At 42.2% G+C, this 238,083-nt stretch overlaps 7 protein-coding genes across 13 annotated transcripts; 4 read left to right on the top strand and 3 right to left on the bottom strand.

Moving 5' to 3' along the window:
* The first annotated feature begins 1,453 nt into the window (after positions 1-1,453).
* On the top strand, positions 1,454-4,393 carry si:ch73-174h16.4 (leucine-rich repeat-containing protein 14). Its single transcript, XM_047568815.1, has 3 exons — positions 1,454-2,016; positions 2,101-2,922; positions 3,159-4,393. Exons 1-3 carry the CDS (start codon positions 1,739-1,741, stop codon positions 3,724-3,726), a joined length of 1,668 nt encoding a protein of 555 aa, XP_047424771.1. The 5' UTR covers positions 1,454-1,738; the 3' UTR covers positions 3,727-4,393.
* wdr97 (WD repeat domain 97) lies at positions 3,794-11,480 on the bottom strand. Of its 2 annotated transcripts, none has more exons than XM_047568813.1 (21): positions 11,279-11,480; positions 10,426-10,643; positions 9,766-10,343; positions 9,559-9,680; positions 8,758-9,478; positions 8,528-8,676; positions 8,209-8,451; positions 8,021-8,111; positions 7,782-7,914; positions 7,620-7,693; positions 7,453-7,540; positions 7,212-7,364; positions 6,637-6,795; positions 6,361-6,456; positions 6,084-6,284; positions 5,802-5,996; positions 5,585-5,706; positions 5,325-5,493; positions 4,897-5,069; positions 4,752-4,816; positions 3,794-4,666 (listed from the first exon to the last, which is right to left on the bottom strand). In XM_047568813.1, the coding sequence occupies exons 2-21, from the start codon at positions 10,564-10,566 to the stop codon at positions 4,485-4,487; spliced, it is 3,855 nt and encodes a 1,284-aa protein (XP_047424769.1). In that variant the 5' UTR covers positions 10,567-10,643; positions 11,279-11,480; the 3' UTR covers positions 3,794-4,484. The 2 variants fall into 2 exon arrangements, with proteins under 2 accessions (XP_047424769.1, XP_047424770.1); XM_047568814.1 differs by having other exon boundaries at positions 4,752-4,813.
* Positions 11,481-11,917: 437 nt separating this feature from the next.
* On the bottom strand, positions 11,918-20,437 carry dync2i1 (dynein 2 intermediate chain 1). 2 transcript variants are annotated; one of them, XM_047612141.1, is made up of 23 exons: positions 20,299-20,437; positions 20,045-20,098; positions 19,318-19,960; positions 19,170-19,237; positions 18,675-19,070; positions 18,102-18,152; positions 17,959-17,964; positions 17,588-17,813; positions 17,380-17,485; positions 17,121-17,250; positions 16,925-17,036; positions 16,753-16,841; positions 16,539-16,668; positions 16,261-16,433; positions 15,185-15,347; positions 14,794-14,907; positions 14,629-14,690; positions 14,011-14,062; positions 13,840-13,900; positions 13,489-13,588; positions 13,257-13,388; positions 12,508-12,731; positions 11,918-12,427 (listed from the first exon to the last, which is right to left on the bottom strand). In XM_047612141.1, exons 1-23 carry the CDS (start codon positions 20,311-20,313, stop codon positions 12,256-12,258), a joined length of 3,279 nt encoding a protein of 1,092 aa, XP_047468097.1. In that variant the 5' UTR covers positions 20,314-20,437; the 3' UTR covers positions 11,918-12,255. The 2 variants fall into 2 exon arrangements, with proteins under 2 accessions (XP_047468097.1, XP_047468098.1); XM_047612142.1 differs by lacking the exon at positions 17,959-17,964.
* Positions 20,438-20,808: 371 nt separating this feature from the next.
* On the top strand, positions 20,809-55,970 carry esyt2b (extended synaptotagmin-like protein 2b). Of its 3 annotated transcripts, none has more exons than XM_047568792.1 (23): positions 20,809-21,584; positions 24,821-24,862; positions 26,297-26,431; positions 26,709-26,785; positions 27,118-27,190; positions 30,137-30,226; positions 33,926-33,981; positions 40,847-40,967; positions 42,089-42,265; positions 42,407-42,489; positions 42,826-42,874; positions 43,831-43,920; positions 44,047-44,142; positions 45,257-45,319; positions 47,262-47,336; positions 50,177-50,263; positions 50,371-50,520; positions 52,883-53,244; positions 53,516-53,614; positions 53,775-53,906; positions 54,702-54,807; positions 54,882-54,931; positions 55,018-55,970. In XM_047568792.1, exons 1-23 carry the CDS (start codon positions 21,177-21,179, stop codon positions 55,085-55,087), a joined length of 2,691 nt encoding a protein of 896 aa, XP_047424748.1. In that variant the 5' UTR covers positions 20,809-21,176; the 3' UTR covers positions 55,088-55,970. The 3 variants fall into 3 exon arrangements, with proteins under 3 accessions (XP_047424748.1, XP_047424747.1, XP_047424749.1); XM_047568791.1 differs by lacking the exon at positions 45,257-45,319 and adding an exon at positions 44,533-44,634 and having other exon boundaries at positions 20,810-21,584; XM_047568793.1 differs by lacking the exon at positions 45,257-45,319 and having other exon boundaries at positions 20,810-21,584.
* A 295-nt stretch (positions 55,971-56,265) lies between these two features.
* On the top strand, positions 56,266-67,089 carry ncapg2 (non-SMC condensin II complex, subunit G2). Its single transcript, XM_047612102.1, has 27 exons — positions 56,266-56,367; positions 56,561-56,677; positions 58,074-58,256; positions 58,442-58,556; positions 58,804-58,961; positions 59,093-59,227; positions 59,334-59,428; positions 59,500-59,656; positions 59,742-59,834; positions 59,919-60,044; positions 60,166-60,345; positions 60,539-60,691; positions 60,959-61,181; positions 61,264-61,361; positions 61,687-61,857; positions 61,947-62,017; positions 62,356-62,509; positions 62,615-62,788; positions 62,881-62,997; positions 63,444-63,590; positions 64,588-64,687; positions 64,818-65,020; positions 65,778-65,912; positions 66,035-66,138; positions 66,473-66,573; positions 66,690-66,789; positions 66,870-67,089. Exons 2-27 carry the CDS (start codon positions 56,600-56,602, stop codon positions 66,919-66,921), a joined length of 3,423 nt encoding a protein of 1,140 aa, XP_047468058.1. The 5' UTR covers positions 56,266-56,367; positions 56,561-56,599; the 3' UTR covers positions 66,922-67,089.
* A 2,359-nt stretch (positions 67,090-69,448) lies between these two features.
* ptprn2 (protein tyrosine phosphatase receptor type N2) lies at positions 69,449-193,797 on the top strand. Its single transcript, XM_047568048.1, has 22 exons — positions 69,449-69,781; positions 83,440-83,490; positions 91,464-91,577; positions 99,605-99,861; positions 104,061-104,514; positions 104,648-104,944; positions 105,205-105,245; positions 105,705-106,123; positions 109,586-109,672; positions 117,607-117,686; positions 146,366-146,430; positions 169,066-169,281; positions 171,386-171,589; positions 176,111-176,258; positions 177,565-177,638; positions 181,959-182,036; positions 184,326-184,445; positions 185,249-185,415; positions 187,520-187,573; positions 188,570-188,634; positions 190,511-190,584; positions 192,519-193,797. Exons 1-22 carry the CDS (start codon positions 69,697-69,699, stop codon positions 192,588-192,590), a joined length of 3,222 nt encoding a protein of 1,073 aa, XP_047424004.1. The 5' UTR covers positions 69,449-69,696; the 3' UTR covers positions 192,591-193,797.
* Positions 193,798-210,899: 17,102 nt separating this feature from the next.
* On the bottom strand, positions 210,900-233,821 carry dnajb6b (DnaJ heat shock protein family (Hsp40) member B6b). Of its 3 annotated transcripts, XM_047568285.1 has the most exons (10): positions 233,637-233,816; positions 226,468-226,592; positions 223,881-223,990; positions 222,066-222,134; positions 221,803-221,907; positions 219,063-219,200; positions 218,822-218,972; positions 218,650-218,720; positions 213,349-213,507; positions 210,900-211,808 (listed from the first exon to the last, which is right to left on the bottom strand). In XM_047568285.1, the coding sequence occupies exons 2-10, from the start codon at positions 226,530-226,532 to the stop codon at positions 211,699-211,701; spliced, it is 978 nt and encodes a 325-aa protein (XP_047424241.1). In that variant the 5' UTR covers positions 226,533-226,592; positions 233,637-233,816; the 3' UTR covers positions 210,900-211,698. The 3 variants fall into 3 exon arrangements, with proteins under 3 accessions (XP_047424241.1, XP_047424240.1, XP_047424238.1); XM_047568284.1 differs by having other exon boundaries at positions 218,822-219,200; positions 226,468-226,589; positions 233,637-233,821; XM_047568282.1 differs by having other exon boundaries at positions 218,822-219,200; positions 233,637-233,819.
* Positions 233,822-238,083: the final 4,262 nt, after the last annotated feature.

The following is a 238,083-nucleotide window of genomic DNA, read 5'->3' as shown; positions in this document are numbered from 1 at the left end:
GGAGAAATTGTAATATGTATTTCATCCCTGTCCCTGCAGAGTTGTACACTTTTTTGGATGCCTCTACTGGCAGAGGAGTTAATACACTTGGACTAGGGGACATACAAGACAGCGAGACACTGATGCTTATTATTAAAATTGTAAATACTGGAAAATTATATTAAATAGAACCTGACAATATTTTAAATATAATTAATTTAAATTGTTTAAACAACTCCAATATTTACTCATGCCGCAAATTTTAATGCATTTATAAATATATTTGTTATCATTGTTGCAGCAGTTTTTAAAAATAATATTACAAATATACCTTTTCTGAATTTTACATTGAGAAAATATCAAGAGTAGCTCAACAGTTTTCCATATTGAGACCTCAGGATTTTAAATGGATGAAATTAAATTGTGCTATGTCTGTTTCTTGTCACAGTTTGTCTCAATAAAAAATAAATAACCTCAGATTCACCCTGGCCTGACACAAATGCATCAAGCTGATGAGTCCATTTACTGATTTCTATGTTTCTTTTTTTCCTTTTGTACCACTGGATACATGACATTTACACGTAATACCGTGCACTGTATGTTGTCATGACGTTGTATTGCTTTTTATTCTTCAGTATAATATGTAGAAAATATTCTTCCACCCATGTTTATGCATGAAAACCGGAGACGTCCCTGCAGGCTGCAGGGTCCACCTGCTTTCAGTCATCGCAAAGTCTATCCATGCTTAATCCTGATGAAGTGTTGCGGACTAAACTCGGTGGCTCTGACAGCGCTTGGTCAACATCTTCGATGATCCTGAGTACAGCTAAAGCATATGGTCATATTGTTTTTAAGAAGAAGCCAAAAACATTTCCTGGTAGGTACTCTCCTTAAATGGGCTTCTGGTTTTGAGCTGTGTAGAATAGAAGTGTACAGCTGGTAGACTCAGAGTCATGCCTGTACTGTACCAACAGACTGAAGCACAACTTTTTCCCCCGTTTCAAATGTCATCTGAAATACTGCAGCTGAAAATCTGACCATTCCAGTTCATTTTGACAATAATATGGGTCATCAACAGCAGCACCAAATAAGAAACAACGTAATGACAAAAGAAAAAAAGAATAAAAGCTAAAACAGAACCCTAGTGTGACAGACTTCATACTTTTTTTTGTGACACTTAGTTTGGAAACCTCTGAATGGATATTCATCAATGCTACACACTTTCCATTTGTGATCAATTTAAGCGATTTAAAACAATAATCTCTTCAATCAAACTTAAATAGTGGAGATGCTTTTTTCAAATTTATATTGGATGTGAAATTTTTTCTTAATAAAATATAAAGATTGACAGTGGTACATAATTTATTTTCTTTTAATAAGTAATAGAGTTCTTCGGGTGAAAGTCCGATCTATGCTCCAGCTTCTGCAGCCGTGACGTCTCTCCTGTGCGTGCTACGTCACTGGCATGCGTCAGCCTAGAATGTAAACACTCCTCCTGCTGCAGGAGCAGCAGCACAAGCAGAGTTAGCTTCTATTTCACCTGCCAGGACCCTTCAGTCATCGCATTTATCACTGCCAATAATAATCCCTATAGATATCATATTAGGTTATAAACTCTTTTTCGGGACTTTACGAGACCGAGTCGAATTGCTGCGGTAAATCTAAAAGGATTAGCTGGTTGAGCTAGGTAGCTTTCAGATGTGTTGACTCTGCTTCACGCTGCTTTTAAAGCCTTAAGTTTGTCCTTCTCGGTGCCGAAATGCAGCTCTCCCTGGTGAGTCTGTGCGCCAGAGAGGTGGTGAGTGACCACAGCTCGTCCCCCGGCTGGGTGAGGTGGGTGCCCAGGGAGCTGTACAGACCGCTGCTGGAGGCCGCCTTCCACAGCTGCAGACCTCTGGCCGTGAGTGAGCTAGTGCAGCGGTGGCCTGAGCGCACACTGCGCGTCGGAGGCAGGAGGAAACAGGGGCAAACTGCGCCAAATCGACTCTGCATCCAGGCCCTGTTACTAGCAGTCGTTAGAGGACTCTCGGACCACAGGTGGGATTACAAGTCGTGATCATGATCTGTACAGTGATATCAGTGTTTATATATGAGAGTAACATTTAAGACTTTCTTATCTAGGTGTGCGCTGCAAATGCTGGACCTTTGTGGACTGCAAGGAGATGAAGGAGGAATGGGAGACCCGATGGGAGGCTGGTCCCTGACTGTAGCCCTCTGTACTGTGGTGGTTCAAGCCAGAGCTGGAGCACAGAGGGGCCAGAGGAAAGAAGGAGAGCGGGAGAGAAAGCGGTTCTCAGCTCTGGAAAGAGAGAGGGATATAAAAAGAGAAAGGGGCCAGAGGAAGAGGGGAAGTGAACTCGGCGGCGATGAGACAAGCTCCGAGAGTGAGAGGGTCATGAGTGAAGAGGAGCTGATTAAAGGAGTCCGGAGGAGGATGGAGATGGAGAGGAAAAGAGAGGCAGCATTGACGGGTCCAGGGGGGAGTAAAAGAGAGAGTGAAGAAAAAGAGTTTGATGGTGAAGTGCTGATGCACGTGAGAGCTGATCTTTTCGTCAACGCCCGCTCTTGGGAGCGTGTTCGCGTAGCTCTCAGCGCATCAGGACCCATCAAGCTTCAGTGCCGATATCTGCGTGTGGAGGAGTTTTCAGTGTCCAGTATCAGGACTCTGCTCGGGCTGCTGCCGCGCAGGGGTCTCCTGGGCGTGGACGTCCGCTACAGCAGCCTCGGCGTCGCTGGCTTGGCCGAACTGCTGCCTCTGCTCTCCACCTTCCCCGCCCTGAACTCCCTTCGTCTGCACTACTGTAACCTGGACTTTCGTAGAGACCACCTCGGTCAAGAAGAGGCGTTAAGGGATCTGTCACAGGGCCTGGCTCACCTGCAGGAGCTGCGACGCCTCAGCCTCACTGCACTGCGACTGCCCGGTCAGTTGCGTGTGCTGCTCAGGTACGTTTCAGCTCAAACTCTGAAGCTACACTTTCCACTAAGTAAATGTCAAGTTTTCTCCAAAACCCTGTTATGAAGAAACTAATAAATGTCCAACCTTAGATTTAGAGAACAAAGCACCAAAATGTCAGTCACTGTACAAGCTTATAAAGTGAAGAATTCTTTGTCTCACGCGACTGTAAACTGAACATCTTTGAGTTTAGTCTTTAAAATGACAATAATAACTTTTGTTTCAGCTCGCTGCCTCAGCCTCTGGAGGTTCTGGAGCTTCCCTACTTGAGCCTGAGTCCATCCGACCTCAGCTATCTGTCCAGCAGCCACCACGCTCCCACGCTGCAGCAGCTGGATCTGAGCGAAAACCGCGTGGATGAACACACCCTCCCCTCGATTCGCCGCCTCCTCACCCAGGCCTCCAGCAGCCTGCAGCACCTCTCTTTAAGCGGCTGCGGGTTGACTGATGGCCTGCTGGGTCTCTTGCTGCCCTCGCTCGGGGGCTGCTGCGCCCTCAAGAGCTTGGCCTTGGCCCTTAACCCGCTCTCCATGGCTGGCCTCGTGGACCTGGTGAAGATGGCTGTGAGAATGCCCTCCTTGCGACAGCTGCTGTACCCCAACCCCCTGGAGGACTACCAGCCCGGCCTTCCCGACCTGCCCTCCAGCGCCCAGCTCTTAGACTGGCCCCTGGATGAAGCCACAGACATCAACGCAACCGGCAGTCAACTCAACGGGCTGCTGATGGAGGGTGGGCGCTCTGACCTCTTCCTGACCTGCGACCTGCTCAATTATGATAAAGACTTGGTGGACTAGAGCAGAGTTCAGGGCTTTTTAGTTCACTCACTCCAGAGTCATGTGCATATGTACCTGACAATCAAACTCTGTTCTTGTCAAGTATGTTTATTGTCTCATTTTCTCAGCATCTGTCGTGTTAACAGTTATTTTTATTTATGCTTTTGATGCCCAGTAATCAGCATTAAGGTTAGATGCTTAGATGAGAGAGGTGGCATTGAGGAGGTTACCTGTGCCACTAAATTAACCAGTCCGCACTGCTGGAAGCATGAATGTGATGTAAAAGGTAACAAATCATAACAACTTAAATGTTGGTCTGATGCTGTTCTACACATGAGCTTTCTTCCTCTTAAGATTTGGTGGTAAAACACAAATAGAATGAGGGGATAATTGAATATCTGCTGATACACATTCAATCAGAAGGTGCTGCACTACCACTGCCATACAAAGATAAACATCAAACAATCAAAACTACAAGTATCCTTTAACGGGAACTGAATGTAGCTACAAAATATTTAGTTTTATTTGAGCGATGTACCTATCGTGTTTTTGTAAAATGATGTTTTGTTATGTATGTTTCACTCCACCAGCATCAGGAAATGACAATACCAAATCAGCCTTATTATCTACCACAGCAATGTATTTATATACTGTAAGTCACAGAATAAACAGTCACTCAACAACGTTCTAAGAGCCCTCTAGTTTCCAAATAAGGTTTCTCTGCAGGGCTCATCGAGTGTTAATGGGATAGTTACAGGCTATTTTTAAAAGAGGAAGCATCATCTGTAGTACTCTACCAAGGATTCCTGGTGAATGAAGTAGCGTCGAGTTGAGGCCTTCAGCCAGTCCTCGTCTGAGCAGGTGTGGAACGGGAAGAGGGTAACCCGAGGTAACGGCAAGGTGATGAAACTGGGAAAGTGCATCAGGAAAGGACGGTTTCGAATGGGAGGCAGGATTATACCTGAGTAACAAAAATGATGTTGGAGGTTATTTTACAGAAATGAGATGGTCTAAAGGAGATGGGCTAAAATACGGAGACACCTCACCTGGTGGCCTGCGTATCCTGGCCATGCTGTAGGTCTCTCCTAAACGAAGGATTGGTTGGGAACTACTACAAAAATAAAAAATATTTCAGCAGACGACATAACAACAAAACCACTTCACTACTATATGTGCTTGACTTTTACACACCAGTCATAGAGAGGTAAAAGCACGGTGTTTTTGCGGCCTGTGGGTGCAGCACATCGAGCTTTTCTGTGCTCTTCTTTTTGGACAAAGCAGAAGTGATTGAGCACGTCCACCGCGCTGACGACTGAGGGTTTCCACTTCTCTGTGCTCAAGAGGTACAGATGCCTGTTATGTTCCTGGCAGCGTGGAAATGAAAGGGGAGGGAAAGCAGTCGGTCAACAGCACTTGGACAAGCTCTAATCGATTACTATTTGCAGGCATTCAGGTCACAGTAAAGGACAGAAGAGCAGCGGAGAGCTGTTCTGTTCTTTTGTCACACTCAAAAAAACACTAATGGATGGTGATAGTGAACAACAAATGCATGTCACTCTTTTCCAGATGCAACAGACAAGAAGAGATATACAAGTTAAACTGAAACACGTCTCTGTTACTTTGAATTTGGAGATCCACAACTCCAACCAACAAGCTGCTCTGTCGTGGAGGCTCTTCCACATGTCAGACTGGTCCTTCACCTCCGTGTCCCAGCTCTCCAGCTCAGGCCACAGCCACTGCTCCGCTTCATCCACACCTAAACCTTTCAGGACGCGCAGTACGACTTCCCTGTTCACAAAACCACAGCATGCAATACAGAACGCAAAATTTAACAGGAACGTTCAGACGTTCACGTTTCATGACTGTTGCTAAAACCCACCGAAGGCCTGTTTTTTTGTAGGCGAGAAGAATCAGCAGCGTCTTCACAAGATCGAAGCCGGCCGGTTTCAGACGCAACAAGAGATTCAAGATTTCAGTGAGGACAGTCCGTTCAACGGGTGACTGAAACAAACGACAAACAAACACAGAATTGATCCCAACGTCGAAATGAAATCGCCACTTAAAACTGCACGGGGACTTTTTGGATCCTACAGTACCATCTGAGCTTTTGCAAATTTGTGCACAGAGTCAATGAGGCTTTGGTAAAGCTGGTCTGTACACTGCAGGATCCCCTGGTTGTACAGCGCCTGCATCGCGACGATGATCTTGATCTTGGACGGGACGCTGCAGGTTTGCAGAAAGCTCAGCAGCTTCAAGAAGAAGTCTTGCGGAGACAGGGTGCTTGGGATACTCTGCGAACACACATGACACACCTCAAGACCTAAACCTGAGCAGCCTCCATCGACACCACTGGGTTGTGTCGCATTGGATTGTGTTACCGTTTTGTCAGGATACACGTCTCTAAACCATTCCATCTCTGCAAACTGTTTGAGGAACGCTGGCACTTCAGGAGAGGGTTCTCGTGGTGGAGGTGGTGTTGGGGTTCTGACACGAGGACGTGGAGGTTGAGGTTGAGGAGGAGGAGGAGGAGAGGGAGTTTTGGGTTTGGGTTCCTCGACTGGAGAGAGGATTCGTGGAGGCTACAGGAACAAACAAATGTCAGCTACTACTACACTGACATGTATGAAATGAAGACAGTAGTTGCTCTCACTGCACCTCTTTTTCCTTCTTCACTACGACGGGTTTCTTCGGTATGACTTTCTTAACAGGCTGTGGCTTCACGTCCTCGAGCATCGGAGGAGCCTTCTTCTCCTGCAATAGCATAGTCAGACACATTTAGTGTTAACAGACATCTCTGTGCAACAATAACCACAGTCTGCAACATTTAAATATGAAATCTACTGAAACCGTAAATACACACTGCTTCTATGAGCCACTCAAATGTATTTAAAACAAGAACACAAGTGCTTATCATGCTTATAGTTTGTTTACCTTCTTTTTCTTCACTTTCACGGGGACAGTCTCAATCTTAGGTTCAGGTTGAGGTGAGACGGGCTTTTTTAACTTGGGAGGGACTGGAGGCCTGAAGTCCTTCGGTTCAGTATATGAAAATATGAATTTATTCGGCTGAAAGGTGTAATCCAAATCCACCTGTAAACAGAGCATTAGACCATTGAGAATATAAAAACATGCAGAATTATCCATGATTTTCTGGTCAAATAATCTTGTAGATGTTTTTCAAATGGTTTCAAATGAGAATCTTACAAAACATTCAAACCACTATAATGTAGTTCTGTTTCTAGCTTCCTGTTTTAGCTTTCAAGTTTTACGAAGGAAACATTTAATTTGCATACATTCTGGTGTTAATAATCTACTCTGTCTCGAGATGAGGCTTTTTCTACACTAAGCACCACTTTACCTTATACCTCTAAATCTCATGACATCACAATCAGGTCAAACTGTCAAGTGCTTTCAATTTTTTTTTATTGTGCAAGCTGCTTAAATCTTTATTGTTCACGCAAAATTAAGCCGTTCCTGACTGAAATGGGTCTAAAACAGGAAGTAACCTTAACACTGGGCGGCAGGCGGTATACTATTTCCATGTAGCGGCCGAAGGCCTCTTTCTTGGTTTGCTTTGTACTGGGAGGCTTCCCTTTTTTGCATTTCACTGTGCCTTGCAGGAGTGCTTCTAGGTCCATGTTTGATGTCCGTACACTCTCCTGAGACAAGACAGATGAAAAGGATTCATGAATAAAATCATAGCACAACTGACATACATTATCTCAGATTCTACTACGTGACGTGCACCTTTGGTTGTTGCATATATTCAGTTAATATCTGATTACTCCAGATTGCTTGGGATAACTTCTCCTCACTTTTGGACACGGTGGGAGTCCTGTTTGCACAAATAGTGGTGATAGTTCACAAGTTCAATGTTTGCATTGCTTCTAATATGTGATAATTGTGCAACTTACTTTCTTTGGTCGTATGCGTCTTTATCCTCAATAGGCAAGTCAGTAAAAGGCTCAGTGTAAGAAATGTCAGGAAGCTGTAAAGAAAGGAGATAAGAATTTTCGACTTCAGCAAAAATAAATAAATAAATGAAACCCCGTTATAGCCACATGCAGATGTCTTACGGTTTCTCTGTAGCTGCGTGGCAGGAATTTTTCACAGCTCATCCTGTAAAGGTCCCCTTTGATCCCCAGGAACAGTTCTCCTCCAGACCCACTCCACACCAAACACTCAGGCACTGCATTCAAGTGAAGCTTCCTGGAGAAGCCACAAATAAATCAGCAGTATGATGATGTACTGTACTGAAATATACTGAGGAAATATACTGTGGAACAACAATCAGGGGCAAATAATGAGCCCTAACCTGATGATGTGATTCTCCTCATTCCAGATACACGCTGTCTTATCTAGACTGCTGGAGACAAACACCTTCAAATCAGGCAACACACACAGCCCTGCAAACAAAACAAAAAAACAACAACAACAAAAACATGAGTAAACACAATAATATTGAAACTATCGACAGAATAGAATTCATTAGGCTCCTGTGACCTGTGAAGGGCTCTGAATGTCCCACCCTGGGCTCGTAATCTGTTTCTCTCTGTCTCTCGTTGAGCAAGTTAAAGTGCTTCAGGCTGTAGGAGCCGCTGTTGGGCTCTTGAAAGGTCAGGGCCAACTGAGGCCCCAGTGCTCCCAGGTAGACTTGAGGCTGGCCACAGTTCAAGCTCAGCTGCTGGGTGAGACAATCGTTGACAAAGGGGTTTACTCTCCACACCACCACTGTCAGGTCCTCTCCTGAATGATTGGAGCAAAGTCAATAAGTCCCCACTGCCAAGTACGCAAAAAGCTAAAAATGCTACATGCTAAATACCTGTGGAGAGGAGGTAGCTGTCCTCAGGGTAAACTTGCAGTGTGGTGACTTTTTGACCGTTGTGCGCTGGCACCCTGCACAAAACCTTCCCATTGTTTATTTTCAGAGCACTCACACAGCCTCCGCTTTGGCCAAGGATAATCAAAAACCTGTTCCAAACACAGACGTACAATTACATTTGCACAAATAAAGATAATTTGGCAACACTGTATGTGCTTTGCAATGCTCACTTATTCTTGGTGTCATCACGTAAAGCCTTGCTCCTGCGTCTGCAGCCTCTGTTCTCCTGTAAGTCTCTCCACTCCTCTAGAGCTTTCTCTGCGTCCACCACATAAACGTAGAGGACCAGGCAGCAGGCTGGACCAGGGGTCGCCAGATTCTCAGCTTTACTTTGAATCAAGTGGTCCTTCTCCTGCCAGGGACCCTGTCCTCTGCCTTCCCATTCTTGCATTAAAGTGATTGGATTAGTGAGCGTGTTGGCTTGCAGCACTGTACCTGCCTCAGTCAAGGCCAACAGAATCTCTTTGTGCAGGCAGTAGTCGGCACACAAGATCCTGTCCTTTGCCTTGAATGAAGTCAGCAACGCTCCAGTTCCTGCAGCCACAAGAGTGACATCGTTGTCCCCAGTAACACAGAGGACTCGTGTAGGGTAAGGAGCAGGGAAGTGTGAAACGTGGATTCGTCTCAATAAGGTGTCTTCGCTGCCTCTTAATTTGCAGTGGAGGGTATACAACGTTCTGATGGCCCAGAAATCCACCCCTTGGTGTGAGAAGGAGAAAAAGATATCTTCTTTTCTAGTGCCTCCCATGTACAGTGGAGGATTTTTCTGCTCTGTCTGGACACACTCATGCACGTCGCACTCTTCCACATTCCAGCAGCGGATTGTGCAGTCCAAAGAGGAAGATATCAGCACGTTTAATTTGGAGCTGTAGTACAAGGAATTCACCACATCTAAATCCAAAGGAAATAATACAAATCAGAATTTTTTTTAAAGTCGCAGAAATAAAAATACGGTTCGGTGATAATTTTACCCTTGTGCCCGGAAAAAGCAACACGTGGCACCCAGTCTGGACCCCATACTCTGATGAAGAGATCTTGGGAAGCAATGATCAAACAGTCCAGTTGGAAGCAGTAAACCACTGCAGTGATGTCGCTGTAAAAAAATAATAAATGTTTAAGCCTACAAATTCATATTCATAGTCCAAATGCCCCCAGCTACGACGTGCCCGCATACACACCAGGAGCAGAGGTTCTTTTTGTGCTCCAAAACCCTCCCGCCATCTAGGTCGACCACCGTCACCACCGGCCCACTCACAGCAAAGCCCCTGTGAGGCCTGTCAGATCGTGGAGGGGCCAGTGTCATGTGAGTGAAAACACACTCTTGCAGCCCGTCCTGTATCTTCACCTTACACCTCATGAGCATCACCGACCACACGCACACATTCCCCACACCTGCAGTCACCAGCTCCGTGGAGTGCTCTGCAGCCTGACACACGCGTATGTCCAGGGCGTCGCGACCAACGTCCAGCGGGCACAGCTCACTGTCCAGAAGTGTGAAGACGGGCCCGGGGCCCCAGCCTACCACACAGCCAGACATCTTTGTGGCAGTCAAGCCCATGTAAGGTATGCAGGTTAAGAGCGTCTGCTTGTGGCCATCGGCTCTGTAAAGGCAGGCGGTGTTGTCCGCGTGGAGGCTAATCAATGCTGCAGCTGCTTCAGAATACATTATGAAACGCACGGGGCTGTCAGAGGAGAAATGCTGCAGGCGACTGAGGCCGTGGGTGAACAAGTTGCACGTGTTCTCGGACAGAGGTACCTAGAGAAATGGAAAGAAGGCACATATGGTGTGAAAGGCAACTTGACAGTGCTCGTAGCAGGTCAGCAGCATATTAGTCTACCTTGCGTGGGGGTGGCTTCACATCCTGTTTGTATAAATCCTGCTTTTCAGCGGTTCTTCCAGTGCCTTGAGACAGCAGCCTCAGATTCAGACTGGGAAAGAGCACTGTAGTCGTTGTGCTCTTCTCTCCCGGTGCAACCATCTTCACAACGTCCTACACAGGACTCAAAATAAAAATCTTCCTTTGCTAGCCGGTGGCAGCCTCTGGTGAGTGGAACACTGACAAAAAAAAAAAAAAAAAGATGCACAGGATTTCCTGAATGACTTCAAAAAATATTTTGAAATTTGACATCAAACAAATTCACAAATAATGTTACTGGTTAATAAATGTTGGCCTGTTGTACCCATCCATCTTCAACTAAGGAACATTTTCTACTATAACAAACCTTAATATAATAATTAATATACTGAAAAAAAGGTAATCAGACAGATTTAGCCAAACATGTGGACCATTTTTTTTTTCCTATTTTCTTTTACCCATTTTTATATATGAAACAAAAATCTGTGCTGAACCCCAATGAATGCATGTTGGAGAAAATCAGAGCTATTCTGTTTGGTAACACAGTCAGAGATAGAATAAAAACCTAAATAAGAAGTTAAACAAAAACGAATCACTATTTTGCTACTCAATATCTTCTCATTTTCACAAGCTAGCGTTAGCAACATCAGTAAAGACTTCCACGTATAAAGTCTAAAACCTAAGCAAACCATGTTTAACTACGTGTTTAAGTTCTAGTACCACTTAGTTATGTATCCCGCGTACAGAAGTAAGTCTGTTATCTTTCCAGTGTTAAGCTAGTTTAGGTAAAAGCATAATAAAATAAGCTACCAAAAAGTGCTAAAAGTTTATTTACCCATGACCTGTGGGAGCCCAGTGTTTGTTGCTTGGCGACGGGTTGCTCGGTTACACCCGTGACTTCAGGTCGCAAACTTCAAACTAGAAAAAAAGTTTCTAAGAAAATATTAATTTCCACGGAAGCGTCATCTTGTGTCACGTTAGGCCTATAACTTAGTATACGCAGTTAATATCTATAACGTGATAAATTACTACACGTTTTAACAGGATACTGATCCGTTTTTTTTGTTTGTTTTTTTTTGTGTGTGTGTTTTTTCTGGCGTGGCAACAATGTGCTTCCGTAGTTTTATAATTAAAATAGATACATGAATATATAAACATTTAAATATATATTCCACTCAAATTTTACATACTGGGTTTATTTATTTATTTACAATTTTACGACTATTAAGCCAATGAGTGCATACTGTATTTAAATATTATTTATTCACCAGAATTGAATTCATAATTACGTGGAGAATCTATATCCAGTTAAACCCACGTGTCTCCAAATAAGCTGATATTTGTTAAACAAAATTTATCTAAACTAGATGAAAACTATTTAAAAGGTAGATTTTCATTTTGGTAAATAAAGTTCGGAGACTATATACTGTTATTAAAGGACAGGAAATGACCAGTTCATTAAATAACACAAGTGTGGGAATACTCTCTAGTTTAATGTACAAAATTAAACTTGTTAACACCATACAAATATTCAATATAGTCAAAAGTATAAATATTTACATCAACAAACTTACGTACATATGTCTCTTATAAACTGATCCCTGTGTGGATCTTTGGTATCTAGTGACATTCTTCTGATAACTATGTTAGCTTTCAGCCATCAACTTAAGGTATACAAAGTGACAAAAACATATTTATGTAACGATGTGTATATTCTCTCTCAGAGTTTATATATGCAGTAACTGTTTTGAAGTAACACAAACATGGACGGGTCATCATCAGCGTAAATGCAGTCATACGAGATGTGGTGTGTCAAAAAGCTTCCGTCGTCATACTCTCCAACTTCTCCTCTTCTGCATGGCTGCACACGGTGAAGTTTCTTGTGAAATAGTGCATTTCTATTTTTTCTGACTGATGCGCCAGTGCTATTCCTGAGTATGTGTTTTGTTGTCCTGAGTCTCCAAACACGGCCATAGCTGTCACCCTGAAAACAGAAAGCACTGGTCTTGTATTAACATATATTAACATATTACATTCGTTACTTGTGTGTGTTTCTGTCATTACCTATCGGCATCCATCCTCTCAGTCACCACCGGCTGGGTGTCGTCTTTCAGCAGGTCCCATATGTGGAGGTTAGAGGCAGCATCGAGCACACAGAAGACTGTCGGCCTGGTTTGCGTCCACTGTAGTGAGATCACAGCTTCTCCAGCCGTACCATCCTTCCACTCTGCCACAGGCTGCTCATGGCTGACTGCATGCAGCCTGATGGTGCCATTCCCACAGCCAACCTGGAACAAGGGCAAACAAATTTAAACTATTAACTATGATCAATGGATTTAACATATATGGTTCCTTGCCCTTAAGTGGTAAAAAAAAATGTAAACATTTGTATTTAGACCTTTAGAACATAAGAGCTGATTCAGGCACTTGTCAACATATATATTATAACATTAGGACACTTCTTCATGGACCCATAGATATGAATACAATTGATCTAACAGACCATTTTAGACCCTAATTTGACCTGACCCTCTTCTCTGATTGGCTGAGTGAAAACCACATGCTTCGAAACCTCACTGATGCACATGTACGCAATTACAGATGTGTGCCTAAGTTACCAAATATGGTTCCTCGTCCCATAAAGGATTAAACACATTTTCTAAATAGCTTAAGACAATAAAGTATAGTATTGTTTGCTTAGCATAAAGACAGGAAAAAAGGGTAAATGGCTCCTGCTTCACATCAGGCAACCACGATGATGAGTGGCATCAATCACATAAATCAAATTTCATATCAAAAAGCAGCACTCTCACCAAAAACAGGTGTTGTCTGAATGGAGAAAAGTGGATGGAGCTGACATCCACAGGTCGAAGTCCAACCTCCTGAAACCTGTAAAACTTCGGCGGAGCCTTTAAACCGTGACTCGTTCCGTGGTTGACCAGACCCTACGGAGAAAAGATATTTGTATACAACGATAAAATGAAACACAAAGTCTTAATTTAATTAAACACAGGACTTATTTGAAGTGATATTACTTGCGCTCACCATATTGGTGCCGATAAAGAAATGATTGGAGTCAGTTGGAAGGAATTTTAAAAGCAGCGTCTGTAACGGCTCCCGTTTCACGGCATCTCGTGGTGATACCCTAAGAGAGGGAAATAAGAGGAAAAAAATGCCCCGAGGTTATGACATTTCCAGCCAAAGATTAACACATTCTCATAGAGCATACAGCTCCTGATATGCTCCCCCCAAACGTCGAGGCGACACGAACAACAAACACGATCTTATGGCAATGAAATAGCAGCTGTGTTCAAATGGGCAAAGACATTGTGGGGTATTTTGAGCCCGGTGGATGGCAGTGACGGATGATCAGCACAAGCTACTTATCAGTCTCACCTCTCAGCAGTGAGGAGGGAAGAGCTGTGGAGCAGCTTTACTTTGCCCCCAGGCCGGAGCCCTGCAAGAGTGGAAAAAAAAGAGAGGAGGAAGGCAGTCGCACACGTGTGAGAAAGATGAGTATGTCAATGGAAAAAAAAGAGGGAGCGCTTTGAAATGTCAGTGCCTCACCTAAATCTGTTGCAGACCCTGCCTCGTTGCCTTTGGGGAGCTCTACCACCACCTAGAGGACATAGAGAAGAAAGCATGCAAGTCCATCAATACCTATAAAGGGTGGTGTAATAAAGAGCCATAGAAACATAGAAAGAATAGCAAAATATGCATGCTTATTATTTTTATCTAATCATGCAGAAAGCATTAAAACTACAGTTTTAATTTCGGGACTAAATGTCAGAATCAGTGTAAATAAATTAGAGTTTTTTTTAGACTTTATTAAAAATATGCAGAATTACCACTATCATGAGATAAAGTCAAAAACGTGATCATTTTCAGGAAAGTCTGCATATTTTCTATAATTTCTCAACAAATCAACAGATGTTTATTAGTGGACGAAAGAGATAAAGATGTCTTTGAGGAGAGAAAGTCAAACCGAATCTAAAAATATGTCATGTCAGTGTGCTCAGACTTCCCTAAGTTATGGCTCCACCGTGAGGGCGCTAATGTTACGAAGTATCTTAATTTACTCCCATGTGTCTCAGCAACCCCCTGTATTTGAACGCATCTCATAAAAAAAACAACAACAACAACAAAAAAACAAATATGTAGGATCTACTTTGATGTGAAACCTACCCAGAAATTCAAAACCCCGCTCTCATCCAGAGACGCCAGCTGGAACGACAAACCTGATGACTCTGGATTGAGAAGCAGAATGACATTTAATTAAACATAAACTACGGCGTGAGTGTCAAATGCAGCACATGATACATAATATCAACATGTTAGCCCATGCCATACCTTCCTCAGATGCCAGCAGTGGGACCTCTGACCTCAGGCCCTCTGCTGCAGTGGAGGGCACGACTTCCACAGACGTGACAGGTGAGAAATGGCCTGAGCCGACCATCACTGCGTCTGTGATGACAAGGTGACAAAAGGGAAGATATCAGTGCGCACTGAATCAGCACCGCTGTTACGTAAAGAGACCCATATCTGAACTTTGAGTAAGGCAAAGGACAGACGAAGGGCCGGAGTAAGTGGAATATGTTACATTTTATACTGTCAAAATAAAATAAAGGCAATAAATGCTTTGTAAAAAGGGAGAATAGGAAACACAGAAACAAGTGGAAAGAAAGGGACGACAAAAGTAAATGCATTTATAATGTGGCACGAGTCAAGTTTTCTACCGTACCAGTGGAGAAAGTAGGATGTCTGAAGATCCACTCATCCTCTCCTATCTTTAGACGGAAATGGTTACTGGCGCGCTCCCTCAGGTCCCACAGCACCACAGAGCCGACCGAAGTGCCTGCAAACACCAGCACCGCCTTTCCAGGGCTGAAACAGCAACACTGCACCTAGAACAAGTAACATCACAAGGGGTCAATATATAATCACAGGAGTTTAACACAGTTGATAGGTATCATAGCTGATCACATTTTGGCTGTTTTCAGGCCTAAAATCAACATGGCCGCATATAACCAATCACCACATGTTTACGGAAAGATTCTTCTAAATATTATATATATAATTGAATAAATTGCCATTGAAAGTTATTTATAAATATATTGTATTGACACTGTTGACATGTGATAAATCCAGACTTGACTCACCCACTACTTTATATTAAATAACTAAGAAAGAGGATAAAGTGCATGCATAGGAGCAGGTCATGTGATTGAGTGTAATGTGTTTGTAATGGGTAAACAATCAAAACAAAATTTGGATAAGCTCATTTTAGTGATATCTAGTCATTAATAAATGATTGTTTCCATAATAATATATAAGAGGTGACGTGCTTCTCTAAGACCACAATAAGACCAAAATATCAGTGCCTTTTTCAGTTCTGGTAAAGGAATTATTAACCAAAGTATTTTCCATGTACTGTGAACAGTTTTCATCGGGTTCAGGTTCAGAGACAAAAATGAATAATTTAATCCTAAAAACACAGTTATTTATGCAGGTACACAATTCATTTCTCTCCAAGGCCAACACAGCCTCACTGGCTTAAATCTTAATGCATATTTCATTATTTGCATCCAACAGCAATATATGCAGGATGAACAAGGTCGATGTGAACCTCTACTTTAACAGCTGTTTTTATACTGCGATGTGGACGTGAATGCAAATGGTTGTTTGTCTCTCCGTGTTAACCCTGGATGGATGGATAATGGAAAAAAGTTGCCTGAAGCCTTTACACAATCCCAGTTATTTTAATTTTATGTATTAGAGTCTACCGCACAAATCAAAACGAAAGGCAGGAAACGTCACCTCAGATTCATAGACCAGGATCCTCTGAGGTTGGGACGGCTCCCAGATGTTCCAGATGCAGATGATGGTGCAGCTGTCAAGGCGCACGGAGCTGGGCTCAGTCGTGGGCGTGTGGACTGACAGCATGGTGTGACGCTGGACCTGAGAGAAGTGCAGCAGACTCACCTGACGACCTGCAAAAACAAAGAAAAAAAATGTCCCATTTGTGTCACATCACATGCACTGGACAGCTGCTACAGCCTTGGAGCTACAAAATGAGTTTGTTTGTGTCGTGGTACCTATAAGAAAAGGCAACTTAGTGTTGAGCTGTAAACTTCCATCGCTGAAAGACAGCGTGTCCGTCTGAGTCTTCAGATTCTTCAGGGATTTTCTCTCGGCTTGATCCTCTTCCAGCAGGACCACCATCACCTTGATTGTGGTCACAAAATAAAACTCAGCATCACAAAAAAGCCACAATATATTCGCAAAACAAACATACGAGCGTTTAAAAACCTGCGAGGCCGAGTGTAGAAATGATATGAGGCGCTGTGAATCAAAGTTAATTTCGCTCGTGGTTTTATCTTCCTGGGAGACGTTTGGATCTGTGAACGAATGGGAAAGACGATTTATAAACTCGGCGCGTACACATTAAGTTGGCCAGAGAATCGTTTTTGTCTTTTCTCACCCCCACACGCTCCAGTGTGCTCGGGTGGATGCTGCGTCCACTTCTCACATAGCTCTATTTCCTCTGTCTGGACGTCCCGCTCCACATTGTCCTCATTACACTGGACGTAAGCCTGAGGAAGAAGACACATGCTGCAATATATCTTTTTATAATTTTTTTGTTTGGTATGAAGACAGGAACAGAAAATATCACTGACTTGTTTGGTGTTTGCGGTTCCAAAGTTTCTGATGTACATGTCGTATTCATTGACGGGAGGCAGATCCAGAAGCGAGTGAGTCACGGAGAAGTCCAGGTCAATCAAACGAAGAAGATCCGCGCTTCTCTTCCTGTGGTGAGGCAACACGGCGAGATAACAACAACTAAACATTAATTTGCACAAAATCATAAAAAGTGAGTGTCCACAGGTAAGCAGCTTTAGTATAATTTGGTTTATAGGAATATGATCTTCTACGAACTTCTGTTTTGTGGCAACTTTCTTGCTGACTTCACGCTGCTTTGCCGCCACAAAGTTGATAAACTTTCCACGTTGAGAGGAGGTTCTACTCTGGTTCTTTTCAGAGTCTGTGAACAGAGCAGTGATTTTCCATTACGAGCACCATACTTACGCACAAAATACCCAGGTATTAAACGCAACACACAGAGTTAGATATAACAAGACTATACCTTTAGACCCTTTAGGCCTGTCTTCTTCCTCTCTGCTCGTGCTTTGTCCGGACTGAGCCGTTCCAGCTCTCTGGTTCTCTTCATCCATGGCTCTCTGAATCGCCTCGATCTCCTTTCTCCGCTGGGCTGTGAGCTCCTCCCTCTTCTCTCCCGCCTCCTGGTGCGCCGTCTCCCTCTCGTCCTCGCCTTCGCTTTCGCTAACATCCTCAAAATCCTCTTCGTAATCCTTTCGAAACAGAGAAACCCCGCCGGTTACTTGCCCCATAAGGTTTGTTTGACGCAAAACAAGAGAAGCAAGCGAGACGGGCACAAACTCCACATCTTTAAAGAAAAATAAATAAATAAATGGATGCATTCGCGAGACTACTCACCAGTTTCTTAGAACGCAAATCGATTAGAGCATGCGTGAAAATATAAGCAAAAAATAAAGATGGAAAGATGAGAAATGTGAAAACCAACAGAATTGGATACCACACCATGTGCCCCATATCCTGATTGCATGCCGAATTTTTACCTCAAAGTCATCTTCATATTCCTGTTCAGCCAAATCTTCATCATTAGCAACCTGAAGATGTAATTAAATAGTGATGTAAGAGAAAAAACAAAGACTTCTTGTAAGTGTGCGGAGAATCCTTGAAAATAGACAAAAAAACTGCCTGACTCAAAAAACAACAGAACACCAACTTCAGCAATTAGTAAAAAAGCTTATAACGGTTTAAACAGCTGCAACACAAGCGTAGCTGAGATAGTAAATGGAGGCTGCCATGATGCGTTCTTCTTTGTGTTGAGTCACATTAATAGAATAATGGAAAAAGAAGAAATGCAACCACCAAACTCATAAAAGAGTCCCCACAAAGGCAGGTGTGAGTTTTCTAAATTGAAAGCGATCGGCTGCGTAACCAAATCGGACATCTTAAAGTGTCCTTTGTGTCTCCCCCATCTTTCAAATCAGCTGTCCACCACTCAGAAACCACTCTGACTTCCTGGATTGTAAATGTGGGAGAAGAAAGGGATGAACTCCATGACAGGCTTTATAGTAACAGATAAGGAGTGTGGTGTTATGGAGGCAATTTATGGGCCTACTAACCTCGTTTTCCACCATATTACTCTCAGGTCCATGACCTTTCTTGGAAGTGGTTCTGTCTCTATGATTTCTTTCTGCGTCTTCTTCATCTCTGTGTCTTCTCTCTTTGTGTTTTCTTTCCGCATCTTCTTCATCTTTGTCTCTTCTCTCTTTGTGTTTTCTTTCTGCGTCTTCTTCATCTCTGCGTCGTCTCTCTTTGTGCTTCCTCTCCGCGTCTTCTTCGTCTCTGTGTCGTCTCTCTTTGTGTTTCCTCTCCGCCTCGTCTTCGTCCCTGTGCCTTCTGTCTTTGCTGTCTTTATCTGTTCGCTCTCTGTCTCCCAGATGATGCCTGATTTCTTCACCTGTCCCTCTCAAGTCCCAGCGCTCCCTGGATTCGCTGTCATGTTTCCGTTTCTCGTCCTGAGGAGCAGGAAGATTCACAAAACACACACAATGTGACCATAAAGTTTTGACACGACTACCATAACCCACGAAGCTTATGTTGCGGCGTGTGCTTACATGATGTCCCCTCTCTTTGTGTCTCCTTTCTCTCTCTTCTCTGTGTTTCTGCCGTTCTTCTTTATACTCTAAAATTAGAAAGACGGAAACATTGACAACATAGAGAGACTCTAATCTTAGAAACGTGCCAAAATATCTTCATCTTCACCTCTGTCCTCCTTCCGCTCTGAATGCTTTCTGTCTCCACGTCTCTCGTGAATTTCTTCAAGAGTCACGTTTTCGTTGTCATTCTTGTGTTGCTGTCTCTCTCGATGTCGATCTCTCTGCTCTCTGTGCTGCTTTTCTATCTCCTGTCTCCTTTCCTCTCCGCTTTCCTCATGTCTCTTTCTTTCCCTCTCGCTCCTGTGCTCTCTGTACCGTTCCTCTCTCCTTCTTTCCTTGTCTCTGTATTCCCTCCTTTTGTCCCTGTCGTCCTCGTTGTGCCTCTCTCTGTCTCTTATCCTCTCTTTCTCCTTATCCCTGTGTTTTTCCTTGTCCCTCTCCCTATCACGCCTTTCCTCCCTATCTTGGGTCTTGTTTTCCCTGTGATCATCTAGCAGTCTGTCCCTTTCTCTTCTCTTCTCCCTGTCCCTTTCCTTGTCACCTCTCCTGTCTTGGGAACCCTCTTTCCTCCGCTCGGCATATTTGTCTTTTTTGTCGTCATCTCTTCTCTCTTTTTCCCTGAGCTTCTCCCGCTCTCGCCTGGACTCCTTCTCTGAGTCTCTGAGACGTCTCTCTACGGATTCTCCACCTCTGTGCCTTCTCTCATTGTCGTCTCGCCTCCGGACATAGCCATCACCACGTTCTTCCTCCTAAAAAAAGATGAAATAAAACAATATATATTCTATAATTAAAATACCACCTTTTGCAGTGCTTTCAACCTCTCAATAACTTACTTTGATATGTCTTCTCAGGTCAGCAGGTCTCCATGTGTCTTCCTTGGTTATTTTCTAAACAAAAATATTAGTTATGTTCATTGAATTACCATATTCACGTTACTGTGACATCCAATCGAAACCATGCAAATTAGCAAGATAACATTTACTTAGATAAGGTTTTGATAGTTACTCTAACGAACGCGATGCGCTCCACTTAAAAAAAGGCATTTCCCATCGTTGGCTGCCAGTGAACACGGAGATTCAACACTTACCTTTTCACTGTGCATGTTCTCATCCGTTTTTACGTTCTTTTAGTTTTTCCAGTAGCCGAAAAGTAGCTCATATTTTGGTAACGACGCCGCCATGACGGTAAATGTATAACGCGCAGGCGCAGTAGTTCGAAACCAAGGAGATCGCGTCACTTTGACTTGACAACAGACTTGTTAATCGACAGCCGAGCAGTCGACGGGATCAACAGCCAGTTGCCATGGCAGCGGTCCAATTCGTCATGTATAAAATGACAAAATTGTCTTAATTTTGAAGTGAAATTAAATTGATGATATTAACTATGTATTTTATACGTGTGGGGATTCGTTTTGGTGTTTTTCTTTATAGAAACACCTCTTTAAGCGAGGTTTCTGTTCTATTTTGACGGTTGTTGTATTTGCTAACAAGCCAGGAAGATAGTATTATTCGCCGTTTTGTGGTTCTTTCGTTTATATTTTGTGACTATACAGTATTTCATGTTTATGTTGCCCAGAGTGCTGCAGTTGACACGCTGTAGTTACCGCTCGTGAACACCAGATGTCGGTGTTTGTTCTTTTAAGCTAACGTCACCGGGAGCGCACGTTGCTGGTTCCCTGTGCGTCTTTTGGAAACGATCATTCCCACCCAGGGTGCAATCACTGGACTGCACTAGCTCAGCAGACCGTTCTCTAATCAACGCAATGCTTCCCCGAGCTGTCCTTCGACATGGAAACTAAAGCGGTCGATGCCAACGATTGCTCCGAGTGCGATGGGCTGCCGGCGTGCAGGTGAACCGACGTGAGAACCGGGGCTCCGCGTAGGATAGGAAGCGCTCTCTCCGCCGCTCGGGAGCGGTGTCACTCGACCCTCAGTCCGCATTTAGACACTTCGGAGACGCGGGGACATGTCGAGAGACAGCATGACAGCTGTGCGAGGAGCCCATTCACCCAGTGCGAGCCCCGCATCGCCCAAAGAGAATGGACACGCAGCGCCGAGCCCCGCACAGCCCGCAGCCAACTTTCGCCGGCCCTCGGTGGGGAACGCGCCCCAGGACCACCTGCTCCCCGCCACCAGCGAGCTGACCCACACATGGATCCACTTCGCTAAGACATTTGTCCTGATTTTTCCCATTTACGCCCTGGGCTATTTTGAGTTCAGCTTCAGCTGGCTGTTGATTGGACTAGTTATCTTTTTCTGGTGGAGAAGAAACACGGGAGGGAAATACAGCCGGCTGAGTCAAGCGCTGGCTTTCTTCGAGCAAGAGGAGAGAAGTGCCAAACAGGGTCTGACCACCTCAGATTTGCCGCCATGGGTGAGTCACATTGTGAAATACCGTGTTACACTCAATGCCTATAGTCGATTATCCAGCCCGAGCCCTTTTCTTCGAACAGGGCGTGTGATATATTTATGAACAATGTTTTTGAGTTTCCAGGGAAAACAATCAGGTGACAGGAATCAGGAGGAGCAGAGTTGAGCAATAAAGCTGTGATGGGTCAGCTGTCCCCTCAGCAGTGACATTAGACATGAGATCCAGTCTAAATACAGCAGGGTACAATGGTAAACCAGACACCACGCCGGGAAGGAAACATGCCCACAGGGTCTCTGTTATTTTGGGACACAGACTGTCTATCTCTCCTGGAGTAGTTCTGTCTATTTCTGCAACATTTTATCTTGGAAAACATAGTGTGGTAGCAGAAGGATCCTCCGCTTTACCTTGCCGGGGTCAACAGTTTAAATCCTGTGCACCAGCAGCTTTAGTGTATAAGTCAGCGAGATAGCATTTAAGCAGATAATAACACGGTAACAGATATTTGACTGCAGGTACTTCCTGAGGAAAGTATTTAGAGAAAGAGATGATCATTTTGTTGTTATATGATTTAACTTTTAATTACCGTGTTTGAAAGAAATTGGGAAAACATCATGTTGTCAACTGTGGATTAGAGCAGCATGGGAAACATGAAAGTAAACGACTTTGCTAATGAATGCACTTAATTTCCCTAATGAAGCTTAAACTTAACTGTGTCCTCTAGACAGATAACATTCATTAGTACTGAGCATTTTTCTCTAAACCTTTTTAGGACTTCAGGGGCTCTCGCAGGTCCAGTTATGGAAACAGTGTTCATTTAATTAAGAAGACGCATCCCAAACAGAGTCTCGAGCCTCAGCTGCTCAACTAATCAACCTGCAAAACGAAGACCGTCTGTATCAGACTCGGAGACGGTTTTGCGAGGGTCACAGTTCTGAGTTAAAAGCTGCTGACACATGGCTGAGGATGCACTGAAGCTGTTAAATGGGGGGAGGAGCAGTCAGATGGAGTAAGGCGACAACGTCTCAGTTAAAGCCAAGAGGCATTATTAAAGTGTGACCTCAGCTCCCCCAGTCTTTAAGCATGCGGTTTACATGGCGTCATCATCATCATATTGCACCTTCTGGGGCTTCAAAGTGACTGAGCAGCATGCCCCAAGTCCACCGGCTGAGCTCAGATCAATGCTGAGCTGTCATCAGAAGTGAGGGTTATAGCTTTTAAGTCTTGGTTTTTCTCCGAGGCACTGAGAACTGAGTCTTTATAATGAGTCTCTTTAGTGGAGCTTCTTCGCTGCCAAACATCAATTGGCGAGTCAATTCGTATTCCAGTTAATACCCTGAGCTGTATTCATCCAGGGTGACTCAGGTTGCGGAGATTAAAACACTTCAGTGTTCGTTATGTTTCTGTTTTCGTTTCAGCTCGGCTCACTGAAATGGTCCAAAGAATAGAAACATGTCTCTGTACAACACAATTCAGTTCAATAATGCTACAAAGCAGATGAAGAATGAAAACACAGTTTAAATTAACACCTATCTCCGTTATTTTAAATAAATGCAGACTACCACAACCTTTATGAAGCTAAGATTTATTGAAAGACTGTTATATGAGAATCTATACGCTTTCACTTGTATACCTAATGAACTGGCAGACGAGTGTATGTACATGGGCCACAGGCATGAATTCAATGTGTGAATAAAATACATCAGTGCATCAAAGGGCTACAGAAGTCTGAAGGACACTTTTTATTCAGTTATAAATAAATAAACAAAAACTCTCACGTCGTAACAGTACATTGCATACACAGCACAGATAATTACCAGTAATAAACGTGCTTGAGTTTTCCTTTGACCAACTTGTCATGATTAATTTGTGCATTTGTGCATTTTCTTTTAAATCTCACATAACAGCAACAAAAGAAAGAGACTCACATGCTGCTTTACAAACTGGACGTTTGATGTTTGAAGTCAGATCGTCCGCACAGTTAAGCATTTCTGAAAGCGTGTGAGCTCAGCTTTGCTCAAGTATGTGATGGTCTAGACTTTTAAGGATATAAATGCGGCCTGTCATTAATATTTTAAAGTCTTATCAGCTCCGGGAGGCGTTTTCTTTCACGTCGTGACCTCCTCGAGGACTCAGTGAGCAGATGACAGGCGTTTTGAGTCAGGAGGGACAACCCTCTCTGACTCAAAACGCAAGCAGACTTTTAATTACACTCTCAAGAGACGTAACCTCGCGACCTTTCGGCATCACACCAGCACAAATAGAACGCACTGAATAATTCAGTTTCTTCACCCTGGTCAGTGCTGGACATTTTATTTTCAGTCAGCACTTAAAATCATTACCTCACCTGCATTTCACGAATCAGGTCAGTGTGTCAGGTGAAAACCTGTCGTTTTACTCCACAGCTAAACTGATATTGGACCTGTCTTATTAGCCTGAACTTTCTGCTCCCTGTCATCCCGCTCTGGTCACAGCTTCACCCACACTTTGGCATAAGTGCTGGATGAGCACATTTACCAGCATGAGAAATAGTCCTGTGTCTAGGAGCTGTCGCATCACATATTAGATCTCGCCAGAGCTCCGGCTAGTTGCATCACTTCATCCTTTCCGTTGAGATGAGGGAATAGACCCTGTATTTACTGAGGCACTGCTGCACAACTTTGTGCACAATATTGACTTTATCCCGGGCATTTCCTTCGCCTCATGTTAAATCAATGCATCATTGACTCCAGTCCTTCAGGAGGGTTAGTCAAACAGCAGCTCAGTTGCAGAAATGTAGTGTGATGGTCTGGAAGTCTGAGAACAATGAAAACAGACATAGTTGGTGTTCAGTAAAAAAAAAAAAAAAAGTTCAGATACATCTGGATATTTAAATTAGGGAAACAACTGATTGTGAGATTTGCATCGACGCCAGTTAGTCAGTTTTCTTGAAGAGTGCCTTGAATCTTCTCTTCCTCTTTATCCTTCATCTTCTGTCTTTTTTTAAGCACCTAATCCATAAGAGCCTCTGCAGTAAATGTTCCCATGCTTCAAAAACAAATAGAGAGCGAATGATGATTGAACGATTCTTGTATGAATGGAGTCGTTCAACTAAAAGGTTGGTGTAGAAGCACAAAAACAATCTGTCAGCTTTAATCTATCTATCTATCTATCTATCTATCTATCTATCTATCTATCTATCTATCTATCAGACTTGTTGTATAACCGCTCTCAAATTGTCTCCTGTGTTTTCTTCATCGTAGGTGCACTTCCCAGATGTGGAGCGAGTGGAGTGGCTAAACAAGGTAAAGAATTCAGCGGCTGTCTCTTGACATTTTTTGCCTGAGCGGAGCCCTCCTTTTTGCATTGCGAAAAATGAATGGGATGTCTGTGGCTCTCCCTCCCCACCCTCCCGTGTCTTCCCACTGGGACAGCGAACGCCGCCTCACTGCAGCACGTTCCACTTTAACATGCAGCCCTTTTACTGCATTAACCCTTGTGCATCCCCATAGCAACACCCGGGATGTACGTTTTTGAGTCCCTCTTCAGTATACATTAGGATGATCTAGCCGGAGGTATAAATATTTCATGGGCTGGTGCCCCTGCTTGATGTGCACGAGTCTGACAAGACTTTACTTAAGTGTGACAAGATTTTGAATATTTTAAAGTAATTTGTCATTTTCAGTGTACCAAGCACAGAATACAACCACCAAAAAGTCTACTAGTGCATACATGATTTTTTTTAAAATTATTATTATTTTTATTTAATTAACTTTATTGAAAAAGGTTGGACATACAAACAACTGTACATAGAACAGGAGGCAGGTGCTCCAATATACATGTATCATCAAAAATAAATAAATAAGTAAAGTAAGGTTGTTATTAGTAATGCCGGTAAACTTAAAGAAGTAGGAAGGATAATAGATAAATGAAAAGATAGAATGACAGGAAAGGTGAAAAAAAGGAAACGTACATTACTCTTCTTTGAAAAATCTCTCGTATATATCTATGGATGTGGTGCTTTTTTTAGTGTCAATTAGTGTAAGGGATTTCATGTGCTCTTTAAACTCATGCAAGAAACTTTTAAAGTTGGGTGGAGATTTGCAGTATTTGCATTTATGTTTGTGACATTTTTCTAGTGCATGCATGAACGTAGAGGGTATGCACTGACGTCACTGCCGCCTGGGCCACGCCCCCTTTATTTAATGTATCGGTAAATACCGTGAGACCGGGAAAAATGTGGACTATCAGATCAAATTAAGGACAATTGGACTCGACAATGATCCATACGAACTGGTATGGATTTGGAAAAGTGTTTTAATCTCCGTTTCAGTTAGTTTTAGGTCATTTCAGTTATGATAAGTGTAACTAAATAAAAGATGCTAACGCTAAGAGCTTTACTGAGAAGTAACGTTAGCCATATAATACTGTAGCCTGAGCCCGGACGTTAAAAGGATGACACGGAGTGTAAACAAGTATTAGTGATAAATAGTTATCTGACACAAACAGCTCTTCACATTTTTTTTAATTCATTTTACAACTTAGGTACTATGGAAGCTAACGCTGCTAATCTCCATGCTCAACTGTCACTTTTTGCCACTCGGTGACCGTAACCATGGAGACTTCGCTGGCTGTGACGTCACGTGCATACCCTCTCCGTGGCCTTTTAGAATAAGCGTATAATCGACCAATTCCTGCTACAGTTCCTGCTTCAATTTCTCTTCCTTTGTGCCCCCCAGACGGTGAAACAGATGTGGCCGTACATCTGCCAGTTTGTGGAAAAATTGTTCCACGAAATGATCGAGCCGGCGGTGAAGGAGTCCAACGCCCACCTCAGCACCTTCTGCTTCAGCAAGATCGACATGGGCGACAAAGTGAGCGTCTGCCGCGCACACTGGCCCATGTGTTATTTCAGATGTGACAAAACGGGCTAGTAGGAGCAGGTGCAGTGGTCAGCAGCGGCCTCGAACATACATGCTCGTCGCCTGCACATGTTCTGCTTTCGTAAATAGTTTCCATGCGGGGTCGGGAAGGGGGTCGACCTTGGGCTTTAGCCACGTGGTGGTGGGGGGGGGGGGGGGGGGGGGGGGCTGGGAGGGATGGAGGTGTCGGTGTAGTGTGGCCGTAATAGTTCTCTCCGTTACGTTGCAGCCACTGAGGATCAACGGGGTCAAGGTCTACTCAGAAAATGTGGATAAGCGTCAAATCATTATGGACCTGCAGATCAGGTGAGCCAACATTGAGTTTTTGAGATGTCACTGACTTTAAGTTTCGGACCTCTGTTAGAAGTGCAACACAAAATTAGTTGAAAATGTGATATTTTGACCTCTTTCCTTGTTGCTATAAGCAACTTGCATCCAGAATGAAAAAGGGCTCTATAATGAGAAAATGCCCTAATATTAATACACTGTCTAAAAGGGGGCAAAAAAAGATGCACAACACATATTTTCGATATCTGTAAAGGCCTGGAAACTCTTCTTCTGTTTAGAAAAATGTTAAAATGTCAGGAAACCCATAAAGAGGATTTCTAACAAGCCACACTTGTTTTTACGCCACTCAGCTTTGTTGGCAACACTGAGATCGACGTGGACATTAAACGCTTCTACTGCAGAGCCGGCATCAGAAGCATCCAGGTGAGGAGGATGTTGCATTTACATTTGATTTGTTTCACGTCTTCGCAGCAGTTCTTGGCGAGACTTGCACGGCGGCTGTCAGAAAATGAGCATGAAGCTCTGGATTTACTGTAATTCGACACCGTGACTCGTAAAGCTCTGTCCTGTAGGCTCTAATTTTAGGGACTTTTCCAGTCGAGGACAAACAACAGTTCTGAAGGTATTTGGCCAGCAGCTTTCTCTTTCCTTATAGTTAAGCGTTTTAATTATACAGTAACCTGTATTAATGTCTCTGTAGAGAAAGCTCTCTGGGATTTATTTTCATCATGCAGAAGTCAGGATTCAGTGGTGGAGGAATGTATCCGTACATGCTGATGAGGCTCTAATAATGAAGGGCACTGCCACACTAAGGCTGTGAATATGTGCCGCATTTGTAAACAGCTGTTATGAAAGGATCTTTTCGGTTTGAGGGTTCACAAGTTGCATGAGTCTAAATGTTGCCTTCCAGCAGTCACTCTCACCCACACACTCACACATCATTCACATATCAAATTTGCCCGATTCCATTGAGGTGAAATGGTTCCACAACGGTTCCTGTCTCTTGCCGTCTGTCGCTGTTTACAGAGTCACATTCAGTTTCATTTACTCAAAAACATCTAATCCACGACCATCTCAGTTCTCACCATCATCAGCCATCAAAGATCAGCTGGGACCTCAGGCTGATCTCTGTTTGGGGTTTTGTCTCGTTGGCTGCGTACATGCTTTACGTCCCCTTTCATGGGCTTCTGAAATGAGACCACTCCAACACTGCTTAACTTCACATTTTAACCCTACATCTAATAATAGATAAAACTTTCCCCTAGGGGAAACTTAGAGAGAATCCAGACAATAACAAAGCACCAGAAAGTCTTGCCTTTACTTTAAGTAATACCATTTTACTCAGATACATTACGGGACACATTGCATTGGTCTCCAATGGGGGGAGGACCAAATACTTTGAAGAAGCGGATTTTCTAGATAAAGAAATATGAAGAGAGACATAGAAAATCAGTCATAATATAAAAGAAAACACTGTCGGAGCAAAATCCCCAAATATAAATGACATGACATACACACAGACTTTAGTGTTTATTATAACATGTTATATGTGGACCGATGCCATGATTTATTCAGTGTGTCTAATGAACAGAATTTTAAAACAAATAGACTGCAAGGCAGTAAAAGGAATCGCAAGTGTCTGTGTGTTGTTCTTCTGTGTCCTTGGGACTTTGTTTATTGCCGCTGATGAGCAGAAAAGCAGCAGGGAAAAAAAAACAACCAGAAAACAATCCTGCTTCTTCCTTGGAGACAGAGTTCTGTCCCTGCAAGACATTTGTTGCTCACTGGCTGCATTACGTAACCCAGGCAGACCTATCTCCCCAGCTCATTATCAACTACTAATACATTAGTCCCTGTGTCTCGTTGCGGTGGTTTACATTACACAGAGCAGGTGCTTTTAACTCAGTAGTAACCTTTAGATTAGTGATGGCTTTGTGAGGAGTGTTGTTAAACACTGTTGCCATTTGTTCTACATTTAATACCTGTAGCTATGACGGAGGTCCCTTATTCCCAACAGCTACTGTGCATTAAAACGCTCTAAATAAGTCACATGCATCAATGTTTCATTTTTATACAATAGAGCCCGTTTAAAATATGTTTAGTTATATATTATGTTTTCCGATAATCATTTACTGGTGTATTTTACCTAAAACTTCAAGCCATTATTATTCAAGACAGTTTTATCAATACTACTATAAACATATATTAGTCAAGCTAGAAACAAGCATAACTAGCTTCATTAGGGTGCGCAGTATATCCCTGCTTAAAGTCCCTATGAAATAAAAAAATATATCTTTGTTTATATACCTCCTAGACATGAGTATCTAGTCCAACAGTGGTTAAAAACCCATTTTGACGGTTGGTATTCTTCATGGTATTTTAGAGTTTGTCAATTCCCAGAAAACATTGTCAAGAATTTGATGTGAACTTCCATTTAATTACTTTTACGTCCCTCCTTCCTCTTGGCCGTTCCTTTGCCAACAGCACTGCCAACTTTGATTCACAGCATGATCAAATATCAGTGGTTCATCTTCAGGTCATTGTGGCTTCGGAGTTTGTCATTTCATTGGCTGCATAAAAATGCTGATGACTCATCTTGCATTTTGGGGCGTGTACAAATTTTTCATCCAATGAAAAGCTTTCTCAGATTTTTATGCCGGCCCCTCTCCTTCGACGGCAGCACCACCTGCTTCGACCTGGTGCTCGAACGCATGTGGCTGGTAGTAGCTCAGGCAGCGTTTCCCACATTCATTTTGGTGCTGCCTTATTCCAAGTTCCATTTGCAAACTAGCTGATTGAATCGCACAGATGACAGACTTATCAGTTTTCTAGTGTTGAGTTTCAGAAAATACTGTCTGAGCCTGACCTTTCCTTGGCCACAGAAATAATGTGAAGTCTGAAATTGAAAGCAATTTAGCATTTAATATGAAGAACTGTATGCTAACATAGTTTATTGATATCAGTTTCCAGAGCTTCATTGGTTTCACTGTTGCTTTATTGGTATCAGGTTCTTTTCACAGTTTCAGGCGCAGTCCTACTTGGACAAGATTTTATGGCGGTCGTCAAAATAGAAACGTAGCCTCTAAACTAACGCGTTGGTGCTAGGATTTAAACATCCTCTGTTCTCTGAGCAGCTGTGTGGTGTCCGCGTGACACATCCAAAGCTCTTCCAACACCATAATCCTTGTAATTGTCTTAATATGTAATAGATAGACTAGCTTGTGATGGAGGGCAGTTGTGAAGTCAGGGAGTGATCAAGTTTCCAACCTGTCATGTGTTACCGCATCTAAAAAATGTCAAGGGCCAGCAGGGTGCGACTTTGCTTTAGGTGTCTGTTTGCGTAAGTGTGTTGCTCTTGTGTTTCCATAGATCCACGGTGTGCTGAGAGTGGTGATGGAGCCCCTGCTGGGCGACATGCCGCTTGTTGGAGCCCTGTCCCTTTTCTTCCTCAAGAAGCCCGTAAGTGCAAATGCTAATAATACAACAGAAGCTATAATGACACTGCAGCCAGAGTAAATGTGATATGTCGAGACCTGCACTGCATCCGGAAAGTATTCGCAGTGCTTCATTTTTTCTACACTTTAATTGAAGTCCGCCTGTAGTAAATTCAGTTGATTAGATATGATTTGAAAAGGCACACATGTGTCTATATAAGGCCCCACAATTGAGAGTGCATGTCAGAGCACAAACCAAGCGTGGAGTTAGTTGTCTTGAGGCACAAATCTGTGGAAGGGTACAGAAAGATTTCTGCTGCTTTAAAGATGTCAACGAGCACAGTGGTCTCCATCATCCGTGCATGGAAGAAGTTCGTAACTGCCCAGACTTTTCCTTATCTAGCCGGCCGTCTAAACTAAGCGATCTGGGGAGAAGGGCGCTAGTCAGGGCGGTGACCAAGAGCCTGATGACCTGATGAGAGTGTCCAGACAGACGCCACTCCTTAGTAAAAGGCACATGGCAGCCTGCCTGGATTTGGCCAAAAGGCACCTAAAGGAAGGACACTTAGACCATGAGAAACAAAAATCTCTGGTCTGATGAGACGAAGATTGAACTCTTTGTTGTGAATACCAGATGTCATGTTTGGAGGAAACCAGACGCTGCTCATCCCTACAGTTAAGCATGGTGGCAGCAGCATCATGCTACGGGGACGTCAGGGTAGAGGGAAAGATGAATACAGCATTACAGCTTCCTCTTGACCTCAGACTGGGACAAGGACCCTAAGCACACAGCCAAGATATCAAAGGAGTAACTTCAGGACAACTGTGAATGTCCCTGAGTGGCCAAACCAGAGCCCAGACTTGGATTCGATTGAATGTCTCCGGAGAGATCCGAAAATGGCTGTGCATCGACACTTCCCATCTGATCCGAAGGAGCCAAATATAGGTGCGCCAATCTTGTGGTATCATATTCAAAAAGACTTGAGGCTGTAATTGCTACCAATGTTGCATCAACAAAATATTGAACAAAGGTAACATAACTGTAACATAACAAAATGTGGAAAAAGTTAAGTGCTGTGAATACGTTCCCATGTGGATTTACTTGCATTTGTAGGGTGAAATAAAAAGCATCCAGTATCTGGGACCTGACCACACTACAACACATTCGGTTCTCTGACTATTAGTGCTCTGGACTGTTTGTGTTCTTTCTGTTCTTTAGCTACATTTTGCCAAGGTCTCCACCATTGTTCGGGTGTCTTGAACATCTTTTATACCCTACACTGGTTATCAGTCTATTTTATAGTCACATTGAATTTTGCATCTAACTCTACTGCTTCTTGGTTTTCTGCTTTATAAATCTACATAGCCTGTTAGACAGAAATACCAGACATAAAGTGGAGTTTAAACGGATAATTTTAGCCAGCTTCTTGCATTTTAGAGCCCTAATGTCCAGTTAAATGTGAATATATTTTCCTTAGCTGCCATTGCTATTGACCGTCGTGCAAAGAGTAAACAATCTTCATCACTTTGATTTCAGATTGTCAGCTGCTTGCACAGCCTATAAATTCCATCAATCTCCCCGTCTCAATCTCCCCTCTGCAGAGCAGAAAAAACGTTTGACCGATTTATACCAAATGGGAGGACCCGGTGGAACTATAGCAGAGCTTTAAATAGTCGCAGATCAAGCCAGACCTACTTTGGCAGATTTCTTTACCCCGGGCGCTCAGCTAAAGCTCAAGGTGGAGATATTACTGTAGGAGGCTGAAGGAAGAAGCAGCTCTAGCCTGTAAATCTTGGTCTCACGTGTAAACACACAGAATCTTTATCATCGCATTATTCTTCCAGCCTGTAGATGAGGAACATCACATTAATTTACAGGGAGAAAGACCCGATTAATTACTAAAGCAATTTCCTACTGGTAAAAAAAAACAAAAACGAAGAAAAATCCATTCCACAGACTTCTTTTCCCTGAACCATACAAGGCTGGAAACAGAGCGCCAAATAAAACAGTGATATTTCCAGACCATAAGAGGTCTTGGCTATGTCTGGACTGTATGATCGCTCTAGTGCGACTCAGTGCAGCGTAAATAAAGTGATGCCACACATTCTGCAGTGAGATCTCCAGAGAGATTTTACCGCTTCACTAGAGTGAACAAACAGTTTCATAATTTATATAGTCGCGGATGTGCCTGAGTCCTGCAGTCAAGGATATCTAATATGTCTGCAACGTGACTATTATCATTAATTGTATATGTTATTTAATGGATTTAGATTTAGAGGGATTCAGTTTATTTCTAAATGTACGATATCAGCTAATCCTAAAATAACGACAAAAATTGTGTTTAAAAGACCAAAAATAATAATCTAAATAATTTACTCTTTTGGAACTGACTAATGTTTAGTTAATTAGTTAATTAGTGGATGGTTGCTCGGTTTTCATTGCCTTTTATGCTTTATATACCGATTTTCTGGACAGGAAACACAATTTGCAAATCTTGAACTGAACTTAGAGGAAGCAGCAGTTAGCTTAGCTTAGCATAACGTCTGGAAACTTACTCCAGGAAGTAGCTTTGTTTTCTGCATTGGAGTTAAGCAGTCCAGGTAAAATGCAAATGAGCCAACAGCAAAAACAAAACAACAACAAAAAACAAAACAAAACAGCAAGAGCAGCACACTTTTTTTTACACTTTTTTTTATCTCATAATTCTGCAATAGCTTGAAGACATTAAACTAATGAATCACAGAATCCAGGAAATCCCCACATTTTTTTGCCAACTGGTTTTCTTCAGCACGCCCTCGCTACTCACGTACAGCAGCAGTAGTCTTTTGACCACTCCTTGCTCCTTGCATGTAATAAACAGGCAGTGCTGTGTCCTTACACACTACCCCCCCCCCACAACATAATTCACAGTCCTGCAGTCCCACTCTCTTCCCTGCAGTGCCTGGTGCACCTGCTGCAGCGTAAGCAGCTCGGGCAGGAAAGTAGGGTGGGAAAGGCTCATTAAGAAAACACAACTCCCTCCGCTCTGAGGCGGGAGCAGATTAAAGCCCACCGAGAGACAGGATCTGCAGCGCGGGTCTCAGATGATGCAATCCACACTGGCCCTTTTGATTCCTTTCAACTTGTCGTTTCTTATCCAAATTTGACCGGCCGCTAAGATTTTCTGAGAAAGCGAACGCACTGAAACTTGCACCGTCCCCGATCTCATTATCCCGAAAGCTAATGAGACCCCAGATAGCTTCTGCTGCTTTTATAAATATTTCAGTAACCGTTTCCATTCCAGGATCTGTGTTTTCTCTGCTCTTTTAAAGTGCAGCTAATTGTGCAAACAATAGTTTAACACATACTGTAGAACGTGATAAGCTAAGCTAAATGGAAAATATTCCTAAAGTCGTGAAGTACAAAGTTAGAGAAGTTCATTACGTTAATATGCAGGGAATACTCTTTTTCCCTAATATAGTCTGTGACATTGTAAATTATTTTCAAAACAGACCAACAGAACCCACAGAACATTTGATTTATAGACTGTATGTGAGGCTGGAGCGTGTGGGGCTCTCTTTGATCCTGCCGTTATTATTAAGTGAATTTCTTGGCCAGAATACAAGAGGCTAAGTGGTAAATGTAGTACAGGGGCCAAAAACACTAAAGTTAAGTGGATCCATTTTCTGCTCTTGCAGTCTTACATACTGTATGGGCGTACTCACCTGTTCTCTGTTCTTTCAGCTTGTCGACATAAACTGGACCGGACTCAGCAATATACTGGACATTCCTGGGCTCAAGTAAGTCGCTTCAGATTAGATTTGTGCGTGGGGGGAATATTTGAAATGAAACCTGGGGTTTCGGAGAAGGTAATACAAGAAGTATGTAGTAGAGTTTCAGGAAACTTGACATGTGACATTTCGCATCATTTTCATCTGAGTTTTTGCGGTGTGCCCTGTACCGACTGCACTGGTCGGACCCGTGTCGCAGTGTTTTCAGCCAAAACTTGAATCGCTGGTAAACAAGTCAGAGAGAACACTCTGTGTGACTGTTGATTGAAGAGTAACAAATCAACAAAGTCCAGAGGGCACACACCGTGCTTGTTGGTGAATTGAACATTCAAATAGAAACAGAAACAGAAATGTCAGTCATCTAGAATGAAGTGTAAACCAACTGATCAGCATGATTCAGGAGACTCCAACTCTATACAAACGGCTTGTAGCTCTTTTCCTAGACTCCCAATGTATATTTTTATTTTTGCAGACAGATACAGACTACTGCCACCAGCTGGCATGAAGAGCTCTTTTCTTTTACGCAGGCGTTGAACCTAGATGCCGACTGGCCGTTTGTTGTAGCATTTGCATGGGCTACTTTTTGTCCACAGTCTGTTTTCATTGCCAGTAATTGTTTGATGTGGGTTGTTGGTATCTTTACTTACTTAATTCAGTAGTTTTTATATGGATTAATGGAAGGGCAGACTAACTTTTAAGTTCACTTATTGATTTTTATGGCTTTAAAACAAATAATAATAATACACGCATTACTACATATCAAAATTCATTGGGTGTATTTTCATTTGTCCAGTGTCTGTTGTATCTTGTTCTGATACATAGATACAGATACATAAAGCTTTACTAATCCCCGAAGGGCAATTTAGTTTCTACAGCCCACACAACAATTATACATAGCAGGAGTAGCATGATGTGACCTGGGTTTAAGCAAAACTACAGTTTGTCTCTATTGGTTTGGGTCATTTCATGAAACAGAAATTCAGTTCTTAAAATAACATGGACAAACCTCCAAACCACTTGGCAATTGTTCACAAAAGAGTTGAATTTCTCATTCATATCATCAAATTGCAAATGTCTCAGTACATCTTTGCAAATGATTAAGTGCAGGTAGCCTACATTTAGCACAACAAATGAATAGAGTTGTTGTTAGTCAGCTGTTAGTCTAAAGTGATTGTTGATTCCATAATACCATGAATACCATATATTAACTTCTTGGAACATTTGATAAAGTGATAAATTGACAGTCAGGTGAAACTAGAACTTGACTACCAAAATCAGAGCCCTGCTTTATGTGTGTGAATGAAAATTGATGTCAAAACTACCGTAAAATACTATTTTAATTTTTCCAGTTTTATGTACAATTTGTATGTTTGAACATGTTGACAGTGTTTACACAATGCCAAAGGGACAATGCATTTTTGGGGCCCCTGACTATTTATATGAGCATGAGTGAACAGTTTTGGGAAAGATATCAGCTTTTGCAGGTGAACGATGGCGTTGTGCTGAACCACCCACGTTCAGAGTGTTGAGAACGTCCGGTCTGTTTCAAGAAATGAGCCAAAGCAATTGAGATGGATATTTTGCATTTTGGGGTATTTGATTATTTAAATGAGAAAGGAATTCAGTTTTGAAGCATGAGCGAACAGTTTGGGGAGAGATATGAGCTTTTGGAAGTGAGCTACGGCTTTGTGCTGAAGAGTGTTTTGCCAAATGATCCTTGAATTTTGAGAATGTAATTTTTGCTTCAAGGAATGAGCCAAACCAATGAAGAAAAACTGTAATATTAAGCAGAAAGCGGAGGACATAGTAATAAAGGAGAATACCTTTTTTTTTAAAGAGAGGATAAAATCAGAGAAAAATAAAAATCTGATTAAAAAATCTGATAGAGCACCCCAGAATAAAAACTAATATGTGCTTATTACCAACACATCTTAATAATTAAAAAATAAATAATTAAATAAGAAAGTGCCATTTCTGGTACTGTTTGATTGTGAGATCAGATTTTTCTTTTTCTGTTGCGCTGAGTTCAGTTATGATTATGAGTATTTCTTTATGTTTGTAACCCCCAGTGTCTTTGCTGTACATGTTATCATCCGTAGCAAAATAATGTTTAATAATCGAACTGGGCTTAAACAAGTTTATGAATCGTTTACTCATTCCCGCTTATTTCATCTGGCTTTGACTATTGACTGTCTTCTCCCCTCGGGTCATTGTGGGCTGAGTAGAGAGTAAATGAGAGGCAATTAGGAGTATTCAGCTACCCAACACAATTACTTGCTGCTGTCTTAAGTAATTCATACATTACTCACAGCCTGAATGAAGCGGGACATGCATCAAGGCAGCTTCTTGTTACAAGATCCTGCTGCTGTGGACAGACATGTTGACTCAGCGGACACTCTCCTCAGCCCTTCTGTTAAGTGCTCTTTGGGGATGAAATGGATCCATGGAGCGTCTGGGTTGGGGTTGATGTTTTGGACGGAGGGGTGGGGCGGGGAAAGCGCAGGAAACGAGGGGTAAGTTGGCGTAACCAAGGCCACGATGGTGAAATCATAGCTGCAGCTACACAGTTTTTTAAATGCCGAGACAGGCAAGCAGAATCAGCTGCCTACTCTAAGGCTCGCCCAGCTTCATAAACCCTCTCCTTATTATTGTGTAACATGTTTACTTATATATTGCAATATGTACTTCTTGATCTGAATCAAAACAGCCTGAAACTATGTTAGCTGCTCTGTTAGACTGTACAATCCCTCTGCTCCAGGATGTGGAAAAGGCCAAGTTACACTTTCCAAATCTACTAGTGATCATCTTACTTTTGGCATTTAGTTGGAAACGGTGCTAAAAGTACCGCAGAGGCCCATAACAATGTCATAAGATTAATGGTGAGAAGTTTCATGCCCTGAATTTGCCAGATTAACTGGCAGGTTATCTCTAAATTCACAACTATGCATCCTTCAAGTGACTTCATTTCATCACGAAGTCCTCTTAGTGCCAAAAAGTCGGGTATAATTCAAACAAAACGTCCTCCAGTGGGGTTCATGAGTATCTGAGGGTTTCCATGGCACGTCATCAGTGCATCATAAATCCAGAAGTCGCCATGTTGGAGGCGCTCGGCAAAGTAAACAAAGCACATGGACAGAAGTAGATCGTGGAAAATGGTGAATTGTCACCGTGATTTTGGCTGTACCAATCGGGCAGACCACCAGACTGCCAAAAGTCATTACAAATCAGAGAGAAGAATGCGAAAAATCACAGTAAAAGAGGCGCTTGCGGTTAGCGAAGCTAAACCAGGATCTACCAGACACAAGTCTGGGCAAGATCTGAACAATTAGTTTGACCCATTTCTTCCCAGATAATTGAAATGTTAACTCTTAACTAAATTTTTAGTGTAATAATAATAATATAATTTATATCAAGCTGACACATGTGGCATTATTGAGTTATATCTGATCCTGACTACTCTTAATAGTCTGCTACAGTAGCAACACCATTCTTAAGAGCTAAAATCTGCTGTATTTCTCATTGTATTCCAGGTAAAAAGTCAGACCTTTGTCCAAAGGGTGACCCAGATTGGGTGAAATCTGTTAGAATGACAGGTCAGCAAAGATCACCCAAGCTTGATTATTACATTATTATCAGTACACTAGAGAATTTGTTCAGCTGCTGCCAGCCTTTCAATTGCCTCTAGATCCTGGTTTAACTTTGTTAACCACAAGCGCCTACTTTCCTCTGATAACGTTTGTCATTTTTCTCCCTGATGTGTAATAACTTTTGGCAGTCTATAAAATTTCAAATGTTTTTCATGGTCTGCCCGATTGGTACAGTCGAACACATTCAGCGTTTTCCACGATCTGCTTCAGTCCGTGTGCTTTGTTTACGTGCCGAGCGCCTCCAACATGGCAACTTCTGGATTGATGACGCGCCGTGAAAACCCTCTATACTGCTAAATGTCCTAGGGATTATTCACATACACGCCCCTCTTCTGTAGAAATCAATTCATTCAGTCATCCTCACGGTGATATTTTGCCAGATAAGTGAAAATCTGTACATATCTAATAACTGTACAAGTGGAAAAGCCAAGGGATTAAACTAAATTCATTAGTATTGGACTTCTAGGGGCCGCGAGTGCCAATAAAACATTTCATCACAATCCATCTTTTGTATTTTTCACCGCAAATGTTTCCTCAGTAACAAGCAGCACCTGAAAGTCAGCCTGCGCTTCAGCAGCGGCAATTAACCTTAGCTACGGATGGGCCTAGTAAAGTTTTATAGCTGTACAGCACTTTGTGTTATGGATTGTCAAGAACAGCTGCTTCTTGTCATCACTGCTCAACAAAGTTAATGCTTTAATGTCTATACTATATGTACAAACATGGCAAGATACACCGATCAGGCATAACATTATGACCACCTTCCTAATATTGCTCCTCCAAAACAGTTGTGACTCATTAGAGAATGGATGTGGACCTTCTGAGGGGGTCCTGTGGCAACAAGATGTTGTTAGTGGGTGGCCTTTGAAGGGAGGAGTCTCTGTGGATCATCCCACGGATACTTGATCAGTTTGGGAGGCCAGGTCAACACCTTGTGCTGTTTTTCATGTTTTTTAAGTTGTTTTATTTGTGTGTGTCATGCGGCATCTTGCTGGGGATGGCTGCTGCCATTAAAGAGTGCTCACTGCTATAGGGTGGGGGTGTCTGGTCAGTTCTAGGTGGGTGGTACACGTCTAAGCAACATCCACATGAAGGCCAGGTTTTAAAGTTTCCCAGCAGAACATTGAATTATAACAACATGTTATTTTCTTCTCCTGTCAGTGGTTTTAATGTTGTGGCTGATTGGTTTGAATCACTATACAGTCTCCCCCTTATTAGTTTGCGCACACACACAAGCTGGTACGCTGCACGGAGGTGTTCTGGTGTTTATATGCCAGGGGAGCCACAAGAATGCCACAATAACTGCTGATGCAGCAGGAGTCCCTTTACACCCTGAGCTCTCTGCTGGAGAAACGCTCCAGGACTGATCTGTCTCCCACCAGAGGATCGTAATGTCTCTGCCTGCTACTTCTTAGGAAAATAGGCTGGGGATTGATCAAATTAATGTTTCTTCCCGGCAACACAAATGCAGGCAGCTCAGTTGACTGTACTTCATCTGTCTGCGATGCTTCAGTGTTACGTTTATGTTTTTGAAGGCATTGTTATTAGTTTTTTTGGTCAGAAATTACCAATTCTTTTAGGAATTTCCAATACACAAGATAATGCATACTATACATAGCAAGGCTGTAATTAATATGAAATAAAGGCCACATCCTTAAGCATTAGAGCAGATTCCCAACCTTGACTGTTTTGATATTTTGCTCTGAAATGTCAAATAGCCGCTGGTCAGCTATCATTTGCTTACATCTGTGTGGTCTGACATTTAGCAGCTAGCTCTCCTTACTCGTTAGCATTTCAGCGTTTTGCTTGATCAATACATAGTGGTTAGAAAAAGCCCAGTGCATTGTGTGGACGTTGCAGTCACAGCCTTAATAATGGGCCTGTGTTTGGATTTAGTCCGTGTTTGACCAATCTGCTGTCAGGTCTACGGTGAGGAGGAAATTAGTGGGCGTTGTTAAGTGGTATTGAGCCAAGTAATGATGGAAATTACAATGCGCACTGCCTTGGAAAACCAGAGGGAGTGTTAAACAACAGCTATGTAGACAACCTAGATACACAGGAAAGTATGTCTGATCATTTGCTTTGCTTAGCAACATCAGTTTATTTATTTTTTTACATTTAATATTTATTTAATCGTGATTAGATTTAGATATTGATTTATTTATGTGGCAGAACAAACTAAATTACTATTAGCTATTATAAGCAACACAATTTATTTTTCAATTACGGGAAAACGGAGCAAAGCTTTTAGGTTTAAGTGTCACCAGCTAGCCCCATTAGCCAGTGTGTGAAAAAGAGCAACGGTTTGCTTTTCTTCCCTTGTTTCCATTTTAGAGTCAGATTTAGAGTCAGCTTTGTTCAGATACACCATGTAGGTGACTGTGTTTCTTATTCTTGACTTTGTTACTCAAGTAATCGCTGCCTTAAGTGGATCTTTAGGTAGTTAAGGCAGCACCTCTGGTGCACAAGAACATTACGTGTTGAGGAAAATGAAAACATAAACAACACACGTTTGTAAAATTTATAACACCAATTACACACGTAACAGCTTACTGTAAATTTCTGCGCCGGTGGACAGTTAGAAAGCATTGGTGGAGCTGTACGTCGGGTGCTGTCCATTAGGAAATATCCACTATTTCAGGCTGGATATTTATACCGAGTTTGTCGCACTGTGTTTCCCGCAGCCCATTTTGTAGATTTTTAATGAGCGTGATTGGAGTCCTGGAATCACCCCAGAGTCAGTTCGGGGCTCGCTTCCAGTCTGGCAACGTCTTTCATTAGGTTGGCCACAGTATGACATGTGGACACTCGCTCTGTAATAAGAGCCGTTTGTCTTCGAGGGACAAGCAGAGCAATAACAAAGCGTGATGTAAATTCCATCTTTTTCTAGCCTTGATTGCAATTTTCCAGCTGTGCCCTGGCAGCGTGATGAATACAGGAAAGCTAGATGGTAATGTCATTCGGTGGCCTCACTGTCTCTGCTATTGTCGTGCAGCGAAGGATCATTCGTGGCTCAGACAGACATTCAGGTGTTTGCTGGCTAGCAGCGGCAGCGACATGCTTGAACACCCTCCAATTTTCCTACCATCTCAGATGTAAAGCAGAAATGTAGTGTACTAAGCTGAGATTAAATGGGAATATTTATAACTCAAGGGCACCCTTACTGTCTTCTCAATTATTAATTGCTTCATTCTGTTTTTCTTCCTTTCTCCCTCCTGTCCTTACAGCGGCTTCTCTGACAGCCTGATACAAGACATTATCTACAGTTATTTGGTTTTACCCAACCGTGTAACGATCCCTCTGGTGGGGGACGTGGAGCTGGCCAAGCTACGCTTCCCAATGCCAAAGGTACTAATGCAGTTTTCAAATGCAGCCACTATAGCACGGGCTTGTTTTTAATATGCCGATGGGTTAGTTCTTACGCAGACTTCTTCATCTGGGAGTTTGTGGTTACTAGATCAAAGCTCTCCATAGTCTCAAATCTTATGGGATGATGTTGTCAGATGTATTCTTTGAAGTCTTTTGATATAAAATGAAGTGTCTCTCAGCACTGAAACAGTGCGCAGCAAAAAAGCATGTCAAGGCTGTGTCGCTAGGCCTCGTACCCATGGCAACCAGATAGGAGTTCTCCGTGCAGTTCATTGCAAACACTGCCCTCATTATGGGTACACTGTTTTATTGGGTTTAAGTTATTCTATCAAATAAACAAACGTTTCTTCCAATTTGAACATTTTTTGCAGACACAAATTATAAATGAATTAATCGGTAAAATAATTTACCTTAATGCTGACTGTTAAGTTGATGTTTATGATATTGATGCTTTATCAACAGTGGGAAACTTGTTATGCCATTAAAGAAATGTATTGAAACATTTCAATAAATCAAATTACCATATTTATATCTTCAGATCTAGACCATTGGTCTTCAACAGTGGGTCCGCGACCCCTAGGGGTCAGTGAAGGTACTGCAGGGGGTTCGCAAAACTTTTAGTTGATCGGACATTTTTTATACGTTTTTTTTTTCCTTTTTTAATTTTCCCCTAGAATTTTCTGGCACGGCCGCCCTACTGTTGCATGTTTGAAATAAAAAAATAACATTTGTGTATTACTTGAACAGGTTAATATTGAATGCAAAATGATTCTAATAATAATGTATATTTATAAATAGAACTAGGCCAAGTGTATCATAGAACACATATAGCAGGTGTGTCCCTACTTAATCTCTCTCTCTCTCTAGTTTTAGTAAAAGTTTTACAGTCCAGGAAGTATATGTAAATTCCTTAAAGGCACTGCACTACTTAGTACTACTCAACCACAGTAATAAAGCACAGTTCTCTCTTACATTTCCCATATAAAACCCAGTACTGTAGGTTACATCGCATCTTATCGGCTTCGTTATGTCCTCAAAGTGTCAGAGGCTGCTATTTCAGTACTGTCCTCCTTACCGCTGCGCTTTGAATGTCTCCACAGGGGGTCCTGAGGATCCACTTCCTGGAGGCTCAGGACCTGGAGGGGAAAGATAAATTTTTGGGAGGGCTCATCAAGGGCAAGTCTGACCCCTACGGCATCCTGCAGGTCGGCAACCAGCTGTTCCACAGCAAGACGATTAAGGAGAGCCTTCACCCCAAGTGGAACGAAGTTTACGAGGTGACGAGTCTGAGAGTGGAGGGCGACGTTCCGCTTGTTGTTAACATCAGCTGTGTTTTCCCTCTTGCATCAACAAGTATTATATATATTGACTGGTCGTGCCGCTTTGAACAAGCGTCAACATGCTCTTGTGTTCACCAGGCGCTGGTTTACGAGCACTCGGGGCAACATCTTGAGATCGAGCTGTTTGATGAAGATCCAGATAAAGATGATTTTCTAGGAAGGTGAGTGTCTCTCACTTCCCTTTAACCTGTTGTGTTCTTTTTTTTTTTTTTTTCACAAAGCAAGGTCTGTTGCACCCAAGCAATGTGACTGATAGGTATGGTGTGTGTAGTCAAGACTGTGGTTCGTCTAGTATGAGTCTATCTTTGCTTTGCTATTAATGAAACAGTCACTGGCTCAAGGGCAAATTTGATTGATTTCGCTCCAAGGCCGAACCACTACACTGCTATTAGCACAAAGAATCAGTCAATATTTGCCCCCCCCGTTCAGATTAATTGGTGTGATTCTGGTGACTGTTTGACGTCCCGGTCTCAGTAATTATTTGTCGTTATTTTCAGCCTGATGATTGATATGACCGAGCTGCACAAAGAGCAGAAGGTTGATGAGGTAAGACGCTTCCTCTGCCATTCTTATCCATTAAATCCGTTAAATTAGACTGCGTTCATAGGTCTTATAGTAACAGGTTGACATTTTGTGAGATATGCTGCTCATTTGCTTTCGTGTCAGGAGCGAATGAGTTGTTGCTGCCGTTCTCGTGTCTGTCTGCTCGCTTTGACGCCGACGGGCTTAGCTTTGCAAAAAAAAACTAGAAACAAAGGGAAACAGCTGGCATGGCTCCATGCAGGGGTGACAAATTCAACCTACCAGCAGCTCCCAAAGCTCACTGATTTATACGTTATATATCTTGTGTCAGCAACAATGAAACCGTATTAGACTTAGCAACCTTATTGTAACACTCAAGGAAATTACTCTGTATTTTTTTAATTCGATTTAATTTAAATTAAAGAGATAAAAGTTAAGAGATAAGGTTTTATTTGTCACATTGTAATGTATTGCAATGTATTTTAGTAGCCAGTAGTAAAAATCAAAAAAGTGTTAATACCACATAGCTATATAACAGATATAATGTGTGATATCATTTATTAACTAAGCTTTATAGCAAGATGTGTTTATGCTAACTCAGCAAACCAGCTTAAAACCTCCACACGGTCTAAAGTTACATTTGTGCCTGTGCGTCGTCCCTGCACCAGAAATACGTGATACCTGATAGGTCTGAAATGCATTTCTTCGTCCTCATCTCTCATTCACCAAACATTCACCTCCATTCGATCTTGTACAAACTCAAAACTCAAATGCAGGGATTTCATTAAAAGTAAAAGCTGCGCAGTTTTTTTTTTGTTTTTTTTTAGCTCCAACTCAATGATCCACTCATCTCCAGACTCTTTAGTTTGTACTGCTCAGCTTTACATTAAACAAACCTAATTTCATGTCAAAGTTTAACAGATGTTTTCTCTCTGTGACTTACGAAAACTTAACTTCAAAGTTTTGTGACACTGTTGCAGTGGTTTGATTTGGAAGAAGCTCCGACTGGAAAACTCCACTTGAAGCTGGAGTGGCTGTCTCTGCTCTCCACTCCTGAGAAACTGGACCAGGTAAGACCACGGACAACAAACCTCCTCGCTTGAACGAAACATCGGTTTCTGTTCGTTCGCCACGAATAATGGAATCACATGTTTCTCTGTCGTGGCCCTTGTTTCTTGTGCTTCTCGTACAACCAGGTGCTGCGAAGTGTGCGCGCAGACAGAAGCCTGGCCAACGACGGGCTGTCGTCAGCGCTGCTGGTCGTCTATCTGGACTCAGCCAAGAACCTCCCGGTAAGAGGTGATGAGTTTGCCGTTGTTCCGATGGGCTGAAATATAACAGTAGGGTCACGCAGGCTTCTTCTCCACCCAGAACACACACTGCATTGATCAACTCTGAACCAGTTTAATAAGGTGTTGTTTAAGGAAGGATTATTGGTCGGTGTTTGGGAACACTTCACGTTCCACTTACTGTATCTCAGTGTTTATTCTTCGTGCTTTGAGTGGCTTCACCAGTTTGCATTCCATGTTTCCAGATTTCATTTTCATGCTCTACAAGAGAATTTAGGTCAACAAAGTTCAGTCAGTTTTTTTTGAGTGTGTGCCAGTTTCCAAAAACGAAATTAGAACAGTGAAACTTGCTCATTTTTTCCCTCTTCATTCTCTTCCCTCTTCACCCACAAGAGCGTCTTCACGGGCAGCTTAGGCTGTGGGAACTTGAGCGAAAGGAAAGCGTCCGGCCTAGTCTTTTGCGAGAGCAATACCTCCGAGTATAGAACGATATGTGTGAGTCCGGCGGTACTTCTGCATCTTCGTAGCGTTAGCGTTAGCGGTGTGCAGTGATTTGAGCTGAGCAATAACAGTAAAGCATGTGTTAGCTGCACGATTTTATTGCTGGATCTAATGAAAACGTCCGATAACCATTAACGGGAAGCAGACATTAGGAAGCAGACCAGTTAGTCTGTAGATACATATTCTGCTAAATTTGGAGCTTAGTTCGAGGATGAAGTAGAAAATCCCTGCAGCTGCTTATTATCCGTCAGTATTAGTGAACTGTTGAGTGTGGCTGTTTAGGTCTGGAAAGTCGGCAGCTTGTTAAAAAGTCACACAGTGTCTTAAACTAGATCCTCCGTGTCTTCCCTGTAGGGAATACCCTCATTATTCTCATCTGTGTTTTCATTGTTAGCACACACCAATGTCAGCACCCAACAACATCACCCCCCACCCACACACACACACACACACACAAACGACTCCTTTTTATTTATTTGTCATCCACACGCTTCATGTTTCAGTACAAATTTCCCTCATAGTCTTGTTGTCTCGTGCTTCCTTACCATAACGAGTCCTTCCCTTCCTACTAACTGTGGGTGTGATTTTCTCCCCCAAAACTCCTTGTGGCTTAAAGAGCAACCTGTCAGACTTCACCTATGACGGGTTGAAGCAAGTCTCAGTCTTTAAGGCCCTGAAGGTAATGTGGGATGAACGGCCTGCATGCACGGATCACACCTTGTCGTCTCACCTGTGCCGGCCCTTACGTGCACCGTCCGTGATCGTGATGTGTCTCCGGCGGAGAGTCGTGCATGAAAGTGGATGATCGCATTGAGTGTTTGTGTGCCTTGATTGATCTGTACGCTCCGTTCTCCTCCTGAGCAATACGCCGCTGTCGTGTTTCCCGACTAACGGCCGTGCATGCGGAAGTGTGGTGTGAGCATTTCTACAGTGGGGAGAAAGCTTTGCAGCCAATTTCGTGCTCACGGCGTAACGACTGTCAGGTGGATGCTACGTGTACCCGTTCGCAGTGTGAGGGAAGTGAGTAGGCTTTTCAACTTGCAGAACAGCCCGGTTTGGTCGGTACCATGTGGGCTACAGGGTATGCTAATCAAGATCACAGCGGAATCAACTATCAGGAATTAAGGATAAGAACTATGCGCACGTCAAACCAGAATTTCCACATTTCTTGTCATGCTGGAGTGTAAACACACTGGCACAGTGTAAATTCTAAGTAATGCATGATAGTGCAAGGAAAAATCAACTGATTGCTGCGGCCATGTTTTTAGTAGGAGTCAGGCAAACTGGTGACAAAGCTGTGCATGGTACAGGTGTTCATAACAAAGATTGGCTCGAGTTTACACGTGTTTGGAAATCAGCTGGTGTCTAGTTGCAGTTTGCATGAGTCGCTTAATATTTCCAGGAAGCTCCAGGCCTCCTTCACACGGCGGCACTCCCTCTGTGCCACTCGCGTCTGACATTCAGCGAAGCTCACTGCCGCGTTGTGTGTCGCTTTTATTCGGCGTAAAAGGGCCGAAAAGGAGTGCATATGCCACAAATGTTTGCCCCCTAGTAGCTGGTCTTTGTCATCCTCACTGCAGCGCTGGATGCCAGCAGGGTGACAGATTGCGTCTCTGCCTTTTATGTCCTCGTAAATGAATTCCAACCTGCTGTGACTCAGGCGGCGTTCAGTGAGTTGGGCCACAGTTTTCAGTTTTGTTCCCGTTCACAACTTGGAAATGAAACTTGTTCTGCGATCAGATTTGAGAGTCAGACTGGTTCATCAGATCTCTTGATTTGGCATGAGTTCAGACCAGCGTGAGTTTCAGTGTCATTATCAATCAGACGTGAGACCAGATATGAGAGTCTTCCTAATCAAGCTTAACAAAGGCAGTAAAACTTATTGTATTCATCGCTTCTTTTGACAGTAAGATGACCACCATGCCCCAAATATGAAAAAATGGCAGCAAATGCCAACAACTCTCAACACATCCACTTATAGGTGCTATCTTCACACGTGTGCATAAGACAGACAAGTGTGTGGCAACACCTCTGGGAAACATTTTCACTCCTTAGTGGCTAAGAAGCTTCCTGTTGGTCACAAGAAAACCTCACGCTCAGACTATTGATTCAGATAAGGAAACAAAACTGAAACACCTGAAGGAGTGCAACAGAGAGGAGGTTCCTCTTACTGAACAAACATGTACAAAAAAGTGTTTTGGGCTAACGCCAGCGTAATATACAGTAGAAATACATTGTGGGTTTATCAGTCTGCCAGCGCAATGTGAACCTTAATTCTCATGCTGGTGGGTAATAGATGTTATCCTCAAGAGAAATGACGGGATAACGAGGAAGTTAAGGCTGCTCCTCCCCTATCGTAGTCCCTGGGTTGTAGATATAGGGGTCATTATTATTTTTCTGTAGGGGATACTGAATAATTCTTAGCTGCCCGAAGCCCAGCATGCTAAATTTAGCTTGCAGAGGAGACAAAGCTTGACAGTCTCCCTGGTAGCCTCTCTGCCTGCAGCCCTGCTTGTCAAAGCGTATGCTAATGTTTTCCTCCTCGTCTGAACTAAAGAGTCGGCCTGAACGTGTTGTCCGAACAGGCAGCTAACACCTCTCTGTCTCTGACTCCATGATAGTGTGCCAAGAAGAGTAGCAGCGAACCGAGCCCTTATGTTCAGTTCACAGTTGGACATAAAACACACGAGAGCAAGGTGAGTCGTAACACAGTAAGTGATTATGTGCTTGTAAGATGTGTAGACTTGGTTCATGTCATGTGTTAATCTGCACTCGGACAATGTCTGAACTGAAGCTTATGCGAAGATTAAATGAGGAACCACCAAATTCAGACTAACCAGGTTCTAATTATGTATTAATAATGTATTATTTGAATAGCTTAATACTGAATGCAAAATGATAAGGATGTATATTTCTAAATAGCACTAGGCTGAGTTTAATATAGGACACATATAGTAGGTGGGGGGTCCCTACTTTATCTCTTATCAGTTTTGAGTCCTTGGTCTGAAAAACGTTGAAGACCCCTGGTCTAAACTAAGATGAAGAGGTTTGATTTGTTGGATCACCTTTGCACAAATGTTACATGAGAACGTCTTACACCGGCACTTTTGATTTGAAATGAAAACAATGAAGCCATCAGGCTTCTCTGACCCTTGACTTCAGTTTGACGGCGTTAACGTCCTCATCAGATGACTCATGTAGAAATGTCGACTCTTTACAGCGTGTGAGACATGGAAGTAATCCTGCAATTTAAAGTCATCCCAGGTTCGGTTTTCTGGCTGATTAGACCTCTGCTCTGATTGAAGCTATTGTGGATATGTTGGTAATTACAGGACTCATCAAGCTTCATATTCAGTTGCACAGTGAGGCGGGGCACTGGTCAAATTTCTCTTTGTGAGGTTCTCAGTATCTTTCGGTGTTAATCCGAAGGAATGCAAAAACCTGTTCTCATTGTTGTTGTTGTAGGTGAAGCGTATGGCACCATAGTTACTGATTTCATTAAAATTCCATTCCCTCATAAAAAAACTGAATTTCTAGCTCAGCGATTAAGCAGTTTGAGTCTCTCTTCTGACATTTTTATATACTATGCATGCGCTTACATCCAGCTCAGATCACAAGTAGCATTAAAACGTGTCTCCATGTGAGTTTAGATCTGATAAACAGGTGGCGGTGCGACATCACAAACAGATGCTGTCTCCTATGGATTCCTACCTGCCGTTGTTTCTGAACCTTGAACAGAGTTGTTTGTTGTGCGTGCACCCCGTCATGGGAGCGTGATACAAATTCTTGGACGTTATGAGCGACGCAGCCTCTGTCACTCACTGAAATCACGCACATTCATTTTATTGTTTCGTCCCGTTCTGGTGTTAGATGACTCCCTTGGCCACCAGTGAAGTCAATAGTTTGGCCATTAAATGCTCCTCACTTTGTTGACAGTGTAAGATCAGCGTCCTGTTGGAGTGTCTGTACAAAATAAGTTATGGGGTTAGGAAGTATAGCTCAAAATCAAGAGCTTTTTCTGCACAAAAATAAATAAATAAATAAATAAGTTTGTTATGTGTATGCATTACAATGAGTTGATAACTGGTCTGAAAGAAAATGAAGAAAGTACTTTTGCATGAAGTTTCAACAGATATTTCTGCCTTAACCTCCTGAGACCATTTGTTTGGAATGTATCTTTAATTTCTTTAAGATAAAATTAAGATCTTCAGGTATTTGGGATTAGTAGGACCTAAGATGTATAAAAAACATGCATAACCTTTGAACTGGAAGTAGGTTTCGAAAAAAAAATGGTAAACACAGGGACTATTTCACTGTAAATTATCAATGTGTACCAAAATATAAAACGTTTTTTTTTTTTTAATACAAAATCAGAATTAGAAACGGTGAAATCCCAACGTCCTCAAACGTACGTCAAATTCGCACGTCATGTCAAACTATAAAAGTTAATAAGCATAAATAAACAAGTGTATTGACCCTTTGCTACCAGTACATGGCAGACAAAGGTGTATCCTTATGAGGACAACAGGTCTAAATGAAGCAGAATAAGAAGATGCCACAAACCTAAAGCTTAATGTCCCCTATGAGGACACTGGGTCTCAGGAGCTTAATTTAACATGGACGTGTATCCAGTTAACACTACTTAAAATTTATTCTGACTCCAACAATGATGATAAGTCATTGTCCTAAAAAGCAGATGTGACCACTGAGGTAGTTTACCACCACCAGGATAATGTATCGACTTTAAGTATCTATGATAAAGTGCTACATAAAACCTATACATTATTAGTTTTTTAACACAACTAAAACTTAAATAACTTAAATAAGCCTGTAGACTAAAGTACTAAAGTCATTTACTTGGCCTAACCAGAAAAGTCTTGTGGCATGTGCTCAATACTAGTTGAAATAAAAAATATCCATGCAAATTGTTACATAAAATGTTTACGTTGAGCCCGCACATCATTTTTTAGAGTGTATGAAATGCTCCTTAAATCCCCGTTACTCGGTTTGAATGTAAACCTCATATTCCCATAAAGCTGAAACTCTTTAACCTTATTGTTCCATCAAAATGATCCAGTTTGCTGGATTATTACATCAGGTCGTAGCTCAGCAGAGCTCATTAGGGGTTTAATTGAATTAAATAGATGGATCTGATAATATACAATAAAAACAGAAAAATACAGATGACAAATGAAATTATTGCCCTGAATACTGACAAACTCGCAGATATCTGTTAGACAGTGGTATTTTATATTAGTTAATAATGATGTATGTGATGTGTTCAGGCTCTGTAATCAAGCAATCAATCAATCATGCGCCCACAGTACCACAACCACACGACAAGGCAAACCAATTGATAACCGATCACATCAACTTCTAGACCCTGTAACGTTATCAGAACGTATATGCTTTTCTTGAGTAAACAGTTTTGTGTCCACCATTTTTGGTGTCTCACTAGAGAGATGTTTTGACATGGCACATTTTTCTAGGTGAACTGTGTTTTTAATGAACTGCACCAACCTATTTTCCTGTTAAGATCCGGTACAAGACAAAGGAGCCTCTTTGGGAAGACTGTTTCACATTCCTCGTTCACAACCCCAGGAGGCAGGAGCTGGAGGTGGAGGTAACGCTTCTATCAAAATGTTACTGATAGCATCTTTTTTTATTTATTTATTTTTTTAAATGATGAAAGTGGTGAAAGTGGCTGAGCTGTCGTTGTTTTCTGCGCAGATAAAAGATGACAAACAGAAATGCACCCTGGGTAACCTGACGGTGCCTTTGAGCGACCTGCTGGTGGAGGAGGACATGACGCTGACTCAGTGCTTCCCTGTCAAGAACTCGGGGCCCAGCTCCATCATCAAACTTAAGATGGCCCTGAGGGTAAAACCCGACTTTATCACTTCTATCTCATTCTGTGAGCATTAGTGATGGATTGGTTGTTTGTTTCAGGCTCATGACTCCAGAGCAATTTAAAAAAATCTGCTGATTCCACCTGAATGGCCTTTCAGGAGGTTGTTTATTAAGAGATGCAATATATTTGAATTATTGATGTAGCTAATTTAGTTAAGAACTCAACTTAACATTACTAATTAATATCTTGTTCTCAGCTTAATTCTAATTGGACCCAAACTGATGCCAAGCTTTGTGTTTAGACTGCGCTCATTTGTTTCAGGAAGTACAAAGAAGCAAAAGTTGAGCCCACAGCTATTGATTTCTTGAATGTTAATTAGTTCGGCTCACATTAGCTTATTATAAGTTGGCTGAAAGCCTCGTCCCTGCAGGATTTTGACAATTTGTTTATACCAAATAGGTTGTGAAGGGATACACAGTACATTGCTTGTGTTCTATCTATATCAGTTTAAGCCTCCTATTAACTTTGGGATCAATTTGACCCCAGTCAGAACTTAACATTTCCAAATATATGATTTACATATATATATTTTTTCTTTTTACCTCATATTTTCCTAATTTAATTGGGACGCTGACACAGATACATGTTACTATTCTTGATAATAGTTGTGATGATAGTTAATGTTGTCGATAACATGTATATGTACTTAAATATGATACAAGTACACATGTTACAAGTAACGGGGATTAATTCTGGATGTATCTGTGGGGGGTGGGGTGTGGGATTTAATTGGTGGAGGTTTAATTGGTGGAGTCAAATTTCACAACCAAGGAAGAAAATTGTTTGCAAATTTGAAGGTAGTGGGTTAAAGGAGACAGAGTTTGTAGCCAAGCGATAACTTCTGGGATCAAACTAATTTAGAGAACACAGACGCGCCCTGAAGCTGCAGTTCCTTAAATGGCCTCTTGAGGCTGACTCACAAAGAGAATCAATCCGCAACTGCAAAAGCAAAAGCATTATTATTTGAAGTCCATGGGATATTTCTTGGATACATGTTCATTAAAAGTAAAAAAAAAAAAGGAATAAAAAAAATGTTTTTATGTTCATTATGATCACATCTTTACAAAATCCATAGTTATTTATTATTGAAACAATCACTTATTAATACAAAATGACTGGATATCACTAAAATGTCAACTAAATAACCATCCAAATTTAATAACAACCACCTTCTAATTATCTAAACTATAATAAAATGAGCTTATTCAAAATTAGTTTTGACTGTGCTCTTTTTGTTGAGTTGAGATAATCATGACAGATGTTTATCTTTTGGCAATATGTCAAATTTTCTATGGAAAATAACAAATTGTATCTGTGCTGAAATCACTTTCTGCTAAGTTACACATTACAAAGACATGACGTTACACCACCACCGTTCTCAAGGAAGTGTGTTAAATCCAAATCACGTGACCTGTGGTTCCTCCTCTTTATTAGTCATTTAATATAAAGTAGAGTGTAGGTCAAGTGTGGATTTATCACATGTCAACAGCGTTACTACAGTATATTTATAAATAACTTCCAATTTCAATTTACTCAGTTGTATATATAATATTTAGAAGAATCTTTCTGTAATAATGCCGTGTGGTGATTTGTTATAGGCGGTCGTGTTGATTATAGGCCTGAAAACAGACAAATGTTAAACTCATGGTAGTTATCCACTACACATATGTGAAAGGATTGGTCTGGATTTTGTCTCTCATACTTGTTGTTTGCATTTTGAAGCTGTATGTTTTGACTTTAGCTAAGCTAGTTAACTGCAGACACTATTTGAAAGTTATGTTAATGAAGATAAATCCACAGTTTTGTCTGTGTTAGTTTTAGCCATTGTTGGTATTAATGCTTCTACATAGTGTATCAGATCGGAGGGGTTAACCTTCATTGTGCTGTAACGTCCACTTCGAACATAATCTGACGTGTGATTATCTACCTGCTCTGCCGTTACACTACTAAAAGTAATATTTCTTTCAATTACTGCCCGGAGACACAGGATACTGTAAACAAGTAAATTGCATTGCCCTTTGGTGGCACTGAGACTATAAGTGCATTATCTGGAATGGAGTCAGTGCTGATCAAATAAAAAAATAAAAAATAAGGATGCCAGCAAAATATTGACATGATCTGAAAGACTTTATCTGCGATGGAACATAGCAAACATATCGAGATTCATAACAGATAAAAGGAAATTAATTTAAAGACTTTGAGGCATTTTTCTGCCAATTGTTATAAGACAGATAACACCACCAAGAAAGATAAGCTGTTAAAATTGTTGGAGAGGTTTGGTTCTTGCTCATACTGCATCAGGACATGATTCTCCTTCCTGTGTCTCCGTAGATCCTGTCGTTGGAGAAGCAGGTGTCCTCGGACCAGCCTTCATCCGTCCGGGTGAGGAAGTCCAGCGTGCCCCAGCCGCCCCCGGCCGCCTCCGTCTCCCTGAGACCGTCCGTCTCAGACTCCCCGCTGCCCGCGCCCACGCACCCCCCGCAGCCCATGGACGCCTCCACCTTCACCCTCCAGCAGCGGGACGGCGAGCCGTACTCGGCCAGCCCTCTGCGCAGCGCCTCCACCCTCAGCATCTCCATGTCCAGCTCCCAGAAGCACCTGCCTCACAAGGAGTCCACGCCCAGCCTGGCCTCGGACATCTCGCTGCCCTTCGCCACCCTGGAGCTCCAGCACAGACTCCGTCAGCTGCAGAAGTAAATCCAACCTCAATTTCCTGCCTCTGCTCATACGTCGCTCCTCATTTCCAGCTCGTGCTTGCCTCATTTCTGGGATGTTATTGTTTTTTTTTTTTTTTCAATTTAGTCATTTAAATTCTGCAGCTGTCTCTGTTAGTATCTTTGTTTTGAATATTCATCTTTATAAATATTCGATCAGCCTACCTGTCAAGGGATCCATCCGTCCTCGTGCATGTGCACATGTGTGATGTGTAAAGCGTCTGACTGACTGTGGTGTGTGTTTTTACAGCGGCTCGGCCCCCGGCCAGTACCCCCTGGGCGAGGTCCAGCTGACCGTGCGACACAGCTCTCAGAGGAACAAGCTCATCGTGGTGGTGCACGCCTGCCGGTGAGAACCGAACTGACAGGATGCGCTGAATTTACATGTGTTTTCATACGAGAAGTGAGAGAAGATTTGAATTTGAACTGAAGGACTTTTGAAGGGCTGCACAACAACAGGCGCCCGACGACGTGTGAGTGAAACCGTTTTGTCCCGTGTGTGTCCTCAGTAACCTGATAGCCTTCACCAAGGACGGCTCCGACCCCTTCATACGCCTCTATCTGCTGCCCGACAAGAGTCGGACGGGGAGGAGGAAGACGAGCACGATGAAGAGGACCCTTAACCCTGTTTATGATCAAACGTGGGTTTTTACACGCGACCTTTTAATGTTTCACCCTTTAATTTATAGTTTTATCATTGGATTGATTTGACATCTGAGTGTTTGAAGCTCCTTTATTTGCCACTTTTGATGTTCAGACATTAAGATCATGAGCCGCAATTGCAAAATCTTTGTTTGATTAGACGTTTTTTATATATATATATTTTTTTTAATTTTCCTAAACAAATTTAAATTTCTTGGCCACTCTCCTGTTGCACATGTTTCAAATAAAAAAAAATATTAATATGTATTATTTGAATAGCTTAATATTGAATGCAAAATGATAATAATAATGTGTATTTATAAATAGCACTAGGCCGAGTTTAATATAGAACACATATAGTAGGTAAGGGGTCACTACTTAATCTCTCATCAGATTAGAAGGTTTCTCTTTGTTCTTTGACCCATATTTTCACAAATCAGTTAAAAACTAATGTCTCATGGATAAAAAAAAATCACTAATTCCAGCTCTGCTTCATCTCTTCCCCTCTTTCTTGGACACTGGTTCCTGTTTCTCCACTAGAAATATCAAATCAATGCATTCAAGTCCAATACATAAATTCGGCTTATTCATGTAGTTTGGAGTTATCACGCTGGCACTAGTATAGTTGGCAGTTCATTAGCAGCCTTCTTCAGACTAGTTTAGCCCCTAGAGGAAAACTTTTTTTTTTACAGTCAATTTACTACCACTACCCTGAATGTTAAAATCCACCAGAATGTGAAACAGGGAATCCAAAAAGACCAATTTTAATTTTAACGTTTATTCCCTGTGTGCAGGTTTGAGTTCAGTGTATCTATGGTGGAGCTCCACAGGAGAACTCTGGATGTAGCGGTGAAGAACGGAGGGAGCATCCTGTCCAAACACAAAGGGCTTCTGGGAAAGGTAGCTGGCAGTTTTTATTATGTTGTTCTCCGTAAACCTTAAAAAACTTAATTTCTTTTTCTTTCTCTTTCCAGGTGCTGGTAGATTTAGGTGGGGATGACATATCAAAGGGATGCACACAATGGTAAATTATTCTCATGTGATATTGAGTAATTTCAGATAAAAATGTATTAATTTTAAAATTTGTAATTTTATCATTTTGTCTCGCAGGTATGATCTTAGTGAAGATGGTTTGTCATCTTCAGCCACAAGAAGTATTGAAGATCCCCATCTCACATAATGAAACCACCTCTCTGTTGTAAAATAATGATCTTGTTAAATTAAGGGAACATCTTTCTGTTATATAAGCATACGTTTTTGTTTTTTTATTATTACAGTTTCAGCATGTAATAAGTTTGGTTTTGAAAACATTTCCTGTAATTATTTCATGATCACGATCTGAGGATATTGTAACTTATTGTAATGAAACACACTGACTGCCTTGCCTCTGTTTTCAGTGTTGTATGTAAATGATCAAATTGATAGTAGATAGTTTGAAGAATTTGCAGAAGCTCTACTCCCTTAAATGACTTTTATGTTGAGATCTGTCCAAGCTCTTATCGATTCATGTCATGTTTGTTAAAATGTTACAAATTCAGTTTGAAAGGAGACTCTTACCAAAGGAACAGATACAAACACAAACGTAGCAGTCTTGATTTTCTTTTGTTGTTGTTTTTCATGCAGTGTTATTTGATTTTTATCGTTATTTATGCTTGATTACAAACAAGGAATGCACATATGCAAAGAATAAAATTACTGCTCTGCATATTTTAAGGAGATTTGTGCACTATAAGTCGCTCTGATCAGACCCGTGGGCATTTTAGGGCTATGAACAAGTGCTGGGTAATATGAAGATACTTGAATAAGGGTTTTTCAAACCGAATGTGAGTCGAACAAAGTGAAAAGTATGAACTGTTTTTGCATTTAATGAGCAGGGCTGTCAGGATCTGTAAGGATTATGCATTATTTATGTCATGCTTGTATATGTTTTACTTTTAAATACATTTCTTGTAATCTATCCTGTGCCTTAAAAACTCACTAAGTAATTGTATTGCCTTCTTAATGTTATCATTTTGAATGATATGATGCCTCATTTGATGAATAAATGGTTTCTCTTGTGCAAATTCAGCGTTTGTATCTAATTGAAATAATTACATTAACCGTAAAATATATTTATTGCGTGGGCCCTGCAGCATGAATTCTGTTGAGATGTGGAGTCCGATCGATAATTTTCTACAGAATAAATAAAACCACGTGTCCAATTAAAACGCCATTGCAAAGATTTGTTGATCCAACCAGTGACTGTGTGGATCCAACGCGTTTGTGGTCACAACACAGTTAATTTGTTGTAGTTTGTCGCCATCATGTGGCAGAGTGAGAGAACGACAATTCTGCGTCAACGTTCAAACAGACGTGTGACGTCACTACGTACGGAAGCGACTTAAATTTGCGCGGGTTTGCTGTTGTTATGGTTAGCTGTCATACCGTTGTTGTGGACCCACAAAACCTTCAATAATAAAGGTAAAAGGCGGAGATTAATGTCCCTATGTTATGTTTTAATGATTATAAATCGCAATACTGCCTATATTAATAGATAGAGTGGGATTAATGTTTGTAAATAACACATTTAAGGCTGCCATATTTGTTTTGATCTTGTTACAGAAGCATTTACGCTAAGCTAAAGGCATCTCTAACTTTTGTTTCTCCGTTACAGGATTATTGTGTTGTTTTTATCGCGTAGGAAACTGAAATCATGTCCAAACGGGAGGCGTTTTTAGAGTCCGCCTCTAAAGAAAATGCGGAGGATTTCCTTCGCTTCATTGAGCTTCACGTAAGTCGCTAACTTTATGTGCGTTAATGCTCACGATGTTATGAACGCTGATTGTCTTTAGACCCATCTCACGGATGAGCTGAATTTATAAACTGCATTTTCCATACTATAAAACATAATACCCTAATGCTGCAGTACTATAGTATTTTGTTTAAATTGGTGTTAGTATTTTAAACTTAAGTAGAGCCTCAAGTATTGGGAAATAAAGTTAATATTTCTTAGACTTAGACAGACTTCAATTATCCACGAGAGAAATTACTTTGTCACAGTAGCTTCATTGAACATAAAAGTAAACATCTGGTACTTTCTGAAAATAATATAGTTACTTCATAATATAGTTAGTTGGTTAGGTAGCTTTATAAAGTATACAGCCCCAAATCTTAACATAACTTCATGGTTCTTTACTATAGAAAGTGATAGAAATATGACAATCCCCCCTTGAGCAGTGCTCGAAGATGCGTGAAGAAATACACCTGAGACAGATCCAAACTCGGGGATCTGTTTGCTTTGACTAGGTAGGATGAGAGGAGAGTGGAGATAAAGAGGAAAAAACTGGCTATAGTGAACACTAAATGTGTTGTTGGTGCCTTCGACATGAAACTCTAGAGTCGGAGAAACGTGGACAAAGGTTGAAAAAAGTGACGAAGGAGAGTAAAAAAAATACAAACCTGTGAGAAAGGGGAGACTCAGTTAAGGACATGCGGTTGTGTCATACAAATGCAAACTTATTTATGTGATAAACTGCATTAGGTTGTCTGCATTAAGGAATTAGTTGGCAAATGATAAGCTTTATCAAAATAGAAAGTTGTAATCCAAAACTAAGACACAGTGTCTGCCTCCTTCTGCATTTCACAAGGGGCCAGTACATCCAGATTGTTTGTTTAAAAAACAAAAAGACAAACAGGTAACTAGACCTGTTGGGTTTTTTGAGAAGATGTTTCACCGCTCATCCTGGTAGCTTCTTCAGACAGATGAATGGGAAAAAAAACCCTCAACAAGTAAAGTAAAACCCAGGAGGCAGACACTATTACTTATTTTGGATTAAAACTTTCTGTTCCGATAAAGATTATCAAAAGCTCTACAAGCCTAGTTGTCTTTCTCAAATGCTTTTTGGATATACCATGACCTGGATGACCGAGAACCTTCACAGACAAGGAGCCAGTAAAGAAAAATACTTCTGCTGGTACTTGGATCAGCTCCAGCTGTAGAAGAACAAATGTTTCATGCACTAGATTTTTCTGCATTCCTAGAAACTTTTTATGTGGGAATTAAAAGTCTTATTCTGGTTAAGAATGACCCTATAGTGAAACTAGAGGCCGAGACAAAGCCATCCAAACTAGTAACTATATGATAGCACAATAAGGGTAACATCAGTTTTGTGTTTTGTGCTGAGCAGAAGGACAAAACTGAGCCCTTTGATGTGGAGGAGGTGGTGCAGGAGATGCCCAGAGACCAGAGGGAGACTCTGTGGGGGAGGCTGGGGTCGCTTCTTCAAGACGTCCTACTGGAGTCACCTCCTGAGCGCTGGGAGGAAAACAGGGTGGAGGACATGCAGGAGGAGCCAGCGGCAGCCGACCCCGTGAGTTCAACAGTCAGGTTATGTACAACTGTAGCGTAAACTCAGCACCACTTGTAACTCAAGCTTCTATACTGCTGTATTAAATTGTAATGCTAGTCCCACTGTTTTAACATTATCCTGTTATTTATTTGCATCAATCGTCAACCGTATTGTGAATACTAATTTTATACTAATGTTTTCTTCAGAAACATGTCATGGCTGTTGTGGACGGTGTAACTCTAGTGGCTACAGTGTCTCTAAAGATTTTACAAGAGGGTGACACCTACCGTGCCCTTCTGGAGGTTACACACAGACTTCATGGTGAGTGTTTTAGGTCCATACTCAGATCCCCATTGTGATGTAAACAACAACAACAGAAATGAAAAGTGACTGTCGCATTAATCATCCCGTGGGTAAACCTGCCCTGAAAGAGCCACAGAAAGACTGATGTTCATAGGTAGAGCTAAAACCAGTTGTCAATGGATTATAAGCCATTCTCAAACAGCTTTCTCTTCCCTAGTGCTGCGCTTCATAAAATTATAACCTGAATATCCCGTCGTTCCTTCAGATGTCCTGGTTTCACTGCCAGTGTCAGAGGCCCCTCTGCAGCTCCACATCCACACGCTCTGTGAGGCCTGGTGGAAGAAGGGGCTGCAGGAGAAGGAAACGTTTGGTCGAACTGCCTTCCACATCTCTTTGCAGAAGAGCTTCATTTCCAAGAAGCCAGTCAGTATATCCCCTTGGTTATGACTCAGTATATGTCCTCTCATGGCTGCCAAGGCCTGTATGTCTCACTAGTGTCTGTTCATAACAAGAGATTTGGGAATCTACCTCCTCATCTTTGTGTTTCTTGTCAGAGCGCTGAGATCCAAAGAGTGTGGAGCCTCCACGGCGTGCTCTCTACTCTGGACTACACCTCAGAAGACAACAAGCAGATAATTGACTTGTTGCTTCAGTGCTTCCACCGTCCTATTTACATCAGAAATGATGACGTGAGTTGCGTGACACTCAGCCGATGCGTGTACATCGCCGCGATTCACTGTCTGCCTTTATTGTGCGACTCTTGCTGTGGGCCTGAAGGTGTGTCTGTTGTCACAGGGAAAGCGATTCCTGGTGTTTCTTTTTAGCTGGAACGTCGACTTCATCTGGGTCATTCACGGCACCATCAAAAACCAGCTGGAGTTTTATAACAAGTAAGAATCCGAATGTACTGTTACTGTCAGTTTTCTCATTGTGTCATCTACAACTAACGTGCTTTATTCAGGACCATGGCTACTCATATTGCGGAGATCTACTTCAGAGCCTGGAAGAAGGCAAGTGGAGAGTCCCTGGAGAAGATCGAGAGCTCGTGCATTCAGGATCTGATGCAGAGTGCGATCCTGCTCAACAGAGCGTCTCCTCTTCATGCCAAAATCCGACAGGTAAACTAATCTCTAGCTTCTTTATTTATTTATTTTTTTTATATTACTCTCTCTGATTACTCTCTGATCTCGTTGTCCTGTGCAGATCATGAGCTATTTCCACTCCAGGAAGGGCTGCCAGAGCGTGGACAAGATGTTGTATAATCTCTACAAGCCCATTCTCTGGAAAGCTCTCAGCGTATGTGTTCATAAGTACTGCATTCGCCCGGTCATTCATTACTCTTCTAGTCTAATGTGCTTCTGATTGATTGATTTGTTTTAGGTTCCCAACTTTGAGGTGCGTGCAAATGCTGCTTTGCTTTTCACTGAGGCCTTCCCAGTCCACGACCCGGACCAGAGCACGGAGAACATAGACGAGAACATTCAGAAGCAGCTGGACGCAGTGATGGTGAGTACTTTTGCTGTGAGGAAACTGAACGCATGTATCGTTTGGTAATTTAGTAAACTCACAGGGGTTTAGGAAAAGGTGCCAAAATTACAACCGCCTGTCACTTTTCTGTCGTCCTCAGGGTCTCCTCGATGACCCTCACCCCACCGTGCGCTGCAACGCTACCCTGGGCGTCTGTAAGATCCTGGCGAAGTGCTGGGAGCTCCTCCCTCCTACCATCATCACAGACTTCCTCAAGAAGCTGGTGACGGAGCTGGCTGTGGACACCAGCTCCCCTGATGTCCGCTGCTCAGTCTTCAAGGTGGAATGATGTGTCTTCTTCCTGTCCCTGATGTTGTATTGTCTTGGAACCTTTTTGTAATAACGCTGTGGAGCTAATCTACGTTGAATCAAGTTATATACAGAATAACAGTGACGAGGCATTCTCGTACTAGATATTACAGTCGCTTCAGACAGAGTAGGCATGACTCTGCGTTGTGTGGCTTTGTCTCCAGTGTCTTACTATTGTCCTGGACAACGCTCTCAGCCACCCAGTGCTGGAAAAACTCCTGCCCACCGTCAAGTACAGCCTTCACGACAACTCTGAGAAAGTCCGTGCAGCCTTCCTCGACATGCTCATCAAGGTCAAAGCAGTTCGTGCTGCTAAGGTACCGCTTTATTTTTACTCGTTTTCTGATTTTGCAGTGTCCAATTTTTTTAATTTTATTTGTTTAGTTTTTAATTGAAGGACAATTTTGAAGCTATTTACTGTTTTTTAAGCGAATGATTAGTGTGTTACTTATTCAGTGCCCTGCCACGTTACTGAGCCTTCTAACATGCATGTGTGAAGCACTTTGCGATGCAATTTGTACGAAAAGCGCTGATTTGATTTGACGAACCAGTTTTTATTTCTCCTCATTTACTGATCTGATCAGTTCTGGGACGTGTGCAACATGGACCACTTGTTGACCCGCCTGGCCATCGACTCGCATTCGGTCTCCAAGCGCATCGTCGACCTGCTCTTCAAGTCCTTCTTCCCGGTCAACGAGTCGGAGAAGGAGTGGTGCTGCCGGTGCATCACCCTCATCCAGATGAACCCCATGGCTGCCAGGAAGTTCTACCAGTACGCACACAACCATACAGCACCCACTAACATAAGTAAGTGACAAACCGAGTTTGGATTTATGGTATTTTAAGTGTTTTAAGATGTGACGTGTAGAAACTGTGTCTTTTCTTTCAGTAAAGCTGATGTTGGCTATTCGCCGTGTTCTGAACAGCTGCCTCCAGGTCGACTGTGACCAGAGTGACATCAATGACGGCAACAAGGAGAACAGCATGGTAAGACAGGAAATGCATAAAGCTTTTAAAGTTGCTATTAGGTGAGAGTGAAATTACTTCAGCTACGCAAGAAAACCTTATTTAGTTTGCTCTGTGATATACTCAGGTTTTTAATTTAGCTGTCAGTCTAAGAGAGTAGACTGTATCTTAGTCTACATCAAGGAATTAAGTTCTATATTAAACTCTGCCTAGTGCTATTTATAGATATACATTATTATTATCATTTTACATTCAATATTAAGCTATTCCTTTACTAAAATATGTCAGATTAAACAAATAAAATAAAAAACCATGGAAAACCTAAATGAATTTTGATTTTTAACAGGCTGAATCGGTTACACTGGGTAAAGACATGGCCGTTGTGTCGGGGCTGCTGGAGGTGCTGGTCATCCTGTGGAAGAGTGTGAGGAAGGCCCTGAATCAAAACAAAGAGGCCCAGAAGTACACGCTCGCCAAGTTTGGGAACGTCATAGCCAAGTACTTCCAGGCGTTTGAGGTACGTCACCTGCAGCGTGTTGGATGTTTTTCCATTTTATTTGACAATCGTAAATGATTCTTGATTTATTTATTTTTTATTGTTTTCAGGATGATCGAGCCGTGGTTCCTCTTATAGAGCTGGCCACATTCATGCCTCCCGCTGCCGTTCCAACATTCAGGTGAGTAGTAGTTTGTCCCCTCGTCTCTCTCGTCCTGTTGAGACTTGCAACTCAGATCTTTTATTAGACCACAAGTTGAAGCACGATGTAATAAAGATGTTCCATTTACCATTTAAGTGCAGCTTGAGTCTTAACCTTTCTACTATTTATTTTCCTCCTACATGTTCCCTTGTAGCAGGTCAAGTCCAATACTGGTAGCTGTTTGTGTGGAGGTTTTTGTACAGGACAGCGTAGCTACATAGTCACCTGCAAAGATCTGATTTCACACAGTTTGAACAAAGGTTCTGTTCAGTTGTTCGTCTTTATCTTGTCTTACTGGTCTCTGTTTTTTTGTCTAGCTGTGGAGTCCTGTCCAGACTGAGGAGGATGGACTCAGGAGCTGTTCCAGCACAATACTGCCAACTGCTAGACTGCATCTGCAGCTGGGGCCAGGCTGCCGACATCCTCGAACTTATCACGGACTGGCTCAGCGAGTCCCTGCCCAAGCAAGGGGTCAGTTCAGTCGGTTCAACACCAGATAGCTTTGATTTATTATTACAAGGTTTAATTCAAACATGTGTTACTATCTATAAAAAAGTTTCTTCCTCTTAACTTCAGGACAAAGCGACCGGCGGTCGAAAAGTCCGCATTCACGAGACCATGGACGCCAAACCAGACCTGGCGCTGACTTATCTGGAGTATCTTCTCAGCCACGCTTGGACGCGAGAGAAAGTCCTGGCTCTCGGTCAGAACCCACTGAAGCTGCTTCACACGGTTCTAGGAAACTGGAGGGTATTTTAAATAATTCAATATCACGTTTTAACTGAGAGTCATTCTTTCAGAAAGCGGCCTCCTGTTAATCTGTGCACGTTTTGTCTCGACAGTCGGTGCTGTACACGCGCCTCAGCTCCGCCACAGAGGATCCTAAATGTCCCAGTGTGGAGACGGCGCTGAAAGCCTTCATGTTCCACAACCGTCTCGGGGCACATCTGCAACACAACGTGAGTCTACGTTTAGACTGCGTGACTTTTTATCCTGTTTTTACACATATTTATCGAGTGTGTTACTCTGTTTAATATAAATCAGACCTCAGCAGTGGACTAAATAATTCTTTGAGTCAATTAGAGAATTAAAACAATCTGGCAGCGTTTTTCAGCAAAAGCAGAACAATTGTTGCACGTTTACAAGTTCCAACGTCTTCTAGCTTCCAGGATCTGGTTCTTCTTTTTACTTGTAAACAGATACTTTGCAGTTTCAGGTAAAACAAAACATTCAGACATTTCATAGAGCAAATAATTCATCTAAAATCATAGAAAAGCTGCAAATTAAACCAAAGAATCCTTGTCCTAGAGTCGGTGCTGTGGCAGAAAATAGAGTTAACAATCTCTCACTTTAAACATGTGACTCATACAGATGAGCTGATGACATCTTTTTATCTCTTTCACAGTTTCCAGAAGGTCGATACTACCTGATCTCCCTGGAGCAGGTGGCAGCGTGGATCTCTGACCGTGTGCTCCCCTTCCTGGCGAAATGTACCAGTGATGACAGCGAGGATTCGGAGAAATCGCAGCCTCTGGCCGCACAGATAACTGAGGTGAAACCTGCAGTTTCTTTCAACTTTGTAAAGCCGCCGTACATGACGCGAGCTCTGGTTCTCAGCAGAAACTTTAGACTAGAATAGACTGGTTGAATTTATTCAAACGTACCAGAGTTCTACATCTTTTGAAGATGAATTCATTCCTACAGTTCCACATATTTCCCTTTAGCAAAGTCAAGATAAGAGGGACACGCTTCTCTACTGCGGCGCTGACGTGTGATTTAGTCTCACGCGATGGGGACACGTCCATAAGAGAATCTGTTTCAGATGTTCATGAAAGTGGCCTTTGACCGTAAAGCAATACATACATATTAACTGGCAGTGTGTTTAAAGCTTCCTGAAATCAAACATAATTGTGCAGCTGCAGTGAGCTGAGGTCTTGGGTCTTTCTGTGATGGATGTGGATGGTATGGACGGATGGTTGTGTGCATTTTTATCCCCTAAAAACAAGAATTGCACTCAAATTTTTTTTCTCCCGACAAATTAAATCAAATCTCCTTGTTCATAAATTGCCGCTTCGGATTTTTATCGGGGCTCATTTTTCAGCCCAGCGCGTAGCCCGCGCCGACACCGTAGACGAAGACAGTTGTTATCCAGAACATTAGGTTTTGTGGAGCCTCCTTTGCCTCCCGCTCCCGGGACCTTCAGTTCTGCTCAGTTTAATTTGGACTCGTCGTATATTGTTCTGCTCCGGTCCTCAGACGCGCTTGTACGCGGCGTCTCCCGCTCGCGTCACCATGCTGAAATGGGTTTATTTCTCATTTGTGCCATTATTCTCACTCTGTCACCGCATGGCTGCAATAATCAGATGCTGAATGGAAGCCTGCGTGAATCTGAGTGCTCCTGGTGGGGGATTGCGAGCTGCTTCTGCAGGCCACCAGACGCCAGTAGAAAATAATTTTACTCTAAAATATTGATCCCTTAAGACTGGCCTCAATCTCGTATCTGTTGAAACGTTTTCCTTCACGGTGGTGGTGATGGCTTTTTTTACCAGAGCTTCCTGTCAGCGTCCCGAGACGTTTTGCTCGTGGGTTTGGGCGACGAGACGTTCAAGGGTCAAGTCCTCCACCTGTGCTCGCTCATTCTCGTCTCAGGTGAGTGTGTCAAGATGTCGAAAAAGCGACCCTGATTTTTTTACAGGAGCTTTACTTCACTCAGAATACCATCGTGCTGTTTCGCCTTTCCAGACGCTTCACAAACTGTGGTTTTTCTTTGTGGTTTCAGGGACAGGCTACTCTTATATCCCTGCCGTGCTGCCGATTTTGAAGGAGGCTGTTAACAGCTACGCACCTGAGGACAACAACCAGGCTGAAGAGAATGAGGAGGATGCGACCACTGTCATTCTGGCTGTGGTCGCCAACATTTTCCAGAAGATTATAGAGCTCTTGGCTCAACGTCTTAGGAAAGAACCAGAGGAAGGAAAACTGGTACATTTTTTCATTTATTGTTTATATACAAAAATTTGTTTTACCTGAGGACGTATTGTGATTCACATATTGCACCTTACGAGTTTGTTTCATGTGGTGCATTCGCACTGGATAAACAAACTCTGTGTTTTACTCAAATTTACGCTTCGTTGTTTTGGCTCTGCTACTTCCCATCTCACTTCACTGCATGTCGGAGACAGTTTTAATTACTTTGCAAATTATAATGGATGATAAAAATGTATTTTAGGTATTTAAATCAGCTCCACCTCTGCCACTGAACACATTAATGATTAATTTAATGGTTTCATTTGTCTAACATCTGTCCAGTCTTTGAATTATAGCACATCCTTTATAATTCTTAAGTGACAAGAGGCAGAAAAAAGCCCCAAATCAAACAAAAGTCCAAACAACAACTGTCTTAACTCGCCTCTAAATCACAAAGATGTCGATTCGCACTGTATTAGTTTCATCAGAGAACCGCTGTGTTTCGATAATTATGTTTGGTAATTTGGGGTGTAATTTTTATTTTATAAATCACGGACATGGACGATTCGCACGGGTTTAAGATCACAGACGACCTCCGTCATTATTACAAATTACCGAAGCTTCCCTGGTAAAAAAAAAAAACTAATCCCGTGCGAATAGGGCTTTAATATATAACACAGCTGTAATTTCCCTGGTTTTGTTGAAAGTGAACACGTCTTCAGTTGCTCGTAACAGTTTTCCACCATGCAACTTTTTTTGTGCTGTGACTCAGCTGTGTCAGTCAGCCGTTCCTGCTCTGGCAGACTTCCTTCAAGTCGCACAAACCTGGGACAGAGCACCTCTCAGCGGCGTCTTCTCTACTCTGTTCGCTGTCATCATCGTGGAGAAGACACATTTGTTACATAAGGTGAGGCGGCAGATGAAGAGACAGCATTTTTTTTTTTCTTCAGATATCCTGCATATTGTAGTGCTTATCTAGGACCTCTAAGTTGAGTTGTTTCATCAGCCGCTGGTCTCGTATCTTTAAAGATAACCCACCCAGAGGAGGTGATCACCCCAAAGACAGTAGAGGACATGCCTCCTTTGTCCAGCATCCTGCTGTCCGTCATCCTCAAATCGCCTTCTGTTACCAGGTAAACACTGTTCCCTGTTCTCTAACGGTGCAGACTCGCCAAACCAAACAAAGAAGTACTGCAACGAAGGCTGACTGTGACAGGCTTTTTGTTCAGTTTCATCACTTCCATTTCTCCTCCTGTTCGCCGGTTATGTAACAGAACATAACAGCCAGAGACGTCTCTCTCACAGATTTGTTCCGACTGGACCCAACACAAAATTAGGGCACGCTCACCTACGGCCCCCCGGCCGTCAGATAGATGCATCGCAGCCTTAACCTGAAACCAAAATCCTGTGATGACGTATATTTTATAAGAGCTGAGCCAATGATTATTTGACGTTCGGTTCTTTTAGATCTTTTCTGGCAGAAGTCGGCTCCTCTTTGGAGTCGGAGGCCATCAGCAGTCTCACTGAACTGGCAGCCATTCTTCACGTCCTGGCGGTCATCAAGAACTGTGGGTTTTCAAATATATATAAATATCACCTTCACATCCTGAAGATTTTAGAGCAAATATTTCAGTTTTTTTCTGTTGATGATAAAGATGCATCGGATCTTTTTTTTTTTTTTTAGCGGGACAGTCTAAAGCAAGCTTGAAGAATGCAGCTGTGTCCGTCCAACAGCAGCTTCACAAACACACAGTCGGTTCTGCAGACAGCAGAGATTTACAGAGGTCGGTATTTAGATAATCTGTGCATAGATGAATAATTCTCGTTCTGTTGTGACTAACCTTATAATCCTTCTCCACCACAGGGTTATTTATCAGTCGTCCGTGACGACTTTGAGCGACATCCTGCGAGTCTGAGTTTCCATAAAAAGAGAATGATCCAACTTTCATATGACGAATACCAGTCAGGCATAACATTATGACCGGCTGCCTAATACTGTCCAGGTGCTTCCAAAACAGTTCTCAGCCTCATCAGGGAATGGACACGGGCCTTGTTACTTTAATGTCGTGGCTGATCGGTGTAACTTCAGAAAACATTTTCATATATTTTGAGATATTCATATATTTTTTTCACGTTTTTGTCTTTATATATCTGTTGGTCTGTCACTAATAAGAATAAAACAAACAATATCAATCCACTAAAACTTAATGTTTGTTTCCTCCTTTTGGTATTTTCTTGAAAAGTTATAATACAGTCCAAAAAAAAAAAAAACTACCGCACCATCTCTTCCTATTCATTTATAAAGGGAAATAGTGTCTATTTTCAGAACGTACACACTGTCCTTTTGAAATATTTGTATTTTTCCTCCATATCATTGTCATGATGTTACCATTCTTACTTTAAATACCTGCTTTTAATGTCTTTTTAAAACGTGGTTATATTTCAATATTGTATTTTTCCTCCATAACGTGTCGCATTGAGACTTTACATTAATTTTACCTGAAGTAATGTTTCCCGTGGAGTTTGACGCTGTCAGATGAAGCTACATTCATTTTACAAATATTTATTCATACACATTTTAAGTTTGACATGTTGACACTTTGAGAGGATGAGATTGCTGCACATCATCCTGTTTATATTTCTGCTTCATTTCACGGATAAATTGTGTGCGTTTTATTCCATAACGTGTTTCATTGTGACTGTTTATTTTGCATTGACGGATGATTTATTTAGAGATAAAGATTTTACCCACGAAACTTGATCAGCTTCATTTATAGTAGGTAGTATTGCAGTAGGTGTTAACTGTGCTTCAAAACCATGAAGTGCTGTTTGCATCAATGTTAAATACGATATACTAGTACTACTTTTAATATATCTAGTAGAGTTTGCCGGTGATATATTTCTATACTTATGAACATAGTTTGGTCTTAATAAGGTAAAACAATAATAATAAAGTGGTTATATTTCAGAACTGGTTTTCATAATATGCATTCTCTTCGACATATAGAGCTGATGTGATAACAGTTAAAGAAGCGGCTAAAACAAAGGCAACATCTTTGGCTTTTCTGGAAGCTGTTGTGTTGCTTCTTGTTCTTTAATGACTTGTGGGTGGTTCAGGTTTTTATTAGGAACATCTGTGGGTGGTGCACAGCTGTTATTCCAACAACCAGAGTCTGTTAGCACGCGGACAATAGCCATGTAACCTTCCTCTTTTTGTTCTACTACAGCCTCAAATATCTTTGCGTTTCTCTTCTTTTTCACAAACTCAAATGCTGTCACCCTACATTTCGAGGAACCTCAGACAAGTTCAGCTGCCTTCGTTTGCTGAGACACATGAGAAGAGAACATAAAACATACAAAATATCTTTCTGATATGGTTTTCTATGTGACCAATTACTCTGTATATTTTTACAGAACATTTAATACAAATAGATTTATCCTGAGGGAAATCAGGTGTCCAGTATCTACATCACATCTATCTATCTAAAAACATAATTATCTATCAAATGTGAGCTTTTAAGACTTTGGCACTGGTATGATAGGTTAGATTACTGCTAAAACCTACTGAAATCCCTTTCAAAACCTCAAGTACACTACTGCAGATGAATATTGTACATTCTAATATATCAGTCCTGCACTAAATCATCCTTTATCGCAGCTATAAACGTCCAGTTTACGCTGAAACGGTGTCAGAATCTAATTAACTGTTGTTTGGCTTATAGCACACTGACTTATTATCAGAATAATAGAAACAGGCCAATACACAGCCCCCCGACATGAACCTCGGGTGCCTAATGAGCTGGAGAGTGAGTGTAAAGCGTGTAAACCGTGCAGCGGTGCTCCATTCATCTCAGTCATTGTGAATCTCTTGGCTGGTGCGTCGCCTTCACTGCTTCCTGCCTCCTCCGTCCACTCCTCCTCCCTGTCTGTCAAATGAAGAGTGCTTTGAAACTGATTTCAAAGCACTCAAGGGTTTAGGATGCAAAATGCATTTCTGATCTGCTGCTGTTACGTTATGAGCCGCCCAGGGCCTTTTAGATCATTCGGGTCAGTTCTGCTTTCTGTCAGAGTTAAAACTAAACATGGAGAAGCAGCTTTTAGGTTGTTTTTATGCACCACATACCTGGAACAAACTGCCAGAAATATCAGCTCTTTTAAATCTTAAAATCTCTTATTAAATCTATTTTATTTAGTTTTATCTATTCTGCTTTTACATATTGTCTTATGATCTTTTATTTTATTTTGATCCATAATATTTTGCCTTGTGTTGCTTTCTTTCTTTTAATATAATTTTAATGCCATTCTGTCTCGTTTTTAATGTAAAGCACTTTGAGTTGCGCCTGAATCGCGCTATATAAATAAACTTGCCTTGCCTTGCCCTCCATCCTCCCCTCCGTCTCTGTTGCATGCTGCGCGCATCATCCTCACCAAGTGTGAGTGTGTTTGACGTCAGAAACTTAGGAGGGGCTCCTCCGCGAAGCTGGATGCTGTTTGTGGTGCTGAAACAACGCCTGTATTGTGTTGCCATTTAGCGAATCCCGCTTTAATTTGCCTGCTCCTTCTTCCTCCCTTCCTTCCTTCCTCCCTTCCTTCCTCCGACATGCATCTTCTCTAACGCCGTCCGAGCAGCCCGAGGTCGTCGTGCAGCATGACGTTTTAGCGATGGATTAAGTGAATGAGCCAGGAGCGCTATGGATTCACGGTGGTGTCCCATCCTCTTCGCTGCATTGGCTGTCAGCCTCTGCTCCTCACCTGCGCCCGGCGACAGGAAATTTGGTAAGCAATGCTCATTTAGTTTATTACATTTCTATCTGTAGTCCTTTTTTTTTTTTTTTTCTAAATCCTTCCAGACTCTGTCCTTCCTTCCTTGTCCGTCTCCCCTTGGCTGCACCAAACATCCACTCTCTTTGCAAAAGTTCCTCTTCGCACTCATTTTATTTCCAAATCAGCATCTTCTTATGTTTGTGCATCTGACTGAAATCTGAAAAAAAAAATAATTGCATAATCTCATAAGTGTTATTTAATCAAACTGCTGGAAGCCGCCCCCCACCACACCACTACAGTCACGCTGACCATGTTTTACTCCCCAACTAGATTATAAAAACAGATTTAATATGCTATGGCTCCTCAGGAAATCATCCGTGCAGCTAATATTCAGGCTGTATTTCCAGTCCCCTGGATTCAGGGTGTCTGAAATCTGAGCAGCCGATGTGATAATTGTGCCCTGTTATTAAAATAGTTGCAAATATGAAGGTTTTATTTTAGTAGCGCGTGTGCTGACAGGTCACACATCCGATTTACACTTCTCATCACACTTAACTGGCCCAGGATCATCAGTCAGAACACATGACAGCATAAACTTTACCATGAGGCAAATATAGGTCTTCCGGCTGGCAGCTTTGGACTGTGATGATTCATACAGACACCGAGCCGCATCATATTCTGCATATTTAGAGCAGCAGGTTGTCCGTCCAGTCTCCCTCGTGCAGGTTAGAGTTTTGCTCCATGCACCTTTTAAAAATACTTATGATTTAATTTTTTTCTGTTATTGAATTCTCAGTTTGTGTGCATGTGTGTGTGGAATACGTGTCCATTGTCAGAGAGACTGTGGATCAGAGTTAGAGATGCTTTTGATGTTTTTAATTAGTCCCACTGCGGCCTATATTGTGTCACTGGAAAGCGTGTGCGGTGGCAAACTGTATATATACAGTATAAAAAATAAACACAGAGTGCACGTATAGCCTGCTGTGTAATGTTTGTGTGGGAGAGAAACAGGAAGAACTAGCTTTGTGTGTGGGTGTGTATGGTCTACATGTCTGAGTGCACATGAAAGCCAGATGGAGAGAAGTGAGGCTTCAGCTGCACGCTAGGATTATGCAGATAATGGCTGTAATATTTATACTGTGAATATTGTGTCGGCCTTTTTGTTGTGTCTGAAAGATATTCAACGACCACCCAAACTTAATTTAACAAAATTTGGCTTTTCAGTGCAGACAGGAGAGATAAACGATACACAAGAAGGGCCCAAAAGCAGCTGAAGATTTTGTATTAGCCAGAACGCGGCCACTAGCATGCTAGCTGATGCTAACTTAGACTTATAGATAATTATGGCAAACCTTAGCTACTACATTTGCTATTTCCCCAGCTGTTATTAAGTTTCCAGCTTTGTTTCAAAATAAGTGAGGTATTTCAACTTCTTTTTCAACATAGCTAAAATAGACTGTAGCTAAACTTACTAAACTAGCATTGGAGATAGAAGTAGTTAGTCTTAGCAAATAGTACATTTGCTAACGCTAGCTGTAATGTGGAATTTTAAACTTGTGCTAATGAAAGGTAGAGAGGCAGATAAGTAAAGAACAAAAAATCACTTTGGTACATGATTATTTCATATAAGAGATTTTAGCTAAATTCATTAATGCTAACAGCCAGCTAAACTTGCTAATGGCAGCTGGTAAACAGTAGCTGAACTTATGATTGTATTAGACTCTACCTGCCTGTAAATTACATATTTAAACCTATGAAATGTTGAATTTATATATTATCTATATAATGTAATAAGACACTTAAATAATGCTTTAATAAATGCTAGTATAGAAAGACAACTAGGACAGAAAGATGCATGAACACATAAAGTAGTTTGGGCTCTTATAGATTTATGGTATTTATGGTCTCTGCTTCACTGCCAGTAGGGTTTTCTGCATTCAAAGATCTCTTTAGGCCACATCTGGCGTATCGTGCACATTAAATGGACGACAGTGACATCCAAAACTACTTATAAGCCTCAGCGTCATCTGCTGTGATGCTCTGGCGTTTCATGGAAAAGGAGAGGTCATGGATGGATCTAATACATTTCAGTTGAGGTGACGCACAAAACAACCTTGTGTCCAGTCCCTGGAAACTGCACGTAATTCACAAGCTTGTGAACTATTCAAACTCCAAACACTGTTACACATTATTTATGTCACAAAGTACACCATGACACGCAGTTTTATGTTTGATTGATGACAGAAGAAAAATGTGGATTTTAATTAGTGTTTGGCAACTATTCCTCTAAGCTGTATTTCAGTAGTGCAGGAAGGTTAATGCCTTGTTTACCCAAAGTTAGAAAAAGCTTCATTTGCATAATGAACTTATTGACTACTGAAGAGAGTGAAGCCAATGAAAAATTGGCAGAAATTGATTTTGTTGCGCATTAACGCTGTAGTGCCTTGCAATTGGTATTTCGGTCAGGTTTGCTGTTAAAACTCTGTCCAGCATCTCAGTTTTGTTTGCAGTTGTTTGGTAATGCACTGAATCCCAAAAACAACAACTACAGAAAATCTCATGGTATGTTGACTGAAGAGGCAGCCATTCTCCACCTGCAAGGGCTTCACATTAGTCTGTGAAGACAGGTTATAGCTTTTGGGATTTAATAAAAGCAAAGTTGGTGTTTGCTAATTACAATGCACATAAATCTATAAGGAGTTTAACACGGAAACGCAGGTTAATCACTTCCCACTGATTACAGGCTTTAAGGGATTCTGCATCAGCTTACCGACTTCATAGAAACAACTCCATTTCACACTGAAATTAAGAAGTGTTACAGTGTGTATTGATGGTAGAGATATGTGGCATTGTCGCTTATCTCCAGCATGTGCATGTAGACATTGTGCTGCAAGGCTGCGCTGCTGGGTCTTTTCATTATGGCTGGCTATCAGCAGCCATCGCCTAATGTACCCAGACAAGTTAGATTTGATTCATTGGCTGCTGAGCTCTATCTATTTTGCCACGGGCCTCTGTCATCCAATAGACATCAGGACTGAGTGGTGATATCAAATATCCTACTGAGGTTATAAATCATCTGAGGGGATTGAAATGTGAAGAGATACGAGGAGATATATTTTACTACACTGCGGATTATGTCCATGGTTTATATCCAGGTGAGTTAGGCGCATTGCCTCACCGTTATGTTTTCGGCCTATATGTGATATAGGTTGTGTTATCTTATGATTTCCTGTATTGCCAGGACATTTGCCGGTTCTCTCGGGGCACTATTTATTTCAGTTTGGCTTATCCTAGGTGCAGGCATACTGTAGTTCACAGATAACAGTGTCACCTGCTTGAGTATTATAGATAATTTTAGCAAACTAAACCAAAACAACTCGTGTATGTAGTCAATGACAAATCAGGATCTTAAAATTGTCTTGTACAGTGACTCTCTTTAATCAACACTGTTTCTCAATACCCACACACACACACACATGTTGATGGTCCAGTATCTTGCCGTTAGATCTAAACAAATAAGTTAGAGGCCCCTGTGTAGAATGTAGTGCCATCTAGTGGTGAGTTTTCAGTTTACTGACTGCAGGTGTCGCACTCCACCCCACGTTTTTAAAGCATCTTGGAAAAACTGTAAATCCAGTGAAATATCAGGAATCGGATGCATCTTTAGTTTTAGTGGCAGTCACGTCAATGTAAAAACAAAAAAATGAAAGCTAGCAAGAAGTTGCCAAATACTGCAGTACCTAGCGAGTCAAACATCCATATTTAAAAGGTCCAATATAAAATAATACTGAAAGCTGGGTAAGAACCATTATTATATATGTAAAAAAATAATAATAATCAAAGTTGTTAAAATTGCAAAGCAAAAGGAGTCATTCATTTTTTTAAAAAAACAGGTGTTAGCCATTAGCCACTAGCTAAAAGCTCAAACAAATACAACAACCAGAACAATAGATGACAACAGAATCAACATGCAGGCTATAAGGCAGAGACAACTAACGATGTATATTTGGTTACAGAAGATGAGATGTTCAATACCTGTACCATAAAAATGGTTTGAGTCTCTGTGGCTTATTTCTTTATTCATAACAACTGTCCTGAGGTTTATTTTTTATATGACTCATTCATTTCAATTGATTTTAACATAAAACTAATGCATAATTAATGACATGGCCACAGTGAGGCCGTCTCCAGAGCCAGGGCTCGATTCTTATGGGCTACTGTAGATTTGATCCCCATGTAAACGTCAAGGGCTCATTGTAAGCAGGTGGTCATTTCATTTCAAAGTTACATTTCATTCCTGCTCACGTATGCTACACACAGGTCCTTTAGGTAATCGACATGGTTTTCACAGTCTTTGTTGAGACGTCAAAGCCATTCATTCGGTCCATTTTGACGTCACATGAAAACGCTTTCAGCACCAACACAAGCAACAGAATAAGACAGACAGATAAGAACTAATAGGGCCGCCAAACTAGTATAAATCCACTGTGATGTCTCTCACACTCTCAGTAAAGGTCGCGTTTTTCTTTTCTCTCCGGACGTCTGAGTCATCTTGACTGAGGGTCAGCTTGAAAGCAGCGAGCCTCGGCCTTCAGTTCAGGCTTTATTGACACTTCGGACGAGAAGCCTCTCTAGAATTCACTAAGGCCTTCATCTAATAAATGGGACGCCACTGGATGAGGTTTTATTGTGCATGCCGTGCATGCGCTCTCTGCACAGCCTGTTTTTCAAAATTAAAAATCTCAACAGCTGCAGCATTCAATATGAGTGTAATTGATCGAACATTAAGGTTTTTTTTTTTTTTTTTGCAATCATCTGTTGTTGAATGTAATATAAGCCTATTGATTCTTACTAATGAACAGCATACAGTTATAAACGGCCTCTCCTCCGCCGCATTGAACCAACACGCAGCTGCTGAAGTTTTAGTGGCTCGTGATGGGGTGGATTGCCGACTGATAAGCTTTTCCAGCGTGGCTGGTTTTTGAGATTGCCGGCTAAAACTGGATTTCTTTTTCGTTTCATTCCAAAGTTGCTGCCTTGAAAGCTTAGGTGCAGATTTTGAGGCAAAAACAACACAAAGCAAGGCTTTGTAGTCACGGCCTGGGCTCCTGCCACGGCTGGTGTGATAGCAGGCGAAGTGCGATGCGTCTTTGTAATTCAACAGATGCTCAGAGGAGTGCGTCGGGAGCGGCTGCCTGATTCGGCGTCCCGAGAAATGTCGCGCGGATCTTGAGAGGAAGGAAGTCAAAACTGTGTCAAGTAGATGTGTCAAGGCGATCCGTCTTGTTAGTCTCTTCGCCGTTTCAGGTCAAGGTGAACCTAGAAGATATTCTGGGTCAAGGAGGCTGGGGGAGGAGTGCCACCAGAGGGGCAATGAAGGTTAAATTACATTTTTCAGGGGAACACTGCTCTTATTTCACACCCGACAAATCAATTCAAATTTCAGTGGAGGCTCCTTATTCCTCTGAGACGTGTCGGGTGCCAGAATACGATGCATTTGCGCTGTTGTGTTAACAGTTTTCCTACACTTGCACACACAACGGTGCAAAGAATAGGCTCCTTATTGCAATTTCCCACCTCTACATACGCCTGAGCTCCGCCGCCTCGTGACACGGAGAGCACGAAAAACATCCTCGGGGCTTAAAAAAAGGAGGACTGGATGCCTCTGTTGTGTCTTCAAGGTCCAAATTAAATGGTGTTGGTAAAGGGGTCAGCGTGAGGGTCACCTCTGTGCAGCCTGACCAGGATTTATAATGAGGACAATAACGCGGTAATGAGGATTCAGAAAGCTGCTCAAGAATGAGTCTATACTATCTCAGCTGTGATTAAAGCCCATTTCGTCTTCGGGTGATGCTGATTAATACTCCAGACCATTTCTCAGTGCAGCAGGGGAATAAAATGACTGTCAGGTGGAGGCGGGGCAGTGGAGAGACGCTGAAAATCTAATACATTTTTCTATTTTTACGACTAATTCGTGACCACTTTCGTCTGGGTAGTACGTCAGTGACGTCTCTCTGCCATATTTGGCGCAGATGCGCTAACTTCGTTTGCAGCTATAGAAACCCTGCCAAATTTGATCTTTTCCCCACGCCGGGAGGAAGCTCATAATGTCTTGTTTAAACGGCACACTGAACTATTTAGGGCGGCCAAACTCAAACCTACGTGAACAGCTCTCAAGAGATTAAACTGGCATCTTTCGTCTTTTACTTGTCTCGGTTTAACGTCGCTTCCATTTGTCTGCTGTTGTGGTTTGCGTTCTCTTTTCCAAAGCACTGTCTAATCTGCATAGTGGAGCATTTCTCAGCGAGACTGAAGAGGAGCAAAAACAGGACCTATAGTCATTACAGGACCAGAAGCACAAATCCAAATGAATGCCATTATTTTTCTTTAATGCAAAATGTAATATGCTAGTAGTGTCTAGCCTCAAGCAAACGTATCTGCCCAACTGACATTTAAATGGGTTTGTGTGAATTTATTTATTATTTTTAAATATCCACATGTGCGTCTCAGTCGCAAATCTGAGAGCGGTGATGAGAAGCGTTCCGGTCAGGTAGAAGCACGGAGACAGTTTTACATCCTAAAATGGGATCTGAGATCTGATCTCATTTGCTGCTGAAGGTTCTTCATTCCACAGGTGGCGAAGCTAAGAGGTTTCATCTGGAAGCAAACAAGCACCGAAATGACCTGCCCCCGACATCATCGCCTTTGCATTTGCATCTCAATTAGCTTCTGCGTTTTGAGGCGCTCGTGACGTTCATCTTGAGGACTACAAAAATTTCCCCCCTGGGTCAGGTGCCGTCACGAGAAAGGCAGCACTTTAGCAGTTTGGCAGTTTTCACTGCATGGTTCTGCACTTCAACGCCCGATCGCACCTCAGAAGAAGAGGGGAGAAAATCAAAACGTCTGAATTGCTCGGCGCAGGTCAGCGAAAAAGGTCAAACTGGCCTATTTCTGGGTCCTCCGTTGCCGCGGCAACGCTGCCATCTTTAATTCATGGCCGTTGTCTGGTCTGTCGCCTGGAGCTGGCAGCTGAGTGACTGAGAGCGACCTGCCTGCCTGGGATTTCTGGGGAAGGGGGGACTATGTTTGGTTACACTCCTGTGGATGTCAGGTGGTTTCACGTCAGGTCCTCTCTTCAGTCAAAGTGACCTGAAAGCCCCCTCGACTCCCTGTGATAAGCTGCTACTAATTATTCATATTAAGTACTTTTAGATGTATTCTCTGATGCATTACACTTAGCCCTAAAGGCAAAGTTCTTGTTCTGTTACTCTTTCTGTAATTTTCTTTTCTCGCCCATATGGTTTCCCCCTTTTATTTTCTTCATTATTTTTGTTTAATATTCGACAGAAAGGCAATAAAAGATGTCTTTACTACAGCTAAGAGCCACATACCTACCAGCACTAATGGGCACGGTGCTGAAATACAACAAACATACACTGAAAATATTTAGACAGAGCCAAGCTAGTTGCTACCAGCTATCACGCTAAGCTAAGGTAAACTTCATTTGTTTATGGACAAACACAAAAGTATGCACACAACCATAAACACAATCCTAAAACAGAAGCAGACGTCTATTTTTAAAGTGTCAAATTTAGCCATTCACAGCCCCACAAACCCCCAGAATAGCTTCCTTAATGAAATGCTAGCGCACAAAATGTCACAGCCTCATTCAAACAGCTGTTCTGGCCGTGTCCTGTTGTGTTCAGGTGAAACGTCCTCGGGGGTGGGGGTGGGGGGGGGGAGAACGCGCGCATGCTAGCCGAAGCTCGGCGGCTGAAATGTGACGTGCAGCTTTTGACAAGAACAGACCTTCTGGAGCCGAGCAGAGCTGGGAGCCATCTTTAATTTTAGCAGGAGAGCGCCTTAATGACACAAGCTGTTTAAATCTGCGGACACGGTGTCAAGCTGATGCTAATTTGCTCGCAGGTTATGTTCTTCCACCGCGCTCCCGTTTCAATCCACTCCCACTTTTTATTGCGGTCGCCGCCCGCCAAACGGTTGCTCTCAAATAGCTTTTTTGGCTGACAGTACAGGTGTGTGATTTAAAAAAAAAAACGAGTCAGGTGTCCTTGGTTGCAGCCTGTATTAATAATAAAAGATGCGTTAGAGAGTGAATGAAATATGTCCTTAACTGCAGCAGCCTCTGGGAGCGGCTGTCGTCGCTGCCAGACTCCCAGCATCCTCTTTGGCCCTTCGGACCTCACAGATGGTATCCCGGCACAGGCCAACCACCTGTGAGGGAAAGTGAACGATCAGCCCCTTGACTCCTTGTCCGGCCTTGGATTTTGCCTCGCCGCGTTTAATGTTCTGGGTGAGGTCAGCCAATCACAGTAGAAGGCTTGAGGCGGCGTGAAGCTCAGATCCCTCAGACGTTAATCCTCTCTCTCAGATTTGTCACGAATGGCTTTGGTAATTCACAGGTGGAGATTAATTGAGAGATTAATACGGTCATATTATTTCCTAATGAGGAACTCTTAGTCATTCTTAACGAAATGCTTCTTTAAATGACCTTAAAAGAGCTTTTCCCTCCTCTCTTATTTCACGCCCTTGAAGAGGGGGGGAGTGGAGGCACCCGTGCGGTTATTTAACTGACACGCTGTGAGATTTTAGCTGAAGGTTAATAGTTTTTTTTTCTTTTTAAGGCGTATCTGTGCGTGTGCTGCTCCTTACTTATACACAGAGTGCGCTTGCTGCCCTTAATAGCCGTTAACTATAATAAAGCAGACATGTGGCCTCATAGAAAAGTGTTTCTCCGCTGCGTGGAGGGGCCTCGGAGAGATCTGGGCCACAGGTAATTGATCCTGCACGCATCTGTGGAAGTGTTATTTTATGCATGTTGAATGCTGTATGCAAACAGACTGTCTGCTGTCTCCCGTCTCGCTCCGTCTCCTGAGGATACAGGCCCGCTAACTACCAGTGCGGGTTGTTAAAAAGCGGTGAACTGATTCGATGCATCCTCTGACCTCCTGGATTCTCTCCTGCTCCCACAGTTTTTGGTGAATTAGGTCACACAGCGTCTATTTGGAGAGAGGGAGCCTTGTGCACATTTAGAGTGCTCGTGGTTAGCTCTGGTCTAGCGCTGCTGCTATCATCACTTATAATCTCATAATCACTCCTGTGGCTTATTGATTCTTGAGGGATGAAATCTCAGGACGCGGTCTAAAAATAATTAAAAAAACTTCCTGTCATTAGTGCTCAAGGTGATTGGTGGATTGGTTGAAATATATACAATTTACAATCGTTTATTAATGAAAGTAAAACATAGGTCTTCAACAGGCATCCCATGACCCCTAGAGGGTCCGGGGTGGTATAGCAGGGGGGTCGCAAAAACTTTGGTTGATTACACTTTTTTTTTTTTTTTTTTTTTATTTAAAGAAAGCCTATTCAGTCCCCAGGTGAAATCCCATTTATGTTTATGTCAGGTATGCCTATGTTTATGGCAGTTGCATGGTCGTCCTAATGTTGCAGGTTTGAAATAAAAAAGAAAAATGAATATTTGAACCTGTGCAATGTTGAGAAAAATAGTGAAAATACAAACCGGGTCTATCATCTGTTCTCATGGCGAATGGGAGGTTTTTTGGCAGGATAGATAAACTGTGTACACAGGTTGTGCACCATGCGACTTCCTGGACCACGGTGCGTTTGTGCGTTCGCCTTCAGGACTCTATGGAGCCCTGGAGTTTACGTCCCTCCCTTTAGAGGACAAGGCAACAGTGTGTGACAATATCCACGCCACTGTTGACATGCAACAGCCCAATGTAATGTATCAGCAATATAACTGATTAACAGAGAGGAAAGTGGGAGACAGTAATAAGTTAAAACCGCTTAATTATAATAATAAACTAACAGAATCAATGACTTGACATCAGTTGAATTCTGAATGTACACGACGCAGAAATGACTCATGAAACAGAAGGAAGGAGAAAAAAATAAATAAATCAATGTTTTCGCATCAGTTGCCTTTGCTCCAGTCAGAAATCAACCAAAAAGCTCACTCCAATCATCTCTGTAGATCCTCAAATCCCCCCTGAACCTGTGCTTATTTGACAGTTTTCCCACTGATGAGCTGCTGTGATTGATCTGTGATGAGGTTGACATGGCAACAGAGCCCCGGGTACTCAATACCGAGTTTAGTGCTTTTTTTTTTTTTTTTTTTGTGATTTGTGAAATTATCTTGTACGTCTAGAATAAAATGAGGCTATTCTTCGTCAGGATGCTTCATTAAGATATAGCCTGGACACTATTTAAAAAAAAAAAAAAAAAGCTACAATGAGTCGTTTTTTTTCCCCCTCTCTGCCTGGGGTAATCAGCAGCATCCACTGTGATTGTATTTTAATTAAAAGGCGCCATTTTAATCATCTCTGGCACGGTGTTGGAGAAAGCGGATGCGCCGTTATCAATCCCGTGTCCCTGTCTATCACGCTCACACACACATGCACACAGTGTCTGACTAACCATGCTTGGCTGGATGCATCATTAGTCGAAAGTCGTAATTAATATTGAGAGCTGACAAGGCCGCCCAGAGAAGCCAATGAATTAAGTGGGGAAGTGATGAGGAGGTAAAGTTGAATGGACTGACACTAATTGCAGAATGCTGAGACGCGCGGTCAAGAGGGATGGCGTGATTCTTCCGGCTCCGTGTGACTGCTTTATATAAGTTTGTTCCTCTATTATTGTATTCACCTTCAAGGTAAGTCTTGGTAAGTTAGCAGGAGACAAGGCTGCCTCTAACCACAAAGACGTGAGTCCAAGACATAATTCTCCGTGTATTACATTATATTAGGTCATAATTGGCTGTGTGGCTTGTTTTATCCAAACCACTTCATAATCCCGATACAGTAAATCATTATTTTAAGTACTGTTTCACAGAGAAGCTACAAAAAAAGTCTTAAACCAGTTAATTCCACCTGGAAACAACCTTAGTTACTCATTTATATTCTGTTATCTATCAGTATTTCAGTTCTAATTGACATTTGTTCCTGGAAAAATCAAAATATGAGTTGGATAAATATGTGTAACCCCACTCTCCATTCTAATCCTTTGGCCCTAATAAAGTTGATATGGCCGCCATTGGTAGCCTTATAGTTGTCTAACTTCCAGATGATACAAAGCATCATTTATATTAATTAAAAGTTCTGTCCTCCTGCCGAGTCTAAGCCGAATAATGTTCACTGCTCTTTTACCTCCGCTTTTGGTCTCCTCCTCCTCCTCCTGATGGAAATAACTCGCCCTTTGTTTCGTCAGATATTCCACTTTGTTCAGTATCTGGTAGAAAGCCGTGTCTGCTTTTTGGTGTTGGACATGGAATGTGCAGTGGGTGTTGAGAGATGCTTTTTTTTTGCACTAAAAACAGCCGTCTTTTGTGGCTGGAAACAACACTCACCAAAGCAGCGAGAGTGAGTCATCACAGCAAAGTTTCGGGCTTAAAAAAAAAAACAAAGATAGACCTACAGAACTGAAGGCAGCGGCAGAATTTAGAGCACCTTCGCTTGCTTTATAATGTGAACTGAACTGCCTCCTGTTGGATAATCACCGCACGGGTGATAATCTTTTCAGCTGGCAACGAGTTATTTAACCTCTACTGATGCAATGAGTGGCTTCTCGTTTCTTAATATGGAAAGACGCATCCCATTGGAAAAGATGTTAGTCTGTTTGAAGAGGGTCAAGTCATTGTCATGAATTAAGAAGAGAAAACTTAAGGAGAAGCTGAAACTACTAAAATTGGGCTAAGAATAATCCAATGCATTATAGAAAACTGGAAGGATAGTGGAGAACCATCGTCTTTAAGGAAGAAATGTGGTCGGGTTGATTGACTGATTATGATCGGCATTCACTTAAACGTTTGATGAAATCAAATTGAAGAAAAACAACAGGAGGTCTATGTTTAATAGTGAAAGTAAGACCATTTCTTGACATAAAATGTGAGCTAACTCAAGGGATCGGGACTGAACTGGTGTGTAGCCTTGAGAAAACCGCTTATCGGTGAGGCTAACCTGGAAAAAAGGCTTCAGTTTGCTAGGGAGCATAGAGATTGGGCATATTCCAAGATGACAATGGCAGGACTGTGGTTCACACATGGATTGGCCACCACAGAGTCCAGACCTGAACCCCACTGAGAACCTTTGGGATGTGATGGAGAAGACTCTTCACTATCTATACAAGATCTTGGTAAAAAATGAATGAAGGTATAATCATAGCTAAAGGCCATCCAACCGAATATTAGGGAAAATTAGAGTGTTTGACCTTTGGTGACTTTTATTTTGCCAGACAGTGTATTTTGTATGTTTTGTGCATTGGAAATGAACTAGGCAACTGTTATTTTTCTTCGTCAAGGACAAAATACTAAAATCCAGGTGCTAGGGTTTTTTTTTTAAGCCATAATCTGCCCATTAATATGAAGCATAATCGGGCATATAGCAGAATTATATCAGGTACAATGAGTTCGAAAAGCCGTTTATGGTGTCTCCTGTGATATTCTGCCTTTTTGGTTTTGTTTTAGAGAGCCGAGAGACTACGCGGCCCTGAGATGACGCCTCTCTTTACATCATTAAATTGCCATTTGGCTGAATTATCGAAGCCATTACCTCCAAAAGGCGTAATTTCATGAAATGTGGCCTCTCCTTTCTAAACAAAATGGCTGCACATTGTGTCTCTATAATCAAGCACCCACGCAGATTAGCTTTAAGAGAACAGGGTAATGACGCCGATGTCAGATCAGAGGAATTGGAACTCGAGGAAACTTGGAACAAGTGACGTCTGAAAAGTTCCCTCTCTGCTCCTGATTGTCTGGCGTCTGTGCGCCAATTGATTAACAGACTTCCCGCACCTATCTCTTCTCATTATTAAAGAAGCCTGACAGAGGCCCTTTCTCCTACTCAGCCTGTTCTTCATTCACGGTCACGAGCTGCACGCTGCTGTCCATCGAGGCCACCGGGCCAAGAGGTGCATCCAATTCCGTCACTCCGCCTGACGAGCAGAGGGAGGGAAATAACAAAGATAAAGGACTTAAAGAAAGAGTGCTGCGGCTTGGCCTAGTTGTTTGCAGATTCTCTTTGTGTTGCCAACGTCATAAACCCACTAGCGTCGAGAGCTCACTGAACAAACCGAAATCTTTTCCTGGATTGAAGGTCATTATTTTTTATATTATTATAGCTCATTTTGACCCTGAATGCCTGCCGTCTACATAACACTTTAACCCAACAGACTACTATTTTTTTTCCCTTCTCTATTCTTCTCTTTTCCTGGAAACGTGTAAATGTGGAGGATCACCTGTGCGGAACAATCAGTCCTCCTCTGTTCGCCGCAACTCCCACGTGTGAGATACGAACACAGGGAACAGCTACTCATAATGCTCCTGCCATCTGTTCATTTATTAGCCTGGAACACCCATTCTTAGTCCAGACGTTAAAGTTCATTAATATTCATGCAACATTCATATGTGGAAACCGTTACCCACGGAGTTGGGGTATTAGCGTCAGAGACGGGGCAGGAGAAGTCACACTAATTGATGATTGATGGCTCTGCCATTAGCAGCGAGGCTCGCGGCCAGAGTTAAAGTAGTACTAAGCTGTACTTTTGTGGAGCTTTTCTTTCTTTTTTCTTTTCTTTTTTTCTCCAACCTGGTTGACATCGCTGTTGAGCTGATTATTTTCTCTCCCTTTCACCTCCAGGTTGCCTGTTTGAAGACGAGCTGTGCGCCCCGTATGAGTTCTGCGTCAATGGTAAGTTCTGCTTGGAGACCAATACTTGCTTCCACCGCCTTATTATATTCAGGGTGTCTACGGACCCTTAAAGAGTCTTTAAATATTAATTCATCCTAAATTAAGGTTTTAATTACACTTATGGAGGACTATAAAGCCCTCAAATCAATCTTTCAAAGGACTTGAATGTGCTACCGCCGAGAGAAGGAAAGAATAAAAGGTGAACTGTAGTCAAGATGGTGGACCTCTGCGAAGACAGCTGCTGCATTTCCAATGCACAAAACCTAAATATCACATGAAAAAAAACGGTAATAGAAACACCTACATTTGGAAAAAACATTTTCACGCTCATCATATTTCAGACTCATCAGTGTAAAAGTTTATCGCAAAAGTGCAGTGGAAACAGCTTTTCCGCATTTCCCCGCCACCGGAGATGACGCAGGGGGTCACGTGACCAGTTCATTGGACGTACATCTTCCTCAGAGTGAAGAATTTATGAGAATTGCGGGATATCGCAAAACACATTCCAATGGAAGCAGTTGTATGAAATTTCAGAAATAAACTGTGATGAAAACGCAGCTAATAGCGACTCCACTGTCGACAACATCATCTATAATCACCTAACAGTGTTTGAAGTCTGTCTTCAGGAAAAAACAAAACAAAACAACAAATAAATGAGGAGATATAGAGTAGATGCATACTTTGGTGTCTTTGAAGCTTTAGTGTATGCGGCTGTATGTTTAGAATTTTCTGTCAGGCTGTTACATTGCCCTCTTCAAAGGCACCGGAGTCCATTGACAGAAATCCTCATTTTACCTTGTGGAAGAAAGGAATTACTGCCCTCGTTTTCTTTAGGAAAATCTCAGCACCACTAAGGCTTGAACCTTTTTGGACATAAACATTAGCTCTTTAGCTCAGTTGTCATTTAATTGGCTAATTGTTGAAGCTTAACAGTTTATAATACAGCAAATGTTCACTAAAAATATAATTTAATATACAAATAAATATTAATCTATAGTTACTTAAAATCATAAAGGTATAGGTAAGCATTTTAGGGAAATGTTTTATTGCCCAGTGTTAGGGCAGGAAATAAATACCACTAATAGCGGTCTGTCTGCGACTAGCAGCTGGTTAGCTCAGCTTAGCATAAAGGATGGAAGCAGGTGCAAACAACTAATCTTGCTTTGCAAGATTTGCATGCAGCGAACTGTGCACACAGTAACTCATTGTAAAACCATATTTTAATACCATAAAAATAGATGAACAAAATGTAGGTTCAGGTCAGAAACCGTTAAATAAATGGGTCTAAACACACAGTCTCTGTCTCATCTCGTTCATCTCACTAACTACAAGGGTCACGATCAATATGAGCGGGATGTTTCCCCCTCTGAATGCCAAGGTTTTCCCCCAAACCACAAACGATCACGACCTCACCTACGAGCCATCTTGTCACCTGGAGATGGATGTGTCTGTCTCTGCGGTTGCCGTGACAACGCCTGAACACCTGACAAAAGGAGGGGAGGGGGGGGGATGTCGCGGTGGCCTGTGATTTTGAATAGGGACTGATAGAGCGCCGATATCGAGGATCATCTCCGTGACAGAGACACGGCGAAAGGTTAATGTATTCTCCCATAGCAGAAGATTTCAACGCAGCAGCAGCAGCAGATCAGGATATATGTGTAGAGAGCATCTACCTGTGTGTGTTTGCTTTGGTTCTCACGGGCGTAATGATTAAAAAGCCTGCGTATGGATGTTTGTTTCTTTGTGAGCTAACTCACACACCGACAGACACTAGACTTACATGCAAAACATAATGTAGCCTCTAGGAGAGAGACGACAGAGAGCTACGAGTTTGAAGTAACATTAGATTAAGTGCATTGTTTGTTACACGGTTTACAGCTTTTTTGTCACGCTGGACTCAGTTGTGTCGATACAAAAACAATATGTAATAGTTAATTAGTGCATTATCTTCTCTTCATTTGCATGGAATTTTGCAAGTTCTTATGAAAATAAGAGAAAATACACAAAATGATGCCAAACAAATATGAAACTGGTATGATATGAGGGGTATGATGTGGTAAATGTTAACTGTAGGACACTGTGGGATGTCAGTCTTTTCAATATTTGAAAAGTGAAGATACCAATTTATGTTTTAGTCAAGTGATGATGTTTGTCTTCTTCATTATTGATTCATCAGCCAATTATTTTCCACTTTTATCATAAAGTTCCGATGTTTGCTATCCACAGAATGCTAATTATGATAAACGATATCACAAGGGATAGCTTAATGCAAAATGATCATAATAATGTATATTTATAAATAACACTAGGCCGAGTTTATATAGCAGGTAGGAGGTCCCTACTTAATCTGAAAAACGTTGAAGACCCCTGCTCTAAGGTAAAACTACAGGTATGTTTCTAAGAAAATAAAGTTTCCATGAAGGAACATTTCAGCCTTTTAGGAAATATGTCCAGAGTGAGATCATAGAGGGAATAACCAATCACATTAATGTGAAGCTGAAGAATGTAATCAGGTGCAAACAACTAGCCGTGCACTGTTCAGGCAAGAAAATATTCCTCCCATACCGTAAAAAAACTCCTTGTAACACACACAGTTTGTCATTTTTATACTTAGTTTTAGTATTTTGGAATTAACGAATAATGAGTCCCAGAATAACAAAGAGAAATTGCTGTGAGGGCGAATATTTAATAGTGGGTAGTTCTTGGATTTGCAGTGAGTTAGAGAACCAAACCTGGAGACGTTGTCCCTTATTTCCATATTAACCCAATTTCAGAGGAAACGTGCAAGGATAAGACAGTGCAGGAGAGAAGTATATATATAAAAATAAACTTTAATTACACAGTCTGCATTGGTACATGGGGGAGTCTAATAAATGGAAATTGCTGACACCTCAACTGGAAAATACCCAGCAGAAGACAATAGGGTCGTAGATGGTATGGATGCAATTGACTAGCAAACAAAATTATAATGTGGAAGATTTGTCTGTTCTTCTTTAACTTTTCTCTTTCAGCTGAAACGAAACTACACATTCACTAAGGACATACAGGCAAACAAAAAGACTAATGTTGGATTCGTGTTGCGCCGAATACACAAATAATGAGGCATTATTTAGTTTCCCAACCCTCTACGCACAACCTACAGTCTGTCTGCTGAACTCCTGATGAGCAGCAGCCCTTGCACACACAGATGATGAGTGGGAGTAACTAGGTCTGCCACTTCAACGCTTCCCCAGGTCCCTGAAGGAGTAACCTGGTTTATTCTGGGCTGGGCCAAGCGCTCTCTTCGTCACCCGCGCTGTTGCCATGCAGGGTGGCTGAGGGCAGGGATGGGCTGAAAGAAACGGGGCTCCCCTCTGCGTCATTTTCCATTCCTATAAAACCTACATTATTATTTAAACAACGCTGAATGAGATTAGAGTCTTTTTTAGGCAACTGAAAAAGGACGATTTATACAGTTCTCCTCAAATTGATTGAAATCATTAGATTTTTAAAACACAGAAAATGCTTGAACAAGTATTCATCCTTCTAGTTCATCTTTTACATTCAGTTTGTTAGGCTACTTCTTTTTGGTCTCTTATTTTAGGGTTTAGCACTCACAATTTGAAGTTGTATTTTGAATCAACAGCAGATATTTGTTACCTGTAAGTACAATAGTTAATAGCGACTAATTTATAGCTGAAGTTAGCTAACGGTTTAAACTTCTCCAACTTGTAAATATTTCTGTATTTATATTTTTTCCTCACAATAAGTTAAAAAACTAATAATAATACTAATTACAACAATAATAGGTTAGGCTAGGTACAAAGACGTAAATCCAAACAATTAATTCCAATGTTAGGTCTGTTATTTTGGGTTATATATCTATTTTTTATTTTTATTTTATTTAAAATCACCCTTTGAAGACTATAAACAATCGAATAAATACAAATCCTAAACTAAATACAGACACTGCGACTGAAAAATTAAGCTAATGCCGAACACTGCAGTTCCTCAGTTGACCACTTGAGGGTGGATCCAAAAACGAGTCATTCTTCATTTTCCTCCATATTATGAGGTCAAATTTTACAGCGTGGTACAAAATGGCTCTACAGCTAATTAAGTCCTTCACGATATCTGTGCGGGGATCAATTTTTTACATAATGTGCCTGTTTTAAGTGTAAAAAGGATTAAACGTACCGACTTTGAGTGACCGATGAGGGGCCTCATGAGATGGTCAGAGCCATTCAGAAAATCCTTGGGGTGACCTCATGGAGGGTTTGATCGCCTTTTCATGTAGTATAATTTAGTGAACACTTTCTAGAGCATTACTTTATGAAACAGTGAGTGAAGTGCGTTATAAATGTACCTGTATCTGGGATGACCTTCAAGTAAAAGTAGGGTCTATGCAAAGTTGTGAATGGCAAGGACATACAAAAAGTTACATGTTAGAAGAGGGACTGAAGATACCGCATCTGGGTTAAATTAAATTTTGAAGAGAATAAAATATAGGGTGAGATAGCATCTGATTAGATTAAGAGTATTTCCAGTATGTACTGTGAATGTTATTATGGCGTTTATTAAATACATCAATTATCATCCTCTTTGTATCATTCAATTGTCTGCTGCTGTCGTGGCTTATTTGTTCTTCACATCTTAACTCCGGGGGGATACTTTCTAGAGGTTCCTCCAAAAAGGCATGAGATTACCTGGAAAAACACTTTAATTTGATGCAACTCTCCAGAGTCTGTGGCTTACTTGTGCGATAAGCTAAGCTAAAGTACAGCGGATAAGTGCTACATGTTTCCCCCGAGGCGCTGGTTGGCTCCTATTAAACACTTAACCAGCACTGTTTTATCGACTGGCGGTTATCTTGCCTCCACTTGGGACAATATTGTCTGAAACGCGTGCACTGTACTTTATATTTAAACCATTTAGGTGACACCTCTAACGATCAGAGCTTGCGACGAGTGCAACTGCAGCATAAACACTTGGAGTAATCACATCTAAATATCAAATAGCAATGTGCATGTGGAGGACGGGGGCGTGGGGGCGTGGGGGCGTGTGGGGGGGGGTGGTGCACCAAAGCTGAGGGGGCAAAATCACAAATAATCAAACATGAAGTAAGGAGTATTCAGGATCAAAGACGCTCCAAAGGGTTTAACAAAAGACACGTGCTCTTTAGGGGAAGGAAACAGATATGTTAATAGAAATGTAAATGTATTAATAGCTGATTTCTACTTTGATGTAGCTCTGAGAGCCTACTTTATCTTTATTCATTCCTGTATTTACATGTGCATTGCAGCGCGTGCATAAATATAATTATCATTTCAAAGCCACGACTGTCACACAAAAAAAAAAAAAAAAAAAAAAAACAAGCCCAGAGTAACCTGTAAACACTTCATTAATCATGTCCTGATCACTTTAGCTTTTGTTAGCGTACCTTTCTCTGTTAGCCGGCTGCATCTGGCCCGTCTCGCTGCATTGATTCGAGCCTATTCATTTTCATGACAAGAGTTGCTCTGCTATTACACCTGTTCCAATACGTCTTAATTTGTCTCCTGGGTCCGTGCGCCTCTCCTCCGACGTACGGTCTTTTACAAATGCTTTGCTGACTGTCAGCTTCACTGTTTGCTCCTGTTATCCCCGAGCATTAGCTTCCACAGTTTAAATAGCTTTAGCAAGAGCTGGGTGCCGCTCTGTCTGTCACTGTGGGAGGAGAGACGGTGTCTGGATTTAGAGAGCTTCACCTTTTCTTTTTTCTTTTCCTTTTTTGCCTGAAAATCTTTTTTAATTCCTGTCAACATGCTGCTTATCCAGGCGTAGCTTCTCCTTAGCGAGAATTGCACTGATTTATAGGACTGTGCCCTCAAGGGTTGATTAATTGATTGTAGCTGTGCTCTGCTTTATGTTTTATGGATTACAGTACATTGATCATGGTTTACTTGCGTTGCTGTTGAGCATTAGTCTCGTCTTACAAATGGATCTTAATATTTCCTTCTGCCGGACTTGTAAATATAAATCTCCTGCTGTACTGCTGACATATTTTTTGGAAAACAGCATTTCAGCGTGTTATTTTCAGCTGTGGATAACCCACCATGCTCCCGTCACATGCTGCGTTCTTCCAGGCCTTGAATTAAAATGTTGTTTTTACCTGTCAAAAAAGGGGGAGAAAACATCTATTTTCCTGAAATCTGTCAGCTACAATAAATCATCGCTGCTTGTTTTGATACTCCCAGTATTGTGAAAATACGGTGACAGAGCAGTGCTTTGTGATTCATTGTGCGAGCGTCTCCGAGAGGCTCGGCGTCACCTCGACGAATCAATCAACTGTTTGCCAGGCAAGGATTTCTTTGTCGTAAAATACCTCTGACTTCTTCTGTATGTAATGCGCTTGAATCAATGCGTGTCTGTGTGTCTGGTTGCTATCAGGAATGTCCCTGACAACGGAGGAGGAACGTAACATGTGCCGTCTCCATGGGAACCTGCGAGGGATGCAGAGCATCAAACATTTAACAGTTTCCCGTCGCTTGTTATGTCACCAGTCTCCCTTTATTTCTTACATAATGTGTGTTGTTAGTGTGTAAGCGGGAGAAGTAAACCATGAAAGGAGTCCCCGTTCAAAGTGAGGCCTTATTTTCTTGTGACATGTCGGCGAGGATGATACCATTAGGTCGGTGCAGAGGATAACGAGACAGCTGACGTCTTCTGATGCGCTCACGCCTGTGATGATCTGTATGTCTGTAGGTGGGAAGTTTTCCTCTGCGTCTGTCTGAGATCTCAAAATAACTCCTGAGTGTCGCACTGTAGTCTATGCTAATTCACGTCCTCTCACAGGCTTTTTCCTGTACAGAGCTGTCATTTAACGGGTCACAGGCAGAGAGGGGGTGGGGGAGTGGGGGGCAAGGAAAACACCCGCATCTCATTTAGAATAAGAATTCAATTTAGAGCCTCGTCAGGCATCACATTATTATCTTTGTAATTAGCTCCCACTGCATTTTACAGCGTAATTAACTTTTATTTTAAGCGGAAGGTGAAAAATTAGGCTCAGAAATGTTCCGCTCTCTAACGCAAAGATGAGATGTGACACACTCGTCTCAGAAACTTACAATGGACTCGATAAATCTTCATCTGTTTCATAAGCTCAGGGACAAAAAAAAAGAAAGGCGTTAGACTGCAGAGTGTAATGGACATCAATTTTTATGTATTCCACATGCCAATGAGCATCAGCCGCACTATCGACGTTTGCCGTCATTGTCCAACATCACGGGGCTAATTAATGTGAAGCTCTGGCGCGTGACCGTTTGTTGATTCGCATCATAAGCCCCCCTCCTCTAATCAACGTGGCATCCCGCGCGCGTACTCTCACATTCTCGACTGCACACGTAACACGCAGAGGAAGCAGCCCGCGCTGTATCTGCAGGACTCATCTCCAGAAATCGTCCCCGGGCTGGACTCCCATTTAGTGAGTTTAGCCCGACAGGATACACGGGGTTTATCTTCCCAGCTGGGAGAAGGTGACGGCGCAGGTCATTTATATTCCAGGCGTTACATCTGCACGCTGCTTTTTGACCCCCGAGCCCCAGCATCCTTCAGAGGTCTAGACCAGCCATTGAATTATGGGGGCTGATAGAGGCTCTGTGGCGTGGGTTGCCTAGCAACCTGTCTTGACTGAGACGGGGAGGCCTGCTGATAGGGAGATTACCAGGGTCCCTGATAAAGTCCTTCCTGCCATGAACGGCTGCTTATCGTAGTGCTGTCAGAGGAAAAATGGCAGCTATTAGCTCCCCCCAAAAAACAGGATAGCAGAGGTACAAAACTCTGCAGGTGCCTCACACCATTACGGCTTTTCATCCAGGCATGTCGACATCATTTCACAACACAGCCGCCACAAAAGTATCAAAGAGAGTCAGTTTTGTTTTTTTATGTGTGTTTCAAACTTTGGTCTAAAAATATGCATCGCTCGTGAAACTGTGTCTTTTTTTTTTCCGTCATAGATGGACTGTTTGGAAGGTGCCAGGAGCTGGCCGGTGCAGACCTGCTCACATACGATATTTCTTCCTCGGCTTTGCAACGCCTCAGGATCCTCCTACAGAAACTGGCTCACAGAGGTACGAACCGCCCGAGTCCCGAGTTTCTATTTTTTTTAATTTTTTTTGGTCTGTTCGTCATCAGTTATGCACAGCAAATGCTTCTCAATTGTTTCGAAGCAAGCCAAAAAAGCCAAGCTGTCTCTTTGGCTGGCGCCGCGCACCACCGCCGAGCTAGAACAGGTCATTTGACTCATATTGGGACATTGTTTTGCCATCATCGCCTAACTCCAGCAGCCAATCTAATTGGCTTGTGTGCTGCAGGGACATTTATAGCTAATTTTGTGCATGAGTAACTGTGAGGTGTGCAGTGTAATCACATCGAACGGCGTCTCCCACTCCGTCAATGGCAGCCGCTGGCGCGCTCGCTACAACAGGCCACATCTCCGGGCGGTTCTGGTGCATTTATAAGAAGACGTCTTCATAGCAGAAGTAACTACAGAGCTCATTACGATAAAGTAGGAATCCAAGAATTATTATTTCCCGTTTCCCGGCCACGCTCAGCCTCCTTTGGCTAACACATATTTTAAGTGTCTCATCAGCTCATCTCATCAGGTCTGTGTTTCAAACGTGGCAGATTTGATATTCATGCCTCGTACTGGTTGTGGAGTTCTCTCTGCCTCTTGCTGGTGGTTGTTACAGTCCGAACAACAAATGTCTGCTGCACTCATAAGATGCCACCAATGAAGGAAAAAAAATAGATTCTATTTGTGCTGGAAAATATAAAGCAAAAAAAAAAAAAAAAATCATAATAATTTACCAGGATGTTTCCTGGAATTAAATTCACAAATAATTGCCAATAATCACACATGGAAACCCAGAGTTCAGTTGGTACATTTCTACTTAATTACATTCAATTAATTGCTTGAGCGTGTGTCACCTGAGCGTGTCCATAATTCAATAATCCGTGCAGAGCAATATATTGACATTTTGTTTTTACTCCCCACACGTTTGGCAGCCTGTAACTGCAGCCCGGAGCCACCAGGGGGCAGTAGGCACCTTTAACTCGCGCACCATGACTGCAGACATCAGCCCCTCCAAACCTAATTGGCTTTGCAGGCCACTCCGAGCTTAATATCTTTTAACAGGCGTGAACCAGTGTTGAAAATCATTAGGAGTAAGCCAGAGGAAAGCCGGAAAAAAAAAGGAGGAAAAAAATGTAAAATGTCAGCGATGAATATTAAACCAGGCGAGACCGCGCATTTATTCTAATTACTGCTCAGAAGTAAACAAATGTGAATGAGGAGTGTGAGAAGAGATGCGGTGTGTGAATCCCCCTTCCCACCGCCCCTTATTTTGAGGAGTGTTTAGTTTTCTGACCTTGCATTTTGAAACGTCTACAGACATGACATCATCTCTCTGAAACATGTTCCCCCCTTTCCTGCCTGCGTAGAATCACATCCACAGAAACAGAGCATTATCCTCGGATGAGTCCACAATCCACCGTTAATGCTCCGTGGCACAGTATTCTTATCAGCGCAACAGCTATTGAAGTGTCATCTTTTAAACGCGGGAGACCCTTTTCATTTTTTTTGAGCCCAGATGGGGTTATAGAGTCCGTCGTACTGTAACCTAAATTGAAGAGATGAAAGGGAGAAAAAAAAAATGGGGGAGTGGTGGAGGGGGGACGTCAATGAAATCGATTTACAATCCTCTTTATCTTGCATCAGAGCAGGTAGAAATCACACAATCTAGGCTCACTGCACAACACCAATGTCATTCAGATCAATGGGAATTGACCCTCGTACAAAAGGGCTCGGGTTGTCTGGATGTGTCCCCCCCCCCCCCCCCCCCCACCCCCACCCTCCCATTGGCGCGGCACATTGTCTGGTGTTACATTTTCACCACAATACCTTCTGAATGCAAGGCGCCGTCATTCAACTGCAAATGACTTTTATATCACACGGCACCCGAAGCCGAGCAACTTTAGTATTCGCCGCGTGCAGTGCATCCGCAGTGTGTCTACACGTTTGACACGCGGGCCGCTGCTGTCATATTGCTCTGGAATCATTACGGTGTATTTGCACGGCCCGGGATTGTATGAATGTACTCGCACGCGGGAGGTAATTCAGCAGCTGCAGTGATTCCAGTGCAATGTACAATATATTAAAATGATGGAGTGTTTAAATGGTAGCTTTCCAAAACCCCTCCCTCGTGTTTGGATTCTCCGCGTTGGAGCAGTTCTCTGGATTTAAAAAGAGTTAGGTCATTTCAGGAGACGCTCGCCACGCTGAGCTCGAGGCCCCGCTCCTCTTCGGGAATCCTGCGGATGATGTTGATTTGATAGCCTTCATCTAAAATTCCTTTATAGGCGACAAAATTTAAAATGCAGCAAAGCTGGATGGCGTCTATCATGGGGCTCTGAGATTCATCACAAACTTTGGATCTCTTTATTTTTATTTATTTATTTATTTTATTTAACCTTTATTTTAGCAGGTTAGTCCCATTGAGGCCAATGATCTCATTTTCAAGGGAGACCTGGCCAAAATAGCAGCAGAACACAACAACACATTAAAAGTAACGTTAATCCAGTAGAAATGATAACATTAAAATAGCTACAGACAATAACAAGCACCAACCGATGTGTTTATCACTGAAGTAATGAAAACCTTAAAATCAGACAGTTGGATAAGGTGCCCAAGATTCAGGTGTTTTTGAAGGCTGTTACAGGTAACAGGAGCTGAGCACTTTGAGGACCTTTTAGACCAAAGAACAAATATAAGAAGGCTTTATAGATGAACAGGTACCAATGACTGAGCCTTCGCGTATTCAGTGAAGGCCAGCCACTGCACAGTTTGTGACAAATCTCAGAGTGCTGTGATACGCAGTGTTATAGTCGAAAAAGGAACTAGCCCGCTCTATTTACATGCCACCTTAAGGAGTGGTATGTTTTCATTTTTAAATCCATCCATCTTCTCTTATGAGCTTCAAATATGAAAAATACAGTCTCCGTTCTAAGGACATAACGTGATTCGCGTTCCCTAATGTACGAACTGAATTGGGAAATATGGCTTTTAGGTTTTCTGCTCCTGCTGCATGAAACTGCACCTGCAGTCTAACCTCAAAACCTCATAGGTAAAAGTCCAGTTTACCTTTGTGTAAATGTTTTACCTGAGCATTTCTATGTTATCTAAGGCTCTGATTCAACGTGTTTATGTTAATCCTTGTTGAAAGTGTGTAGCTGCCACGATTGGCCAAGTCGCCGTTGTAAAAGAGATCTTGGGTCTCATTGGGACAAACATGGTTAAATAAAGAATACAGTGAGTCAGACTGAAACATTAAACTGAGTCTGGCATTAGTTCATATCAGGCTTTAACCTCCTGAGACCCCGCGTCCTCATATGGGGACATTATGTTTTAAGTGTGTGGCAGCCTCTTATTATGCTTCATTTAGACCTGTTGTCCTCAGGACAGAGAAAGGGTCAATACACTTGTTTATTTATGCTTATTAACTTTTCTAGTTTTATATGACATGAAAATTTAACAAATTCACAAGTACTCGTTTGAGGACATTGGGATTTCGTAGTTTCCGGTTCTGCTTTTGCATTAAAATGCATTATATTTTGGTTCACACTGGTGATTTAAATTATAATATACATAAATAATCCCTGTGTCCCCCTAATAGTTTTCAAAAACTACTTCCACTTCAAACATGATGCTTGTTTTTTATACTTTTTAGGTCCCACTAATCTCAAATACCTATAGATCTTATCTTAAAGAAATTAAAGATGCATTCCAAACAAATGTTTGGGTCTCGGGAGGTGAAAGGAGAAGCCCACAGTTGTTCATACAAGTGTGTAATCTAGGAGCCAGTAACAAACACAAAATGATGGGGCTTAAGCAGTAGATCCTAAGAAAGAACTAAGAAAGTTTTGCGATATATATATATTTTTTTTGTTCCTGGTCAGTGTGTTGTTGTTGCCAAGCTCCACACACTTCACATCAGAGGGAGTCACGTCAGGATGTAACAGTTGACGGACCACGTTAAACTACGGTAACCTGCAGCAGATTGACCTCGTGGCCCTGTTTACAGCAGCAGATACTCTCATAGTCCAGACAAGTCAAGTAAGATGATGCATTGTGACATTTGCATTGGCTCCATTGACAGGAGTTGTCCGTCAGGGAGAATCAGTGACCATAAACTGACATCATGTCCCTCCAGTGCTTTTTGAAACAACATATTACTTATGGTCCTTCATGTCTCCTTTGACAGACAGGCAACGAAACCTATTCTGTTTTTTTTTGTGCCCTACTCGGTCTGTTCCCTCAGAAGTTTGCTAGATAGTACTGGAAAGAACAGATCGCACACTAACAGGCCGTGGAAAAAAAATAAAACAACTTGTGATGAGGAAAACAAGGCGGCTTTATTAAACCATTCAGCGTGACTACTCTCGTCTGTGAAGGCTAATTTCTGCTGCAGATTTTGAAGCTGAACTAAATTATTCTTAAAGCACAAGCTGTGAAGCCAGAATAGTATTTTTTTTATTATACAATACCGGTCAAAAAGTTTTAGAGCACTCCAATATGTCCTTTCTTTCTTTCTTTCTTTCTTTCTTTCTTTCTTTCTTTCTTTCTTTCTTCTTTGAAATGTGTGAAGTTTAATGTTTCATTTTACTCTGAAATTAAATCATAGAACAAATAAACAACAGAAGTAAAAAAATAAAAAAGATGAATATATAACCTAAAATCTATCTGTCCGTCTTTGGCTGATTTAACATGTGAACACACTTTTGACATTCTTTCTTTCTAAAATGGAAATCAAACTTCTTTCAGAGAGTTCTTCCCAATTTTGTTGCAGAAGTTCCCAGAAATGTGTGGCACTTGTTGGGCGGTAATATAATCACAAACCAGCTCCATGGGGGTTAAGGTAGTTCTGGTGTAGACTAAAGTTTTGGGTCATTATCTGGCTGTCGGATGAAATCCTGACCAACTATACCAGAGGATACTGTGCGCTTTTGTAAAACTTTTGACTGGTAGTGTATATACATGTGTAGCAAGTGTAAGTTTCCAAAGAGATCAAATGGTTGCTGAGCTGGTGAAACAGTATCATCTTTTAAAATTCTCCTCACCTCAGTTTTGTCTGAAATGTATATAACAGTAAACTCACTGAAACTGACTCTATACCACAAACGGGGCTAATCAGTATATCCATATTTCGCCGCCAGCCTCTCCGTTGGCTCTGTTGCTTTAATTCATGTGTCAAATTTGGAGTGACACGTTGCGTTTTGTCTAATTAGGTAGAACCCGCTCCTAAATTATTCACACTCTTTTCCATTAATGCCTTTAAAATCAGTCGGTGGACAGAAGTAAAGGAAAGGGGAAAATCTGCATTTCAAAACCGGCAGATGAAACAACAAGACGTGTAGACAGGATCCCATCTAATAGGCTTTGAATATTTAGGAGGCCCCCTCTCTGCCTCGCTCTTCCCTGTCACATAGAAAACAGACAGGAGGCCAACCGAAATATCTTGCTTGTTTGAAAGCTGTTGCGCTAATGGCGAGGCGTTAATTAACCAAGGCATTTGCCTGAGACGGGATGCTATCCTTAACAGGGGAAAAAAAGAAAAACAGAAAAAAAAGAAAAAGAAAAGCGGCAGCACTTGATGACGGAGCCTGCTCTTTTCCCGGACTTACAGATGAATTTGCATGACATTTAGCTCCTCAGTGCCAGGATAATCAGCTGAGAGGTTGATTGAGAGGAATCCAATCGTAAAGGGCCCTGACACTTTTCCTCCTGACTTTTTCCTTTTCACCAAATGGCTCATTTTGATCCTGTAATTTGCGCCGGTATACCTTCCCCCTCAAGTGTGCCCCGTCGTGGACACACAAAAACACATGGTATGTATGGAAATGAGTGCATCCCCCCGGAGACGGAGGGGATAGAGGTGTCACAGTCAATGAAGCCGGCCTCATCTTGTTTGCGGCGCCATCACAGTTTACTCTGAACCCATTTAACCAGCTGCAGTAAACCGCAGGTACCATATGGATCCTTTAGGGCTGGAGCCAGACCTGATTTCCCCATCGCCGCTGATGATAGCGTAAATGATCATCACCACAGTAATATATAGCAAGCATGCGCCACTGCGGGTAAGCCACGGGTAGTTAACTGTCATTGTTGTACGGATGGATGGCTGAGCTGCGTTCCAGAACAGTGACAACATACGCTGCTTTGTGCTCCATTCAGCGCTGCCAAGAATGACTGGAGGCATCTGTAGCTGCTCTGCATATCTCAGATCCTCATCTGGTGCTTATGAATATCTATGAGAGTATCCAGCGTATAAGGGTTAGGAACCAGGCTAATGAAGACATTCTGTAGTGATGATAGTTTCGCATTTTTTTCCACCCAGGCTGTTTATTGATATTAACCGTGTTCATATCATTAAGGGGGCGCATCATTGTTTCTTTAGATGAGTCCGGTAAAAGGCTAGGTGTGCTAGGAATCCGAGCCGTCCGCGAAACAGAATTACTCGTCTCTCATTAAGAAATGCTTCTGCAGTGGAATGGAGGTGTCATCAGTGGGCATCTTGGCGCTTTAAAAAAAAAACAACAAGAAAAAAACGTATAACATCTTTGGTATTCGTACGCTCTTTGCCGATGGAATCCTGCGCCTCTTGGCATATTGGGAATGGAGCCATGTTTTGGGTATCTTTTTTGCTTGGGTAGCTCCATCTGGTCCTGGCACCACAGCGCTTTGCCCCTGCCCAGGAGTTCTGCATCCCAACTATGTGTTGGCAATTAGCAGAGATGTTGGCACGGCGTCAGGCCACAGTGTGACATTCTCCCCAGGCTTGTTGACTGGCTGTGGTGTTGTGTGTGTGTGTGTGTGTGTGTGTATACATGTATCTCTACATGTGTGCATGCATGGCTGCATGTGTAGCTGTGTTTTCCTTTTAGTGCAATCATTTTAGATTCAGATTCATCCTTGCTGTTTTGTTTTGTGCCGTTATGTTTACTCTGTTATGCAGAGAGGCGGAACAATATCCCCGGAGCGGAGAACACAGAAGTGCGCTGAAGAAACAGCTCTACCAATATTTCCAGATGAAAAAAAAAAAAAAAAAAAAAAAAAAAAAGTTTTATTACAACGAGAAGGTTGACAGAGACAGCTGTGCAGAAACAGGATCTTTCAGTGACATACAGTAGTCTGCATCTCAAAGGCATATTTGTTTGTGAATGCTTTTTTCTACGTATAATCAAAGACCTACGGTGCTTTAACACTTAGTTTGCTGTTCCAAAAACTGGTCATTTGTGCCGGTGTGAACACAGCAATCACAGTCCATTCCAGCACACACCAATCGAGCGGAGAGCAATTAGAGGGGGATCTCAGCCTGCTCGCAATCGATTCCATTGCAGTGGGACCGTAGGTTACCCACGGAAACATACAACCTACTATTTATAACCTTCTAATTATATTACCAAGCTGTTTACCTGACGCATCTTTGTAAGAGAAACCGCCGGGTTAATAAGTCATTGCCTCCGAAGCGTTTCTCCTCCTCCTGATGTGTCTGGCAGCAGCAGTGCTTCTCTCTCACCATATGCATTTACAAATAGTTTTCTATGCGTAGCCTAGATCCTCAATCACTGTTTATATATACGGATACGGCGCTTTGATCACTTCAGCTCAAATCTCAAATGTTCCAGCAAAATTAAGACCAATCCCAAAACTATCTGTAAGTTCTGACTGTGAAAAGGTACGTGTAAACTTCGACAGTAAACTTAATCGGAACGAAATGTACGTGTGAATGCTCCCTCAGAGTGAAGGTGGATGTCTCGTTGCAGCTTGTTTTCTTGACACTTGAAGTGCTGCTTTCTGGTTTTGCAGTTCTTGTTTGCACTCATTTCAGTGTGCTGGCTTCAGGACTGAGACAAGCATCAAATCCACAGAATAACGGATGAACTGTAGAAGGCATTTGAACAGAGGAACAGACTAAACGTTCTGAGGCTTTATATCTCTGGGTGCAGCAGCGTGCCTCTTGCTTATCACAGTAGTTTGAATAACGGTGTTTGGCCTCGAAATTTTAATTGCTTGGCATTTCAATTCAAATTCCAACAGGTTTCACGTGGCAGGACGACATCACTCAGCAGGTCATCTCCAGAGAGCTCTCCAAGCTGAGGAGGATCCCTCTCCGCCATCAGGCCGCACCCCCGAGCCCCCTGACTGCCTACAGCAGCTCCAGAGACAGGAAGCTGAGGCCTGCACAGGCGGAGCTGAGCAGAAACCTTCAGCAGTACCTGACGGGGCTGGGCTTCCTGCCGCAGGCTGAGCTAAACGGACGAGCAGGTGTCCAGCAAGAGCTAGCCAAGGTTCAGGTAGGAGTCCTGTGCATTTTAGCAACAACTTAGCATCTGTGTGACTAATACACACAAGTCTGTAGTAGTAGAAGTAAACTAAACAATTTAAAAGGAAGGTAACATTACAATTCGTGTACGATTTGGTTTCGAAATAAGTGGCATTATGAGAGAGAAAAAAATGATGTAGTAGCATTATGTCAAATGATGTTTTTGGGGCTAAACTTACAATAAAGACCCCTTCACAGTTCGTAAACAGTGTTTTGAGGGGCGGGGCTTAGCTGGAGGCAAAACATCTCAAGCACAGTAGCTTGTAAACGCCGTTTAGCATATTTCAAAGGACTGTTTTGTCAAAAATGGACGCGGAAAACACATAGAGAATATACTAATACACTCACTCCCTGCGACAGTGAGTGTTGTTGTAAAAAGTTGCCTCTCTCTGATGGGACTATATTCACTGACCCCTGCACTCTCACTGACTGGATGGATGATTTGACTGTATGAGAACGGAGGGGATGAAGCCTGGTCTGTCTTTATCAAGTGAAGTCTCTCCTCCAGAGACATTACGAGAAGTAAGTGGAACCACTGTGGAGGGTAACGTAGTAAATACAACTTCTGCTTGGACACCCCTGAAACACACAACTAATGTTAGCTAGTGGTTAGCATTAGCATTAACTTGTAACCAGAATCCCCTAAATAATCATTAAATTAACGTAATTTCACCCACAATTAAGTCTAACCCATAACGTTATCCAGGCTGAAACTGATGATGCATTAATCTGATATCAAGTGTGCGCCGCAAACAGGAGCGTTGTTGATGATTGTCTTACTCTCATTGTTTCTTTTAATCATGGCTAAAACTTCAAGTTAGTGATTTCGCTTTTTCGGTTTTTGCCACCAAAATACAGTGACATGATATTTTCCCAGTTGACAGTGACAGTTTTTGCCTCAAGCTTCCCTCTGTTTTGCCTCCAGCTAACCATGTGACACCACAGCAACGTGACCATGATGGGGTCTATAGAAACTAATATATATTTTTTGTCTGTCTTAGGCATCAGGCATCAACTTTAATAACATAGTTTGATACATACTAGTCGGTAAAACGTATGCTGACAGCTTGGCTAATAATGGTGCACTGATGATGGTCCAGTGTTAAGGCTCAGAATATTTGTCAGTACGGCGTGAGTAAACAGAAAACATCACATCTTCCTTGGCTAAATTATGGAAGGGCCTCTTCCCATTCATCCCGACAAAGAATCAGTATCTGTCTTTTGCTGGGGTCGCCCTCTCATCCCTGCTTTGCTTTTGTTTCTCGAAGTCCGTCTTCTCACCCTCTCCCGCTGAGCACAGACCCTTTTTCTACAAAGATCTCCCATCACCTCTTTACATTATTCAATCCTCATATTTAGGATGGAACCCCAGCTTTTGTGTTAAATGCGCTTTGCATCCCTCACAGCCGAGCCGCTTCCTGCTGCTGTGTCAGTGCAGCCATAATGCAAAGTTGAAGAGTTCAGGACCTTCCTTATTGATGAAATGAGGCCCTTTGTTGTGTGGTGTGATGGAAAAAGACAAACATGGTTAGCATGAATGGCAGAGCACCGCCGTCTTGCTGTGTTAATGCCATTATGGCCTCTCTGTATGCCGTGCCCGGAAAGACTGACATTTTCTCTATATACATTTGAAGGACAGAAAATGGCACCAAGGGAGATAGCTAGCATTAGTGCAGCAGCAACATGGATAATGATGCTGTTCAGGATCGGATGTACTGTACGCTGAGATGAAGCGTGGGCTCTTATGATTCAGATGAGAAGAATGATTCCTCTTCCTCACACCGAGAGAAGAAAGGACAAAACCACACATTCTGGTGCCAATATTAAACTCATCCACAATGCCAAATGGTTAAAGGGCCTCTAAATGCCTGTGTACCGTTGCATTGTGATGTAAATGCATTATTCATCATGTGTCAAATATAAACTCAAATGCATAACTTTGAAAATCAGATGACTCATAATTTTTTCTCCCCTTTTTTTTCTTAGATAAGGGATCGCTTCTACTTCTCAGACAGAGAGGATATGCTTTTAAAGTTGTGTTGTGTGTTGTGGCAATGCATGAAATTGCTCTTTGAGTGACACTATCTCATCTTTGATTTCCATAATGCAATTTCCAAGGGCAGTTGTCTTTGATCTAGAATCCTTATTCATATCCTGCCGCCTCTCATCAAGTCCAGGTTGCTTCTCTTTTTATACTAAAACCTGTCACAACAATGCTGACCCAGAACCAGGCCTTTAATGTTCTTATGGAGAAGAAACTCAGACTAGGTGGATGATTTATTATATGAATGTTGTCTCAAAGCTAGGTTCGAAGCACATATGCTAATACTGGTATGCTGACATGTTCATAATGCCAATTATATAATAATGAATGTGTCAGTCCAGGGGTTGCACGAGTTCATATTTTTTTAAAAGTTGACTGTTATGTGATGAAAGTGAAGTCAACACAGACTAGTCGCTGATGAGGTCGCTAATAAAAACACAGCTTTGTCAAACACAACAATGAAATCTATATCCTTGACCTGAATATTGAACATATTCATTCAGCTCAGTATTTCTCTGTGGAAGCCGAGAGGATTTGGACTGTTCTTCTGCTAGCGTTAGCGGATGCCTTTTCATATGGGTGTGCTTAGCAGTAGTACTTTTGTTGTATTTCAGGACTGACTTACATATTTTAAATATCACACTAGTACAGGCACCTGTCTACTCCGAGGTGTTGTTAGTTTCACATGATCAGTGACTACTCAACATGATGCTTGAAGCGTTACAGCACAGCTGGTAGGGCTGGACGATTAATCGCATTTTAATCGCGATTTCGATTTTGGCTTCTCACAATCATAAAAACACTGTAATCGAAGAAAAACGATTAATGTGCCGCGCGGCGTGTTTGCAAGTTCCTGCGCTGTAAAAGCACCACGAACGCACCACTGTCACGTGCAACTGCTGCAAGCATGTGATGCATGTGGATCAATTGTGGAACGAGCGATTGACAACATGGCGGAAAGTCAGTATGAGCCTTTAGTTGAAAAGAAAGGTAGGACACCTTCGGTCATTTGGAGACATTTTGGATTCAAATTGTCGGACGTGGAGCAAGAGGAGATTGTTTGCAAAGTTTGTTGCGCCTTCGTGTCTGCACCCCAAAGCAACACGACAAGTTTATTTAACTATTTAAAGCTCTGCCATAAAGTGGTCTATGACAAAGTATTGAAGGAGCAAAAGACCGCAAAAAGCGCCAAAGCAACACAGTCCTCTATTGAGGACACTCTTGCCACTCCATGTCCCATCGGATCCCGTTGACAACGAGAGATAAGGCTGAAATTTATGCGATAAAAAGTTATATTTAAAGTTGAGTTTTGGTAGTTCAAAAAATACTTTAAAAAAATCAATGAATAATCGTATTTATTAATCGTGATTTCAATATCAATCAAAACTAATCGTGATTATAATTTTTTCCATACCGACTGTTGTTAAGGCTTGTGGCTCTGACACCGGAAGTCATGAGGATCATTAGTGAGCTCGGCTCTTACAAGCTAATAAATACCACAAGAGGGCGCTATTCATATGGAATTTACTCATAAACATGATAAACAAGACACCAAGTAGTCTTCAGTTATATCATCATCAACGACAATCCTTTACCTTGTGCCAAGACCCCAGGCAAAACACGTTTAGAAGCCCAGTCCAACTAAAAACTGACGAGCAGGCTAGCAGTCGGCTAGCAGTCAACAAGAAGACACCAGCTAACTAGCCTAGCCAGCAGCAGTATGCGGCAAATTATTGGGGTTTTCAAGAGGGCACTTCCCTTCACTGATTTTTTCGTTAATTTAGGCCCATGACACCTCAAAGTAGTGAGTTTCCTGGAGACACCCCCCTCCATGCTGCCACCACACAACCACCAAGAGATTAGCGTAGCCCTTTTTACTGCTATTCAACAAAATACACCTACCTCTCTCCCCGGAAGGGAGTGTTCATTGCTGTTTTTTAAGAAGAAACGTTATAATTAATTACAAAAGTGACATTATTGTTTGTGTCTAACTTTATGAGAGTCTCTCTAATGGTTGTTGAAATATTTCAGTCTGGACCAAAGTGGTAATCCAGCTGACAGTCACAGCTGCTATAATTTGGTTTGACTCATCAGCAAAGCTCTAAATGTGGCATGCTGTGTTGCAGGATGAAGGTATCAAGTCCGATAGTCACTTAGAGCCCAGTCGGCCAAAACCCCAGCAGGGCTGGAAGGAGACGACCCTCTACAGCCTCCAGAAAGGAGCTGGCCAACCTCCCGTCACCAAAGTCTTTACCCAGAGTGGAGAGGGCAGACACCCCAAGCTCAGTGCGACCTACTCCAAGGAGGACCCAGGAAGGAGCAAGCTCCTTTCCAGCCATCTGGAACGCCTCCTTGCCGGGGCACCAGGCACTCAGCAGGGAACCACAGGTAGTGAGGCTGTCCTGCCCAAAGGAAATCTCCACTACCTCAGCTACCTGCAGCCAGCGCCAAGCGACCATGCAGAACCGCAGATTCCGGTGGCTTTTGGATCCAAAACTGAAAGGCCTAATCTAGACAGACTGCTGTCCAAGATCGGCTCAAACCGAATCACCGGGAAACAGCCTCTTAGTGTCATGGATGGTGAGATGAGCTCCTTTGTAGCTTCCACAATCTGGCTTTTTACTTTCTGCTCCACATACATCCTGTTTTTTTTTGTTTGTAGTTGTTTTCAGCAACATTTATGTGGGTTTCTGATTCTTCTCTTTCTGTGCAGAGCGATTCATCCAGAATGTGGTCAACCAGCTGGGGAGGCACAGCATCAACACAGGGGCTTTGATGGGCAAAGACTTGGACCAGCTGGCTGAGGTCATCACAGGAGCTCTGCAGGAGGTGCACGTGCAGCGGCCTGCGCTTGGTGCCCAGCCAGGACCAGGAGCCACTGACTCCAGGGGGGACACTGAGAGTAACAGGGAGCCATTGGCACCGGTGCATCTGAATCAAGATCAGGACCTGAAATCAGATAAAGAGCAGGATCTAAACCTGAAAGAGGCGCTGAGAATAAAACCGCAAGGTTGGTGTTTCTGCTGTAGAGAGGGAGATTAAAAGTTGGCCGCCTTCACGTTAGTTATGTGTGTATTTTGTGTCAAAGATGGGAGAGTACAAGCCATTGTGGGTTTACGGATGCTTTAATACGGCTTTGATTATATAATCCTTACAAAAGACGCTGCCAAATGTGTTTTTGAGTCTTTGATTTTGAGTCAAAACTGTTGCTAAATAGAAAAAGAGAACTTTTTCTCACAATCTGCTCACATACATTGTGTTTGTTTCCAGGCCAACAAATTGACGGTGCAGACAAAGAGCCCGTTGACAAGGTGAATTTAAAATTACTCTGCTCAACCAACAAATTGGTTTCTCGGGGAGCGAGACATGTCCAAACTTTCACTTTACTCTCTTTTGAATGCTACATCAAATGGAGATAATTTCAAAGTTGGGGAGAGTGTTGAATTATTACAGCTTGAAAGGAAACTCCTGACTGCAGAATTCCTTCATTGTCGTCCATGCCTGATGTTTTCACTGAATAGAACAATACGAACGATATCTTATTTAACTACATTAAATAAGTTAAGCTTTTATGTGCATTCTTTGATAATTTGCAAGGAAAAAAATTTGTTATTAGTCCTTGAACCAGTACCTTAATTCATACATTTCTAATGAAAATGTTTCCATTCAAGGTATTAATTCAGCTTCCTTACAACTTGATGATAATATTATGTAAAAATAAGAGAATTATCTTCGCTGTCCTAAAGAGAAATCTTCATTTATTAAAACAGCACACAGCCTTCTTCTCCAAGCTGCTTGACTACCTCAACATGGAGCCCTTTGATGACGCTCCAGGGGTCAACAGTGGACCGCGGGCTCCCCTCCAGAAAACGGTCGGGATGGAGAACGTCCACAGCCGCACGACGCAGGATCAAGCCCCCCACCGCTGGGAGGAGAAGACCGTTGCCGCACCAGCAAAGGAGGCCTCCACCCAGCGTTTGACCGGCGGAGCGGAGAGGCCCGGAGCGCAGGTGGACTCGGAGATCGAGAAGTGGATGCAGGGCGCTCAGGGACCAGAGGGGAAGAAGCAGCTGGATGAGCCTCAGAAGAAGGACATGAGAGTGAAAACACAGCTGGTCCATGTGGCGGTGAAGGAGTTCTCCAGCCGGGGGAAGGACAGACACTTTGGCTACATTATCACAGGTTCAGAGTGAGTATGTGGTTCATTGAATTAAACAGAATTGCACTAAATATACTGACGACTGTCTGGGATAATGTAGACTTGAATGTTGCCGATCAGCCATAACATTATGTTCATAATCACTGATCTAGTGAATAGCACAGATTAACTCATCAAAGCACATGGCAGTGGGTGGGATATAGTAGGCAGGAAGTGAAGATTTTGCAGATAAAATGAGTGGAAGGATTTGAGCAACTTTGACAAGGGACAAATTGTGATGTCTAGACGTCTGAGTCTCCAGAAGTGCAGCTCTCTGAGGGGTGTTCCTGGTCTGAAGTGGTCAGTATTCACCAAAAGTGGTCCAAGGAAGAAGGAAGGCAGCGAAGCAGTGACAGGGTCACCATGGGTGGCCAAGGCTCACTGATGCACATGGGAAGTGAAGGCTGTGGTCTTATTCAGCCATATGAGCTACTGAAGCTCATATAGAAAGAAGTCAGAACGCATAGATTGTCACAGTTTGTTTTGTATTGGTTGGCCCAGTCCACTGCTAAAAGCTCCAAGGAACACCTCCTTGCTGTTGCTGTAGGGGGGCGTGACTGGTTTGCTGTAATGTTCGAGACCTGAGCTTTTGTTTGGTATTAATTTTTAATTCTCTTTCTCTTTATTTGGGATTAGCGGGAAGTTTTGGGGAAAAAAGTATGTTTGAACATAGCTGTGCAAAGACAGTCCCAACGTCCTCAATCGAGTACTTGCCAATTTGCGACGTTATAGCTGGTTACTATTGATAGAATTTGTTACAGCTGTTCATCATATCAAACTAGAAAAGTGAATTAGCATGAATAAAATTTGATGAGGTCACTTTTGTCCTGTGATATCCTGTAGAATGAGTCTGCTGAAATGCCAGCTGTCGTGTTTTTACACCAACTAGTATCTAGTCATGAGGATAAAAGTTTAAATGAAGCAGAAAAAGCTGTCCCAAACCTAAAACCTAATGTCCCCATGTGAGGACGCAGGGTCTAAGGAAGTCATTTTCACAGGGGTTTTTCCAGAAGAACGTTACAAGAACGTTAGGAGATCATCAACGTTATCCACGTCACTGGTAGGTGGTTTTAATGTTGTGGCTGATCGGTTTTACATGAGTCTATACGCGCGTCCACGTTGTGTCATTAACCTCAGTTACCTAAGCTGTCAAAAAACATTATATATGAAGCTTCATCTGAGTCACACAGCCACGGCTTCACATTAGATTTTTTTCCCTCTGCCCTCTGCCAGTCGTGAGTCATACTTCTGGACCTGTTTCAATGCGTTTTACACACCTTGATACCAAGCCCATATCTGCTTTGTTCGCTTACTTAAAACCGCCTATAAGAGACGCGGTTTCTGTCAAAACCTCCCACGTATTCACGTCTTTATGGGAACGCGCGGCGTAGTTTGAACTCCTCAGTGTGTGCCGCACCTGATTACAATAGCAGGGATGATAAATCCCTCAGTGTGTGGGTATTACTGCGCCGTATTACAGCTTTAATGATGATACTTTGTCAGGGAGGGGAGCCAAGTCCCCATCCCACCGTCGCCGCCGCCGCCGCCACCCCACACTCCTCCTCTCTTGCCTCTCACTCAGCTCAGGCTCAGCACAGATAAGTTCCTATCGACTGTGTCTTCGCCCCTGGCCCCTCTCTCAAATCCCTTTATGTCGTTATCAAGTCTGGTGTCAGCTGGTTGTCCTTCACCTGTTCAACACATGCCATCTTATAAAGGCCTGATGGATACAGTCTTTGTCACCTTATTGCCACACAAATAGGAATAGCAGATTACGATTTAGACACAGTATATATAGGCAAGTTTGTGCCAGGGGAAAAAGAACAGGTCACCTTCTGATAGGAATATGTTCACCTTCCTCCCCGGCTAATAGACACCTGTAGTCGGCCTATAGAGGTGGCTCTGAATTTGCTGCAGGACCTCATGATTACATAGTTGTTATCCCCTGCTTCTTCACACCCTGCAGTGAGGCTACGCAAACCTGCTTATCTGACAGCTCCTGACATTGTGGCGGCGGCTGCGGCGGCGGTGGTGGTAGTGGGAGGTTTCGGGGGGGGGGGGATAGGAAGGAATAGGAAGGTGGGCTGGCGCGATGTGCGGCGGGGGGAAGCACAGAGGTACGGATAGAAGAGAAAGAGACAGAGAGAAACCCAAGGGGAAAAGTGCTAGCATCAACAACCAAGTCACTCCCGGAGCTCTCCAGTTGCTAGAATTACCGCAGAGGGATGCAAACGTGCCTGGAATTGCTTCGGCGAGTCTTTAACTTTCACAAACCCTCAAAAAAAAAAAAAAAAAGTGGAGGAAAATAAAAGAACGTCCCGTTCCTTCAAAGGTGGAGTGGATCAACCGCTCGTGCGCGGTTGTTTTAGAGCTGTAATGTGGTGTCAAATGCGGGCTAAACAAAATATTTTCAGCATAATTTTTGCCTTGAATATGTAAAAAAAAAAAAATAAATAAATAAACGAAAGCCCTTTCAACTCAAGATGTTGCTGAGTGTCTGAAAAATGAGCATGTAAGTGATCGTGCACTCAATACCCAGCGCTGCATGAAATTGTCTCCCAGTTTATTTCGCATTTCTCCGCGACGGAGCGCTAACTAAATTCGAAACAATGTCTCATTATGATCCATGACTTCTCGCCGCGTGTCACCTTGGCAGTTCCGGGTTAAGCTGTCAGCGGTAAAGTAGCTTTCCTGAGTGTGTTTTTTTTTGCGCGGACGCCCTTCTCATTTCCTCCGCACAACGCGCCGGCCGCTAGATTGCCTTTGTTTGGTCTATTTCCTTGGCGATTTACTCTCCAAGTGAGAGAACGGCCGTGGACTGAGCTGAGATGAGGCATGGCTTTATCAGACCACCATTACACTTCACCTCCATTCCATTTGCACCTTATTATTCTCATCTCGCCGCGGAGGGCCGCCACGCGCGCGCGTGTTTGTGTACTCTTGCCTTATCATGTTTTGCTTTGAGCGAACGCGCGTGCGGCACAACACCAGGCGAAGAAGAGGAAGAAGAAGAAGAAGAAGAGCGATGAGAGGGGGAGAGGGGGAGAAAGGAGCGTCCATGTGATACAGCCATTACACCTCATGCAGGTTCCATTTGCACCTTATTGTTTGTCTCATTGCCGGAAAAAAAAAAAAAAAAAAAGCAGGTAATTTACCAAGCCTGAAGAGGCAGCTGATCCCTTTTCCCTCGCCACAGTGTGTTTGTTTGTGTGTGCCTGTCTACGGGTGTGCAAATGTATATGCGGTACATCCATTCAGACAGCCGTAGCTTTTGCTTGTGCGCAATGACCCATTTGTGGGTATGAATTGTGACAGCATCTCCCTAACAGAAATGGCATTTTAACGGCCGAGCGCCTGTCTGGATGTTGCACGGGTGCAGATCTCCAAAAAAAAACAAAAAAACCTGACGCCTGCCTGTGTGTGGTTCTCTCCCCCCCTCCCCCCCTCCCCCAGCTCCCTGACCAGCGACCAGGGCTTGGACCTGATGGAGCGTCTGACCCAAAGACTGAGCCTCCACGCCGCAGACCTCACCCAGCTCTCGTACGTATGGGTACAAACATCCCTGTTGTCACGCACACACACACACACACACACACACACAACGGTTTGCAAGCCATACATCACATAAAAGATAATTGGGCGAGTTTAAAGCCTTTGAAACGGTGTTGTTTTGCACCTTTTCGCTCGGGGGGGAAACAGAACGAAGGTTGTCCAGTCAGTGCGAGATTTGTTTGTTCGAAAATGCTGTGCTACTCTGCCAGAGACCGTAGGCGTTTGTTGTTTTTCTGACCTTTTTTTTTTTTTTAGGGGGGGGGGGTTGGCTTCTTGCGGAGAGAGAAATCAGGCCTAATTACCTCCAGACACATAGTGATGTCTCTATTGTATTCAAAACACTGCCTTGCCACTATTGTCACCGTCAAAAAGAGAGCAGTCGAGCCTTCAAATGATTTTTAGCGCGAGGTGAAAGGACCAAGAGAGGAGGAGGTATCGAAAGTCGCCCGACAGGAGGCGGTTAATATATTAATGAGCAGCCGAACTGTCCTTGAACCCGGGCTGTTCTGCGCTCGGTTCTGCTTCTACATTTGATGTCATGCCATGAAGGAGGCAGAGGAGAAGTGTTCACCCAGGATCTGACGAGCCTTTTTTGAAAAAACAAAACAAAACAAAAAAAAAAACGCTCCTGCAGGAGAAGTGAAGTCTGGCTGGTTCGGTTACACCCGCGGCATACCGACACCAAAGCGGAGCGCGCCGCGGTGCACGGCTACACTGTAACTGTAGATACAAAGCGCTGCGGCTCCGGATAATAGCGAGCGAGAGGGGAAACTGCCAGAGCGTTCTGTGTGCGCCGCTCGGCATTAAAAATACACACAGTGACCTCGAAATACACGCAGCAAAGGAGGCGTTGTGATCTCTATCTTCAAACCCAGCCTCCGCGTTTAACGTTGGCGAGCCAGGATGTGTCACCGCGCCGGCGCCGATTTAGTTAATCTTGTTATTACACCTGTCATTTCCTATCACTCAGAATCGACTCCTGATGCACGTTAATGTCTGCGTGTTGAGGAAAAGCCGGTGGCTTTATTGCACTGTAGTATCTTTAATATATGCAGCAGAGAAAGGCCACTTTACTCACGTTAAACTAATAATGCTTAATAACCGGTTTCAGGTTAAGGTATAACTCCTGAAAACTAACAAGTATAAAAACTAATTTTCCACAGTTACTCCTACCATATGATCTCCTGACTGTACATATTAGTGGTGGAAGATTATTTCTAGTTATTCTTTATGAACACAGTTATTCAGTGTTATTCTTACTGTCGCTACAACATTTCGTTATCGTTCTGCAGGACTCAGTTAATTATCCTGAGCAGGTTTTGCTCTAAACTACCAAAATTTGTCGGAGCGGTTTCTCATTTTTCTATAAAATGAAGACACGAGCCTTGTTGGTTACATTGAACTGGTGGGATAATGACAGGATAATGGTTCCTGCCACGAAACAAAAAGTTTGTTCGGGAGTGCTTTGGTAATGATTTGGACACGTTCCAGGTGTTGACTTGACCTCCAGTTTCCCCAGACATCTGTGGGAAGTGATGGACAAACAAGTCAGGTCCACGGAGGCTCCACCTCACCACTTGCAGGCTTTAAAGGATCTGGTACGACGTCCTCGGGGCTTATTTGGTGGCAAATAGGGAACTAAAACAGAATTTGGCAGGAGGTCATGATGTTATGGCTGATTAGCGTATTTTAAACTGTAGTTCAGCTGCAGGTCTCATCTACTCATACTGATGCAAAAGCAGAAGTTTGCATCGGTGAGACAAAATGAGTCCTCTTTCTCTGGGTCATAACATCTAAATACTCTCACGATATACAAACATTGTTAAGCTAAAACTAATATAGCTCTGTCTGTTGACCACAAACATCCACAAACCATAGAAAACGGTGCTTTTTCATCAACTTGGTTGAGAATCGTTCTGATTTTAAGTTATTTCCTCAGTGGTAGCCCAGTGATATGTGGTACACTGAAGAAGCGAGACACACAAAAAGCTACTTCAACTTAAAAAAAAGAAATATTAGATACATTTATAACAACAAATATATAGTAAAGCCTTGCGCTAAATCCTCCTTCGTTCTGCCTCTGCTGAAACAGCGTCAGAAAAGTGTCCATTCATCTGTAATATCTTCTCAGAGGCTCTTCTGTTAAACTGCATTGAATTAAACAGTAAAGTGTTTACTGTGTTTATTTAGCCTAGCCCACTGACTATAATGGGGGTTGTCAAAATAATCGAAGCCTTTGTCGGTACAACACAATTCAGTGGTGCTACAAACCAGCCTCCGAAATGAAAATAGTTAATTCAACAGCTCTCCCGCCAAACGCTGAATACTTCGACCTTCACCAAACTAAGATTTAGTGCGGGGCTGTTAAATAAGAGCACATTCGGTTTAACTAGCGTACCTAATGAGCTGGAAAGTGAGTGTAGATGTATACAGTATTTCTGCATACATCTTTGATCCCAGTGTAAAAAGCAACAGATGCTTAAACAAGACAAAGACTCCTACACTCCTTATTTACATTATGCTAGACAGAAAAAAAAAACAAAAAAACATATCCCCCTTTGTCTGGCTTCTTTTTTTTAAATTTTTTATTGTTATTCGATCGTTTTTCGTTTGCAAAGGACTGAAAGCACATTCATGCAAAAATAGTTCGAGGCGGAGGACGTGACGCAAGCTCATTGTGCCTCTTGCTGCGCGGCCTCGACAGGTGAGCGTTTGAAAGCCTCCGTCTGAATGCGAGTCGGCTGGAGCACGAGCGCCGGGTCAGAGCGCGCCGCCCCGCTCCGCGGCCCACCTCTTTTTCACTCGCTCTGACGAGCCCAGATAGCAGGAGGAGGAGAAGGGATACTCAAACATGACGACATTTTTCAGACGGTGAGAGTAAAAAAAGAAAAAAAACAAGAGGATCAAGGTTTGTTTTTGTGCTGCTGAGGTTTTCAGACGCTGAAAACAATTATGTTTCCTCCTGCCACAAAACATTCCCTTTCTCAAAAGAGATTTTGAAACAGCAATTCTGGTTTGATGATGATGGTGATGATGATGATGGTCTGGAGATAATATGTTCCCCCTTTTTTTTTTTTTTTTTTTTCAGATGACGTAAGTGTTTTGCTCGTCAGAAACACTAGGGGGAGTGGGACACACACTCACAAGTCCGTCCTCGCACACAGTCTGTGCAGGGACACACACCTCCTGCCAATATCCCGCCAAACAGTCGGCGCATAAAACCCTCGTCGTTTCCCACCAGCGAAACCAATATGAAGTCCCAAGCTCACACGTCCGATAACACAGGACGCCGCAGCGCGAAGTCCTCCAGATAACTTGTCTATCTTAACTTCATCTCCCAACTGTGGCAGTGTTTTTTTTCCCCTTTAGTATGTTTAAATAGGGTTTGTGTGGCTTAGGGAGAAGCAAAAAAAAGCAAAAAAAAAAAGTCACGTCAGTTCAATTTGAGATGCATCGAGATCTCGGGCTGAATACTCTCAGCCAGGGAGAATAGAGGCAGGGGTAGAGATTGTGGAAACATTGACATTTAGGAGAGCAAACAGAGCCCAGGTGAAGGCGCTGGTGGAGGAGGAGGTCGTATTTCTTTCAGAGCTGTGTGTGCGTTAGAGTGCATGTGTGTGTGTGACCATGTTCGCGAATGCATCGGTGCGCGGTCGGGTCCGTCTGTCTGCCGGTACTGGCTCGTTTATTGCTCCTGAACGAGCGAGTGTCGCCGCGTCTGTAGCCGGGCTGACTGATGGTGAGTGGGTCTGGGTCACAGCACAGCACTGATGGCGGTCTGATGGATCTGCCTCTCTCTGTAGTACAGTCTGGCAGGAAGTGAACTAAAAATGTATATTCACTTTCCAGCGCTTAACAGTTCAGACCTGGAGAGGCACCGAAATGATTTGGTGGTTTGGAGCTGGGGAGAAAAATGGGATATGTCTCAAGCCACCATGTGGTTTCACTCTTATTTATTGCCAGCTGCCAGTTAGTTATGGACTTAATATTGACCCCAGCAATCCATAGCTTTGGTTTTGTATCCATCATCCACTAGCCATACCATATATGAAGTATTTTACATTTTTCATTTTTTCTCTACATTTTTCCTTCTGTTTACTTCAGTAAAAAGTGACGATTTACTAGTAGTATCAGTCTGTACTTAAAGGAATAGTGTGACATTTATTAAAGGTAATCGTTGAAAAGCTTCAACCATAAAAGCTGGATGCTGAAATTCAAGAAACACTGTGCACCAAAGCCCTTGAATGCTCTGCATAGACTACGAATGGTCACTTAGCATTCTGCAATTTTGAGGAAGTACCTCTTCATACCAGCAGGTGGCAGTAATCTTTATTTGTTATCTAAAGGGGAAACAGGTAGAGCTGCTTTTACCTGGTTGGCTTGAAAGCTAGGAAAAGCTACAAACCTAGTTAATCTACTTTACCCCTTACCCCTAGATCTTAGGTCTTAAACAGGGGATCCACACTCCCTATAGGGGGTCTGGGAAGTAGTGGGGGGGGGGGGTCTCAAAATCTTTGGTTGATTAGATATTTTTATATATTTTTTAAATTTAAATTTCTTTAAATACGTGTTAACACGAATCCAACATATTTTGTTACTAGACCTGTCAATCTAAGGCTCCTCTACACACTAGGCCCCGCCCCTATCGCTGCTGAGCCAATCACAAGGCCGCATATTACATGCTGATTCTGTGCTGCTATACATACACACACACACATATGTGTATATATATATATATATATATATATATATATTACTAATTGAACCCGTGTATTATTCTTACAGCTTAATATTTAATGCAAAAGGCATTAGGTGTTTAATATAGAACACATATAGTAGGTAGGGGGTTACTACTTCATCTCCCAGCAGTTTAGGGTCCTGCCCTAGATGTTTACTTTCATCCCTTCCATTTCTCTTCTTGTGCACTGATTTGTTAAGATCAACAGCCAATCAGAGAGATCTATCGGTCACACCGACAAACAAAAAAACAAAAAAAACAGGGTCAAAGCATCAAAGGTCACTAATTGACACAAGGTTTTTATTAGCTAACAGGTGGAGTCTCCACGGTTGACGTGGTTAAGCTTCGCGATGTTTAATTTTCTGTATATAACAAAGCACTTAAGACATATTTTGCATGTTATTGTACACATCGTAAGGTTGTCGCATGTCACTTAATACTGTGAAAAAAATAAAGCACTAGATGGTTAGGAGTAAGGACGGGGGGGTAGGCAGTTCTTCACCGAGGCCTAAGCTGACTTGGTGTGTTACTCTTATACCGTTAGAACGTACCAGCATGGGTAGGCTTCTTCTTTCTGCTTCCAGTCTTTATGTTAAGTTAACGATCTCCTGGATGTAGCTACATATTTAACGCACAGATATATAGAACATTTTTAAGTTAACCCTCGCCTGCAAAGCAAATGAACTTCTGAGGTTCTGGTTTCCAAAAATGTTGAACTATTCCTTTAAGCCACATTAAACAGTTTGTACAGAATAAATCTCAAACTCAGTAGTTTAGTTCGCTATGTTTGCTGTGGTTATATTTTTAGGACAAAACATACAAAACAGCAGAACCACATGAATCTTTCTTTTTAAAATCCCAATAGCCTTGTTCCCGTGATAAACTCTGCTGATATACTAGAAAAAGAAGAAATACATGATTTAATTTAAGATTTATTCCACAAATGTGTGTCATTGAGAGCACGTGAAAACATAGCCCCGTACTAGAAGCAAATAAAATCACATTTTATTGTACAAATTCTTCTTCTTCAAGCTGAATTTTTAAGAGACGAGCTAAAGGTTTTTCCCAATTTGGTTTCAGATTTTCTACTTGAAGAAATCAAACCCTTTGGGGCTAAAAGTAGGCGATAATAATCAGATTCTTCAGTTCTGGCGTTCTTAAATTTCTCACTAACTAACTCGGGGCTGATGCGTCTGACGTTGATCATTTGTTTTTTCGTGCCATGTGTTCTTTCTTCATCACCATCTCAGGCATCCCTGGTTTAATTTTAATTCTGAGAAAACTTTGAGGAAGACGATCCCGCCGCTGCTGCCTCCCAGTTTTCCCATAATTGTTTCAGATTTTTCCCAGTTTGAGTGCCACCACGAGGGCTATGAATTCACAGTTCATTTGTTCTTTTAGCTGTTACACTAATGTCTTTTCAGTCTCTCATGAAAATGTTTTTCATTTGGGAAGTAGTTTTTTGTTGTTTTTTTTTCTTTACACATTCCTACACAGTTTTTTTTTTTTTTTTTTTTTACTCCTGACCATCGCTGGCAGTTCTTACAGAGTCTGCTGCAGTTGTTAGATTTTATTTCGAGGCCGACCTCGGGGACCTTCAGCATTTATTCTGCTCCAGGGAGAGAAGTCTGCTGCTGACTCTTGACCAGACGGAGGAGAATGGGCACAGGGAGAACAGGCAGGTTACTGTAGGTAGAAAGAAAACAAGGCGCTCAGATGATAACAGTACTTTGCTCTTTGGTCAAATTTGAGCTGAAAAGGAAAAAGGAAATTATGATCGTATACGTCCTTTCCAGGGAGGGCATTCTGTTCTCTTTACTGACGCCCCCTTGGTTTCACTTAATCGATTTGTGCGTCGAGTTAAACACAGTTGAACTTGCTCAGAGTAAGATGAGAAGATCGATACCACCCGCATGTTCGTCCAGTGAATAATTAGTTCATTCACATGTTCCTTACATTTTGCACAGATGGGAAAACATTTTTTTGACCTACCATACACACCTCAACGTGGAAACTACATGGACGCTCTGAATGATTTGCAGTATAGTAAAAGCAGATCGAGGAGATCCAAGCAGCCATTATATGTGATTCATTTCAAAAATGTTAATTACAAAAACATGGTGTTATGCCCTAAAGCAGAGGTCTTCAACATGTTTCAGACCAAGGAGAGATTAAGTAAGGAGCCCCTACCTATTGTATGTGTTCTATATTAAACTACTGCTATTTATAAATATATATTATTATTATCATGTTTTTTATGTTGATGTGTATTGAAAGATATTTAAATTTATGGGGGGAAATTAAAAAAAAAAAAAAATATATAGTATATATATATATATATATATATATATATATATATATATATATATATATATATATATATATATATGAAAAATGTCCAATCAACCAAAGATTTTGCGACCCCCCTGCAGAGCCTCGGTGGACCCCCTGTTGAAGACCTATGCATTAAAGAGGCTACATACTAAGTATCTGCCTGCGGGAAAAAAAAAAATAACAGAAGCTTGCAGTATTTGAATTACCGTAACTCACCAATGGACAAAGTGTAGCCAAACACTGGGAAGTTGCGCTTTCTGGGAAAAAGCTGCCATTACGGTAATGATGAGGCACCGCTGCTGTCGGTTGCAGGTTGGGAATCGATTGCAGTTGTTTGGAGGAAATTGTTGGTAATAACTAAGTCAGTTATACCCTTGAAAAGTCACGAAGGTCTTCCAGACTATAGCACAACTTTCCAGTGTTCAGCCACACTTTGAATTTCACCAGTAGCGCAAACCACTGTGAGTTACGGTAATTCAAATGCAGCGTGCTTTAACGGACCGGTTTTAAAAGCGTAACTCAGTCATGTAAATGTTTCCATTCAGAATCTCATTATTACAATTATTCCGGCATCGCAACATTTTATATGTTTTGGGGAGGTGCAGGTCATATGGTCTGGGTGAGCTGGTGTAGATCTGACACAGAAGTATAGATCTGACTTTGTTTGGGGCAATTGAGCAGCTTAATTAGTGGATTTTAGATGTTTTTGTTACACTTTCGATTCTCGTTGCTCCTCCCTGCTTCCAATCCTTATGCGAAGCTAATTCACAGCTGTAGCTTCACATGTATAAAACATGTATAAAAGTCGCAGTAGAGTGGCATTAATTTCTCCTTTGCCGTCTGCCTGCAGAGTCCTGGGTCCCGCCCTGACGTTCAGAGTTGGCCCAAACCCCAAGAACGTAAGCACCGCGGATCTCGTCCAAGTCGCAGGTAAGAGCAGTTTCCGGTTCATTTTCCCCCGAAACCACCTTTCACGCAGGGACCCATGTTGACAGCCTTCATTGAGACACATCTCATTTTCAGTAGCCGGAGCGCTCTGTCACCGTCTGGGCCTCGGTAAATGAGAACACAGATTAGTCTCTCCAGATACAGTAGATAGGCCGGCGTTCATCTTGTTCAGACAAACCCCTGTCCCTAAGAAGATTATCAACACTCTGCGATGACAGATGACCATCAGTTACAGAGATGATGAGCCCACCGTGCACACCGACCGCTCCTACACACACACACACGATTCATGTACAGTTCACACTGCAGTTTATTTGGCCTTGTATTACGTCCAGCGGGCTGACAGGTTGGAACAGGTTGGAACAGGTTTTGGGGGCAATCAAATCAGAGTGTGCGCTTCTGTGTGAGTTCGAGTACGTACGTACGTATGTTTGTAGAATGATGGAGAGCTGTCACACACAGAAAGGAGGATGTCAGTATGCGCTGCCTTCGCTCCCCTCTTCATTGTCTGCACCGGGATCAGCCTGGCGTTGGCGTTTCGTGCACGCACGCATGCGTGTGTGTGTGTGTGTTGGATGTGTGCGTATGTCCTTGCTTTGGTCGGAAATGACTTTGAGAAGCGCAGCACTGCTCCCAACAGTCAATATCATCCAATATCACCCCACTGGAATCAATATGGCGGTGTTGTTATTGGCACAAATGTGTTGCTGCTCCAGTTTTTTTCCTGTGCGTTTTTTTATTTTTTTCTTTCTTTCTTTTTTTTTTTTTTTGGCACCGACCCGTTTCGCTATTAGAGAAGTGCTGGATGACGGCTGATGATACAGATTTACCGCGAGAAAGGCCGGAGGTTGAGCTTTGATTCGTGTGTGTGCTCGGTGGATTACAGCCCGCGCCCGTACTCATCCCTCGCCGTCACCCGACTTTTGTAGTATTTATTAAACAAAACGAACAAACACTGCACGCTCTGTCACTATTATGCTCTATCTTAACGTCTTTTCTCTCTTTTTTTCTTTTTTTTTACCTCCTTCCTCGCTTGTGTGACTGACTTTGATGAGGTGGCGTGTGGCGAGAGCTAATGACAGGCGTGAGCAGGGCTGAAATGTCAGACCAAATGTTAAGTCAACATGATCATGAGATCGGCCCGTGTTGATGAATTATGAATACAGCCCACCTGAATAGCAATTTGTAAAAAAAGCAGATGGAAGGAACTACTTATTCTTTGGATGCATTCTTCTTTTAACCCACATAGAGATGTTTAAAAATGGTGAAATTGGATAGAAATGCTCTTTCAGCGCTCTTAGATGAAACCCTGTATCCCCTCCTCTATTTCCACCGCAGTGTGAAGCAAAGCGCTCTTCCCGCTCGCCTCCTAATATTAAAAATAATCTGAAGTGAATGCAGAATCCGTCCCTCTCCAGTCCAGCGGCTCTCCAGCTGCAAATAAGCGCGCATGACATCGAATTCAATGCGACGCGGCGAAAGGCGCGGTGATTTCAAAGCGGTTACCAGGTTGTGGAGCAACAGCGCGGTTAAGGAACGCTCCGAAAATCAAACTGACACCCACATGCAGCGGCCACCTGGGTAATCCTGGCTGACCTTTGCCTTATATGTGACTGTGCATAAATGACGTGGCCTCCTAATGAACTCATCAGAACCCCCGCTGCATCCTGTCCTGTCCTCGGCCTGCACACGTGGAGCCTTAAAGCGGCCGCGAAAACCCGGGAAACTAAAAAACTGGACAATGGTGCAGGAAATTCACATTCGTCTTTGCAGCTAATTAGTGCCACCGTGTTCTAAATGTGCTTAATATGTTGTGTTTGTGTGAAGTGTGAGGAGACTTTTTCACATATCTAGATTTTTAGTCATAGAAAACACCGAAAAGAAGCGTATTTTCCATCCGAAAAGCTGAAAGTTGTTAATTTGTGCTTTGTAATTGGCTATTAGAGTTGTGTTTTTTGTTGACGAAATAACCATTTCTACACTTCGTGGGTTGTTTTGTATTTGCACTTTTGGGAAGAAAAGAGAAGAAATGAGTGAATCACTGTCTTTTAATTTCCCTGCTTTCATTTCATTTCGTCTTCTTTTTGATTAACTGATCAGTCTTTCATTGAAAGGTAGCTGTTGCAAATTAGAGGGGGAGATTTTCATTTATCTTTATTTTGTCTGACCAACAGCCCAAAACCTAAACACAGTCACTTTACCTTAATAAAAAGCAGTGAACATAATGAAAACAGCTGCAGTGGGTGGTTAATCCAAGTTATATTTAGTATATTGTATAATAATTACATAACAATGTGAAAATTTATGATAATCTCTGGATCTTTGCCGCTATCTGTATCTTTTTTTAGATTAATAACTTAATCAGATGTTTAAAAATGAGGAATGTGATTGTCATTGTTGTGAGAGTCACATATATATTAAACCTCCAGTGGTAATACCTTGACTGTACTCTGCAGTGTCTTAGCGAGGTTAATATGTCTCCGCTACATTCTGCTGTCCATCTATCTGCCCATCAGTTCTATTTGATGTGTTCAATGCCCCATTGAAAAGAATAGACAAAGAGACTCGGTTGAAAGGCACGGACAGTATAGAGGAGATTTGATAACTCATTGAAAAGCATCTTTTAGGCAGCAGGTTCTTAGCGGCTGTGTGGTGAAAGGCCTGCTGGGAGGTCTGACTGTATTAGTGGAGGTAGAGGCTCTTGTGTTCTGCTCAACTGGAAAACCGCAGGACAAAGACCTGCACTGCCTAATCCCTGCTCGGCTGCAAAACAAAAGAGAAAGCTGCTGCTTTATCAAAACTACAAGGCATTCTGTGTGTGTGTGTGTGTGTCCGTGTTTGTGCGGGTGTGTGCATGTTGGTGTGTGTGTGTGAGATTTTTTTATTTATTTATTTATTTATTTTTTTGCAGCTGTGTTCATACTGTGCCAAGAAAATGATTTATTCAATATTTGATGAAGTGGCAACCAAGCTGTTAAAACCAATGTTGAAATGTGTTGTTTAGAACTCTGCTCTTTTCTTTTTTTTTTGCCTTCTTGCTTCCTCTCTGTGATTTCTAAACATGTAAATCATCTTCAGTTTGGGGGGAGTGTGTGTGTGTGTGTGTGTGTGTGTGTGTGTGTGTGTGGTGTGTGTGTGGGTGTGTTGTGTGGGTGTGTGTGTGTGTGGGGGGGGGGGGGGGGGTAATGGATCTGCCAGAACTGCTTTCGCTCACTGCAGAGCAACGTTTTGTAGATGGTGATGGATTTGATCCACTTACATGTTTGTGCACTTAGCAGTGGGTAGGTGGTTGTATGTGCAGGAAGGCTTCAAGTGTTGTTATTATTTCTTTACAGGACAATATAGATATGATGTGATATAGATGTGCATCATCTTTGGGATTTTTTTTTTCATCGGTCAGCGAGCGTTTGGCGTGAAAACCGGAGTCAGAGACGTGCAGGCCAAACACCGTGGATATGTGTGCGTTAAGAGAGCGGCTGTAGGTGGTGGGTGGGAGCTGGGTGAGGACACTCCTATTGTCTTGGCTGTCACGGCTGGGCGACCCCGGAGCCCCTCGGAGCCCCTCAGAGGCCTCAAAGGGCCCAGAGGCCAGGCCACAGCAATGAGTCCGCAGGCCCCCAGGCCGTGAGAACCCCGGCCCTGGTCAATGAGCGCTGGGAGTCTGGGGACCCTGGGAGCAACTTGCCGGGCCATCTGGAGCAGAGAGCAGAGACCCTGACACACGGCTGTCACCCGAGGGAGACACCCAAAAGACGTGGACGCAGACAATGTCGTCCCCCGTGTTCCTGCCTCTGTTTGTGTTTGTCTGCCACACACACACACACACACACACACACACACACACACTTTTTCCCTCACATGTAAGTGACAGCAGAATGGAAAGTGAGAAGGAAATTGTTGGTGAGAAAAGGTTTTTTTTTTCGAGGAGGGGGAGAAAAATAGTTGGTTTCCATTTACCTGTCTTTTCACTTTTATAATTTGTGCATAAAAACAAATAATGATAAAAAAAGATGAGAAGAAAAAGTTGGAAAACAGAAACAGACTATCCCCCGTAGGTCGTTCTCCTCCACAACTTGGAGGAGAACGCGCAGACGTAGACGCGGCCGCTTATTAATAACCATCTAGTGCCATTATCAATCTTTGGAGATGTGTTTCAATCCAACGGATGAATTTAAATCCAATATTCAGTCTCTTTTAGCTCAGTTTTTCCACCAACGAAAATATTGGAGTCTTTCCAATCGTACATATATTCTTGGTAGAAAAATGGAGATTGCGCCTGATTTCAGAGGCAAAAAATAGCGTCGTATAAAAACACCTGCGAATGTCACCTTTCAGAAATTAATATGTGAGAGGAATAGAAAATCCCACACTTTTCTTTTTTTTGTTTGAGGTTGGACTGACAGTTTGTTTTCTTCTGTTATTTTATCTTCTTTACTTTCACGCACTCGACAAACCAACGGGTAATAATGAAAGTTCTTTTTTTTTTCTTTTTTTTGCATATGTTTCTGGATTTATTTATTTTTTATTAACATTCTCATTATTATTCAGAAGAGAAGCTGAAAATGTAGCGTAAATGCAAAATAGAGCGACTATTAGACTCTGTTGTAAGACGTGAAATATATTACAGTGTCTGTTTTAACGGAGCCAGCCCCTAATATTAATGGGTTCCCTTTCTGTTTCGGTCCATTTGCCTGCATGTACGCCTGATTCCTCCTCTCCTCTTCATGGGAAGGCCTGGCCTGACACACACACACACACACACACACACACACACACATGCAGACATGTCTAACGTGAACGCACAGTAGCTGTGGCTGCATAATGGTGCTAGCTACCATTGGAGTGGTGAGTGGTAGTCTTTTCCAGCTGAGCAGATTAGCATAGATCTCCCACGCAGACAGAGTTGACCTTCACTCTGGCAAACACTTGTCAAAATGCCAGCGATAATTACCTGCTCTCTTCGCTAACAGCACAATGGTTTATCCACCTGCATCTCAGGCGTGCAGGACGGATGTGTAGTGCTATAGCGGCCTGTTTTTGGACGTACACCGCTGGTAAAGGTAATATAAGCTGTGGGGATTCCTGCGTGACACGTGTGTCTGTGTGTGTGCGCGTTTGATTCCTGCCTGATATTGTAATATTTACCATCCGTACGTCGGCAAGCCGCCAGAGGCTAAAGAAATAAGTGTGAATTAAATTTTCTGAATGCTTTTGCTCACATCCGGACACATGTGGCTGGAATGAAATTAGTTTTGTCAGCATGGGTTTGCGCGATCAAGAAACATGTCAAGAAGAGCGTTTTTTTATTCCCTTTAGCTCGGCGGCGGCGGCGTCTGTGTCGGATTCCTGATTGTCTGTGTGTTCGTGCCTTTAACATCTGTATCAACGGGCGTAGAGGTCAGAAAACAACCCGATTCCTCTCTTACCCTCCTCTTCCTCCCTCCTTCCCTGCCTCCCTCCCTCCCTCCCTCCCTGGGCACTCTCCTCTCTCCTCCTCATCACTGGCTGCCCTCTCTGGTTGAGTGCTTGAATGTGCTCAGTTCGGTGATCAAAGTCTTCCTCGGTCTCTTCTCCTCCATTGCCCCTGGCTCTGTGTGTGTGTGCGCGAGTGTGTGTGTGTGTGTGTGTGTGTGTGTGTGTGTGTGTGTGTGAGAAAGTATGTGTGTGTCATTCAGCTACAAGCCCGGCTCTCAGTCGTCTAAACCGTCACTCTCACTATCTTCTTTCACTCTCAGTAGTACCTTTTCAGGCTCGCTTGCATCATCCCTCTGTCTGCTAGAGGGCACACACACACACACACACACACACACACACACATATATATACACATATACACACACACGCGCAAACAAACCTACACTGATTCTTATTCGATATGACACATCTCACTTTTCTGTCTTTATGCATTGTTGATCTCGGGAAACGTCTTCTGTCTGTTGCAATAGGTAAAACCGCAGTTTGTTTCGCTCCTCATGTGCATGTGTGTTTGCCTGCTCGCTGCAGGCTGCCAGATAACACACACAGCCGAATGACTCACAACATATTTTAGCTTTGTTTTGTTGGGAACTTTCAGTCTCCACCAGGGTGTTAAACGCCTTTTTAATTCCAAGGTCAGATGCTTTATCCTCATTTTTTTTATTTTTTTTATTTTTTATTTTTTTTGTGCTTCTCCTGCCTTTTCTAGTGCCTCCAGGAACAGAGAGATATCTCAAATTGTCAGCACTTAAAAAGGCTCTAGTATGGAGTTCTGTAAATCCGTCTAAAACATGTAGTTTTTTATCCTTGTCCCTGGCCCAGAGAGTGAGCTTTCATCACCACTGACTCTTTGTACTCGTCTCATTTGAAAAAAAAAAAGGGTGGGGGGGGGGGGGGGGTCACGTGGAAACACTTTCCATTGTGCCGAGGAGCTGCGAATGTTCCAACAGATGAATTGGACTGTGTCTCAAACTCTCCTTTATCCCGTTTATCCTTGTCACTCTTTCCCGCTCTCGCCCTTTCTCCGTGCTCTCCCGCTCTTCGTTATTCCTCTCCATAGCTTCAGTGTTATCCCCCCCCCTGCACCTTCATTGTAGGGTCAGGGCTCCGCTGCTCCTGTAAACATATTTACTGTGTCAACATTGCTGTTGCGAAGCAGCTGAAGACAGTAACAGGTGCCTGTCAACAGCCGGCCTGATCTCCAGTGCATTAAAGGATCTTTGCTGTAGACGAGGATTAGTGTCGCCTGGCATTGTTTGTTTGCTAATTCCATCTCCAAGGTATTTGTGGAAAATAGGCATGAATAATTGAAAGCGATTTCCAGTGGACGAAACGAAGCTATCAGCGAATGGAGAGAGATTAATGAGTGTGGGTGGGGTGGGGATGAGGGGGGTGAAACACAACGCAAATTGGAACAACGGAGCAACCTTTCTCCGACACCCACAGAGACCCCGAGTTCGTAAACAAAAAATTGAATATGCATTGTTTCAGTGGTGGAAAAGAGCTTTGAAATGGGAAATGGACACGGATCAGAAAGGAAACGCGGCGATATGTTTAAATCATAAGTGTGTAAACGCATGATACCGAGGTGTTTAGGTGCTTTTCACGGTCGTCAGCACCAAGTATTTCCAAATTGAATCAACGCAGTGAAGCCCATTTAAATAAATATCCAACTTCCTTAAGCTCCTGATCTAAACCTACAAGCGGGACCTGACTAGGACTGTAGCTGTAAAAACTTTTTTAACAGCCTAACACCCTCGCACTTCTTAAAATACACAGACAGAGCTATTAAAACAGGCAAAATACACGTAGTTTCTCGTCACTTTCTGGCTTCATTGGACCATTGTAACCAATGTTATTAATTAGTGGTGGCAACAGTGCAACGTAAAACTGCTGAAACTCGCCGTGCTGATTGGTCAGTCTGACCGAGAGCCTCTCTAACCACCTTCGCCTAAAATCTTGTACAAATACCCGTGGCCCCGCGGGCGATGAATCCTAATGCCTTGTGTTGCAAATATTAAACTGTAATAACTTTGCCAATCCCTTAATTTGCATGCGGCACCATGAGGTCGAAAATTCTAATTTGTCCATGTTGGGTTTTTTTTTTTTTTTGTCTGAATACCTACAGTCGAGTCATGACTCACCATTCCCACCGCCTCGGCTGTACTTTGTGTTTAGTCCTAATTAAAAATGTTCCTCCGAACAGTCACACTGGAAGCTGACATATCACAGTTGTTTCAGAAATGCTCCAGTGCAGCTTCTAACTGCAGCATTGTTAAGTTGTGTGTGTGCGGGGCGAGTTTAGACACTTTAGAGCACTTTAGACTTTAGTGTATGTTGGCTCTTAAAAGATAGCGAGCATCGTGGTGAACAGCTGCCTAAAAGTGCTGCTAGCATGTGTTCTATAATTGTTGCTTCATTGATCAGCATTACAACTTGATTTATTAGGTATTTAATCAAATAACAAACACCGATTTGTGAGAACTTGCTGCATTACACTATATATATATTAAGTCTATAGTACATATGCAGCTGTTGGAGTCAAGGTGCTGTCGCGATCAGGTCAAACGAACGTACACAATGCTGATTAAACTAATCACTGCCAGGTAAATCCCACGCTGGTGCTCGGGTAGTGATGCTTTTTTATGTCAGCCTGCAGTGACTATTTTCCAGAGCTGAAGGGAGAAGCACTCACAGAGTGGCTTTACACCAGGCATAAAAAAAAACAGCGTTGCAAATGTTACTGTGGCTCAATGAATTCCCTGTCTGTCGTGGTCAGCGAGGATGAACTAGAGCAGGAGTGTTCAACGTGTTTCAGGCCAAGGACCCAAACTGACTGAGAGATTAAGTAGGGACCCCCCTGCTTACTATTCTATATTAAAATCAGCCTAGTGCAAATTATAAATATATCATTTTCCATTCAATATTAGGCTATTCAAATAATACACAAGTTCAAATATTCCTTTTTTTATTCCAAATATGTGCGACAGTAGGGTGGACATGCAACTGACATAAACTGTGTGTGTGTGTGTGTGTATATATAGAATTGAAAGCTGTACATTTTGGCCGCAGTAGTTGTCTGATGGGAGCAAGTTACACTGTTAGCTTCTCTTCTGCTAATGTTTTATCGTGAGTCTGGGATTTCTGACTGAATAGGCTCTCGGCTAATTGCAGGAAACCTGAGTCAGCGTGTAATATATGCGGCCTTGTGATTGGCTCAGCAGCGATGGGGGCGTGGCCTATTCTGTACAGGAGGCTGTGATTGACAGGTCAGGTCTAGTGTGGCGCTCTGCCTCCATTTATCCCTTTACTAAAATATGTTGGATTCTTGTTCATGTGTATTTAAAGAAATTTAAAAAATACATATATGTATAAAAAATGTCCAATCAACCAAAGATTTTTCAGCCCCGCTGCAGTACTTCCGTGGTCCCCCTGTTGAAAACCTATGAACCAGAGCTTCAGAAAGATCCTAGAAAAGCTTCCAGTCCTCTGAATAGACGGACGACTACAGACAACAAAAAAGAAAGCGACTGATTCAAGGAAACCCACGGATCAGACTGCAGACACACTCACGCATGCACAGTGTCTATGCAATTGCTCTCACCGCCAGAAGGGGGAGATAGTGGTTTTGTGGTGTTGATTTAATTCTGCATTTTATTTCAAAGATAAGTAGAAATATTCCAGTCACGACACGCTCAAACGGAGCTAATGAATATGGTTTTGCTATGAGCGTATTTCGTGATTACAAATACTTCCAGTTTGCATGAACTTGCTATTATGTGACACCAAATCTTCCAATTGATCTTTTTGAGTGTCTCCGGTTGAGTTTTTATCTGACCAAGGAGTTTTTCCATAATCTAATTTCCAGCTGAGCCACGCAGCACGGCTGGCAACAACACATTTTCGCACACATGGTGGTGAACTTAATAGCAAAATGGCTCACTAGCTTCATGTTTCAAGAACTGAAAATTGTGCCACAAAGTTGTGAAGATAATTAGCTCTCTCTGAGGTAGTCGCTTGTTATTCTCTGCGCATCAGAACACGAGGACGTAGTTGTGAATATATTTTCCATCAGTGTCGCGCACAAAGACCCAAAGAAAAAACCCCACCTGGACCCAGAGGTTTTGTCGTCACTCGTTAATCTATAGGAGCTGGAAGCACACGTGCAGTCTGACCACGGAGACAGTGGATACATTTTCAACCGTGCAGGTTTCTGCTGTTGAACACAAAATACAACCTCTCTCCTCTTCAGTCCTGCCACCACCTCCTCTGTATAACCCGATCCCTTCATCTTCCATGTCTTCACCTGCAGCGAGAGTGAGAGACCGGTGCGCTGATGGCCCTCATGTCAAGAACAGCAGGTACTTGTACATTGTGTTTGTTTGTCTACCGGATGGGCGCTACTTCACGAAAGCAGCCAGACACAAGCAGCTCTGTAAATGAGCCTCCGCTCCGTCCATCTCCTGCCACGAGCCACGATTCAGAAAACAGAAAAGCATCACGAGAATTTTATTAACTCCCCATCGTTAAACATTTGAGTCAGAGATTCGGTTGTAGCCTTTTGACGCTTTGTTCCCGTTTGTTGTTCGGAGCGAAAGGATGGACTGTGATGTGTTACACTGCCGGAATTAGTCATCTCAAGTCAATTAGATTCAATGCCAGCCTTCAAGTTAAATAAATTTATTCCTTGCCACAATGCAAATTAATGCACTGTGACATGAAGAAACTAAAGAATGACTGATTGCTGGAAACGCATGAAATTGTCTCTCCTAGTTAGCAGACAATTTGTCAAAAAGAGACACGATTTTAGGAGACAAAATGCCTTTTTTCACTTTTATGTATGTGTAACATTTAAATGGGGATTAAGGCTTCAGCGTGTTTGGGTAATTTATCGGATTCAGATTGGTTCATGCTATGTAGGTGAAGCTCATGTCCTTTAGACTGGTGCTAAATAAAATATGAATTAATTTATACTTTGAAATGATCCTCTCTGTTTTTTTCTCCCACTGTACCTCAGCAATGTTTTGTTTCCACAACAAACAAATAATTAATCAGATTTTACTTGTTTCTACCTGATTATCTGTGTTACAGACGAGCTCTGAAACATCCAAACCGAGAGTAGCCATCAGATGCAAATATGTTTTCATATATACTATTGATATATATATATAAATAGGTTGTTGTTTGTTGGATGTAACTGTTAATGGACTTAGAAAACTGCATCAAAGAGGCAGGAGATGACAGTTAAAGTGCTTCAAACCACAAAGAGTTGCTGCAAAACAAAGAGAGATGGCCATACATTTACTGTGTGTGATTCTACAGTATATCACTGTCTGAGCTCATGAGCATGTGTTTGTATGCATGTGTTTTGTGTTGTTTTTTTTTTTTTTGTTTTTTTCTCTTAATGGTACATCCGCGCTAAATTGGCCCCCTGAATGCAGTGCGCTCTGCCTGTGGTTTTGTGAGCTACAAGTGTAGAGAAACAAAGGGAGCCAGGGAGCTTCAAAGCGGGTGGGTGACATTTCGGGCTTTCCATCTTCAAAGCACTATTTGCTTTTGTAGTTCCTCTTTGAGTATAATTATATATTTTTTTTTTCTAAAGGATTACAGCTGTCTGAAAACATAGAGTAGAATTTGAGGGCCATTTCATAACATTTTCAATAAAGGATACACAATGAGCCGTCTCTTTGTGCGTTATTAGTTTGAAATTTATGTGTTCCACTGTTATTTGCTATTATGCATATTCTAATGGGTCTTTTTATGAAGCGTATTGTTTGCTACGTCACATTCCTTATAGGCAGCTATTGGCAAAGAATTGATCACTGATCAACCCCCCCCCTCCTCACCAGTGAGTGTCTCCAGATGGGGGAGATGTGAAATCCACCCTGTCCCCTCATTTTCATTCACCTCTCTTCCTCTTCTCCCCCCCCCCCCTCATCCAAGTGCCTCTCTATAATTCATGTCCAGGTGCAGCACCAGCTTTCTTTGGCAGGGGGCTTGAAAGGGAAAAAAAAAGGAAAAAAAAAAAAGACAGATGTTCAATTTTCACTTCCTTTATGCATCTTTCTATATGTGTCTGCGTGGGTTGCGGACCACTTTTGCCCCCTTTTACCTGTAAATTGTAGATTGCACTTGAGCTGGAGCAGTAATTAAAGCGAGTCACGGGCATGACTAACCGCTGGCTGCTGCTTCGCGTGGATTATTACGGCGCGCATATGGTCCGAGTGAGGCGTTTGTTGTTGACTGCGGCATCTTAACTAGAAGAAAGGAACCTTTGCTCAGAATTGCTTTATAAGAAATCTGTAAATAATGAATCATTCGGGGGTTCTGTTTTTTTTTTTTTTTCTTGCTTGATATTTGTTGCGAGGATCCAGATTTTTCAGTCTCGTGGTCAACATGGGAAGCCTGTGGACGCACGAATGCCAAGACGCGCCCACGGCACAGCTGTATTTACATGCAGCTTCTGTGCAGCTTGTCATACAAAACGCATGACCCCCCCTGCTGACTGCAAAGCCTCGGGGGTGTCTGAACTCTGCAGGTGGATATCTATATTATGACACATACAGTGTAATGAACAGCTCTGGACTGGAAAGATAACTTATTTAAGGAAAAATTCAGAGACTTACATTACTGCTTTTCATTTATTTACTTTGGTTCCAGTTGTAAAATTGTGATTTTCTTCTTCTTTTCCACATCATTTTAATGCGCCCGTCTATAAGCTGCATACACACTAAGAAGAAATGTTGAAAAATGTCCTAAATCAACATGAATTACCATGTTTACCACGCCACTGGTCTTTCTGAGAAGCAGATTGACAGTCTTTCCAAACAACCAAATGATGCATTGGTATGCAGAGAGATTATTAAACAGAAAGGCGCCAAGTCTCAGAGTTTGGCCAAGTCACCCACTGAATTAATTATAATTAGATTTAGCAGAGTAAATTTTGGTTGTCACACCATTTATTGTTCTTATGAAAATGTTTCACAGCGGCACATAACACAGTCATAAATCCTCCTTTGGTGGATGCTGACGTGTCAACGGCAAATGAAAGACAAGTTCGTACTGAAATATATTTAATGATGATTTAAAATCTGACTTATTGAATGTTGAACATTACATCTGCTTATAGCATCACAGTAATTCTATGGGATAGAGCTTATAAATGCTTAAACTGTCACTTAAATAGAAATATCCTTTGGTATTTTTTAACAGTTTTACTGCAGTTATGGAGACGTCAAATGTAAAAAACCAAATAGTTAGGCCAAGACCCCTGCAGTAAGATATACTTCAGGCTTCGAAAACACTTAATGTTACGTCCAGTACACAAATACAGTGACTTGCTCATCGCCCATCCCTTTATAACTGACAGCTGGTTGCTGGTGGAAATTCCCACACCAAATCTTTCCAAGCGAAAATACCTTTAAAATGACCCTCCAAGCTATCAATAGAGAATTTGGTGGATGGTGTTTCCTGGCCGTAAACGCGAGATAAACTTTCCACTGATTCCACCTCTCCAGCGTAAAGTTACGATGAGTTTCTTGTTGCCAGTCTTTTCCTGTGTGTACGTCCATTCAGGCTTTAGCTGTGAATAGATTAATACTGTAGGAGACATGAGTGAACATAACTGACAGCACTTTTAAATGGGAGTCATTATCACCGGTTGCCAAAGCCAACAAAGTTTTCGCACCTCTGTGATATTTATCTGTAGTGAGACAAGAATACAGTTTTTTTTATTATTAATATTTTAATGTTATGTAATTTCTCTCAGTTTCTGATGAACATTTTCATAGTTAGACTACGATGCATTTTATAGTGTGAAATAGGAAATCTTGCTTTATTTTTAGAAGCACAACGTTTATCTGTTAGCATTAACATGCTCGTATTATGTCTGAAGTCATTATTGGTGAGGGCATTAAAACCTGAAATAATGGATTCACGTTGCTGCAAAGAACGGGAATAATAATAATTTTTCTAATATCCAAATGACTCTTTTTGGCATCGACATCCCCCTCGATATAGGAATCTGGCTCTATACGATCCTGGCTGTATCTGCGCGTCTCACCGTGAGGGATGCATTTTAAAATAGGTCGTCGCTAATCCCCCTTAAAGATGAACATTCACCTACCGTGCACCCGTCTGAAAGAGAAAGACTATTTTGAAGGAGGAAGGAAAGACAAGACAATGAATTATGGATAAGTTTTAAGAAGGATATTGCTCCCTGGCTTCTTCGCCGTTTTTCTTTTTTGTCTTCCTTCCCCTCTCCTCCCTCCCCATGAGTCTTTTTTTTTTTCTCTGTGTCCTCTACCTCCTCTTAAATCAATACGGGTTGACTGTCATGGGTCAGTGGCTTCTATGCATCAGGCTGGACTGCTACAGAGGAGCGCTGTGTCTCCCAGGGCTGTGGAGGTGATAACTCCTTCCTATCTCAAACCCCTCTTTAAGGGACACCCGCTTTCAATTTAACGGCTATATCCACCTCAGAGTGACTCGGGGTGACGCGAGGGAAAAGAATACATAGACATTTGAAAAGCATACGGTCATAATATTTCTTGGAAGAAGGTGTCCAAGCACCTGCGGCTAAATCTTTGCATCGTCCTAAACCCTGATTTAGTCACTATTTTTTTTATTCTTGCGTACAGTCATTTATAAATTAGCCAGCAGATTTAACACTTGACATTATTAATAGTTTATAAAGCAGCCACTCTTTGGTTGCACACAGTTATTTACAAAAGCTGGCTTGTTTCTAGCCAACAACTGCTCATTTTGTCTTCTGAAATAACTCCTGCTGGCAGTTTTCGCCAGACATAGCTGTCTACCTAGTAACGCTACTGTTAGCTTCATGAGTGGGTTGAATTTATGGACAGCTAAATAATAAATAATGTATTTGTAAAGATTTTTGTTCTCTTTACAATGTGTAACCACATATTCTTATATTCTTACATGAAATGTAGACTGAAAATAAGTAAGTAGCATTCGGTTACTACAGTATCAAGTTAGTTAGCTAGCTACGCTAATACATAAAAAATGACTAATCAACCAAAGATTTTTTTAAAAGAAATTTCTATTTGTGGAGGGGGTAAATTAAAAACTACATAAAAAAAGTCTAATCAACCAAAGATTTTTTAAAAGAAATTTTAATTTGTGGAGGGGGTTAATTAAAAATTACATAAAAAGTCTAATCAACCAAAGATTTTGCAACCCCTCCCCCGTACAGTACCTCCACAGACCCCCTGTTGAAAACCAGTGTGTAAGTTAAATTACTCATAGGGCCGGACTTTCAAATAACGAGGATTTTTTTTTTTCTACTTTTGTGCCACTTTTTTTGTACTTTTGGTACAGCCAGCCGTTGCCTAGCAGCAGGGTTCTCACTACCAACCATGGAACCATTTGAGCACCTAGCATTTTTTTGTGAAGGACTTTGCAAAGACTCCCCATCAGAAGAAGACTAGCTTTTAGAAAGCTTTCAGCAAGGGGCACATGAGCTGCTTGTTTCAGATATTTCAGGAAATATGTTTAATTGAACCGCGCAAAAGCTGCTCTAGTCAAGTAAGTAAATCAAATTATTTTGCCTGAAATGAGCATAATTAGTCTCCTGTGAAATTCTGCTCTTGCATTTTTGTGGTATTAAGGCGGATAAAGCAGGAAAAACACCAAACAAACTGTTATTACAGTGACCACGTTGTCAAAAGAAATTCAGGTCTTTGCACAAAATAGTGTAACATCGGAATAAAAAAACAACTGCATCCCACAAACAAACGGAACAAAAGGGGGAGTTATCTGCCTTGAGAATACGAGCAATTCATATTTCAAGTCGGGACGGCGGTCTACGAGTTTCACAGCGGCGTGTGTGTGTCTAGCCACAGGCTTCCTCACACTCCAAGTCCAATTACCTGTGTTAAGGCCACATCTGAGACGGGGGATTACAGCATATTATTCTAGCACAAACAACAGTCTTTCTGCCCACCAACCTGCAGGCGGCCAGACACAAGCAACCGAGAAAGGTGTGAGAGGTGTTACATTAGCACCTGCATGTGCGAACAGCAGACTACTGACCTTTTACCGGTGACTGATACGCTACCTGGAAAACTCGTTCGCCTCCCGCAGATTCTTAAGCTGTCCTCAGATCTCGACTCAATATCGTTCCGCCCTTGCCTCCTACTTTTCTTTGTCCTTTTTTTTTTTTTTTCCACCTGTCTCTCTTTGTTTGATTTGTACTTTTCCATCTCTTAAATCGTGCTTTCATTCCATCCTCCATTTTTTTCTCCGCTGCGTCTATTAAGCCACTCTACGCCGAACCGCAGCCTGTCTGAATCCTTCTGTCATGTTTCTTCTGACACTTGATACTTTTACCAGAGGATATAAGTCAAGATGTCACCCCTCTCTCCGTCTCTATCTCTCTCTTGGGTTGTTGTCACAACTAAAAATGTCTTTGATGCAAAATGCTACGTATTTAACCTCCTCGAGCCGCCAGCATTCCCCAGAAAGGCCTTGAAAATATGTCCCCTACACCAAAAAAACACCTTTGCCGAGAGTCATGTGTTGACACAATTTTTGTAACTATAATTCGGTACCTTTTTCTTGCATTTTTTTTTTTTTTTTTTTCTTGTCATGTAGCAGCTACCATGCCTGTGCAAATTGCTGCGCCTGAACATCCGTGAGACACACAACTTCCTTCAAGTCACCTGCCAGGGGCTCTAATTAGACTGATAAGCAGTGCAACTGGAATCAGCTCTTCCTGGTAATCAGCCCCACGGAGCCCAGACAGACGGTTAAATGAGGAGGAGATGAGCCATGCAGCCCAACAGGTGTCCTTAAAAAGACAGGGAGGTGTGCTTACGCAGCCTTACCTTTTCCCTCTCTAACTACTTCAGAGTTCAGTCACAGGAGTGTTTGGAGCGTATAGTGAGATTTTATTTTATTTATTTATTTATTTTTTAATTTATCAAATTAATCCAGGGGAGGAAAAAAAAACAGTATGTCGGGTTCGACTGCGGCGTATAGATTTAATCATCACGCTGTGAGCCGCTGCCTCACTTTTTTAAAAAGGGAATTGTTTGAGAAACTCTGCGGTAAGGTGATTGATTCGGAGTGCTGGGAATTATACGGTGGCAAACACACTAGTCAAACGGTGTATTTTGATTTTCCAATTGCACCCCGTCCTGAATACATTTCTTGCTTTTTTTTCCATGCAGTCGCAGCTGCTCTGCTTTAGCCCTATAATAATGATTATCACATTTTGTCCTGAAGCAAAATAGTAATAAAAAAAATAAAAAAAAGAGCTCAGTGACACACCAGGCGGGCTGAATGCAAAATGATATCAGAACTAATAAAATCTCAGAAGGGAAATGTCATATTTCTCATTTTGACACCTGCGTAAGACTGTTGTGTTACACTTTCATTTTGCACCCACCACTCCCAGCTGTACACAGGAAAAAGGCAGCGCGGCGAGATTAACACCGCGATCTGAGGAGCAGCCAGGACGCTTCACAGAGACGGAGAGAGAGAGAGAGGCGGGCAGATAGGACGCGGCTCTCGGTTGCTTTATCCACTCTCTGAGGGAAGGTGTCCACTAACATCTGTAAGACGTGGTTGGGGGGGATTTACTTAAAGGCCGCTGGCAGAAAATGTGTTCGCTGTGACATTAACCTCCTCTGGAGGGAAGCATCACGACTACCTCAGTGATAAAATGTAATCTAAGTGCTCAGACGGTGCATTAGTCGGAGCAGGCAACCTGAAATTGTTTGAAAAGGGACAAAACAGAAGCTCTGTAATGTTTTATTGTTCGCGTTATGAATGTGTACTTTCAGCTACTCGCCGTCAGGACATTAGCGGCTCAGAATATGTATCGCGGGGTGATACAGAATCCATTTTGGATTGTTGCTTTAGATTGTGTTAGAAAATGGTGGCGTCTTTTACTGATTTTCGTACCGTCTCACCTGTTCAGTGGAAGTGCTGCACTTCATCTTGGGAAAAAAAAAACCCAGAAGAATATTTAAGCGAAGAGCTGAAACAATTGATCTCTTATTTCATTGGTTTATCGATGGGAAATGACAGGCTACGACGCTGAAGTTGAGGTATTTAAGCAATAATTTGAGAGTTTTAGACACTGCAGAAACTTCCTTCCGTCATTTATCTCTCTGTTCTGACATTTAATAGTCAGGGGATTCAAAACATGCATTAATATGTCCCAAATGTATGATTTTGACTTTGAATTGAGCTTTTCATATTCCTGATAGAATTATTCCAGGACTATATCCACTGGAACCATTTCTTCTCATTGATGACTAATTACTCTACAAGAAAAAGAGACTATGTAATATATATCCTATATATTGTATGTTGAGCCCTGATAATTTAGACCGCGATACACTGCATTAAAGCATAGGTTTTCAACAGGGGGTCCGTGACCCCTAGGGGGTCCACAGAAGTACTGCAGGGGGGTCACAGAATCTTTGGTTGATTAGACATTTTTTAATATATATATATTAATTTTCCCCCTCAAACACCCTGACGGTACCCTGCACATGTTTGAAATGAAAAAAAGAATAATATCTGAATCTGTGTATTGAACAGGTTAATATTGAATACAAAATTATATTTATACATGGCACTAGGCTGAGTTTACTATAGAACATATATAGTTCCTACTTAATCTCTCCATCAGTTTGTGGGTCCTTGACCTGAACTTGAAGACCCCTCCATTAAAGTAGTGCCCATCTGTAGCGCTAGATCTCTACTAAAGTAACAAAGTGATAAACAAGTGAGACGAGAGACTGAATTCAGACACACTTTTCTGTTTTTCCTGCCAGACAGAAAAACACACTTGTGTTTAGAAATCTTACCATCAGTGCTACTGTACTGTTTGTGGAATAATTCAGCTATAATCTAAGTTCGGTTTGGTTATCCCCAGAAAAACTCTGTCCGATTAAGGTTCATACTTTTCATTTGAAGGCTAGAAAGTAAGTTTAGCTGCACAGTTGCTACAAATTTACTTGAAGGAAGGAAAAATCATGGTCATGGTTGAATCAAATCTGCAGCTGCAGAAGGTCTCATGCATTCAAAGCTGACATTTTGTTGACCCATCCATCCACCTCCACCTTCTCTCCAGTTGGGAATATAGATAATCGGGACAAATATCTGCGGTGTTATTACTAAAACAATCTGCACATTTAGATGCTTGTATGACTTGAATTTAGGTTCGTGTCTGTGGTTTCTGAAAGCTAATATAAACGTTTTTAAGTTTTTAATTTGTGCAAACGCCCGTTGTTGTCTTTTGATTAACAGCTGGGGATCACGTTCTGCTGGCTTTGGCGCATTAATATCGCGCCACGGTTGCCGTGGTAATTTTCTCCCATTGCTAACACAAATCTCTGTCCTTGGGCCAAAAGTATATGCTTGGGTAAACTGCGCGTGTTGATGCTCTCTGTCGTCTATAGATTGTTTGATGATGGATCTTATTTTCACATCAAATGCACTTGATTACCATCAGAGCCCAACTTCACCCCCCCGTACACACACACACACACACACACACACACACACACACACACACACCTCCACTTACTCCACTCAGCCTCCCATCCTCTCCCTCATACTCCTGACTTGAGTGATGGCGTTTGTGATTCCTAATGACAGTCGGAACAAATCTACGGTAATGAGGTCACATTGGGTTCTGTTTTTTTTTTTTTTTTTTTTTTTCTCCTTTCTCTGAAATCACCCTTCACAGCTTCGTACAGTCAACCTGTCTCTGAGACTCAGGGCCCTGCACCCGAGCCCCCGGTGCACCAGCGTGAAACCGATCAATTGCTTCCTCGAGAAGTCCTCCCTGCAGCCAAAATGGACACCTTGTCCTTTTGAGCATGTCCGAGGATTATCTCTTGACTCGCTGGAGCTCACATCCTTCAAGTTAATGCCGTCTCTCGTTTCCAAGCCCTGCTCTGCGGCGGCTTCGGCATATTTACTGATATATTTATGTTTTCCAGCGTGTGTATTTGCAGACTTCTTAGCTGTCTCACCAATGATAATGCATTTGTCTATAACAGAGGAGCTGTGTGAACATGCTTGCATGAACACCCACATCCACATAATGATGCATGTTCCCTCTAGCTTGAGCAGGATGTCTGCACCAACACATCATTACCATTCGTTCGAGCCATTAGGTTTTGGAAAGAGAATTGTGGATTAAAAGCACAACGGCGCTCAGAGCCATATGTGTGCGTGGATATGTACAGTATGTGCACCCGCGCCCTCGTGTGCATCAGGTTGCGTACTCAACAGTGTGTGTGTGTGTGTTCGCTGGTTAGTAATGTGGAGACCTGCAGGAGACGGTCCGCCGAGAGAGCCTGCAGGATAATTGCTGCTACAGTGACAGGTAGGGCTGCCGCTGTCAGAGTTCCCTCAGTGGGGAAGGCAAAGGAAGAGCTTGTGTGTGTGTGTGTGTGAATGTATGCGTGCAGCAACCCTGCGTGTTTCAGCTTTGCCATCCTTTCCTCCAATAAGCATTTCCCTTGTAGGCGCTCTTCAGACTGTGGCAGACCTCCAGATGTTTTCATCTTGTGTCACACACAAACATCCAGAAAAAGGCATGAGGCATCGTTTAATCGTTTGGATATAAATTTAACCCGAGAAGAGAACTCTCTGTAATGTTTTTCATCCGGCTTTAAAGCGTCACACGTTGACTAATAGCGGCGTGCAGGATTCTGGTATGCAGACTGTTCGCTTTTGCCTGAAGATCCGAGTAAATATGTTTCATGCAGCGTCCTACTGACCGCATGTGCTCGCAAGAAAGGTCACCCGGAGACTCAACGGCATCGCTCTGCAGCGCGCTGGACTCGCGACGGCCGTGATTGCTTCAGATGCGCATTGTTTACCTCATCAGTCACCGTAATCCGCAGACCTATCCGCTTCCCTTTGAGCGATTGTCAGATGCGATTTACGTCGCGCGTGTCACACATCTGCAGATTGTCATCTCTGAAAGGCGGCGTAAGCGATCTAAACGCGTCCCGGTGAGAATGCAGAGTGACATCCGTGGGGTGTCTCCCACATCTGGAGGTGTCTGCCATCCAAGTCATTTGCCAGCGCTGCTTCTGTTCCCTGGTCTCCCGCAGTCCGTGAAGAATTGGTGTCAGCACCTATCAAAGGCAAAATGCCTATTCTACACAGAGTGTCAGAGCAGCCACAATCTATTAATCAACCAGCCAGCAAAGAAACAGATATTATGTGTGTGTGTGTGTGTGCGACTGGAGCTGTGTTTGTGTGCGTCCGTCCGTGTGCACTTACACGCCTGCACATGTGTACCAGAGGCTCATCTAGGTGTATTATTCAGCCATCTTTGAAAGGGGTCTGTAATAAAGGAGGATACAATTATAAATGTGTCATGTGTGTTGTGTTTGGGAAAAAAAGGGAGGGGCCTGCAAAGTGCTCGGTGTCAAAGGCCTCAGCAGGGTCTATAAAGCGGACACAAAGCACATGCTGATTGCATGGCTCCAGCCATTATAGGAGCCGAAACCAGGCGGCAGACTTCCTCTCCTATCTTCTTTTTGCACAGTGTTGTCTTTTAACATCGCCTCTAATGTGTCAACCAGAAAACAGGTTTTGGCAAACACTTTGGCTTTGTGATAATGCGGCATTTTTCATCAGCGTTTCGCGGGGGCTGCATTCAGTCAGATAGCAAAGGTTCCTGGTGTGTTGATTTAGGCTGAATAACAGCAGTTGGTTTGTTGGGGAGCACTGTTGGCTTATCCACAGGAAACGATCGATCAGGGTGAATAAACAGTGAGGCAGCCAGGACCCCCGCCGTTAACAGCGTGGTCCGACCATGTGACACACATGGTGCTGTATGATTGGCACTGCTGATTGGACTGTGGCGCTCGATGATGTCATAGGCATCACCGTGTTGGATTTACTTAGAGAGGGAGAGCGCTTCTTTTCAGTCAAACTATTTGGCTAAGTGTAACTCCGTGTTTACTTTTAAAGGATCAACTCATTATTATGTGAAATTACTTTTAATCTTATTGGATTTCTAGATGATCACTTTTATAGGTATCAAACATTGAAAGGGTAAAGAGGAGGAGTTCTGTGTTCTGTTCTGTAAGATGTATTAATCAAAGCGTGAATGGTTGATTGTCGATGGACAGAAAATGAATATGTTGGCTAAATTATTAATGTCGTTCACTGATTCCACGCGGTTAAATGAGTAGATGTACTACTTCCCTCATTTTTTTCATATTATAATATGTCCCAGAGTTAATTTATTTTTACTAATTGTACAAAACCCAAAATAAAATAAAAAAAAAAGCCACATACAATGCTTTACTTATAGACGCCCTCAAACACTGAATTTATCACTTGAGTTGCAGTTTATTTTCTGGCAATTTACAATTCATTTTGGTCATTTTATTTTTTTTTGTGTCAGACAGCAATTTAAAGACGCAGATTCTGCATAATTTAAAATTTTCTTATTATCTGACCATTATCTCCCCATAAAGTCAGTGATTAAGTCAGATTTATCAATAACATAATGAATCCTTAGCTGCAGCTCCTTTGATTTATACGTAATATTGACTCGGTTTTAATTTTGCCTCGATCAGATATTAGGTCACAATAAAGGCCTTTCATGTTGAAGCATCTCACATTTACCGACGCGCTCCTTTAGTCTCCTGCTGCTGCTGCACTCACAGCCTCGTCCCTCTGTTTCATTTGCAGGTTTTCTCAGAGGTGTGCGGTCCTTTGATTTGGTGTCTTGATTTTTTTTTTTTTTTTTTTTTTCCAGAAGCCGAGGAGCAGAATAACAATTGATACGCCCGAACAAGGGAGAGTATCTCTGTGGGATTGTCTGAGGAATAATTGTGTGTGTGCTCAAATGCTAGTATTAAGTTATTTAGAGGGTGTTTACGTCTCCTGTACAAAAAAAAAAGTCATAGTAGCTATAAAGGAAAAAGAAGATGGACAAATAAGCTTCGTAAAAGCGACAACAGTAGCTGGGAGGTGATTTACATTTTGATAAGGTTTGGCGTGCAGATGTAAAAGGATCACATACATGGTATATATATATATATATATTTTATATATATATATATATATATATATATATATATATATATATATATTTATCATACATGTAATAAATGTGCTGCCGCTCGGAAGTCAGTCCGACGTCTCTTCATACTCCTAGCAATGAAGGAATATTATTGTTTTGTTTCCTGCTCAGGATTTTGACTGAAAAATGGGCTGCCATGCATCTTATCTGTCAGGGGGATCAGGTGCATCTCCCTCTCTGTTCCTCTTTTCCTCTCCCACCCTCCCTCCCTCCCTCGCTGCCTCCTCCACCTCTCTCCAGTCTCCGCCTCTGATAGGTAGAGACAGCCATCATATGTGCAGGGGGAAAGTGATGGGCGGAATGGCAGCTTTAATATCAGAGCGATTGCCTGCTGATAAGGCTAACGGCTGTGGAGAGGCGTGAGCGTCAGCCCTCCTCCGCAATAAACACTTTCATTTTGTTTGGTTGGAGAGACGGATGGAGTGATGGAAGTGGTGAATATAGACGACCTGAGGAGCAGCGGAGGGAGGGGGGCAGATGGGTGGAATGGATGTGGATGTTATTCAATATTAACAGATCAATCAGAAAGTGGTGAAATATGCATTTTGTCAAATATATACCCCCATTTGGCCAAAGAGGCAACATAACGATCATGTGACAGCGCTGGCTGTGCTGCGTTGAAATACAAAATACTTACAGCCTACAGTGGATGATTTGTCTCCTGACGCTGAGTTCGTGTTGGTTCTAACTATAACAACCCTGTCGTATATCAGAAAGACAAATATATATATAAATATATATATATATATATATATATATATTCACGACTTTAAGCTCTGATGACTTCATGATAATCATTTCTGAATTGGTATTAGAATCCATGATGAGGGTTGCACAGTTGTTTCAGTTTTTAGCATATGGTGGAGAAAAGCAACATTTTAATCAAACTGCCTCCTCTCAGCGCGGGATAATTTTTGTCAAGTGCATATGTTACGGAGCAATTTAAAGGTCACATAAAATCAAGCTTAAATGTGGCATTTTTTAAATTTTTTTATTTTTTTATTTATATATGTTTTTGCCCTCATTAGCGTCAAGGAAAAGCAGCAGTGTTCTGAATCACCCTTTTAGATGGATGATTGAAATGGCCTTTTCCTCTTCTTCAACTAGTCCTTGATGAGTTTCTGAAGTGTGTCTCTGTTCTCTCTGCTCACCTGCCTGAACTCTCGCACTCTTAACAGAGACGCAGTAATCACGGTTTAAATCAAAGCACATTCCCTACTTCCCCGGTATTTGATGACACGAGTGTAAATTTTGAAATAGAAAATCTTTGGCAGCAGTTGAAATAATTAATAGGTGGAGGCTGAGATGCTCAAGGGCTGCGATAAGTGTACTGTTCATAAAGCAGAGCTGCGTGTGAATGGGTTCAATTTAAATATCTGATACAAAGTTACAATTCTTAAGATTTTGGCACTGGTTCATTTGGTGACAGTCAAAAATTATCAAAATATCTATATAGACTTAAAAAGTTCTTGTGCCAGACTGTAAACATATTTATTTATGCCTTTAAAGGTCCCATATTATACATTTTTTCAACAATTTCATATATGTGTCAGAGGTCATTGTCAGCCTTAGTCCTGAATTTCATCCAGTCAAAAAGTTGCTCTAGTGAGCTCCACTGAGAACAGACTATTTCTGTGTCTGTACCTTTAAATGCTAATGAGCTGAATCTGTCCACGCCCACTCCACACGCCTCTCGGGGAGAGGATGCGGCTTTCGCTGGCGTTACCGTGCGCTGATGTTTACGGTGGAGTTATGACTATGGCTGGTAGAGACGCTGTCGTTTAACCCTTTAAGATTGTTAAAGCACATTGTTTTTGAATTACCGTAACTCACAATTGTGACAAAATTCAAAGTGTGGCTGAACACTGGGGAGTTGTGCTTTTGTCTGGAAGAACTTCATGACATCTCAAGGGTATAACTAATTTTTTACTAACAAATTCCTCCAAACAACTCTCCCCGCTTGCGTCGCCCCCCAACCTTCAGCCAACAGCAGTGGTGCATCATCATTACCGTAATGGCAGCTTGTTTTTTTTCCAGAATGTGCACCACACTATGAATTCTGTCCATCGGTGAGTTACGGTAATTCATTCGACCTTACCAGTTTGAACCAGAATCTGACCCAGAAGAGGAGGTTCGGCTGATTTCATTTCTGAATACATTTCTGAATAGTTAGCTAAAAAATATTGTGTGCCAACAATAGAGCGAAGGCTGCGCTTTGCTCGTACCTTTGCCATGAGAAAAGATGGCGCCCGCTCTGTAGTTTTAGAGGGCGGGCTCATCTGAATGGGGTGCAGATCAAAGGCGGTATCCACTTTCCCCGCATGACGTCACTAAAGGAAAAAGTGAATTTTGCATAATATGGGACCTTTAAGTTGACTCACTTTTGGAGCCAGCCTCAAGTGGCCGTTAGTGGAACTGCAGTGTGTCGCACTTAACTCATTAAGCTTGAGTGCAGCCGGGGACTTTGTGTTTCCTGTGAGTGATTAACTATAAAGCTGTTTTGTCTGTTGAACACTTTTAACGTGAAGCACCAGCAGTAGGAAATGTTCTGCTTTCTTAGATATGGTGTTAGAAGAATATAAGCGCGACATCGGTGAGGTGAAGGTACAACAGAAACGCTAGATTGCAACACTTCATCTATTCCTGTGAATCCCTTGTGCACTGATAGGAGTTTGAACACAGTCGCAGAACGGCAGACTCCACTGACGTTAAAAACAACTGTACAGGAAGGTATTTAAAGAGGCATAATTAAAGAGGCATTAATGTTAAAATGTGAACTCTAAATTGGCGCAGGGTTTGACTTTATGAAGATAGTACAAATAATAATAACTGTTATAGCTTACCCTGCACAAGCCCCCCCAACTTCCCCTTTGATTTTCAGGCAATTTTAATTTTTTTATATTGCCCTCTAAAACCGTTGTCCTTGTATGTAATTTCCATCAAAAGCACATCAAAACAGAGCACATTTGAACACACATGAAAACACTTTTGGCTGCTTTTCTTTTGTTTTTTTTTCATCATATGATTTGGCCCAATATGACTCGGAAACCAGCAAGATCAAATGAGCAGCAGGGTTCAGATCTAGATATTAGAAATGAGACTAGATAGGCTCAGACAATGCCCATTAAAATGGCTGGAGGAGCCTCTCTAAAATGAGACCTGACATCTCTTTTCCACAGTCTGTCAGGAGTATTCGGTGGCTAATTTGAAGCCTAAAAAATCTGTGTGAGTGTCTATGAGAGAAAGAGGGTGCGCTCCAGTGGGAGGTTAATATAAGGGGTGACCAAAAAGAGATGCCGTAGGCTGTTATCTGCACAGTCAGTGAGAGAACAACCATTGGCTGGATTGTCAAAGCTGCCCACATTCATCCAGTTGCCAGCTAATGAGCTTGGCAAGTACATTGTATTTACATTTAAAGTGGCTGTTGAGGGACTGTCCTTCCCCTCAGGTTGATTGGAGAGTTTTTAGCTTTGATTCGCAAGTAAATACTGACCTTCAGGCTTCTTTGGTTTCACCAGAAGACGGGCTAATGTCAGCTTGTCAGTCAAACCTGAGATGCGGCTGCTGTGATGAGCATGTGTGTGTGGACTCCTGGCTAATCTTTCGTAGCTCGACTCATGATGTGTTGCGACCCCAGAGGGGTCCTCATTAGGGCCAAAACGTTGCGTGACCTTTAAGCAGCTTCGCCCCCCCCCCCCCCACCACCCACCACCTACGCCCTCACCCAGCTGGGCCCAATTACCTCGCTCATTACCCCCCTCCTAAAAAGCGCCAGGACCGAGCAGGTACTGTAGCTATAAATGGAGAGCCAATATGTCTGTGACTAAATACAGGGGTGGCAACATGAAATGAAAATGAGTCTCATCTTGGAGACATGCCAGTTGAAGACTTCTCTCCTCTCACTAATGGCCTAAGAGTTTCTTTTTTTTTCCTCCTCACGTTAGAAACTTTGGATGCGTATTTGTGTATTTGACCTTTCCGGCTACTCTCGCAGCTTTCTTTACGCTCTTTTTCGAACAATCCTTCAGAAACCCCCCCCCACGGCACTGACACCTAGAATGTGACATGTCCCCTCCGCTGCCATGTTGATGAGATGATAGGATGATCAATGTTTGCAAGGTCCCTAATAACCAGAAAGAGAAAAGGCGACAGAAGAAGAGCGAGGGAGATGGATGATTATCCTAAAAGTAGCGTGCTTAATTAGATAGGATTCTGCATACATTGCGGACTGAGTGGAATCACTGGGACAGATTAAAATACTAATTAAACAGGCCCTTGCCGAATTTGGAGTGTGAGGTGGGGTTCAGCTCTTCAGGGTCATTTGCATAGCCTTCATCTGGGGAAATGGGATTTAAAGGACCTGCTCTCTTTCTCCCTTTAACTCTTTTTACCAATCACATTCACATGCTAACATAGTCAATTAAAATTATGCTCCATTTTTTTCCCTTTCACGCCATAATTTGGCATAATCTATTAAGGTCCCTTTGATTTTGTTTTCGAATATAAATGTTTCCATCAAAGTGAGGAAGGGGCGTCGAGCGCGAGGAGGGGGAAACAAGTCGGCGAAATGAGTGATCTTGAACGATGGATATTTAACATTGCCTCACTTTAGTTTGATTTGCATGAGAATATCCTTCGCGAACAAAGCTTTGGAAATAGCATGCCATATTTGATTAGATCAGTAGATCTGAGGATCAAACTCTGGTGGTGTATTAATTACTGCAAGAACAAAGGCGGGAGCTCAAGTTATTGTGTGCCACGAATCCACAAGCACTTCATCTGCTTTCTGGTAATCTTCCGTGGGTCTGGCTCAATGTGCACGGTGCATTTTTATTGGTAAACTTTCTTTTTTTTTTTTGCATACATCCTCTTAACTGTGCACAATCATAGCAACATCCATCACTTCTTACCAATGTAGAGATAAACAGCCTCCGATTCTCTGTATATATCAAAGCTTAATGTCTTGGTGCACATGTTCATGCACCAGATTTCTAATACATTATACGGCCACAATCTCAGTTTATGAACAAATATATGTAAAACTAATGACATCAATCTCATCTCATCATGTCAAGCGGCTCGTATTGGCCGCTCCCGTTGTGACCTGCGCTTCCAGCTCGGAGTTGGTATATTCCCTTTCCGGTTGACAGTGATGTTTCTAAATTTTTGGGGCATGGTAGTGTAATTTTGCTTTATTATATGTTTTCTAAAATGTAAATTTGTCTCAAGCTTTGCACAAGTGTTTCACATTTTGTAATGTCGGTTTGCATAGCACACGTTGCCGTGCATGCTAATATTAAGATCATCCTACCTGCCACGGATTCATTCATTTATCGTACCTCTGCATGGAGGCAGCTGCAAGCAGACGTGCGCCTCCTGGTAAATGTAACCGCAGTGAAGTAAATACACCTGGGAAAGGGCAAAAACTGTAATGGGTCAGCAGCTTGTGAATCCTGCTGGTAGTGAAGACAACATCGTGGAAGCTTTACAAAGAAGGGAAGTCTACAGAGAGACAGTATTCTGTCTGTGACTAAACACACGATGGCAGCTTGAAATGAAATCTAGCAAAGACATCTCCACTGAAAGCCTGCTCGCCGTGACCCCTGCACTCTATCACAGTGAACTCAACAGAGACACAAGGTGGTTGACTAGTGCCTGCACACCTCGCATCACCACTTTTTTCTTTCTTTTTTTTTTTTTTTTTTTTTACAGCGTACAACAACTGAATTTCATTAACCTTCTGTGGTCTCTTGTCTCTACTTGTCTGTACACCACTTTAGCATCTTAGCATTTCGCCTAACAAGCCTGGTTAGTTATTACGGGCGTACTGCTACCACAGACTGCTGTGAACTGCTGTGTCACCGTTCACACAGTTTTGTCTTTACTCTTTCCGTGTGTGTGTGTGTGTGTGTGTGGGCCGGACATTCTCTGTGACGAGTTTGACATCTGACTCAGGCTGATACATCCATCGCATCATTCTCAGTTTCACTGACCACTTGTTCTGCCTCAGGAAGTGAAAAATGTGCTACATACTTTGTCATCCACTGCTCATGCCCAACACCTCCTCTGCTTTTGTCTCCCTGCGCAGTCCAACAGAAGCTGCAGCTGGAGAAGGAAACCGGCTTGAAGATAGTGGAGGCCGGAGTTAGTGATGTAAGTAAAAACTCACTAAACATATTGATTATTCCGCTCTGGGTTTTTGCTTTTAAAGGCCAGAGTCTGAGTCTGCTCGCGACTGTTTGGGTTCCTGGAACGGGAATAACTATGATTTCAACTTGTCTTGGCATCCGTGTTACACCTGCAGCTTCAGTTGTGCAGCCAAACACTAATCTTCTGTAGCAGTGAATTTAAAAACACATATCCCTTTAAGTGAGCTGCTGTGATTACTTTCCCCGTATTCATTTAGTCTAGGTCTCTGGGAGCTGCCGTTGTAGCCGTGAAAAACAAAAGACAAAAAGCCCGATGCATTTTGTGAAACTTAAAGTGAGTGTTGATCGCCGCCTCCGTGCAACAATAACCAGATTATCCTGAGTGCTGTCACTATAGGGAGCCCTGATGCTCCTGTGACATATTCATTGGGAAAAAATTAAGAGGAGAGCAGGAGGACTCTCTGGATGATCCAGATGAAAGGAGGAGGGGGGAGAGGGGGGGTAAATGTGTATTTATTCAACACTGATAAATATTCATATGTATCAGAGGTAAGGATCTAATCAAGCACCCATTGATGCGTCATAGCCCTCTATGCTTGCCTGGTAAATGAGTTTCTCTATGGAAATGAGACAGACAGCCCTAGACCCCTGAGCTGCCCTGATCATGAGGCATGCTGGGAGCTAAGTGGATGCGGCCTGTGCATCGCAGGACAGTTGCCAATGGCAACAACCGTCAGACACTGTATAGACAAGATCATTTTCCCGTGTTAGTCGCCTCTACGCCGTCTCCTTTTCGGTGTCTTTCTTCGCCCATCTGCCTCCCACTTATATCCTTTTTAACACCACATTTTCTCTCATCTTGCTCCACACTGCGTCTTCATCCCGCTTTTCTCAATTATCTTTGATTCGTGTTTTTTTTTTTTTATTCCCTTTTTTCTTTCTCCGTGACTTTTTGTCCCGCTCTTTGTCCGCCTCTGCTCGCCTCATTTTCATTCTTTTATTCCCGCTCTGACTGATTCCTGCGCTTACCCCGGCGCTGGTACGGGACTGTGTTTGTCATATTGGGCCTATTTGTAGATAATTAGCCGCAATAATAGCCTCTCTGCAGGAGCCGGGGACGACGGAGGGAAGGATGGAAAGAGGGAGGGAGAAAAAGGAAGACTCTGTCTTCCACCTCATGGGGAGAAAATCTGCGCCAGACTCTGTTTGTTTGAAATACGTGTTAAGGAAGTGTGGCATTTACTGTACTGCACATGGCAAAGTATGAATCCTGAAAACTCCCGAAAAGTCAGAGTTAGCTATGATGTGGATGTGTTGATCTCCTCGGTTTGTGTTCAAGAAGTGGAGAGTTGAGGGTAACTTGGGGGAAAATAGTAGTTTTTGATAGGAGAGCCTGTGGAGTGAGCTCTTCAAATGCATTAGTTTAAAAGGTGTTAAAGCAAAAGCCTGCTTTCAGTGTATTTGCACTAAATTCACCGCAGTTATGAGTGATTGCGTGTTAGAGGTTGCAGCGAGGGTCGGCTTTAGTCTGCTTATTAGTGACAGAAATAGAAATGTGCCGCTGTGTGGATCCATAAGAGGTACAGAGCTGTAAATTAAGTGATGTATTCTTCCCCCTCAGCTCGTATAAAACCGACGCGGCGGTTGGTATCATTAAGTCTTATCACTGGCTCCTCCGTTTTTATTTAAGAGGTGACGAATGACAAAACAGCTTAGGAAGATGTCCAGATAGAGCGAACGTCAATAGTGGTAGATGCGGACGGGGATAAGCAAATGTCAAAGTGGGGGGGGGGGGGAGACATCAATCAATAGCCTGAGCAATATCCACTCCATTATAGATCGCGCAGGAGTTGGCTTGCCGAGAAGCAGAGGAGGAAAAAAAAAAAAAATACAGAAAAATTATTACATTGGATTTCTTCCTTAATGTATGTAACACTAAGCAACTCATTTTCCCAGGATCTTTCATATTATCAGCTGGTTCCCCAAGTGGAAGATGGATTCTGGTGGAAACCCAGCTGGTAAACACAGGCCTCCTCGCAGCGATTTATGAGTCTGGATGTGTGAAAAATTGAGAGGAAGGAAGGAAGGGGATCTATAGTCTATGGCTCTGCTGCCTATAGTCATACTGCGCTGAAACCATAACACTCAGAAAGTATAGGTGTTATTATCAGACGCTTAGTACTGTAAGTGTGGAGAATAAATCCTGGCAGATCAGATGACACAGTAGCTCCTCTAACATCATCCTCGCAAAAAAAGGCACAAAGCTTTCTGACCGTGAATCCCTCGTCGCCGCTTCCCCCCCGGCGGCTCCTCGTATCTCCCTCTCTTTCTCTGCCAAAGGGGAGGAGGGGTGGGTGGGTTTTTTTTTTTTGGTGAGTCACACCCCAAGCTGGAGACGGCAACCAGGCACCAGGCACCAGGCAAAAGGGTTGCTTTCGCTGACAGCCATAGACGCAGCATGACTGATACCAGAAGGGAGCGTTGAGCGGAGGAGCGAGGGAATAAAAGGCTCAGAAAGACGGTTTGGGGAAAGGGAGGGGCATGTCAGTCAGATACGCAGTAGCTTGTTAGGAGAATACACAAAGTATTATACAGTCCTGGGCCAAACAACAAATCTAAAACTCAAAAAAAAAAAAAAAAATTGCAGCTCGCAGTGTGTTGAAAAATGTATCGCATGACCCTTAAATCTCACTTAAAGCTTATTTTCCGAGGCTTAAATGTTTCTCGGTCAATTAGCGACCGCAAACACGCTCCGTTAATAAAGATCACACAAAGACTTACGCTGATCAGAGTGCGCGGGTGCCGTCCTCCGCATTAATATTTAAATGTTTAGGATATAATCGCTCTGACAGCTCAACGCGCAAGCTGAAAAAAAAAAAAAAAACACCACATGATGTAGCACATCAGTGTTTACAAAACCAGATTTGAATATTCCTCCCATATACCTGCCTAATTGGAAATTTCTCTGAACGCCTACAATTAATGGCTAATGGCATGAAAAACATTTTTAATAGTGTTTTCCCAGTTTTCTTCACGCCAATGTTATAATAAATAAATAAACGAATAAATGCACAGAGGAGGCTTCTACACATCCGGCCTGCTGCGCTGAGACGGTCCCGGTGTGATTAAGTTGGTGGTTAAATTGAGATTCATTGACATTTTGACAGCGGTCTCGTGTTTGAGATAACTCCGGCAAACTGCTTATGAGGAGAGCCGCTCATTAAGCACAGGATCCCCAGAGCTGCATGTCAACTGATTATTCAACCACTAAATGTAAATCATATATGGCAGACGGGGAGTCTCTGCACAGTTTATGTGTTGTTTATGCATGTGAAAAACGTACAGTAAACGTGTGCCGTGTTCACATTTGTCCGGTGGCGATGTTTGTCCCTGCGTGTATATATATATATTTATTTATTATAGGGCTTTATGTGTGCATTTTTCTAGTTTTCTGCAAGCTTATCTGCACCACTTATTTCTGTGCTAGAAGTTGATGTAGGTGATACCAACTCTGGGTCATAATCCAGACTGGAGAACGCCGCCGTCTTATGATGGCAGAAAGCGTTTTATTTCCAATCAAATGACTGAGTGCGGAGGCGCGGAGGCAAAACTCATTTCAGACAAAGGTCACATGATGACCCCTAGTAAAGGATATCCTTCACCTAATGCTAAATGTTTTGCCGGGCTTCCTTCTTAAAGACGCTTTATAATTGTTCGGCTGCTCTTTGTATTTCATGTTCAAAGTAGGCCAGACTGCAATATGTTTCACACTGATATTCAGCTTCACTGCGCTAAGGACATTTTTTGTTATTATTATTATTACATTGGCATAAATGTCTCTGTGATAAGTCGTGGATGTGAAGTCACTATTTGATCATTAATTCAAAAACAGTTTGTCCTTCTTACTGTGTTAGTTTCAACCACAACGATAGTGTTTCTGTTCAGGTTGTTATCATCCCCTATTTCTCATGATTTACTGGACACAAGTGCCTTAGACGGAGACGGAAACACTGCCTCGGTGTTTGGCGTCATAAAAGGAGGGCTTCTCCTGTTTTTGTGCGACAGGAATGTGGGTCAGTTATGGTCATGAACATTTATGTTCTAATCTCTGACTTTGTAAACGCTATAAAAGATGAATGTTTTTCTGTTGTACCTTTGAGATTCTCATTGCCACCTCATATGTTGTGGTGTTGTAGTGATTTTCTATTGTAAGTACAATATACTTTCAGTTTTGTGCATCCAGAGTGCTGTCCTTCAGACAGTTCCCACCACAGAGTCTGCACATATGCCTTTAAATGTTTACCGTGCACATGCACAACCTGCACAACCTTGTAATGTTTCCAAAAAATTGGTGGTGGATGATAAATTAATACTGTTATTTGGTTGTTTACTTTTTTTTGTTGTAATTTTATAATATGTCTTACGTTCCTCACATTAAGTTGCCCAGTTTTTAGCCTTAGTGGCTTCTTGATAAGTGTCAGTAGTTGTCTAGCGACCCTGGTCCCATGTGGTAACAGCAAACTGCAAACAACAGGCGTCATAAGAGTTAGCATCGCTAAGTAAGTAGTAATGGTGCTTCGTATTTTATTCCTCATAGCAGCGTATTTCTAGAGAAATATCCATAATCCAATCAGCCTCATGTACGTGGGGTAAATGTTGGCAAATATTTGCGATCCAAGCTAAGATGGAGCACGCATGTGCCAGTGGAGCCTTGTTCACGTGTTGCATATACGCTGCTTATCTGATATTCAATATAACGTCCACTGCCCTTATCAACACTTTTAAAGGTGCATTTGTTCAGTAACCTCTAGTGCACTCAACTGGATCCAATAACTTCGGGGATGATCGCTTTAAATTTGCATTTTGTTTTGGCAGAACGCTTTTTTTTTTTTTTACATTAATATGTATTTGCATGCTTCTTATATTATGGTTATCGGGCAATATCAGTGCATTCTGCTTTCCTTTAATCTAACAAAGCCCAAATATTGAAGCGCATTCCACTTAACAACAAATACCATGTGCAGCCACCAGCGATTGCAATTCCTCCGAGCGAGTGGGACAAATAATTTCAGCGCGGACTTCAAAGGGGAACTAGACTGACCATTTCCTATCAGAGAGAAGAGACACATGCGGGCTTGAAATAAATAAATAACTGTGACAAGACTTGTACAAATTGATCCTGTAACAGCATGGGCAGATGCTATGCTTCAAAACATATTTTTCCGTGTTGGTTTTTCAAGCTGTAAGAATCACAAGATGAGAAAAAATACATTTTTATGTTAATTTCAAGACCCTTTTTTTATTTATTTATTTATTTATTTTTTCACATTTAAGCGTGAATGTAGCTCCTGACAGGAAATGAGAGTGGCTCGGTTTGCTCTGCGGGGTGCATGCTCTGCCCTTCCTTGCGTTGTGTGTTTAGTGTGGAACAGCGAGTGTGTATTTGTATCAGCCAATCAATTCCACATTGGCCCTCAATTGCCTTTTCCACATTGACAACCTATCCAATCTTCCTCAGACACTGTAATAAACCCAAACAATAAAAAAAATTGCCGCCTATAAAAATTTCAGCAATGCAGGAAGGCCAATCTGGCTCTTTTAAAAGTGGCTAAAATGCCATTACTGTGGCAGATCTGGATGTGAAATGTCATATTGGAGCAGCCCCACTGTGCCTGCAGCCCCGAGTAACACTTCCTCTTTGGAGACTCCAGCTGCCTACCACTGATGAAAGCCCGTCCAGCAGATTCGTTCCTCAGCAACCTTTTACCATCACCTGACCTTTGGACTGCAGAAATGCCTTTGATACCATGCCATGCAGTTTGGTATTTGCCTCTCTCTATATCATGACGTGTGCTCTCCCCCGGGTAAGGGTGGACTTGTCTGTTTTTAATGAGTGTCAGAATGTAAAGTGTTTACTCTCCTACCTTTTGCTGCTTTTATGTCCCACTCCCTTTGTTAAAGAGAGGTACGGCTGCTTTGTATAGGTGACAGTGGTATTTTTACTCAGCTTGTTGAAGGGCAATTCAACCGCCCTCGCCAAGGTATTAAATAAGAGTTTTCTTTTTCTTGGTCATGTCTTCCGGGAAAGAAAAAGCTCAAAACCAGGGTGGCCTTTGGGGCACTATGGAAGTCTAGGCTTTGTATTAAAGTAAAAATGATAAAAATTCACACTAGTATAAATAGTTTAGGTCAGAGGTCTTCAACTTTTTTCAGGTCAAGGACCCCCAAACTGATGAAGAGATTAAATAGGGACCCCCTACCTACTAAACCTATTAAACTCAGCTTTTTGATATTTATAAATATACATTATTATTATCATTTTGCGTTCAATATTAAGCTATTCAAACATTGCACATACATCTTCACTGGGGACTGGATGGGCTTTCTTTAAATTTGTGGGGAAAATTCTTAAAAATATATATATATAAAAAATGTCCGATTAACCAAAGGTTTTGCGACCCCCTGCCATACCTCCACGGACCCCCTAGGGGTCCTGGCCCCCCCTGTTGAACACCTTTTGTTTTAGGTTATCCTCAAAACAAAAAGGTTCTGGTTTCTTGCGTGTAAATCTGCCAATGATTTTAAAAGCAGCTTGTTTTATTCTCCTAAACCTAATAATGCCAAACATTTTCTGCTTTGAGGAGGTTCAACCGGATATATTTGAATTTTTAACTTGCAAAATAACTAAAATGACAGCTTCACTTCATCTTGCGTCAATTGGTTGATTAATTAATCAACCAAACATTGCAGCTTCTTCTATTAGGAGAAATTAGAAGCTGGTTGTGGAGTGCAGCTGCTTTCTATCTCGGACTTCTTAAAGTGCTGCCGGTGAAGAAATTTCAAAGTCTGCCTCCTCTACAGTGAATATCTCTTAAATGTCAAAAGAAAATGGTGCATTTAGAGGAAAGAGAGGCTCTTGAGATTTGATAGCCCCCAAGACCTCCTTGCTTTTAAGCAAAAACATTGTTACAATGCAGTTTTTTATCCCGGTGAAATGACCAAGTAATAATTTGATTATGAAATACCTTTTCAGACTCGATGTAATGAAACATAAACGTGCCAGTGCTCCGTAAAAACACCCAAGTGGTTCTAAAGGTAAATGAAAGAATGAAATACTTCCAACTTATTTTTATTCATTCAGATTAAATAATTAGTAGCAACACTCATTATATCTTACTTCCTACTGTTGGACAATTTTCTCAAGAAGAGAGCCACGGGATGTTTATACAAACACACAATTAAAGACCCTAAATTAACCAGAAAATATAGATGTTTGTTGCTCGTTCCTTTTGTGCTCTCTTTGCCCAGAAGCCTGTGTAAAATACTAGTACTGTGTTTGTGTGACTGCAGCCATGTTAGTGTTAATTAACATTTCCCCAAGAGCCCTCTGAAGCTATTGTTGGTGACTTTTGACTATTTCCTTCTAAAGGCTTTTTAGGGGTGAAGTGAGACCTCTGGGACTGACACATAACAAGAAGAAGAAGAAAAAAAAAAACATCTCACTCAAAACAGACTTAATAGCTCCATTGACATCCTCATGGGTGCAGGTTGACCTGCTTGGCAGTATTTTAAGAAGAAATAATGACCGGACACGCGGTTGCTTCTTCGCCATCTTCGCCGCAGAGGATCTGGTGATGAGAGAGCTCAGCTACTCCAAGATAAGGAGTTAAATACAGCTAATGACCTGCAACGTGGACAATAAATGTTGAAAAAGTTAATCACTGAGGTCCCATAGTGACAGAAATAACAATTGTCCTTGGCAGAGTATTATCAACCGTGGCTAAGCTAATATTAGCCTCACGAGTTCCTGGCTTGAAACTAAAGCGCTGGCTTGTTTTCAAATTAAAAGGTGCTAAATATGATCTCGCTAGCTACTTATCACGCTGACTGAAGCTAAAGCTGCATGTTCTAGTACAAGTGTTAACGTCTTCACTCCCTGCTGGAGATGTGTAAAGAATTAAGTGGACGCTTGTATTGTTAGCTTTTCTTAGCTTTTCTACTCGGACAGAAACACAGAGGTTAGGTTTCCCTCAAATCAGCGTTAGGAAACAGTGATGATCTGCAGGTGTGACGTCTTCCACCTCAAACACGTTCTGCTCTTTCATTTTAAATAATTGCATTGGCTGTTTTTTGTTTTGCAAGTTTGCCGTCTAGGATTCTGGCAAGCGGCAGCAGCGGTGTTGAGCGCCGAGTGCCTGGGAGAAGCTGAGGGTTCAGTAGGTGGGGGAGGGCCTGCGGTGTCCACAGCTGGATAGCATGGCAGAGGTTTTAAATGTCAGCGTTGAAGAGGGATGCGGCTGCCATTTGGCCTGACAAGCTGCATGCCAAGGGACTGGCAGCGGGATGCAGGGGCAGGGTGCTCCAGGTCCCGGCCGCAGAGCTCTCACCTTCTGCCATTTATCATGCGGCTACTTGCCTAGCGCATCTGGCACCTAGGCACCGACAGCAGCAGGGAAAGCCCTTGCTGCAGGCTAACCAGTGGCCCGTGGTAATCTTTTTAACATCGAAAACAAAATTAGGGCAGCGGTATTTGCTTGACTACATTTAACTCAGATCATCTTATGGCCGAGGCATCAGAGAAGTTCGCTTCCTGTAAGAATATTATACATGTTCCTCTTGATGTGCCGATTGGTAATTTTCTTAAAGCGCCGCTATTGCAGTCCGCGCTAGCTGTGAGCCGGTCGATTCATTTCTGCTCAGTGTGCGCACAATACGGCAACCGCTTTGCTCGCAGTAAACGCAATCAACTGTCACATCGTCTTTTATTGACTTTAATTGACTGTAATTGTGAATCCCGCTGTAACTGCTAGTTACTTTCTGCATGGCAAGGTCAACTAAATAGCTTGATGAGCTGTTATGGCCTTTTTACATGATGACCTTGACTCGGGAGGGTGTGCGAACGTCTTCCGTCTGCGGCGATAAAGCATGAGACGGAACCGGGGGCCGCTAAGTAGCTTTTACAACATTTAACGGTTGCGCTTTAAAGGCCTGGAAATATTTAGATGTGTGAAATGACACATGGTCTATATTTGTTTTTTCTGCGTCTCACCTCTCAGATCTCCCGACATGTAAGCTGCTCGAACTCAAAATATGATTAGTGTGCATTAAATATTCATACACTCGTTTTACAACTGTGAAATCTACAGCGTGGATCCGCAAAGTGTCGACTCTTGATGAGGAACGATGTTTTCAGATTTGCGATATTAGATTAAAGGTAATTCTGTGGGTTTTGGAGAGGAGAATATTCTTCACAATCAATTGAAATAATGCAGAGACATGTGGGTTTTATATAATATGTGGAATTTAGATGAAAGAAACCAAACTATGATGTTTAGCTAATAAATGTTAATCTGGCGGCGTTCTTAGTTTAATTAGACCCTTTAGCCACAAATCGAAGGCATTCCTGTAATGTGTAATATGCTTTGCCTTTCATCCCAAAGTATGATGCAATCATTGCAAGTCAGACTCTGGTGTGAAGGTAAAAAAGCAGCAGTGAACATCACTATGAACCGGAGACGCCCCCCGCTGTGACGGGATTCTCGCTTCGCACATCACAGATATGTTCATGTGTTACGTGGCGGCCGACGAGCCTATTTGCGTTCACGAGTGGGCTCGTCCTGTCAGGCGTTAGTGGCAAATGCGCAGATGTACCTAACGCCCTGCGTGGTGCAGGTGCATACACCTGCACAAAAAAAAAAAAAAAATAGGACTTCCAGCTCACGAACAGTAGCTGCTGACGATCAAAGCTCGGATCATTTACAATTTCAGCGGAGGGAAGCTGCTGAAAAAACGAACGCAGTTGGATCTATGCAGCTTGAATATATACAGCGTGTCGTGCGCAGTGATTATTCTGGTTCTAGATAAATACTTGAGAGTAGTTGGATTTGTCTCATAACTCGTCCAAAAGCGAGAACAATTAAAATGTCAAAGATGACAAATAGATGAAACTAATGTCTCCCACTTCTGGGGCTAATCTGTGTAATTCTGAGGAAGAAGAATAAACTCTTAACAGCTTCATCAACATGAAGAACTAATAGAAGGAATTACATTTTATTATTGGAAACAACAAAAGACGAAGGGATCTTGGCGAGCCATGTCCACGAACACATGCAATCACGTGTCTGTCACTATTCATTACATTATTCACTTTGAAAGAGAAAGGAAAAAAAAAAGACACCATCACAGCTACACTAAAAGCCATACAGTGTAATTATGTTTGTGGGTGAAAATAGGCTGGATTGATTATATGCATTTACAATAATGAGCCGTCAATGTGTGATTGCGTTACAGAGCCATCAAAATCTTGACATAAATCGTAATTAATTCAGCCTTCAGAATTTCTTATCAGCCGCACTTTGTGTTGTTGTCAGAGGTTGTGGCGGGGGAGCGGTGGAAGAGCCGCAAACAGGCGGACGAGGCCGCGCTACAGCTGTGGCGGCGGCCTCATTAGGGATTCACAGAGGTTTCTTTTTGCAGAGCGGCGCTGCCCGGTTTGGCTCGAGGGCAGACTACTCTTATGAAGCTGCAGGAGCTGTGAGACAGACAGGGAGGCCGTGTGGCAGGCCGGTGTCAGCTCTGTTTCGTGCAGAGGATTGCGTCGCCGCGCGAGTCCCTCCCCCCTCCCCACTCCCCCAATGCTCTCCCCCAGCTGATTGGTGTGGCTTCATTAGCATGGGCCGCGGCTCCTCCGATTAGCAGTAATTAAAGAGAGAAATCAGAGCGCTTGCCTTCAGTCCAGACACAGCCAGTGCCTGTCAGAAGTGATCGCTGTGGAACAGATCTAGCGTTTCTGGCCGCCTGCCACTCCACGACGGCCCCCACCTCACCCCCTCACCCCCTCACCCCCCTCCCCCGTTCGTCCCTATAGTCACAGCGAGTCTGGCGAAGAGGTATGGGCCTTCTGTGCCAAGTTACCCCCAGAGTAACCCCCGGGGTTACACAGGCACACACGCCTCTCTCCCCCCATCGGGCGCACGCTGGGCCGGGGGTTGTCATGGTGATAACAAGGGAAAAATGTTTAATGAAGACGCTGATGAGAATTTATGAGGCTGCGGCCGCATTTACGGGGATGCGACCCTTAGCCCATCACGCGCTGCCTCCTGTGGCTCTACATCTATATCTTCACTTACACAAGTTGTAGATGATCATCGGGGCATATGCTCCGGCAGGACGACTCAGCGTGATGCAAAATCCGCCGGCACCGAGGTGCGGTTACGGAGACGTGGGCGCGCGGCGTCGGCTGTCCAAATAACTTAATCCAGCGCGATCTGAAATGTATATTGTTTTCGTTTAAGAATAATTATCTACTAATGTCTTGAGAGTTATTTTCATAGGGGCAATTTGGACACAGATTGTATTAGGGAGTCTGCATATGATGAATGAAATTCAATTTAGCTGTTTTCAGACAGGCGAAATGAAAAAGATGTGACTATATAAAAAAAAAAAAAAAAAAAAAAAAAAAGCCGAGGCTGGGTGTCCAAACAGTTCCATCTCCTGCCAGTGCCCCCCAACACCACTACTGACCAATAGCGTCGTGGCTGGCGTTTCACTTGGGATGCTTGTCCTGGTTTACTTCTTGCTTTGTTTGCTCTGTCTCCGCTCTACGAGGCGCGCGGATGCCATTAAACAAACAGGCCCAGGGTCTCATTGAAGCTACAGGCTTTTTGCTTGGTGCACCATATTCAGCAGCACTTGAGAACATGCCAGATTTGATTCAGTTCAAGTGCACGGACGACCTTAGTGTGAACACTTGTTTAACCCTGGCTGGATTGCAGCCCTTTGCACACACACACACACACACACACACACACACACAGTCAAAAGCTGTTCAGTACATTTCCCACAGCTGCACACAACATTAAAAGCTCCACATGCATACATTTCATACTGCATTAGAGTACCAAACCAAGAGCCGCCGACAGTTTACGGGAACAAATCTGTACAACTAAATGAAATGTAATACAAGGACGAGGCCGCTCAGAATTAAATCGAAATGGTCATACAAATGCTCCGCCACATTCTGCTTGTAAATTCTCGCCCGGACTCGTTCCTGAGACATTTCCGACTGCACAGGCAGCAACCCTTTCTGTGACCTGCTCAAGTTGCAAAGTCGCAAGGTCGACGCTGGGTCGCCATCGAAAAGCAATTTACAAATGTCAGCGCTGACTAGAAAAAAAAGCAGAAAAATGTGAACATTGTGTTTGTTTTTGATTTTGGTTTTATGTTACAACGAACCGCGCTCTTATTTGGTTGTATCCGTCACATGAGACTGTAGTGGAGGGTGTGCACGTGACGTCACAGCAAGCAAAGACAGTTGAGCATGGAGATTAGCAGCGTTAGTTTGAATCATAGGCTTTAATAGCGTCTAAAATGTAAAATTAATTTTAAAAAAATGGAGCTTTTGTGTGATTGACTGCACCAGCAGATTTGAAAAGCATGAAAAGATATATCCAAAGAAAAGAGAGGAATCCATCATTGTCGAGTCCAATTGTCCTTAATTTGTTTTGATAATCCACATTTTTCCCGGTCTCTCTGTATTTACTGATACATTTCACCATGTTTTTGCCACTCAGGCGCCATAATATAATGTAATATAATAAGATAATATAAGTGTCATTAATCATCATATGTTCTTTTTGTCTCTCCCCTCTGACTACTGGACATACAGTGTGTAAAAAAGCTAAAATAAGGTCCAACGGCTCAAACTAATAGATCAGACAAGTTTTCCAAATATGCATTAAGATGCACCTCCTTCGCGCCAACACCTGTGCTTTGAGTCATGGGTGGGAAGCTTTTTATTTAAGTCTTCGGACAATCGGATTCAGAACCTCTGAGCTACGATGAAGCAGTTACAGAGAAACACAGTGTGTCATGCAGACTCAGGTGTGGAGAGGAGGCATCCCACTGAACCCACGAAGTCACTCTGCGCTCTCCTCTGAACACTTCTCTTTGTCCCTTTACTGTCAGTCTCAGTATCAGAGTCTCCCAGCCCACTAAGTCTCTTGTGACTGGGGTTTCAATTATGAATGCTACCTTTGACTACCTCTGTTATTCTGCGGCAGCCCACATATCCCTGCCTGCCACCACTCATGTGTGACTTGATGTATTGTCTCACTGTTTTCCCCCCCTTTCAAAATTAATTGCAGTTTTATCTCCTTCCAAGATAAAAAAAAAAAAAAGAAAAAGAAAAAAGCCTGCTGAGAACACAATAGTCTAAAAGTAGTGTGGATTCTATTCAAACAAAACAATTAAAACCTTAGTGTTTTCCTCGCAGTTTCTGACTGTGGATGATTTTTTAATGCTGGTTCTTCTTTTATCTTTCCGCACAATATAGTGAAGTATTACCTTCCATTACCTGTCCTGATTGGGTTCTGTTTTAACCCGCTCGGATCGCACTGCCCGGACCCGGACGTTTTATTTGGTGCCTAATGACTTTTCACCTACGCTGCTGTAATTTTCCCTCATCAGAAACTCATTTCATCTCAACAATGATTCTTGACATTGTGACTAAAGCAAATCTGCCCGTAATTTACTCAGTGTCAGAGTCACAGTGCAAACATCTTCGCCGATGCCGAGGTGATTTTTTGGTCTGTTTGGCGACTCCCATTAATTAATTTTGGTTGGCATTTTAACATTACCCCTGTCAGACTTGTTGCTGTTGTCAATACAGCTGCAGGTAGGACGGATCATTTATGTCAGCTACGACCTGTTGGGAGTTTAAAGCTGCTCTTTAACCAAATTAAGGAAAAAGTAAGTCAGCTCAAATTTTTTGCGAAAACACTTGACAGCTTTGTCTCGTCGGGAAATAACTAATCTGCTATTGACGGAAAAGATCAGAGCTTAAATTTAAAGCTGCGCTTCGGCTTAAGAGACCATTCATGCAGATTTAGCCAATCATAGCTTAGCAACCGTAACTAGACATGGCAGGTCTGTTAAAGCGGCGTACGCGCAGCTGCATTCAGAGCCATGTCTTAAGAGTTGGGAGGGCTGCCTCGTAAGAGAATACACAAATGAATAAGTTCAGGAATGGATAAAATTTTGATGTTTTTATTAGCATGTTGGAAAAACTACCAATTATCATTTTACTGAACTGGGCGATTTGGACTTATTGCGTAACAGACGTCCCCGTGCAACATGTTTGAGGCGCATGTAGGATGTTTAGATTCTGATCCGTCAGTCGGTGCAGTAAGGAGAGCATCTTATTATTCATTCTGCAGCGTGGCGCAGAGCCAAAACATACAGTCAGAGTCGTAAAGAACCATCTACAGCCACGAGAAGAACAATAAGTCCGGGAACAGATGGTTTGGCCCCCACAGATTTCTGATTTTAACATTACGGGGTCCGTCTGGGATTCAATCAAGAGACGGAATAAAATCCACGGAAGAAATATGGCGAGTTCTCCGAGATGGTTGGAACAACCTACCTGTATCTTGAAAAAAGTGATTCGGTGCAGCTCTAAACGATCACTTACTGATCTACTGATTATTTTTTCAATTAGTCAATCAACCTGTTTTCTGTAATAATTAACTGGACTTCTCTATCAAACTTTTATTCAAAACGTTTACACATAATCATAGTGGTGTATTTTAGAACAATATCTATGAATAACGAACCACTTAACTACTGTTCGACAAAAACCTTTTTTTTTTATTGCATGTAGATCTAATTAGGAAAAACGTGCTCTTTCCTATATTGTGTGATTAAAGATTAAACAGTGATTTAACTTCTGGGTGCTGATTCCAACTGGAAATATTAACTAACTAACGGTTTCTTACACCCACGTACGTAGTAGGAGTGAAATGAAATCCACGTTGTTTAGTTGTACAGGTAGGAAACAAACGCTTCCATACATTTCTTCCACTTTTGACGTTCAGGTTGCTGGTAGATTATGGCGTCCCTAGCAACGGGAGAAAACATGAATGGGGACGGGCTTAAAAACGACCATGTAGTTATGCACTGTGGTAATAAGTGATCAGTGAACTCATAACAATTGCAACAATTGCACAAATATGTAGTGATTTCATATTCTGGGATATGACGCGACAACACAAGAGTACATTGTTGTGCATGCATGTGTGTGTGTGTGTGTGTGTGTGTGGGTTTGCCTCCCTACTTTAAATATAGTCAGGATGACAGGCATAGCATTTACCTTGATGTTTACTGCTTTGAACTACTTGGCATGGGCAAAGCCTGTACCGGGATCCACATAAGAAAGAGGCCTATTTGAACAAGCTCATCTGGGGAAAATACCAGAATGACAAGGCTGACACACACACACACACGCACACACACGCACACACACACACACACACACACACACACACAGGCTTTGAATGATTCCTCTCTGAGCAGATGATGAGCATGAGACACAGCAATTCAGATGTTTCAAGTAAAAACCAGAAATGGGACCTTTTTGTGTCTTTGAACGTCATCCATTAGGAAACATGGTGTTTCTCTCTCTCTCTCTCTCCCTCACACACACACACACACACACACACACACACACAGTGCATGCACACACAATGCATTTAAGACTTTCACCTCACTGTCAAGTTTCTGCACCTTAAGTGATGTTTAAAAGGGGAGTTCAGACAAGAGAGCAATGTGTCACCTTTCATATTTTACCTCTGCATAAGTGCTAGTTTGTGTCTGGCAGGCAAAATCAAGCTGCAGCAACTAACAATACACCAAAATGACATCGACGTGTGTGTGAAACCAAACTTTGCCTTCACATTAATGCTTCTCTTTCCATTATAAATGTAATAGACTAAGATAAATCAAGCATTTAAATAAATAAAAAAACAGACAAGGCGAGATATCTTCCCACATCTTGTAACATCACTTCGGCAGCGACGACAACAGCTGGTGGATCTCCAAAAAAGAAAGAAAGGCAGAAAGGGAGAAAACACCCAAATGCATTCTGTTTTGCATACATTCCTCTCCGCGCTACAGTTCCAAGCTAATCCTCCAACACCTTCCCAAATTGAGCTGCTCCAACCGCCTTGCTCAGATATTATTATGAATAATTTATTGCGCCCCATTTCAAAGAGCCGAGCAGACATCACCAACTATATTTGGTGTAACAGTATAACACATTATAAGTCTGCAGGTACACATTGCAGCTGTTGGCTGCGCCGCGCGGCGCTTCACTGTAAATGACATTAGCTCCTCATTGATGTCATTGTGTCATGATTGGTATATACACCAGCGCGTGCACCGACGGCGCGCTACCTCCCCCTTTTTTCGTTTGCGAGCCGCCTTCCTGTTCTGTTTGCCCAAATACGAGCGTGAATGTATCCAGGCGAAGGTCTCCAGCTAGTGCACATACACGCCGGGATGAATTATGGATGTGTGTTTTTGCGAGAAACCTCCACCAACACCTGTGTGTGGGTTCGCGTTGCACACGCAGGGACAGACATGTAAATATACCCAAAACCTCCTGCAGCCTGTAATAAGTTATTGTCTCTTCATCCCTTTTTCTGGACTCACACACACACACACACACACACAAAGCATCTGCCACCTCAGGTAGTGCACTTGATCCTGACATTTGTTTAACATTCCTCATCCCGCTCTCCCAGCGACACGGCGAAGCGTCGCGTACCTCTTTCTGCCATTGTTTAAACACCGCACGCCGCTTCTCCATCTTTTTTTTTTTTTTTATCATTAGAAACCTGAAATGTGTCATGAAGGCAAACACGCGGAGCGGCGACAGCAGAGCAGGAGGACAGATAAGCCTTGCAGGACTCCTCACGCCGACTGCACGAACACGTGTTACCCCGAGGAAGTACCAGCAACCGGAGGAAACACGCAGGCATGACAGCGTCTGCGAATATCACTAGTGACCACGAGAGCGACTCCGGCGCGTTCCCCGAATTTGACTTGCTCGCAGGTTCTTGCGAGAGTGAATCGATGCACGTCAAACCTCCCTGGTGTGATAACCATTAGCGCTGGCCTCGCTGGGGGAAGTGACAGGAGTTGTGAAGTCATACTGCGCAGTGCGTAGTAGATGAAATGTGTGAAAATGTGTCCATTTACGCAGAGTTAAAGTAAAGGAAAACAACAGGTGCCAAAGTCAGGCTTTCCTTCAAAGAGGAGGTAGAGAAAGAGCCCCGGCTGGACGTTTTTTCGATCCGCCGCCGCGGTGTCAGGAGAATATTCTCGTTCGGATGACTGCGGGTTTAGACGGGGCTGACAGGTGGGTGACCGGGGGTGTATCATATGAAAAAAGAGGAAACTCTTCCAGATCACCGGAGAACAGGATGGATATGATCGTATGGTTGACTTAATGTGAGGACTGATTTTCTGGGGATTAACTTCAGGGGCCGCAGTTTATTTCTTACCAGTAATAAAAACCCACTCACTGGTGGCCACCAGGTCTCCCACCATGCATTACTTCTGCATCCGCCCTGCATTAGTGCAACAGCGAGCACAGCAGAAGGAATGCGTGAGAGAGGACGGCGCAAGGTGGAAATTTGCGTCTGAAACTGTTACGATATATCAGGATATAACAACGCAATACGCCGACAATTTCAGTTTTGCCGGATGCTATGAAAATTTTTTTTGCACGAGCCTTCAGATTTCCCCTCCGCCGGCCGCCCGGCTGGTCTCCTTTTTGAAGGTGGGGTGGCGTCCGATGCGGCCGCGGACCCAGGCTGGACAGCGGGCTCGTTTTTTTTGTTCTCCCCTTCACATTTGCCAACTCCAGCTGTCACACCGAGGGACAATAGAGGAGAGGAGGGGGTGCTCTCTGAATGGAAAAAATAAACTGGAGAGCCCCCCGTCACACAGCCCCCCTCCCCACGACTCGTCATCTGCATTTGACAGGACCCCCGTTCTCCTCTCTTCACCGCCCCTTTTCTTTGGCTTTCTCCTTTTCTCTCCTTGTGCTCTCCATAATCCCCCTTTCTCTCTCCCTCTCTCCCTGCTAAGTGCAGCTGTTGCTCTCCATTGGATCAGTTTTTTTTTTTTTTTTCCGGGCTGATTGCTAATTAGGATAGCATTTTAGTGAGTTTTATCTCTACAATTTGTTAAACTTGCAATTTTCCACTCTTTTTTTTCTTTATTCTGGCAGATCTAAGGAGGTGGCGGGAAAAAAATACTTTACGCACAATCCACTTTAGGCGTGAGATTTTTATTTATTTTTTTCAGAATATACCCAATCTCCAATGCAGCATTCATATAGTTTACAACTACTGTACTGTGTGGTAGCCTCTTATTACAGCGCTCACTTAAGCTTTGAATGTAAAAGCCTACTTTGAAGAATAGACTGCCCCATCTCCCTTATTCTGCTCACATAACTGAATCCCTGGGAGAGGGAGCAGAGGAAAGGGAGAGCCTGAGAAAACAGCAATTCACACACCAAACACAGAGACCCCTAGTAGCTCAACAAATGAGTGACTAGCCCTATGTCCATTCATATCGCCCCTCGGCCCGCAAGCCTATTAGCCAGGCATCGCTCCTTGAACATTCACTGTCGACAACATGTGGAGGCATCGCTATAGCAACCAGTGGATATGACATGTGCAATGGACGGGGACTCCTGAGCTGCTGAATATAAGGAGGGGCTCAGCCTTAACTAAATGATCGCAAAAAAACCAACCCCACCACCTCCCCGTCTCTTTTCATTGGCACAGAGGCGCTGAAAGGACTCACTAGTGGGGCTTCTGCACATTCTTCCGAGCCTCGGAAAATCAGGCGGGCATATCCCACATTCTTCTCCCTTTTCTTATTCTCTCCGGCTCTCCTTTTTTTTTTTTTTTATTCTTCTTTTTCTTCATCTACGTGTTGAAGCCGCGGTCTTTTGTTGGCGCTGGGGGGACGCATGGGACCCTCGCGGAGGGAACTTTTTTTTTTTTTGGGGGAGAAGCGGACTGAGTGGGCGGCCGGGACGCACAAACGCTTCTTGGAGCTGCGGCGGGCGTCAGTGGTTATCCGTGCTCTCTGGAATACAAGACGCAGCGTCCTCCGTTCACTGCGAAATGTGCGCTCAGCCCCGCCACATGGATTCGGGTAATTATCTCTCGCCTCGGAACGTGTGTCCCGTCCTGTTTTGTGCCGTTGTGATTGTGCAAGGTTTAATGCGTCAAATGCGTAAAAAAAAAAAAAAAAAAAAAAAGGCACCTTAAAGGCTCGCCCGTGCAAACTTGCGCTGAAAGCTGGTTTACCGATGTGAATACAAATGATTAGGGGAATATTTTAGCAGCTCGTGGTTCATGGTCATATTTTATTTTGGCATTTCTGTGCGATCCTTTGCTAAAAAAATCTCCGTAAACCTGATGGGGGGAAAAAAAATAACAGATCACCGGAAACATGCTTTGCAGTACAGATAATATGATCGTACTCTTATTGAAACATTCCGAGTAAAACTGGGTCTCGACTCTGGTGCTTTGCTGTGAGCACATCTGGCTGCAGGGAACAAAGTTTCTGTGCAGGTTGATGGAGCCCGGCAACTCTTAAACCTCTGAGATCTGAAAGCTGCTAAATCTCCCTTTGCATAAATTATTCTGTTTTTTATCATGTGTGTAGTTAAAAAGCAAAACAAAAAAAAAACGATTTTATCCATTTCCAAAAAACGTGGTTAAGGACTAAACGGACGTTCTAATTTTACTCTGCAGTTTTAGGAGACTTTGTTCATTTTTAAGAATTATTTTGAGACTTTTTAGGGTTTTATAAATTTGTCAGAAAAATAGAGCTCAGAATTTCCATCATTTTTGTTTTTGCAATTTTTTTTTTTTTTTAGAGAGCATTTGGTTTTGCCAGTAAAATAGCAGCTCTTTAGTGTTGCACTAAGGCAAAATAGTGTGATTTTATTTAGTTCATCTCTGGTCCTCGCTCTCATTTTGTTGCATGGTCTCTGCTTGTGATGTGTCTGCTTTCGTACCTCTAAGAAATTTGAAATAATCCTTTTTTTTTTTAAAGAAAATAAATAAATAAATAAAAATAAAACAAGGCCTTGATTTAAGGTTGGTGAGTGTTGGCAGCCTTGTGTTTGGGAGGATTTTCTTCTTGTACTTCTTGAATGCTTTGTGCAGTGAGTGAATGGATGACCAGCCGCCCCGACACCACCTCTCTGCCTGACCTTCGCTCTTATCATTTGAATAATCCAGATCACCGAAATCCATCTGCCCCTTGTCTCCTCTCAGATTGTCTAATTCATCAGACAGGGGCCATATGAATAGGAGAGAGAGGCAGAAGGAGACAGTCTTACCAGTTTGGATAATTATACTCAGGAGATATGAATAAAATATTTTGCGTTTTTTTTAAGACGTATATATAAATAAATAATATTTCTTGGAGGGAAAACATGGAATTCTTTATTTTATGATAGTTGGGATTAAATTCAAAAGCAACATAATTAAACCTCAGACTAAAATCACATTATTTTGTAAGTTCTCCTCGTAGATTTAATTTTTGTTTTTTGTTAAATAAGCATACAGAAGCTGCTTTCAGTCGTAGCGGTCTAATTGGTTAGATTTTTAGTAAAACTCCAATTATGGCGAAATAAAACGACTGCAAACACAAATAAATAAATAAATATAAAGCCGATAAGGCTTGGGGACAAACCTCTACAGGCCCATGAAGGTAATTCTTAGCCTGTCTCCTCCCTGTTCCTCCTCTTTTCTTTCTTTCTCTCCTCTGGTTTCCTTCCAACACGATTACCGCCTTCAAACACTCTTTTATGCTTGCATTGCATTTCAAGCTTGTTTGCTCCCACTGTGGAAACGCTTTTTTATTCATTTCAAGGTGTCCACGTGAATAATTTCAAGAGGAGCTCCTGATTGTAAAGAACCACCTATTTGATTTACTTGATAATGCAGGGTTTTTTTTAATTCTTTTTTTTTTTTTTTTCCAAAACAAAGGGAGGATTTTAAGCTTGGATCTGTCAGGATTAAAACCAGGAGCCACTTTGGTTTCACACTCTTGAATCAAGACCAATGTTTCATTTTATGTCTGTGCTGCTAAATATGTTGAATACACGTCTTTATTTCAATTATTGATTATAGTAATCCACAAAATGAAAATAGTTAATGTCTTAATGTGGCTTTATATCGATTTAATCACTGAAGAGCAAAAAAAAAAAAAGAAGAAACGAGTCAGTGAATGCATCTCCCCTCTGCATCTGTATCTGAGCCTCTTCAAACATCTCTGTTGTTGTCTAACCTCTTAATGCTTGATTGAAACTACACGCTCGGGCCATTGCAATTGCAATCAACAGCCACTGTCGTCAGGCCCAACACAGTAATCGAACAGACCCCGAGCATCCGCACAACCGCTAAAACATTGGCAATTACGAGCCACAAGGTCAAACCGCATTGTTACTGGTCTGAGGTGAAGTGTCTTGTTTTGAAAATGGTATAACAAGATGTAGCCATCCTTCAGTCGGCCCATTAGACCCCTCAGGCTAAATGTCAGAGCTCTACCATTTTTTTTTTTTTTTTTTTCCCTTGGTGTAGATTTGATTCACTCCACCCATCAATCATTCAATATTGCATGCAGACAATTAGGAGCCTGCTGATGTATTTGTGCACTGTTATTGATATTGCCCTTTTGGAGATGTATAGCAATTGGCATGTGAGCAGCTGGTGAAATTAGATCAAAATCTGCGGAGGGCTGGCTTTTTACTGAAACCCCGCGTTTTTTTTTTTTTTTACGTCAATCACTGGCGACAGTAAGGATGATTTATGTGTAAAGTGAATTGCGCTCTCTCCCTGTCTTTGAGACCCAAACGCAAAAAAAAAAAAAAAAAAAAGGCGACTTGATGGGATGTTTCATGCAGTCAGCAAAGAAAATCGTATTAGCAGCTACATGTTAGGTATCTTTAATTATCTCTCCCAATTATTGCCCCTAATTATCACTGTTACGCTCTCGAAATATTATGTATCAGTGAGGCCTGCGGGGAATTTGTCATTACTGTAAATGGTCACAAGTGGACCAATTATCAACACGTAGGCTACTGATAAAAATCTCCTAGATGATGCATTAAAAGCTATAGTGATGCAAATGCACCTTGTGTATGTGGACGTTTGTTATTGAACCGGTGCTGGACGTGTGAAGGTCCAGTCTGGGCCGCTTGTGTCTCATCAGTCCTGCTAGCCATTAGCTGTGCAGCTTGGGCCAGGGCCTAATCCAGTCAAACTCAGGACCAGAGGAGCTAATTAAACACAAGCTTTTAGTATCCCAACCTCCTGTCGCTGCACAGTGCCAGGCCGCCCCATGCCAGCACTAAATGGGGTTGTAAATATCTATAGTGGGGCACAGTGTGGAGACAGCGCTGGACAGGGGCTGGTAATAGGGGTTGACTGAGCTTGAATGCATATTATAAGGCCAGTGTTAGAGCTGTCTAATGAGCGGGGCTAGTCAGACAGTGGAGGTGGGTGGAAGGAAAGAGCAGGAGAGGAAGTGGAGGTGGATGAGGAAGTGCTCGCGGCGCCGTTGTGTCCACTTTTGTTTGTGTTTTTTTTTTTTTTTTAAACTGGAAAGTCAACACGAGCCTTCAAGTGAAAATTGATGCACTGCAGAGCCGATATGGCGGTTGCTGTAAATCAAAAAACGACCACATCAATCTGGAGGAAGACGGAGGGGCATCCTTTACTGCTCTGACAGCGTGTTTTGTCTCTTGTTTGTGTGTGTCCTCCAGAGGGGCAGCCTGACCCAGATCCCCGTGGTGAAGGAGACCAGGGTGGAGTCGGGCCAGTTCCTGCTGCTCTCCGTCCTCTGCATGCTCTTCATCCTGGTGGCGCTGGCCGTGTCCGCCACGTTCTTCTGCGTGCGCCAGCGCTCGCACCTCCGCATGAAGGAGAAGCTGGCCAGCCTGGGGACTGACACCAGCACCGATGCCACCGCAACCTATCAGGTTAGACCTGCCTCCTCGCTGTGAGCCAATCAGAGGCCGGGACACCCAGAATGTGCTCTGCCATTGGAGGAACACGCGCTCTTTTTTTTTTGGATACGGTTGGATTATCCAATTGGTTTGTGAGAGTGTGTAAATGTTGGAGTGATTTTCTTGCACCTGCCCTTGGGATGGTTTTTCATGTTGATTTTTTAATATTTTTTATCCCACTCGTCATTTATTATACGGAGCAATGGTCTTGTGTACATTTATATCATTTTTTTTCATTTCCAGCTCATTGCTCCAATAGATGGTTGCCTCACCCTGTTATATGATGCTTACCCTGCGATGAGGAGTCTGTGTGTGTGAAACAGGGACCGGCCGCCACCGTGACCTATTCCCTCTGTTCCTCCAGGGCAGCGGGCAGTCTGGGCTGTATTGATTTTCAGCGTTGGGGCTCAGCTGCGCCCAGCGTGGTACTCAGAACACGTTTATCTGCATGTCGCGTTAACATTTTCAATATTTAATCAGGTTTTCACAGAGCTGCTCCCAAAAGCTGGAGGTGTTACAGTGGCGGGCTCAGAGGCAATGCCAAATAATGATAAAAAAAAAAACTCTTATCTTCTTTACCGTTTGTATTGTCTGACGCATGACACGCGACGCTCGTTCTTTCTCATTATGCCTTTAGGATTGGGTCCATATGGGCGTGTGCTCCTCTGTGCTTGACGGAGGGAGTTGTTTAAGGAGAGCTGTCTGCAGCGTTATTGCAAGATGGCAGCACAGACTGTAGACTTTATTCCCTCCTGAGGCCCGTTTTCATTCTTATTAGTAGTCTGAAAGAAGGGGCTGACAGGGAAGCTGTAATCCCACGACCTGTGCTCCTCTCTGGGCTGCATCTGCCTCTCCTCTGGCCCTTCCTGGCACTAACTGCATCTCCCCGCCTTCTTCTGGGACAATTTTTCAGCACCGCTATAGCGCAGCGCTTTGCAGGAAGATGTTGAGAAGTGGGATGAATTATGAGGTGGACCTGGATAGTGCCCTGAGGCCAAGGCCCAGGGCACTGCTTCATGGCTCTAATCATTAAAGTTTGACGGTGGAAAAGCTGATCCAAGACCAGGGCTTAGAGGGGCCCTGTGCTCCAGAGGGAAATATCACTCTGATTCATCATGAGATAGCATGTGCTTTCACAAGGCATTTTCTCTGGCCCGCCGTGCCCTCGCTGTTATTAATTGACTATGGAAATGAATTCTGAGGCGATGGCTGCTACGCCTCCCAAAATGAAACACAATGGGGTTTACTGATTAGGAATTTAACACAGAAATACGAAGAGAGACCACACCTCGTAGAGGGAGGCCGACCAAATGCGTAAGATTCCACAGAAACGATGCCTCTTTTTCATTTCGTGTTCTAGATAATGCCTAGTCTTCGAAATCTCGATGCCTCCTCTCTGCACCGAGGCATTATGGGAGAAAAGCTGAGTCATTAGGAGGAGTGTATCCTTCGTAGGAGTGGGCCTTTTTTTTTTTGCAAGTCTCTGGAGAAAAGAAACTTGAGATATCAATCAAAACAGAAAATTATACTTTACGATTGCAGCAATGCATTTTGAGCCCCGGTTCCACGCATTTACAGTGAAACTCCTGTTTGATTGATGAGTTAATTCTCCTCCTGTGTGTTTATCTTGGCAAAAAAACTTTTTAAATAAGAGTAGCTTTGGCTTCACAGTGCTTGAGTTCACAGAACGATTGTGCGGTGATTATGTGCACGTTTTTTTCCCCCAACTAAAAGATTCATTCCTCAACAATAAAGACGGTCGTTGTGTGGCAGGAAGGTGTGACATGCTGAATTTATTCTGTAAGTCATGTAGGGCTCCTCAACCATGTATTTTTGACATAATTAGTATAAGCTCCATAATCCACGAGGATAAGCCATTAATCTACAGACAAGTGAGGACAGATCGAGTCAGGCGAGATACAGGATTTTACAGGATGCATTCACAGCCTCTAACAGGGAGGATGAGCACGTAAAAAAAATACATAAAACTGTTGTTATGTGCGCGCAAAGGAGATCAAACGTGAAAGGCTCTCTCTCCATCACCCGGTCCTCCAACGTCGTCTCCTCTGATCCCCAGGAGCTGTGTCGCCAACGCATGGCGATACGAACGTCGGAGCGCGTGGAGCGGCCGGAGACGCTGCGCCACTCTCGTCTCAACAGCGTGTCGTCTCAGTTCAGCGACGGCCCCGCCGCCAGCCCGTCCACCCGCAGCAGCACCTCCTCCTGGTGCGAGGAGCCCGTGCCGTCCAACATGGACATCTCCACGGGTCACATGATACTGGTAAGGAGATCCGGGAACGACGGTAGAGCTGCGGTGATCTCCCGTGTCGAGGGGAGGAGAGAGGAGGTGGAAGACGCGGAAGTGGGTTGAGATGTGGTTTGTTGTCGGGGCCCTGGGAGAGCGTTTGTGGTTCGCAGCGGTGGTTTCGGCTGAACGACCGCGGCGCCTCGTCATGTCTCATTAATGCCCACTTAGGTGGGGTTAAGTCCGGGGGAAAACTCGAAACGCTGATCCGCCTCCAAACATGTGGTACTTGTGCACTTTACTGGAGAATTTGGGCTTAAAAATAAAATGTGTCATATCCAGACTCCACATGTTGCAGATGAAGATGTGTATAAAGTAGCAAGACAGCTTAAAGGGTGACATGATTAGACATTAACATGACAAAACTGGGCTGAATCTTTTATATAATGAACAGATCTCGAGAAATACAGCTCAATAAACACATTTTTATGGAATTAACTGACTCTTCTAAGCACTGACATAGTCAGATATCTAGTAAATATACATCATACTTTAAAAGCGTTTCCAAATAAGTTAGGCCCTGAAAACCAACAGCTTTATTTCTCTCTGTTCATCTGTTCCCCCCATTCCCTTCAGAGCTCGGTTATCTTTGTTTTCTTCCATCACTCTTCCCGCAGTTTCCTCCCTCCTGCTTTATCTCGACTCTGTCGTCTTCATTCTTTCCCCCCTCCAACTTCTTCCGCCTTCCACTGTGTCATTTTCTCCCTTTATCGCTCTCTCCTGCTTCTCTCCTGTCTGTCATTTCCATCCTTTACTCGTGCTGCCACGGCGAAAATAAGGCAGACATTGTTTTGTGTGATGAGAGCAGCACAGCAGAGGTGTAATATTCAGATTGTTATTTGGATGTTGGTTGTTTTTTTTATTTATTTATTTATTTATTTATTTTCCTGGAATTTTTCCCCTAATTTAAAAAGCTTTTGGTCGCAACACTTCCACAAACACACAATGGATTGTTTTAATTTCGCACAACTTTCGCTTCATTCATTTGAAACAAGCTTGATAAAAGAGATGGATAGATGCCTTGCAGTGTTTCCATTAATGGAGAGAGCATTCATCACACTGCATGTCTAGCTTTTATATTGGGAGGCTGTAATGAATGAGAGTGAATCTGAGTAATGCCTTGTATTGGTGGTAATAGATGGGTTTTGTTGCACTCGTCAAGGCTTGTTTGTGAAGCCCCTTTTGAAAACATTGACAATAGAAAAGCATTTAGCCCTGCAAATAACAAAAGAGCCACCGTGAATCATTTCTAGGAGCTGTTATTATTAGCCCCAGCTTCTTCACAGCGGCGATGCAGGCATTACAATGCAGAAAGGTAAAACACTCGGGGACCTTTACTTCTCTTTCATGCCGTGATTGACATGGAGATGTCCTATAGGGGGCTCTTCTTTAAAATTCCACCACCATCTCACATGAAACCATGTGTGAGATTGCCTTGTTATCACTGATCTCAGGCCTATATTTTCCCATCTTTGCTATCCTCTCCTCTCATCTCCCCTCTGCTGCTCTTTGGAGTTCACACCGTGTGGAGAAGAATGATGAATACCCATCTTTCCAAAGCACTCGTGCTGGGTGTCCCTTTTTTTTTTTTTTTTTGGAGGCCCAATCACCTCACAATGTTGCGTCCCACTGCGCGACCCAACCTCAAGACTTATAAAGTCTTGCATAACGACTCCCAACTTCAGAGCTGAAATTGGATGCGTCTGCGCGCTGAGTCATCTGCAGACAGTGTTTTTAGATTTCCTATCTTTGTTTTTTGCCAGTTTCAGCAGCGCAAGTGTTCATTCTGTCCACAGAATTATTAAAAGCATCTGAAATAATTACCAGATTCGCAACAAAGCATGCGGTTTGCAGAAGTGCTACAATGCCAAGTCCTTTCAGCACCATGGACAGCACTCTTTTTTTTTTTTATGTTTTTATATATAGCCACCACACAAACGCAGTTCATTCTCCTGCTGAGCACAAACAGGGTCAAAACGTTGATACAGTCGCTGCAGTGTTGCCTTAGCTTAATCACCTCTCCCCTGGAAAACGGGGGGGAAAAAAAAGAAAAATCAATAATTAAGTTGCTTGAGGCTCTTTATCATTATGTGGAGTAGTTATGGTCCTTTTTTTTCTTCCTTTTTTTAAATGATGAATTATTTTTTCAACAGGAAAACAGACCAGAGCGAAGGAAAATAGCCGCTGACTCGCTCGGCGTGTTCTGCCCTCGGTGACCTTTTACTTGGAGTTTTAAAAATTTAGTTTGTGAGCAAAAAAAAAAAAAAAAAAAAAAAAATGCAATTTGCCGTCCCATTTAAGGCGACACATTGTGTTCTTGTCATTCTGCTATTATTAGTCACACAAATCACAGCACCTATTAACACGCTTTTGCACGTCTCACGGCTGTTTATCATATCATAAAGCCCCCCCCCCACCCCCGCACTAACTGTTACAGGTATTGTTCGTTTTAATTTGACAGCAGAGCTTGACAGTAATGTGTTACCTGTTGTGTCTGGCTCCCCTGGTTGTCCCTTCATCCTGATTTCACCCAGCACCCTCTGCTGCCGAGGAGACTGCTTAGGAAGGATTAGACATTGTTTCCTTGACACCCAGGCCTCCCATCCCAACCCTCTGATTGGCAGACATAATCCCCCCATTCACTAAACCTTCGTTACCCTGTCTCTGGAATACGCCATGGTCCACTGCTCCCCCCCTAGAAAACGGGAGGGCTTGATAAGGGCCCCGCTGGCTGCATTGCATTAAGCTTTTCGAAAAATATGAATTTGGAATGCAATCGATTCAGGGCATCGTTTGAATAGAATGGGATGCAATTCAGAGTGGATATATCAAGTACATGGAGATGTAATATTGGTAGGGGAGGTGGAATGCTGTCAGGCTGGCAAGCAGAGAGCACTTGTACCGGGTGACAAGAGCATAGTGGTGACAGGCTCTGTCAAGTGGCCATAATGGCATGCTGTCATTTTCCTGGGAAGACAGCACTGTGTGTTTGTGTGGGCAATGACACAACTCCACACATGCAAATCTACCCGTGTTGCCTGCCATTCGAAATGATAACTAGATTTATATATATATATATATATTATTTTCGGCTACGGTTGAAAGTGTAACAGTGCAGATCTACAGTAATGTGTCAGATGTATCATGGTATGTCATCATGCAGCTGCATTGATTACAAAAGTAGCTTTTTTTCTTTATTTCTTTCTCATTGCGGCGTCTGAGACCCCAGTTGCACCTCTGCTACCACATCTAACAATGAACTTTGATTTCCATTGTCTGCAGGATTTTGTAATGTTCTTCTGAGTCACTTAATGACATTTGCAGGAGACGTTTGAATTCACGAGCCATCAAAGTGTAATTGCCTATTATGCGTTGGACAAGCTTATTTGTGATTATCATCTTGGTGGGAATTGTATATGTATTCTGCGAAGGCCTGGGTTTCCCCTCTTGACAGACAGACGGACAGCGAATGAGTCGGCTGGAACAATGGCGCGTCACCTCTCTGCCTCTTCCCACCTATGCCGCTTTTAATACGGGATAAAAACGCAGAACATCTGGGTATCACTTTCATTGTATTAGCCAGCTGATCCCTGACATCAGTTTATGAGTCTGTAATCTTGTGTCTCGCACAATAGCGGACTAAACCATTTAACCCCGTCGGGAAGGGGGTGGTGGTGGTGGTGGTTGGGGGGGGGGGGGGGGCATGATGATACAGGAGAGAAAGCGAAACACGCTAAAAAAGACTCGTCTTGCCAGCTACAGCCTCTAAGCTCCACAAGACTTGCCCTGGTTTGGGAGAACACACACACACACACACACACACACACACACACACACACACACACACACACACACACACACACACACAGGCCTTTTCCCCTCCCCCTTCTCTTTTTTCCATCTTTGTCTCTCTAGCGAATTAAATTTTGTCTTCTCCCAGCGACAGCTTAAATGCAGACAATCTTATCAGCGGCTGTGCAAGCAGTGAGGGACGTGATTGAAACACCCCTGAAGTATTTCCAATGCAGACAAACCTTTCAGGAGTCTTAATTGTGTGTGTGTTTTGTTTCTTCTCGGTCGAAACCTGTACACACAAACCCGCACAAAGGCGGCGGCAACGGCGGCGGCGGCATTAGCGCACCTTCCCCACCTAGATCTTCAGCAGCCTCCTCTTCACTCGGTTGTTAACGCTGTACAGCAGCTTAGGACAGTAATGCGCCATGACAGCTGATCATAGCTTAAAGGAGAGCTGCCTTGTTGTTGTTGTTGTTGTTGGGTTTAGTGTTTTGCTCTAGTTTATTTACTGGTTTTAAAAAAAAAAAAATTACAATGAGCTATTACAAGAAACCCTTAGAAGATTAATTGTTGTAGGCATCTTAATAAATCCACATTTGTTCCTCTCGCAGCCACGTTTTGAGATGAATTTGTGTGTGTCCCTTTGCCCGGTGCTGGCTCGCTGTTTGAAATGGTGGCTGAGGTGGTGTCTGTTTCCTCTAGTCGTACATGGAGGACCACTTGAAGAACAAGAACCGTCTGGAGCGCGAGTGGGAGGCGCTGTGCTCCTACCAGGCAGAGCCCAGCGTCTGCAGCGTGGGCCAAGGCGAGCAGAACTCCAAGAGGAACCGCTCCGACGCCGTGGTCGTGTGTGAGTCCAACTCAGATGTCTGTTCAGTTTGGGTTGTTTTTTTTTTTTTTTTTTGTTTTTTTTTTTGCAAAAATGTTCCCACCGTTCACGAGACCCCGAATGACACTGAGGTCATGCGTCTCCATCATGGATGTGTTTGGGAACAGATGCTCCAAAGAGGCACATAAAACCAGTGGGGTAAACATGCCAAAACAACACTAGACAAAATATGCTTCCAAAATGGACAAACGAGCAGGGTTCTGAAGAAGCCAAGGAGCTTTTCGCTTAATTTCATTTTTCCTGAGAGCAGTGAAGGTCATTAATGAGCAAATTAATGAGCCAATTCTTTCAAACTTTTTCTTGGATGATATAAACCAAGGTCAGAGGGTATGTTATTGTTTTGTGGTAACTACAGAATGGACAGTTCTCTGTTCATTAAGACCTACAAACAAATTTTAGGGTAAAATGAGCATTGTCGTTCCATTCATGCATTTAAATTAAATTAATATTGATGTATTTGAAGAAACTAGCTCCATATCTAGCCCTTATTCCATGAGGATTTTTAAACTGGGACAATGTATTTTAGCATTATTACCCTTTTTATGCTATTATTTGCATATTTACATCATTTTTCAACATTTTGAATCAGTTAACAAGCAATGCAAGGGCCACAAACCCCTGAATTTGAGCATTAGCTCACACAAGTTAAACATCAGTGAGAAATGTTTGTGTTTACTTCTGCGTGAAGTAGTTAAATTAAAAGTAATGTGAAATATCTCTGGTTTTCACTTAACATGTGCAGTGTGGTGAAGCTTTACAGGCATAGCAACAGTAACTAGCAACAGTAACTAGGCAGGTGTTGGTCACATGGTTCCGTGCACCAATCAGGATTGAGCTCCGTTTGAATCTCGTGGCAGTTGGTTGACGGTCAGATGTGGCCACGCCCACAGAGACCCCATGAGCCTTTGGACGTGTCCTGTTTTATACACAGATATGACAAAATGTTTTTTTCATGGGCTTTAATTTAAATAAAATCCATTCAAGAAGACAGCTGAGCTTTAGCTTGTTTAGAAAAAGCACACACATCACTACTTCCAGACTTCTTGTTTGTTATTTTCCTTCGCTTGGTACATTCCTCAGCGAAGGTGAAGCGATTCAGGACTTTAGAACAGTGTGCGAGCGCATGATGAAAGTCTGGTGAAATTGCAGTCCCTGCAGTCATTTCAGTTTCATATTCCTCCGTCGCTGCTCAAAATTCAGTTGTTATTGTGCGGGAGAGGAAAAACAGTGGAAACATGTACAGATGAATTATGCATCTCTATTACAGATGATCACTCCAGGATCACCTTGAAAGCGGAGAATAACCACAGCAACTCAGATTACATCAATGCCAGCCCGATAGTGAGTACTGTTTATTCATTACGCCTCGACATTTTGTTTAATACATCGGTCCGTCTCTGAAACCTCTCGTTTCTGTTCCTGTGGCACCTGTTGTCTTTGGATTTGGGTTTAAGATAAAAGTAGGACTTGTCATTGATCAAGAGCATTGATCTTTTTTTTTTCTTTTTTTTAACTTTGCTCTCCATGCTGAGGAAAAGCCCCAGAGGAATCGGTGTGTCTTGTTGAATCACACTGCTACTTTTACTGCTTTTCAAAATGGCCGCTCCCTGGAGATATATATTTTTTTCATGTGCACTAAAAATAATTATACATATTTTTGGACTAAATAAATGTATCCCCTCACAAATCCAGAAAGACCTCAGTGTTGGAGAGGGCTAAGGTTATCATATATATATATACATATATATATATATATGTATATATATATTTCTTTTTAGTATTTATCCCAAACACACTGCCAGTCATGATTTCCCCTGAGGCGTCTGAAAAGGGATTCCATCAAAGGGAACAGGAAACTATGCATTTCAAATACAGTGCCAAAATTTCTGAGCAGACAGATGAGGGGTGCACACGCAGCTGCACTAAAAGCCCATTACTCTTCAGAAACAAACAATGGCGACTTTTAGATCCTCTGTTTATTCTCCCCATTTCCTCTAATGGCATATTCATAGATGTTCCCAGCTTATTTAAACAGCGCTGTAGTGCGACATCTTATGGAATAATATTATAATAATCAATCGGGAGGGGGGGACCAAAAAAAAATCACTTAGTGAAAAGAGAGAAAAGTTCTGTGAGACTGTTTCTGTGCGGCTTTAAAAAAAAAAAAAAAAACACAACAAAAACAAACGGATGTTGGAGATGGGTGAAGTAATGGCGGATGCAGCGGTGTGTGGATGAAAGGACAGTAATTACACCACAAAGGGGACCCCTGGCTGAGCCCAGCAAAACTGTGATAATTATGTCTGTCAATGCGGCTTCTTCCTCCTCATTAGCTCCGGGGGCAGTGGCCTACGAGTAAATAATCTGTCGCTTCTTTCTGGGAATCTGGGGTCAGGGAGGCAAAGGGAAGGGGCGCTGCGAGCTCCCTGCAAAGCACAGGGTGACATCCGCACGGGGAGAAGCTCGGATAATGGTAAATGCTTGACCACAGCGACGCTCCCAGATGTACGGCATCATTAGTGTGAGGGATGGCTCGGAGGAATGCGCGGTGACACAAAATGTGGTCAAAGTCTTTGTCTTGTCTGGCTCTTTTTAAAAAAAAAGGGCTGGTTTTTAAACTCTCCGCTACGAGTCTGAATTTAGATTGCGAGCTCTTATATAAACACGGGATCGAGGTACTACAGCAAGGTGCTGAAAGTTGAAACGCAACCTCCGGGAGCAGATACCGTCGAGAGCTATTTTAGCACATGCTATTTTACCTCAAACCAAAGAGCACTTCTTTGCATTTTTTATTTTTTTTTTTGTGCTCTATCTTCTTCCCACAATGGGCGAGGGGAGGACAGCTGAAATGCAGGACTACTCTTTCATGTTTGCACTTTAGTATTCGTGCAGGGATGTCAGCGCACACAGCTACAGCATGTCTGCGTCCTTGAGATTGGCTAAACGGAGTGGAAGAAGAGCCAGCATTCGAACGTCTACCTTTCATTTCTGTGGGGGACATTTTCTCCTTTTTTTTTTTTTTTTTTTTTTTTTTTTTTTTTACAAACCCTTGTGAGGAATTTCAAGCAGGAGAGATGAAGAGAAAATTGGACAACACGGTTATGGCTAATTGAGGTCTAACAGCTAGTAATAGATGCAACATTTCACTTCATTAATGTGTCCCTGAGATTTCTTCAGGGTGGGGGGGGAAAGCAAATTTCCAAATTCCGGCGAGTCCTTGAGATGATACACTGACGGAACATTTTCGTGCTTCACTTCTGGCCCCGAATGATCGTTCTGTTACATGTATAATAACCCAGAATGAATGCTGACATCCTTCCTGACACATATAACCTAATGTGCTCAGATAATTTGACTATAAATCACAAATAAACATCAAATTTGAACCTGGAGAATTTGGCTCCATTAAATATTTCATTGTTAAATGTCCTAAAATATAATAATATTTTAATATTCAGCAGCAACGGTGCCATTAAAATGAACACGCGAGCAGGCGTCCGTCTCTGCTGAGGCCGACTTACAGTGACGTCACTATTTGGAAGAAGATTTAAGACTCTCTAAAACTATTTGGGACTTTTAATCCAGGCTCGAGATATAAAAACAAGTAAAGGACTCATTTTTATTGAAAATTAAAGTTGCATTTTTTATCAGCCTTTCAAAGCATTAAGAATTAATCCTGTTGTTGGGGATATTAAATATGAGAAGAAGAGAAAAGTATTATGGTAATATTGAAGCCATGGAGAAACGCTCCATAATTATTTTCCTTTTAAGGGGGGGGTGTCGAGGTCCATGAGCGAGACAAATGAGTCCAAGAAATTTACAAAGAGGTGGAATGAAAAACTACATGTCTAACTTTTAAGGCCGTGTAAAGTGCCCTTGACAAGTTGTTCTTCAGGAAAAAAAATAAATAAAACAAGTTCATAAAATATGAAAAAGCCATTAAGTGTGACCCTGTGACTTGCTGTCATCTTGATATTATGCTCAGAGATATCTCCCTCCCTAAATGACTTTCTGTTACAATTAGGGGCGGTGCTGCGAGAACAAATTCATTCATTTTTATTGGTGGACGTTACTCGGTGGCAGGTTAATTAAGAAATGCATTATCCTCATTAAATGTATTGTCTTTGGAAGGTCTACTATATTTAAGATTAAATGACTCCCTATACATAGAATGCAGCAGCGCGTCGTCTATCATTATAATGTCACACGTTCATTAAGAATGCATTGTTATGCACCGACCCTGTTTCATTTCCTTTAAAGTACATCAACACCTCTCCACTGATGCATCTCGCACTAGAGGATACTCGTAAACATTCAATAAATTGTAATCATTGATTTTGAGAAGGAAGGGAGGGGAGCAGAGCGAGGAGGGGGGGGCAACTCAGCCAACACCTACTCAATCAAACCTCAGCCGCATCCTTCAGATCAAACCCACCATGTCATTATGTCCCACCTCAATGTTCAGCTCCCTCGTGTCAGCCGCCTCCGAGCTATAGAGACCCGGCGTGATATCATATAGTAACATGTCAAAACGTCAACAGAAAAAGAAAAAAAAAATGACCACAACCAGTGAGGTCTTTGAGGGAGCACGTATTGGTAGAAAGACGCTGTGGAAAATACAGAACCCCACAACAAAATGTGTTTTTAGATGACAATATTAAGCTATTCAAATAATACACATGTCCAAATAAATATTCATTTTTTTTAATATATATATCATTAGCTCTCAACCAATTGCAGCCCAATTTGTGTTAATGTGTATTTAAAAAAAAAATAATTTGTGGGGCGAAATTTAAAATATATATATGTGTATAAAAAATGTCTAATCAACCAAAGATTTTGTGATCCCCGCCCCCTGCAGTACCTCTGCAGATCCCCTAGGGGTCGTGAACCCTCTGTTCAAGACCTATGGTTTAACAGGTACTTTGAATACCACAAACTCTTTGACTGATTAGACATTTTTTATAGATTTTTTTTGAATTTTTTTCCCTCACAAATTTGTTTCTTTAAATACACGTTAACCTGAATCCAACATATTTTAGTAAAGGGATAAATGGAGGCTTTAGACCACCACCCGGCGTGTGTAGTTTAATATAGAACACATATAGTAGGTAGGGGGTCTCTACTTAATCTCCCCATCAGTTTGGGGTCCTTGACCTGAAAAACGTCGAAGACCCCTGGTATAGATTTAAAAAATGAGACGTTCAACACCAGAGCTGCTTCATTGTTTGCTTCATTATTGCTAAGTAAAGGAGAAATACATCAGCGTTCAAGGTCTCCTTCTGAATTCATATGTAAATATGATATTTAAAGAGAGCGTTTTGCCGGATAATCGGACCGGCATACAGAAACACATCCTTCAAATAGGTGTTCAAAATCAAGTGACGTTCATGGTTTTACGTAAAAACAGTGAGTCCTTTTTTTCCGTGTCCCAGTTTACTCTAATCATTCCCATAAATATAGCAACATCCTGAATAAGACGGGGTTTGGTGGAGGAATGAGAGAAAAGAAAATGGCAGTGTTTTCCATCAATAGATGCTGATCTCCTTTTGGTGCCTGCATCCAGATGGAGGCTTTGATTGAAGTCTTACCCAGACAATGTGTTTTCATCCACCAGCCTCCACCCAAGCACTGTGTCACACTCTGTTCCCTCTCTCCCAGATGGACCATGACCCTCGCAACCCTACTTACATCGCCTCCCAGGGCCCACTTGCCTCCACTGTGGCAGACTTCTGGCAGGTAAAAACTCCTCTCCATTCACCGGCCATCTTTCATCTTCTGAGATTCTGTCTCTGCGGCGACGAAAAAGCTACATTGATGTCCTGTTCTCGGTCCTACAAAGGCATCTTACATTAAGGTGGATGGTGGGTGTGTGGACACGCTGGACACGATACACATGTTCTCAAATCTGGTGTGACTTACACTGCAGCAAGGATGCCATTGCCTCTGATGGCTGCCATGAAAAAGCTGCCATAAATGCTCCAAAGTGAACTACTGATTGATTGGTTAACGTTTTACTGAGCCGTGACAATATTAACGTCCAGTTTACGTCCTCTGAAGCATTATGGGAAGTTAAAAGTGTAGTTATCTTAGCACTGTTGCTATTTATTAATAAAGCGCTGTGATTAGCTGAATGCTGTTATATAAAAGTCTACTTATAAACAGCCTCGGGAAGTCTTGGGTTATTTATAATAATGTTGGTATTTGCTCATATTTGCATTATTTCCTCTAAGCTATTTATATTTCCTCCCTTGTCCATAAATGTCAGAGGAACCTGCCATCAATCACCGCATATAGGCTATTGTAAAAAATGTCAACTAGTGTGGAAGTATGCCTTAAATGATGCATGGTAGCCAAAGGCATTCTTTTGAGTTAATAGGACAGCACTGTTGTAATTAGTGGGCCCATCACCTCCATATGGTGAAGTAACTCCAGCTAGCCGTGACCAGGATATAGAGGCGCAAAGCATAAATCGTGGCGGACCAGCTGGCCCTGCGCCGTGCACTCTGCACTGTGTGTCTTGTTCTAAACGGATAATCATTTTGAATCGTTATGATAGTGCTGACTTTGTGTTTGCACGCCGGTAGAGGTGGCTCCTGACTTCAGAAGTTTGCCGTGGTTTGAACCGGGAGGGAATGATGTTACAAATTGCTTTTATAAAGTTAAGGAAAACCTCAGAAGCTCTGATGATTTTTTTTTTTTTATAAATGAATGCATTAGCTGAAATAATAATACTACTTAATTCATTAGTTCATCAGGCAGGTAAGTAACATCCATTATCTGATGAAATGGGCTGTTTATCCTTAAACTCAACTCTAGATTTTTCCCAATTAGGCAGAAAATAATGGAAAATTAGGCTGAGATTGAGTGACACGTTGGACATCAGCTCTGTGTCTGGGGATGGGCTGCAGCCATTCATTATTCAGTGTGGTTAACCTTGGATTGTGGCAGAAAAAAAAAAACACAGTCTTTATCCCATTAAAAGTAAACAAACAGGAAACACTGGCACTCTCATGCAAATGGACCGTGCAGGAGGCAAATCTTTTCGCTCTGTCCTATCTAATCCACACCGGCCCCAGGCAGTGCTCTGAAAGGCGGCTCTAATCCTCCACTCCTCATTCCGCCATCCCTTCATCCTATACTCCTCCATCCATCACCCCTCCCTCCTTCCATCCTCAGCCATTACCTTAGCTCTGCTGGGCCTCGCCGTCCTCTTTCCCCTTTTTCATCCGAATTCAATGCAGAATTAGCCATTCTGCTTGAGTTCGTGGAGCAGTGCAGCTCAGGTCATTTTTTGGGCTGTTTTGTGTCGTCCTCTCGGCTAGAAAAAATGAGCTTGAATGGAAATAAACGTGACAAGCCGGAGAGGTGCAGGAAAAACGAGATACTCGCTACCTACAAACATTTGCTAAATTGTACAAGACTAAATGGATAATATTCCCCCCACATTATCACCTTGCCTAATCTCATCACATCCTGGCACAGTTGGCACAGTTGGCGTGTAATATGTCCACTGGGTTGGATCACAGAAGCTTGTGATTAGCGTACAGTCAAGGCCATTGTGTTTTTATGGCAATCATAAAACCCGCGTTTCCTCCTCATTTTCCTAATGGCTGTCGTGGGCCTGTACATATATATAAATATATATTTCTTTTTTTCCCAAGGACGCATTAGATTGTGATAAGATGAAACGGAGCAGCAGCGGCTGCAGCGCTGTAGATGTTGTGATCTCGCTCAGACGGCTGAGAGAGGGCGACACATGACGCGCCCTCCTGCTGCTCGGGCCCAACATTCATCATTTGTCACACACGGAGAGGTGACATTTATTCATACTTCCTGGACGTAGATTTCACCCCGATACAAGGCTGCCATGCGACGCCCCGATGTGCAATATGCCGCTCCTCAGCGGCACCCTTCGGCTCCGCATTAGCGCCGGAAGGAAAGTCACGTGGGCGCACGTGGGGGGAAAGCGTTTGTTCTCCGAGGAGGTGCTCAGCGCCGACGTTTGACGTCTCTTTTCTGGCGTAGATGGTGTGGGAGAGCGGCTGCGTCGTCGTCGTCATGTTGACCCCGCTGTCTGAGAACGGAGTGAAGCAGTGTCACCACTACTGGCCCGACGAGGGATCAGACGTCTACCACGTGTACGAGGTACGTCACGATGGTTTGAATGGGAATAAATTTGGGTTCATTTTTTTGCTGATGGCTTTGAGTCTCTCTTTTTGCCCCCTTTTTGACGAAGGAGGAGTTAAATTTAGTTTGTTGTGCTCACAGCTTTCCAAAATGTCTTGTCCAGAAGCAATGTCCATAATTTACAGACACCGCAATCTGCTTTGTAAAAGAGGAGGAAAAACATGTTGTGCTCTGGCATCAAAAACCAAATCTCAGAGACCAATATCAAACCCGGTATTATGAATCACATGAAAGGAAGGATGAGGAGGACAGTCTAGATATCAAAGCTTTGGAGAAACTTTCCATAAGACTCTCTTGTATTGATGCAGTTCTTCAAAACCTTTTTCTACAAGACAGCATCCGGCTCCACTGTACCCAAATGCAGTCGCAAGAAAGTCGGTCTTCACAGTTTAAAAGTTGGTAAAACTCTTAATGACTTGCAATAACAGCACCCCACTTCATTGCTTAACAGTGAAGAAAATCAAAATGAACAAATTATTGTCACATTCATTCAGTATCTAACTTAGTTACGTCTCATTTCGTCAGAAAATGACTAATTTAATACAAGAAAGAACAACAAAGAGTCACAACAGTCTGTGATTTAAGTGTCATCTCTTTAATGTGTCTATAACAACAAATATAATTTGATGGAAATTCAATTATGATTAGTAATCTTTTGTCATCAGAGGCGTCTGCGTGGTAGAAACCTCCAGAGATAAGCCAGGAGATGTGTTGTTGTGACCTCTGCGGAGCATTAAAATGTCATCTACGTCTGCGTTTAGGTCAACCTGGTGTCTGAGCACATCTGGTGTGAGGACTTCCTGGTGCGGAGCTTCTACCTGAAGAACCTGCAGACCAACGAGACGCGCACCGTCACCCAGTTCCACTTCCTGTCCTGGATGGACCGCGGGATCCCCGCCTCGGCCCGGACCCTGTTAGACTTCCGCAGGTAGAACGGAGATCCAGCTGGCGGGGCCTCAGACTCAGTGGCTGAGCTGACATCCGACAGATTTCCACCTTTTACAGCTGGCCTTTATCCCGAGCTTGTTCTTAATCACCTTCCCCTTATATTCTGTATGCTGTCAGCGCCTTTCTGGTCCGTCTCCCTTTTGCCCCTTCGCCTTTTGGTGTCTTAGAGAACGGTTTCGTTCTAATAAGGACTGTGTTTCTGCACTATCCCTTTCATCCTGGTCCTATTTCCCTTACCTCCCTCCAGCACATGTGATGCAGCAAATTAACAGCCCCGCACTTGCCTGGCTTGGCTTTGGAAGCAAAGAAAGAAAGGGAGAAAAAAAAAAGAAAAAAAAGCACCTAATTCAAACACCCAATTAAATGAGAGCTGTCTCGCTAAAATCATGGGAGAGGGGGAAAGCTAGTGACTGAATAACCTCACTCTGTTCTCCATATAATGTGTTCTGGCAGAAGAGCAGCAATAGCTCCTCTGGGAAAACCCAGGAGGGTGAGGAAAAGCCCTCCAAATGAGAATAGATGCATCTGATTTGTGGATGGATGTCTGTCTCACTGGTTTGTAATGCAGATGAGAGGGAAAAAAAAAAAAAAAAAAAAATGATCCTTTCATTCTTTTGTGACTGAGTTGATGCTACACTTTTAAATTAAACTGGGCGTTGTCGGTCGTGCGCGTATCTGTGATGTCGCTGTGCAGGTTTGAGCTGTGTACTGTTTGTCCTCCTGTTGAGATCTCTCTAGTAATTAGCCTCGACGACGCCGCCGTAGGTTTAGCGGGCATCCAAAGCTCTCTGATTCATTCGGGAAGGTCTCAGATTCCACACGACGTACTGCGCCCGCACACTCACAGTTTCCATTGGTTTCGGCCACCTCTGTATTTTGCGGTTGCCAGTGTCATTTTTGTGATGTTGCAGCTAGTAATATGAGCCCAGTTGCATAGTCACAAAAGTGATCATTGGAAACTGTGTCTCCTCAGCCAGGCCTGTGCACAAACTGTCTATCTCTCGCTCCTGACTCTCTGCCTCCCCCCCTCCTCCTCCCCCTTCCTCCCCCTCCTCCTCCTCCCCCTCTCGCTGCTACTTCCTCTGGCTTGCATGGGAACTCCAAACATCTCTGTATGCTGTTTGACTAAGGACATGTTCTGAGTTTACTGATATTTTTCATTACAGACAATCTCGAAAAATTATATGCATTTAATATAATCTAAGCTGAAATAAATTACACTTGAAAAGACTGAAAACAAAACAGAATAAGCATCAGGTTGAACGTTGAATGCATGAGTTTAAATCATCTTTTGGTTTCTAAGACTTAAGAAATGCTGCTAATATTTGTGCAAGTAGAATAAATACATAAAATACTAATAACTATACAACGCGTTATTTCCAGTGCTGTTAGCATATTTGCTGTCGTGTTTGCATATTTCTAATAATAATACTATAATAATATTAGTGCGTGCGAGATAGACTGCAGATATGAATAGATGTTTAGTTTTCATTTTGTCATTGAAAAGTAAGAAGAAGAAAAAAAAGGAGGAGGAGGAAGGAGGAGGAAATGGAAAAACACGCGGAAGCTCTCGGTGTAGTCAGTTTCCATGGCAACAGCCGGGGCGTGAAAAGGCTCGTTGGCCTTCGCCGCGCCCGCGGTGTGTAACATTCATAATTGGCCGGGGTTAATACGTCGGCGGTCGACAGTCGCGACGTCACACCGCCGCATCCATCACCCGCGTGTCACAATAACGCCGTTAGAAATGATGCTCAATTTATTCAGGCGGCGCGACACGGATTTCTCCCTCTCCCTCTCCCTCTCCCTCTCCCCGCGCTCATCTTAAAGTGATTGATTGACGGGAGGGAGCGTCTCTTTTCCGAGCGTTTGATCCTTAGATTATTGCCGCTGTTAATTTTTTTTGCCCGGGCGGCGACGGCGCACGAGTCCCTCACCAGTCACATTTGTTTTAATTATCACTGTTATTATTCTGCAGAAAGAATCGATCCTGTTCCCTGGAAAATGATTTAGCAGCATTTGAGACAACCAAGCTCGCAATAACATCTACTTTTCTCTCCTTTTTTTTATTTTTTTTTTTATTTCAGAAAGGTTAACAAGTGCTACCGGGGTCGATCTTGCCCGATAATCGTTCACTGCAGGCAAGTATGACTATTTGAACTTTGTGCAAGTGGATGACCCCGCTGAATTATGATGGGGAGTGTTTGTCGTGGCCTGTGTGTGTGTTGGAGGGGGGGGCGGAGGCTGTTTATTTAAAGCCGCTCAGTCCATTTACTATCCGGCTCCACCGGAGCCGCTGTTTATTCCACCGACTGTGTCCTTATGTAAATAGCCAAAGACACTTCCATTTCCCATTTGGTTGAGTTAGTTAACTGGCCATGATTGGTTTGCATTAAACACCAGGTATCTGTCCAAGCACTTTTAATAGTCACATCCTGTTAAGTCATGCATGGGGCCAGTAAGCCTGCTCTCCCTCTGAGGGAGCTGTATGGACTGAGTGTCTTGCAGTGGATTAATGAAGCTGTGGTGCTCAGGCCGCTCTCCTGTTTTATTGGCCTTGCCTTTATTAGAAAGATGTCCACGCCTTGTTTGCAATTAACATGCAGAGCCGCTGAATGGCTGGCGGGCACAAAGGGAGGCTTTTCATGGGGCTATCTCTGGAGTAATGGAAAAGCAAGGCTCTCCAAAAGCTGTTCTCGAACCGCCCCTGGCCTCTCAACCTCTCCTCTGCTCCTGAGGTGCATGCATTTAAAAGCCTTTGTCCCCAGCGTGCCTTAGAAACCGTTCCCCCCTCTTTCCAATAGCCCGAGCAAGCCGCAAGACCACACATGCACTCATGTGCAAAGGTTTAGCATAATCACATTTATTTGAGCGTCAAATATTCACCTCCATTTTTTTTTTGCAAGAAAGTGTTGGATTATTATTGATTTTGGCTTTTTTTTTTTTTTAAATAACCCACTTCATCTGTAACGTCACGTGCGAGTGTGCGTCTGTCGCCTTATCCGTGTTTAAATGTACTCAATAGTCTCTCAGCAGATGTAAATGAGCAATTTGTTTCCCTCGTAAGAAAAACACAGTGAGATTAAAGCGTCTCACTCCGCCACCTTAATGATCTCTGTCTCTCCGACTCTCTGCAGCGATGGATCCGGCAGGAGTGGGACTTACATTCTGATTGACATGGTCCTCAATAGGATGGCTAAAGGTAACGATCAATGGCTTCCCTTTCACTCTTTCTGCTCGCGTTCAAGTGTTGCCCTGGCAACGCCAAAGCCTCTCATTTTCCACAGAGGGTCTTGGGGATGCATTAGAGGGTGACTTTGCCGAGGCCTGGAGAGGCGGCGAAGACGGAGGCAGACACGGAGGGAGCAGAACAAAGAGAAAACAGAGAAAAGGGAAATGAAAAAGAAACCTCTGCCCACATTAGTAATTATCTATTTAAGCCACCTTCACACCGTATTGACCTGCCCCCGCCGCCGCAACATGAATTTAGATTGCACATGCATGGAAATTAAATGTTTAGAGTGAAAATACATTTTTAAAAAGCTGCAATTTGCTCCAGTGGTTTGAATCGATATTTAATATTTAATGGGGGATATTGTGCTTCTTTGATTTCGTCATCGATTTGTTCTTAACAGTTTAAAATTTCACATAGAAAATTGTTGATATTTTTTTTTTCTTTTTCTTGTTTTACACAAATGTGAGCAGAACGTCAGCACGGTGTTAGAAATTCAGACTTCAAGGCGCATTTGCACTGCTGCGAAAATACAGTCGGCCACAAATCACAGTAATTTGGTGCTAATGTGGAAGTAAAGACTCACGATTGATTCACACAAGATTGATTTGTCTCCGAGTCGGAGGCTTTTGTGACGAGCTTCCAGCTGAATCTAACAAAACCAGAGCTGTAGCTTAAGGAGAGCATCATTAAGCACAATGATTATTTTGAAATCTTTTGAGGTGTCCGATTGTTAAGCGTCTATTGTTGCCGGGTTCTTGCAAAGGCCGCTTTACGTCACCTTAAAGCTCTCTGTGGCTCAGCCGGCCCTTTGCTCTCTGACCTCCGCCCTCTCCCTCCTCCCCCCGTCTGCCCTTCCTCCTACGGTGCAGCCTCATCAGCGCAGGTTAGCGTTCATCCCGTGCAGAGCTTCCCTTCGCTGTCAGCGACGCGGTAATAAGACCGACCCGCCCTGATGGAGTTCGTATAGTTCGCGGCGATGAAAGGTGCCAGCCGCTCTCTTTTAACCTTTTGTTTTTCTGCACTGCGGCCAAATGTATGAAACGTACATAATCTCGCTCTCCAAAGCTTTTTATTTTTTCTCCTTTGGTCGGAGAGCCTCTCTTCAGCTTAACTTTGGAATCCAGCCCATCTAAGACATGAAAGTCTTGTCGGAGCACTGGAGTACTTTGAGTGCAAAGTCCAGCTGCATTAAATCCCACTTTCTCCTTCTTTCTCACCCACACACACACACACACATACATGCACTCATGCTCCATCTCCTTTGCTTCGTTTCTCATGCCTCACTTTCAGAAAACATCTCGAGAGTTCTCCCTCTCCGGGTTTCCTCTCCACGTCTCTCTCTCTCTGCGCCGGCTCTTCTCAAACGAGCTCTGGCGTTTGAAATCCACGGATCTGAACGTGGAAGGAGGTTTCCGGTCGCCGCCTCCGAGCGGCCGATCGCCGCTGAAGGCAACTGTTGCGCGGGTGAAACCGTGGCCGCGCAGAGCCGCCGCAAATCATTTTAAACAGAGCTAGCGTCGTTGCACGGCCGACTCTGGCGGCGTCGCATCAAAATTCCCTTTCTAGTTAGAACCAAATCTTTGAATAAGAGTCGCGCGGAGCAGCCGGTGCGTAGTGTTTTTGACTGCGTTATTTCACATATCCAAAACCCCCCAAAAATATCCTCTTGCATATTTTATCGGGAAACAGTCCGTGGCTCTCGTCCAAGTCTTTCGAGGGATGAATGTAATAATTTTCAATCGCTGCGCTGTTCCAAAGGGAGCCCAGTATAAAGAGAGATTGACAGATGTGAGCTGGATTACTCCGCTGCTTTGAACTCAGTCCAATTTTCGGTCTGTTGCAGGTGCTAAAGAGATTGATATTGCCGCTACCCTGGAGCACTTGAGAGACCAGAGAGCTGGCATGGTCCAGACAAAGGTAAGGTCCCCGGCTTTGAGTTGGAGAGGTGGGGGGGGGGGGGTGGGGGGGGGAATAGAGGGAGGGAGGGAGGTAAAGCGCGGGGTAGAGGGTGGGGTGGTGGATGCATGGGGGGGGGTTGGTTGCAGCAGTCATTCAAACGTACGATTGTCTACTTCATGTGCACGGGGATCAGGGGAAATGATGGTGTAATTGATAACTGCTTCAGGATTAGAAAAACATTATCTTGTGAAGATAATAAACTCCAGTGTTCCACATTTATCACAAGGAGCGAGAAGGTCTTTGAATATTTTGGATGAAAACGGCAGCAGTTATAAGATTTCAGGATCATTCCTGTCGCCTGAACAGAAACAGGATGGAATTAGGGTTTATTTTTGACACTGGTTACATCCAGACATACGTATATATGAGCCTGAGATGTTGCCTTCAAACTAAAACAAAACAAAGGAAGTTCAATCTACAGTGAAATAAAGATCTCATCCAATCATTTCTAGTAGCTACACTATTTAGTCTCAGTTTATATCACCACCTCCACCTCACACATATTTTAGGGCGTGTACAAAGCACTTCCTCTCATCCACTAATACACACATTAGGTAGGAATTCTCTTTTGTTTCTGTCTTGTAATTGGAAGAAATAATAATAATAATAATAATAGCAAACCTCACGCAGCGCTGGGTGATAATATTTATGAGAGCTGCTTGCTTGCAGACTCCTAGGTGCTTCATTAACGCCGCTTCCTTTTCAGCCTCACTCTGTTCAGAACCCAAGAGCTGCCTCCTTTTTTTTTTTCTTTTTTTTTTCCTCTCTGACAAGTCTAAGTGAAATTACATTGGAATATTGTTGATTCCACTTTGAGGCTTCATGCTGGGCCTACACAGAAATTAGATTGTAATGAGGTATGAAATTTAGAGTTAGGTTTCAAGGATTGGACGACCAATTATGTTTCTCTCCTCCCCTTCACGATGTTGCCACTATATTTTGGGATGGAGCTCAAGAAAAAATTAATTTCTCCCATTTTTCAAAAAAAAAATATTCTGGTTACTCCCTTTTGACAAACACCAACATGCAGTAATTACAGCGGCGCTTTGCTTAGATCCAGCCTCTGATCTGTGGAGCAGAGATTGATCTCCCCCCAGTGGTGCAAGTGTGAACAACACAGCACGGCCGCACGGAAATAATATTTCAAAAGTACCTTTTCTTTTTATGCACAAAAACTTTCCACTCAACTTGGGGTTTAGATAAAGATAGAGACGGATGCTCTTACACATTTTCTGGCCCCATCGCAGCTTCAGAAGACGCATAAAAATAGAAAACACTCCAGATAATCTCCACTGCAAAGAGAAAGGCACGGCCACCAGTGACTCCTCGGTATTGATTTAGCCTATCCTCGGGCCAGACTATGGCAGGCTGTGTGTTGACACATCTAAAGACTGTTCCCTCCAACTCCTACGTACCTTTTCTCTGCGAGAGGACCCTGTGGCCTGCAGCCTGGGGAGAGGAGAGGAATATAAAAACACCAGGTCCATGGGGCAAACATCAATCAGCCCCTTTTGCGCTCCTCTGGGAGAACTATGAGTCGGTTTCACAAACAAATCCACGCATCCACACACACACACACACACACATAGATAAAGCTGAGAGACAGCTTGACTCAAAAGCTCCATTTTAAGACACACCTGGCTGGATCGATGGCGTTGCCGGCTGCTCGTGCACTTCAAGTTGAAAGCTCAGAGATTGCTTCCCCTTCGCCTCCAGTCGGTGGCCAAGCACATCCTGGGCAGGGTCAGGAGATACGCAGGAGTAGCAGGAGCTGTCAGTCATCCTGAAATGGCATTTGAGTTGTTACATACGTGGACGCACGCTCAAACTTTATCCACCCTTTTCCTTTCTTTTTCCTCCTCCTTTTCCCTTCTCCTCCTCCTCCTCCTCAGGAGCAGTTCGAGTTTGCCCTGACAGCCGTGGCAGAGGAGGTGAACGCCATCCTGAAAGCGCTTCCTCAGTGAAGGCATCACAGATCGCCGCCGCCGCCGCCCCCCCATCACCTCCTTCTCGCTCGCCGAGCACCGGTTTCCTCTGCCCACTCAAGACTGACATCTCCCTGCCCTTCCTTCTCCTCCTCCTCTGTCTCTTCCTCCTCTTCACCTCTATATATACTGTATACTTATGAATGTCGTGCAGGAAATCTCACCTGGATCCCCTATTTGCAAATTTTCAGAGTGTTGACCTGTCTTGTTTTTTAGCAATTCGGGGGGAAAAAAATGCGAGGTGGGGGCCTGATCCGGTGTCAGTATGAACCGCGGTACCTCTGTAACTGTGATGTTGTTCCTGAACACGCCGTTCTAGTGCCACCGGCGAAATGTTTACGTGGTGTCAAGTGAAGAATTTTGTTCTAAAACAGGCCGTCTAAGAAATAAAGCGACACAGACGCTCAAAAGCGGCGATTGGTGCATTTAAAACAAACTGAATCTGAAGATTAGTGGTCCAAGTCTTGAGTTTTTCAAACTGCTTAAGATCTGAGGCAACGTTTAGCATTTTAACCCCCGCCACAAAACAGAAGATTGATCTTGCCGATCGTCTAATCACTTCCGCTCTGAACTAAATAGTACTTTCATTATAACAACATGCAAAGAAAGCAGATGAAGCTCTCACCTGTAAAAACCGTGTACAGACCATATCCTCTAAACGAATCGATGTAGCTCCGCCTCCATGATCTGAATCAATGTACCCAGCATCACGCGTGCAGACGTTGTGCATTGTTGTACTGTGGGTCCGGACATCTCACTCATGTATTAAACCTTTTTCAGATCCTCTGAGAAGGTTCTCACAGATCCTGATTATAGCAACATATCAGCTGTTTTTCTATTCCTCATTGTATCAATTCTTCTTTTTTTTTTTCAGTTACATAAAGATCTAATATTAAATGTGAAATATACCAACTGAGATAGTTATTGCTTCTATTTAAAGACACTGTCATCCTATATCAGTAGTAATAATATGATGTGTTTAAGAAGAACTTATATCGGGATTGTTGCTGAATTTGTTCGTCCCTCCATCACTGGTATATTGTGACATTTTGTGCAACATGGCAGATTATTCCCTCCGTGTATAGACAACGAATGACTTTATGAATCCTTACATGGTGAATACCGAGAGCCTCAATGAGAACTATATATTTTGTGTGAGATTGATAATAAATCCCTATAGACTCTACTGCTCCTCTGTCTGGTGTGTAGTGTTGTTTCTCACACACAAACACAAACGGGACCGAGCCCTCGCCCTCCTCGTTTGATTGAACGTCAGCCTCAGAGAAGTCACAAAGAAGAGAAAATAAAAAAAGAAAAAGAAAGGAGCTGCACGGTGCTCCCAGAGGGTTCGCATCCTGGAGAAGACTCCCAGGTTTGTGCGGATGAAATGTCTGGTTCACCGGCCCTGTCGGCACTGCAGAGAGGGGCTGAGGGTTTAAAATGAAATCACTCATGTATTTCAACCCTCTCCCTCAATATTACGGAGCGGAGGAGAAAGTTTAGGCTGATCAATATTTACTGAAGGGTGGAGCTTTCATTGCTTCCAGTTATTTATTCTTTCCTAAACGTTCGTAATTCTCAGATCAGCTCGTGATAATAACCTCTCACCGGTAAAACAGCAGCTGTTGTCAATAAGATTCATACCTGTTTGCTCCCATTTATTCTTATAACATCTACTTTACTGCAATTAATACTTTGAACGCTGCCTCCATCCATTCCTTTCTATCCACTAACACCCTCCATGTATCATGTTTAAAGGATGCATGTATGAATTAATCTGCTTGTTTCTCCCTCCTCCCTTCTCTCCCGTCCCTCCTCCCTGTTTATTTATTTATTTATTTTCTTTCTCTGTGTCTCTTCTCGGCCGATCTGAAGCAGATGGGTTCCCCCCTTTACGAGCAGCTCAGGGTTTCTTCCCGTTAGAGGGGAGTTTCCCTCTCTCTCTCACCGTCATCTCAGCGTGCGCTGTTTACTGTACGAACTAACCTGAATCGCTTTTCTTTTGTTTTTGTTTCTTTCAAATAATTGCTCTTTGGGTAAAAGAGTTGCATGCACATAAATGTTTATTCACTTTAATGTTTTTGTGACAAATGCAACATGTAGAATGACTTAAATATTTCAAAATAGGTGGAAATAAAATCAGTGCAGGTTTTTCGGAATCTATTAAAACATGAAGTCTTCATTTTATATATATTTTTCATTGACATTAACATTAGTTGCCTCTGTCTGTTCAATCATTTCCTAATAATAACTTTTAGACGTGCATTTGTCCCCGGACCTTGTAAATCTGATCTATTGTTTTTAGCTCATCCTATTCTAAACTGGAAGCAGAGACATCAGGACTTTCAACAATGAAGCTATTTCTAGTCATTTTGAGCCTGTGTCTCTTTTAAAAGTGACACAATATCCTAGTTAAATAAATAAACAAGTCTATTGTCTCTAATTATCACAAATTCACATGATTGATAGTCCAAATTAACTGTAAGAAAACTGTTTACTAATGCAGTCGAGAGCAGATGTTACTTTTGAGTTGCCACATCAGGAAAAGTGTCATTAGACGATTCCGACTTTTCCCAGCTAAGCTACAGAAATGATTTCATCAGTGGTCGGGTTTCACTTTCTAAAAAGATCAACAACAACACAAATACAAATCATGAAAAAGTCTACTTTGCTCAAAATACATGGACATTTGCTCATTTCTAAATTTGAACCACACAAACGCGTGGAAATGCCAATAATAAAGCTATTTCTAGTCATTTTGACCCTGTGTCTTGTTTAAAATGAGACCATATCCAAGTTATATAAAAGAAATAAATAAACAAAAACAAATCTATTGTTTCTAATTATCATGAGTTCATATGATTAGTCAGAATAGTCAAAATTTATTGTAAAAAAAAAAAAAAAAAAGAGCAGATGTTAATTTTGGGTTGCCATATCAGGAAAAATACCATTAGCTGATCCAACTTTTTCCAACTAAGCTACAGAAATGACGTCATCAGTGGGAGGGTTTCACTTTCTAAAAAGGTCCACAGCAAAAAATGTTAATACATCATTAATATTTGTTGTTGACAATAATCTATAAAGTAATGATCCAAAGATCAAATGTCATAAACACCAGCTAAATGGGGCCATTCTGTCACAACCTGGCAACCCACATTTAGTTGGTATCTTATTGGTTTATTACTCACCTGCAGACTTTGCTCACAGTTTATTAACTGTTTATAAATGATGATTTAACGTGAATAAATATCCACAACTAAAAGTATCAGTTCTGATCAGCCACGTATATTATTGCTTGTTTAAATATTGAGCTAAGAGATTATAAAATTAACACTGGAGGAATTGGACGGACAAAGGCGAGTGGAGAATGTATCGTTTCCAACAACCTCGACTATGTGGCGTCCTCATGTGAATGCATATTCATGTGTGTGCGCTGCCCGCTGACGTGTCCCTCCCTCCCCTGACAGTTCTAATAGCTGGGAATGAGACTTCATGCACTTCCTGAGACCTCATTTGCATATGATTCGCTGATGAGCTGCCACCGCTAACCAGCAACACCAAACCAAAGCCCTATTAATATTCACCCATTCAGGTTGTAAAGCACACAAACCTAATCAGCTTAGAAATTACTGTATGGAAACCATAATTACGCGTGTTTAATTGCTTATCATCTGATGGGTACAAGTTTATTAGAAAATGTATTCATGGTAATTGCTTCCTGAGGTATCTGCTGTGCTACAATAGCATGTGATATCCTGTCAGCTCCCATTTGGGAGGATTAATGCCTTCTGAAAAAGTCACAAAATTAGATACTGTGCATTGGTTCTTTTGGATGCTTGGTTTAACTCAAAGTGATTTTTAATTTAGGGATTTCTAAATTATTGCTTAAGCTCGGATAAGTCTTTGGAGTGAGATCCGTCAGAATCAGCATATCTCGCTGTTGTTGAGGAGTGCTGGAGTATCACAGGGATATAAATGACTACAGAGTAGGCAAATCACTGTGTAATCACGATGCTGCCAGAAAAATGCTCAAACCAAACGAAGTGAAGAGTCGCAGGCAAGAAATGAAGAAATGCGTCTTGTTGAGAGAAGACGGCGAATCAGTCGGTCCTGAAACGAGTGAGCAGATCAAAACACGGTGCAGGTCCCTCGAAGAGGCCTCCACCGTGCCAAGAACTTCGAGTGGATCTTTTCAGCCGCGGACCTCAGCGAGTCTTCCAGCTCCTGCCCACTCTTTGATGATCTCTCTATGGTTTATTGTAATCACTGTTGGCTCTCGGTCCTTCTGACACACTCGTAAATCCATGTAGCTTTATGAGGAAATACAGCCAGTAGTTCCTCTTTAGATAAATTTTTCTTTCATTAAATCCCTGATTCCCAACCAGAAGCGGTTCCATTTTTCCATATTTTATGTGCGCTTGATATATGAGATATGTATATTGTGTTCAAGAGGAAAGACGACAACATGGTGCTAAAATGATGAAGCCGCTTTTTTTCACTGGCAGAAAATGCTTTAAATAGCTATTAGAAATATTTTGGTCACGTCTTTCAGCTGGTTTTGATTTCAACGCTCAGCTTTTGTGCATTATTTGTAGCAGGCTAGGTCACCATCTGACCAGTCAGTAAAGTCACAGACAAACCAAGCCGCCATGAAAAGTCGCCTTGCGTCATCCATGTCTGGAGTACTACCAGCAGGTGGCAGTAGTCTGTGTTTGTCTTTCAAAGATCGAAAGACGCAAGGAAGAGCAACAAATCATCATAGAGCGGTGACCTCTGCTGAATCATGCTAATCCTTTGCTCTACAGCCCTAGGGCGTCCGTGGAGGTAGTGCAGAGGGGACGCAAAATCTTTGGTTGATGAAACATTTTTTATACATTTTTTCTTCATTATTAACCACAATTTCTAAATACAAAATACAAAACACAAAATACACATTAACATGAACCCAACATATTTTTGTAAAGGGATCAATGGAGGCAGAAGACGTTATCTTTCAGTCGGCACTTCACACATTCAGCGATACAGGAGCTGTCTCAACAGCGTATCGTTTCACATAGAGCACCACACTAGCCAAGACCTGTCAATCTAAGCCTCCTGTACGCAGTAGGCCCCGCCCCTATCCTTGCTAAACTAATCTGACTCTGTCAGGTTCCCTGCAATTGGCCGAGAGCCTATTCAGTCCCCGGGTGAAATCCCAGTCGCACGCTGCAATGTTAGCAGAAGAGAAGCCAATATGTGCATGATATACTGTATATAGGTGTTTTTATGTCAGGTATGTTTACAGCAGATGCATGGCCACACTACTGTTGCACATGTTTTAAGTAGAAAAATTAATATCTGAATGGCTTAATATTGAATGCAAAATAATATGAAATGACAATAATAATCTACTGTATATTTATAAATAGCAGTAGCAGGAGTTTAATATAGAACACATATAGTAGGTAGGGGGTCCCTACTTAATCGCTCCACCAGTTTGGGGTCCTTGGCCTGGTCTAAAGTTTATTCTAGATGTTGTAGTGCAAATATTTGTATGTTCCGGTGAGGTCCTTCTTTGAACTTCCACTCATTAAAACTGAGCCCGCTGCAAGTTCCTTCCTCATTTTTGCAGAGCGCCAGCTAAGATACTGATAATGAATATAAACTAATAATTAAATCCTAGGCCCAAGTGGTAGAGGTATAAAAGAAAGTGTGGAAAAGGAGTGCCTACGAAGTCTCTGATCTATCAAAGGGGTGCAAAGAAGGGGGCCTCTTGACGCCCCTTGACAGAGCTGCGGGGCTACGCTGGAGGAAATGTGGTGGGAACGACTGCAGAAGACTCTTCCAGTGACTTCAGCCTAAGTTTGGACTCGCTGAGAAATGCTGATATTAACATTTGCTCTAATGGGCTCATGGGTGAAATATCCCCTACAGATGCCGCGGACAAGTCAACAAACATAATTATTTTGTGTATTAAAGCACGTCCTGATGAATTATGAGCAAGAACTGTAGCCTTAATCAGATCCACTTGGTTGCTTAAAAAATAATTGCTGAGTACATTTTTAAAAAAGCACAGCTGCTTAACTTTTCAAGTCACGTCCAGTTTTTGGATCCAAAGACCAAGAGGTACTTTAGCTCCCTAAACTAAATAAAAAAAACACCTGCAGATCATTCAACTTTTGAATGCTAACAACCAACAAGATGACAAACATGTCATTTCCCTGTGGAGAGGGGTTGGGAAATCCCAGAGTGTTTGCTTGTTGGAAAAACTGTCTGGGATGCTTTCCAGGATTTCCCAAAGAGAAAAGCCTTGTTTTTCTTAGCTGGTGTTGTTGGGAGTGAATGGGGAGCAGATTGCAGAGGCTTCTCCTCTCATGTCCGTCCAAGGCCTTGATACCTTTGATCTTCTTAAGAAACAAACAAGCTTTTAAACCCAGCACTCTCGTCTAGTGTCTCTCCTCTTCTTCATTCTCCCGTCGTCAAAAACGCTGATCCTGAGAAAATTGATCTTGCATGAATAGCTGCTCAGCGTTGTGCTTATGCAGTGACTTGTGCTTTAAAATGTGGACTCCCGCCATGTTGTCAGGAAAACTTTGCTCGATTCACATGATCAAATCTGGGTGTTTAAAGCCGGAGCAGATGTGATGCTCGCTGGTGATTTAACTTCATCTTGACTCTGCACAGTCGTGTGTAGCTTCAGGATAAAATTCCACAACAGCTTTATGTTTTGTTTTGTTTTTGTGCTGTAAACTGCGAAGCCCACACATTAAACAGAGTTTCAAATGATTTACCTCTCTGGGTAATAGTCATGGAACTTTTTTAAAACATCAAACCAGAATTTAAACTTTGAAACAGGTTTCAGTAACGAGGGAGTCTCGAAATAATTTATCTATGGAAAATCATGAAAAAGCCTACTTTGTTCAAACTACATGGAGAACAGTTCATCACACCGTAAAAACTACACTCAACTAGTGCGCATGATGTGCAACTCTTGATACCAGCAGGTGGCAGTAGTGTGTACTTATCAGTCAACAAGTTAGCTAGAAAGAAGCTAGGCCTCTTCTAAGCATGCAGCTTAGTGATATTTGATGCCACCAATTTCCTTTCCAATCTGATACCCAGTAAAATTCAGGCTGGTATCGGCGATACCAATCCAATATCGATACTTTGTGTAGATAAACCTTAATGTATCTGGTAAAACCTACAAAACAAAGTGCATTATTTTTTTTTATTTAACACTCTGAAGTATATTGAGGTAGTGGCCTCATTTACTATACAGCCTTGCATCTTAATTCTGACCCTGTGTTCTCCTTTTCTGTCCTCCTCATCATAAATGCTTCGTATTCTGTGTCGTGGTTTAACCTGAGGTGTTTCTCAAGGTTTGTTGTTGCCGCAACTCAATAGTTTAGCATCGGTATTTCAGTATCGCTACTGATCAGCTGCGGTATATTTCTTTTCTTTTCACGTTGCTGCTAAATATTTGTGTGTTTGAATGCTGTTTGTGAGATCCATTTTCCTACTAGTGATTTAGTAAACTGTATTGAACAGCCAATCATAGTGATATCTCTAGGGGTCCAACCAATGCCAATGGTGCAGGACAGAATTTACAGTCACAGACGGTTCAGCGTTAAACCAACGTCGACTATGATGTTGGTACGTCACAGCACACGGCAAAAGATTTGGTAAAAGGTTTGGGAATGAAGGTGAAAGCCAAGTTGAAAAGACAATCATGAAGCAAATCTTCTCTCTTTACTCACTTTGCCTTCTTCTCTGTGGTTACCGATGGGCGAACAGCCGCCACAGTGACATTTTACACCGTTTCATCAATGTCCCATCATGCATCTGGGGGATACCCTGGCATTTGGCTTGTGTTTTTATCAGCGTCTGCGGCGGCGCTGACCAGCACGACTTCAATCCTGCTCACTGTCACTCATCATAAGTGAGTTTATCAACACGCATCTAATCGCCGCACTCCGCGGGGACCTCAGCCATTAGCATACCAAGATTGCTTTCTTTTGCTCGGCTGAGAACGCGACTCCTTTGCATAATTATTAATGATAAAGAGACGGTGAACAAACGTGTCAGAAGGTATTAGCATCGAGTATACAACTAGATTCTAAAGGATCCGTTTAGTGACATGCTGGGAGGAGAGACGAGGGCAGAGGGTAGCGAAACCGAGTCGGGAGAGCAACGCTGTCAAGGGAAGCACTTTTGCATGAAGGGAAGGGGTTAATTAAAGGTCCGAGGAAGGAGAATATACAGAGGTGGGATATTGTTTTGCGTTTTTTTAAATCATTCCTTAAATAGGAAGCTCCACTGAGATTTAAGAGTCGGCCAAAAACAGAAAAATAAAACCGATCCTTCACATAGCAGACAACTAGATAAATACTAAAAGGAAGGAAGCGGCATGGTGTATGAGAAGGCAAGCCTGAAGTATTACAGATAATTACATCAAAGAAAATATTGGTCCAGTTGAAGGGAAAATCCACAGCGGTGAAATGCACAAGATGTTTACATACGGTGGAGCCACTGTAGTATTTCTGCTGCGCGCCATTAAAGCAGCAGGCCCATATTGTCTGTCATCTGCTGTCGGTAATTACCACTTTTTACACTGTCTTACTCTCGGTGGATAATGTTCAGCGTCTATTCGAGAAGTGTTTCGTGTGAACAGTTTAACTGTTCGCCACTTTATATGAAACAGCTGCACTCGCTTTTTTACAGGACAGGAATAAATAAGTCATGTGGTTCAGTCGGGGGTTGAGACGCCCTCCCCTTGTTCTCCGCTAAACACGGGCCCGTATACCCCCCCTGCACGGCATAATAGCGCGATATTAAAAATGCCCACAGCGACTGTTAAGTCACGGCAGCACGTTTGCGCCACGATGGATGACCTTTAGTAAATCTTAACGAGGCGTCCTCGCCGGTTTCAAAAGCAAAACATACTGTAGCGTGTAGAATAATAACAGCTGTGTGAAAAATGGAGCAGCTGCAGATTAAATTGGGTTTCCGTACAATCTATAGTCGCGCGGTGTTCGCTCGTGGCGTCATTTTTCTTCCGATTTGGTTTATCTTTTGTCGAATGTTTGCACCCTTTCAGGAGGTGGGAGCCTGTCCAAACTTCACAGGTCACGGCATTGAGAATAATCTCAGGGGTCAGGGGGGGGGGTCGGCGCCGCTCTCCCTCCTGGCTCTCCTTCAGCAAATAACTGATAATAACCTCTGACCTCTCATCTTTGCATGAGAATTGACGTCGGTATTTCACATCCCCCCACTCTCTATAACAACATTTGAAATGCCAGCCCTTGAAATATAAAAACTTGATCATTATTATTATTTTTTTCTTTTCTTAATTTTAAATCAACCCATCCAGAGGCGACGGTGAAGGAGGAGGAGGAGGTGGAGGAGGAGGAGGAGGAAGAGGAGGAGGAGGAAGGGGAGGGGATGCAAGTGCATTTGGGAGGAGGAGGGTGGAGTCGGGGGAGGCAAGCTTTGGGCTCATCTGCATCGCAGATTAGGGTGCTTAGAGAAAAATCAACCATCCATGATTCATTACATGTTTCCTGCTGAGCCTCTGAGATGGCAACCGTCCTAGCAACAGGATCCTAGCAACAGCAACAACTCTCCAGCGCCGCGGCAGCCTATCAGGAACTTTGATGCCTGATCAAAATGTATCCAATAAAGAGGAGAGGGCATGTGGAAAAAAAGCGTGATGGTGCGTTTCCTCGTGCAGCTGGAGCGCAGACCGGGGTGCGTAAAGTCAGAGAATAAATCTCATTGTGTCCTCTGTTTATATCTAAGATAAGATCATGTTAAGATCATATAATCATGTTATGTATAACTAAATGTCATGTTGCATAGAAATAGATACACACCAATACACAGCACATGGACATATATTCGTCATGTCTTCTTCATACATTGACGCCTCATTACTTCTGTCCTTCTCTGCATATGATCAATCGTTAAACAAACTAAATATAAATTGTAATGAAAATGAAATTCACAAAGTATTTTGTTTCTCCTGAAGGGTATTTGCTGTTGCACATTTTACTTCACTACATCACACTATTGTTCATTTTCCGTTAACGCACCGAGCAGTTGTGCATCCTTGGGAGACACGGGAGGACACCTGTGTGTTATCTCTGACAGTGTTAGTGTTATTATTGTTGAACGTTGAGTGTTGGCTGCCGTCCATGTGTGCATGGGCGCTGCTTATTGCTGAATTGCCTTCGGGACAAATAAAGTTGTTTTGAATTGAATTGAATTGAATTAAACAAACGTGAACTCAAAGAACCACATAATGGGACAAGGACTAAATTCTAGGTGTGGGTTAATGTTTTTCTGTGCTTGTTATGAGCTGCGTGGCTATTATGGTCGTATTGCTATAAATAGGGAACAGCACCTGAATGCAGCATCTGTTCTATAAGCTTCAGTGAAATATCTACATATTGTGCCCATTATCACCAGACCAGTTTTTCCAGGATCATCTCTTAGGTGTAAACTTGTGGTTTGGATGTTTCTGACCTGATCGTAATATACGGAGGAAAAATGTCATTAATAACCTCTGTGCTTTAAACGTTCAATTTTCAAAATGTTTTCATAATTTCAAAAAGATTATGTTATTATATGTCTGCAATGTCTGAGATACAACATCTACTGAAGTTAGAAGGCTGACTACAATGACTAGCACCAGTACTGACAGGCCACAGTGAGTCACTGTAACATCTAGTCAGTCTCCTCAGTCAAACAAGGGAGGAGGAAAAAGTTGCAAAGCTGATAATAAGCTGGAGAGCTTATTTTATTTTGGTCTTGGCGAGCAACCTGAGAAAAGCAAGGCAGGAGGGAGTGGTGAGGTGGCTGGTAAGGATTCGGTTTTTAGTGCAGCATGAATCACCTAAACTGCTAATGACGAGTCTTACCGGATCATCATTCAAGCTGGTTGTAGCAGTGTGAGGTGGCTGGTTACGTCCGTGTGCTGAAGAAATTGTTGCAATTTTTTATACTTAGCAATTACGTATTGAACTACTACTACATAATGACAAATATCTCTGCCATTGTGTTGTAGTAGTAGTTCAATACGTAATTATTCCAAACTACTTTTGCATCTTCACTGGTTTAAGATAAAATATGCGTTTATTCATCCTACAACAGGGAAATTCTCATTAACAGCAGCAGACATCCACAGTGTGCACAGTGCACATAAGGGTGGACTATATATGAGAAAGAATAAAAAAGAATATAAAAAATAGGAAAAGATATATTACAAACAAATAACACAGCATTCAAGTACAAAAATATAGAAAAAAAAGAGTGTGCTTATATATACACACAAATACCATCAGGAAGGATGCAGACAGTGCAAAACTGCATTTATAAATATATATATATATATATGTACATGTGCTACGTACCACACACTGTAAGTTCCTTCTGAGCCGCTATTTTACATTTTCCTTCTTTCATTTCCTTTCAAATAATCAAACTACACGTCCATTCTGCAAAATATATTCTCTAAAGTGTTATTAAAAAAGAATGTGTGTACTTTTGCCCTTTATTACTCGCGCCTGCTTAACAACCTAATGATGATTGTGTATTTTTTTTCCCCCGGCCTCCTCCTCTCACATGTTAAAAAGTGTAGCATGTTTGTTCACCTGCCTCAATGTAATCATACATCATTATTCAAAGAGCGCTCTGACCGTCATCCGATGTCAGATAGGCCTGATCTGCACTTCAAAGGGACATGCTCTGTGTCCGACCAAACGCTCTGATAATTTCCAGCGTGATCATACATCACGTTGATGTCTTTCTCTCCACTTTGGAGTATTTCTGCCGTTTCTCTGCAGAGGTAGGGTTTATAGCATTTCCCCGCACAGCTACACACTAAACATTCAGAACCTCCGCACACTGTTCAGTTTTTCACGGATGGGTGTCTTCGAACAATATATATTCATATACTTGGACGGTTTTTATTTTTATCTGCCACGATGTTTGAGTCTCCATCGAGATTCAAATGTGAATAACTCCATTAGGAATAGTTTTAACTTGTCAAACTGAATCCTCCACTGAGGTGTAAGCTGTAGATAAAAGCTTGTCTGTGTCTGTTCTGTTTAATATATTAATGCAGACCTCCTGTAGGCGCCTATAAATACTTCTTGAACAAGTTTAAATACAAGAGCCTTCACATATGGAGAGTAAATTTTCTTCTTGTTTCGGAGGAAGTGAAGAAAAGTGATTTGCACATTGTTTCTTAGTCTCACTGCATGTATGTTTTCTTACAATCTTGTGCTGATTGCGCGCAGCAGGTGGGAGCTGTTTTTGTCATTAAACTAGCCTGTAGATTATTCCTCTATATTTTTGTCTCACAGTTTGATTCTACACTTTTCTGGATTCGGGATTTGGCTCCAATCAGCACACCGTTGTTTCCCTTGCTAGATTCTCTCCTCTGAAACGCATCCCAGATCACTCTGGCAAAAAATAACCTCCCAACTTTTGAGAGATGTGGCTTCTTCTCTTTGCTGGCATGAAAGAAAAAGCAGCACCCGGTGCATCCCAGGTAAGATTTCGACTGTATTTCCTTTTTGAACGGCTTTTCTTATACCTTCAACAGTAGGATTTCATTTTAAGCTGCTGCACTTCTCCTCCTCCTCCTCCTCCTCCTCCGACGGCCTTGAGTCAAAATGCTTCTGGAAATCCATCAAACAGGAATTGATAGAGGTAAAGAAGAAGAAGAGGTAAATATGGTTTGGTGGGGGCGGGTGGACTGAGGTCACACATGAGGAAAAGACTGAACAATTTCATCACCAGACAGATCCTATCATCGAGCCCCTCGGGAAAGAGAAAGGTACGTACTGTGCATTCAAGGCAAACTCAAGGAAAAATACTAAATCGAGAAGCCCAATAAAATATAACTTCATGCTCTGATCCCTCTTTAGCCTCTTTAGGTATTCAAGCAGCACATCTTTAACACTTTGATCCAGATTGAAATATTTAAACGGAAAACTCGTATGAAAAAATAAAAAAGCAGGAACACGATCTAAAAATAGGGAATGGCTAAAACTTGGTTTCATTCCAATGCAAAGAAGTTCTGTCTTCAGTCTTTTTGGCAGCAGGGTCAAAAATAAACAACCAACAACAGCACAAAGCCCTGCAAGAGTAGCAGTGGTTACACAACATTTTTGTGTCAGCAGACAGCTAGAGCAGGTTGACGTTGTCTACAAACTTTGTGCTTTGTTTATGCTTACAACCACAGACTGTATAAATATGGATAACACCTCTTCCTTCCAGCGTCAAATAACTAATTAAAACGAAACAAAAAACTGACACTTGAGCGTGCGTCAACCATATATTAACTACCTAAAATAACAGAACCCATCCTTGAAAACAATATATATATATTTGAGGTGTATTTTAGTGTTAAAGTTTGGCCTAAGTCCCATCCACTAACATGGAGGGGGTGGAGCTTATGACATATACTGCAGCCAGCCACCAGGGGGAGCTCTACTTGCTTTGGCTTTGAGCCATATATTAGAGAGAGTCTGGCCAACTCAAATCATGAGCGCCACATCAGAGGTAAGATCCTACAGTGTAACCCTACGGGGCAAATGTGCTAAGTTGAAATAAATGTGTTATTTTCACCATTAAGGGGCCTATAAATGTTATTGACAACGTCTGTCAATATATAAAAGGCCCCCACTTAAATATCCCAGCAACCTTACGTTAAATATCGTAAATTAGCCTGTAAAATGCTTTCACAGTTTATATGACGGTGTCTGCTATGTTTCTAAGCCTTTAGTCTAGATAACTAGCTAGAAAAAGGCTAGCATACGGCTCGGTTAACTTCAAACTTCATTCATTTGTAAAGCAGTGTTGGGCGTTTTTGAGATCAAGCTACACATTAATGATGCTATGACTTTATTTTTCCTATATAAAATCTTAACAAACGTCAAAGAGAGACATTGACATTTACCTCACGTAACTTTCTCCGTTTTTGTTCACTGGAGAAACGGTGGAGTTTCCCTCCCCACTGTGGCATATTTTAACTTTTAATCCAATCTTGTTCCCTGTTATTGCCACTTCTCTATGTGTGAATATTGGTTAGATGTATGTAACATGGCCACGAAACATGTGACCAGCTCAGAACCAATCAGCAGGATAGCTCAGACGGTCCATTCCCTAGCTGGCCAGACTCTCTCCAATATACGGCTCAGTTTGGCTTCACTTTTACTGAGTTATTTTGACATCCATATTCATACCGTCGATGCTAAAAGAAGCCATTCACACTGGTTTGGGAAAAATACACAGCCCCTCATTTGACTGAGCCTGGCTGCAAAGGGGGTGCCACTTTGGCAGGAGTGCAATTTAACATCATTTACTGGTGGACGGCAAAATGCATGCAGTACATGTACACAACCCTGTTAGATTACTTTCTAATGTGAATAGAGTCTCTGCATCGAGACTATGCAGAGGAAAGTAAACTGCTTTTATCCTGCACCATTTAGCCTTTCAGAATCCACCTCCGCTTTTAAACACAGATATTTTGGCTTTGCTTTCAGAGGGTGTAAGTGCATCTACACTCGTGTCTATCTTGAGCTTCGACCCATCAACACATACTGTGCCTTCTGTTCCACACTGAGCTCCTCTATCCTGGGATTAAGTGACACTCAGACTGTCCAGACATATTTCTGCCCCTGTCAGAAAAACAGCCACCTGAGTCAGACAGAAAACTTTACTTACTCCTGGTCCTGTCACACTCGCTGGTCTGTCAGGCTGTCGCGTGGTGCACTGCAGTTATAAAAAATGACCTTAACCATACTGGATTTGTGGTTATTGCACATCCAACTTCATCCAAAAACACAAAACAGGACGCTTTTGTTCGGACTCACATAAATCCTCCATCTATTCCCGAGACACGGAGCATTAATACCGCTAATAAGCAGCACTAGTAAACACGCAGCCATGGCACAAGGAATCAGTCACATAAGAATTCGGAGATTCATTGTCTTTCATTTGGATGAGTGTCAAGAACAAGTCACTTGGCAAATGCACTAAAAAATCTCCCAAATGTCTGCAGATTGATGTTAAATTATGTTTCACAGTTATTCACTTGACATTTAGAGAAACTCTATCACAATATACAACTAGTGGAAAGCCATTTTTGTAGGTGGAGGTGTGAATTTCCACGCTCCTTTTCGCCAGTTTACCAAAAAGACACCTTTTATCATGTCTCCTCTCCCTGCTGAGTGCACTCACTCACTTTCTACATCATTTCAGTGCCAAGGCAGCCAAAATATTCGATTCAGTTGTTTAAAAACTGTTGGTGCGTCAAGCTTCATTGACCCTAACTTTTTTTTATTATTATCCTGAAAGTCCTTCAGGTAGCAACAAAAGCACTCTCACAAGCGGATGAGTAACACGTTTTCTCTACAGCTCGGCGAAACGTTGTTTCACATAAAAGAGATTTATGGCAAATTTCTGCAACAAATCAATTAGATGCTGCCGGCAGAAAAAAAAAAAAAGATCTGTGTTTTTTTAGGACGTATTCCGTTTCATGTTGGTTTAATCCAATCAGGAGCAGTTATAAACCCAGTTACATTCATTAATTTTAATAGCTCTGTGCATTTGTAGCGAACACGACCTCCAATTTGAATGACTGCCACACTTTTATTATAATAACAATAAAGAGGCCATCCACACTGAGCTGGCTGAACAATGCGCTCCTCCATATTTTTTGCATGACATGAATAAAACATGGCGGATGCAGATGACCAAGTTTTGGGATATATTCAGTGTCAGGTCCGGTTTGATTGCTGCCTGCTTTTTTAAACATTGCTCATTATGTAGAAATCTATCCAGGTCTAATGTGGAAGTTGTTTATGTTAAGGGACTGAGTGAAAATTATTTGTGTTAGTCACAGTGTTGATTATACATCAAAATTAACAAAAACAGGAAGAAATTTTAAATTTACCTTTTATGGCAGCTGCACAGGGGTGACTTTTTTTTATCTTACACCACTGTTTAAATTATATCAAGGCTTCAAGTTATGCTTTAAGTAACAGGTAGGTGACCCCACACGTTGCAAGATGCACCTCAGCTCTACTCATGCTCATTTTTGAAACATCTGGAAAATACGTGGAGTCAGCAACTGCAAGGATTGGGATGACTGGTGCCATCCCCACTGAGCTTTAAAATCTCCTTCAGAAAACCTGAGAGCCACTTCACACAGGGTGCAACAATCTTGGGTATGTTGTCGGAGCAAAACTTTAACACCTCTTTCAACATAACTAAAAGTGCAGAGAGGTATTAGGATGGTTTACTCCAGTGTAAACCTCAATTATTTAGAAGAATAGAGGGTTGGGATGAAGAAAATAGTTTTTTGATGGGTTACCAGTTATTCAGGTCTTGGTATAAACCCCCCATAAAAACAAGCCAAAACAAGACCAGGGCAACTAGACTTGAAGGGTTTATTGAAGGACCCTTAAAGTCCTGTTGCCCTGTTGTTTCAGCTTGTCTTTTGAGTATAAATGTTTATCTATCTATCTATCTATCTATCTATCTATCTATCTATCTATCTATATATCTAGCCTTTGAGTTGTCAGACAGGTTTACGTCTCGTTTTATGTATCAAGTCTACTTACATTTGACATCATTTCTCTCCCCGTGTCGATAGGTGCTTCTCTTCATTCGGGTGCTTTTTCTTTTAAAAAAGAGGCCGACGGGAGCTGACAGGGGGCTTGGCGGTGAGCTGTCACTCCTCCTTTGCTCCTCAGGAGGTAGATGTCCTCGGGAGTGAAAGTCAATAGTACGATTCTTTTTTTTTTTTCTAGATGACTTTTGGAGGAGGAAGGCTGTGAAATCTTAGGCTACGGAAGGAGACGGGCCACTGCCTCTACGCTGTTTAATTAAACCCTTAGAGACCACTGGCTGCATGGGAACAAGGGCCAAATGAGTTGCTGGGTCATGTGGACGCATTCTGCCACATGAATAATACAAAACACTGCAGGCTCATTCAAAACAATCTGAGAACGCTGCTCCTTCCGCGGCTCTGTCCATGTGACAGGAAAATCCAGGGCGTCCTGGCCCAGCTTCTGTCCACTTATTGAGCTTAGGAAAGCAGCTGGCAAAGACTCACATGCGACAGGAAGAGATACCGGGGCTCAGGTAATTGGAAAAAATGAGAAATAAATATACATTGGTTGAGCTTTTTTGGTGTCTTTCAGCTTAGTGTTTTGGTTTCGGTTCAGACTCACTTCCATCAGTAGGTTGTTGTTTTCAGCAAGAAAAAGCTCAGATAAACCCACTGAACTGCCCAGCACCAAACGGCAGAACAGAGCTAAAAGAGATTAGCACATAAGTGATATTTATCTGCTGTAAATTAGCATTATTAGATCATAATAGCATCTACCGCTAGGAGAGTTTAAAACCATAGAGGGTATGCACGTGACGTCACAGCAAGCGAAGTCTCCATGGTTACGGCCACTGAGTGGCAAAAAGTGACAGTTGAACGTGGAGATAAGCTACGCTAGTTTCAATTATAGGCTTTAAAAGTGTCTAAATTATTATTAGTAAATGAAACGCTGCATTACGAAGAACACAACTGGAGTCCAGACACCGAAACCTGGTGTTGCGGTTCACACTTAACGTCAGGTAATATTAATTTAAGCTGTATTTCATTTTTTTATCTTAATTTTTTTTTACGTTCTTATGTTAAGTTATTGTTGGAAATATTTCGGTTCCAACAATAAATAACAATAAACGTAATATTTGTGATCACTCCTCGCAGGCTGCAGTATTATATGGCTAACGTTACTTCTGAGTAAAGCTCCTAGCGTTAGCATCTTTTCTTTAGCTACATTTATCTGAAATGACCTAAAACTTACTTACTACTAACTGAAACTGAGGCGAATTTCCAAATCCATACTAGTTCGTATAGATCCTTGTCGAGTCCAAGTGTCCTTAATTTGACGTGATAATCCACATTTTTCCCGTTCTCCCAGTGTTTACCTCTACATTTCACCCATGATTTGCCACACACGGGGCGTGGCCTCGGGCGGAAGTGACGTCACTGCACATACTTCATTTCAAAGGTTTGTTTGGGGAATTCAGTTGTTTAAAAGTTGTATATAATAACACAGATGATACACAGAAATATTTACAGCTGTGAAATTTATGAATGAACAAGGATTGACCTTATAAACTGACATCTGATCAGTATTGACAATGTGTGTGTTTTAGTTCTTGAGAAAGTCTTACATTGATATGATTAAATAAAAATACTGTACAACACTATAAAAAGTCGACTACCTTCAAAGGCAGGTTTTCTTTAAAGCATTTATTGGTAGGAGTCCATAAAAAATGAACATTTTCCGACATTTCCACTCACAGTTATCATGAGAACCGTCATTCAGGGACAAATCAGATGATGGAAACCGTTTAAAAAAAAAAAAAACCTTTACGGATACACTCATGAAAAGTTAACATGTTGCTGAACCCACTCACACAAAACAAAGATGAACTAATAGTAACGTTTAAGAAGTGGCAGTAAAAGAGTAGATAATGTTATTGAGTTCACATAGCAGTGACACCAGTTATCCCTCTTCACTGTCTCTTTTAATGAACACCGAACAGCTCGACCTTCTCTAATTCTCTTTCTATACTGTATTTGTGCTGTAATTTCCATGCTTACTCCTAACAAGGCTGCTACTGAAATTCTTCCCCTACCTGAACCCTTCCAACAACATTTTCTCAAAACATGCTGTAAAAAGCGGAAAAGTCCAATCACAAGAGATTAATAAATTCTTAAAGCTCACTGTACATCCGCCAGGCCCACCCACAATAAATACAGCAACGGCCACTTAGCGCAAATGCATCTTAGACAAAACAAAACGTTGACGCGAGGTCTCTGGGGGCTACCGTTTGGCTGATGATGATGCGCAGGCTGGAGTTATGATCTGCGCTGCAGCTGATACAGGAGATTTGGCGCAGCAGTGGGGCCGTTGGGCCTCTCGATACATAGCAAAGACGAACTAATGCCACATATGATTGATGGCACATCTGCCAACAACAAATACGTGTGTGTATGTGTGTGTGTGTGTGTATGTGTGTTAAGTGTTTAAAAAAAGGTACCGAGTCCACCGAACCGAGGGAAGAGTCGCGGAGCTCTTTTCTTTTTGGAGTCTGCATCTTTTAGCCAGTGTTTCTTCCTCTTGGTGTCCGTGTGTCCTTCAGAAAAAGAAAAAAGACAGAAAAGGAATCATTATTAAATAGTTATCTTTAGTGCGTCTGTTGATTTAAGTGTAAAGATAAGCTGCTACTTTGGATTTGTGGATGCTTATGATGATGGCTTCGTCTAAAGGCAACAAAACAGTTCAGCTAGCTGCTCTATAATTCACTAATTAAATCACTTTTTGTCATTTGTTGAACTCAATAAAAAAAAAAAGTCTAAAACTGACTTTTTGCAGTGTTATGGAGGCAAGTAAGCATGTTTCCCAACTACTGTGTCTTTATAAAGTCAAGACAAGGCAAGACTTTAATGCTTCCTAATTGGCCATCTGCAAAAGGTATAATGTTTTTACTACTAATGTTGTCATAGTGATTGAGGCTAAATGAAAGTTTAACTGTGGCTCATTCTCCTTGATGGAGGCAGAGGTTTTAAGGAGTTCACAACATAGCGCCCTCTGTTATTTATTGAAGCTTTACGTGATGCTTTAATGAGATGTTTGAGGCACATTTTCCTTTTGTGATGCCTGCATTTGACTGACGGATTCAGGAGACGCGGGGAAGGAGAAAGTCTTTTATGTGCAAACCGGAGTCGGAAACGTTAGCGACATGCCTGGACTTGAGTAAAAGTGTAATATCCTGTTGCTGAATGGAGCCGATCGATTGTTATTATCTAATTAGCACGCATTTGCTAACAGAACGGTTGCATCTTTCTTCTGTTTATGTTGTTTCTTTGCACTAATTGTTCAGAATATAAACAGTATATAATCATCTTGTCTCAAATATGCAAAAAAGAATACGTTATATTGAATAAAACGCTCTCGGATGCAATTACCATACATAAAATATTTCTCCATGTTAAACAGCCTTGGTTGTTCTGCCGTTGATAAATTAATTGTCGTACCCTGCAGCTCCTTTCCAGAAGGCCAGTGAGATGCTGAGAGGAGGATAAACACTGGCAATTAATCATTTGAAACACGGCAGCGAGTGTTTGTAATGGATTAGTTACCTATTAATAAAGATATCAGATATAAGGACAGGCCTTGGTGCTGATTTCGCTCACGTTTCCAACTCGGTTTCAGTAAGCAGCAGTAGTTAAAGACTCTCTGAGGACCCGCGTCTGACTGGTCTGTATCATTATCTCACAAAGAGAATTAGAGCCTTTGTTTGCATCCCAGCAGGAGCCATGCACGGTGAAATTAAAGGTCCCTTCCTTAACTAACGAAGCCGCTATTATAAAACATCCAACCACTGCGTGTTCCAGATAATTGTTCAGCTTTTGTGCGTGACTTCCTGACCCCGGGGAGGAAAACCGAGGTTGGACTCTGACCTCTGGTCGTTACTGCTACATAGAACCGAGCCTCCTAATGAACATCTCTGTCCTCTGTGTTGCCAATCAAACGCACCAGCATTGGCCATGTCTTTTGTGTGGCCATCAGACGCAACAGTAGACAATTAGCTGCGGTTATTAAGACTCTGCTCTTTAAAGGGGACCTCTGTGTTGCTGCTAATTAATCAGCCATGCAGTGGCGGGTGGGCGGACCTCTCGTTAGGCTCATGCTCTGCAGGCCGTGCTCCTCCTCTTCCTCCGAGGGGTTCTGGGCGGAGTTCTTCAGGTAGCGCTGGTGCAGGCCAAGGCCGGGGAGCGCGTTCGGTCTGCGGCGACGAAAGTCCTCGTCCAAGGGGTCTTCGGCTGCGATGTCTGCGGGTGTGAGCGGAGCAGAGTGGGAGTGAGTCACACCTAAGCTTCTCGCTGTCTGGTTAGATCGCCCAAGGTGTTCGAATCAGCTCCCCGCCACCCCCCATAACCTCTTTAAATTTCAGCCTTCTGACATGAGATGTGGGTTGCAAAAGGAAAAAAAAAAAAAAAAAGGAAAACATATTGCCTTCTGACGCCCTGGGCGGCGTGAACACAATCAGACAGAAAAAAAAAAAACCCACACACACATCTATTACAGCAAGTTGAGCACACGTCCAAAAGGTATATTGATGCAACCAACAAGAAACAACAAAGATGATATAAAACAAGAGGTTCAAAGCGTCACTGAAGCTACAGGCAGCCCCGCTTCCTTTCAAACGCCAGCCATATATTTCATTCATATTTCATCCGCCTGATTTTATTGTGATTAGTCATGTAAATAAAATGAGATTTGGTTATTCTTTTCTCTGGGTAATTTACATTTATATTGAATTAGTGGCAGGCAGGGTATAGACGAGGGGGGAAGAGGGGAGACTTATTATGCCGGGAGATTACAGGCAGATCTCATCGCCATTGTGTTGTGTAATTAAGGCAGTGGAGAGGAGAAGAAAGGGGGCCAGATGCTCGCCGAGCTGAACCTGGTCCCATTTAGAGGAGGATCTGCACCAACTTTGGGAGCCCCCTCTTCCCCCCACCCTCCACGCACACACACACACACATCAGAAGTTATCAGACTTTGATTGACGCTGCTGTGCGCTGGACCATGTGCGAGCATCTCGGAATAAACACATTTAATAACTGAACCTATCCTCCGCGTTTTAGCAGATGCTCTAGAGGGAGAACTCCGTGTTCTTTCAGGTGGAGATCAAGAGCTTCGAGGTAATCAAACGCGATGGCTTGCGCTCGGGCCTTAAGAGAGGCAAAGACATCACTGGACCTCGGCTCTGTTTGAATAGGCATCTTATTACCGCAGGTCATCCATTTTGACCCGAGTCCAATTTCTTTGTCACAAATGTGTTTCGATTGTGTCGAGATTGAGCCCGAAGGTGGTTATTTTCTCTCAGGATGAAAGCGTAAACTTTAAGGTGATTTGGGTCATTTTAGCTCCATTTCAAGTCGTCTTCCTTTTAAACTAAAAAAAAAAAAACACAGAGTTGACCCAGCGAGGAGATACATCAGGACAATTGGTGGCTTTACTCCCAAACCTGCAGCTAAAAAAAAATAAATACTAATCCCACCCTGCATTTGTGATCCTATCAGATGAAGTCGACGACGGCCGGATTAAGTCAAAATGGTTGTGACTTCCAGGTTGTGTGCTTCGTTTTACTCCGGCAGATCGATATTTGTACCCATTACAGGCCCAGTTACCTTGGTGATAAGAGTCCTCCAACTATCATGTTGCGTAAGCCATCATCACATAATTAATTTCAACAATATCAAAGAGCAGTGATGATAATGAGAATTTTTATTGTTCATAAAGGCGCCCTTTTATTTTCTGGATCAAGGACTTAATTTGAGATCCTGATTTCATTTTCAGCGAGTGGCTTGTGAGTGCCTGTTCTTTGTCTCCCAACAGAACAACACTGTGTGTAAAGTTTGTTTGAAACGCACTGTCTAGACTCAAACACATCAGCGCAAACACCAAAACACGCACAGACACAAAATCTATGCGCGATGGCCAAAAGCAGCCTTAATTGCGGCAGGCTGCAGGTTTAGTTGTCCTAAAATGAATCACTGCTCAGAAGGAGGGTAACCCTACACGACAGCTACAGATTATTTTCAACTGTCCACCTTCCCCTCGGTTCGAGATGCCCTGGTGTTGTGCTGATGTGACTCTGCTGCCGAGCACAGAGAGAGATACAGTCAGTGTCCTTGTTCGCACACGCGGCCAAACAGAAACTGGCAGCTTATCTTTGCCATCGTTCATAAAGTGGCCAGTGGCTGAGGGCCGAGGCGAGGTTTCACGATAAGCTGTCAACCACGTGAAGCGGAGGGAGGGGGATTAAAACCGGATGCTGCTTTCAGCCACCAACAGGAAGCCATCTTTCATAATGCGGGGGGGAAACTCGGGTACAGGAAATCACAGTAGTGTGTCACACTGGAACAGACGGAGGGAGGGGAAGGATGGAAGGATATTTTTTTTTAAAGGAACAAGCTCTTCTATGACGGACAGCAGAAATAATTTTAACTCTGTAAGAATTGCCCCAAAACGTGTGCACACATTTAACTAATGTTTGACTTGGCAAAAGTTTCCTGATTCATGATCATATGTCACTTGTTGCTTCATTTATCCTAATAAGACTCCAGATTTTATGACTCCTGTCCACAGACGTTGTCATTCAGCGTAATTATGTCATGTTCTGTTTTGTATATAAACAGTGTCATCTAGTGGTCAGATGAACCCCCCACCCCATTAAATAAAATAAATAAATGACTTTACAATATGGAGTCAGAAGAGGATTTTATGTATATTTATAAAATACATTTATTTTATGACATATTTGACAAAATGCTTAAGTTTCACATTTACATGCCTTTAAATATTTTTAAAATATAATAATTGGTGAAGATAAAGGTCCTCTGTGAATTACACTGAGGAGGACTCACTAGGAATGAATGCTGTTTATTTTAAGGGTTCATTCATCTGAAAGAGACCTAGATTGTCATTTTAAAAACGATGTCTGCAGTTTGCAATACTTCAACAAAAGGTTCTGCTTTTATTTATTTTTTTAGCTTCAGAAGTTGCTTAAGAATCGTGTTGTTTTTACGTTTTCTTCAGTAGCAATATAGTCTAATGGTCGTTGTCAGTACACTGTTAAGTACCCTGCAAACAGGGACTACTGGTACATAATTCGGCATAGTTGTATACTTAAAATTGTTGCAGTTTTTAAGAATAATAGGACATGTTTTAGCTACTTACCCCATGTCAACGCTCCCTGCTACTGACTCCCACAGTAATGGGAAATGTAGTTCAAAAAAATACTAACAGACACAAAACTAATCCCCCTAATACTGATGAAAGCATCCTCGTTGTCCAGAAGAGGGCGCTATTGTATCACAAATACACTTGAATTGCTCGTACCTTGTCGGTAACAATAAAATTGTGATTTTTACCGCTTCCGGGGAGTAGTGAAAGTATGAAAGTATAGAAATATGACATATTTGTGAAGGTAAGAAAAAAATACATATATATATATAATTTTGTGCCAAGCTGTCTTTTGTGCTTTGTGTGATGATCTTTTATGCACGTAGCAGTTACAGGTTTTATAATTAATAAATAAATAAATAAATAGAGACAGGCGCAGGGTTCCTGTGTCACCTAGCAACAGGACTGCGCAAGCGCAACTGCCGTTTCAATCAGCGCTGGTGTAAAGAGGAAATTGAACGAACGGAACAAACACAATCTAAACAGGCGAAGAGGTGGTCTTCACATCACCGAAACAGACACTTCTGGCACTCCTGAAAGGGAGCATAAAAACGTCCAATATCAAGGTTTACGCTGTTAAACATTTCAGCTCGACTCGCTGAAGACCTCACCCTGCCCTCAGTTTCCCCACCCCAACTCACAAAAATATGCAGTGGGGCTTGTGTAAATAAACGAGCCTTGAGCACATTCCTCAAGAAACACACATTACTCTCTGTACACAGTGACCTCCAAGCAAACTGCAGTCCTAAGCACTACCCAATCTGAGCCTATCATGACATATTAAATAAATTCTCTACGATCCAGGCTTTATTTGGTGTTATCTCGTATTTTTCTCAGCTAATATATTTGAAATTGCGATATTTAATCAGCGATAGTCCTGCAGAGCTCAAGTTCTAATCATGGGCTTATTCTAAGGAGCTGCCCTAATAGCTCTTCTACAGCGTTATGAAATTGTGCAGCTGGGAGGAGTAAGATGACAAATTAATAGGTATGAGTAAGGGTATAATGGGAGAAGGCGTTGTTTCACCTGGCTCATACCTACCACACAAGAGAAAAGAAAAAAAAACATAAAAAGACCTAAGGGTTTGAAAATGGGACGTGTATCTTCCCTGAGAAGTAGATTTCCCTCATGATCTCTGGGGTACATACAGAAAGGGATTATTTTAGTGAAAGCACACAGAGCACATTATGTAGTGTAGCTCTAATGTGAGTCATGTACACTGAAAACTCAGGCATTAGTGGGTTAAGCTAACACACGCGGTGAGCTGTGTGATGAACAGTGAGTGTACCAGAGAAGCAGCCACTGTGGTTTTCCTTCATTGCAGTATTGTGTGAAGCAAGTTCAAACCGTGATCAGGCACAAGACACAGCCAAAAGAAACATCAAACAGACACCAGGTGACGGCGGCAGCATTTCAACGATGTTCCACAAACTGAAGTTTATTGACCAAATCTGAACTCTTTATTAATTTTTTTTTTCTTCCACTGGAAAGAATGAAAAATCCACACGCGTGTCCAGTCAAGTGTTGGGGCCAAGAGTTCAGAGTTTTAGCTGCTGACACAGTTACAGTGAAACCATAAAGCAGCGTATTTAATCATGCAAAAAAAAAAAAAAAAAATCAAACACACTGTGGAATTTCCAAACACACAAACAAATGTAAGAAAAATGCACAATGTTATAATTAATTTATTAATAAACTACGTCATTCTTATAACACACGCATGAACATGGTAATAGCTAACAGGTTAGCGAGGTGGAGTTCAAGTTAAAGACATTAGGGTGGAGAAGTGGTTAAGCGTTTTTCATTCGCTTGTTAAACTGGTAAAATGAAAAGACATGCGTAAGTCAAATGTACAGCATCTTGTTTTCCAGCTACAACAACAAAGACAATATACACCCCAAAGGAAAAAAAAAAAATATGCAGCACATACCCAGCTTTGTGCATATGGCAGAAGTCAAAGTACAATTAATTTATTGTAGAAAACAAAAACACAAATTCTTCCCCTCGCCAAAAATAATAATGGAATAAATACAAATATAGAAATACTGTGAAAAGGTCTCTCGCCTCCCTCGGAGCTAAACTAAAATGAGAAAATTGTTCTTTGGGAATGAGATGCAGGAGGACAGAGAAAGTAGAGACCGAACGCTGGAGTGTCCAGATGAGAAAATTGTGCGGCGAGATAATTACTTGTTATCCAGTCTTAGGTGCTGCTCCTTACCATTAACTGTTAGAGATTTTAACTGACCATCCTCCACCACTTCCACGCGCTCCTGGCCATTCTCCACGATCCTGTTGGACACAAATAAAGACAAAAAAACCTCCTTAGTAAGGAGTCAAGATTATTAGAAATGTCTTATAGATAAATGCTGTTGAGCTCAATATTTAGGTACCGCTTTGTGGTAATTTTTCTGCCGTTGACGAACTTGGTGGAGGTGGACACAGACTTGAAGTTACCCATCCCTCCGCCTCCTCCGCCGCCGAAAGATGATGAAGAGAAGGAGGTGAATCCTCCTCCACCCATGCTTCCAAAAGAGCTAAAACCTATGTTTAAAAAAATAATTAAGAAGGATAACGTGTGATACTTTCTACTTGTAAAAAGTCTAATATGAAGTTGTTTGCTGTGAAACGCACCTGAATCAAACCCTGAGAAGCCAGGCCCATAAGCTGGAAAACCACCGAAACCAAAGAGCGACCCACCCATCCTGCCCCGGGTTGCGCCTCTCTGGTGACTGCGACCACCTCCGAAGAAATCATCAAACGGGTCGTCAGCTGTGAAGAGAATCGTAGAGGGTGATTAGAGGATGATAAACTTGAATATTACTAACTCTCATGATAAATATGTGTCTTTCAGCTGACTTGGTGCTGGACATGTTGTGCACATTTTTATGTTATTCTTGCTGAAAACATTTAACAGTGTCTAAATGATTGAACTACGATGCAAGAAAAAAAAAAAGCACTTGAAATATTAAAGCTTTGGTTTATAATTTCTGCAACTATCTCATCTTTAAACTGTCAATGTGCCGACCATTAATTCTCATCCTAAACCCCCGTGGACATGCTACTAATTGTGCTCTGCCGATCTGGGTCACCCCAGCAGGATAAGGCTGGATCCCTGGCACCGTTTGCTGAAAGAAGACTCCTCCTTCAACCTTGAATGGACCGAGGCGGCGGCAAGAAAGCTTCGCTTGTTCCCTCTGACAGAAAGCTTAAAATAAAAGTATCCCTGAACCAGAGTTGTAACTGCATTACTGTCCATTTACCTTGAAGGAAACGTTGAGAGGAGACAGCTAAGCTCTTTACAAAGTTGTCAGTTAAGTGCTGAGGAATTCGTATCGTGCTTTCAGTTTGGATACACGATCAGTGTGCACACAGTGACAGAAAGGCGAAGGCATGACTGAACATACAGCAGGGTAGTCTAACATCACACAACTCTGAAAGACCTGTCAAGCAAAGAGGACGGGAGATTAAAACCGAGAAGAATGTGCCACACCTGCGAAGCGTAAAGACTAAATGACGGTGTTGGGTGCGTGTGCAGGTACAAGATAATGTACTACAGAAGAGAAAGACAATGCAACCTTGTAACTTGTCATAAAATCTGACAAAAAAGAAACAAAGAAACAAACAGCCAAACACATAAACGCATGTATTTTTTTTAAAATGCAGTGTTACGAGTTCAATTAGTCAGCTGACATCGCCTCATGTCTGCTCCTTCACATGTTGGTTGGAAGATAAATGCTCTGCTGTTCTTGGCACTCAGCTTGGCCCTCAGCACCGCGTGGTTCTGTATTTGTCTCAACACCCCCCTCGGCCTCCTGGACACTCTGATGTGGCTGAGTGACAGATCCACAGGACCAGCTGCTGCTCGCGGAGACAAGCTGCTGGACAGTCGGGACTGGAGGCTGGACGGGATTTTATAGCAGTATCTGAACCCTCTTAAGGAACATCGAGAAACCCAAAATGTCTCTTTAAGGAAACACACTTATTATAGAGTTGGAATAAACCTGACATAGAATATCCAGTTGCATACCAATCAAACATAATCAGGGCTGTCTCCAGTCAAAATAGAACTCCTCTGTGCGACGGTGCAGACAGCTTTATGGTTTGGCTTTTTTTACACCATTTACTGAAGAGAGTAAACAGCCACAGCTGCGCTCCATCAATTCATCCTATCCGCGTTAATAACCACCACAGTAAAGAAGTGAGACTCCTGCCTTCATCACTTTCTCTACACGCTTAGTGGTCAATTTCAAAGCACTGATAAACTAGTTTATTCGATGAGTCTATAACGTACGGCCGAAGCTGGTGAGCTCGACTTATACCATGTTTTATTCAGACACACAGCGAGCACACACACTTGGCGTTATTACATCTGCTTTTGTTTTAATACGGAAGCTATTTTTGAAAGCATTCCAGTTGAGTGATGTAGATGCTCAAATCCATCCTCTGCCTGCGTCTGAACTCCATATTTAGAGCTACACAGGGTGAACCACACATGCCTTCCAATCAGCCTTTTGCTGAACCCAGACAACCCAGGACAGGCACTAAACTCGTATTTAATACAACTTCTGTTAGGCCCCCACAAGACATAATGGTGATTTCAGCAAATGAGCAGCCACTGAGCAATATTGTATTACCAGTTTATCGTCATCAAAGTTTACCCAGGCTTTGTGTGTGTGTTTAAAATGCCGTGGGGAACGGTGAAGGGGCTGCTGAAAAAGATTCCACGAGCTTCACAGCGTAGAGAAATGATAGAGAAATCTATTTATCAAGTAAAATAAGCTTTTTAATTATTTAAGGTCTGTTATTATTAAGTTGACGAGCCAGTTGTATGATTTTAAACTATTTGTTTGGGCGTGTAAAGACTTCTTTATATTATTTGTAGTTGCTTAGAGAATTAATCATAAGGATTATGCTAACAAACTAAATCCTAATTAATAGACTGAGGCTACATAATGAAGTTGACATGCAGCAAAGACTAGCGGCGTTTTTTCTTACATTTGACATTTAGTGAGATGACCACATGAGGTGAACAGTGGTTAGTGTATTGGAAATACGCGCTGCATTGCTGCAGGGGATTAGCACCGGGCTTTACAGGAGATTTCCTGGGCGTAAAGCCCCGTCTTTCATATTTCTACACAGCTGGAAGTGCAATATAATTAGAAAACGGAAAAATCAATGTAGAAAACTGAGGTCTTTTTCCTCTGTTGCTCTCGTGAGGGTTTCCATCAAATCAGAGTACGTTTTTGACCCGATAATTTTGTCAAGTTAACAATAGCATTATATTGAACAGGTTTTACACCTCTCCCGAGTCTTTCCCTCCATCTCTAAAAAAGCAACAACAAATCCCATCAGTGCCTTTGAGTGGACTTACCAAAAAAGTCTGCAAATGGATCTCTGCCGCCAAAGAATTCCCTGAAAACGTCCTCGGGATTACGGAATGTGAAGCCGCTGCCGCCAAAGTGATCGTAATGGCCTCCTGTAAAACATTCAGTACAAACAAAGCTTTTGTTACAAATAATAAACGTTCCAATCGTATGCAACAAGCAGGCTGATCAACTTCTTACCTCTTAGAAAAAACAACAACAAAAAACTTATACAACAAGAGAAATAATTTGTAATTTCTGGTCTTCTTACCTCCCCCTCCTCCTCCTCCACCAGAGAGGCCTGCTTTGCCATATCGGTCGTATATATTCCTCTTGTTTTCTGCCACAGAAAGAGGTGGATTTAAGACAAAAACACACCAACAGAAAGTGGTTTTTACTTTCTCCTTATATTATAAATCTAATTTATGTAATAACGATTATTTGACAACTCATGAAAAAGCCATGTGAACTGTTGCCTACTGAGTTAATTGGCCAAAGTGTGAGAAACTTGACCATGACTAAGCGGCCCTACACTGACAGACACAGCTAGTATGTTTGTGCAAACACAAAGGAGACATTCACACTCCAGCTAAACAATCCTGACTCTGTGCAAAGTCAATTCTTACAAATGCTTTCACTGTCTGTAAATTATGACTGGGTGTCACAAAGCTGATGTTGTTATAGGCGTCTGGTGCACTCTCAATCCCACGTTTTCATCCCATAAGACTTTATGAATGTGCACTTCGACACAAATGCAAACAACAGTATCATGCATCATGAAATTTGGCCTCATGAAAAGCTGATCAGGATTAATTAAATCTGGCTTATATCATGTCTTTAAAACAGAAATCCCAAAAGATAAACCATTAACGGTTAGTTTTGCACACCTAGGAAAAAAAAAAAAAAAAAAACATTGCAAAAAACCCTTTTGCAAAAGCCCCGCCCCCTTAGTTACTGTTGCTAGCCTGTCTTGATGATGCAACACAGTGTTCATGGTGGGGAGAAGTATCCCAGTGCATGTCAGAGATTCTGTTTGGAGCTTAATATCATCCAGATCGAGGCAAAATCCTAAACATTAAAACATGTAATGAAGGGGAAAATATGATTATCAAGGTGAAAGTTCACCGATCAATGGCCTCTACCTCAAATACAACGAGCACAGCCTCAGGGGGGAGGATGTCCATTCACAAAATGAAACATGAGAGAACAAAACTAAACAAGTTGCCTGTTGGGACGCTATGTTCAACTTTGATGTAAACTGATGAAATATAAAAATAGAGGGACACTAAGTGAACAAACGTTAGTTAGGCACTAATTACTAATACAGTTTTGTATATATGAGTGTCTTGCTAGCTAGACGTTAGCTAGTGGCTTTAGCCCATTGTAGCCACCTTGGAGCAGACATATATGTTGTTTATTTTCTTGAGATTTAGCTGGGTGGGAGTGGGCCCATCCACACTGTTCACTCCACTTAATGCACCACTCCTGTTGTGTTTTCAGCTTTGGGAAGAACATGACTCCCCCAGCTAAACTCCCGGGGTGGTACCTAGTGCCCGACAGCTTAACGGACCTTGTTTACATACCAACGGTTGCTAGGATGCACGATTGGACAATGCCCCGTTTTGGGGGTGGCGTTTTGCAAAAGGTCAATTGTGAAAACCTGAAATTGGTGAAAATGAGGTTCGAGTAAGTCTGGTTTGAGAAATAATTTATTAAACGTTCCTTGAGCCAGAAGTGTAGTCTAGCCTTGTTTATTCATGATCACACAGCTCCTGATTTAGATCAGAACTTGGCCAATTTTAGACCGTGTGTCATTCAAGCAAAGTCCATGTGGAGGTCCTTAGATATGACATAATTTAATTTAAAAAAAAAAGAGAGAGCGATGTGAAGAATGAATAATGATAATTTAAAATCACCACTTAGTGTGAGTCTTACATAACACATAATAGAAATTAATTGTCTTTTCTCAAAAGTAGAAATGACAATTAAGTTGTTCCATATCTGAGGCGCTAATGTCTTGTACAAACCATTTGAAAGAGTGCATTTGGGAGAGACGTCAGTTTCCTTCTCTACAGTATCGTCTTACCGTCTGAGAGCACCTCGTACGCCTCTGACAGCTCTTTGAACTTTTTCTCTGCTTCATCCTTGTTGTCTGGGTTCTTGTCTGGATGCCATTTCAGAGCCAATTTTCTGTAACTGAGACACAAATAACCTATACTTAAAATACACACAGCAAAGCAAAGCGGGGGGCTAACGCACAATACATGCCAAGAACTAGTCATCAAGTGAGGTGCTAGATTGAAATTGTATATGTATGTATGTAGTATGTTTCTTTTTTTAGGGTGGCAACCATGACTACAGCAAACACACGAACACCTACCACTATTATACACACAGACACACACACACACACACACACACACAGTCCTTCTCCCAACCCAAGCAGAAATAACAAAGACGGCCTGAATCGCATTGACAAGCAGCGTAGTCCTCGCATAGCCGCTTACGCTGCATCAGCTGTTTGTGTCTAAGCCCAGCAGCAGCAGACACATGGATGTTGTGGGAAAGACAAGGGGCTGAAAATCAGTCAGCGGAAAAAAAACTGAAAAAATGCTTCACACAATCTGGGGATTCACTCCCTTACAGACCTACAGAGAATGGTCTTTGTTGTAATCTGTGACGTTATCTTGTCGTCTAAAGCCTGGACAGCCTGGACAGAGGAAGCTCAACAATGCAGCACGGCTGATAACTGTGTACTAGTCTTTTTAGTTAAAGGTTAACTTAAAATCAACATCAGACTTCATTAGATCTCAATAGCAAATGTTGAGGCGGAAAAACTTAACAAACAGGACAAACCTGTCTTCAGTCGTGCCTGCAGCTTTAGGAAGCTCTGTTTTATGCTGATTAATGATAATTATGTTTCACAGGAGGTATCTGCCATCCAAGTTTAACAAGGTTAGCATGCTAACTATTGCTAAAAGGGCTGTAGATCTGTCATTTATAAAGTAGTAGTCCTGGAACAGCCTGGATTGGGATTTGAGTTAGAAACATTGACACTTTTAATAGTGTTATATTTATTTTACTCTGTTTTAAAGTTTTAAATTCTCTTTTATTTACTAATTTATTCACTTGTTTTTTTTATTATTTTTTTTATCTTAATTTTTAGTGTTTCTACATTTTATTCTGCATTTTATTTAATTATATTTTTAATTTTCTTATATCTTACTATGTTTTTATATTTTAGCAATTTTATATTTCTCTTTATTTATTCTTATTTATTTATTGATATTTTTCTTATTATTATTTTAACTTATTCTTTCTACAGTGTGCATTAGTTACCATGTCCCTTGTTTTTGTTGTTGTAGATATTTTTGTCAATTATAATGTAAAGCACTTTGAATGGCATTCACTTGTTCTGAAAGGTGCTATATAAATAAAACCTGATTGATTGATTAATTGATTGAATCCTTTTAGTCAACTTTCCACTAAATAATAACTAATGATAAAAAACACATCCAATTTAATTCCATAATGACACATTTTAACATGAAACCCTGAAAGCATTTCAAACACTGTAGTGCCATTAATCGTTTTTAAATTTAGTCAGCGTACACCAGACTGGGAAAGATGGTATTTAGTCTATTCTGCCATTAAGTGGAGTAGATCAGTCAGTGAAATTTTAAGAGTGTAATATTAATGTTAATTACTCTTTTATACACAAAAGAAACCGCTGACAACTTGTGCATTTGCTAGACTGAAGCCAGGATTACCATACTGGCTGTTGAATAGCTTCTAGGGAGTTTTTGTAGAGTTCTTGTCTGTAAAACCACAAATGAGCAAGACTCACTGTTAACAGTCCAAATATGCACACTGGCGCCGCGTTGTCAGGTGATGTTTTCTCTTGAAGCGTGCGCTGCTACGGTGGTCGATTCATTGTTAGTATTTTTCGTGTTAATTCTCTTTTCCACTTAACACTATGAAGCTTTTACACATTACGAGTTGATGTTGAACTTATTCAGTCAAAGTGTTGTTGCAGAGGGAAAGGGAAGGGAAAGTGCTTGGCCATAAACTCAAGTTGTTGATGGCGCTTGATGAGAGATCACCAAGGCCACCGATCTCAGGAAGGACGTGAATATTTGTGCTGAATTCGTGGCAGTCAGAAAAGCAGAGATAACAGGCTCTCTAGGATATTCCTGGGCGAGTTGATTTAATCAGCGATAATCAGCAATGCTCGACAGTTTTCTTCTCTCTCTCACATGTTTTTACTTTCCTTGGTGATTTGCTGCATTACCCAAAATAACTTTTAATGTCCTCCGGAGCAGATGCCTAATTTCAGGCTCACTTCTGCCCACAACACTTGCACAGACCCTTCACTTCATAGCAAACTCTTCACTTGTTAAAACAAATCTTGTTAAGTGAGAAACTGGTAAATAGTAGAAACGGGGAGGGTCGGTGTCGCGGGGTGGGGTGGGGGCTATTTGACAGCAGAAAGGTTACAGGATGAGGAAGAGTGGAAACTTTCTGCATTGCAGTCTCTCTGCTCTCTCTCTTGTGTCAGTGTATACAGCTAGAGGGGGATATAATTAACCTATTACACCCTCTGAGTGCTCGACATTTAACAACAACACCGGGACAAAATGGAGAAAAAAACAAAACCACTCAAGGGCACTCACGCTTTTTTGATGTCCTCTTGCGTTGCATTTTTCTGAACTCCTAATATCTGGTAGTATTCCACCATGGCTCTGTCTGTGTGTCTGCTGACGGGCTCTGTCTTATGTCACGGTCGTTTTCGTGGCTTCTGGGAAAAGAGTGAAGCTCTGTTAAGACATGTTAACTCGGTGAAATAAAGCCTAACAATCTGCAAGTGAGCACGGCCATGCGTGGCGAGCACGGCTGTGCCTCTACTCCAGACCAGAGGGGTAAACTTTAAAGGCAGAGGTAGGGGGCAATGGAAATACCCAACGATTTAATCAACCGCACTGAAATAGAGGCACTTGGAAGGGGACAGTTAAGCTAATACAACCCCGGCAAAATCACTATAATAAGTGGGCCATCATCCTTAACCCTGAGGCTGCAACAGAGAAAATGTTATGAAACATCTTTTGAATTTTGGATCTAGCTATAAAGATGAAGAACTCTTTATTTTTTTTATTTTTTCTTTAGAAACATGACCTAATGTTGGAGTTATGAGAAACCAGATGTAACAAGTCTGATTAAAAGTATCAGAAGACATCCAAGTTGTCCGACACCCCATTCACGGTTTAGCACGACAACACACACCTGCACTAAGCTGGGAGGAGGACATGGGCTCTGATTTAAGGGTAGATAAGAACAAATAGCAAAGTACCAAAAAAAAAAAAAAAAAGGATTTGATTCTGCGTGCAAGAAACTGCAATAGAGAGAAATAAGATAAGTTAGCCACATTTAGCATTTCTGCTGTTTCCAAGGATGACAAATCGTTATTGTGCGCTCGCAGGTTATTTGTAATTCCCTTGTTCCAGACCAGCACATTCCCCAGGTCAAACTCCCCAACGAAACCTTTAATCATACCAACAATAGCCTGTAAATCTTTTTGGCACAGTGTGTGTTGGCCTTTTGTTGCCCGTAATTCTCTGAAGTGGGTTTGGTCTTAACCGAAGTGGAAATTAAGTAGATGTCACACTGAACGATATATTTTGGAAACCACATATACAATGTTTTAGTTGTCTTCAACCATGTGTTTTCCATATAAATTTCAACCTCATGTTTATTTTAATTTTTAGTAATACTCTTCATAATCCACTGATGTGATGCAAACCACAGCGTGTAGGGTGCAAAGTTTTGTAGGGGTTTATAAGAAGGATAAGAGTTTGGTATTTTTGTTGTGGGAAGGTTTTAAACAGATTATACCAGTACAAGTAGAGTCTTTTCAACCTCTGCTTTATCGTCTGTTTACATATAACTTAGGACAATGTTTTTTTTATTCTCAGATTAAAGATTTTTCCTTAAAAATAGTAATAATTTAAAAAAAAAAAAGACACACTAGCTTGTCCTCTTGAGCTGCATTTACATCCCAATTTCACGGAACAAAAATGTGGTACTCTGTGACTCACGCGCTGACAATCTAACGATGATATAACACTTACACAGCATGAGGGGAAACAATAAAGATATGCTTTGGAGATAAATTATGTTTGCTGTGACCTCTTTTAAGACCTTTGACAGGAAGCAGTGACACTAGATACTGACTGAAACCTGATGAATCACAACCGTTGCCATATTTTAATACTTTCCGCATTTACCTTCCACAACTTCAACCCGAATACATGCGTTTGTCAGGACAGGTAAAACTTTGACATCAGAAGGCAGGCTGTGATCGTCGAGGGATATCTCGGTTATCGTAAATGAAAATGGTAAACAAACCACTGAGAAACTGCTGGTGTTCACTGTGTCCTGTTTGTTTGCTATTTATAACCTGTGGCCTTTGCAGTTAGATTGTGTTTGTGTACGTGTTATGTGGGGGGTTGGGGGAGTTTGGCACATGGCAGTGCCAGTGAGTTGGGACATGGCACAGGTACTAAACGCCTCTCGTTCAGATGTCCGACTGGAGCAGAGAGTCCAAACCTCCCCCCTGTGTCACTTCATCATCCATCCCTTCTCCTTCTTGGTAAATTTCCCATTTGCTGAATGAAAAACATAACCCAACAGCTAAAGCGTCCTTCTTTCTACTCTACGTCCAAATATAGACCATAATCTAAAAATAATAGTTCTGACCCAGAAAGCTTTCCTAGTTTTCTCAAAAAAAAAAAAGAAAACCCAATATCCTGACTCATCCTTACTTTGGCCGTTACTGACCCGCTCACCCATCACCAAATGACCTGCCGCAGTTTGGATGTAAAGGACGCTGGTGACTACCAGAGATGTCGTCCTGTACAGAGAGCATCCATGCGTGATGTAGTATGCGCTCATTTATGCCTCGTAGTAGCGTTACGCAGCTAACCCAGATCAGACGGATTCCTACCATGCACAGCATGTGCAGAACAGATGTGGGTCAGTCAATCTCATAATGCATCGGTGAACAATATATATATATATAACTGAAAGAAGAAGCAATATATAGTTTCTATTATCCTGAAATTATGGATCATATAAGTCAAATTAAAGGCTTTAAGAAAGTTAAAAAATAAAAATAGTACATTATCCAACCAGCATTTAGTGATTTTCTCCAATCCAGAGGGAATTACAGTTGTTGTAGACGAGTTATTGATGTATTAATGTGGTGGTTTGTTGTGTTTGGAAATTAGTAGAAAATGAATTAAGAGCTCTAAAGACCTTTTAGGGTTTTAGCCTGGTCGGTTTATGGGTCAGTTCGACTAGATCAACTAGATTATTGCCGCTTCTCTTATTATCAATGGACTGTTTGGCAAAAACAATTCAAACAACAAAGAAAAACTTGCTTGTTTCTGCTGCTCAAATGTAAGGATTTACAATTTTACTGTATATTATGTGAGTAATTCTTGATGGAAGTGATAGTTATCCAATATATTTCTACAATTTTCCTGACAAACTGATCAACTGGCTGCAATTACACAACTTAGAGGAAGGATAATTATCTTTAAATCCTTTCAAGAGTCAACGAAAAGTAAGTTTTAAGGTAAGTTTTGCCAACTACTTGATTCCACTGTTTTCTTTTTTATTTTACTAGATAACACTTTATTTTAATCGTATTTTACTTGTGTTTCTTGTATGTGCAACTAAGCCACGAAGTCTAAGAAATCGTAAAACCTGATAATTATTGACAGTGTGTGTGCAGTGGGGGTGGCACAGACGGTAAAAGGAGAATAATTACAGTGCAACTCTCTAAATTTACTGGTCGACCTAAACCTGACCCTGTTGTATGGACACAAACACAGATCAAATGAATGCCAGAATACTAGCAGAGGAAAATGAAGAGAAAATGAAGCCTTTCTGGTGGGTAGAGGTCTTACTCTGGTTGTATTTACAGAGCCAGATGTGGGGGGGGGGGGTTTGAAATATAGTACAGATCTTTCACCATTCACCGTTTAAAAGTTTCAGGGGTCTGATGGTCGGATCTCAGTATTCAACTTTTTTTTTTTTAATGTAGCCTCTATTCAAGAAGAATCTACAAAGGTTTTTTTTGAGCCAACACTTCCAGCCAGCCCTTGAACAGCCAGAGATTGCAACAACATGTGGGTTAGTTCAGCTGTGCTGTCCTGGTGTTCCAAATGAGATTCCCCTTAAAGGCTAAATATTGTGTAACAGACTAAAAGTCAAATTCTTGCAATGGTGCATCACAAGAAACAAGAGTAAAGCTGGAAAGTCAGACGTTAGACCATTTGTAACTTATACAGTCAATCCTTGGTCATGGTTTACCAAAAAAAAAAAAAAAAAAAAATCATCTGGGTGAATTCCTTGAGTGTGAATCCTGACTCCAGGCTTCTTCTACAGGCTGGAACAAGTTTCCCCCACATTCAGACCAAAGAATTTAACATAATGTGATTACATGTGATGCAGATAACAGTACTCAGGGTTTATATGTCGGAGCTGGATGATAAACTTTACTGATGATAACAGAAAGAGGCGAGATTAAGAGATAATATTAAAAACTTAGAGGAAAAACTTCACTGGAAATCAACAACTTTTTGGAGCTGTATAACTTTACTTAAATGAATTCATTGCTAAAAAAAAAAAAAGAATAGATTAAAATGGCAGACTGCTTCAACTTTTGGTGAAATTTCTGTTTGCATAATCATTATTGTGACATTAAATATTGGGTAAGTCACACTGGCCTGCTGACCTATATATCAAATAGATATTACGCAAGATATCATTCAGAACACCAAATGCTGCAAATCAGAATATACGGACAGTCTCTAAAAGTAAAATTATGATACTTTTACTTGTGCTTTTTCTCAAAAAGAGACAGAGCTCATTGGAGGATAATGTTGTTTAGGATGAAACGGACAAATATATGACATAATTCATTACCAGATCGGGGTATGGACTCATAAAGACACACTGCAGACCTTGTAAACATTTTCTGTATGCACCAAAACTTCCAAGTTAATTACATGCAGAGCAGAGCGAGGTTTTCTGTTCATTAAAATTGCTGATTAGTCTGGTTTCAGTCTGCAGAAATAATACGCTCCTTAAATCCATTCTGTGCAATTGTGATTGCAGTAGTTTTGTCAGTGCACTCAAACAACAAATGTAACAACAACAAGAAAAGAGCACGGGGTAAATCGGGCTACGAGTGGCTAGGACCCAAAACATAACTCACAACTGACAGCCCAGAGAAAAGGATTACAGCTAAACACAATAACAAGCTTGTTCTCTACCTGAAACGATCCTCAGCAATGATACAAGTGGATGTGTTTTAAACATTAACAGCGAGCGCATGATCAAAAGCTCATTCTCCTCAGTTTCTATTTGTGGAAACATATCCTAATAGCTCATCACCCAAAGAAGATTTAATTTACTGTAAACAGCAGCGAGCACAGGAAACTCCTTCATAAAGTTCAATTTGATCCGTTTCTTTGAAGAAATCAGTGCAGCACAAGGACTAATCCCGTCTCTAATGGTTTCACAGTGGTAAACCAGACACTCGGTTGTTTTTGAGGGAATTCTTTGGCTACAAAATGAAAACATAAATTCTCCCTCACTAGTTCAAGTAGTTCAAGTAAGGTTATACAGGTATGAGTTTCTCTGAAACTCATAGAGTTTTAAACTCAAATTCATGAATCCTCACCCCTACAAACACAATATCTGTTTATTAGATGAGCGTGTCAACTACTGTAGTACAACCGGATTTAACAAACAAGACTGAATACCAGCTGAACTTGACCAACAGGGTTGAATATTTGGCATCACTTAAAATGCTAAAATGAATTCATGTGAAACCTTTGAGAGATGACTTAACTCTGATTAAAAGTGTTTACATAGCACACATAATATTTCATGGCAAACTTCTGCGAAAGCATAACTAGACGCACATTTAGCTCCCTAATGCTTTAACTTGATAATATCTGCATTGTTAACTTGTTAGGACGTCATTTCCCTCTGTTCTTTACCTTGAACTGCAGCGGCCCAACTCATTTGTTTAATATTTAGGTAGTAGTTAGCAAAGCAAATCAGTCAAAGAAAAACAAAAACACAAGGATTTGCTTGTTACAGTCTGAAACGTCAACAACTAATAATATTCATTCTCTAATTTTAGCTGCCAACTTCTGTGTGAGAATTAAGGATTTTATTTTTCATCATTAAATAGTGAAGATCCTCTACAAACACCTTGTTTTGACATTTTCCAACTAAAATTTTGTTTAATAAAGTTCTTAAACATTACTGGTGAAAAATAACTTGCATAAATAAATAAATCTAGTGCAGTCTCAGCTTCATGAAGGTTATGGTAATGAGCATTTGTTTAAAATAACTGTGTGTTGTTGCTACACGAAACTGAGTAGTTCAGGTCTACAGCTCTTGTTCCCTCTTTTTTAAATTTTATTTATTTGTTTACTTATGTATTTATTTACAAATTTGTATTTTGTCAAATATTTGTCATATATAATATTTATTATATGTGATATATATCTTCTTATAATCATTATTATTTTACCTATTATTATTTAGCTAATTGGTTTTCTTTATGTTGTTTTTGAAGGGTCTTTGTAGTAGATGGGCGGGTATGAGGAGGGTCATTGTTATGAGTCCATTTGTCTGCTGCATAATTTAATTTTTATGTTTAAAAACTGAAAGTAACTTAAAATCATTTTGGAGGTTGTTTGTGGCACTAATGAATTGGGTTGTATTGACACATATTTCTGTTATTTTGACAATAACAGAAGTGAGTGAAGAGTAACAACTAATACTTATTTACTAACTATCTTATTAATTGATTTAGGAGACGTCACAAAGTTAAATAAAAGGAAAATGGTCATTTAAGAGCTTTGATCCCATCTCACTCCAACAATTTGCAGCTTCAAATATTCAATTTAAAATTGTTCTTGGCATAAAAATTATGTTTGACAAATAACTAAACCTCGGTCAACTGTTGGTTCATGTATGTTTGGCTCATAACATTGTGTTAAATCTGAAAACTATCAAACAGATAAACAACACATTAAATAACATCAGCAGCAGCTGATAATTGTTGCTTAACTATTCTTCTTCCTGTAAACAGTGACCACCATTAGTAAAAAGTAATTACGGTAAATATAGTACAAAGTAATAAAATGGAGACGTTAATTGTTTTAGTTTATCTAATTGTGAGTGATTCTTTACTACCTGGAAGCTCCACCCGACCAATGATAAGAGGTTTGATAACATGTCAAAGCCCTTCAGAAACTTCTGGAAAGACTTACAGCGGAAGACTAGTTTTTTTTGCGCTATATTAGCACAAATATGCTAATAAAATGCCAATAATGTTACATAACAAGTTAAAACACGTCTAAAAATAGTGGCGTCGTAACCATAACATTTAACTAGACTATAGACCGCCACTTAGCCACTGCTAGCATTAAGCACACAAAACTGAAACACAATAAGAGATAAAAACCAGGAATAAGAGCCGGTTAGCGAACGTTTTAGCTAAATGTGCAAGCTAACGTTTAAGCTAGATAACGTTATTTTTTTTGGGGGGGGGGGGAAACGGCTCCACTTGTTATTTGCATGCTAGCTTCGTGATAGCATGTTCTCCTCCCTGTGCAAAAGGGGGGGACATGAGGCTGCGACAACACAGCATCCCCACATGACTCTATGCGGAAATTAAAAGCTTTCCCCGCACCTTTAGCGAACCGACTTCGACCCGCTCGGAGGTTACGTTGACGCTGCTTCGAGGAGTCCTTACCTGGATGTAGCAAATGTCCACTCGCTCGACCTCTCTCCTCCGTTGCTGTCCCCCCCTTGTCTCTCTGCAGCCGCTGGTTGCTGCTGCTACTGAAAGTAGTGGTGGGCGGATCGATCCGACTGTCGATAGTCTCGATATCAACGCTGGTCTTTACATTGATCGATACTAGTGATGTTTACGGGATGTGCCGAGGTTTTCTTCATTTAGGGGAGGAGCCGGGAAATGATGACGTACGAAGCCTCGCGACTGCTTCAGGAGGTGGTTTAGAGGTATGGCAGGTATGACGTTTTTATTTATATTTCTACCTCGTTTATCTTATTTTATTTATCCTGTTTAGCCGTTGTTTATAAGTATCTATATACTGTTTACTAGTGTCCTCGAATACTTAAACAACTCAAGCTGCGCACAAATTGTAGGTTTTTGATAGAGAGTTGCAGTCAGTTCAGTTTTTGGATAGAGTTTTGACCTTTTTGCCATTGTCATTGTGGACAGACGTCCTCTTTTTGGGACCTAAAATTGTGCTAAACTCAAACAATTTCACGCTTGTCTGAGATTTTATTCGATTGGAGCCTCAAACATGTTTACGCTATGCAAATGTTTGAGGCTCTGGTGGAAGAATATACCAGACAAGTGTTTCAGTTTGGAAGTTTAAGCTTGACATGTTTTAGGTCTCAAAAAGAGGACACGTCCGGGAAAAAGAGGATGTCTGGTTAAGTAGCTATAAAAGTAGGTAAAATATTTAAAAGGTAGGTTGTAAAAGTAGGTAAAAAATGAAAAAGTAGCTATTAAAGTAAGAGGAGGTTGAATAAATACAACACACTCTCATCCAACATCAATCATACATTCATTTCAGGTTGAAACTGAACATGTCCCAGTATTACACATTGTTATTTACATGGTTCTATGGATGTTGCATATAACAGTGTTTCCTGTGAGGAGACAAGAAAGAATATGGAGCCAGGAGCTAGTATGAGGAGGATTTACCCTGTGTGGGAACATTTTGATTTGATAACTCTCAGTAAGGTACGATAAATCTAACATTATTTCAGACACATTAGGTTTGCTTACCAAGAACGGTATTTCTTGAGGTGTATGGGCTATGGGTAAATGGGCTAACGGGGCTAAGCTAACACAAAAGAAGATGAGAAACTGATTGTTTTAAATTTTGGCGAAACCAAGTGTAGCAATGTTACCAACTAGTCTAAGGAAAAACCTAGAATATGTGTAAATGGTCTGATTTTTTACAGCCCCACAGTGTTTTCATACTTTTATATTACATCCTACTATCTCAGGTACAAACTGCACAATCTGTAAATTCAATAGATTTTAGAAATTGAAAATCTTCTTTGATTCTTTGTTTATTAAAAGAAAAAAGTACAGAAAAGAAGCGTAATGAAGGGGAGAAATGTCTTATTTTATGACATAAAAATAATTTGTTTTAAATTGTTTATAACATTTGTTGTGATAAAATAATTTGATAAAATAATTTCTATTTACTTGTAAGTTTTGCCCAAATTCTGTGCTGGGTGTTAACTGATTAATAATCCAAAAGGCAAAACACAAAAACACTTTAATGTCATGAAAATTCATTCCGATTTAGACTCAGATTGATGATGTGTCCATCTCAAGTATTAAGAATTATCGATAACGGTATGGTTCTGTATTTTACTTGGTATCGGATCGATACCACATGTAGCGGTATCGGACACCACCAGCTCCTAGCTGACCACTGCTGCTGCTTCAGGTACTGTCTGAAATTAGACACTCCCCCTGCTCTGTGGACATACCTATACACCTCATCAGTGGCATTTATATTATCACTATATTTATTGTTATATTTATTGACTCATTTCATTCCGTGTTGTATTACACACCTCAGGGGTTGCCCCAACCACTTTGTGACTCACATTTAGACATTTTATGTTTAAGCTTCTGTAGCCTAACGTCAGCCTCTGAGGAAGGAAATTCCATTCCTGTGTATGTGTTGGACATAGTCACAATCGACAATAAATCTGACTTTGACTCGACTTGATTGTTATTGCAGATACCATTCAAACCAAACCTAATGGTGATCTGATTCATTTGTAGCCAGTGTCTGACAGGCGATGAGATGGGGAAAGCTGTGGGTTTATTAATTGCTCATATTCAAAATACTTTTTACACTTTATTTTCCCAGAACCTCAGGGCCTCAAAGCCCCAAATTTCAAAGTAAAATTAAGTAAGGTAAGTACCTTTTAAAGTGGTTCCTGTAATAACTTTACTTATATCTTATCCTAATGTCTTGTCATTTGGGCGGGACATGTTTACACTGTGCGTATTATTTTCTCCTTCAACCCTCAGTTTTCACAGTCTCCTTGTGAATCATATCATCATTTGTAGCTACTTATAAATTACAAATCCAGCGCTCCAATGGTAGGTGGGAACCACATCACCACTAATAACCTGAGGCTTCACGCAGTCCAAAATACATTTATACTGCAAAAGAACAACAGCAACACAGAAAGAGGACAATGTGCTTAAATCTTAAAACAATATTGTTTCAATGAGACATTAACTTAATGTTCCTCCTCAATTTTCTTTTGTCTCAGGATTTAGTGAGACAGATTCAGTATTTATATTATTGTAGATTTATAGTGTCTCATTGTCTTAGAACTCAGTAGCAAATTCTCACGGTACAAGATGATATTTTTCACATTTTGACTGTTCCTTCAGTCACATTTACAATTTAATATATACTGTGTCTATTTACTGTGCACAACTTCATAACCCAACTACACCTGGTCCATCTGTGCAATATAATATCTGCCATTTAAAACCTATATATAACCTATATATCCCATTGTACTGTTTGTATATTATGCCAGCGCTTGTAAACTGCAATTTCCCCGTTGCAACTGAAGGTTTTCTTCATCTGAATCTTCATCTCAGCGCGAGAGTGTGTTTTTACCGGGGCCGCAGTGAACGCATCACGCCTTTGTGCTTTCACTGACCTGAACATCCACGATGACATTAAACAGACCCAGCGGGCGGAGGACAGGAGACATGTCTTTACCGCTCATTGTTTTGGGGCTTTAGCGGGACATGCTTCCTATCCTCGATTATTCTTTATAATCCGAGAAATGTGGTTATATTTTAGCAGCTGCTGTCGTGCAACATTCAGGTACCGAGAAACGGCTTTCTGCGCCATCTGTCGTGCACTCGGGGAAACATATGGTCTATAACTAAGCTGTACCTGTAAGCCTGGCCTTACAGATTAATAACATTAACAAAGGCTTAGGGTATTTCCAGCTAAGAGTCCACCTCCGAGGTGTCAGTGTTTGAACATGTTGGCTCATTTACCTTTCCTGCCACCAGAAGATAAATAGCCACTGCAGCCTTTTGCAGTATTTTAACTATATTGATTGCGCTTGTGTTGTGATTTCTTTTTCTAACTGATGAGGCCTCTGCATTAAAGCAGACAGAGATGAGACGCACCGGGAATTATTCCAGAGTTTGTACAGTAATGGAAGTAATGGTAAAGGTCAGGAGACACAGGGAGGTGTTTGCGCAGCCCCAAGAAGACGTATCTCCAGGAAACACAAGGTCAAAAGATTAGTGTGCCTGAGCCCTATAATTAGTTTATATTAAAAATACAAATTAGGAAACTCTATTACAGAGAAACACTCAGCGAATCAATATGTTTGACTTAATGTTTAAGGCTAAATGTAATTATTAGACTTAGCTGGAATTAAGGATTCAAAGTGTCCACATTTGGCCTTTTTCTAAAAAAAAGGGAGGGCCTCCCTGTTCCCAGCAATACGTACAACATGTACGGTCTGAAAAGCAGTGGCCTGAACTCGTCGTAACCCAAAGAAGCCAAATGAAGCCGGTGCAGGTTATTGCACTATTTTTTTTTTTTTTTTTTAACAAACGAAATTACAGACACGCATTGATTTTAAATGGAAAAATGAAGGTCGTCTTTGCAGTTAAATCTGGCCGGAGCGCGTGCCAAGCTGAGGAAAATGACAGATAGCTATTAATTATAGTGGACGTTTATGGGCGGTCAGGATCTAATTAGACTCATCGAGGAGGAGGAATCGCAGCGATAGATATCATGTAGGAGTCGTCCTATATCATGAAGTCAATAGCTGCTATCTCTTAAGGTATTCACATAAACCTTTATGTCTCTCTTTCCCTGGCAGACTGCGTTTTACTGATAAAAAAAAAGAGGAGACAATGATAACGCTGGACTGTAAAGTTTACAGTGTGAACTGCAGCTGTCATCGCAGGGTTTCAGCCCCAAGGAAGAAGGATGGGCCCTGCTCCCTGTGCGTGTCTAGACAGGAAGAAAGGCTCTCTGAGGGCGGCGCAGTCACACACTGTGCTCAAAGAAATAAACCCTTGTTTTCTTTTACTGTTTCTTTAGTATTAAAACTTGAGCCAGGAGCCGTCACATTTATTCAAATGA

The sequence above is a fragment of the Mugil cephalus genome, chromosome 18 (genome assembly GCF_022458985.1).
Source record: "Mugil cephalus isolate CIBA_MC_2020 chromosome 18, CIBA_Mcephalus_1.1, whole genome shotgun sequence".
Classification (NCBI taxonomy): Eukaryota; Metazoa; Chordata; class Actinopteri; order Mugiliformes; family Mugilidae; genus Mugil; species Mugil cephalus.
Note: the sequence above shows the minus strand (reverse complement) of the source record. Positions and strands in the feature narration are given on the sequence as shown.

Excerpts from the sequence above, each read along its gene's own strand:
- esyt2b (XM_047568791.1), top strand. The coding sequence starts at position 21,177 with ATGTCGAGAGACAGCATGACAGCTGTGCGAGGAGCCCATTCACCCAGT. Across the intron at positions 43,921-44,046 it reads CTCCTGAGAAACTGGACCAG|GTGCTGCGAAGTGTGCGCGC; the intron begins GTAAGACCACGG and ends TCGTACAACCAG. Across the intron at positions 44,143-44,532 it reads ACTCAGCCAAGAACCTCCCG|AGCGTCTTCACGGGCAGCTT; the intron begins GTAAGAGGTGAT and ends TTCACCCACAAG.
- ncapg2 (XM_047612102.1), top strand. The coding sequence starts at position 56,600 with ATGTCCAAACGGGAGGCGTTTTTAGAGTCCGCCTCTAAAGAAAATGCG. Across the intron at positions 59,429-59,499 it reads CAGCTGGAGTTTTATAACAA|GACCATGGCTACTCATATTG; the intron begins GTAAGAATCCGA and ends TGCTTTATTCAG. Across the intron at positions 60,346-60,538 it reads TCCGCTGCTCAGTCTTCAAG|TGTCTTACTATTGTCCTGGA; the intron begins GTGGAATGATGT and ends CTTTGTCTCCAG.
- ptprn2 (XM_047568048.1), top strand. The coding sequence starts at position 69,697 with ATGGATTCACGGTGGTGTCCCATCCTCTTCGCTGCATTGGCTGTCAGC. Across the intron at positions 69,782-83,439 it reads GCCCGGCGACAGGAAATTTG|GTTGCCTGTTTGAAGACGAG; the intron begins GTAAGCAATGCT and ends TTTCACCTCCAG. Across the intron at positions 117,687-146,365 it reads GGATCTCGTCCAAGTCGCAG|TCCAACAGAAGCTGCAGCTG; the intron begins GTAAGAGCAGTT and ends CTCCCTGCGCAG.
- dync2i1 (XM_047612141.1), bottom strand. Across the intron at positions 15,348-16,260 it reads TCCTGGTCTATGAATCTGAG|GTGCAGTGTTGCTGTTTCAG; the intron begins GTGACGTTTCCT and ends TACTTGTTCTAG. Across the intron at positions 12,428-12,507 it reads GAGAGGATGGATGCCGATAG|GGTGACAGCTATGGCCGTGT; the intron begins GTAATGACAGAA and ends TTCTGTTTTCAG.
- wdr97 (XM_047568813.1), bottom strand. The coding sequence starts at position 10,566 with ATGGTTGCACCGGGAGAGAAGAGCACAACGACTACAGTGCTCTTTCCC. Across the intron at positions 9,681-9,765 it reads AAAAAGAACCTCTGCTCCTG|CGACATCACTGCAGTGGTTT; the intron begins GTGTGTATGCGG and ends ATTTTTTTACAG. Across the intron at positions 4,667-4,751 it reads CAGGATACGCAGGCCACCAG|GTATAATCCTGCCTCCCATT; the intron begins GTGAGGTGTCTC and ends TTTGTTACTCAG.
- dnajb6b (XM_047568284.1), bottom strand. The coding sequence starts at position 226,532 with ATGGTGGAATACTACCAGATATTAGGAGTTCAGAAAAATGCAACGCAA. Across the intron at positions 223,991-226,467 it reads CAAGAGGACATCAAAAAAGC|TTACAGAAAATTGGCTCTGA; the intron begins GTGAGTGCCCTT and ends TTTGTGTCTCAG. Across the intron at positions 219,201-221,802 it reads TCCATTTGCAGACTTTTTTG|CTGACGACCCGTTTGATGAT; the intron begins GTAAGTCCACTC and ends TTCTCTTCACAG.
- si:ch73-174h16.4 (XM_047568815.1), top strand. The coding sequence starts at position 1,739 with ATGCAGCTCTCCCTGGTGAGTCTGTGCGCCAGAGAGGTGGTGAGTGAC. Across the intron at positions 2,017-2,100 it reads AGAGGACTCTCGGACCACAG|GTGTGCGCTGCAAATGCTGG; the intron begins GTGGGATTACAA and ends TTTCTTATCTAG. Across the intron at positions 2,923-3,158 it reads CAGTTGCGTGTGCTGCTCAG|CTCGCTGCCTCAGCCTCTGG; the intron begins GTACGTTTCAGC and ends CTTTTGTTTCAG.